A 257,348-nucleotide genomic window follows, 5' to 3' on the forward strand; every position below is an offset into this window, starting at 1 on the left:
CTGAAGTAATGGCTAGGAAAGTACATATCTTTGATATGATATACAGAAGAAACTCAACAAGGTGTGATGTCAGAACTGGATGTGGGGATGTAAGGAGAGTAAAGAGTGTGAGACCATGCATAGGATCACCTTGCTATAGCTGCACTGAGGATGAACAAGGCTAGTTTTCCTCATAAAGATCTAAATTAAAGGATTATTTGGAATAAAATGGGATCTAGAGAAGTTGACTTTTGAGTTGTCCACATAGAAATGATATTAAAATACATGTTTACCTACATTCAGCAAAACAGGGAAGAGGTATATAGAGCAGGGAAATGGGCCAAAGACTGAAGTCTTGTGACAAAGCTTGGCTGGGGTGGAGTCTTTTCCAAAGAAGTAATGATTGGAGAGATAGGATAAGAAACATGGAGACAATCACAGGAGCAATGAGAGACTAGATTTCACAAAGAGTATTCTCATGGCACTGCAGTCACCATTAGCTTCAAGAGATGTTAATGGTGTTTTGAGTTGCATCAGACTTTCCATGGAACATGGGAGCCAGAGGAAAGACTGGAAAGTGTTTAGGAGAAAATTGAAGAAAAGGCTTTACAAATAATGATTGCAATTGACCTGATGCCCAGATTGTGATGCTAGAAGGGAGCACTGCAGTCATTTCAAGAAGAGGGAAATAATAGATGGATATGGATCTGTACTTCAACAGGACTTACTTTGTCTACCTTTGAAAGATGTGAACTACCCTAATGACTTACAAAATGTTGGTTTGTAGAAATACAGTGACTTTAGTGCTGATGATCAAGCACTTCTGCACCTCGAGCTCCCATTTACATTAGTAGTTAATCAAAGACAAGGCAGGAAATACAGAAAGTTCCTGATTCTTGTGAAAACCCTTACGTTTCATCACAGGACACTTCTGAGAATGTTCGGGGCACCTCTGAGAAAGCACTAATAGATGCAGAATCTATATAGTGTAGCACAGGCCCACAGAAACAACTAATTCAATATAGTTCTATATTTAATGTGGTTCAGCTACAGAGCAACAACACTGCAGTGTGGAAAATCACTGGCAGACTTACAGGGATATGCATATTACCCAGTATGACAGAACCAAAGGATGAAAAATTAGTCTTGGACTTTGGTAAAGAGTAGGGAAGTCAAAACAAGCACAAAACTGAAGAAATACAAAACTTCATCATGGTTTAGACACGGATGCTTTAGAATTTGGAAAGGTCATCATAAACTACAAAACCTACAGAAATGTCACTTCCTTGCAATGAGCTAAACACAAAGATACATTTTTAAAAAGAAATTGGAAGCTTCTGCTCAGTCTTTTAAAGCAAAAGAAAAACTAGCAGCTGGCAGAGAAGAGTGAAGCAAAGGGCAAAAAGACTGAAGAACAAAAGTCTTCATGGACTGATCTTTTTTTTCTTTTTTTTTTTTCATTGTGTGAAAGCAATTTAACAAGTGAAGACTTGAACATATTTGAAGATATTTTACTATACCAGATCAAAACTATAAGGCAGCTGAAATGGCCAACAGACCAGTTGAAGCCTGTTGGTCCTGAGTAACAACATGAAATGTTAGGTTTAGTTGCTGTACTGGTTTGAGTGCACTGTAGCATCATTGATAATACAGTTTCATATACATCCTCTCTTTGGTATCTTTGCTTCACACTGGCTTTTTGGTTTCTATTACCTTATGGCAGAGTTTCTCACTTTATTCTGATTTTTACTAGTGCAAGACCAGTGAGCAGGGCAGGGTCCAGCTACCTGCTGCATAGCATTATCATGGCCCTATTTGTAATAAAACAGGGAAGAGGAAGCAAAAACCTAAGCTGATGAAAGAGTTCAGCTGGCTGGACAGATGGGAAAGGCTATTTTCTCTGGTATGTTCAGCAAAAAGATCCAGCAAGGTGTGATTCATAGCTTGGATATGAGTACCGTATGTAGCATGTGATCAAAGAGAAAGTTAATCTCTTATAGAATACAGTTTCCTTCACCTTGATCAGTTAACTTCAGATAACCTGACTGACTCTAACAGTTTGTTAATCTGGAATTTTTTGCCCCACCCAGACCTGTGCCACTACATTGACCATCAGAGTGCTTTACTAGCTCAGCTGCTTTCCTTCCTTGGAACCCTCCCAGATTAGCCTCTCTTGAGGGCTTAATTTCCATAGTACACCATACTCAGACCAGAAGCGGAGCACTAACCTTCATTAATTCAGCATGTCCAGCTGGACTTGAGATGTTTTTTTCACAGGCCAGCATAATTCCCCTCAGATTCAAAACACTTAAAGGAATGTGTAAGACTGATAACAGACCTAAAGGCCTGGTATTACCGTTACCAAACCTGCTCTGGTCAGATACCAGCAGCTGCTGGGACTGCGATCAAGGGCACCCCACTCATGGGCATTGGTAGCATTAATGGCAGCCACTTTTGTCTCTGTGGCAGCTGTCTGCCTGCAGGACACATGCCTCGATGTCTTCTCTTCCACTTTCTTGGTGTATTCACACCTCTAGACTGGATTCCTCACCCTTCTGGAATGTGGCTGGGACATTCATCACAGGGAGTTGCTGCCTGCTGCCTGAATTCAGTTCTCATCCTATGACTCCTGCCACAGTCTGGGAACACTGTCTTGCCCCTTGGAAGTCCTCTCCATGCTCAGCAGGCTGAACTGACCTGTCCTTTCCCCTGCCTTTATGTTTACTTGGCTGGGATTCAGTCTTGTCTGCCAGGTTTGCTAAACACTCTGCTCTCCATAATCTAGGAGTACTCAAGGCTCCAGTAGTATCTTTAACAGGTGAAAAACACCCTGCTCTGAGAAGAGTTGCAGGTGTAACTTGTCTCCCAAACTTATTTTCTGCTTTTGTTCTTTTAACTCCTCTGAACCTAGTTCCTGCAGCTACCTTGACCAGGCCTTTACTAAACCTTTCCTTTCGCTTTTGCATGAAACACTTACAGACTGAGGAACTCCGCCTTGTGCATGTGTGCAGGCATCAACCATGACTGAGCAGGGTAAAAAGATCACATTTAATATTTGTAAGGGGTAATTCAGATACGTTTTCATAGAATTATAGAATGGGTTTGGGTTGGAAGGGACCTTAAGATCATCCAGTTCCAACCTCCCTGTCATGGGCAGGGACACCTCACACTAAACCATGTCGCCCAAGGCTCTGTCCAACCTGGCCTTGAACACTGCCAAGGGTGGAGCAGCCACAGCTTCTCTGGGCAAACTCTGCCAGCACCTCACCACCCTCACAGGGAAGAATTTCTTCCTTATATCTAACCTGAAGTTCCCCTGTTTCAGTTTGAACCCATCACCCCTTGTCCTATCACTACAGTCCCTGATGAAGATTCCCTTTTCGGCACCCTTGCAGGCCCCCTTCAGATATTGGGAGGCTGCTCTGATGTCTCCACTCAGGTTTTCTCCAGGTTGAACAGCCCCAACATTCTTAAGCTGTCTTTGTATGGGAGGTATTTTCTGCTTCCAACTCCATCTACACCCACCCCTTCTTATGGCACTTCCGCGTTAACATCATCATCCCACAGGTTCAAAGCGGCTTGAGAAGCTGGGGAGCTCCCACGGTTGAGGTCACTAAAGCTGACTCTGCTGTAGTACCTCAGCTGTCCTAGGGCATTGCCCCTGGCAGTGTGCTCTGACTCCCCTCAGGTATACCAAAACAACCACACCGGGGAAGGCACAGCCTGATGCCTCCGTGGGGTATCAGGGTACATGCTCACACCAGAGCTCCGTGCTGCTCCCTTGCGACGTGTCTCTCCTGTCAGAGACAAACATCACTCCCTCATTGGGCCCTATCTTGCGAAGTCCCCGGGACGATTACGCGGACCCGCGCTACGCGAGGTGGGCGCGATGTTTTCCAAGGAACACCTCGACTTTTGCTCCCAGACTTGGGTTCCCTCACAGGGGTCGAAGACCCGGCTGAGAGCGCGGCCAAAAGCGACACCGGCCAGGCCGCAGCGGTGCGGCGAGACACCGCTTCCCGCAGGGGGCAACAGCGAACCGTCGGGGAACGGAGGGATAGGGACGGGACAAAAAGGAAGGCCAGACCCGGCGGTACCCTTCCTCCAGCACCCCGTCCCTGCCCGAGCCCCTGCCCCAGCCCCAGCCCCGCCCGCACAGCCTGCCAGACCCGCCCCTGGTCCCTCCTCCTACCGAGGAGGCATGGCTCCCTTGGCACCGGCTTCCCGGAGACCTCGCTTTGTGCACGGCGCCTGCGCAGCCGCCACCGGCGCGCCTGCGCCGTAAGTGCGGGCAGAGGGTCCGGAGTGGAATTGCGGTGGCCGTTACTGGCGGCGTTCGCAGCGGGGCGGCGCGGTGGGGATGAGCCTCCGCCCGGCCCGGCTCAGGGGACGCGGGCGGAGGGACGCCGCGGGTCAGGCCGGGCCTCCAGCAGCCTGCTGCTGTTCGCCACTGCCGTCCTGCAGTCGAACGGCTGCGGAGCTCGAGGAGCGCCGCTGACCGAAGCCGCCCGCTCGGGCCCTACCGGGCCCGGGGCGAGGGAGGGAGGGAAGGAGGGACACGCAGGTAGTGGGGCGGCCGCGCCCCAGCCCGAGCTCCTCGGAAGGCGGGGGGAGCGGTTGGGGCGGCCCGGCCTCTCTTTCCTCCGGTCCCGTCTCCTCCCCTTCGTTTCCCCGCTCGCTGGTTAGGCAGGCGAGGGAGTGCGCGGCCCGGCGCCCTCGGAGAGGATGGTGAAGCCGCCCGCAGCTCCCGCGCCGGGCCGGGAGGCGGCCGAGCCGAGCCGGGCCCGCGCCGCCGGGGCGCTCCGCAGAGGCTAAGGGATGAGCCGTACCCCGCGGGGTGGTCGCTAGCGGAAGGATGACCACTCCCGCCTTGCTGCCGCTCTCCGGGCGGAGGCTGCCCCCTCTGAACCTGGGCGCCTCCGCCTTCCCGCACCACAGGGCTACCTTGAGACTCTCCGAAAAATTTATCCTGCTCCTGATTCTTAGTGCCTTCATCACCCTGTGCTTCGGGGCTTTCTTCTTCCTCCCCGACTCCTCGAAGCACAAGCGCTTTGACCTGGGCTTGGAGGATGTGCTCATTCCTCACGTGGACACCAGCAAAGGGGGCAAGAACCTCGGCGGCTTCCTCATTCACGGGCAAGAGCACGACGAGCACCGGCACAGGTAAGAGCCTGGCTTGCCGGTGGAGACAGAGCGGGTTCCCCTTGGGAGCGGAACCAGGTGGAAGGGAGATCCCTTGAAAAAAGTCCTTCCCGGATCCCTGTCGCTCCTTTCCCTGACGTGCTTCTGTCGTCCTAACGAGTGTCAACTTCTGGGCTCTAGCTTTGTGTCCTCCAGCTGCCATATGTAGCTGTGGTTTCGTGTTTTCTTTACCACTGTGAATTTAACCTCCCGGCTAAAGAGGGCTGGGAGGATAAAATACTGGTTTGTTTTCTCACCCTAGCCAATTCCCAGGGTCAGTCGTGGGAAGAAGGGGGTTAAGTTATGGCATTTGTGGAGGCAGTATATATGACTGAAAAACCGCCGCATCTTTTCTATAGATGTTATGTGCTTACTTAAAACCAGCTGCTTGTTGCTGAATAGTGTAGCAAGAACTTTGATGTGACAGACTTCATGCTGTGACCCTGAGGCTGTCAGCTTGTGATGTGCAGGACACAGAACTAGTGTAGATGGCTCGGTCCCCTTTTCTGTCCCTTAAAATCACTGTTATAACGCTATATCCAGACAGCTGGAGACGCCGGTGTCTGAGTTTCCATAACTGTGTTTGCCAGTGTGAAGAAATTGAAGGTAATGAAGAGTAAGAAGGGTAAATGTCATGCTGCTGATAGCTTTTTGGGCTGCCTAAAGCTTTGTGCAGCACAAGCCTCTAAATGTTAAAGGCAAAGTTGTGTGAAGTTAAGCCTTCAACTCTCATTTTTTAAATCTGTTTTATACATTGTCTCCTTCCAATGTACATGAGGATGTAGATGCCCTGCAGTCTCCTCAATTTATCAGATTTTTTTTTTTAAAAACACAAGATTATCTGTAAAATAAAAATTGAGCAGACTTGCTTCTTTAATGATGTGTCAAGCAGCTGCTCTTTATATTAACTTACTTTAAACGCTTAAATCCTACCATAGTGCATGGGTCATAGTGAAGCTGACTGATCTCTCTTCACTGTCCAAGATGTGAAAATGTGATCATTATGGGTGATAAAATATAAGCTCTTCATACTCAAATTAGTAATACAGTGAAATTTAAAGAAAGGTGGCTTATGCTGATGGCATTTCCTTTGAGAACAGTTTAAAACATATCCTGTTGACTTAATTATTTAAAGGTTATCTGTGCTAGATTAAAAGGAGAGGGTGTAAGTGCCTCTCTGCTCATCTGTTATGAGTTATAAAGACTACCTGAATACTGTGGTATTTTTTCTTAAGGCATCTTTGCTGTTGGATGCCTTGTGATACTTATGAGCTCTTTCTCCCTAACTGAAGGGGTATGGATGCTTAATATTTAACAAGAACTTCTTTTGTCTATGGCATTAATTGCTTGTGCGGTTAAATGTTGCACAAAACATAGGTTTAGGGACTCTCTAATGTGCTCTTGAAGTTCTCATTCTTTTTTTTTTTTTGATGATCTGAATTCTTAGCTCCCCCCATCACTGTGGTACATGCATTCAAAATCAGGTTCTAAAGTAGAAGACAGGTGCAACAAAAGAAGGAAGAGTTCAGAAATGTTCAGAACTCCAGCTGTGACTGTTCTACCTTGTGTTGCTCAGTAGGTGGGCCACAGAAAATGAAGTTTACTGATACCGATAGTTCTGGAGTGATGCTCTTGATTAACCCACTTACATGTGTCCTTTTCGGGTTTCCTCTTTAAGTATAATTACTGGGGCTACAGCTTTAGTAGTGATATGCATGCTATTTTTCTGTCATACATGGATAACCAGTAACTTGCAACTGTTGGAGCTAAATGTGTTTTGCTTGTTTGGGATCTGCTCTTAAACAAAGTGGTTATCCTGTCATCAGTTAACTCTCCTGTGGTCCCTCCATTAACTATGAATGTGTGTACCTTCCCCTACCCCACCACCTAAAATTGCCCCTCTCATGTACAGTTTTTTGTTTTGTTTTTTTAATTTGAGCAAAAATAGATACTATTCCTGTTGTTTGAGCCCTGCAGACCACTGGGTTACTCCAGGGAAGTCTTAACTACTAAAAAAAGCCTGCTTGTTTAACCTGCTTGTAAGACACTTGTGTGAATGTCATGTTAATCAATGTGAACCCAGGTGTTGTGCTTTGTTTCTGGAGCAGCTTTTTTGGCTTATTACCACATAGTCTTATCAACAGGCCATTTGCTAGCTTTGAGATGATGCAGTGACTGTTTTACATAAAGGAAAATACGAATTGCCATTTTCATTGTTGAGTTCCTACTCCTGGGTTGTAGGGACATTGACAGACAGTATTTTGAGAAAGTATAGGGTCTTCAGTAGTGAATTCTAGGTTGTTACCTCAGTTTGAGAAGGGAAAAATATTCAGATTACCATCAAGGAGCAAAGTCAAGTGTCAATTTAAGTGTTGTTTTTTGAATGGCACTGAGGAGATACAGTACATAAGATCAAGAGAAATTAACCTACTGTGAATACAAAGAATAATGTGGTCTAAGATCTGTACCGTGATGTTGGATTGACAAACTGTATTTACAAGAATTGTGGACTTTGGAAGAAATTGGATTGAAGGTCATTCGTATGAAGTATACACTTGATCATGAAATGACAGGTATTGATTTAGTGACTGGAGGAAAGTGTTTTCTTCTGTGAATGCTGGTTTTGACCTCTATCAGATTATTTAAACCCACATACCATTATTGTGTTGCTCCCTTGGTATATAGGCTATAATAATTTAATGCTTATTTTCTCCTACCCCTCAAATTTTGAGCTTAGTAGGCTATTGGAGCATATTCGTGTTTCTGTCTTCTAGCAAAATACAGCAATGATATAGGTAGAGGATTGTCATGCAGCTGTGATTTGCTGTTGGGTGCACAAGCAATGTTTCTCACTGGATGTTTTCTGTATTCCTCACATTGCTTTCCCACCTCTTTTCCTAGGCCCCCTTGGCATTCTTGAGTGTTTTTATAATTATTGTTAGCTCTTGGCAACATTAACTTTGCATCTGCCATTAAGCTGTTGTTTTTTACTGTTCTTGTCCTTCTTTACTTCTCACCTTCCAGGCATCAAAAGGCAGGGAGATCCCACTCTCTTCCTGATAAAGTATTCTTTCAAGGATTACAGTGTCCTTGTCCATCATCCAAAGAAAAACAGCTTTCTTGTAAGAAGGTGGTTAAAATCTGGAATAAAACTGCAGTTTATATTTTGGGAAATGAATGGGCAGCAGTGCAAGTTAATACGAATTTTTAGCTGTTTCTTTCATGGGTAAGCTCTTCATTTACGCTTGCAGGATAATGGGGAATGGGTTAGTAATGTTGGGGAGGTGTACCACAAAATTTTGCCTCTGGGAGAAAGTGGAAGAGACTAGTCCAGGACTTGTGAAGATGCGTGCATATACATGCTTTTTAAAAATCTATTGCACTTCCAGAAGATGAATTTCTCTTCATTTCAAATAGGATATTTCAGATATTCTGGAATGAGAGCGGCACAGTTTCGAAGACGCATCTTGCCAGGCAAACTTATGCATCACTCAAAATTTGTTACGCTGTTTCAGATAACTGTTACTTCTCAAAACATCTGCATCTCCCCTGCTGCGCAGAAACATTTCAGGTGTTTCTCACTGCCCAGTTATTTTCCAGCTCTCTCTATGTTTTATTCTTCTGTGCCAGGTCTGAAGGATAGCTTTGGAAGGAGAACAATATATTCTTACGGTTTCTTGGCATCTAGTGTAAACGAGTGAGGATGTAGATGCTCTGTAATCTTCTCAGTTCATCAGATCTTATTTAAGAAATAAGATTATCTGCAAAATGAAAATTGAGAAGACTGGCTTCTTTAATGATATATCAAGCAGCTGCTCTTTATATTACTTGTCAAAAGTTAAGATCATTCCTGTGGTAAAAGTACATTAATCTTAGAGGCAACATAATTTTATGAGCTCAAAGCTGCAATGCCACTTTTTAACAGCACTTGGACTACTGTTGTGCCACCAATTCAGTCCTTAAGAATTTGCAGAGCTGTATCTTCAGCTGCTAAATTCCTCTGTATTCCTTTAAGTTATATCTCCTGCTTAAGCTTAAAAACAGCCCCCAGACTAACCCTCATCTCATCGCATTGATAGCAGGTGCTGCTAATACAACTGGCCACCTCGACTGCCTTGGCCTCTATGTGTGAGTATGTATATATCAGTGTGAATCATGCCATTGACTTTGTTTCTGTGAAGTTAAGGAATATTGGCTCCTGTGTTATGCAGAGATAACTGCCAAGCAGTTTGATAATGTCCAGTTTTGGGTCAGCAGCGCTATGGCAGTAGTCTAAAAGTGCTCTTACCTCTGTTGCTTAATACATGTTTGTCTCTACAGCAGTAGCAGCTGCTGTCTCTACTCTTAAGAGGTGAGGTGAAAGTAACAAAAATGATTCTCAAGAGCTTTCAGTTTTAATTTCTTCTTTTAAATCCTGTATTTATTTATTTCAAAGAAACATGAAAGACTTTATATGCTTCTTTTGAATACCTTTATCTTCTCTGGTCTATGACTTAATTAGCCATAGTAGAAATGGGAAGCAGAGATAATTTAACCTCTTACTCAGTGGGATCAGTGTCTCCTGTTATCCTCTGCCATGCCATCAAGTATAAAAGTGCATAAAACTCTGCCCTTCCTTTCCCACCTTTACTTGAGGCACAGCTCATTAGTGTAATTAAGACTATTTGCTATTCTGAGACTATTAAGACTACTTGCTATTTGTGATTCTAAGAACCTAGGTCTTTTCTGCTGAAAAATCAGGAGCCACTTTAGTGGCTGGGCCCCAGCTCCTACTCTGTCCAATTTTTCATTGCATGAAATTGAGCCTGTCTTCAAAGTAGACTTCACAGTCTGTCTCTGGGCACTGAGTTTAAGCTGAGGTGCCTGACGTGGAAGCAAGAGGTTTTTAGAGTCAACATGCATAAGATGCAGGTCCTCATGGTGAACTGAAATGGGCACATATGGAGCTGAAATGGGCAGGTGTAGTATGCGCCAAGTCAGGGTTCAGAAATATCTGGTATGTCTAGGGCAAAGAAGATGTAGCTATTTGGTGCTGGTCTTCAACTGTTGAAGCTATTTCAAGAGCACTGCCCATCTCTATCTGAAGACTTTTCTCAGTTGGAGTTTTTAATAGCCACATGCCATTCTCTGTTCTGGAGCTCTCCATTCTTTTTGAGAAGAGGCTTGAAAAGTTATGCTGGTCCTTGAAGATTAATGGGAGTTTGTTTGCTCTCTATTTCTTCAGGAGTCCCCACGTTATACCCTTAAACTCAATTTGAATCTCTCCCAGAGTTGTATTGGACTGTGGGAGAGGTACCCTCTTATATTATTTCTAAGATTCTGCTGAAATGTGTTGTGTTGTAGGCTGAGAAATGCCTCCATCTTCAAATTGCAAAATGCAAATTCTAGACCATCTGTCTAGATGTCCTCCTTCCTCCCCCCCATCTGCTGAACAGCCTACATCATATGTAGAATACTGCTTGTTTCAAGTTATCTTGTTGCACTCCAGTTTGTCAAAGTATTTCCTGTATTATGAAAGAGAGGAGTTGAGAGCTGGTGCTCTCCATTTCTTATCCTTTCCAGTTAAAAATAATAAGGAAAAGTTTTAACTTGTTTTTCTGCATGATCTACGCTTTGTCTACATGCTGGAAAACAATCAGGCGTGGGAAAACTGCAGGAAGTCTGCTGGCTGGATTTAGTCCAGCTTCTGGTGGGTGGGAGGCAGTAGCACTTTGGTTCATTTGGAGTTTTGTAGATTAAAATCTCAAAAGAACTTTAGCATAAATGTGGGTTGCTTAATGATGGTAGCAGTGTAGGCAATAGTAAGCATCATGGCTAGTTGTGGGCATATTGCGCTGTAAGAGTTCCCACATCTTCTGATGTTCTCAATTTCCTCTAGTAAATACAAACATATTGATCCTACTCAGCTAGTTCTGAGTTAAGGGGTTTTTTGCTTTCTGATGTATGTAAAACTATGAAGTATGTAAAACTAATTGCAAGTTAGTGATATAATGTGTGTGTGTACGTGTTTTCATAACCATTGAACTGAGACTGAATATGGGCAAAGAGGAAAAGTTTTGTAACACTTCTCTTCTTATGTTCTTCCCTAAGATGCCTGTAAAGTCCACTTTAAGTATGGTTGAGTGTTGAGTCTGGGTGGATGGGTAGGCAGCTGTTTCTCACAGTAGTTATTCAGGCTATCAAAGTAGGAATTTGAGGGTATATGTTTGGATGCAGCATGTGAGATTTGTTCTTTCCCCTCCATTTCCATTTCCAAGCGCTAGTGGGGACTGTCATCTCTCCTGATTCAGTAACTACATGATCACTTTGTTACTAACATTGAGAGTTTTGTTGCAAGTTAACAGTTTGGAGAGAGGAGTGTGTGAGGCCAGCAGGGTAGTAAGGGGGATGTCATGGTTTAAGCACTTTTCCCTTGCTGCCCGAAACCTTGAAATAAAAAGTCTGAGGGCTCCAGGTGTTCTGTATGATTCTAACTTTTCCAAAATACCTGCATTTATAGTGTATTTACCTTTTATTTAATCAATATGAATTCTGCTGTTTGTCTTCAAATTCAACAAATAGATTTTACTTTATTAACCTAATGCATTGAGAGTGCACACATTCATCAGGAGCAAATATTGGGAAAAGCTTTGAGAACTGCTAAGTTCTTGTCATATGTTTGCTTGTAAAATTTGTAACCTTTGGTTCCTTTTGTCTTTATGTTGTCTGATCTAGTGTCCTCCACAGAGTAAATTATGTATCTTCATCTAATCTCTCAAAGATATGGAGGTTCTGTGCCATTATTTAGTGTTTGAAGAACTTGGAAATAACTGGTATTCTCAAAAATGCCTGGTAACTTCCATTGTGTGGTACCTGGTAGCCCAACCAGGTACACTGGTGTTTTTAAAACAGAACTTGAAAAAAAAAATGAGAAAAGTTCTAGGCTATTTGTTAACCTTATTTTCTAAGAGGCTGCTTTTTAAAGGTAACTTCAGCCTTGTCTCCTAAGCCAGCAAAGTTTGTGTCTGTGCCTTATGTTTGCTTGCAGTGCTCACTGACCCTGTTCTGTTCTGTATTCCTTCTTTCTCCCCCATAACATCTATCAGTAGTAAAGGGTAATATGTCAAAATAAGTATGTTTCTGTATCTTGTGCATATCTCAGTGCTGGGTGAAAGAAAGACCTTAATTAGGGACAATGCTGAAGGAGGGATCACAGCTATGAGCCCAGGATACTTAGTCTGCTGCTTGGTCAATCTGCACAAGAGCTGCTCTGAACCAGCTACAGCATGTGTCCTCTGTTCTTCACTGATTGCTGGAGAAGGGTGATCAGAAATTAATGATGTGGCAGGGAACTGCTGGGTTTGATGGGATGCCAGTAGTAATGGGTGGATTACTGAGGTGGTAGGGCTCATTGGCGCAGAAAGCTAAAGGCTGTTAACATATGAAGTATGGGGCTGCGTTAGTTCTGCTAACTTTGCATAAGTGTTGAATCATGGGATTTATTTGTCCAAATGTTGAATCATATGTATGACTCTCTTGCTGCCTTTATTTATGGTTTTTTAATATGATGCAAACCCCTGAACTGGATCACCTTATGTATGTCATTTGGTGTTTGTTTTGTTCATGTTTTATGTTTTATTTACTTGTTAGTCACCTCTTAAACCACCAGAGGATTTTGTAAATGCTTCCCCAACTCCTTTCTGCTGTTGAGGCTTGCAGCGGCAGGTAGCTATTTTGTATGATTCTTTTTGAGAGAGCAAGTTGAAGGTTTTCATTTGGCTTAAAGTTATGTATAATCAGTATGGCATGAGCAAAATCTCAGCTTTGAGGGAGCTCATAAGATGAAAGTATTTTCTTGCTGTATAAAGATTTAAAGAGCTCTTAAATGAGATTACTTTGTGTCTATTAACACCAGCATGTAGAAATGGCAATTTTCACATTTAATGTGTGCTGGTAGTAACTTGGAAGGCTTTTGTAAGATGACATTCATTTCTGCTGAGGTTTAGCACTGTTTGTAGGCCAGCAAGGCATTTGAAGTTTGCACAGGCAAGCTGTATTAAGTAGTTTCTGTCTCCCAGTAATTTTCTTATCATTTTTCTGTGGACCTGCTGACGTGTTCTGAGTGTACAGTCAGGCCACTTACGAGCAGGTGACTTCCAGTGGTAGATCAAACTAATCCCTTTTATTTTTTGTTGGATCAAACTGAATGTGCTCACAAAGGGTAAGAAAAACATCTTGTCCGTGTGAGTGGCATATCCCTTAAATCCTTTGGTGTGATGGGGAAGATCATACCTGCCATCTTGCTCTGAATATCCTGCCAGATCAGTAAACTTGTGCTGAATACACTGGTTTGTGCTTGTGGTTTACGTTTGTTGGCTGGTAAGAATAGCTTTCAGCATGCACTGTCTTCTCAGCTGATTTTTCTGGATGTGGTGCCATCATTACAAATGTGTTGCATTTTTAAGTGCTGTTTACTATTTTCCCTGTTCAAGTTAGGGGATCGGCTTTTGCTTCAGAACACTTGCATCCTTTCTGATGTATATATAAACAAAATCATAATCCATAGCTGACTTTCTGGTCCATAGACTTCCTGCTTGTTTTCATTACTTTTATGAAATAAAATTTGCCCTATGCTTTAAAAAAAAACCTTGGAGAAAATTCTGTGACTCTCTGGGCTTATTTGAGATGGCACAAGTAGTGGCAAAGATGCTTTTCAGAGAAGAGGGGAGTTATTTTTCTGTGTAAGATACAATATTCTCCCTTTCCTCCACCCCCCAAAGAAAAAGAAAATTCAGTCCTGAAAACATAGAAGTGTGAATTAGTTTGACTAAGAACCATGTTTTAGTGACCTTTTAAATCTCTTGTTAATCAGGTTTATCTTGGAAACACTAAAGACTGTTTAATTCTAAACTTAATAATCACAGATGATGCAAGCATGTGTCTGTTTTCCCAGTGCTGTAATCACACATCTTTAGTTCCAAAAGGCATCTGTTCTGCTGCTGTAGGCTTCTATTTGAGTGGAGAGTGCTCTCCAAGTTAGAGTAACACATGTATTGAATTGAATTCTCAATTGAAATACACAGTGCTCTGGAGAAGACAATACTGCAGAGGGGCAGGTGAGTTCTTCTGCATCATGGATTTCTGATGTTATAAAGCATATTCAAGGAATTCAGCTTTCTACTTTTGTAACTAATTCCACCTTCTAGAAACAGTGGAATCCATGGCAATTAAAGTATTGGTGGGTCTGTGAAACAGCTATTTTCCAGTAAAAAGGAAAAAATCAAAACAAATGGAAAACAGTGCTAAGAATTAAAACATATGTTTGACTTTAGTTTTAGCACTGTATCTTGTACATTATTTTAACCAGTTGTTACTCTGGACTGTTAAAACTGATGTATGTACTTCAAAACTGTCAAGTTGGATCAATGAATTATTATACTTGTTAAACTGGTTCAAGTCAGTGCAGTTCATAGAGTATGAACGTTATACATGCCTATTTCTATGTGAAATTAATTACTAGTTCACATCCCAGATGATGAAAGGGAACTTAACTGCACTACTATAACTGTCACCCTGATAACTGAGAAATGTTTGTTTTGTACAATATCTGCAGACTTTCTCACTGGACTGACACCTGTGGAAGGATAACAAGGTATCTGTATATAGGACATCTATAAACTGTTCAGTGAAGTGGATAATCAGTTGCCCCTACTGTCATTCCAGTGCTTGCAGATGAAACTTTAAAACCAGTGAGGTAACTGATATTCTACTGGAAATTTTTGTGAACAACTTGTTATGAAATTGGTTTAGCTTTTTCTTGTAGTAATGTTGGTGAGCACAACACTTGGGAATCATTCGTAGTCATTCAAAGTTGTATTGGTAACCAAAGGAAGCTGTTTTTATAAAATTGCCACCACAACTCACCAAAAAATGCTACCTAAAACCAAACAAAAAAACTTCCCATCAACTTGTCATTCTTGGTGTTACTTAATGTAAAAAAGAACAACAAAAAAACAGGGATGGGAAAGAACCTAGAATCTTTCTGGCTGGCTTTTACTCAGTCCTGCGCTAGCATTGCAATGTTTGACAGCGGCTAGCTGGCCAGAGTAGGCAATGGGAACAGTTTATTGACTAATGGAGTCAGATGCCTAATGGTGACTTTGTTCTTGTATAGTGTTGTGAAACAGCAGAATTTTTGAGATCATGTTACTACCGCTACATATGAAACCCAGGTCTTTGTTTTCTCTGGGCTTTTTTTTTTATGCATCTGTAGTTTTTGATAGGTTTATTTTGGTTTCTATAAATCACTTGAGCACTAATTTTATTCAGCTGGATATGCTATTGCTGTTTGCTTGATACCCCCACTCCCCTCTTTAGATATATTTTTTTTCTCAGAGTAGCATCTGGCTGTCGCACTACAGTGGGACTAGATCATCCAGTCTACTGCTATTACAAAGAAAAATGAGGCTTGACATATTCATGTCAATTTGGCAAGATGCCTGAATCGTTATGCTCAATGAAATATGTGACGTTTCTAGTGGTAATGTAACCTGCAGGAGCACTTGCAGGAGAAACTTCAGGCGCTGCAAAGTAAATGCAACCTTTCGTTTGGACGGGGAGGTTTAGATGGTGATACAAGTCACCTGGTCAATCCGGAGCATGAGATTGCAGTTTAGTAGAATCGTAGAACAGTTTGGGTATGGAAGGACCTTAAGATAATCTAGTTCTAACCCCCTGCCATGGATAAGGACACCTCACACTAGACCATGTCACCTGAGGCTCTGTCCAGTCTGGCCTTGAATACTGACAGGGATGGAACATTCACAACTTCCTTGGGCAGCCTGTATCAGTGCCTCACCACCCTCACAGTGAAGAACTTCTTCCTTATAGCTAACCTGAACTTCCCCTGTTTCAGTGAGAACCTATGACCCCTTGTCCTGTCACTGCAGTCCCTAATGAAGAGTCCCACTCCAGCATCCTTGTAGGCCCCCTTCAGATACTGGAAAGGCTGCTCTAATGTCTCTTCTCCAGGCTCAACAGCCCCAGTGTTCTCAGCCTGTGCTCCAGCCCCCCGATCATCCTCATGGCCTCCTCTGGACTTGCTCCAACAGTTTTTTCAACACTTTTCATGGTCTAGAATTTGCTGGTTGTGATCCTGGGAGAATTTCAAATGCCTTTTGAGTTTAAAAGGAAAAAAAGTCTCAAGGAAATATCTGTGGAACTTCCTTTCGTTCAGTAACAAGTTAACAAACCAACAAGAAGCTTTATCTCCGAAGCTGCATGTATAGTTTTTGAGTAAGTTGCATTTACTTCTTTGGTTCCCTAGCAGGTTTGTTTTGAACCTTCAAGGGTTCATAGTATGGAACTTTTAGAAAAAAGCAAACCAAGTAATATTGTGTAATGTTCTAGTAACTATAGAACATGTGAAAGTATAAAACAATGAAAATATCCCTTAAATTTCATACTTCACACATTCATTTTTCTATCTGACTTCTGTTACTAAGAAGAAATTCTGGAACCTCTGCAGACCAAATAGAGTTCTTCCAAGCTGCCTTGAAAAGTTGCCTTAAACTGTGTCAACCATAACCTTGCCTCACCACCTTTCAGGTGGGTTCAGTAATGCTTAAAATAGAATGCCCTTTGCAAATTAGAAAGCTTTATATTTACATCAAAGTGTTCAAAGCCGTTTGTGGTGGATGGTTTTTGGTTTTATGTTTTATTTTTAGTTTCTTCTCTAGCTCTCCTTTTTGTAAAATTGGTTAGTTATTTATAGCAATTTGACCCTACAGTTTTCAGTTCAGTGCTCAGCAGTTGAAATAAAGCAGAGCTGTAAAGGTGGCAAGTGCTGTCCAATTGTGACATCTAAATCTGCATCACCATCTTCTCTTCTGTGTGGAGACTAGAAAGCTGATGGGGAAGGAAAATATAGGAGGAGTTGGATGGAAGTGTAACCTCGAAGTTTTTCTTTTGTTCCTTTATGTCATGCTGTTCTTCAGATCACTGATAACTGTTGCCTCAACCTTTCTCCCACAAAGGTTAGGTGTGGTCCCAAGACACATTGTGCTGGTGGGTGGCTCATATTGCTTCATCTTCTTTTAACCCATTAAGAATGATTGATTGAATTTTAAGAAGTGAGAGTAAATAGAAGCCTCCATGAAACTTCAGTCCTCAAGAAGGAAAGCTATTTTAGGTTTTGACAGCTGTCTTAAATACCATGTTTTGTGTTCTTTATTTCTTCTTCCATCCCTTCTCTCTGGAATCCAAAATTGTAATAACTGAAGGTGTCATAATGTTTATAGGGGAGGGAGTTAAGCTTCCTTTTCCTAGTCTGTGTGCCTGATTTTGTGGTACCTTTACTTTAGGTTTGGAAAAAACTTCCAACTAATATTAACTTCTATGCATGACAACAGCTGCAAGGATGTGACCTTTTGCCACAGCATTAATCTTCAGAAATAGAGTCTTTCTGTATAAAATTGCTGTGGGTATGTGTTTGGCATCCTCTAGCATACAAGGAGGTTCTTCAAGCAGGAAAACCACAGCAATTACTTGCTGGCTTGTGCAGAGCCTAGCCAGTTAGGCTATTTACTGTGGATTAATGTGTTTACCAGCTTAGTGAGTCCTTGGTGGCCTGAAAGGTAAAAGGTAGGAAAACATTTGATTCTTGGAGTGGATTGATTCTTGATCTTACTGAGTTAGCATATTACAACTCAACTGCTTTTTTTCTCAGATTTTATGCCTTTTTGATTTGCTCATGAATTAATATCTCAGCAATTTTACTCTTTTTTTTTCTTGCCTTTTGTGGCTTACGAGATTATCCTCTTGTAACGTAACAGTTTGGCTTTGGAGCTGAGCCTGAGCTCACATTGGACTTTGCGTCATAAAGAGTTGGAGCTCCTGGTTTATCTTGGGGCTGCATGCTTGTTTACTCTGGACCAATGTGTTTGAAAGTATTAGTTCTGAACTTCTCAAAATAAACGTGATTTTGTTGCCTACAGGCAGTGAAAGAAAAAGTTGTGCGTTGTTTTCTAGTTCCAGAGTTTCCATTAGTCAGGTGAACAATGACGTCTTGTTTGACTCATCTCTTTATTAATTATATACTGTTATAACATATTTGTTAAGGAAGTTGCCTCTTTTTCATGAAGAGGTAAGGAAGTTACCATAATAATTTGAGCTAATGAAACAGATTTTAATTTAATCTTAGAGGAATCAAACATATGACTGCAGCTGTCCCTGGGCTGCATTTTATTGCTGGGAATTCAGAAAGTTGACAACAGTGGTGGTAGACAAGGAAGAAATTAGACTTTACATGTTGGGTGTATATGTGATTGTATTAAGTAAATTAACAGAGACAGATAATATTGTTTACTATATGCTGCTCATAAAGCTATCTGAAAAATCTGAGATTCTGTTGAAGAAAATTCAGAGATCAGATTGCTGAGACATTTTATATCCCCACCTCTTCTATTATTTTAGATGCAGGTTTTGGGTTGCTGCATTTCATGTATTTTCTGGTCATGTCAAGAGTAGTTTGTCTCCAGCTCATCTGTTGTTGCATACATCTTAAAGCCTGAATATGTAATCTGTAAAAGATTTTAATATTAAAGTATTTCACCGATACTGGAAATGGCATTCATAGCTATTAATCAACATCGCGTTGCTTTACTTTAATGTGTTCATTTTATTATAGGTTTATGAAAAACATCCATGATAGCTCTGGATGTATATACTAGATGCTCTACTATACTAGAGTCTTAGATGTATGTAATACTGAAACTTTACTTATTTGCTATATTTTGTTTCACTTGTACCCTGACAATATTTTTATTGCAGATGTATATGAAAAAAGATTCGCTTAGCAGTTCCTGAAGAATGCCAAGTCATCTTTAGCTGACTTCATTGCAATGTATAAGAGCAGTTTACACATCACAATTTCCTCTTTTATACTTGCATTCTGTTGTGTTTTCCATCATGATGCTAACATTCTTACCTTGTTTGTGAATCAGTCATTCCTTAGACTAGGTGCTGAATTTTTCTAACCTAGCTGGCTATCAACAGTATTGTTTTCCCAGTGGGAAAGAAGTTGCAGTTGGGAAGGTGTCTTTCACAGAGGAGTATCACTCATATTCTCTGCAGCTTGCTTATATACGAGGAAAGTCCACTGCACAATATATGGCAATGATAGCTGCATCCTTGTAGATATTCAGAAGCTGTATGGACATGGTCCTGAGCAACTGGTTTTAGGTGGCCCTGCTTGAGCAGGGGGGTTGGACCAGATGACCTCCAGAGGTCCCTTCCCTCTTCACCCTTTCTGTGATTCTGTGACAGCGGCTATATTCTCTTCTGATGTGCAAAAATCTGCTTTCCATATTCATAAATGTACTGAGCAGCGTGAGCCTTGCATTGTTACGTGTTTTGGGTGAAGTTACTAATCCAGTATTGCTTTTTTTTCCTGGCCTTTTTTAAAAGGGAAAAAAAGCCCTGAACACCAAATTATCTGCCTCTTGAAGCAAAACTGTGTAGTTTATAAGCAGGGTGGGTTATTTAATGTGGAAACTTCTTAAAAGCACCTACCTTAAAAGGAAGGCTAAATAATTTGTCGCACTGTTGTCTTTCATCCTCTGCTTTATCGACAAGATTAAAGAACTCTGGGAATAAAGAGATACAGTTTTGCTCTGTTGTGCAGTGCAGGTTAGACCACATGTCATGATTTCCAGGTATTTTGTTGTGCTATCTTTAGTTACTATTTTGGCTGATTTTGCCAAGCAGTGGGATATAAAGCTTTGCTGCTCATTACTTGTTGCCGGTCCTAGTGGTGCTGTGTGAGAGAAGACTTTTATAGAGTATTTCTGTTTTAATTAATATTGCTGTTAAAAATATATCCACACTGCAATCCATGTCCTCTTGTATGAAATCCTTTTGAATCGCAGTATAAGTGCTATATGTATTTGTTTTTTTCCCCTGAAATAAGTAAGGACTGTGCTTAACAGAACAATGACTGCAGCTCCTGCCCTGCCAGGGATTATCTCACAGCACATCACAAAATAACTTCTGAAAGTGATTTTTATTCTGAGACTGAGTTCAAATTAGTTTTTTCCCCCTGCTATTGCCCTGTAATTCTTCCAGTTTTTGTGAAGCAGGCCTATGTTTTAAACTGCTACCACATGGAAGGACAGGAGCACTGCTGGCTATTGTGGTCCTGCTGATCCTGCAATATAAGGTGCTCATCTGTGTCTTTCAGACAAATCAAATGCTGCTCCTGTGCCATAGTAAAGCTGACTAGCACTGATGCTGTATTAGACAGGAGGGTTGTGCATAACTGTTTCTTGGTAGTGAGAGGAGCAAGTCAAGAGAAATTGCTGTAGATCTGTGTTTGGACTAAGCTGCACACCCCTAGTAGTATTGTTTCCCTATAGTGAAGAGATTGTATCAGTATCATATGGTAGATCCCAGGGTTTTACCCCTCTTCATTTTCAAGCCCTTTGCCATACATTTTAGTGCATGGCTTATGGTACTATGAGTGTTAACTACTATTTTTAAATGCATTGATAGGCAGGTATCGGGTTTTGCCATATAGCTATATGATAACCGTTATAGGTGGAACGGGAAGATGAATCTGAGAGTCCATGTGAATTTCCAAGATGGTATTTTAAGCAGTGTTGCTTCTGGGATGTGCAAAGCAGCTCTGGCTGGGGGAGTAAAATAGCATTAGGGAAATGTGGTAGCATGTGTCAACAGAACATCTGTGTGAGGGTAGTCGCTTCCTTACAGCTCTGTAGGCCCTGCCAGAGGGTTTCCTGTGCAGAGAAGTCTAGTACCATCTGCTTACCTGAAAGTTTGCCATCTCTGAGTCTACATTATCTGATATTTGCTACTTTCGCTTTGTGATGGCCTTTATCTCTTTATGTGTATTTTTGCTGTCGACTTATTTTATATGTGAACAATTGAGAACTTCTAGACTAAGATCAGACTAATACAATGCTTGTTGCTTTAACTAGCTAATTTTGTCCAGCTGTTTTTCTTCAGGTGGTGAGAGTCTGGGGTTTACTGCAGGATATCAGGCTGCTGAGAAGACTTGTGGTATAAAAGGAGGGAGCTACCATGCTTACTGAGTTGCCCCTTCTTAGCACAGACATCAGGAAGAGGACATTGCTTCAGTTAATATAATTCTCTTTTTTCCAGTGTAGGAGGTGGGCAAAAGGAAAGAAGTACCTGATAAGGAACAGGAACCTGGATGGGGAATTTAAGCCAGGGGAGGCAGAGAGCCTTGGTAGTGGTGAAGAGAAGCAATTAATTTCATTCTTTGAAAGCTGAAGATGGGAACTGCACTCAGAGCAAATTAAAAGGGGTTGGATGACTGTGAAAAGAGTGCCTTTTGCTTTCTTCCCTTTTTCCCTAAGAACAAGATTGATGTTGTCGTGAGGCATAAGAGGAGGTGGGTGAGATATCAAAAGCTAATCAGTGGCCTTGGGGAAAGGAGATATTTGAAGCAATTTGGTGCTCACTAAGGCATAAATAAAATTTAGGGTGGTAGGGAGTGATTTTTTACTTAATGGAGGAAGCAATATCATTGGGATAGACTAGAGAAGAGGAAATCACGTGGCTGAGTGAGGGGATAGGGGTGATGTTAAAGGAGGGAATAACTAGTCAATGGCCATGTGAGTCTGTGAAGAAAACATGCTCCTTATAGCTTGGGCTCTAATTTAACATCCCTGAACGTGCAGGTCTATAACACTAGAAGCTCATGCTCTGTTCTGCTGTGTCCCCAGCCACTTAATTTTGCTTATATCCTTGCCCCAACAGCAGCCTTTGGGCAGTCAGCCAGTTAGGAGACCTGATTTGGCCTGAAATGGTCAGTGATTGTTCAGCAGGCTCAGCTTACTGCTGGCTGACTGGCTTGTTGCCTGATCTCCAAAGTACTGGCATAAGGAGTAAGAGAGCTTGCTTTTGTAGGGTGACTAAAGCCCTGAAACCGAGTGATTTGCCACAGAGATGGTGACCCACAAAAGAAATATAGAGTCATCCTTTATTCTGTAAACCAGTATTCGAACTATTATTGTTATTGTTATTAATGCTGCACTCATATACAACCAATCTTCAGCCTAATAAATCAGCAGTGTGTGTGGACATACAGCATCCTTCACATGGTGGTTGTCTTGTTTCTACAGAACCATTCATTTTTTAGGCATCAGTGACTTGTTGCAGCAACACCAGGGAAGCTGTGTTCCTGTGCACTATCTGACTGGTGATCAGGAAAGGGGACCCATGCTGATGGTGAGCAACTCTTACACATCTAGGTATATTCTCTTACCAGTCCACACAGGTGGACTTCTGTATCTCGGGTGTACAGTGAAGACAGTGTCATCTCTCTGACTGGAAGTCGCGTCTACAGATGGGTCTCCTCTGAGTTTGTCAGAGGAACTTCCCAAAGCTTAACCTGCCATGGCCTGTGCTTCTGTTGGTGATCTTTGCTCAAGGTGCTGTGTGCGTTGTCTGCTCAGTCCATTTATTTCACTGTGATTTTGGCCAGTAGTTCTTAGTTCTGCTATTCTACTGTTGGCTTTGACCTTGGTGCTCTACAGTTAGTTTCATTTTTTGTTATACAAGTCACTTTAAAGCTACCATTTACACATTGGTCTCTGGCAGATTCTGTTAAGGGAAGACTGTGTGGACTCAACTGTAGAGGGAAGAGTGCTCCTGCTTCTTTACCAGTGTTAGCTTTGGCTGTCATCTGACCTCACCATCAGCTAAGTCAGGGAGATAGCTATGCAAAAAAGCCAACTGCAGAACAAACAAACACCAAGGGAGTGTTACCAGTCCTCAGATAGCTTGCTGTGGTAAGACACTCAATCAGGTCACCAGCCACTGACAAGTGGCAGAGCTGGTGCAGGCTGGAGTGGGAGCTTTCACTTGGCTGTAGCTAGGTATTAATCAGCTTAAATATAATGTGGAACTATAGCTGGAGTCTCTTTTTTCCACTCTGTCAAGGTTTGTTTTTGTTTTTTTTTTTCTTCCTCTGTTGTTGACCTACATAGTAACTGATAGAGGCTGACAGCCTCCTGCTATTAGCTCAATTGGTGAAGCCTCATATGGATGTCAAGCACCAGACTTACTATTTTGAATCACCAGGATGTTAAAACGATTGTCATATTTTTTTAGTGATTTCTGCTTCTTAGTTTCCTCAAAAAAACAGACCCTACCCTCAAACACACTTCTATAGAGCAAATGTTTTCTGGCACCCATTTTTTCTTTAGTGTTTCTAGCTCCGTTAAGGTTACTTACGTGACCCTTTTAAAACTCAGCTCAGTATTACCACTTGCAGTTGGTATTTAACTTTATTTTTTCCTGATCGTTGTTATTTGAATCTAAAGAAAACTTTCAAGCCCTGTTTTTAACAAAATAAAGTCAAGCTCATGATATAAATTGGGTTAATAGAGGTGTTTGCTTGTTAACTGTGTTGCTTGAAAAGTTTTCTTGTTCTGTTTTATGGTTCACTTGGTCTACAAGAGTAGACCAGGAGTTATCTTCTTTCTATTACTGTTCTTGCTGGACTTGCACATTTAGTGTGGTTTTTTGGGGCAAATTCTTTTCAACTATGTCCCCTCTTGTCCTTCATTCTAGAACAAGCTTATAATGTCTATGTGGAATGTCACAGAAGTGTCATGTCTACCACATATGAAGAGTGAGGCTATACTGGTATATTAAATGTTTAATACGTATATATTTAGCGCTTCTATTGCAAGGCATTAATGCAGCTTTCTCTGTGATGTTCTTGCATAGTGATTTCAGCAAGCCTTTGATATCTGCTGGAGGAAAGTTTTCAAGCTATATCTTGTGAAGTTAAACAGGTAAAATCCTGTTTCTCTTTTGCTTAAATGTTCTCTCATATGTTGATGTTCCTGTATCTTGGGTGAAATGTTAGGAAACTCTTCACAGCTTGCTAGTCAGACTATACCACGTGATTTGTTATTAGGTTAGACTACCTGATGAAGAGCATGCTATAATCCATAGATGTGCTAAGAAATTCCTTTTCTTTGCCATTTAGGTGTGCAGAAGTAAAAGGAATTTCTTGGCTGGCTATTACTCCTATCTTTTTCAGTTTCTGGAGGCTATTAGGGTCTTTTCAGTCACTCCTGAAGATTTTCTGCATACCTCCAGAAACTTTTTTTTTTTCTCCCCTGGGAATGCGAAGAGGGGGATTTGTAATTCTGGGGGCAAAGATCAGAAAAGAAGGGAGAGCAGGGGTGCTGTGTGTAATGCAGGCTTATGATTGGTGTTCATTTGTTGTTGCTTCCTTCTGGTTTCTGCTCCCATCTGCTCCCAGAAGTAGCGCTGAAGATGGAATGCAAACTTCCTTAGAGCATACACTGAAACAGTTTCTGATGTTGTGCACAAATGGACCCATGACTCATTTTCTTGGGGTAAAAAATTATGTAAGAACTATATATTTAAAAAAAAACAATCCTTTTCACTCCAGAGAATGTTAAAATGTTAAGTACTGTAGGAAGTGATAGTTCTTCATTTGCACATACAACTTGAATGTGGCTTTTCGTGTGTTCAGAAGGGTGAGAATTACAGTGTAGCAGAAACCAGTAACATTCTTGGTTTTCAAGTGTTTGAGTCTAAAATTAGTCTCTTAAGTCTGGCTAATTTTAGGGTTTAATATTGGGCAGCTTAAGTAGGATTGTGATTTTTCTGGGAAAAGTTGCTATCAAAGCAAGTTTGTTTTATCATTGTAAAAAAATTAGCGTTTACAACTAGTTTATTTTCCTTTATTCTATGAAAAAGTCAAAAACTTCTGTAAAAATGGTAGCATGATGGACTCTGAGAAAGATAGGAGCTTTGAGTGGTATGGAAAATACAGGAATGCTTCAGACTGCAGCAATTTTTGCAATATAGGCCAAATAATTTTTTCCTTTCTGGCTTGTGTTGCTGGGTTTGTGTGGTGGTTTGGTTGTAGTAGTTGTGTATTTTCCTTCCTATTGGAAACTTAGGGCTTGGCAGTAGTAGTAGACTAGCCATAAAATAATATTGAAGAGTTTGCTGTATAGTGGAAGTGCTCTGGTTTTTCCATTTCTGTTTGAGCACATGCTTCAGTATCTGATTCATGCCATCAGCATCAGCAGGATTGCATTGTCCTATATATAAATGTGCTTATTTGTAGAAGTCCCTCCTTTAATAGGAAGCAGAGATGACAAATTGCTCTGGCATGAGAACCCAGTTCATTGCTTTCTCAGTATCACAGGACCAGCTAATATATTATTCTGTCTTGATCAAAATGTTTTTTATATCAGTGAATAATACAGTATGCAAGGTGTTTGTCCATCCTTGGACTTGACTTGACTGTACATTTCTGTATATGTGTCTAAACTTGTACAGTATCAGTGTTTCCAGCAACTGAAGAGTGGTTGATAGTAGAAAATTCTGTATTTTGACATGGCTAATTGTAGTAGGCTTCTGCAGTTTTCAGTTAAAATTGTCTTGCTGGTTTTTGGTACTGTTGGAATCCTGCATCAAAATAAACTCTTCATTTCCATATGGGGAGTTTTATCCTACCCAATTCTCCTGACTAACGCTAATTCCTATTGTCGTACTCTAGATGTATTTTCCAGTCTTGCTGCTCGTAAAGTTCTTCTGCCTTTATTACTTCAAAAAATAATCATAAACCTAAATCGGTCTTGGGGGGATACTCACTGGAAAGGAAGATCTGATGCTGTAGTCAGTTTGCTGCTGGGAGACAGGAAGCTATTTGAAATCCTTTTACACAGGGCAGGTGGCAACATTCTTATTCAGCTTTCTTGATAAGCATGAAGAGATCCTAAACATCATGAACTTTTACTAAGATTTTTAGCTTTTCAGTGTCCTTTTTTAGAATGGATTAATATTTTTCTCTCTAATTTAGCATGGTAAATGCTTTGAGAATCAGATTTAAGACCTTGTTCTGCAGAGGCTTAATATTCTGCACAGCAGTATTAGCTGTAGCTGTTAAATGACGTTTCTTTAATCAGCAAAAATGATGAAATAATACCTGGTTTTGATTTTGTTAGTTCCATGAGGCAAATGTAACTGTACTCTTTTATAGCATAGAAGCAGAAAGGATCTAAATGAGATGTATTTGACAGAGCTGTAGTGATTGAAAAATCTATGTTGTTGAACTTTATGCATTTGTCACTTTTCCTAAAAAGTGTTTTTTGTACCCAAATGACATTAAGACACTAAAAACTGAATGAGTTCGATTGCATGTAGTTGAAAACTTCTGTAAAGTGTTAGACGTAATTTATAGCATTTATTTGTTCCTCACTAATGAAAGCTGCATTCACTGCTGTTGTAGTCTTAAAAAAATTATCCTATTTCTTTCTGAGATAGTTGATCTGATTCTTCTAAAAAGTCCTTTTTGACTAATATTATGTAACTACAAAACTAAGAAAGCTCATATAAGCTGAAAATGCTTGTCTAGTGACACTTCTTAGTGCTGACAGATGCCTGGCTTCTATTATATATATATGTATAAACATCTACTTTTCTTCAATAGTAAAACTTAAGCTGACTTTACCAGCTATAACAGTGCTTTCAGGTCCCAAGAAAGCCACTGACTTGAGCTTGGCTCCCTCCTCCTTTTTCTGTTGATGTTTGGGATTACATGGCTGCTGAAGGTGGGTGAGGAACCTTTGATTATGGTCATAGCACTTGACAGAATCTCAAGATATATTTTCCCAGTTCTTCAATTCTTATCATATTAACATTCATAACATAGGAAGCAAATAATTCCCAAAGGATGACCTCTTGCCTGCATGTATTATTATTTGTTTGGATTTTGTTTAAATTCAAAAGTTATACATATTCCTGCTCGTGGCAGGGGGTTCGAACTGGGTGATCTTTAAGATCCCTTCCAACCCAAACCAGTCTGGAATATTCCACATAGGGTAATGGAATCTGTACTGTTTTATTCTTAACTGAAAGGTATGTTTTGTACTTTTTATTATCATTATGAAAGAAAGTGAGGGATGTCTTATGTGTTAGTGTATTTTACTAATGAAGTATTTAATTGGGTGTTGTTACCTTTATAATTTATGAAGATTCTCTCTATGTTCAAAAAACCTTATAAAAGATGCCTAGCAATAGTAAGGATTTTTTTCTGCTTTCAGTTTCACAGAGGACTTGCTCTTCATGCATAAGGGATGTGCTTCAACTCTCCATACCCTTTTGCACTTTCTGTGTGCCCATTCAATCTCTGCTTCTGAAATTCTTGCTAAATGTATTCCCCAAGGGTTTTGTTTGTCCTTCTTCCAGAGTTGCTTCCAAAGATCCTGCCTCAATTACAAGACAAAGGAAAGCAGTTGGGTAGACACAGACCCAAGAAGTAGCAATCAGCATTGGCCTTCAGTGATCAGCATGGAAAACCATGAGTTTATGCATCCAGAAGTGGCTGTGTTTTCTTTCTGTTGTGCCTAAAAAATACATGTAATGAATTACAAACTTTGCAGGAAAAAATGCAGAAAGGAAATGTAAAGATGCAAGTAGTTCTGTGGACTGTCATCCTAACGGAGTTGTTGGGTGAACAGAATAAGATCTCAGGGCCTTTAGCTGTATGGGTTAAAAAAAAACCTGCATTAAATATAAATGGAAACAGAGTAGGAAAAGTTAGGTGTAGTCAGGTTTTAGGAAATGGGAAGAATGCCCAGACACTGGCAATCTGGGCAATGGAGAATTTTCCACTGCTGAACAAAAGATGTGGGAGGAAGATTAACAGTAAGTCACAGTTCATTTGGCTTGAAGGTTGACATGCAGCTACAAAGAAATGTCAAGAGACTGAGGTTTTGGTTTAGACAAGAGAGCAGATGTGAAACAGCACTTGTCAGGCCACACCTGGAATATTGAGTTCAGCTTTGGTCCTTGCTCTACAAAAAAGATGTGGACAGACTGAGATGGTCCAGAAAAGGGCCACAAAGGTGACTAAAGGACTAGGAAGCCTGCCAGATGAGGAAAGGCTGAGAGAGCTGTGTTTGTTTGTTCAGCCTTGAGAAAAGAAGACTCGGGGTGACCTTACTACCATGTTCCAGTATTTAAAGAGTGGATACAAAAAAGATGGAGATGTGGAGTCACATGGGGAAATGGACATGGGTTACTCCTGGGGAGATAGCAACTGGGCACAAGAGGAAAATTTTTCACAATGAGAGCAATCAGCCATTGGAATAAACTCCCCAGGGAAGGGGTGGATTTCCCAACACTGGACACTAAAATTCGGCTGGACAGTGCTGGGACATCTAGTCTAGGTCATGCTTTGCCTAGGAACATTGGACCAGATGATTCTTGAGGCCCCTTCTAATCTGATATTTTATGATTCTGTGATCTGTGAATTTCCATCATAGAGATGAGAGTTTGAGAGCAGTGATGAAGGTGGCTGAAGGCTAGGATTCTTGGTCTAAGATTTTGCTGCAGAAGAGATCAATCAGGGACATCATTATTGCACTGAAGTGGAAGGAAGTTTAGTTTGGAGGAGGTCTGTATGAAATTTAAGAGGGTGCATTTAGGAGTAAAACAGAGTGCCTGTGTCAGCAAGTTAATTCTCTCCTCTGTAGCATGGTCTAAAGAAGTTTAATGATGGGAAGCGAGGAGGGCTGGCATCCAAACTGGAAGCCATGCCTTTGTAGAAGACCAAGGAAGCAAGCTAGCGGAGCTTAAGCTGGTACAAGTAATAGTAAAGCAAGGCAGGAAATAGGAATGTGAAGATCAAGGGAAAGTGTGACAGCAAGAGGAAAATTTCCGATACTGGTTGGAGAGGAGTAAGAGGACTTGAATGAGGACTCTGTCTCATGTTCCTTGTATTTAAGAAGCCATACTGATGTCATATGCAAATGTAACCACTTCCTAGAAACAAATTCTCCTGTCACCTTTGTCTGAAAGAAGCCACTCGAGGAATTTGCAATTCAGGTTTATTTTCTGGGCAGTGAGGGGCATTACATATTTCTCCAGTGTCCTTGTGTTATATACTCTATATACTAGGAGAATATGATGGGATTGTGATGTGTGGATGTTACAAAATCGTGTATGCTGCAAGATTGGAGGGAGAAGCAACTTTTGTAGTTGACATGTGAAATGGTTTTTAGGCACTGACTCTACATTTTTTGGGGTGTTGAGTTTTTTGTTGGTTGGGTTTTTTTTTTGTAGTATTAGTGCCTACCTTTATTTCACTCTGTCTCTAAAAGTAGCCTCTGGTTGAAGTTTAAATTTGAGAAAATTCAGAATTTCCACAAAGGGCTTTATTTCTAGATGACAGACTTACACAAACACTTATGTGCTTTAACAGTTCTTGTCTATCTGCTGAAAATCCAAATAATACACTGGGGGTCCTTTCACTCTGGTGACCAAGTGCTCTGCTTTTTCATATGAGAGAGCAGTTACTGGTGGCCAGTTTTCTTGCCTCCATGCTAATTTTTGTTTCCTTTTTTGATCTCAAATCTCACGAAGTAATCTGAAAGCGTTTTGGGTTGTTTTACTTTTCTTGCTATTTATTTCTGAAGAGCCTGCTGTGTCACAGCAGATAGGAGACACGTTAAAAATCATTGTCCTGACAAGTGAGGCTTTAGTAGCCTTTAAGTTCATAAGGCTCGCTACTGCGTGCGTGATTAAAGCACATGAAGTTTTGGTTAGTGATTTGGTTATCAAGCATTATCATTTGTGGTCTTCTTTGAATGGCATTTAGACAGCTTTGGAATGTTATGTGCATAGTTCTTCTGCATAAGCAGCTGCAATGGTTATTTACAGGGTTTCTTTTAAAAAATCTTGAACGTGTTTCTAGTTTTGGATTCTCATTTAAGTCTATTTATGGTTCCTGCTGGCAAAAGAGAGTCTAATCGCAGATTTGTTTAACAATACTGTTTGTTTTAAAGTAGCTACTGCTGTTGTTTTATGGTACTTGAACCTTTCTGTCTTTTGAGACTTCAGAGTAAAGTGGGGGGGAAGGGGGGGCACTAGAAGGAAGCAGCAGCTTTCTGTTAGGTAAGGGATTTTGAAGATTTACTCAAAATACTCTATATCATAAGAGTTTGCTTATGTAGCCTAGAGGCGGGGTTGGGGTGGGTAGTTGAATAGGGAAACTGTTTGACAGATTTGGGTATATGTGTTTATGCTGGGATTCTTTCCAATCTTACATTTTTAGATGGATCCTTTCTGAGGTTGCCTTTCTTTCACTCTTGAGTATTTGAATGTGGTGCTATCAACATGCATTAAACTGTTGCTGACTCTTTCTTATGCTAGATGGGCAGCTTGTTGGTGGTTGGTTATGACTTGGGGGGATGTCCGCTGCTCACACATTTTCAATCTTCTAATTCTTTTTATTCTGTATTTTCAATAGTCTGTATTTTATTCTGTATTTCAGAACTACTTTCTTAGTTTTTGTTGCTTAAGAACTCTGAAGAAACATGAGTGGTGGGTGGCAGCGCTGAGGTGACGGCGGCACCCGCCATCTTGTGGGGTGGATAGGCTGGTGGAAGAGGTGGGATGTGGAGCTGCCGAGGCCACCTCCAGGGCAGCGCTCTTCCCATGGAGGCAAGAGCGGATGGTGTTGTCCTACCGTGGGGCTTCAGGCAAGCCCTACGAGGAAGGCAATCCTTTTGGCAGCGTCCGGGCAGAACCGTGCTCTGTCATCGCTGTGTAACAAGATCCCACCTTTCCATACTTGCAGGCAGTCATTTTCACCAGGAATGCCCTTCCTGCCAGAGGTAAAGTGCTGCTTTTCCACCAGGGAGCTGGCACCCTCAGCCCTTGCTCGTGCTAAGCCCAGAAGGTGGAAGAGAAGCTGCATGGAGACCTCAGAGCAGCCCTTCAGTATCTGAAGGGGGCCTACAAGGATGCTGGAGAGGGACTCTTCATTAGGTACTGTAGTGATAGGACAAGGGGTGATGGGTTCAAACTTAAACAGGGGAAGTTTAGATTGGATATAAGGAGGAAATTCTTTACTGTAAGGGTGGTGAGGCACTGGAATGGGTTGCCCAGGGAAGTTGTGAATGCTCCATCCCTGTCTGCTCAAAGACACAGTGTTGGGTGACATGGTTTAGTGTGAGGTGTCCCTGCCCATGGCAGGGGGTTGGAACAAGATGATCTTGAGGTCCTTTCCAACCGAAACCATTCTATGATTCTTTATACTTGAATATATTTGATAAAATATGTCTTCAGCTGGAATGTAGAATATGACATCTCCTGTAGTTCATGCTGTCTGTCTCTGGTAATTGCACAGAGGATATTTCTGCAGAAGCTCTTGGACAATCTCCTGTAAACTTCCTCAAATACCTGTTGACCTTTCTATTCATCTTACTGTTTTCTCATGTTTGTCTCAAAATGTCACTTCCTGGAAGACTTGGAGCTGCTCATACAATTAGTACTAGAGTTTTTCATCTCTATTGAGTCTCGGTGTATTTTCTTGAAATACTTAGTTCTGCTGAGTGACTGAAGGCAAGTAGGCCATCATTCAAATCTCCTTAATGACTCTAATTGTATTATAGTGCTGTAGAAATCGGCAGCTTTTTTATGTTTCTATAGCGGATCCTGCAGTGTAAATAGACATGAGTTGAAAACTTGTTTTCCTATTTATGGCTGTTTCATGCAGTTTGAATCTAGAAATAGATGAAGATGGCAGAGTGATAGAGCTTTTATTATTACTGTTGTATGCAGCACCTGGGACTGAAAATATAAAGAAAAGGTAAAGGCAAAATATTCATTGCACTTAATCTTGAAGGTGTGCAAAGCAGATCATTTTAGCGAGTCAGACTCGCTATAACTACACATACGTAATGAATCTCTTTCATATTTCTGGGGACGTGCATGTGAACCAGGGGTTTTACCAAGCCCTTTTCAATTTATGAGAAAAGCATGCTCATTGTAAAGCATCATCTCCAAATTCAGTTGATGTGGATATACCTATACCTTGAGCATCTTTTTCTTAAGGTCTGAGATAGGCTGTTATCCTGTTTTTCTAAAAATTCTTTCTTTTGGAGGAAGAATTTCAATATTTATTAACAAAATGGTAGATCTGGTCAGAAGGTAAAGACTGACGCTTGCAGGAACTCTTTTGAAAATAAGAACCATACCTCCAAAGTACATTATCCCCACACTGAAATATTTCTGATTCTTAAATGTTCAGCAGTGCTTCGTATTTCTCATCCTCTGTAAGCCATCTCTTTGGCTCCTGCACAGCCTGCTGCCTCTTGATTCTGGGGAATGATGTGTCTCGTTCTGGCAACCTCATTCTCATTCTCTTTAGCTGCATCTTACGCAAAGCCCTCTGCTAGTGTTGAAAAGCTTTCCAGACTACACATTTCATGCTTTCAAGTCTTTTGCTTGATAGGAAATTTCAGCTGCTTTCGTTACAGAATTGAGCACTTTACTGCCACAGCGAGTGTAACTTCTGCAAAAATACAAGGAAGCTTATTTTCTCCTGTGAGTCATAGTAGAAGTAAAAGTTACCTTAAATATTACTCGTATTATCTCTCTTTAGAAGAGATAGTTGTTTCTTTGCTCTACAGTTGAGGGAGAGAAGCACTGCTACTGCTCAACAATATTAATGAGTTTGGATTTGATAGTCAAAGTTGAGGAGCACAGTCCTTTGTTTTTTGTTTGGGAGAAATGTGGATGTGCTGTGCGCCATGTTGAGAAAAGTGGCTGAGGAACTTCAGTTTCAAAGCCTTTCAGTCAGTCTGTCTGTCTGTTAAAAAGTTGCATTGTATTTCTAGTACGGAAATATTGAAAGGTAATAATGCTGCTATAACCTCTTAAAATTCAAACCTAATAGCACTTCAGAAAGATGGAAGGGCTAATAAAACATTCTGTGTAACAGCGCATTTTGCTGAGACCATTTATGTTGCGGTACTGTGGCTTTCCCCCTGCATGCTAAGCACATTGACCTGTAAACTGGGAAGTTATTTTCTGAATGATGACAAGTGATACCAGTTTTGTCAACTTGAGAATAAAATGTGTGCCTAAGTGTCTTGGAGCTTTTGAGCCCAAGCTAAAGAATGGGGAAAAGAGTGTATAAATTTTACCTTAAAAATATACTGCATGTCCATGAGATAGCAGTCAGGGTTGGTGCGCTGGGGGTTTGAACTGTGAATATTTGGAACTGAAAGCTTGATTTATTGCATTTTGACTTAAAATCAGCTCTCCCTTGGCAGAAGACTGTAAGTCATAAACCTTGCACAAAATGAATCAGTCTGGTGGGATTGCTCTGATACAATAGTATCATAACTCTCTGCAAGCTATTCATTATTAGCTTTGTTCTTTGACCTTCTTTTTGTAAAGGTGAAGCAGTGCTTGTAAATGACGTTATATGATCTTGATCTGTGAGATTAATAAATCCAGTTCTGCTATACTTGCAAAGCTCAGTAAAATCTGTTCGTGTCCCCAAACAATCCAACGCAGCAGCCCAGCAAGCTTCTTAATATTGATTTCAGTCTCTGGAAGCATTAGCAGTTCACCACAGACTTTGACAACAAAATGAGGAATATATTATATAATATAAATTGGGATATTTTCCCTACAAAATTTGTTAAAAATATTTGACAATGTTTGGTTAACAGTTATCAATCTTGGGTTGTTTTTCTTTTTTTTCTGTAAACTTTTGGATTGGCTTTTAATTGCAGTTGGTCTGGATGATCACTGGAGGTCCCTTCCAACTGAACTTCTCTAATTCTCACCTATCAAATGGTGGTTTCTCTTCATTGGTATGTTTTCAGTATACTGGAAAAAAACCCCATGCAGTGTGGGTCAAGTGATTCCTCCTGAAAGCAGTTAGGCTAAGCTTGATATTTATTACATGGCTTGCTGCTTGACTGCCTTTCTTTCCATTATCCACCGACTCCTCCCTAATGCTTTTTGAGGAAAAGGTATTTTTGCCTGGGGGAGGAACTGGGAGGGAGTGTGGGTGGTTTTGTTGTGTTTTTTTTGTTGTTGTTGGTTTTTTTTGTTTGTTTTTAACTAGTGCTTGTTTTAAATCCTTACAACTATTCTGGCTTACATTAGTCACTAAGCAACTTGATATTTTAAAGAAGCTTGAAAAGGTTAGGTTATATTGAGAGTCTGATGTGTAGCTTCCTGATGCCTTGAAATATTTTGAGACTGGAATGAGCCATTTTTGTCTCTTGTTTAACCCAGGCTCTAAAACAGTAAGCTTCATTTTGCATGTGAATCTCGAAATCTTTACTGATCATTAAAGATCGTGATAGAAGATTGTGCTTTTAGAACCAAGATGATGTTGGTTTTGTTGACAGTGAGTTTCAAAACCATGCTTTACTGAAAGCTCTTATGTTCCTAAATAGCTTTATAATTAACTCTGTGTTTAATGTGTGAGGTTTATGGACGCACTGATTGGAGCAATGAATTCTGAATTCAAGATAAAACATGCTGTGGTGGAGTTTGCAGCTCTTGCAGCTCCCAACTTATTGGCAGTAAAAGGAGTGGCTGTGAATCTTTTCTTTTAAATGGTGGTTACTGCAGATCTTGAAAAGTTGTGTACAATGTATTTATTGTGCACAAGACTAGGAAGAGCCCTTCTGATCTTCTTTCTTAAACTGAATGATTGCTAGATGTGCCTCTGCACACATCTGTAGTTGAATTACAGGGTGTAGGGCTTTTTCTCTCTAAATTCTTGAGTAGGTAAGCAAAGGTGCTTGCAGATAAAACCCAATGATACATCTTTCCACAATAACGTTGCTGGTGTGTGCCCTGTTCTTCTGGAGTTCATGGCAAAAGGACTGGAGGATTCTGAACAAGCATAATAAAGTAAACTTGTCTGAGTCATTGGAATTACTTGGAGTAAAGCGGCTTGGATGTGGGTTCTGTTTTGAAGCTGCGTTTTGTTTATAAGCAGTGTGGTTTTTATTAATGAGATGCTGACTAATATTTGTGTCTCTAGAGAAGAAGAGGAACGTCTGAGAAATAAGATCCGAGCAGATCATGAAAAGGCACTGGAAGAGGCTAAGGAGAAATTGAAGAAATCACGTGATGAGATTCAAGCTGAGATTCAGACAGAAAAGAACAAAGTAGTGCAAGAGTTGAAAAAGAAAGACAGCAAGCCACTGCCCCCCGTTCCTTTACCAAATCTTATAGGGATAAACAGTGGAGAACCAGCAGACCCGGATATCCGAGAGAAGAGGAACAAAATTAAAGAGGTAAAGATGATGATGATGTGTTTCTACCTGTTCTTGTATCTGATAGCAGTTATTTATACACTGTTCAGTTGCTGTTATGATTTATATTAAAAATGGGACTACAAAATCTTTTTGAATAAACAATAAGCTAAAAGTGCACATAAAGTATTAATGAACATCAGCATTATTGCATGTGTTTAGTTGCATGTTGGGGTGTTAATATTTCACTGGAGAACAACTTAAAAGTTATTTTAAGGGTTTATTAAACTTATTGGTATGGGTTCAAAGCGGGTTTGTCATTAACACACAAAACAGCAACAACTACATCTTTAAAGCAGAGACTGACTTTGTCAGATTCCAGTCAAAGGAAGAGATATGTTAGTGCGGCACAAGATACTTTAAAATGTTGAAAAAAGTGGATTGAAAATATAAGGGAAAATAAAGACCTGCTCCTAAATTTGCAAATTACTGAGTTATGACATGCTTTTCAAAATAAGATTTAAATGGGTCTAAAACCTGGGATTTCATTTAAGTAGATTGCCTTGTTTACCTGTAAAACATTCAAACTAAGATGCTGGCTTAGGCTTTTGGTTCTGTGGCAGATTATCTGGTGGAATTGCTGTTTCTGGTCTCACTCTTCCACTCCTGGTTGGCAGTGAGACTCATTGTCCTCTTTTGTACTGGCAATGCCAATTTCCTGTTATTAATGCCAGGCATTTTCTGAGTTTGTACTTCTAACAGGGATGTCAGGAACATTGTACAGCAGGTTTTTTTGTTTGTTTGATTGTTTTGTTTTTTTTTTGTCCCTGCAATCTTATTAGTTTTACGCCTAAAAAATTGGGTTCAGGCCAGAGATAGACAAGCCTGGGGTCTGTCACTAGAGAACACCCACGACCACAGCACTTGGCAGTTCCAGCAGCTTGATCTTTTATTGTAATCTATATTAGCTCATAAAATTAAACAAAAATAGGTCATTCATACCTGTCCTTGTAATAGGGAGAAGTTGCAGCTGGAGAGAATGCCATGCTGTGGGTAGATCACCCAAGTTGGTATTTTACTTTTGACTATTAATGATGACTAGATGAAATCCATCCTTACCAAATAACAAACAACTGCCTACGATAAGAGTGATGCATCATAGAGCTGTATCACTACTTGAATCTCTCAAGTAGCAAATCCTTCCCAGAAGGCATGCTTATTCTGTTTAGCAAAAGCACTTCTGACTGAGAAGTTGTATGTGATATTGGACCCCCTTGACCCTGCTTGGTTAGGGCTTTTCTCCAAAGTATGGCATTGAACTGTGGATTTCAAAAGGCTCTGCTGCTTTTCGAAACTGTGTCCTGTGAGAATATATAGAGGGTCTTGCTTTTCAAACTGTCTTGTGTAGGGTGAAGGTGAGCAGTGAATGGTATGGTCATGTAGTTGTGCAAGCTTCTTAATTTTAGCTGCTGATTACTGTATGTACGTACATTTGAGTGTGGCACTGATAGATTTAATGGGTGCAATAAAACTGAGTTGACCAAGTAATGTGAAAGTACCGAGTTCAGGTTCGGAAGAAATAATCAACCGAATTTCCTAGAGATCAAGCCTGGATTTGGAGGTAGGGTTGAGAATTAGCATTTGCATTTTTGATGTGGATTGGTCAGAATATAGACTGAGAGGAGATGGGGAGCTACTGGTTAATACAGAATGGCAATTTTCTTGGCAACATAACTATGAAGTTTAATAGCTCTTGCTGATCTAAACCTGAGAGTATAGCAATTTGTGAGTAAGGAATCCAGGGTAGTCTGTGAGTAAGGATAACCAGGTAGTAGTTCTGGTGATCCTTAGCTGCAGTTGCCACAAATCTCATGCTGTAAAAGGCTTACTTTTTTTGGCCTACATGTGAGTCATTTTGATAAGCTGGGTTTTTTATTGTGTAACTCATTGATGGCTCCTATTGTGACTTCTAACGTGTAGCTTTACGTACACCAGATTTTTATGGGACTGTACATTAGGTGGGTACTTCAGTTAAGATAATTCTACATTTGTACTGATGAGTCTTCAGTAGTGTGACCACAATGCTTGAACAGTCCAGGATCACACTAGCACAATGGAAATTTGTCTTTGTTGTGTGAATTGCCTTCATTGAGTCAGTCTTGGTAGTACTGTACCTACCTACCAAGGGATCTCAAGAATTATTAATCTTTTTTGATGCAGGGCAGCAGCTTCTCAAATCTACAGCTAGATGTGTGAAGGTGCAGAATACAGGAGTGGAAGGTGTGCTAGTGAGAATGGACAAATGATAATGCTGAAGAACCTATTGTTCATACATTGTCATTTTTGTTTGGCCTCTGGCTCTGCTTTTGGATTTTGGCATCTGCTGTGTTGCAATGAATAGAGCAATGTCTGAGATAAATGTACATCTACAGTGTCATATGAAGAATATTTTGCCCAAAATCTGTTTTTGACAATATCAGGTATATCACAGAAGGCTGCAGGAATTCCAGAGATGCAAAGTGCATTTTAAAATATGTTACGACCATCACTGAGGTCTTCTGTCACTGTATTTTGTAACCAGTATAGAATAATATAAATAGTTTTTGTAGATAAGATAGACTTAGCAAAGGCAGAACAAGTTCTGGGAGACAGTATCTCTAACATAGGTCTACACCTTCCATATGTAACATTTCTGACATGCAAGACATAGTGATTTTGGATTGAGACCAGAAAAGTAGTACAGGGAAACTTCTAGCTCTTTGAAGGCTGCATAAATGGCTTCAGAACTGCAGGTGGTCCTGAGAAGGCATTTGGCTCATGCCTTGGTTGGCTTCTAAGTGTTCTGATGAAGTTGAGGAACTTGCTTTAGGCTGTTTAAATTGGAGAAAAAAAAAAAAATTAATTTATACAGCCTACTTTGACTAATATCAAGCAGTGGAAAAACTACAGAGGATTGGGTTGACTGTTGGGGATAGTTTGTAACATGCACATGGGCCTTTACAGTTGGGAGAAAACTGGAAAATATTCAAACAGGAAACCAGTTTCTGTACATTTTTACAGAAAATTTGTTGCTATTTTTTTCTTTCCAAAGCCCAACTTGGAAAAGTCCCTTTTTAACAGACCTCTGTATAAGAAGCAGTTTTGCAGCAGCTGAATATTTTAAAAGTGCATACTATGATTATTTTTTTAAAGTGCTTATAAAAGTTAAAAAAGAAAAATTGTAACGCTACTTGAGAGCTTTGTAAAGTGTTTGAAAGCTTTCTATAAGAAGAATGTTTACTGAACACAAAGAGGGGTGTTTATAAGCATCTTATGCTTATAGAATAAATCAGGAGCAGAATCTGCATGTCCTGTTTTTTGTCTTTTGGTTCTGATGTTTATATCTAGTATTACATTATTCTCAATTGTAGCTCATTCACAGTTTTGTGTAATTCATCTATATAATCATCTAGATCATCTAGTTCCAACCCCCCTGCCATGGGCAGGGACACCTCACACTAAACCATCTCACCCAAGGCTTCATCCAACCCAACCTTGAACGCTGCCAGGGATGGAGCATTCACAACCTGCCTGGGCAACCCATTCCAGTGCCTCTCCACCCTAACAGGAAAGAATTTCCTTCTTATATCCAATCTAAACTTCCCCTGTTTAAGTTTGAACCCGTTACCCCTTGTCCTGTCACTACAGTCCCTAATGAAGAGTCCCCCCCCAGCATCCCTATAGCCCCCCCTTCAGATACTGGAAGGCTGCTCTGAGGTCTCCACGCAGCCTTTTCCAGGCTGAACAGCCCCAACTTTCTCAGCCTGTCTTCATACGGGAGGTGCTCCAGTCCCCTGATCATCCCCATGGCCCTTCTCTGGACTTGTTCCAACAGTTCCATGTCCTTTTGATGTTGAGGACGCCAGAACTGCACACAATACTCCAGGGGAGGTCTCACAAGAGCAGAGTAGAGGGGCAGGATCACCTCCTTTGACCTGCTGGTCACGCTCCTTTTGATGCAGCCCAGGATACACTTGGCTTTCTGGGCTGCAAGCACCCACTGCCGGCTCATGTTCATTTTCTCATCAACCAGCACCCCCAAGTCCTTCTCCGCAGGGCTGCTCTGAATCTCTTCTCTGCCCAACCTGTAGCTGTGCCTGGGATTGCTCCGACCCAGCTGTAGGGCCTTGCACTTGGCCTGGTTAAACTTCATGAGGTTGGCATCAGCCCACCTCACAAGCATGTCAAGGTCCCTCTGGATGGCATTCCTTCCCTCCAGCATATCAGCTGAACCACACAGCTTGGTGTCATCGGCAAACTTGCTGAGGGCTCACTCAATCCCACTGTCCCTGTCAGAGACGAAGATGTTGAGCAAGACCAGTCCCAACACCGATCCCTGAGGGACACCACTCGTTGCTGGTCTCCAGCCGGACATGAAGCCATTGACCACAACTCTTTGTGTGCGGCCATCCAGCCAGTTCTTTATCCACCGAGTGGTCCATCCATCACATTGATGTCTCTCCAATTTAGAGACAAGGATGTCGTGTGGGACAGTATTGAACGCTTTGCACAAGTCCAGGTAGATGACATCAACTGCTCTACCCCTGTCCATCAGTTCCGTAGCCCCATCATAGAAGGCCACCAAATCCATCAGGCAGGACTACCCCTCAGTGAAGCCATGCTGGCTGTCAGCAAGCATCTTTGTTGTTTTTCATGTGCCTTGGCATGCCTTCCAGGAGAATCTTCTCCAAGATGTTGCCAGGCACAGAGGTGAGACTGACTGGTCTGTAATTCCCCGGGGCATCCATTTTCCCCTTCTTGAAAATGAGGGTTATATTTCCCTTTTTCCAGTCATCAGGAACTTCACCTGACTGCCAGGATTTTTCCAGTATGATGGCCAGCGGCTTAGCAACTTCATTCACCAGCTCCTTCAGGACCCATGGATGGATTTCATCAGGTCCCATTGACTTGTGTTCAGGCTTTTAAGATGGTCTCGAACCAGATCCTCTCCTACAGTGGGCCCAAGGTCTTAATTCTCACAGTCCCTGCATCTGCCTTCCAAGATCTGGGTGGTACAGTCAGAGCTTCTGCCGGTGAAGACCGAGGCAAAGAAGTCATTCAGAACCTCAGCCTTCTCCAAATCCTGTGTAGCCAGTTCTCCCGAGAGCTTCCAGAGGCAGCCTACGTTGTCCCTAGTCTGTCTTTTATTCACTGCGTACCTATAGAATCCCTTCCTGTTATCCTTAACATCCCTACCCAAGTTTAATTCTAACTGGGCCTTAGCTTTCCTAACCTGGTCCCTAGCTTCCCGAACAACATCCCTGTACTCTTCCCAGGCCGCCTGCCCTTGCTTCCACCTTTTATAAGCCTCTTTTTTCATTTGAATTTTCCTCAGCAGCTCCTTATCCATCCAAGGAGGTTTCCTGGCCCTCCTGCTGCACTTCCTTCTAGTTAGGTTGCAAATCCTTGAATATCAACCAGTGGGCTATGTCCCATGGAACCTTACTAAGCAGGCTTCTGAAGAGGGCGAAGTCTGCTCTTTTGAAGTCCAGGGCAGTGAGCTTGCTGCACGCTCTTCTCACTTTCCTGAGGATCTCAAATTCGACCATCTCCTGATCGCTGCATCTAAGGCTGCGCTGGAGCATCACATTTCTAACAAGCCCTTCCCTGTTGGTGAGCACGAGGTCAAGCACGGCACCTCTCCTTGTCAGCTCCTCTGTTACTTGCAGAAGGAAGTTGTCTTCCACACAATCGAGGAACCTCCTGGATTGCTTGTGCCGGGCCGTACCATCCTTCCAACAGATGTCAGGGTGGTTGAAGTCACCCATGAGAACAAGGGCCTGTGAGCGTGAGGCTTTTCCTATCTGTCTATAGAGTGCTTCATCCACAGGTTCTTCTTGATCAGGTGGTCTGTAACAGATCCCCCCAATAATGTCCCCCATAGCTGTTTTCCCTTTAACCCTGACCCACAAACTCTCTGTTAACTGATCACCTGTCCCCAGACAGTTCCATATTCTCCAGCCTATCCCTAACATAAAGGGCAACTCCCCCTCCCCACCTGCCAGGCCTGTCCTTCCTAAAGAGCCTATAACCTTCCATTCCAACACTGCAGTCATAAGAGCCATCCCACCATGTTTCTGTGATGCCTATTATATCATACCCCCGTAGATGTGCACACATCTCTAATTCCTCTTGTTTGTTCCCCACGCTACGGGCATTTGTATAAAGGCATCTGAGCCGAGCTCTAAATGAAACCGGCTCATTGGCTGGGGCGGCTGGAATATATCTACATTGCTCAGAGCGTTTATTATAGGTGCTGGCAACTGACTGGGTGTGTTGGGATGGAATGATGCTCCCCTCCCCCAGCACATCTAGTTCAAAGCCTCCTTGACCAGTCTGGCAAGCCTCCTACCAAAACTGCTTTTTCCCTTTTTTATCAACCATCTCCACCAGCCCCCAGTAGACCTGGCCTACAAACCTGGGTCCCGTGTTCAAGACACCCACCCCCCTGATGATGACACCACCCTTTTAACCATTTATTAACCTGGCCAATCCTCCTAGCTTTTTTTTAGGTCCTCCCCTGTATCCTGAGAATTGACAAAAAGACTCTCTGAGCTCTAGAGCCCCTAACCACCTCTCCCAGGGCTCTGTAGTCCTTCTTTATGTTCCCCAGGCTACTACTATCTATATCCCTAGCACCCACATGTGTCACTAGAAGTGGGTGAAGTTTTGCATATGTACTCACTACAGATTTCTGGGTATGATTGTGAGGGACCTGGGGGCCTGGGTAGTGGTTTCCTTGGCCTTGCCAGTAAGGGGAAAGGGTGTGAGGAAGAGGATACTGGCAGTGCACATCAGCAGTTGGTTATTGAGTCAGTGGTGTTACTAGGGCCTTGGGCTCTGCTGCCATGGGATGCTGTTTTCTGTCTGGGAGAGAGGATCCACCTCACTAAGGCAGGACAAAGGCATCTTTGCCAGCAGGATGGCTGACCTTGTAAGGAGGTCTTTGAACCAGGAATGATGGGGAGGGAGAGAGTAATTAGCAGCGTTGTGGGGAAGTGACTGACAGGGTGGATGAGCAAAGGGCCTGCAGTGATTTGACAGACAGGGATCTGTCAGCAAAATCGGCCCGATTTTTGTCAGCAAAATCGGGATTAAGCAGGGTCACCTAGTATTTGCATATGAGCAAGGGAAGTGCCTACTAGGGACCATTATGGAGAAATCCCCAGAACCATTTCTGGAAATCTGGGTAATGCTAGGGTACCTCTTTGAAATGCATATACAATAATGGATGAGGCATGGGGAATAAGCATGATGAGTCAGGGATCTGTGCGCAGTTGCAGAGCTGGGATCTTGCTGGGAGATGTGGAGATGGATGGAGATGTGGTGGGATGACTTGCATGACTGGAAGGTTGCACTGGAGGAGACTCTACTCTCTTGTTTTCCTGGCCTGCTGTAAAGTTCTCTTTTATGTGAGAGGACTGCTTGGAGCTCTGTCTGTGGATGGATGGTGAGCCAAACGAGATCTTATGGGTAAATATTAAAAAGCAGGCTTTTATGGGTGACATGGTAGTGTGTGTCTGTTGTAGACTGCCTGACCAGGAATAACAAGTAGATGGGGTGCTGTACAGACAGATTGGAGCAGCATCATGTTTGCAGGCCCTGGTCTTTATGTGGGAGCTTCAACTTGGTATCTGCTGGAGATACAGCAAGCCATAAGCAATCCAAGAGTATTCTGGCATGCATTTGTAACAGCTTAGTCCTCCAAATGATATTACAGCCAGTGAGGAGAGGTGCTCTGCTAAACCTCAGGCTCACAAGGAAGGAGGGGCTTGTTGGGAATGTTAAGTTCAAAGAGTTCAAAGGCAGCCTTGGCTGCAGGGATGATGAGATAGTGGAGTTCAGAATCCTGAAAGTAGGGAGAAGGGCAAAAAGTAAGCTCACAATCCTTAACTTCAGGAGAGTGGGCTTTGGCCTTTTCAAAGATAGGCTTTGTATAATTCCTTGGAATAACGCCCTGGAGGGAAGAAGGGCCCAGGAAAGCTGGTTAATATTGAAGGATCACTTCCACCAAGCTTAAAAGTTGTCTATCCCAATGAGCAGGAATTCTGGTAAAACTGCCAGGAACTCTCTTAAAACTCAAATATGTAACGGAAACATAAAGAAGGTGGAAACAGGGACAGTTTGCCTGGGAGGAATATAGAGACACTGTCTAAGCTTGCAGAGAGGGGGTTAAGGAAAGCCAAAGTCTAATTACAAGTGAACCTGGCAAGGGATGTCAAAGGCAAGGTAAAGGGCTTTTATAAGTACACAGGTGACAAAAGGAAGATTAAAGAACATGTGGGCCTGCCACTGAATGAGGCAAAGGACCTGGTGACAGCAGACATGGAAGAAGCTGAGGTTCTCTTTTGCCTCAGTCTGAATTGGTAAGACTGGCCTTCAGGAATCCTAGGCCCTGGTGACCCCTGGGAAATCTGGAGCAAGAAAGACATGTACCCCTAATGGAAGAGAATTGACTGAAGAAATACGTAAGCAAACTGTAGGTACAGAAGTCTGCGGGCATTATGGGGTGTACCCAGGAGTGCTGAGGGAGCTGGCTGATGTCATTGTGAGACCTTTGTAATCTTTGGATGATCCTAGTGATGGGGAGAAGTGGCTGAAGACTGGAGGAAAGCCAATATCCTTCCTGTCTTCAAGAAGGAGGATACAGGGAAATAAAGGTTGGGCAGTTTTACCTCAATCCATGGGAAGGCTATAGGGCAGCTAATCCTGGAAATAACTCTCAGGCCCATAAAAAAGAAGGTGATTGGGAGTAGCCAGCATGGATTGGCAAAGGTGAAATCATGGTTAGCCCTTTTCATGAGCTTGTACAGTTAAATGACAGGCTTAATAAAGGAATGGTGAGCAGTGGATATTGTCTTCCTAGACTTTGGTAAGGCTTCTGTAACTATGTTACTTTCTGTAACTCCCGTAAAATCCTCACAGAGAAGCTGATGAAGTATGAGTTGAATAAGCAGACAGTATGGTGGGTTGAAAACTGGTGAATGGCTGGGCCCAGAGGGTGGTGATTAATTACTTGAAGTCTATTTGGAGGCTGGTAACTAGTGGTGTATCCCCGGGGGTTGATACTGGGTCCAGTCTTATTCAATATCTTTGTTAATAAACAGAATATACCCTCAGCAAGTTTGCTGAAGGCAGAACTGGGAGGAGTAGCTAATATGTCTGCATGTTAAATGCTGCCCTTCTCAGTGAATAAAGGGTTGGATTATAACAACCTTCTCTGGGGTACTGACTTGTGAATCTGTGTCTGTCTACCTTATCTGGCCATAGGTATTTTTTTCTACCCTCCCTGTAGATCCCATAGAAGTCCCAGGTATCCGATTCCTCCAACTCTGTAGTCAGGTTTAATGAGAGAATAGATACAAATTCAAATGCTACTGCAGATGTATATGGCAAAAGATATATGTTCAGACAGCAAGATTTCATAAGCCTCATTCTCTTCAGAAATCAGGTTAAAACCAGTAAGTGTCCTTTTACCTGTGTTACGTTTTGTGTGCTTACTGAGAAAAGGGCTGTGCAGAAGAAATACTTAGTCATGTAGAGGTCTTTTTGTGCTGTGTAGTTCCTCTTTTCATAGTTACTATTCATTTATGTTGTGGTAATTGCAGTGTTTCTGACCTAGCCAAGTAGGCTGCCTTCTGGGACTGGAGGACCTTTTGCAGTATCCCAGACCAATCCAGAACAATTTTGTTATTGCTGACACTTTATGCTCTTTTCATTTACTTGATCAAACTTACTTGGATTGCTAGTTGGTTAGGACATCAACTTTTAGTAATACATGTCTATTGTGTTAAGAGTTTTACACTGTGTTTTGTAGCTCACTGCTCCTGGTACTGATCCCAATAGAAATGAAGCTCAGTAAGTAGTATGACCTATATTTTTCAGTATTTAAGATAACATACCCTGTTGTGTGTGTTTGTATAAAATATACACACACATATTTTGTGTCTAAGTGTGTGTTTGTATAAAATATACACACACATATTTTGTGTCTAAGTGTGTGTGTGTATATGTAAGTGTTTGGTTCTATACATACAGATACATAGGTATACATATCTATACATATATGCACACATTGTTTGTTAGGTGGTTTTATTTGCACTCTTTGAATTCTCTATGTTCTGGATTCTCAAATGTAATTCACCATGTTCACAGCTGCCAAGTTGGCTTTAAGTAAGTTTCCTTACACTTTCTTTAATGCTTATTTTTCTTATTTTTACCATGAGTAAAATGTCTGTAACGTAAGGATGGACTCCCTTTGATCAAGCCTGTTGGAAAATTAATTTTCAATGGATACAATAGAATGAAAATTGTACAGTTACCACTCTAGCCAGTCCAGGAAAGTTAGGAATAGATCTGCAGAAAGTTGTGAGCTAGCATGTTGGCATGATTGTATAAAGAACTCACTTTACATTTATAAATCTTCAATTTTTGTCTATGAGAAACTTTGTAGCTTAGCATATTCATTTTGTTTGAACTGAAGAATGAAAATAAACCTCCTATTGTGGATGGGGCAGTATTCCAGCTGCACATTCGGATAGATTGCTTTGGTTACTAACTTAAAATGTGCTGCTAATGAGGAATGCAGGTTTGTATTTGGGGATATTTAAAATACGAGCCAGTTTACTCAAGTTGTAGGAATTACTGAATTCTCTGGCACTTGTGCATTCTTGGAAGCATGTTATAAATTCAGGAAGGTCTTCCTTATTAAAGATAGCTTTTTTCCAGACTATTGTGAGAAGAAGCTGTCTTTCAGCAATGAACTAGCACATTTGCAATATTTAAAATTCATAATTGTAAAATAAAGTCAAGAATACAAGGAAATATTTCAAGGGAGTTGGAACTTAGATGATCTTTAAAGTCCTTTCCTGCACTACCTATTCTGTGCTTCTGTTTCATTTCCCTGATAAAATAAAGAAAAATGAGCAAAACCCCAGGTAAATGACTTCTCTTCAGAACTGGGTAAATCCAATAGGTGCTGTGATATCTGATTTGACCTTGCTACAGAAATGTTAGTAGCAAAAATAATGAATTATGGCTAGATGGAAGAGCACTGTATATTAAATTATACAAGATCTATTACACAAGTGACAATGTTTTTTTGCAGCTGTGGAAATCTTGATGGGAAAGCAAGAACATTGTCTTAAATACAATAAAAAAAATCTACTTGTTAGTTATAGTTAAATAATTTCTGCTGCAGTACCCTCCATTTTCCCACAATTCCATGGAATATATGGCAGCGTGTCCTTTAACATATTTTTTCGATGATGTTACATCTCAGAGTTGCTGATAGTAATAATGTCATTGATACACAATGAGCTACTTGTAGCTGATGAGTAACCTCATATGGTGTGTTCCTTTAAGACATAGACAATACTGTAATACCTGAAACTTGAAACAGTTTACTCTTAGTTTGCGCTGAGATGTGAATTCTTGATTTGCACTCGTAGCACCTATTCTTACTTTCTGCTTTGTTACCAGAGGACTAGAAGGTGACTAACAAGACATCAGTTTTTTTAAAGGGGTTCAAGGGGAGATCAAAGAACTACAGATCCCTATGCCTGATGAATGAGCTGCAGATTAACAGAAACTAGAACAGGGAATAGGGTTGTTGAGCACAGAGATACGTAAGATGTTTTTAATGATGTCATGATGCACAAAGCTTTAGAAGAGCCCCGAAAGAGTCATCAAGCATGTAGACAAGGGGAGATATGGTTATATATATAACTTTTAAAAGCATACTTGGCAAGGTTCATCGCTAACAACAGCTGAACTAAGCAGCCATGAGGTGGAGGATTGCATCCCTGCCTGGAGAAATTGCCTAGAAGGCAGGAACTGCAGAGTACAGTTAAATGGTGCTGGAGACCACAGAGGATGTGTGTTGGGGATCCATGCTCTATATCAGACAAATTGATTTGTAAGTGGATAAATAGTGGTATGGTCAACTTTTGCTGCCAACATGTAGATTTGGAGAAAAAAAACAGGAGAACTGCAGAAAAATCTCATGGGACTGAATTATTATCTCCCCTTTTATTTCTCAGCTGAATGTAAAATGATACATATTTGGGCTGGAGAGGGAGGAAATTCCAATGTTATGCTTAATGTGAAAAGCTGTGAGGTGACTTATTACCACTTGAGAATGAGAGCTTGTGTTTATAATAGCTCTTTGGAAATGTCACTGTAATGCTTAATAGCAGACAAAAATTCAAATATTCAGTATTTTAGGAAAAGAGAAGAAAACAGGCAAGGTTCTTGCTGTAGCGTGTGAAACTAAGGTTCTTCTGCATCTTGCATGCTTTCATGTAGTTCTAGTCTCTCAGCTTCAGAAAGGACACAGTAAAACTGGCAGAGGTACCCGGATAAGCTGATGATGATGTTTAGATTGATGCCTAAGAAGGCAGGGACTGGAAGAAGGCAGGACTTGGAAGAAGGCAGGACTGGAAGAAAGGAGCTGCTTTCTGCTGGCTGATATGCAGTTCTGGTTGTTTACAAAGATGATCTGGGAGCTTTCTGAGCACCACAGGATCAGTCAAAACCATGAGTACCTGTATCTCTTGAAACAGTGAGAACATGCAAAGTTGGAAAAAGCACTTGGCTTTCTTGTACAAACTTGAGCAGTTGGTTCACTGCTGTAAGATCTCCAAGTTTTAGCTCTTTACATCTCCTGTTCCAGTTCCCACCGGCCTGAGAGTTCCATCAGGCATCTTAGACTTCAAGTATTTCCTGCCAACAAAAAAGGACAAGCTTCCCATTTTGTACACATTTGGTAACCAATTTTATTTTAGCAATTGATTTGTTACCAGGTTCATCAGTAAAAAAAAACCCTCAGCTTTCTGTGCCTGTTAGGAACATGTTCCAAATAGACTTTTTCATTGCAGTGTTCAGAAATGCATGAAGGAGTTATAGACTGATGCCTGAAATAATTTCTCTTTAGGTAGAGATTTGTGGCTCCCAAAAGAATAATATAACCTGTATGATTTTTCTAGGTTTCTTCATAAATGTGAGTACCTATACAAGGAAAAGGTCATTCTTTAATGTCCAAAAAATATTCTCTGCAAACAGTAGGAAAGTAGTTATTAATTTTTAATCTGCCAGTTGAGCAGTGATATTGTCTAGCAAGTCCTGGGTTAATTTTAAAACGGAATTTGAAGGTGGCTAATATAAATCTCTTGAAATCCTACCCTTGACCAGAAGACATTCCTTTGGAAGCAAACTCTATTTGCTGTCTCTTATGCACATTCCTGATGGAAGGGCAGGAAGAGGGTAAGCTTCTCGTTTCTAGGCACAACCAGTATATATTGCAATTTGCCAGTAAATTGTTTCCTTTGCTTATTTTTCAGGACTCTTATTTTCTGTTTGCTATGTGTCTGCCCTTTTTTGAGGAGTGGAAAGGGGCTTTTGAACCAGTCTTTGGTTTGAATTACTAACATGCTGTTGTAGTGATAGAACTCCCTTACTAAAGTCTCTTTCCAATTGCTGTAACCTCCTTTTACTGTTGCGATTATGATTTTGTCAAAGGCATCATTACTGCTCTGTCTCTATAAAAAAACTGATTTCCTAGTGACTACAGATCATCAGATCCTATGAACGTGTTCTGAAGTTAGTAAAAGCACCTAGATAATTGTGTACCTACAAAAGTGGTTTCATTTGGCATGCCCTGCTTCTTGCCATTTTGGCTTGCTTTCAGCAGAGTCCAAATTCATCTTTTTGTTGAACTATCAAGTTGCACATGCAACAACATCTTGCTGGCTGTTGTATGTGGTGCATCCCAATAAACATTTTCAAGGCTGTTATTCACTGGACCTATCCTGTATTTTGCTTTCAAAAGCAAAATCTGGCATGAAAAGCGTCGATAAAAAGTTCATCACTAAAATTATTTGTTCTCTGGTGGACAGATTGGAAGATCTTTATGTGATATGCCATCAAGCTCCAAGCACTCACTTTGACAGACTGCTGTTAGGTATGGAAATTTCAGTTACAGAAATCTCTGCTTTGCCTTTTTCATAATTATTGATCCATGCTTGAGCCAGCTTGTTATTCCCAATCTGCTGAGTTTAAGATGCCTCTGCATGGGTTCTTTAAGGGTTGGGGGTGGTTTTTTGCAAGTATTTTTGCTTTCTTTCTATTATCATTAATGCTGATGTTCCAGTCAGTTTCGAAGGCCTGTCTGTCTCCTCTTAAAGACCAGTTGTCTTTTTTTTTTTTGAGGAAAAGCCTACCTATACCTGCAGCTCTTCTTCAGCATTTCCACCCTTCACTATGCAAACGCTACCTGGCACATTCACAGAGAGAATCCTGTTTTTTCAGATCAGTAGTTCACGTTGCTTGTACTTCCTGACCTAAAGTGGCATCCTCTGTTCAATTGTTAACTGGCAGGTGCATTTATCATATTTTATCTCTCAAAAGCTTCTGTGTGCACAGCTGCTCCCAGTAGTATAGATGCTGTACCTATAGTGTATCGTGCTACCAGCTCCAGCAGTAACAGAAATCTCCATGTTGTTATAAGATCTCTTGGCAGGTCATCCTTACAAACACAAGAGCTGTGGGGTTTCTCACTTGCATGTAGCGTGCAATCATTTGCTAACATGATGCCCTAAAGTCTGCTTACTTGGTGCTGATGAGCTCTGTCCCAGAGTAATATCCAGTGTTCATCTGGAAAAAAATCAGTTGACAAGTTAGTATAGTGAAGTCAAAATATTCTTGAAGAGTTATAACACCATGTTCTTTGTACACCGCTTGGGGGAGACAGATGGGACAGGACAGAACATTTGTCTGTGTTTATCAAAGTAGCTTAATCTCAAAAAGCGATTTCCTATCTTAGAAGATGCAGTCACCTGGGTCAGTCTCTTATGTTCAGCAGTTTCTGGTCTCAGCAGTGTGTTCTTAAGTTACTTCTGCATTCATGAATCTGATGAAATTGACTCCTTTACAGTTTCTATCTTAATGGAATTTAACCTTAGGATAAATTTTCTCATAATGATATAGAAACAGACTGTGATTTAGTCTGTTTTAGCCCTTTGTCATTTCCATACTTTTCTTGGGTTTTCTCAGAGCTAAATAGTCTGTAATAAAATCTGTACCTTCCTCCCAGAAGCAAACTGGGACAGTAAAATATTCCACAGTTAACATTCTCCCATGAGGAAACAAGTTGTTGTTCTTATTTTGGACTTAACTAGTTTTGGTTTATACTGGAGTTTGCCAACACTTTGAGATTTTTAAAGAGATAAAATGTCAGTGGTCATTTGGTTATTCTTCATGAAATATCTGACACATCCAGAGGTCTCAGAAGCCCGGTTTCCCTTTTGTGGAAGCAAGTTGGTTAGATCTGCCATGTCATGGGCACCTTGTTGTGTAGAGCTGTTACCAAACTCATATAGAGCACAGAAGTCAGTAATTCTTTAGTTTCACCATCTAATACCTTCTAAAACTGTAGGTCTGTGTTTTCCCAAGTGGAGTTTTTAAGACTTAAAAGTGGACTGGCAAACTGTGAGTTAGAGCAGAACACTTCATGGAGGTCTTGAGTGTCCCATTCTGACTGGGTAAAACCTTGAGTAGCGCAGTCTGATCCCATAGCTGATCCTGCTTTGCGTAGGAGGTTAAATGGAAGACATCCTGAGGTCCTTTCCTGCCGAATGAGGCTGTGATTCTTGATTCTATGATCTTAAATTGATAAACAATACGATATAAAAATGTGTAGGTTGATTCTGGATAAGGTTAGCAAGAGATCTTGGAGGAACTTCTGCCTGTGATCAGGCTTTTATTGCATTTGTCACTCTCTAGTTTTGTTACCTGTCAAGAGAGGATCATTTTACCCGAGTCATCTCGAAGTTCTAATAGCTATTAACTGGTCACTTTGATACATGCTTTGTAAACAGTAAGGAATTTGTGAATGCTAATGAAATGGCTTTTCTTTCCTTTTTTTAGTATAATATTTGCATCCTCTTTTTCTTACATTGCAGGTTGATGACACTAAAAGAAACAATACCGTTTTATTGCCTAATCAGGTGTCAGAATCTTTTAGTGCAAATACAGAAAGCAACACGTGAGCTGACTTTGACAAGCAGTAGGAGTGGGACCTCTGGCATCTTGAGAGGGACATCTGTGCCTAGGTTGATGTCGGTTTAACACAGGAGTGCTCCCCAGCTGCTAGGCCTGTGCGTATACCTTTGCTGTGGTTCACATTTATTGTCTGGGCATGAGTTAACTGAGCCATGGGAAATTTAGAGGGGGTTTATGGTCAAAGGAATTACAGCTGTGTAGGTTGGGCAGGGATCTCTTGATAGCTGCAGGGAGACAGGGCATGTCTCAGCATGCAGTTTAGGTGCAGTTTGATGCTGACTTCCACTATATCCTGAACTCAGTAAGAGAACTGTGTCTATGTGAGGGAGTGCGGCTAAGGCAGCTGGCTGCACTGGACTTTTTAGCCAGCACTTCCTTATTCCCTCCTGTTTTCTATGAGCACGGTGACCCTGTGGTTAAAATAAGGAAGCTACAGTCTTGTAAATTGGAGAAAACTTTACTTGCCCTGATATAATCAGCTTCTTAAAAGGGTTAGTGTTGGTCTGTTAGTTATATTAGCATAGTTTCTCATCTTAAGAGATTATTTCTTAAGCTTGTGGAAATTGTGATTTAAGTCCTATACATATTCTTGGGTTTTTTGTTGATATTAACAATGTTTTAATACCATTTTGAAGCAGTAATGTAAAAAGTATGTTGAACATTGTGGATACAGCCACATGGCTGCTGTTTTAGAACTGGTTTATGACCAACTGTTCTTGTGTCTGGGGCAGTGTCTTTTGGAGTCTTTCTGTTACTTGCTTTGATCTGTTTAGGTAATCGATAATTTTATTTTTATTTTAATTGTATTTGCTTTGCAATTTGGTAGCCACTGAAATTCTGCTGTAACCAGCAAGCAAGAACTTTGAAAAGCTTTAGCAAATCCATAAAAGCACTTCTTAGCAGCCTATGTGCACAACTAGTGCTCGTGGGTCACGAAGACCTTTTATTTCTTAGATTTAACTTGCTTGCTAGGTGATGGCAACATCTGTTACAAAGAGTTGAGAATGTTTTGTGGAGTAAATATTGACAGCTTTATACTGCTTTGTTCATTATGCTTCCTAAAGAACAAAGCTTCTTGCATTTCTTTTGGTAGAGGCTGTAAGACAGTGTATCTTTGTCAAGTAAGTGTTGCTAATAAAAAAAATGTATTATGCCTTTTGCAAAATTATGTGGTTATACTTGGATGCACCAGTGTAAATAACTCCCTCATATGCTTCAGATATTGGTAGCTATTTTTTCCTTTTGGTTAGTGTCTTAGATGTTAGCCAGTACTTTCTGCCAGTACTTTCCACCAGTTCCTGATGCCTGAATTCTTAAATGTTTGTGTGTATATTTAAGGAAAAGAAAGAAAGAACAAGAAAAGTACCTAATACAGAACCTAATTAGGTTCTGTAGCTTGAGTCAAATAGACGTTGTTTCCAAATTTATTCATGCTGTATAATCTGATTTCTGTAACAGATGGAAATAGCAGCAAAGTAATTATCAGTGTGCTGGGATAACTGTGAAAGATAAAGTCTCAAGGAGTAAAATACTGTATTTGTACAAAGTAATTTTATAATGTAATCAAATCCTTTTTTTTTCCCCCCCATCTCTTAGATGATGAAGCATGCCTGGGACAATTATAGGCAGTATGGATGGGGACATAATGAGCTCAAACCAATTGCCCGGAAAGGACATTCCACCAACATATTTGGTAGGCTGTTTTCTGGTTTGGTGGGGAGTTTGGGGATTTTCTTTTGTTTGGTAGTTTGCTTTTTGGTTTTAACATTTCTGTCCACGCCACCCTCTTTGGAAGTCAACCCAGACTTCCTAACAAATTCGATTTTTAATATAAATCTTTTGAAGTGTGCATGGTAGAAGTGTATTGCTTATTTCAGGGATACTTCAGTGAATTACTTCACTAAACTCTCTTTTGGGGTTTAATATGTTCATATTGTTGCCAAAGCTAAACTGTGTCTGTCCGTTTATGAATATAAATGATTTTTTTTTAACAACCTCATCTTACCTAGGTCTTTGTGTTTAATTCCATGAGAATGTGGTTCAAGACAAAATGCTTCTGCAAGATGCCAAAGCACTGCTAGGACCTACGTGAAATTTAAAGCAGCTTTTAAAACAAGATCTTGATAAAGTGGTGGTGACATTGTTACTTGATGTGTGACTTGTTCCTGAACCTGTAGACTGGAATGAAGGTGGGGGGGGGGGAAAGCATTCAAAATATAGAATTTTGATGATAAGGGCAAGTTTTGAAAACCTGCCCTCAAATAACTCCCTTCCCTCCAGCTCTCTGGTGTGCAGAAGCCTATTTAAATCCATAGGAGAATAATCTTAGCTGCTCTACTAACCCTACCTGTGGTAAGGACTGTTCACCTTTACTGCAAGCAAAGCCCTTAGATCCTGGTATTGACTGCATTTCGTCAGGTACTGGAACCTGGTTTCTTACACTTCAGTATGATGTGAAAGCTGATATTGTTAAACTTCTTTATATTTCTTTATAAAGACAATGACTGGGTCTGGGGGAAGATGATTAAGTTAGCGTGCTCAGGAGAAAATAAAGCATCTGTACTGGACAAGGAGTTTGAAGAGTGAAATTGAGAGTTGAAGATGTAGTCAGCACTGAGTGTAGCATAAGGAGAGAGTGTGAGGCTGAAGGGGTACTGGAGTTACAGGCTTCTGCCATGATGGTCAGAAGGAGATTTTAGATTCCCAGCAAGTATTATGTAGTAATTCTTAAGTATTTTCTCTTTGCTGCCTTTCACATTGGCACTGCTTTCATTTCTATTAGAAAAATCTCTTCTGAAGATCCTTGTGACTTAATTGTATGCTATCTTTAATTTATGGCTTTCTTTTATATTATAGGTCTGACAGTGTTCGCCTCTATGATCATGTAGCCTTTGCTGTTGAATTTACATGTAACTGTTGCTTTATGTGCCAAGTATAATTTTAGATCAGCCTTAACTTGTAACCTGGACTCTCTATGAAGTTAGGGTTTTCTCTTTATATGGCAGGAAAACATTTTTCCAATGTTTGTTTTTATTGTGACTAGCACAATATTTTGAAGCAATTTTGAATTACAATATAACTCTAGCCTTTTCTTTCCATTCCTTCTCTGATTGCTTCTCATGTGTCTCCTAATGAGTCTGGAGGATTTCTAATTTATTTTTTTTTTTTATCCCCTCTTTGGAATGTTTTTTCTTGGAATTTTGGCATTGCTGCCTGAAAGAAATTGCAGTCTTCCTCCACATTTAACTTCTGTGATTCTCTTATCCTAGCTGACTCTAGCTGCAAATTCCCCAGGTGTTTGTCCTCTTAAAATCCAGATGCTATTTTGTACCATTTCATTTTTAGCCAGTCATGTCATGATTGCTCTGTTCAGGGCTATTTCATATGTAAAGCTTTCCTGAAATATATAGTCTTCAATATATACCAGGTCTAGAAATAGAATCAGCTATTGTTGATTTTGGTGGGTGGTTGGTGAGAAGGAGGTGGGGGTGAAAATTGGTCTTTGTAATGAGGAATGTTTAGGTTGGTAAAGTACTATCAATAACAATACAATTTCTGTTGCCCATAATGACACCACTCCTAGTGGTATTTGCCTTTATAGAAGCATTACATAATTCTTTTTTAAATCTGATGCTATTTTTAATAAGAAGCTGCTCAGCAAAACCTGTTTTTATTATTCACCTCAAAGATGATTTGCCCCAAACTATTTTCTGCTATTACTGCAGTCTGTTATACTTCCATTGCAATTCACAGCACGTCTGCTAGTTTCAGCATGGAGATGGTATCGTCTGTTGACACTGGAACCCTCTGCATTAATCTTTAGGAAATAGGGTTTACTGATAACTCTCAAGTGAGGTAAACAAGATTCAATTTAGAAGGCAAATAAGCCATTAATCTTCCCTGTAGGACTTTTCTTTCCCTCTAGAACAGTGTATATCTATGTCTATGCCAAGAGGAACATCAGTGTTCCAAACATTGCAAGATCTAGCAGGGCTCAGACTGGAATCAAAGAAGGGGAGAGAATGTGGCCTGCTTTGCTGTCAGAAATCTTAGTTTTAAGTCCCTAAAAAAATAAGGAAGGGGGGTAAACGTTAAAGCAAGCTGCTCTGTGCCACACTGAAGCATGCCAGTGGCCGCCCCAATGACTAGTTTCATGTAGCTAATAAAACCTGCTGGGTTTGCTTTAGTTAAGCTACAACTAGAAACTCTCACCAGTCTTTTTGAGATGTCGGACCAGGTGACTGTAATTTGTGAAGTCAAGCCTGCTAAGCATGTTGCCTAGCAAACTGCAGTCAGTAGTTAAATCATAATGTACCCTTCAACTGCTGGATCACAGCGTAAATAGCATGGTGCTGCTTTGAGAAAGTATGACTGGAAATTGGTGGGCTTTTAAAGATAGTTACATTTATTTAGATGACCTATAAAACAAACCTTTGTAGGTTCTGTGTTGGTGAAACAGGGAATTTGCTCCTATTTTTTGTGAAAGTTGCCTCTTTTTGAAAGTGTTGGTAATCCCAAGATTAGTTATTTCTTCCTTCCCTATACATAGAATACAAAAGGCAAGTAGGAAGTGTAACAGAGAGCTCTAATTTTTCTTTCAAGTTAAAATTTTATTTGCAGGTCTGCTGTTGGCTGTAGCAGCTAAGCTAAAAATCCAACCCCAACAAAACCCCATACAGAAAACCCAACCAACCAAAAACCAGGTTAACTTCTTTGTTGGGCTGCTTAAATTGCTAGAATAATTTGATGACAGCCTCGGGGTATTATTGCAGAGGTGGGGTTGTAGAGCATCTGGGTCAAGTTCTCATTAGAAAAGGAAGGGTGAAGAGAAAAGGCTGATAGAATCTGATGCATGTAAGATAATGAGCAAGCATGGCAAACACTGTGCTTACTCCAGAAGATTTTCTGGGTTTAGCAAGAATCAGGGTAGTCAATACTATTGTTGGATTCTCTTTCTGTAATGAAATCTGAATAGATTTGCTTTGGAGGATCAGAGTAGCCATCTGAAACAGAAAGATGATTTGTCCCTGCACTTGTTTGGTGACCCTTAGGTGAACATCTTATACTTCAATATCTTACGAAGTAAGTACTGTAGCACAAGCTTTGAGGATGGTTTCTTGTAAGTTAAATAGCACAGCTTGTACTAGTGGGTTGGTATCAGTCTTCAATGTTTTATTTCTCTTAAACAGTGTTAATTTGAGAAACTGAATGACTTTAAGGAACAAAAAAGAGAGACCACAATCCTTGGGCAACTCAGAACATTGTCCTCAACAAAACTAGTAATTTTTTGGGCTGTCATCTTACCTGATGCTTTCTGAAATGAGAGTTCTGGAATTTGTGCTGTGTTTTTGTTTTGGTTGGTTGGGTGTTTTTTTTTCTTTTAATGTTAACTGTCTGAGAATAAAGTCAAGATGTGCAGTTTGTCAGGTAATAAGTGCATGACAAAGTGGTGATATACACTTTTGCTTAAACTGTAGACTTCCCATATTACTAGCAGTGCATTTCTAAACCTCACATTTGGATGTATTCTGTCTAGAGATGAGTTGCATAAGATGATCTGATAATGTATACATACATAAACAGATACATGTCTAGATACGTTTTGAAGGGTGTGAAGAGATCTTCAGTTGAATGATGTAGATACTTGCATACATAAGACATGCCTGTTCTCATGCACCAAAGATTTAATGAAATTATTCTTTTGTATTTTGTCACTTTCTCATACATCTCTAGTGCTGTCATGCCTCTCCTGTTCTCTCATCTCGCGTAGCATGCAAATGGTCAGTTTAAGCTGAGATGTCTTCCAGCTCTGTCTTGGGATCATGTCTTCTAAGAAGAGAGAACTGTCAATGAAGTCACATTGTGGTTGCATTTGTATTATGTAGTAGAGCCTTAAGGCTGCAGTGCAGTGCCATATCTCTTCCTGAACGTATGACCAAATAAAGTTGTTCGTTCTGTTATGAGGGATTTTTGTCTGTTACGTTCTATGTCAATGTGATGTGCTGCTGCTTTACACGTATGGAAGGATGAACTTTTAAGGTGTATGTTGATTAACAGGAAAGATGTGTTCAAGGGAACAACTCAATAATTCAGCTGGGGTAGCTAGTGAGCCGAGTTGGTTTTTAACTTGAAAATACACTACTTGGTTCCTACCATGTTGTTCAGTGCATCCTATTGCCTGTCTTGCTGCTCAGCCTGGCTCAGCCTTTTGCTACCAGTGCTGCTTTTAAACCCCCAGGACACAGGAGAAAGTTGATGAGCCAGCTGCCAGCTGCCCACTGCTGCAGTGTGGGAAGCTCTTGCTGCAGAACTTTGTGTTGCTTAGCAATGGAGATCTGACAGTGTATTTCTCCACTGTGCTGGGGAGCAGGAGCAGCATTACTCCCAAGCCCTGTGGGGAAAATGCATTTGTCAGGCTGCAAGGGTGGGAGGCTGTTGCGAGAAGGAACTGAGTCGAGCAACAGATTCTGTTTTCCCAATACCTTTTGCAAGTACAGTATAGCTTGGGAGATTAATGGCATTTCTTTATCCAGACTGTGGTCTAGAAAAAAAAGAGGTAGGCCATTATTTTGTAAGCACTACAAGAAATTGCTGTGACAGATTATTAATGACCTTGGGAATTTTTTATTAGATACTTTTGTCATCTGTCATTGTAACAGTTATTGGGCTGCCCAAGCTGCTCTGACAATGTCATCAACAGCAGAGAAGTTGTCATCTGATTAGCTTCATTTCCTTTTGAAGCACACATAATTGAGTGTCAGGGTTGTCAGGCTTTGTGGGTCTTTTGTTTTTCTGGGGTTTTTTAGTTGCCAATGACCTGCCAATAAATTTGGAAACATGATGGAGGCAAACACTCTCACTGGGATGAAACCAGATGATGTACCCTAAAGACTGAGGGACAGGCTCTTGAAAATACAGCTAAAAACTTCTTGTGTCTTCTCATTGTAAAATCCTAATAAAGAGACAGGAGAAACAACTTCTGCTCAACATCCTCTTTCTGTGCATGGGTTCAGTCTCTGAATCCATGAAGAGGATAAATGACAACAAAAAAGGAATGCAAACAAATATGTTCTTGACTTCTTGTTTTGATGGGAAAAAAAACCCACCCCAACAACCCAACTCACTTGCTGGACAGTAGTTTTCATCTAAACTGTGTGTGCCGAAGTGTTCTAGCCATTCTTGCCTTTTTTCTGGGGCAAATGAAAGGGGAAAGAAAATCCTTTCATGCTAACTAATGAAGTGAGGTAATTTAATCAGCCCCGTTTCTGTACTTCAGGTTCTGTTCACCTTTAAAGTAGATGAAACCAGCCTTAGGACAGGCCTATACAGCTGTGTCCTCTGCAAAATCAGTGATGTGTGACTGCACTGAGACCATGTCGACTATTACATGTACATTGAACGTGTATTTTTTTGTTTTGGCCAATGACACAAAGTTTGGGAAGATAAGATTTTAGGAAAGAACTCTCAGGAGCTTCTGGCCAAATTTGGAGTTAGAACAATGTTCTGATACCTCGAGAAAAGTTCTTTAGGGTTGGACAAAGGATGAAACATGATCATTACTTGTTGCTCACGGCAGGTATCTAAGGAAGAAATATTAGAGTAGGAAAAGCCTGCAGTTAAGTGAGCGTTTTTCAGGGCACTTTTCAGGTTTACAGAAATTTGTGCAGTGTTAGTGCTTTTGTGGTCAGAGGCAGCAAGTTTTATTTACTCCTATAGTTTATTTTTCCATTATTTTGTCCAGTCTGGTTTTGAGTCTGAATTTTAGAGCACCTGCCGTATCCCATTACGAGTGGTTCCATAGGTTGATTCCGTATTGTGTAGTCAACTTGTTAGTTTTGATGTCTGCTCGCTGCCCAAGGTGACTAGTTTTGGTACTGGAAAAAAAATAGACCCATTATACATCTCTTCCTTGCCATTCATGAGTTAGAACTGCCTATGCCCTCACATGATTGCCTGTCTTACATGGAGAGTCTTGGTCTGTTAAGTAATTTCTCATACATCTGTGTTTTCATACTTTATACATTATCACCTTTCTTTGTATCTTTTCAAGTTTGATTTTTTTCTCTTTTTTTCTTTGAGAGGATGACTAAAACTTTGTTCTGTTTCTTGTTTTGTTCACAGATTCTTTTGTAATTGTATTTTGCATCTTTCAGGGTCCTTATGGTGTCTAGAATCTCACACTAAGTTGTTTTTTCTGCAGTAGCATTCCTTTTCAAAGTTCTCATCTGAATTATTTATAAATATGGTTTATAAATGTTTCCAAATAAGCATGTGCCCAACAATTCATCTCTGCAGGATGCCACTGGTGCTCTTCCCTTACAATGAGAATTGGCTGCCTCCACTTATCCTGTTTCCTGTCTTTTAAGCAATTATTTGTCTGAGAATGTGATTTTTCTCTTACCCTGTGGCAAGTTAGTTTTCTCAAGAACCTTTGTTAAGGTATATTCTCACATACCTTCTGTATGTGTTCTCAGTCCTTATGCAAGTTCACTTCTTAAAAAGACTGTAATATTGGTGCTAAGATATGACTTCCCTTTACAAAATTCCTGACTTTTCTTCAGTTGATCCTATTTCAAGCTGTCCTCTGCTGCTGCTAATAGTTTTTTGTAAACTAGCAAGCTATTATTTCACTGACATAGATGTCATGGTTATTCATAATATGGTTGTTCTCTAAAACTTGCAAATGTGTGCAGGCAGAATGCAGCGTGGCTGTCTGTTTCCTCTGTTTTACAGTACTGGTGCCATAGACAAAGACAACTGTGTTAGCTAAGAATATTGTTTGCATGGTACTGCTATCCATCAAACTGTTACAAGTGTGCCTATGCGTATCAGGAAAATTCACCATAAGCAGCTGTTGCCTTCTGTTCTTTTTAATAATGCAATGTTCCCACTGAATTCTTCTCATCCAGTTTCTATTATCTCATGTACAACACATTTAGGTCAGTTGTGCTCAGTGGCTTTCTTATGTATTTCTGAACTGGTGTTTAATCTTGTGGCATTATTAAACACACCTCATTTCTGTAACCTGTCTTATAGTCAGGTAAATATCTATGTCAAATGGTAATGAAGAAATTAAGTCAGAGTTCAAGGCTCAGGCTCAATTTGAGAATTTGTATTCTCTCTAAAGGCATCCTTTCCTGTTTTTCTCTTACAAACCGGATGCTTTGCTCTGAGTTTAAAAAAAAAAAGTATTTGTTTCCCATTGGGAATCTTTAGACTTGTGTTTGTTTTGATTTGGGAATTATTTAGGTTGTGGAATGCTTTTTCCAAGTTCAAAATTGTTTCCTATCATTTGGAATTAAGAACAGGGGTTTTGATAAGGAAATGAAACTAAGGCTGTGCTGTCTGTTTTGGACTGTGTTAAAATATTAAGTAAACAGGCATGACAGCTAAAGAAGGATTAGCATACTGAGTTCCAAACCTAAATATACTAAGGACAACTCCATGGGCATGTGTGCAAGTGGGAGGCAGATGCAAGTAGTCTTTCCTATCAGATGAAGCCAGCAGATGTATGAGGCAGCTGTAATTCAGAAACAGTTCAACCACATGAGTGCAGCGCCGTGCTTGTGCCTAACACACCAATATTTTCGCTCAAATTTTGCACCATTCTAATGAAGTTTTATGGCTTCCATACTGGAATCGGCTCCCTTTCAGCTGTCTTAAAGAAAATTTAGAATGTGGTTCGGACCAAAATGTGTGGAAGTATCCCAAGCTGTTATCTAAAGATAGAAAAGCTTATGTGACACGGCTGTTAGAGGTGTGGGGTTTGTGATGCTTTTCCTACTGCCTAGCTGACAAAGTAGTTTAGCTTACAGTTATCTGTAAGAAATTGTATCTTTACTGTCTTGGAAAATCAGTACTCAGCTTGCTTCATACATAAGATTTCTGCACTCAGGCCACATAACTCTGCTTGAGTCCAGATAACATCTCGCTCTCATATTTACTGTCAAATATTAACCTTGCTTTGCATGCTGCTGGGTTTAGCTGACTGCTGCCTGTATTTAGGTTCTACATACCTTTGAGCCATCATTCACAGATACTCTTCCCATCAGTCTTCCACTTCCTGATTTCGCAAAATGGAGTGGCTCCAGATATGTGTATTTGGCTAGTTTTGATTGCTTCATGGGTGTAGCCAATTGCCATCACCATGTAGTTCTCACTTGTTATTCTTGCCTCCCTTCTGATACGCTTCTGTTCCCTCCTTTGTACTCAATTTAATGCCATCTCCTCTCCCTCATTCCTTTCCTACTCTGAAGGTTATTCTAATCTTTCTCTCATGACATTGTAGCCTTTCAGTTAATATTAGGTGTTAACCACTAACTCGGATCGTAGTTTCAGCATTAATCGCAATTATGGCTTGCACACAGTCCTCCTATCTACTATAATTCAGTTTTGTGGTTGTGCTTAAAACCAAAATAAGAAAAATACGGAGAAGACAACTGAGTGGAAATGTATAAAATCGAAACTGTCTGGAATTAGTATGTTAAGCCCTTCTGTGTAAGATTTAGTTGGAGAGCAAAGTGAAGCAGTCAAGTGAGGAATAGAGAAGGGGAAGGTTTACTGTAGTATAAATACTAAGAGTTTTTTGGGTCTTAAGGATGTAGCTGTTTAAGCAGCAGTTTGTTGTTAATAACATCTACCTGCAGATCCACTTCTTTAACAGAGACTGGCATACACTTTGGTGCTTCACTTCCATTACTTCCTCATTTATAAAATTAAGGCAAGCATTGCAGTTGATTATTTAATGTCATTTACATGCTAAAATACTGTCTGGTACAAAAGATTAAGAACTCCTTTTCATATTGTCTATTATCAGTAATTTAACAGAACTCGGCAATCAACATGCTTAGGTTTTTGTTCTGCTTTTTCAATTAGTCTAAAATGTTAAAGGTGATTGGTTTCTTCATGGGTACTTAAAGGCCTATTCATTGCATTTTATAGCCGAGCTGAAATACAGTGCGGTTTTATACGCAATGCATAGTTTCATTGACTAATTTTGAGGCACTTGTTTTCACAGTGTAATTAAACTCTTGTTCAAAAATTCATTTTCTTAAATGTTACCTTGTTCTTTGAGTCATTAAGACACTTTACAAGTGGTATGCTGCAGTACTGGCAGTTTTATTGCCAGAGCTTCATTGAATATGCAGAAAACTGGGTTGATAATTGTTTGCATTTAATTTTCATGTTGCATATTTTCCTACCACATCTGTAATTGTCTATCACATTAAGAAATCCTGTTGCTACAGTCTGAAAACTTGAATTCTGTGAATCTTTTTGAGTAGCAATTGCAATATTTTTCCTACATCAGTACAGTCTTGCCCAGTCTGCATTTTTCAGGCATTCTGAAGCTGGGCAGGCAGGAATATCAATAACAAGAATATTTATTTCTTTAAGAGTGTAATAACTCTGTACTTAATGTGAGGCTGAGTTTATCAAGGAAGCATTTTCACTCTGTTGCTAAGGATTAAAACACCTGTGTGAAAAATAACTGATCTTTTTAGGTTCAAAGTGTGCCAGGGTATGCTACTTTCATGAGGCTTTACATCTCCTATTCAGTTTCTCGAATCATGGTGGTGAAACAGGGGAGGAGCTGCTCTATGCTTGGGCTCATCCATTGTTGGGTTGCTCTGGCAGTAGTGCTGGATCACTGTCTGGTTCAGAACAGAGCAGAAATTCAGCTTAGGAATTAAGTCTAATTATCACTTGGCACTTTGTTCCTCTTAGATTCCTTTTGCAGAGGAATCTTCTTTCCACCTCCAGTTAATGAGCCCAGTAATCAAAGGTGTTTTGAACCAGTAGGAATAGGTTCTGCTTTGTGTAAATGATGTCAGTCCAGGGTCCTGAAAAAGAGAGAGTGGCTGAGATAATACTATTTCTTGTACACAAGGTCTGTTTGTATCTTATGGTTCTGTCCATCAGTATGATCATCCCATTGGCTGTGCTGTTTTAAGAGTGAAAGTGATTTCCTTACATGCAGATCTCTAGTCTCTATGCATAACTAACTATGGAGTCCAGCTTTCTTATGAAGAGAAGCTGGCTTTCTAGAGTGTAAAATAACTTATTTCCATAGCAAGGATTGCAACAGGCTTCTTACTATTTGTATGATATAGAGGCAGTTGCCTCTGTATCAGTCCAAATGCTTTTACTACACCCAACTTCTTGTTTTTACTCAAGCAGTCTCGGCAATTCCCTTAGGTTTCTTCAAAACATAGCTGCTGGGGTATCCATAGGCTGTCCTTATAAACTAGAATAACGGTCTCTTAGATTCCTCTGTGATTTTTGTCACTGGTTGAGGAAATAGTCAAACCCTACCTTGATTGTAAACAAACTGATGACCATACCACTTCAGGATCTTTAATCTGTCTTTTCTGCTTAGTAATAGAATATTTCCTTTTTGGTCACTGCATAAGGGAGAAGGGTAAGAATGGCTACGTGCACCTATTAGACCTATTGTATATGACTTCCCTTGGAGGCAGAGTGGCCTCATGGTAACTTTCCACTTCAGGCTGGTTGCCTTGACTTTGTAGTATCCCTGCTGTGACCTAGTGTGCATTTTGGTAATTAGAGATCCATTTGAACAGGCTGAATTTCCTTTGGGTTTGTTATTCCTCTAACTCATCTTTGGGTAGATGCCAATTGTGTTGTAAGACACTAACACACTTGTAACACAAGAGTTTTGAAGTACAGACAGATGGTGAAAGGGAAAGAAGGAGAATTTTCTCCCCAGTGAGAGAGGGGAGAGAATAGGAAAAGCAAAAGCAAGAAAGCCTACACACTGAGGAAAAGGTACTTTGCTAAGTGAAGGAAAGGGGTGAGAGGGGGAAAGTAATGCAAAGGCACTCACTCGCCACCTACCACAAGCAGTATGAAAACCCAAATGGTCCTTGACGAATGGCTGCGTGCCAGACTGTCCCCTGCTCTGCCAAAACTCTGGTGTGTTATCAACACTGGTTTAGTCATGAATCCAAAACACGACACCATATGTTCTGCTGTGAAGAAAAATAACTATATCCCAACCAGACCCAGCACACGTGCTCAGCCTTCAATTCAGGCTAAAGAAAGCCTCCATGGAAATGCTTTTTTGGAAGAAGTAATGAACTTGTCTGTGGTATATACCTGTTGAAGAAAGGAAGAGATATGGGATATGCATGAAGACATGCTGAGAAAGTTGGGGCTGTTCAGCCTGGAGAAGAGAAGCTGCTCAGAGACCTCAGAGCAGCTTCCAGTATCTCAAGGGGGCTTGTAAGGATGCTGAAGGGGGGGGAGCTCTTCATCAGAGACTGCAGCAATAGGACAAGGGGAAATGGGTTTAAACTAAAACAGGGGAAGTTGAGGTTAGATATGAGGAAGAAGTTCTTTACTGTGAGGGTGGTGAGGCACTGGAATGGGTTGCCCAGAGAAGCTGTGGCTGCCCCATCCCCGGCAGTGTTCAAGGTCAGGTTAGACAGAGCCTTGGGTGACATGGTCTAGCATGAAGCATCCCTGTCCATGGCAGAGGATTGGAACTGGATGATCTTAAGGTCCTTTCCAACCCAAACCATTATGTAATTCAGTGTGTCAAATATGGAAATTTCTGTGAAACACCTATTTGATGATTCCTCAGAATGCATGACCTCAGTTTGCTGGTATAGAATTTTAATTTGTCGTCTAGTTCCTTATTTGCATAATGTGTCTGTGTCTCAGATTTTCATGGTCTTCTCTGGTCATAATTGATCTGTACTAGTTCACCTATTTTCTATGGCACCTCAGTGCTCATAGCCTCTTCTGCTTCCATATAATAAGTATCAGACTATTTAAATCTCTATACTTACGGTACAATGGAAATGGGCTATTTATTTTCTTCATATTCCTTTAGTCATGGAACACATCACAATGAATTGTCTCCCTGTACTTTGATAGTCTCTTGTGAGACTTTAAGATGGTATAAATAAACCAGTTCTTCATCTAGTATGTTAGCATACTGAAAGAATTTTAGATAGGAAAACAATTTTTCTTTCAATGTCCCTGCTATTTGCACTTAATCATATGATTTGTTAGATATTTCAGACTGTAGATTTATGTGCTATCAAGTGAGTGTATTATTGGTCTAATCCCAGGAAACTGAAGTCTACCTAAATATAAATCTGAATTACTATTTTGCAGTCCTTTGGAATAATACTTTTGCTTAATGAAAGTGTGCACGATTTTGTTAATAGTTCAGCTATTTCGCTGCTAAATGCCTTCCATTAGCTCATGATGGATGTTCTGTTTTATTTAGAAGAATGAGCGTTGCATTCGTTAGGCAAACTTCATTAAATTTGGAGCTCAATCAACTAGAACTATAATTTTATAAAGAGGAAACTTCCTAATCTGACATTTGTAAAACTGAGCCCTTTTGGAATCAGTTATTACCTTATTCAACGTGACCAACTGAGCCTTTGTATTGAGCAGAGGCAGACCCTGGGAGGTGTGCCTTCTGCTAGGAGAAGTGTTATTTTCTGTTATAATTTAATTGTTTTATAGCCTTTTTCACCCCAATGAGACATCTGCTCTTTCTGTATTCAGAGCAATAATAGATCAGACTGGTTGAGGTGGTAGTAAGCAGTGAATAGTATTATCTCATTGTTCAGAATTACTTCATGACTTATAAATGACACTTTCTGCAGTTTAAGTCCAGGAAGACTTTCCTCTTCTCTTTTAAGGCAAAATTAGTGAATCTTAGTATTGTTATGAAAGGGAAAAACCCATACTCTATTATGAATGGAAAATGATTTCTCTTTGTGACTTTAGACTGAATGGTTTGTACCAACATCAGGAGGAGGAAGTACAGCTGCCTATCCGTTGTAGCCTATTTTCCCTGTAGCATCACATGTGACTCTAATGCAGGCCAGTGGTCACTGAACACTTGCTGTTTCTTCCTGCTTTAGTTTTTGCTATCAGTGCAGTGCATTTTTAAGATGGAGTGAGACAGCAATGACAACATCGCTTCCTGTTCTGGTTAAGTCGTGGATCTCAGCAGATACAGGTGGATTTCATGGAAGCCGTTATTTAGAAACAAATTAAACCTGACATCCTCTTTACATTGTCTTCCAAGAGTGAAGCTGAGAGCAACTCTCTAACCCTACCTTGTGTAGCCTGCAAATGGCTGTAAATTATACCTATCTTGTAACATAGGCCAGCCAAGGTGTTACTTGCATTGACTACTGTTGCCTTATGTCCTCCATTCTTGTAAGCACAAGACTTCTGGGTATGAACTCTGCATTTTGGATTCTTCTCCCTCAGTGTCCAGAGGAGGGAATTAGCTTGCTTTGTGCTGCCTGATTGGCACTAAAGGAAGAAGACTGGGTAGACAGTCTGTTGCAAAATACTGGCTTGTCATCTCTTGGCCCTTTGGAAATGTGTTCAGCCCAAAAGGTTTAAAACCCAAAGATTTGTTCTGAGTCTTCCTCAAGGAAGACGGGCTGGTGTGCAGTTAAAAAGGAAAACCAAAGCAAATTTTTTTTAAATAGTCTACTTATGAGTAAGAACTAAGAAAAAATAATAATTTATTGTAGGTTATGATATAAATGCAATCCTTAGGAGACCATGGTAGGAAATAGTTGAGCTCTTGCATGGAGTCTAGAAACTAAAACCATACTGATCTGCATTTCAGAAACAGGCACCCATCGCTGCTCGCGTAAGAAGTGTGAGTGAGTAGAAGGGGCTTTGTTCACACGCACGTGTTTTGTTGAATGTTTGTGGGTCTAGGAAAGATGGACATAAAAGATGAGAGAGAGGGGCAAAAAGGCATCATCCAGGAGAGCCTGAAAAAAATATTGGAGTGTAGCCCAGACAAAATCTTAGAATATGTATCTATGCCTTTAATTGACTCTTAGGGACAAAAAATGCTGAGCAAGTCTGTTTTGCTCTACTGGACTGAAGGGGCAATGACACACCAGTCCATGCCATGCAGCATATTCTCTACACCCCATGCTAGATGTCAAATATAAGAGTTTACCGATGTGTTTATAAGTGTGTTTAATTCAAAAAGATTTTATTTTTTGAAACTATTACACGAGGAGCTTTCAGGATTATCCCTATTTGTTGAAACACCTTGTGTATTTGGAAATTACTAATATCGGTGTGACTCAAATAAAGGGACAGAAATTGCTTTGAGTGCCATAGCAGTATAACACACTCCAGCTCCAGGTCAAAAATGCCTTGTTGGCTAATACTGAGGTTAGTCATTGTGTCATGGTCTGATTTGTGTATTTAAAGTGCTTAATTAAATAACTGTCACATTAATACTTATGAAAAGGTGCAGTTAAATGCATGCTGTAGCTCTGCTCAAAGCAACCTCCGCTTCAGCACAAGCAGTAGAATTTGTCATTTGGACGAAGGCATTCAACCTTACAGTACTTACCCCACCACGCTGAATTCATTTCCTGAGAGTTATAGGTATGCCTGGTGGCCAATTTGTGGAAGAATGTGTGTTTAATCTTGTGAAAGGTAGTGTATCCTGTTCTATACTTGAATATTCTTAACAAACACCATGACTTTAGGCTTTCCATATCTAGTTTAATTTAAAACATATGCATGGCTGTTTCTGAAGACATTAGTTGGTGATTACTTTGTTACAGAGGCTGCTTAATTTTTACTATTCAGGGAAAGAAATCCCTGAAAATGAAGTTAAGCTTGCATGTAAGTGTCATTTAGGTTTGTGAAAAGAAATACAGTGGGGGTGATGGCTTCAGTTATTGTTATGCTTGAGGAGAAAAAAATACCTCTAAACATGTAAAAACCAGAAATGAATGAATAGAAACAAGAACCAGGAACACTGCACTATAGAGATTTCGCTATGGATGAAAAGCACATTAAAAAAAAAAAATTGGCTTGACTCGCTAGGAGACTACTGACATTAAATTGCTAATCATGAAGTTATTGTACTGTTTTATAGAATACTGGTGTGAACAGTAAAATTTGGCTACTTTTAGTGCATAGGGAGTTTCATACATACCATGAAAATAAATGCAAAAAATTGTATTTTTTGCTTTCCTCTAGAAACGAAGACCTCTGCCTACTACAGGCAACAGCTTAAGCTGAGATGGACTAGGGAGGTCAAGGCCAAAGCAGGCAGTAGCTCACCACCTCCTCATTTTGTCTCTTTTGCACAAACTGATGAGTCACTCATCAATCCTCTGGAAATTGCTGCTGTTTCAATTGAACAGTATTTTAGAGTAAAGCACCATTGATTTTTATTTGGCTTTAAATGCTACACTTTAAATGGTGGCAGTTGAGGAATCCATCAGCATCTCATAGTGTGGGTCCTTTGCAGGCAATGGTGCGAACATTTTGGAGCTTTGGCTTTATCAGTCAAGGCAGCTCTGGGTGTCCGTGCTCATCAGCCCATGCTTTAGTGACTAGGTAGCTTCTATAATTACTGTTTCAGTAGTCAGTGTTGGGAAGTGCAAGGCATTACTGCAAGTACTGGTTGCTTTATCTTGTGTGTGCTTGCCTTCTTTTTTTTTAAACACTTCTGTCCTAGAATTCCTGATAGCTTTTTGAAGCTGGATGTCTTTCTGTCCTTTTTTTGTGGCAAAGTAGGTGCTTATGGTCAGGTTAGGAAAGCAGATGAGGTGGTTTGGGTTTTTTTTTCTGTCTTTAGTTGTCTTTTTGTCCCCAGAAGCCAAACTGTGCCAGAGGACTTGATGTTTTGGAAGAGAAGTGTTATCCTCCTATGTAACTGCTAATTCCGTGCTTGTTTTGATTGTTCTTTGTGCTGTCATCTTTGTTGTAACTTTGCTTTACTACCGCTTGGGTTATTTTCTCATGCTTGTGAAGTTTAGGAAAAGTAATAAAATAATCACTTGTAATAGGAATCCTTCTTTTTGTGTGCAGGAAACTCACAAATGGGTGCTACCATAGTAGATGCATTGGATACTCTTTATATCATGGGGCTTCACGATGAATTCAGAGAAGGACAAGAGTGGATTGACAAAAACCTTGATTTCAGTGTGGTAAGTAGAGCTGTCCTTAATACTTCCCTGGTCTTTTTCACAGTGTTCCACTTCAGGGGGAGACAGAAGAGGTCTTTCAGCTGGAACTTAAAAAACTTGGGATTCAAAGTATCAGTGTAAGCTTTAGGGAAGTTCCCTGTTTGCAACATCCCAACCCTTTCACACTTTAAATTGTAAGCAAAGATATAGCTATATATTGTATTTCCAAAGGCCAACCTATAATTGGAAAGTGGAAGGGAGGGGAAGTGGTCAGTGAGAACCAACAAGGTGTCACAAATGAAGGCAGAAATGAGGCTTTACTAGGTCATAGTAGTTGGAAGTAACTGAGCTTTAAAAGACAATTTCCTCCCAAACCATAGTGTATAAATTGCCTAACAGTAAAATCTCTTCTTCTTTCGTGTCCTTAAGATGTTTTAACATGAAGAATGCCATCTGGATCATCATAGTTTGCCTGTTCTGAATCTATAAAAAAAAATTCCCAGTTGATCATACAGTAATTTTTTGTGTGTGTGGAGTTGGGAAGTGTTAAAATGGAAAAAAATGGCTCTATTTTATCCTTCTCAGTTCCTGTTACTGATTCAGGGACTTTCACCTGATTGTGGTGCAATTTGTATTTCAATCCTTGTACTTTTCCTGGACAATTACTGGACATTCCAATAATGCACAAAATGAAATGTAGGGATACAGTCAGAATTGAGCAGATGCTTCCTGTTGGGTTTATGCTATATCTTATGTTTCAGAAATTATTTATTTGGGTGTTTTCTTTTTGTTTTATGCATTGACTCTCTGGCAAACATTAAAGAAATTCTACTCTGCTTTTTGCAGTTAATGCCAGATAATTATTTAGTCTAAAACTGAAGATCTTATGTATCAGAGAACATAGACATAATGGTACTGTTATGAGGGTAACCTAAATTACTTCCATAACTTTTGTCTGATGTAAGGTTGTATCAATATAAACTGCAGAAATTCCCATAAAATCATAGATTCCCAAACTGGTTTGGGTTGGAAGAGACCTTTAAAGACCATCTAGTTCCAAACACCTGCCATGGGCAGGGACACCCTTCACTAGACCAGGAAGGTTGTCCTCAAAGTAGGTTTAGAATCAGACTGTGTATTCCAAGAATCTAAAGTTCAATGACAGCTTTCTATGTATCAGAGAACACTTCTCTGTGTTAATGACTTGTATACATCAGATTTGAGTAATTTCCTTACATGGCTTGAAGTTTATAAATAAATATATGTTTGTTGCTCTTGAATTCTTTTACTAGGAAAAATAAATCTTTTTTCACTCTACCCTGTACTATTGCTTCTGTGATTCATGACCTTCATAGGTATTAAATGGAATAATATGCTGCACTGTTGATACTTTTCTTGAGTCACCTATATGTGAATAAAACTGTTTTTTTTACTAAAAATCTGTATTTTGGAGTATTTCAAACTTCGGACTTCTAGTCATCAGTGCTATTTGAGGAACCTTTTAGAGTATTCATAGAATCTTTCTGAAATACATAACGTGCAAAGCACATTTATTTTGGATACAAGCAAAATGCACAACTTCAGGTGCCATAGAAATAGTGTGAAGGGAAAGATATACCCATAAGTTCGAACTGTGTGCTAACAGATGGGTCAACTTGTACATTGTATATTGTAGTGACTTTTCTGGATGAGAGAAGTCTCCCTTATCTCAAAATCTTCTAAGATAACTGCATTTCTGTGTTTAATGGCTTGAATTAGAAGTTTATGAAGGAGGCAAATAGGGTGTATGCAGACAAAGGAGTGAATGGGGTGCAGAGGGAGGCAGAAAGATGTAAGAACAAGCTAGTTCCTCTTAAATTTTCAGTGGTTCAAATGAGTCACAAGATACTGGTGAATTTAGCCCAATGATATTAATGTGGAGGAAGGCAGTAAAATGGTTTATTCTCTTGAGTTTCTCGGTGGTGTTGCAGTACTATGTGTCATATCGTTAAATACGTAAATGCTATTCCTAGACAGAGGCTATGTTAAAATAGAGCTCTAAATTTAAGATTGTACGCTCATAATTCAGGTTAAGAAAGTGCATTACAGGAATTACCTAATTATTATTTAGCTTTATGCTGTAAACCCAGAAAATTTGGTGTTAGAGAATCATAGAACAGTTTGGGTCGGAAGATACCTTCAAATCTCATCTAGCCCAAACCCACTGCAATGAGGAGGGCCATCTTCAGCTAGATCAGGTTGCCCAGAACCACATCCAGCCTGGCCTTGAACATCTCCAGGGATGGCAGTGGTATGCTTAAATGTAAGAGAAAAGATGCTGTATTATGGAAATATGCAGGTCTTTTCTTCCTTCCCACTATTCCCAAACAACTTTAATTGCACTTTGTGGTGATGATAAGGTTAGAGAGCAGGAAAATAACTAGTCTGATTTTTAAAAATCGGTTGAGGTTGTAATTAGAATTATCATTTGGTGTCCTGAAGATGTGCATGGGAAGTTCAGTATGAATCTAGATACTGAAATACAAACGCAGCCTCTGCTTTGACGGTTATTTTCCCATTGCTGATTAGGGAGTTGGTTAAATGTTGACTCTTTCTTTCTGTTCTAGAATTCTGAAGTATCTGTTTTTGAGGTCAATATTCGCTTCATTGGCGGTCTTCTAGCAGCATACTACCTTTCAGGACAAGAGGTAAGAAGACTTGAATATATCTGTCAAATTTAATGTATTCTAGCAAATGTTGCATAGGAAGAATGCTTTAGACTCTTGGCTTCTCAGTAGTTTGCAAACTAATTTTACAGCAGTAAGTTGTCTAAAGTAACCAAATTCTTAGAGTATGGGAATTTTGAAGCTTGTTTCTGTGCTGGTTTCGGCCAGTTTAAGACCATTTCATTAGAGCTTTGAAATGCTTCTTTTATCAAGATGTTTTCAAAAGATATATCCACTCAAGTAAACCTGAAATGTCAAGTCGCTAGCTTCTTATGCCAATAATTCGGTTTGATATTCTGTAATTCCAGGAAGGTAGAAATAACAGTTTTGTCACTTGTCCTGCAAGGCTGTAGGTTTACTTCACAAAAGAGCTTACAATCTTACCATTTTCTCAGGGACAAACTGAGAAACATCAAGCCAATTTTATCTCACTTTTGAAACTTGTATTAAAAAAGATTGGATACTTCTACTTCTGAGTACTTATTCAAAGACATGCTTAGATTGAAGGTTGCCTATACCCAAAGACCTGCAACTATGGACTTCTTTGGTCCAGCAGTAACATTGCTGTGACCTCTTCACATACTTTAATGTTAAAGGCTGGAGCTCGATCCATGCTATAGATTAAGTCATAGGTTTTTTGATGTCTTTTGATATGTTACCTATGTCTTTGATTTGTTTGGGTTTATCTTTTATTTTTGATGGCCCTTCTAAAGCCTAAAATGTCAGGCTTCCAGACATACTTCATAGCTTAAGGTTTAATGCACTTTCAGGTGTTTGTATCATAGAATCATAGTGGTTTATGTTGAAAGGGATGTAAAATATCCTCTAGTTCCAGTCCCCTGCCATGGGCAGGGACACCTTCCACTAGACCAGGTTGCTCCAAACCCCATCCAACCTGGCCTTGAACACTGCAAGGGATGGGGCAGCCACAGCTTCTCTGGGCACCCTGTGCCAGCGCCTCACCACCCTCACAGTAAGAGTATGTGTCTTTGCAACTTTTTTAGGGGAGTACCTTATACGTATCAGCAAATTCAAGGGATTTTAAGCCCACAGCTCTAAAGATAACCAGGAGAAAACCCCATATATGTTGGCTCTTTATATCTTTGGCATCATTCTGGGATCTGTGAATTTTCTGTAATAGGAGTGTTTTCTCTTTGAAAGAACAGCTTAGTGGCAAAGCAAAAAAACCACTGTATATGTTAAAAGAAATTGCTAGTTTATTTTTCATCAAGTCCTACCTGCTTCACCTTCTTTACTGTCAACACTCTTCAAGCCCCCCACCTGCAGTGGGATCAACTGCTAGCAGTCCTTTCTGCTAGTGATTGGTGTGGTCTGTTACAGGAGGCCCAAAGGGAAGGAGAAGCACATAATTTTGCCCTTCTCTCTCCTTTGTAGCAACTGAAGAGCTGACCTTGCGTTGATGACAGTGAGCCTTTCTCTGCCTCCAGAGTCTGCCAGGTTTAGGTCTTTCTCTGGAGTTTGCTCATAGCTCAGTAAGGGTTTTACCTTCATGGAGTGATCCTATTCCTCAGTCTTTTAAGCTGTTGCTGTTGCACCTCTTCAAGGAGGCAGTCATTGTAGCAGCTATTGCTCATTTCAGAGTAGTGGTGAGATTTAAGTCCTGTTACTTTACACTTCTGTCCTAACAAGAGGCGGCGTAAATATCACTGAATGATCAACCCAGATATTAACTTGAGGCAGCTTCTGAATTTTGTCAAGGGCAGCATTATTAACCTACAAGTTTCCTTTTGAAGGCCCTCAGAATATAGCTTTCTTATGCTCCCAGACATAAGAAAGGGGAAAAGTTTGTGTGTTTCTTTAGCAAAGAAGTCTCACAAGAGTGGTCAGACCTGTATGTGTTTTTCAACTTCTGCATGGGAGCAGCTTACGTAGCTAAGCTGGAACTGCTAGGAGTAGTCATGGTAGTTCCTAGTGCAGTGTAAGTGAGCCCAGCAGCATGTTGAAGGATACTTTCTTTTCAGAAATCTGTATTTCTGTTGCTTAGAGCTCTGATCACATTAGGAAGTACTATGTGATCACTGAAGCCTTCAAGCATTGAGTAGAGCAGTGCCACATCATCTTTTCAGGTAGGAACATTGATCCTGTCTCTGGATAACTTACTTGAACTGGAACATGCTCCTTGCAGTCATCTACTGTAAATAAGAAGAACCTCAGAGAAAGAGCAAAGTTCATAGGTCAGTAGCTGGATTGTTTGTGTACATCAATACCAAACCTGTGCACAAGACCCTTAAGAAGAACATTTTTGACCCAGTACGCAGATGAGTTCAGCCAAACACTGTAAAACAAAACACGTTTTGCCTGCATTTGTAAAGCTGTGTATTCCTTTTCCATTCAGTTGTCTAACTGCTTTTTAGAGTCAGACAAGCTCCTTTGCTTAGAAATGTGTTGATGAAAATTCTTTTTCTTTCCTTCTTGGAAAGCTTTTACCCTCTGTCTTTCCTAAATGCAGTCACTGGGCTGACTTTTGTTTTTAAAAGTATTTTTATGGCATCAAGTCTTTCCAATGAACTTCAAATGCTTCATGAGTTGTAGAAGATTGTTCCTGTCAAGTGTTTCTATGTGTTATGTTTTTTTCCAAAATACTCCTAAAAATACTCCTAAAAAGAGTGTTCAAGCTGCATTGCTTTCAAAATAGCACGGCAGATAGAACTGCTTCTGGTACCTGAGGGACAACAGTTGCCAAGTTGGATGGTTTGTCTGCGATTCGTCAGTGTGGGTAAGACAAGGGAACTTGAGGCTTTTTTGGTAATTGAGCCCAGGAGAGACACACCTGCCTCTGTGAGAACTCTTTAGAGTTTCCACTGTGGGAAGGTGTTCCTTAGCTCAGGATTGGGGTGTGCATTCTGACATGCAGTAGCTACCAGTATGGATGTTTTGCCTAATCAGGTTGTGAATGTGCACATGGGTTGAAAACGACCTTAAGATCATCCAGTTCCAACCCCCTTCCATGGGCAGGGGTGCCTCACACTAGACCATGTTGCCCAAGGCTCTGGCCAGCCTGGCCTTGAACACTGCCAGGGATGGGGCCAGCTGCAGCTTCTCTGGGCAGCCTGTGCCAGTGCCTCACCACCCTCATAGTACAGAACTTCTTCCTTATATCTAACCTGAACTTCCCCTGTTTTAGTTTAAACCCATTTCCCCTTGCCCTATCACTGCAGTCCCTGATGAATGAACAGGCTGCTTGGAATAAGTTTTCCCCTCTTTATGTAAATTCTGCTTAGGTCTGCAACAGCAGTAACTGCTGTTTGGTGACAGTTATAAAAGCTGTTCTTATTTTCTTTTGACTCCTATCCCTTAGTGCTGTTAAAGATGCTATAGTGACAACCATTAAAGAAAGTGTCCAGGACTCTGCATCAGCCGTGAAAGTCGAAGCACTTTTTAGTGGCCATATTTGGAGAATTTGACAGTCAGTGTGGCTTTTGCCCTTTGTATAAAGCGGGTAATTGTGCTTGATAGGATTTTATCTGTTTATGGGTCATAATGATCATAGTTTTTAAGTACAGCTGGCTATCAATTTAGATAAAATTGTTCTACTTAACACTTTTATTAGAAACATGTTAGCTTTTAAAAACTATTTAGGGTGTCTAGTGTCATGACTCTGTGGTCTCCATGCTATATTTTTAGCTGTTGTGTTACTGACATTTCTTAGATGAGCATGAACTGTGATCCTGGGTTTTATGATGCTGATCATATTTGACGGTAACATTTTGAGTCTTTCCTATTAAGATCGTGGGTATTGCTGTCCCTTCTTTAAGTAAAAGTTCCCTTTTACTGCAGTGGTTGAGAGAATAATGAAGTATATCTTAATGAAACTATAATTATTCTGAACTTTTCATGTCAGAATGCCTTTTGAATAGAAGAAAATCAAGATATGTCTGTGAAACTTGACACAGTGGAAAATGTTCCCATGCACTCAGTTTCAGTCTTCTAAAGTTGACACATCACTAGGGTTTATCTGATGGCCAGGCAAGTAGGTCTGCAGTCTGGGAGGCCCTTGTTTAAATCCTCTGTACAGTAAGTTTTTCATGGCTTGTTGTGGACAGGCCATCTGGTGTCTAGCATGGTGTATATTATCAGATCTAAGAGTGTGCTGCCTTTGTCTCTGCTGCTGTATTGGAGCGAGGTCCTAATCTGTCCTTGCTTTTGAAATTCTTAGGGTGGTTTCTGGGTTTGTGTCTTTTATAGCTTTGAGCTTTATATCTAGTCCAAGCTTTGGCCACGGGCAGAAACATCTTTCTCTAGGTCAGGGTGCTCAAAACCCCATCTGACCTGATAGGGCATCCACAACTTCTCTGAGCAACCTGTGCCAGCTCCTCACCACCCTCATAGTAAAAGGATTACTTCTTTATATCCAGTCTAAACATACTTTCTTTGAGTGTTAAAACCATTGCTCCTTCTCTTGTCACAACAGGCTGTGGTAAAGTCACTCTCAGTCTTCCTTTAAGCTCATGTTACAGTTTGAAAGGCCACTATAAGGTCTCCCCTGAAGTTTCTCTTCTCCATGCTGAACAACCCCAGTTCTCTCAGCCTTTCCCCCCAGGAGGGGTATTCCAGCTCTGATTGTTTTCATGGCCTTCCTCCGGACTTGTTCTAACATGTGCATTCCTTTCTTGTACTGGGGACCCTAGCGCTGGATACAGCTTGTACTGGGGACCCTAATGTTGGTGGGGTATACTGGATTTTTTTTTTTTTTTTAATTATACTGTCAAAACCAAGAAAGCAAGAAGAGACTTGATAAAATATCAGGAGAAAAAAGCAGGAGATCTCTTTGGGAGTGCTGCACGTCCAGGGAGGCTCTCTTGTATTTTGCTATATGCCAGAGGCTTCTTCACAGTTTCCACTGAGCAACCAACACAAAGCGTTTATATCAGTCATTATTATTCCTTGCTAAGTTGCATGTTAAGGGACATAATCTCTAAGTACTTAAATCTCCAAATAGGAAATGCAGAATTCATATACTCAATCAGGAGCTACTTAAATGTTTTTGGAGGTACGAGGTTTAAGACTGTGGCTTAATAGAAGGTGCCTGGGGGCCATACTGTGGAACCAGGCACCCGTTTTCTCTGCCCCAGGCTATGATGGAATGGATATAATATTTACATTTTGCATTTTTCTCAAAAAGGAAGCATGATCTTGTAATTAAGGTGTGTGAACTACAAGGTTTTCACCTTCTGAGTTCACAGGTATCACCCTACTTCCTCTTTCCCATCTGGCAGATGGAGTTAACTGGGCAAATTCACATACTGGTGCTAAAATATATAATGATTTCTTATCTAAATTGAGCCAGACTGTTTCTCAGTAATCCCTGCAACAGTCCTTTAACTTCTATAGGAACTAGACATGGTCTTCATTATGCCTGGGGGGAACTGTTCTGGAGTTGATAATGTAACAGAAATAAGTAGAAATGAAATGTTCTATATGCCTAGTTTGGAATAAAATTGAGTACAGTAGTTTAGGATGAATATAAGCCTTATGTGAGTTAAAAATAGACCCAAACCCAAAACAAAAAACCAACTTGTGTGTGTGTGTGGCTGCATTAAGGGGTTTGTTTTCTGTCATTCATCATCCTAACACAATACAATTTTTATCTTATGAATCCACGGGTTTTATGGTTCTTGATGCCTATCAAGGCATTATTTAGCATTGTACTTAGAACAGCAGGTTCCTTTATGCTTATTCCAGTTCCCTAGACTTGCTGTATAAGAATGCTCAGTGTACTTTGTGGTTATCTTCAACTTCTTATCCAACACTAATAAAATAGCTTGATATCACTTTATTGCACATAATAGCACCAGAGTAGAAATGTAGAAATGCATAATGGAAGAGTATCATGTATGCACAGAGGTCAGAGTGACATAAAGCACTTGCAATAGCATCTTTTTTCTTTTTGTGAAATGCAGGTTACACTTTTATTATTAGATTGGAGCTGTTCATACAGTCTAATTTTAAAGTCTCTTCCTCGGGAGGTTTCTCTGTTACCTGGAAATCAGCTATATTTAATAGCTGGTTTCTCAGGATGCAGCTCTGGAATTCTTCCATGATGTCTATGCAGTTCTCTGATTAAAGATTTTGTTCAAGATCATGCTTGGTGCTTGCTTTTTCACTCAGTAACATGAGGTTTTCTCTTTACTATGTATGTTGGTATTGGTAAATTATTCTTTTCAACACAAATTATCTAATGGGTCTTTATTTGGCATATGATTGATTTACATGTTCTTCCCCTTCTTCATCCTGTTTGTGGATCTGGGTCTCTCTGGGCATCAGGCTAGTTGATACTGATTGCTGAGGAGAACAGGAGGCCTGATGTATAAAATCGCTGCCTGTCCATGATGCTCTCAGCTTCTGGTGCAAAAAAGCAACAACCAGGCAAGCAGTGAGAATGAATGGCACCAAGTAGAAAAGAGCTGGCTGATCTTTCTGTGCTAATGCTGAAACAGCAAAGCTTGCCAGCACCATAGCTTAGAAGCTGCAGTAGAAGTTACAAAACTGATCCATGGTAAGTATGCCTGAATGTTTGATCTGCGAGGGTAGGCTACCAGGAGACCAGGAATTACAATGTCCTCAAAGCCTAAGACAGTAAAAGTTCAGTCAGATCCTGAGGTAGGGTACCACACTGGAATCTTAAGCAGAAGTGGTATTTTCTTCTGGTGTGCTGAATCGAATGGTCCAAGAGCTATAATTTCCATTGTGCTGTCCCCACACCTGATTAGTGAAGGAGCAATAAATATAAAGAAGACATCGCAGACCAACAATGCCAGCAGAAACAAGGCGCAGTTCTTAATATTGGCTATGTGAAGTTCTTTGAGCTCCTCAAGGCAGGTAGGGATTCTTAAAGGATCGTGCAGGATCCAAGCCCATTGTTACTCATTTCTGAAGACCATCCAAAAGGCAACAGTGAGTTGCCGAACCCTGCTAGGAGTGGTTTCTTCACTTCCAAGCTTTTGTGAAGGCACTATAACTGAACTTTCTGCTCTCTAAATGGGAGTTTGTTCAAGGAAGAAGACAAACAGCTGTAGAGCCCAGGTGGTGCATACATGCAGAATAATCCTGTAATTAAACACATTGTTGAATGTTCACAAATTAAGCAGATAATGAAATGACCATAGGAGCACTAAAGCATAAGCAAGGTAAAGAACAACAGTGATATTTGCAAAAACATAAAGATACGAGAGTTGACTGCGGTGTGTTCAAAATCTGATTCCTTTACAGTTGCATTCGATGAATTGCAGTTGCTTCTCTTTGGCTCCTGCCCAATAGCCTCCAGCAGTGCCTGTACCCACTGCTAGAGTGAATGTGATACTTATATTACATTACATGCCAAATGTCTGTTCAACTTCTCAAAGAATAAATAAGTAAAGTCCAAATTTTTGAGGAAATCTACAGGAATGGTAGTATCTTCACAGTGATCCCAATCAAAGGAATGTCTGCTGTTTCTGGATACTGTGGCATCTCCCTTGAGTATTATCCTTGAGTACCATTTATTTGTTCCTTGGAGCATTAGAAGACGTTTCAGTGAGGCAGTTCTAGTGATGAGGCCCCTGGCATCACCATCATCCTCACCAAGGAAGGAAGACAATATAAAGGCTGAGAAGGTGAATTTCCTAGGGGGCTGGAACCAGCCTCATAAATAAATCTGGCTGTCTCTGCTCTTAAGGAAGCAGCCCCAGTGAGAAGAGACTAGGAAGCAGTAATAGGCCTGCTCTGTGGGTATTTCTAATTGTATTATGGGCTGTAGAATGAATCTTTTAAGGTGGTTGTTCTGAGTATGCGTTTTCCCCAAAGCAGTGTGTGTGCTGACTACTAGTACAGTGCTACAGCCACTCCTCTGTTCCAGATCCAAGATGGTCAGTAGGTCTCAGGGTGCTTAGGAGGTATTGCTCTGTCATGAAATGCAAACCCAGCCAGGGGGAAAATCGCAGGAGAGGAGCTTCTGTGCAGGAGTCTTGGCAGGTGGCTAACACCTAACACCTATGTTTATGCACCCAGGATGAGCATTCTGTTCTTACTCTTTTCTATAAAACTGTTGGGTATGTGTGCTGTAAATGTTCATTCATGAAGGTTTGCAGTATTCTTGTGAAAGTACCTGTTGTCATGCTAATCCCAGACATCAGTAATTGGATAGACTTAAGGATAAAAATACTGGAGGTGTTCTCTGGAGTTGGGGTGCTTTAATGAACAGAAGTATGATTTCACCTTTACTCAGCAGTTAGCACCCTGAGTGTCTGGGACCCTCACTGACAGATTAGAGTCCTTAAAACTCTGAAGATTCAGAACATTTCCTGAAGCCAGATGAACCAGACAAAGGAATGCTGCAGTGAGCAGTGGATTATGAAAATCCAGGTGTAACTCTCTCGACTGGCATCTGGTAAAAACTGTGTTGAGCCCATGGCTTCTGGGTTCCTCCTCGCAAAATTTCACTGCAGCTGTTTGCAGCAGGTGTCAGGGTTTGGTTCCAGTTATTGCATATGTTGTGGTTTGTAAAGCAAGTGATCGACAATTAGGATTAGTAAGGGACACTTACATGCTTTGCCTTGAGCTCATTTGTTAATAGTCCGTAAAGAGATTTGTAAGGTGTTCAAGGAGTGACCTTGTCTTGCCTTTAGAGTAACTAAGCATCTCATCTAGTATGAACAGCATTTGTCTGTGGAGAGAGTGCATAAGCTTCCTGTTGACTGCTTGCTTTTTTCCATTAAATGGAGCTTCACAAATCATTAAAGCTCCTGGTGTGACTGGTAGTGGCAAATAAAATACTCCTGCTAGAGGAAACACACGGAATGACAGAAGATGGGTAGAGGGTCAGTTGTGTGGCATACGTAGCTGTGCTTGAGTAATGGTCTCAAGTAAGAAAACAAAGTGAGTATTATGTTGTGTGATAGTGGCAGGAGGACACTTACACCATTATGATGAAGTGTTCTTGTCTGCGGCTGATTTATTAATATAGTAAAAGGGGTAGATTACTGTTTTGTTTTTTTGTTGAACAAAGTTATTTATGGTATTTGCAATTTCATAAACATATATATACAAGAATATTTACTGTGTTTACCTTTGCCAGCCTTAGATATGAAGCAGTTGCTTTCCTTTTGATTGCCTTTATCATCTTTATAAGCACCATTAAAATGACACATCTTTCTGGACAAAGTAATAATAAAATATGTGGATAAATCAAGCCTGAAATCTCATTTAAAACGGAGCAAGAGATGGTGGTAAGTGCCTGGTACTCTATTAACAGATAATCAAACGAATCCTTTTCAGCAAACTGGCAGGCACCATCTCTTCAGGAGACTCCCTAGTAAAATTATATTGTAAAATTATAATATAGTGTATTGTGCCAACAGATGTCCCCAACAACTGACCTATCTATTTAAAGTATAGGTTTTTGGTAAGTAAGGCAATGTATTTTGTGAACTGGTTTCACAGAGGTTTTGACTGTACCTATGAAGGGGCTTTTCTAAATTAAGTTTTTCTTCAAAGGTTTAAAACTCTCAGAAGAGATAACAGTATTGTGTATGTGCTAGCCAATGAAGGTTGGATTTCAATTTGTTGCCAGAAGCTGAGCTGCTTATTCATAAGTAGTCATGACCGCTCCCTGGTCCCTAACAGGACACAGCCTGAAAAAAGAAATCCTTTTTTCTCTGGAGTGTTAAAGCATTGTCACATATTGGGCAGTGCCACTGCTTGCTGCAATGCAGATAGTAAACCTTGTAATGTGTTTACTAGGCTGTAGTAGGAGAAGAAAAAGAGGGTAAAACTGACTTCATTGCAATTTAGTTCCCTCTACTTAAAGTCTGATTGGAAAAGCATGGCCTTTTAGTATAACATGCTTTAAACTGGTGCAAATAAAGGACAAGCTGTTAGAATTAGAAAATACATAAACTGTGCAGTGGTAGCCACTCTTAAAGCGTACTCTTTGGTTGTGTTCATGTAGAGGGCTACAAAAGCTGAGAAAGACAAGGTCTTTTGCAACTACTTGTATGCCACCTATCTCCTGATGACCATGTCTATTATTTTTTGGCTCCCTCTTCGTAGTTAAACCGGTCATACTGATGCTGATGGGCACCAGTCACAGCAAGCACAGTATCCAGACATTCATTTATTGGCATTACTGTTGACACACTAATACGTGACTTTCTACCCAATGACTTTTCCTATGTTCTTTCCTCCTAAGTGTCTGCACGAAGGATTTTCATGCTTGAGCTGATCCAGAGAGGGAGCATGGCATTCTCTTTTGTCAACTGAAAATGCTGCTCTTTCAGTAGGGTATCTTTTCACTTTAAAACAAAACAACAGTATGACTCTGGACATGAATACCACTTTAAAACCAGGTGTTTTTGGCTGGTGCTGCCTTTTCAATCTTGTTTTCATTCAGTGCTAACTATTACGTTTTCCTTTTTAAAAGGAGCTTTAGAGACAAAAACAGATAGTGTGAGAGAAAAATAGATGCCGTGAACACTACAATGACTCTGAAGGAAAATTATTAAAACCTAGCAAAAATATTAACGCAAATCACATTGCCTCTAATGACATGTGCAGTCATCACAGGAGAAAGTGGGTGCACTCTTCTAGTCTCTTAGGAGACAAGAAGCTGCTGTCTGCAGTAGGATTGTGTTATCATTTATGAATTGGATAATCCGCAAACAAATCTTTAAAGAAATGACCAAGAAATTCTCAAGCCTTTTAACATTCATCTTTAAAATTCAAAATACAAAATTGCAGATAAATGCCTAAGAAAAAGAACCTAACTGCATATGTCCAGGTTCAGAAAAGGCCCTTTAAGGTGACCTAGGTATCTGTGAGACAGTTTGTCTGATTTCACACTGACTTGACAATAAATATTCTCAGAAGAATTTATAGCTGACTGTAGAGTTCTCATTCTGAGATGACAAATAAATAGAAAACTCCAGAGAAATGTAATCAATTGTTCAACTTGGTGTGTGTAGATTAAATCCATTTTAATGTTACTAATGGCATAGATGCAGGCTATAACTTACAAGAAGATCAAACAACCCATGTTGTCTAGACCAACATGGGAACAGGACCAGGGAATATGTCTTGAGTATCTGTAGCTATGAAGAGTATGTGGAACTTGGAAAAGGCAAGGAGGGCAGTTTGTATTTTGGAATGAAATCTTGTGGCAAAAGACCTATGAGCATTTGGATTTATAAATAGGAGTTCCGACTACAACGAGGGAACTTGTTTTTGCTTGAGACTTCGTGGTAATCATGTTCTTAAAAGGATGCAAAAACAGCAGAAGAGGTAGGAAAATAATGAAAAGGTAGAGGACTGACAGTTACGCCTCCTGGACACATGAATAATCAGTATGTGGTATAAGACTTGGTCCAGATCTGTCTCTGGAAGCAGTGCTTTGCTTAAATACTACTTACTGAAGTAATTATCAAGGTAGCTTGATAATTATACTTTATACAGATGATCACACTGTTGCTCTGTTGAGCCTTTGATTTATGTTTGCATGGCATAAAATAATCTTTGTATGTTATTTCTGGCCCTGAGACCTCTAAATTCTGCTGTAGGAGATCAGGGTGTTTTTCTCCTCATTTCTCAAAAGAAATGTCTGCTTTTTCAAGTGCTTTGCAGAATTTATGCAGCTCTGAAGATTTAGTGCTTACTAAGTCATTGCTCATTGCTTTTACCTGCTAACTAATTTTCTATCAGAGCTTGGTCCTAATATATAAATTAACTGTAGATAAATTAATATGTCTGTAAATCTCTGAAAACAAACCTGTTCATTAAAAACAAAACCAAACCAAACAACACACAAACCACTATTTACGCATCTCATCAGTGCAGTGTAAGGCAACGTATTCTGTGTCTGATGGTCTGTAAAGGATCTGATTTTGAAGAAGTGAAAGCTATGTGATTTTTTTTTTTTAAATAATTTCTTTTTCTAGATTGATTTTTGCATTGTGATCTATCACATCAAGTCATAAAATAGGGTTGGAAAGGACCTTAATATCATCTAATTCCAACCCCTCATCATACCAATGAGAGGAGGGAGGCTCTGTGTGTAATGAGTGCACGTCATGTGAAACAATGTGTAATTTCATCTCTGTTTAACTGGTTTTGGGTAGGCAAATACAGTCTAAAGGGGACTAAGTGATTTCTGGCAATATCTAAAGGGGAAATCAAGATTAATTTAAAATGAAGAGCTTGGCAGCACATTCAAGAGAAACAGGAGACAGGAATAACTGAGAAAGAAAGTAGAAATTGATAGAGTGTAAAAAAAGATGACATGGCAGAGAAAAATATGTGGGGAATTAAGGAGAGATTTGACATGAGTGAAGAACGTTTTAGGAGAGGGTATTACCACAAAGAAAGCCAGTGTCAAGAGTGATTAATAATCAGAGAAGGTAGATAATTTTTATTGCACAAAAATGATTCTCCTAAGGCTTGTAAGTATAGCACAAACAGCTTAATTACTTGTCTTCAGAACCGTTTTCTAATGCAGATTTTCCTTCTTAAAAACCATAGAGGGACTAGATCATCGGTTAGGTTGGGACCTTCAGCCACATAATGCAGTCTGTTACTTAACTCAGTAGAGCAATGGGTAGTACCAAAATGCCAAATATCACTGATTAGAGAGATTCATTTTTACCATTTGATTTGCTTGGTTGTGTTTGGCTATGAAGGCATGTTGAAAGGCTGATATATTGGGGTCAATTCTAGGTCCCAAGAATATGTTACAGAGATGAAAAGCATTCTTTCCCTATCAGATTCCACAAAATGTTTCTCATGCTCCCATTCCTTACAACTACACTCTTGGCATTTCCTCCATGGTCCCTTGCTATGCTTTGTCTGCTTTGGCCTGCCATTCATTCCCTGTCCTTCCTCCTCATGTCTTTTCTTTCTTCCCTTCAGCTCCTATTCATGCTCTCTTAACAACTTCCCTGACACTTCCCTTTCTGTGAGGTGGGAGACTGGAAACCCTATCTTTTACTGCTTCTGTTTTCCTGCTGACAAAGCTCAATTCTGATCTTCTGTCCCTTGATGGTGCTTTTGTTTGGTTTCCTGATGGCCATTCAGATTCATTTTTTCTCTCCTTTCTTTCTGCATTCCTTCTTTCCACACTTTAAAATCAATCTTTCTTGCTGCCAGCAACTAGCAGGAAAACATGTGAGCCAGATGCCAGATATTGTCTGTGCTCTCACATCTTGGTTTCCTGTGCTACCACAGCTCCCACAACAAGAAGAAATTGTCTGAAATGAGTCTCTTTTAAAAGCCCTCTTCCACCCTTAGAGCGCGTTTAGGCATGAGTGATGGTTCAGTGGTAGTCTTGGCAGTCCTGGGCTAATGGGTGGACTTGATCTTAAAGGTTGATTGTATGATTGGTATGTTGTGCAAAATCAAGATGGTTGCTTCTAGTCCTGAAACGATTTACTTACAAATGTAACTAATCTGGCAGGTTAATACTGCTTGTGCGGGTAAACTCACAGTGAAAAAGTTAGAGATATGAAAAGCCGGAAAGAGGAAGCATAAAAATTGCCTCGGCTGGAAGCAGCTTTCTAATAATAGTAATAATAATAGAAGAGCAAATAAACTTGAGAATGCCGTGGGTTTTGACTTAGTTAGGCAGGAGGGGAACCAGTGCAATATATCTCATCTGGGAATGATCAGCTTGAGGAGGCATTTATATGCCGGTTTTTCATTACATTTATTCTGAATTTTAAGGGATCTGTGGTGTTGACTGACTGGTGTAAAGTGCCTCCGATTTGAAGTCCCTTTAAAAATGGAGAATGTTTAACTTTTCTACTCAGATATGCAAGAAACCCATGCCAAGGAAGCTGACACAGCTATTAAAGTGAACAAAATGATACGGTTTAATTGAGATGTTAATAGCCAGTGCTAGGGAGTTAAAACGTGATTAGCTGGGTGGCCAGTATATGCCAAATTTTTATAGTTAGGTCTTCTAGAGCAAAAATTCCAAATATTTCTGATAAGTTAATACATGCTCAAACTTTCTCATGTGGATTTAAAAAAATAATCAGTAGTGTGAAAACAATGAATATTTCATTGGATCCTAAGATGTTTCAGTCAACAGGAACTAGATTCTTCATGTCTGTTGTCCAGGAAAGCAGCTTGGGAAAACTTTAAGTAAAAGATAAAGATAACATCACTTAAGAATTCTGTTTGCAATTCTTTCTCTGCTGGTGGTAGAAAGCCACCATAGTATTTATTGTATCTAAGAAGCAGCATTTGAACATACATTTGCCAATTTGTAAAATATAAATAGGAAAGGTTGTATTCAACCAGCTAATCTATCTTATCTGCATGTAACTGATGCAGTTCAAGTATTCGAGCAAGTCCAGAGGAGGCCACGAGGATGATCAGGGGCTGGAGCACCTCCCATATGAAGACAGGCTGAGAAGGCTGGGCACAGAGAAGAGAAGCTGCAGGGAGACCTCAGAGCAGCTTCCAGTACCTAAAGGGGGCTACAAGGATGCTGGAGAGGAACTCTTCATCAGGGACTGTACTGACAGGACAAGAGGTGATGGGTTCAAACTGAAACAGGGAAGTTCAGGTTAGATATAAGGAAGAAGTTCTTTACTGTGAGCGTGGTGAGGCACTGGCACAAGTTGCCCAGAGAAGTGGTGAATGCTCCATCCCTGTCAGTGTTCAAGGCCAGGCTGGTCAGAGCCTTGGGTGACATGGTCTGGTGTGAGGTGTCCTCACACTAAGAAGGTGACCTTTGTTTTCATCTCAGAAGTCTAGAGTCTCTAGGAAAGAGGAGAGCTGGCAGCTTGGGTGTATGAATGGACCTGTGTGGGCTTTACTGAGCTTTTTGTTTCAGAAGGAGAATGTGCACAGCTGCGGCCTTTTTCTTTGAAGTCAGAATAATTCTGATACGTGGCATTAAATCTATTTTACAAGTTGAGTCTCTGAATTTCAGACAGACATACTAACAGACATCAGGACTTGCGTAGCCATTATTTTTAGATCGGAAGCAACTGTTATATCGCCTAATTTCATGCATCATCTGAAACTGAACAGCCTTTCTTGCCTTCCTACCGTTCGTTCAAATTGTCATTCAAAGCGGATCTTTCAGGGAGGTACCCAGCATGATTCTCTTTGTAGAAATCTGATTGTGATCTCACTGGCTAAAGAAACCATCAGCCTAGTCTGCATGTTTTGAAAACTAAAGAAGTTTCAGAAAAGCGCTTCACAATGTTTTTTTTTTCTTTTGGTGGAAAAAAATACCTGGTTTGACTTTGGAAACCTTTAAAGGGAAGAGAGGTCTGGATCAGTATGGGTGCAGGAGGCAGTCATAAATGTTCTTCAGTGTTTAAATGTTGACTTTCTGATGTTTTTGGTTTGCTTTTTTTTAATTTCGGTGTTATTTCTTTTTTATTTTGAAAGAAAGAATGTTTCATGAAGCATTTTATTGTCTTGTGAAACAAGTAAATCAGCTAGCTGTGTAGTATTGATGTATGAAGTAATGTCTGCTTTATCCTGTTGTTCTTGACCAGAATTCTCCTAGCATGGGAGGACTCTGCAGCAACAGTTGCATGAATAGAATTAACTGGTCCTGTACTTCCATCAGAGTGAATTTGGCAGTGTTTAAAAACTTTGGAGACTGTTAGAATTAAGGCATCGAGCCCAGTTTCTTTCTGTCTGCCTTTCTACATCTTCTGCGTAAACAGCTGCATGCCTTACAGAATTGTACATTAAAAGGCTAAGGTTTAAATTGGTGTCATTGGGTACCAAAGCTAATACACAAGATGAATGGCATCACCCTTAGATCACTCCTACTTTCAAAAAGGGCAAGAAGGAGGACCCAGGGAACTACAGGCCAGTCAGCCTTACTTCAGTCTCTGGGAAGGTCATGGAACAACTACTCTAGAAAAACTACTCTGTTTCCTGGACTATGAGTGACAAAGTGATTGGGAGGAGCTACCATGGATTCCCAAAAGAGAAGTCATGCTCAGTCAACCCTGATAACCTATGATGAAATGACTGGCCTGGGAGATGAAGACAGGGCAGTGGATATTGTCTCCTTAGACTTTAGTAAGGCTTTCAGCACTGTCTCCCATGACATCCTCAAAATGAGGCTGGTGAAGTGTGGGCTGGGTGAGCTGATAGTGAGGTGGATTGAAAATTGGCTGAATGGCCAAGCCCAGAGGGTAATGATGAGTGGTGCAAAATATATTTGGAGTCCAGTAACTAGTGGTGTACCTCTGGTATCAATACTGGGTCCAGTCCTGTTCAGTATCTTCATTAATGCGTCAGAGTGCACCCTTGGCAAGTTTGCTGATGACAACAAACTGGGGCCGACTCAAAGGAATCTCAGCAGGCTGGAAATATGGGCTGACAGGAACCTTATGCACTTCAATGAAGTCAATTGCAAACTCCTGCATCTGGGGAGGAACAATCCCATGCGCAAATATATGCTGGAGGTTAACCATCTGCAAAGTAGCTTCACAAACCAAGTTGACTATGAGCCAGCAACATGTCCTTGCTGCAAAGAGAGTGAATATCCTGAGCTGCATTAGGAGTGTCAGGTCAAGGGAGGTGATCCTTTCCTTTTGTTCAGCGCTGGTGCAGACCCACCTGGAGTGCTGTGTTCTGTTCTGAGCTCCCCAGTAGAAGAGAGACATCAACATACTGGAGAGAGTCAAGTGAAGGGCCAGAAAGATGGTTAAAGGACTGGAGCATCTTTCATCTGAGGAAAGGCTGAGAGAGCTGGGACTTTTCAGCCTGGAGGAGAAAAGGCTTGGGAGGGACCTTGTCAATATATGTACAGGTATCTGAAGGAAGGAAGTAAAGAAAGCAAAGCAAATTGACACCACAACCGTTTTAAATTGACACCATAGTCCAGATTCAAGTCGATTCCTCTTTTTTTATTAGCTCTAATCCTAGACTGATGAGATGGAGTTTGATTTTTAATTTTCATATTACTTTTTTTCTGTCATGAATCTAAATTCTCAGATCATCCATTTTCAGGATATGTCTTCTCTTGTTTAAAGATTTTCAGTCTTTTAGAAATGCTAAGTATTCAAGTACTTTGGTAGTCATTACAGCTCACCAAAGACAGAAAAAGTACTTTAGCTATGACGTTGTCTTTACAGTACCTACAAATACTCCTTACTTGAACACCTGCTGTGACTCAAGAGACCTACAATGTCAAAGAGGTGCTGTTGTATTTATGTAATTCTACATTGTTTTGGCGTTATAGGTGGTGTAGTTTGTAGCTGCCTTACTAAATCTCACAAGAACATGGATTTACATTCTTTGGGACCAATTCTTCAATCATCACTCACAAACATCTATAAAATATGTCCAAAGTGCTCTCCCACTCTCAAGGCATACTATGATAGCTGAAATGTTACCAGAATCTAAATTGCATCTCCTTTATCTCACAAGATGCCTTTGTAATTAAATCAATTAAATTTATTAGAAGCAAATATGTAAAGAGGGAGTAATTTCTTCATTTCATGGTAGCAGGGTGGTCCATGCTTTGTAGTAGGGAATGCCCTGGGAGCACTGTAGAACACGGGAGTGTTTGTGAACTTGTGCAGTATGTCTGTTTTGTCTGATGGTTTCTTGAGGATCAAAAGTTACCAAACTTACAGAACCAGCTACATTGCATAACCACACATACTCGCTAGTTAATAACTCGGATTAAGCAGAAGTCTGGTGTTTATTACTGTGTAAGAAAAATGACTCAAAGACTGGTCTATGCACATGAAAGAAAGAGATTCATTATTTGTATAAAACATCTATAATCCCCCCTTAGAGTCAGAAACAGAGGCCAGTCAAGGCTGTTTGCCATTCACAGTGCTGGAAGGGAACACCTAACAGCAGTATTAAGCATAATCTAGTCTTCTTAGAGATGCAGCCATGCATCTCAGCAGTCACTGGTTACATCAATAAGGCTTTTGAAGACTCATCTTTAAGGCCTTTTCTGCTAAATGTTTTTGCCTTACTTGGATTAATAGACTCAGAACCAAGCTTTCATATTGTGGGGTGGGTGGCAGCATCAATTTAGTGAATGAAAATGATTCAGGCCCTCACAACTGGTCTGCTGTAGATACTGACTGACGGTTTCATCTTAATGAAGGATTCACCCAATTTAAGATTTAGGATTTGCTGCTTCTGATAATTTTCACTCTCTTCCATTTTACCTGTAAACAGCTTGATTTGTATTTGATGTGGGAAAAATTCTTCCATTGCTTTACAGCATTTGCAGAAAGAAGCATTAGCCTACCTAAGACCATGTAAACTGATAGATTTAGTGTATTAGATTTTGGTGTGTGAAATGGAAATACATCTCCAAGTCTGTGGTGGCTTCTGAAACCAATGTCTGTACGTTGAGACTGGACAGAACAGCTCCCCTGGGATTAGTACGCATGTTTACCTAGAACAGCAGGCCTGCATCCCCAAACTAGGATGTCTTGCTAGAGCTGTTAGAGGGTCTTTACTTTAAGAAAACTCTGATCTGTTACCTCCACATGCTAAATTCTGTCGTTAATGCAAGTGGGAATGCACGTTTGAAGACAGATGGATTTAGCCTGCAGGAACAGCACTTCTTGGAGAGCAGTTTCTGTAACGCGCCTTCTCTCTTACAGTGTCCTGTACTCTGGAGCACATAGCAAAGAAACTGGCGGGTGGGTGGTCTCTATGGTTTATGTACCAGTTACAAAGGTGCTGTGTGGGTCTACGGAGTAAGTAGTAGATCCCAAGAGAGACAGAACACTTTCCTCTTACATGCATGGAACAAGCCATTTGATTCACTGGTGGTGGTTGATTCTGGCTGGACACCAGGTGCCCACCAAAGCTGTTTATGACTCCCACTCCTTGGTTGGACAGAGGGCAGGAAAACAGAATACAACAAAAGGCTTGTGGGTCAACATAAGGACAAGGGCCATCACTCACCAGTTACTGTCACGGGCAAAACAAACTCCACTTGGGAAACCAGTTTCAATTATTACCAGGCAAATCAGCTCAAATAAGAAAACAAAAATCTTAAAACATCTTCCCCCACCCTTCTCTTCTTCCTGGGATTAACTTTACTCCTGATTTTCTCTACCTCCTCTGACACAGTGGTGCAGCAGACTAGGAATGGAGGTTGTGGTCAGTTCATCACAGATTGTCTCTGACCCTCTTCCTCCGCAGGGAAGGACTCCTCACACTCTTCCCCTCCTTCAGTGTGGGGTCCTTCCCATAGGAGAGAGTGCTCCATGAACTGCTCCAGCGTGAGTCCTTCCCACAGGTGTATTCTTCAGGAACAGGCTTCTCCAGTGTGGGTCGCTTCCATGGGGTGCATCCTTCAGGGACAGTCTGCTCCAGCATGGGTCACCTGCAGGGTCACAAGTCCTGCAGCAAACCTCTTCCAGCATGGGCTCCTCCCTTCATGGGGACACAGGTCCTGCCAGGAGCTGCTTCAGCACTGGCTTCCCACAGTTTACAGCCTCCTTCGGGCATTCCTCTGCTCTGGTTTGGGGTCATCCATGGAATGCAGGAGGATATCTGCTCCACCATGGACCTCCGTGGGCTGCAGGGAGTTATCTGCTCCACTGTGGACCTCCATGGGCTACAGGGGCAGAGCCTGTCTCACCATGGTCTGCACTGCAGGGAGCATCAGAGGGTCCTCTGCTTCATCGCCTGGAGCCACCTTCTCCTCTTCTCCCTCACTGACCTTGGTGCCTGCAGAGCTGATTCTCTGTTTTCACTCCCCTCTCTATCTGTAGTTGCAGAGGTCTTTTCCCCTTCTTGAACACGTTACCCCAAAGGTGCTACCACTGTCAGTGATGGGCTCAGCCTTGGCCAGTGATGGGTCTATCTTGGAGCCAGCTGACACTGGCTCTGTGTGACAAAAGGGAACCTTCCATCTGCTTCTCCCAGAAGCCACCCCTGTAGCCCCCCGCTACCAAAACCTTGCTAGGTAAACCCATTAGAACAGTATAGCTGGAAGAGCAGTTAAGGAAGCTGTGTAGATCTTAGTTTTCCATTCCTGGGCAGAGTCAAATCACATCGGTCTTTATAATTGCATGCATTGTAGTGTGTTTTTACAAGCTGTATGGATGACTCTGCAGCAGAGTCATGCTCCAGTATTAGTTATCCTTATCACCAACTTTTTTTTCTAATAACTGATTTACTTTTCCTTGCTTCATTTTGGTGTTATTTTATATTCTTCATGTCCATAGAAAAACAAACAAAATCCTTTCTTTTTCATTGTATTAGCCTTTTATATACCAGAAAGTCATTATCTTGTCCTCTCTTGAACATCTTTTCTCTGAACTAAATAACCCTGATTCTTTTACTGTTTCCTAATGAGATCTATTTTCTAGGCATCCATTCATTTTGTTGTTCTCTCTTCTTCCTGCCAATATATTTCTTGAAATGCATTGCCTGCCAACAGGAAACTGATAGGGGTGAAATAGAATCTATCTGTTCAACCTATTAAAACCAAAAAAGGGTAAAAATCTTTCCTGTGCGCTCAGCAACCTCTTTGCCTGATGCCACCATGTTATTTAAAAGCTAAAGCTCTTATGGTAAGTCTGAAACTCAGTAAAAGAAGTCACTGTAATGAGCTTAGCAGAGCACTCTCATCACATCTGCAGTCTCCCATAAAGGGCATCTCATCCGCTGCTACTGGCCGCATTTCTTTCTTTACATCTCTCCAAATATGCTCTTCTGGTCACTTTGCTCTGATAAAAACATATGCAACTGTCTCCCAGTTCTCACTCCAGTCTGCATTTATTAATAGTGGGTTAGGCACTGGGTGGTTTTGTTATCCAGAAACAGCAGTGAGATGGGACTGAGGTGGCAGTAATAAAAAATTGTCTGAAGACATATCTTTACTTTTTAAGTGTTTCTTTGCATTCAGTCTTGTATGGGAGGGATATAGAGAGGTAGGGTTTTAACTTCTGATGCTGCATGGCGTCTTCAAGCCAACAAAGGTGCCAGGAGGGCACAGCAAGTTTTTGCAGGTTGTCTGAACATGGTTATGTGAAGTAGCAGCTGCCACTGATGCTCTGGTTTGCTCACATGCTGAAGTGGCATATTGATTCCTTTGCTTTAACTGACCTTGTCTAGTTTCCTGCGCATTTAGATTAGCTCAAACTTTGTTTCATACACTCTTACTAAAAACTGCTTTTAATGCTATAACTTGTTTCCCAAATATCATAGTATATTTCAAATTGATTAAAAGCCGGAAAGCAGTAGATAGTTACTGATTAAGAATATTATTCTAGCAATGAATTTTCTAGGGATGTTCTCCCATTGAATATTCTTACCCTAATGCTTCAGTATCTTTTATTAATGAATAATGCAGTAATGTGTAGCACTTCCAGAGGGTGCAGGATCCAAAAGCCGAAGCTAAACAAATGTCTTTCCAAACCAGAGGCCATTAACTGGGAGTCGACATTCTGTTCTGGACTAGGTGTTGAAGCTTGTCTGAACTATAGAAGAACTCCCTTTGGATGAGTCTCTATAGATTGTTCTGTCTTGTCTCGACCCATCTAGTACTTGCAAATCTAAAAGTTCAGCATGAATTTTTGACATGTATTTATGTATGCACATCAGGTAATTTATATAGAACTGAGCCAAGATAGAGCTTCTAGTTCTCTTCAGGGTTTCTTTCTCCCCAGTTACCATAGACTCTAGCTATATTATACTTCTTACTTATATTATGCCTTCCTATTTTGACTTGGTCCTGTATTCAAGGTGAACGCGTTATCTTGATTTTACTGCTAAATTTATGCATATTTTCTCAGAGATTGTCTTTTGTCAGTATCTTTCCTAAAAATCATTCAAGCCATATTGCCTCTCTTACACAGTTCTATCAAACTCTATTCTGAGGTGTCCTCTTTTTCAGTTTAGACATATCCCATCTTACAATTCATTTACAGTACCTCTGTAGAAGTTCTTTTTCCTGGCTCACTGCTTTCAGATCCACCTCCATCTCTCCATACTCCACTGCATCAAATACAATTAGATGTCAACTTCAATAGTCTTTTCTGGTTTATTTCATGTCTCACTAGTCATCTCTTCAAATATTAAGATATTGATCTTTTCCCACCTTCATATGAAATATGAGGATGTTCTTGATTGCTTTTTTTCAGTAACTTTTCAGCTTGCTTCTTCAGTGAGTATCTCTTCTGTTTTCCTCCATAGACTTTAGAAAAGGGAGAAATCATTTTTATAAATCTATTCTTATAGTCCTTCTTAAAGCTTTTATTCTTCTTGCTTATGGAATATTGCTCAGGTAGTTGATAATAATAGAATCACAGAACGTGTCAAGTTGGAAGCGACCCATAGGGATCATCGAGTCCAACTCTGCTCCTCACCGGACTACCTAAAACTAAACCATTTCACTCAGAGCATCTTCCAGACACTCCTTGAACTCTGACAGTCTTGGTGCTGTGACCGCCCTCTCAGTGAAGAACCTTTTCCTATGTCCAATTGAACCTCCTCTGATACAGCTTCATTCTATTTTCTTGTGCCCTGTTGCTTTTCACCAGAGAGATGATGTTTCTATAGTATGTCATAGAATCATAGAATAGTTAGGGTTGGAAAGGACCTTAAGATCATCAAGTTCCAACTCCCCTGCCATGGGCAGGGACACCTCACACTAAACCATTTCACCCAAGGCTTTATCCAGCCTGGCCTTGAACATTGCCAGGGATGGAGCATTCACAGCCTCCCTGGGCAACCCATTCCAGTGCCTCACCACCCTAACAGGAAAGAATTTCCTCCTTATATCCAATCTAAACTTCCCCTGTTTAAGTTTGAACCCGTTACCCCTTGTCCTGTCCCTACAGTCCCTATTGACGAGTCCCTCCCCAGCATCCCTCTAGGTCCCCATCAGATACTGGAAGGCTGCTCTGAGGTCTCCACGCAGCCTTCTCTTCTCCAGGCTGAACAGCCGCTATTTCCTCAGCCTGTCTTCATATGGGAGGTGCTCCAGTCCCTTGATCATCCTCGTGTCTTTCCTCTGGACTTGTTCCAACAGTTCCATGTCCTTTTGATGTTGAGGACACCAGAACTGCACACAGTACTCCAGGGGAGGTCTCACAAGAGCAGAGTAGAGGGGCAGGATCACCTCCTTCGACCTGCTGGTCACACTCCTTTTGATGCAGCTCAGGATATGGTTGGCTTTCTGGGCTGCAAGTGCACAATGCCTATGGTGCATAAGTTATTTGGGGGCATGGTAGCTCTTTAAGTTATATGTTCATACAGTGCTTCAAACTGATGAATAATGTTATCTCCAAAGAAAGAAGATACTTCTGCAGAAATGGAATGAATACTGAAAATGTATGCTAGCAACTAGCTGGTAAAACCAGTTTTATGTCATGGGGATCTACTAAATAATGCATTCTTTGAAAAAGGTGCTTCCTATAGGCTTAGAAGGAACTTTCTCTCAATTGTTCATTTAACTAATAAATATTAGGCTATGAATGAGGCTATTACGGACTTATGGCCCAAAAGTAGGTAGAAACAACACTGGAAATGAAAGACGTTTCGTCCCATCAGTAATTTCTTTGAGCGTTCAGACTTGAGATGAAGATGAAGCCTATAATCATTTTTGGATGCATTATCAATGAAGGAAAAGCTGCAGGGAACTGTGTATATATGGTTTTGCACAATGTTCGTAAAACAATAGAAACTCTGTCTGCACTATATGTATGTTTCTCGTTAAAGAGAGATTGGAAGTTTGTAAAAGTTAAAATACTTGTGTGAGGGGTGGGAGAGTTTTCTCTTCTCTTGATTTTTAGCTACAAAATATAAAGTATGGTTTAAAGACTCCTTTAGAAAACACTTGAAATTCCTAATACTGGTGGAGGGAGGTGGGAGGAGAATTTATATCCTTCTTTAATTCAAACCTAAGCACTGTTGCTGGTGAATATGGAAGGAAAGAAATGAAAATGACAAGTTTTCTTTCCACGTTCAAGTCTTAAGAAAATTTATAAAGTGAACGACTGAAAAAAAAAATGTAATTTACCATGTTTTTTACAATGTAAAGCTTTTTAATACGAAGAGGTGGGTGGGGCAAGGAGATTTCAGGCTTTTTAGTTCTTGGAGGTAAACCAGGCTTTGTAACTCTTTGCAATTGGTCCTACTATCTTAGGTTTTCAAGATCAAAGCAGTGCAACTGGCAGGAAAACTTCTTCCAGCCTTCAATACACCTACGGGTATACCATGGGCAATGGTGAATCTGAAAAGGTAATGAATTTTCTTTTGTGGGGAAGTATTTTCCTTCTTCTCCTTCCCAACTTACAATGAGTAATGGCATATGTCAGTTTTTCTTAGTAGTGGGACTGTAGAAGATGCTGCAAGACAAATTGGCATTCCGGGCACTTTAGAATAGTTCAGAGCATACTGTCTCCTTAACTGCAACAAACTGTGACCATGTGGGTTTTTTCCTCCTGATTCTGCAAGAAGAGTTCAACACGGCATTGGAACATACCCAGTGTGTTATTCCACGTGTTGCCTTAGAGCTCAATCATTGGTTCTTTAAAGAACCTGTAGAAAAAAACAAAATAGTTCGCAGGCCATGGTTGAACTTCCTGGGGTTTATGTACTGTGTGAGCTGTATGTTACCTTTAAAAGACTCACAGTGTTTGAGAAAACAATGGGATGCTGCAGATATTCATCCATCTCACAGTTCAGCTAAGCTATAAAGGCTAGTGTGCTGAAATCCACAATGATGAGTGGAGGAGAGGTTTCTTTAGATGGCTGTTTGGGACTGACACTGAACTTAGATGGTCTTGCATTGCCCTGTGGAAGAGAATTGCCTTGGTTAATTTGCCCTGTATTTCTTGTTCAGTCCTGGGATTTCCCTTAGATTTTGAGAGTGTTTTTGATGCAAGGTGTTTTTAACATCTTTCTTATGTACTTAAACAGTAGCTGAGTTGAGATGCATGTCTAGATTGTATGTATACTCCTAAGCAATTCATGATGGTAAATAGCAGAGAGCTTTGAATTGTTCTGAATTGTTTTCCTTTTAGGAGAGATATTTGTTTGCTTTGTTAGGCTGTGCTGAGGTTTGAGATGACTTTGAGAGCATTAGCCTTACATGCCTTTTGAAGATCAGGAAACATTTCTCCCTTTGCTGTCATTCCTCGGGTGAAGACCATGGAGATGTGGTTTGCCTTTCTGTTGGCGCAGGGTGTCACCACCCTCCCCTGGTTTTCTCTGCTTTGCCCGTGCTGCATTTCCCCCTCTGAGGCCATTTATTGGATCTCTGTGCAATTAATTACTGTTGGGTTAAATTTCCTTATGTACTTTCGGCACAGAATTATAGTTTACTCAGTCTTGGGTTCTTCCTGCAGTTTCATAGGGCTTGAAATTCCTCTGTGCATAAGTTAGGGTTTTCTTTTTCCTTTGTTTAGCAAGCACTGCACCGTGATTCCAGTATGATTGAAAGGCCCCAGTGGCCATCCTCCTCAGGCAGCAAAGGCATCTCCTTCACAGGCTCAAGCAGCGCAGATGGTGAGGTTTAGGAAGCTGTAAGCACTAGATGCATGGGTACTTACCGGGAAAACGTGGAGGCTAAGCATACAGAGGACATCAGAAAGGCTGGACCAGGGAGTAGAATTTGCTGTTGGTGAAAGGGAAAAGATTGGAGTGGCAGAAACTTCCTGTTTGATGGTATTGTTTGTGCATTTACTGCATCAGTCTCTTGATAATGTATAGAACCAGCCAGCATCAGACATGACAGCAGTGCTGGCATGCCAGAGGGCAGTGACAGTAGCAGGCATATATGAGAACATTTATCATGAGACTCATGTGCAATAGAAGACAAGACCTTAAAGAAATAGTTGGAGCTTTATTGTCCTGTGGCTTTTTTAGCTTTTTGCATTCATAATGAAACACTTCATTTTCTCTTGTTACCAGACCTGTACCAAAAAAATACTGAGACAAGCTATGGTTTTGTCTCTCTACGCTCTAGTTACTCTATCATAAAAAGGTGGGGTCAGAGCTACAAATACTGCTCCATAACCAACATTTTTCCTTTACATTTCCTCTTTCTAATTTTTAATTGAAAAAACAAGAAGTCATTCCTAATTGATTGTAGTCTTACTGATAACTGAAATTTTTATGAGAAAAAGTAGAAGTCATCTCCAGGAAAATTAAAAGACCTAATCCTGAAAGGTGTTGAAAACTCCCAAATTAAGTTAAACCAGAGATGGTTTAGGAGTTATGACTTACCAAGATGGTACCTCTTACAGCGAAAAAGATCCGAGGTATATGATGCTTTCTGTTGATTCTTTATGTCAGCCTGAAGAAATCACAATGTTCTGCCTATAGTAAGCCTACTGGCTTATGTAGATACAGATAGGACCCACTCCCATCCTACTAGAATGTCTAAGACTAGCTTGAAGCACAACTCGCACAAGTAAAGGGAACAGAGCAGATGTTTGGCAGAACAAGGAAGCAAATGCTGCCACCTTTGCAAGTATACTCATCTGATAATTGCTTTTGAGTCTTGTTCTTAAAAATATCTAATGAATAAGCGATTGAAATTGGGCTCAGTGTTAAGACATTATATTTCTGTGGCATCAAGATATTATATCTTTTAATCACAGGACTTTTGGTGATGAGGTTATGGTATCTTTTTTCCACGAAGACACAACCAGTGAAGCAACTGATCAATCAAACCACAACTCTTGTATTCTTAAGTACGGGTTAATATTTTGCTGTTACTTGTTTAATGTGCTGTGGTGGTTGATACTAGTGCTGTAACTCTGATTCTTTTGTTGTTTTCTCCTGTTTTCTATGCATATTTGTTGGAATCCAGTGGTGTAGGTAGAAACTGGGGCTGGGCCTCTGCCGGCAGCAGCATCCTCGCTGAGTTTGGTACTCTGCACATGGAATTTGTCCACCTCAGCTATTTGACAGGGGACCCTGTATACTACAACAAGGTGGGTCTCAAGTTCAGGGTTTTTATCATACAAGTGTCTTTTACACTGTTTCATGATAAATTGTGTTAAAGGGGATGTACTTCTGGTACTGAATTCTATTTGCATTCTTGGTTGCAGGTAAATTTTTGCATGCAGGTATTTCTGTTAACAAATAAACATCTTTTTCAAGTATAAATTTATGACAAATTTTCTTATTTGTTTCAGCATACATTTAAAAATTGTAGATTTTAAACATGTTTATGTGAGCAGTCCTTTACAAACAAAAACATACGAATCTGCAGGGAGCCCTCAAAGCTTAGGGGTTCAGATTGAGAAAATTTACTACCAAAAAAAAAGAAAAAGAAAACGTATGAGATTTCACTGTGTCCAGAGTGCAGATGAATGTTGTTAGTAGTGATGATGATTCTTGATTTCATTTAGGTCATGCACATTCGGAAGTTACTTCAAAAAATGGATCGTCCTAACGGACTTTATCCAAATTATTTGAATCCAAGAACAGGCCGATGGGGTCAGCGTGAGTATTCTCATTTTATTCATTCTGAATTCAGGCTCTGCTTCTTACTGTGTTGCTGAGTTGGAGAACAGAAAACTGATTCTGTAAGGGTAAGAACAGCACTGCTTGAGAACAGGCAGCGTAGAAGGACTACTTAGACTTGAAACTTCCCAGAACTAATTTTTGCCTGTCACTCTCTCTGAAGTCATGCAGCTTGGTTTTCATGATACTTTCTGAAAGCAGCTTCGTACTAAATCTGATGCCTGCCCTTACTTTTATCAGTCAATAAAATCTTCAGTAATAAAAAATGAGGCTGGAAAGAGTTTCCTCGTTTTGACTTTGTTCCTGGTTTTGTTCTGCAAACCATCTGCAAAATGGATTACTGTAAGGCAGTCTAGAAGTAATGTATGTTTGTGGTGGTGAAGTTTGAGCTCCTTCACCTGGTGTTAAGGACTGACATTTACAAACATAGTTATACTTAGTGCCATGTGACGTGGCATGATGACTTTCCTTATAGGTCCTGCTGGTATCAGTGTGTGTCTCATATGAAGAAAAAAAATGCTTTTGAGTGAAAAGAAAGAATTGTTTTTTTTTTGTTGCTGATTCTGACTATGTTAGAGAAACACAAAGACAGACACACAAACATGATTTCTTTAGGTGTTTCTTCCAAGAAAAATTGAGTAGTGTAGTGTTTTCGTAGTGGTTGTGTTAGAAGAGAATCTTTCTCTTCAAGGTTTTTGTTCCTGTTTCTTTTACGAATTCAAGTTCATTTAGGAAAAATAGGCAAGACTATCTATTTCTGTCCTGTTTGACATCATTGACAGGTTTCAGGGATTTCAGTGGTTGGCTGTAAATACCCAGCAGATCATGTTCTGGCTTGCAAACTAAGCATTTGCTTCTGACTTTGAGTCTGGTGTATGAGGGAAGTGAATGCAGCTGCCACTGCAGTGACTGAAGAGCGTTGTCTAATCCCATTGTTACAGCCAAAATTCTCTGCAAAGCGCCTCATATCTTTGCATGAGTAGTGACACCTTTTGAGACAGACACATGGATTGAGGAGAAAAATTCTTCAGACAAATTTAGGTTTAACAATGGATTCAGGAAAAAAAAAGTGAACAAACACAAATATTCACTTGCTATTTATAGAAAACACAATTTTATGTTGTTGTTCTGAAATATTTTTTTTCTATTCCTCTTTTTCTGTTCCTAACCAATTGCTCCTGCTATTTTTGTCAGAAGTAGTCTAATGTGGCATATCACAACATCATAGTGCTCAGAATTACCAGCTCTGGGGAAGAAAAGAATCTTGGTCTCCGAGAATAAACATACAGTGAGAACTGTAACTTTGCAGAAGTTTGATGGAGCTCAAACATACCCATTAAGTGCATTTTGAAAGATAATAGGTTCAGGACGAAAGTTTAGGGTAACAGGCTGAGAGTTAAGTTGTTAGGATAAAAAGAAATACCACTTTATTACAGAGCCTTTAACTTTTCTGTGCTCCTCATGAGTCACAAACTTATTTCTTGGAATTTAGCAATTAGGGGGTTTGTTGGGTCGTTCAGCAAGCTCGTTTTTACCTATTATGATTTTCCTGTAAGTTTAATTCACTCATACTCACAAGTACCAAGACATGTTCAAGTTATCTGGACTCAAAGAAAAAGAGACACTAGCTATCCAGTTGTCTTTACCTATGCAGGGTTCTTGAATCATGATGATGAGCTAGCTTTTGAACAGATCTTTCAGGCCTGAAAAGCAGCTTCCCGTGAAGCAGCAGCAGGCAGGGTTGGGGGCTGCAGCAGGAGCGCTTCGCAGGGACTACCATTCTAGCCCATCATTTCTTTCTATTTGAATGGCATAAAACCCAATCCTAAAATCTGGGTGAATGGCATACTGGTCATCGCTAAATCTCCATAGTTTCCAGTGGACATGCATTGTAATGCAGCTATACATAACTGGACCCTTACAGCTGTGTAGCAGGAATGGAGTTCATTGTACTGAGGAGGAAAATGATTTTATGTGTAGGCTAAATATTTGTGTTTAAGCTTGTAATGTGCAGATATTATTACAGCATGAGTGGCATCACAGAAAGGGTGGTTTAGTTCAGGATTTATCAGCTCACTGTGGCTTTTGCTAGAAGGCAGAGCTATAATGCCCACAGGAATGTTGACAGATGCAGTTTTTACTTATGGACTAAGGTGATGGTGCAGTAGGAACAAGTGATTTAAAATACTTCTGCCTTGGGGTTTCCATTTCTGTAAGACTGAAAGGAAAATAGTTGGCAAGAGGCATTTTCTACCCTCTCACATTAACCTACAGTTAACTTTGCTAGCTTTCTGTTCGACTTGGTAGGTAGTTGGTTTGGTACAAACTCAGAACTTTGAATTTAGATTATTTTCAAAACCAATGGCAGTGCTTTCTAGAGAAGCCTGCTAAGCAGATAGAACAACTAGAATTTTGATTAAAGCAAGAGATTTCAGAATGATGGAAATGAATTTGTACTGAAGAAAAAATATTTATTTTTAATGAAATATGTCGAGAAAATTTAAATCTAATTTGCATTTGCAAACAGCTTAGACTAGAATACCAGTTAAAACAGCAATAGCAGAGAAAATGCCAATCTGCATGTTATTGCCAAGTCAGGACGTGCCGCTCATGTTTGCACGTGTCTGTAGATTGGGCATTACTTCTTTCCATTTTCCAATACTGAGAATAAATTCTTGCATTTCATCAGGTTCCAACATCTCTTGTAAGTTACTGAAATGGAACTCAAATAACTCTGCCTTCAAATCTCACTACCTGCACCTGGGAGTTACCTGGGTTGGAAGTTGTCAGTTTTACTGGTTTCTAGGCTATGTATGGCTTCCATGTGCAAGTAAATGAGCAAGAAATAATCCATTCTTTATTTGTTATGTTTTAGTGATATGTGAGCATGTAAACTAGTTACTGTAAAGTAAGCTGGTATGTGAATTTACGGTGCATGTGCTGAGCATTGGTATTAGGAATGTAACAGCAGATACTGAAATTACAATCAATGTTGATGTGATGAGCATTCAGAGTTGGTCTTTCTACAGTGCTTTGTTCATGTCTCCTTACTGAAAGCACGACCCTTTCGTCAAATTTGCAAGTGGATTAAGTTAAAAGCCCAATGAGGGGCACTCTGTCAGCACTTTTACAAAGACTCACCAACCCTGTGATGTATTTAATGCACTAAATTTAAATGCTGTCAGTCATGTACTAGTCCTCTGAAGACAAATAAGGGGATTTACGTGCATGTTCAGCCTGCCTTGTTGCACACACTGCCTTAGCACCTTTTTGGTGCTTAAATGAAACCAAACCAAGCACTTTTAATTTTAAAATACTTTTTGCAGAAAGATTCTGTTAATTTAATTGAATTGGATTAGAGTTACACTTCTGTTAGAATGGTGCCATTTCCACCATATAGCAAAACCAACAAAACCAGTTTTCAGTCACTGGCATTAAGTAAATGCACATACTGGGTGAATATTCATCATTTTTTATGCCTGCCTGTACAGCTGGGGTTAGGCTAATGCTCTTGGGCTGGGCTGGGTAATTAACTGAACTGCTTAATTTAAACTCTTGCATGTAATAGACAAACCATGAGGAATACACCCTATCTACTTTCATTTGTGATACGACATTTTATCAAATACATAGCACCATATGTCTGTCTTTATTTGGCAATATTTAAAGGACAATTTTAAATAAATTTGATCTAAATGCACTTTGTTAAAGATGTGAAGAAAACCACTGCATCCAGCAATCCAAGATCTGCATATTCCTTCTTCCCAGCTATTAAAGTCCAGAGAGGTACAAGTCTCTCCATTCCAGTCCAATGGATGTGGCTGCTGCTTTTCCCATTTGCAGGTTGGCCAGTAGAGGGGCTGAGGATATATCCTAGAGGTACACACATACACCTAAGAGGACACTAATGTGGCTGTCCACGCAGACTGCCACTGACAACACTGCCTTTGTAGCACCCACATGTAGTACTGCCACAATTCACATAACACATACGTAGAGGTGGCCAGGTCTTGCTCCTTCTCCTGATGTTCAGTCAGCTAAATGCACGCACTTGCACTCCCTTCACAAGTGCAGTCACACAGATCTTTCAAGTATTAGCAGAGGCTCTCGGTCTACTTAATACCTGTGCTTGAACCCTGGACCAGGGCTATGCAACCATCAGGCTTTTCAGATGCAGGTCTCCTCCTGCTCACCTTCAAGTTTGCTGATGTGAATTCCACGTACACACGTGCACTCAGGATTAAATTCACTGGGAAAACAAACACACGTGGGTCTTTCCAGTTGTTAGAACACAAACCTAGGGCCCTCTGACCCACTGTCTTCTCTCCAGCCACTGCCACCCTAACTTGTTGGCCCCTGTGACCCGCCTAAGGCCCCGTTCTCCAGTTGCTGATGTTCCAACCTTGCAGCATGCAATCCCAGTCCCTCCAGTTACTGACACCCAGACCTCCGCTGCATGCCACGTTCTCCAGGTTCTGGCACTTAGGTCTGCAGGCTCTGCTACCTGTGGCCTCTCCTCCAGCTACTGATAAGATAGTGAGTAGAATTACATGCAAGAACATAAAGGACTTAATAAGAAGATGAGGCAGACTGTGCTCCTGAAGGGTCAAGGGTGCAGGCAGACAAGTGTGGTAATCCCCAGCCTATTTACATGTGATGAAGTACTTTTAAATCATCTTCTCTCCATTTTTCCTTTGGTCATTCTTCTGTAATTGACCTTGATCATTCCCTTTGCCTTCCTTTGGCCCTAAATAGCCCATAGTAAGTTTTAACTAAAGCCACAGCCCTGTTCTGCTGTTCCATAAATGCATTTTGCATAATCCTGCAAGGCCCCTGAAATACCTCATAATGCTCGTGACAATCGTTTCCCCCTTCTTATCAGTGACAAAGTTCAGATTGGCTCTCTGAGGCTGTGCCAGAGCATTTCCTTTAATGGCCCATCAATCAGTAGCTGTGAGAGTTCTGGTCTGTGTTATTGTCTGTTACCACCTGCTTGTTAATGGCTGTGTGTTTAATTTACCAGTTTCCTTGTCATTTATTATTTCTTTTATACTGAATACTCCTTGCCCAGAATAATTCTTTATCTTTGCTCTCACATTCCGCATATCCCTGCATGGGAGAATGCTAATTCTGAGAACAGTAAGCATGTGAGCTGAAGAATGCTGTCCTGGCAGTGGGAGCTCTATCTGACATATAGAAAGAGTGGATCTCTTGAATACAAACTTTCAAACGTGCTGCAGATGTTGATAAATAAACCGCTATGCAAATTTCTAACTGGGACTTTCATTGTTAAAATGAAGCAAGAAACCCTTTCAGTCTTTACATCGACCTCCGGGAGATTAGGTGAAGTGAAAAAGACTGAAGAATGAAGTGGTCTTTCAAAAGATTAAAGAAATATTGCAGATACATATTTCAGATAAAAATATAATTGTAGCATAAATTAAGAGGTTGATGGTCTAGTTCTGGGCGGTGAGAAAGATGCTAATGTTGGAAAATTCCTCTCTTTGCCCACTGAAACTGCTAGTGTTCTTTATCTATTAAGGTACTTTGCATTTTCTCCCTCCCTCCTTACATTGTTTGCTCTAGACAACATTTAAGAAACCAGCATTGCCAAGAGTAGCTAAAAATCAAGTTGTGAAATTTAAAGTCAAATTCTGGCAAAACATCCATAACCTAGAAGGAAGCGAAAGGGAATAGTGCCAGGTAAGCCTATATTTTCCAAGTACTTTACAGAACTCTTGAGATAACTACCTTCAATTTGGACTTGTGGATGATAGTTTCCAGCGCTTTCATTTTTGGGTGATTTTTCCCCTTTGGCATAAGGAAAGATTTTCTTTCTCTTAAATAGAACTGGGGCAGGATTGAAATAATCAATTTGTCTGTTGTAGAGGTAGTTCCTGACCTGACTTTGATACAGAGGGTTGACCAATGTACAGGGGGGTAGTACAGGGGGGTTGTACGGGGGTTGTACAAGGGGGTTAGAGGAATTTGTTTAAACAAAAGGACTGTCTATTGTAAATGCCTGCTAAGCAGAACAGAGACCTCTGGTCCTGTTAATAAGCAGATGCCTGAATCTACTGATAAAGGGGAGAAGTAGAGGATTTACGGCTGGGACACTGATCAAACTCTACTGATAAAGGGGAGAAGTAGAGGATTTACGCCTGGGACACCGACCAAACTCTTAAGGCCACACGTAAAGACTAATAAAGGTGAAAAGTGCAAGAAGAGGAAGACTCATTTACTTCATCTTGAAGACCCCTACCCACAGGAGGAAGACTCATTTACTTCATCTTGAGACCCCTGCCCATGACCAGAGGGGGCACTGCACAGGCGCAGAGGACCTTCTGGCTCATTATAATATGAAGCGGGGATAGGACATGAATATGTATAGGCGTATTGTGCAACCTTATGAATATATATAACTTTAGAGAATAAATGTAGAGGGAAACAACACTGAGGTACGCATATCTTTGAGGAATTATCCCTATGCGTCTCAGCGCTGAATAAAAGCATACCTACTTTACAACTTTTAACGAGTTGTGGAGTCAATCCGCACATCAACTTCATCATTTATTTGGTAGAGCAAGTAAAGTTCTGCTTGGAACATCAGTTGTAGAACTCAAGCTATGTGGTCTATGTGGTGGTTAGTTTGGAGGTAGGTGCAAGTGATGCGCGGATTGACTCCACAACTCGTTATATATATTCATGAGGTTGCACAATACGCCTATACATATTCACGTCCTATCCCTGCTTCATATTATAATGCGTTAGAAGGTCTTTGCGCCTGCGCAGTGCCCCCTCTGGTCATGGGCAGGGGTCTCAAGATGAAGTAACTGAGTCTTCCTCCTGTGGGTAGGGGTCTTCAAGATGAAGTAAATGAGTCTTCCTCTTCTTGAACTTTTCACCTTTTAGTCTTCACGTGTGGCCTTAGGGTTTGATCGGTGTCCCAGCCATAAACCATCTGCATCTTCCCCTTCAGGCGTCTGCTTTTCCTTATCAATAGCTGCTTATCAGTAGAATCAGGCCTCTGCTTTTCCTTGTCAATAGAACCAGGTGTCTGCTTTTCCTTATCAATGGTTAGTGCCTTTGTTCTGCTTAGTAGGCATGATAGGTACAGACAATACTTTTGTTTAAGCAAGGAGATTCCTCTAACCCCCCTGTACAACCCCCCTGTACATTGGTTAACCCTGTATCAATAGCAGTTATTGAGGTGGGGGTTTTTTGCTTTGAATCTGCTTTCAGTTGAGTACGTAACAGACACAACTTCAGCGTGACTTCCAGCAGTGGGCAGGCAAGTACCAGTTGCAAATGAGGAGGTGGGGGTGGCTTTCTGCTGTTTCATTTTCTTCACTGTCTTGGCGGATGTCCTTAATTTTTCTCTCCAAAATATTCTGTCGTGTTCTGTATTTAGGAAAGTGCATGTGTTTTGAATAGAAAATAAACTCTGTCATCTCTACTGGGGAATTCCCCTTGCCCTTTTGCTTTACAACCCTGTACAAATGTAATTAACTGTGTTCCAAGAAAAGGCTGCATTCAAATTTGTTTATTCATTAGAAGCCAAGAGCAAGTTAATCTGTTAAAACTTTGTTTTAATGAAATACAGCAGAGCTGTGCGTTACAGAGAATGTGCTTTTATAACTCTACAAGGTTAAGACGTTTTCCTGGTCTGTTGAGCAAGATGCTGCAAAAGCTGAACAATTAAAAGCTTTTTTTAGTGTGTTAAAGATTCTGGAGTTACTGGAAGGTTAAACATGTATATGAATTAAGGATTTGAAATGTAGTGTCTGTAAAAACTTCCTAAAAAAAGGATTTGGATATGGCTAGGTTTTGAAAGTGCTTGCACACATTTCTGTGGCAAGTGGTGAATATTTTCTTTTGCTGTACCACCAAACCATACTTTCAGACCATGATCTTGGTGGGGAGTGTGTCAATACCTAGAATTTTAAATCTCTCCAGCAATTCCTTTAACATTTATTCTCCTCGCAGAGCCCATGTCTTAGGGTACTGTCTGATATTCTTGAGAGTTTAATTTGTTGGCTTTGAAGACAGCCAACTTAAAATGATTGGCATCCTTTGATGTGCTCTGTGAGCTTTTAAAGTTTGAGCTCCTGTGAAATCTTGTTACTTCTTTAATAACTAATATTGGTACTTGGATCTCTATCTACGTAAGCTGTATTTCTGACCCATTCTTGACTTACTCATTTCTTATCAAAGGGAAGCCTATCAAAGTCCAGTTACAAACATGTTACAGCCTGATTACAGTTACTCATTTTTATTTTATTCGTTCTGTATCACTTGTTGGAGGCTGTGCACCTAGGTGTTTGTATTGGCATTGGTCTCTCAACCATGAATAGATTCAGATGACACATAACAGTCCGTTTCTTTTCATTCTGTCATCAATGCGTAAGACTTCATATTCTGAGTTACTTGTGGAGATTTACCTTCTGGTGGTCACATAAGAATTATTTCCATTTTGGTGACATTGAGGGGACAGGATCTATCATTTTGTTCAGTAGACATTGAAGATAGCTTCATGATAGTTTCTTTTAATCATGAAGTTGCACTGGAAACTGGACTGTCCTGGTGCTTTAGCACTTTTAGTTACCTTTAGCAGCAAGCTAAAATACCATCTCATCTTGGAGATCTATGTGAAGTCATAGCTGACTTTTGATTGCAGATGACACTGTGGAACTTCTTGGCCTGTATAGTCAAAAGTAAGAGAGAGATGGTGATGAATGCAGTCAAAATGTAGGGTGTGGTAGCTCAGTCTCAGTCACAGAACATTGACAGAGTAAGTCTTACAGTTAGCACAATTTCCTTGCACCTACAGAGTGACCAAAACTTCAGCTAGCTGTATGTTCAATTTCAGGCATCTGTCATAAGAAGAAAAATAATACATACATAGACACAAGTCTAGGAGAAAGAAAACATGCAGAGTAGCCTGGATTTATACTGCATGTGGTGTAATCTGTAAGTACATCAAAAACAGGGAGTGTCTTTCATTGCTTCTTTGAATCTTTTTTGACTGTCAGCATTCATGTGTCATATATATACACACATACATATGTAAGTATGTAAACTGCTATGGTCTTGATACAGCTTGAAAGGAGAGGGCAAAGTTGTTGACAGTGGTTTTGCCAGTTAATTTTGCATAGATGACTGTTGGGCTAGACTTAATCTAATAAAGGTTTTTTCCTCTCTCCCAGCTTCTTGGTTTTACTCTGCAAGAGGAGAGTTGAGATTTCATAGGAAGACTAAGGTGAATAAACCGAAGGTTGTAATGATGTAATGACCCTAAGAGCTTGACAATCCCCCTAGGTAGAAACTCTTACTCAAAAGGGACTCTTTTGCATTGTGGACACATACCTACAGGCGTATTGTTTGTAGTGGGTGTTATCATCCCTTAGCTGTTTTTTACAGCCACCTTGTCAGGTGAAAAAAAGGCATTAGGTAAACATGTGTATGACTTCCCATGAATCCACTGCAAATTCCAGCAGCTTAGTTAAAGCTGGCAGCACAGGTGGGTTTTACACTGACTCCAGACTTGGCAGAGAGGCAGGCATACTTCATTCAGGTGGTTCTTTTGGTGAGTGTAGTAATCTGGAAAGACAACTTCAAGTGATAAAAGGCCACTTTTCAGTAAAAGCACCAATGTAAAGGTGTAATGTGGTTTTGATTTTTGCATGTGGACTTCATGTGTTTGAATGGCTGGATGGTCACATGCAGAGAGTTGCAGTGTCCAGCTGAAGACCGGTAATGAGTGGTGTCCTTCAGGGCTCAGTGTTGAGACCAGTCCTGTTTAACATCTTTGTCGGTGACATGGACAGTGGGATTGAAGCATCCACAGCAAGTTTGTGATGACACCAAGCTGTGTGGTTTGATTGATACACTGGAGGGAAGGGATGGGATCCAGAGGGACCTGGACAAGCTTGAGAGGTGGCCATTGCCAACCTCATGAAGTTCAACCAAGCCAAGCGCAAGGTCCTGCGCCTTGCATCGGTGCAATCCCAGGCACAGCTACAGGCTGGGCAGAGAAGAGATTCAGCAGCCCTGAGGAGAAAGCTTATGTTTTAGTTCAGATAGTTGTACTTGCTGGTCTGTTTAAAATTATTTCTGCTGTCTTTGCACACACTTGAATTGTGCGAGCTTGAGAATGTTAATCTTTTGTTTGATAATCACTGCAGTTCTAGGAGGCCATTTTGCTTAGTTTTATTTTTAAAGGAACTGGTAGCACTTACAATTAAGATTGCTCAACACTTTCCATTAAGTGATTGTGTTTTCAGTTTTTTGTAGCTGCCAAACTTCAACTCTTCCAACTGGAATATTCTGTCTGCCTCAAGCTGTTTTGTTGGGGTTTATGAAACAGTTTTGAGAAAAATGCTTCAGCCATATCTCAGTGAAGCTAGAGGTGGAGTGTGATTCTACCCAGATTAAAGCTTGTTTTATTTTAAGAACCTCAAGAACCATCATGTTTTGGATATAAAATACTATGGGAATTATTTGTTTTAGGACTGGTTGAGGAGAAAACTCTCCATATTTTTCCAAGTCTTTAAAAAATACATCTACTGTCTCCATATGGAGTATTCAGAGTTGAGCTGCTACGTTCTGTAGAGTGGTGTGTGCTGAGCGGGCACCATCGCACATCCCCAGGCTGGGAGGAGCAGAGTTGGGTTCTTCTTGTTCCTAGAATTTTCTGTGGCACCAGGCAGTCGAACAAGAAGCAGTGTCTGTTCAGCTGTCTCCTAACTTAATAATGCTTGGCTTTGCAAGCTTAACTCTTCTTTTAATGTAGTTCTGTTATGTGACAACCTGCATGTTTTTAGAAAAATGCTCATGCTGGTAACATGTTTGTTAGTGATAAATGATTCATAGCTGACTAGAAATTGTACCTCCACCTGCTTCTATCAGGGCTGCCTCTGCTACAGTTAATCTACAAGTGTTTGCACTTTTAAGCCATCCACTATGGTTTATGGCATCCTTAGGTTGAATTTCCACTGTGAATTGCAGCTGCTGCAATTTCCAGGCCCCCGGCTTTCTGGATTAAAGGATTAGAAAGGGAGCTTGCACCTATTTGGAGCAACTCAGGGGCACTAAGCCTAGCTACATGAAGTAAAGATTGAACTGAAATTTAATCAGAGCTACTCTAAAGACAAACCGAAAAACAGTTCTTTAAGAGTTTCCAATACAGAGAAAGAGGGCTCCTGCAGTGTAAGGTCAGTTGATACCCAGAACAACCAATGGTCATGGAGCGTGTGGATTTCTTAATGAAAGTAATATTAGCTTAATCACTTCACTGCCCCCTCCAAGTCATTTATCTTTTCCACTCTTAACTCCTTCTCTGATGTATTACAGTAGCACTTTGACAAAGATTATGTGTTTGTAACCCTTAAGGGAAAACAGCCTCCCTTTTTACCCCTTTGTTATCTTGTTGCAAAGTAGTTCTGTACTATTAAATGATTTAAATTAATCAGTAGTTGGTTCATCTTGGTGTTTTCAGTCTATTTGGTTTAACACGAGGCAGGTTTAAGTTAGTTTTCCTTTACTTTAGGGCCATAACTAACAACTCCAGTTCTAAGACTTGAGTTTCTTTTACATATTGCCAAATTTCTAATTCTTTGCTTGGTTGTTTTCTAGCTGTCTGTACTTAAAAATATTAATTCAGTATTTTAGTTACAAATTCATGAATTAAAAATACTATGGGTATAGTTGACCCTCATCTCCACCTGCTTGTGCTTATGTGCTGCTATGTTATCTCACCATACTGCTTTTCAGCACAGCAGCCCATGCACACTAAACATATTTCTGCTCAGCATTTTATTGCATCTTTTCCTTCCATCTGCAGTAAATGATGCATAACCTTTATGGGCACAGTGGAAGGGCAGGAGGACGTGCCCTCGGGTCAAGAAGGGACAGCAGCTCACTACCCATCTGCTCATGGGTAACAGGAAGCCTCACCCTCAGGTGTTGTCACTGCAGCAACAGTTCTGGCATGATGTGCTGCTTTTAAAACAATGCCTGGCTTCTTTCTTTATTCCTGCTCATTGCCAAGAAATGACAATTGAACAATTAAGGCACAAAGCAGAGAGGGTTTAGCAAATCGTGAACTGTTTTTCATTTGCCTCATTAAGCTGATGTTAACTACTTAAAGCCATCTGCTTAAAAATAATTTACCCATCTTAAGTTTGCTCTAGAGAGCAGGTAGACCTTCGTTAGAGCAAGTTTTGTTATTAATGTTATCTTTAGGGGGCTTTCAGTTGTTGTGGAAAATACTGTGTTGCTTACTGAGCTGAACTTTCCCTCTAAACAAAAGGAAGCAGCACATGTTTGTAACATGAGAATGAGCTATGTGAATGCCTACTGTCCCTATTATCTACTGCCGTCCCCAAAAATGAGTCTTGGAGAGGAAGAGCAGCCAGATCCATCACAGTGCTTCAGTTGTAATTGCGAAGGGGGAGCCCTGCAGCCTGTTCCCTGAACAACTAGCTGTGGAAAAACAAGTTGATTTGTCTCCCTGGATTTGTAAAGAAACAATTTCACTGACAAAGGACAAATCACCAGAGACTCTTCCTCCTATCTTGAACTGAGATTCATTGTCATTTCAGTTACAGAGTATGTACACTCCTTTCTGACCTGCTCTGTAATTCTGTGGTTTGCTGGGTCCTTGTAAGAGGAGACTGTTTCAGCAGTATGCTAAGATCATTTGGAGTGAAAGTAGCTTTAGAAATATTAGATAACTGATGGTGTGAGAATTGAAGACACGATCCTCCATTCAGTCTGTGGGAAAGAGGTGGATGTGATTTTTTGAATATTAGCTGAGACACGATATATGACTAAAACTTGATTAAATATTGATCTTTTAATCAATAAATTAAAACCTCATTAAAATAAATATTGCTATGAAATTGATTTTTTCCCAATTGCATGCTGTTTATGGAATATGGCAATATTGAACAGGATACAAAGCTGTTAAAGTAGCTGAGCAAAAATGATGCTGTGAATGTTAAATATCATTGTTTTTCTATTAAGATTTTGTTTGGCTCTTTCTGGCGAGGAGGAAGCCTTCAACCAGACTACAGACTAACAGCACAGATTTGCACAAAGCATACTTTCAAATGTGTGAAAAAACAGGGCTTTTGGGGATTACTTTTGATGGCAATAGATGAAGGTATTCTTTGCCAATGCGGCTACTGTGCATTCCAGTTTAAAGTATGACTTCCCAAGGAATCCTTGACTGGAATCCTTTTATGTTTGCTCAGTCACCTGGGCCTACGTTTGAAAAAGTGGGGAATGAAAAATGTATCTTAATTTGTCTTGATTGGAAGGAATGAGTGTTATAAGAATGTGTACATGTCATTGAAGAGAATATGTGGCATCTGCCGTATTTGATATGCCCCCATACTCTGTTCTCTTTGCTATATTTATCTTAATCTGGAAAGTATTTTGCTTCAGGATTTCACTGTGAAACACTTCTTCTAGTAAAAACCTATAAATTACATAGAAATAAGCAAATAATTCCTGTAGATCAAATATATAATAAAAATGAAATCCATTTTTTTAATTTGCAAAATACAACATTTTAAATATGATTACCTTCACAGCTGCCTACTGAAGAGTACCCAGTTCCAAGATGCTATTGTAAACTCAGTTATTCAAATCACGAGGTGTTTCTTCTTAGTACTCTGGATTGTCATACAAGGTTAGCACTGATTGAAAAACTTTTGTGAGCAAAACATTTTGAGTTAAGCTGAGTTAAATCTCTGAATCCATCTGAGCAGTAGTTCAATAAGCAGAAGAGTGATAAGCACCATGGACCTTCTGGTGATAAGTTTGGGTAGGGGCCTTGTTTATAGGAGAGAATGATACGTGACGACCCAGATCTAACGGATTTCAGCAGCTATGTATTTGCTATGTCTTTAGCATGTCCACTGCAGGTGAGAGCAAGGTGTCAAAGTCCTGCAATCTGTCACAAAAAGACTGCTTTAATTTTCAGTCATTTCTAGTTACAGTCCTTACACAGAGTGCAGCAAATCCTCCTTCAGCAACACCTTCTCATGCTATCACAAGACCTGAAGGAGGCCTTGCAGAGTGCAGTTAAATCAGCTGTAGAAGCTGGAAACCTTGCTGTGCTTAAACCTCAAGAGAGGAGTCTTGCAAAGCAGTAGTTGAGAGCTGGAATCAGGTATGCAAAATGGGAATAAAGAAGGCACTGCTGCTGTGAGCGGCAAGGCTCTCAGAAGCCCTTAGCCTTACCATATTAGCTTCTCACTTCCTGAGTAGGAGGAAGATCTCTATCTGAGATGCTCGTGCAGCTCTGTTCTCTGAATGCATCAAGAAGATGCAAAAAAGGCTGTCTAGAAGATGGTTCTGAGTCCTTTGTGTGCTGATGCTACTGATTCCTGCGTTCTCTGTACTGCCGTCTAAGGTGAGAAGCAATGTGGAGGAAGAGAAGACCTGCTGACAGGAGGGACAGACAAGTTCTCAAATGACTGCCTGAAGGAAGTAGACATGAAATGGGGTGTGTTTCTGATAACTGACTTTGGAAACTCACCTGGAACATGGATTTCTCTGATAGGAAATAAAGCTTTTGCACTCATCTTCCTGCTCATTCCTGTCCTGAGCCCAGCTGGAGCTGCCACAAGATAAGCCCTGCTTGAGGGTTCAGCAACCTTGTCCTGTCTGGGGACTGTGTGCATCTGAGAAAGAAACCTGGCAGAGGACCAGTGCTGACTCCAGTGACAGAGTTGAGCTGAGGAGGAGGCAGCAGCTTAACAGGAGTTGTTTTAAACTGTCCCTGAGCAGTGCTGACACCAGTTGTAACTTTGAAGTCTTGGCGTGGTTTGTTTATTTTTCCCTTAGTTCTTGTGTCTACCTGTGAATGTAATTGTGCATTAGAGGAGTCATGTCTAGCCCTTGCCTTTGTGGAAGAAAGTGACTCATGACCTGCCTGTTCTCTTACAGCTCAGAGCTGGAAAGCTTATAAAAACTCATTGCAGCTAAATCACTGAGTAGCTGGGTGTGAAAAGGCTGTCTAGAAGATACTTAGATAGATGAGCATGAAGTCATTTGCTGCAAATTCACAACCTGAAGCCAAGTGGAAAGGCTACAGGCTTTCCATTTGGTCCTTCCTTTGTTTAGAAACTCATAGGTGAGTAAAGAGGCTAGGAGCATCTACCAGCTCTAACCTGCTATTCACATCTTCAGAGACAAGCAGGCATGCAGGGACAGGACAGTGCTTGGTCAGAAAAGGCACAGAAAGAGAGCTCCAGACCTCTTTTGTACACCTTCATCCCAGAAAGGCTGTGAATGATACTTTTTGGAGGTACTTTGAAAAAGGAAGTATCATGTCTTTGTTTCACCCAATAAAAGGGAACTTGCGTGAGCATAACAGCTGTGTTTAGGGCAGTGAATTTCTGGTATTGTGACAGAGTTGGTCTTAAATGTTTCCTTTGCCTAGGTTGAGCAGACTAAGACTGTTCTGGTGCCAGTGTTTTGTGGGCTGTAACTTTGGAAAGAAAAGGTTATGTGCTGTTCTGGTTGGAGTCACTCTCATGCTGTTGAGTGTGTTGCTTTTTGAATGAAGGGTGTACCGAGGGAGTACTTACCGTGGTTGGCACAGGAGCTCTGAGGCTGACTCACCCCATCAGTAGGCTTTTTGTGGGAATGCATGATAGTTCATCCAGAGAGGAATGTAGGTAGTCCTCACCTACCCCTCTCTGTGTAAGAACTACCTACATGCGTGAGCTATTCTGTCAGCACAAAATGGCAATGTCTTTGCTTGTGAAAGTAAATACCTTGTTGGAAATAAAAAGCTCCTGGAAAGATAGGATTTGGTGTAGTTCATGGCTGTTCATAGCCAGCCACATGACCTAATTGAATCCTGGATACAGAGATCTGATGGGGGGGGGGGGGGGGGTTGCATATACTTTTTTACATATATAAAAGATTTTAAGCCGCAGCAGCGAAACAGTCAAGTTCTATGGAATGAAGGAAAAACAGAAAAACAGAGGTTAAATTAATTTTTGATGTGAGGGATAGCGTGTGCAGAATGGCAGCGAACACATAAAGCAGGTTCCATACCTAGCAAGTTAAGTTTGGAGAGGAAAGGGGATACGGTGCCACTTTGTCTTGCTAAGCAGGCTTGAAATACTGGTAGCGCTACAACAGTAGACCTTAACACCGTAAGTTTCTATTTCGAATACATTCAAGATGTTATTATATAACAAATTCAACTCCTTTTTTTTTTTTCTCTTGCAGATCACACATCCGTGGGCGGGCTGGGAGACAGTTTTTATGAATATTTATTGAAAGCCTGGCTTATGTCAGACAAGATGGACACGGAGGCAAGAAAAATGTACGACGATGCCATTGAGGTGATTATAATTCGTGGAGTTTTCCCATCCAGTTGAACTACAAAACCATCTTTAATACTTTAAAAAAAAAAAACACAAAACAACCCAAAACACCCCAACCAAAGCACCCCCAGGACTGGTTTTGATTATGTAAGCTTTAAGAAATCAAGTGGTGAATAATACTAGCTTTCACTCTCAGTAGTTTAAGATGTGTTATTGTGGAATGCATCTGATGCAGATTGTTGTGCTAAAAATAATCAGCTTGTCCAAAATTGTATAATCTAAATGCCCAAGCTATAGTTTATTAGAAAGAGATCAAACAACCCTAAGATGTCTGCAGAACAACCAAGTCACTTCTTTCCAGTGCTCAGAATCACTCTAGGGCTTGAAGTTCTGAAGTGTTTTATTCTTTATTTTACAAAGCGTGTAGAGGTTTTATTCCATATTTATGTTGTAAAATGTAGTTCATACCCATTCCTTGCTCTGTGGTTCTTTTGTGATGTGATCTTGCTCCCTCTCACGGAAGAAGTAGTGCTTCCCCAAGCACAGCAGCACTGCAGGATAGTTCAGTGGGATTTGGGGCTGTGGCCTTTTAGTGATGGCTCTGAGCTTTATGCTGCCCAGCTCTTACTTTCTTATAATTTCCCCATACACAGGCATCTTCTTTCATCAGGCTTGCTTGTGCCAACATGCTGGTGCTACAGTTAAGACATGTGAGTAACTAAGCTGGTTTTAATCAAGTTGGCTGTGGTACTAATAGCAACAGGGACTGCGAAGTCTTGTCCAAGTGCACATGTGCGCTTGGTGCCTAACTTGTTCCATGATCTGTGTATGCTGTGTTTCTTCAACGCAAGCTCCTAAAGCAAAAAACACCTAAAAATTCACATTTTAAAAGATATATAATGAAAGTTCTAGTCTAAAATTGCTTTGAAGCTGTAATATATCTTATTCTTGACCTGAATTTGATTCATTTGACTTCCAGATACTTGACCTTTTTCCTCCCCTACATCGTTTTCCAGGGTCATCTGCATTATGTAGCTGGTGGCTAACCAAGGTGTGACACACATTCTCTCATAAAAGAGATGCATTATTTTCTTGAGTCTCACAATATAAAGCAGATTTTGAATTATTTCTTAAGCCTTTTTTCTAAGTACTTTCCAGTATCTTCAGTATGGAGACAAGAATGTAATGTTTCGACACCTGATTTCTTCTCCATATTCGCCTCTTCATCCAGCCAAGAGCTGTGTTTGCACTCTTAACCTTTGCCTCAGTGTCATCTGCTTTCCACTTGGTTTTGCTCTGAAGTTGGTTATAGTCATTTTGATTTACTGCTTTCCTGCTACTGTGATTTCCATTCATGATTCCTTGATGTGTGATTCTTACTAAAACACAATAGTTCAGGCAAAACCCACTTTGTTCCCTGTTCTGAATGATTTTACAGGACTGACTTTTCCTTTATTACTATCTATAGCTCTGTCAATTTTTGTGTCATCTGCACATTTCTTTTAGCATTTGTTTCTTGCAGATTGTTGGTAGAAATGCTGCCTAGCATTGTATAGAAGTGTTTTTGCAGAATCTTCATGGGATGAGGACTTTTCACAGTTGTTGGTTTCACTTTGAACTGTTCTAGCACACCAACTTTTAATCCACTTCATATGTGCTGCCTTGAATTCATTTAGGACTAATACTTTGTACAATACCAAGGAAATTCCCGAAATTCCTACTATTCCTGATATCAGTATGCACTTGTCAAACAAGCATTCATTCTATATGATTGTTCCATTAGCCTTTTAAAATACTGTTAAAGCACCAGCTATTTCCCAGTTCTTTTGAATTTTCTTTGCTTTCCAGGCTTTGTTAAAGTCAACATTAGTGGTTCAAAACATTAGTTGAGTGCTTTTAATAGTCTAAAATACAGTTTTGGGTCCCGTTGGTTTACAAATATATAGCAGTTGGTGTATAACATCATTGTGATTGTTTCATCTTCTCCATTGCAAGCCCAGTCTTGCAAACATTATGTATGGGCAGATCTCTCTCTCTGAATGGAAACACAGCAAAGCAATCTGGGACCAGGTAAAACACACTGTGGAGAGAAGGGAGAAAGAGCTGAGCTGTTCCTGCTTCATTTGTGATATGACCTGCAGTGCAAACCACTAGATGGTTTCCTGTTCAGCTTTCCCTCAGCCAAACCTACCCATTAGAATCTCTACGAACCATACTGATCTGTGCATTGTGGAACAATGTGTTCATGCCTTGTACAAGCCCAGGTAGATGAAACCAGTCACTCTTCCCTTACTCACCAATGCTGCAGCCCCATCATAAAAGGCCACCAGACTGGTCAGGCACGATTTGCCCTTAGTGAAGCTATGTTGGCTGTCAATAATCACCCTTATTTTCCATGTGCCTTAGCATAGTTTCCCGGAGGATCTGCTCCATGATCCTGGTGAGACTGACTGGCCTGAAGTTCCACAGGTCTTCCTTTTTAACATTTTGAAAAACGTTTCACCCTTTCCAGTCAGTAGGAAGTTCCCCAGACTGCCACAGCTTCTCAGGTATGATGGACAGTGGCTTAGCCAGTTCCCTCTGGACCTGCAGATACATCTCATCAGTTCGCAGATACATCTCATCAGGTCCCATATACTTGTGCACCTTCAGGTTCCTTAGATGATCTTGAAACTGATCTTCTCCTACAGCAGGCAGTTCATTTTCCCAGTCCTGCCTTTGCCTTCTGCAACTTGGGTGATGTGGCTGGAGCACTTGCAGGTGAGGGCTGAGGCAAAAACGTCATTGGGTACCTCAGCCTTCTCCACGTCCAGGGTAACCATGTCTCCCATTTTCTTCTGGAGAGGGCTCACATTTTCCCTCATGTTCTTTTTTATCCCCATTGTACTTATAGAAGCTTTCTTTGTTGTCCTTGACATCCCTGGCCAGATCTAATTGTCAGGTCTTCAGCCTTCCTAATCCGATATATGGCTGCCAGCTTACTCATTGGAGTGGCTGGAATTCCTTTGTGCTGATGTTCTGGTGCCCTCCTGCTGATCCGTGACCCCTCTGTAAGCTCTGGGCATCTCTTACTGGCAATGCCATCAAACTGGTAGGAGCAGGATTGATTGAGATTCCCCTGCCCCAGCAACTTTAATTTAAAACCCCATGTTTCTCAAAGCAGGTCCCATGGTCTAAGTAGTTGAAACCCTGTCTGTGGTACCAGTCCTGTAACCATTGTTGAATGGCCTGATTCGACCAGCCTTTTCAAACCCCTTCCCAGTGACCAGCAGGACTGATGAGGAAGCTCCTTGTGCTCCAGAGTCCCTTACTGCTCCTCCCAGGGCTCTGTGGAAAGCTGTGGTACCCGATGCCAATGTGCATGATTGTTGGACAACCACTCTGGCAGCTGGCAGAGATGGACTGGGTTCTGCTCTGTCAGTTATTTCTGTGTTCTCTCTGCACCGTGCACCTGGCTGAAGGACTTCCATGTCCTTCCGTATCCACCCAGATACTGATGGGTTCAGTACAGCTGCTCTAGCAGTCCTGTATCACTGAATTATACCTACTACAGTCACAGAAAGACCTTGAAACTTTTCATTTGTCCATGTTATTGTAAGCAAAACAATCTCATGTTTTTTATTTTGAGGGAAAAGCTATTTCACTCTCTGCTTTTGAACCTGAATTACAGGTTGCAAGCTGATTAATCTATATACTTATTGCTTGAATCTTTATTGTAGCAAACTGCATAGTTGGCACTGTGTAGATAATAAGGAGACAAGGGTGTGCAGCAGACATGACCTCCACATCCACAAAAGCCACTTCAGTTACATGCAGGATCCTCTGCCTGGATGTTCTCAGTATATCAAGCTTCAGTGCAAACAGTTGTGGGCATTTGGGGTGTAATTTGTTGTAGGTACCAGAAAGTTAATGAAGAGGGATAGTAGTTCACTCTTGTGAGTGAAGTAGATCTTGTGGATGGCAAGGAGAGTGGAAAATGCCTTTTTAAAGGCACTTTAATCCTTCAACTCCAATCAGCCTTGGAGTACTCTTACCAGCCATGTGCTTTGAAGAAAGTTGTGAACCCATCAGATGGTTATGTGTGGAAGTACTAAGGAGATTTCTGGAAAGAAGATAGGAATAATGTCTCCATGGTAAAAAGATAATTGTCTTTACTATTATAGATCTCAATTGTAACAAGATTCTAGGTAAAAAAAAAACCTGTCTAATGCTTAAGATAGTGTTTCAGTAGATTGGTGGGGATTGTGACCCTCCCTGGAAGAGGCTTAAGTAGATATGTTGTTTCACATAGCTTGCAAACTTTGGAATGTTACATAAGCTATTCTCCTTGCTGCTACGAGAAGAATACCATTTACAAGCCACAGGCAATAATATAGGTACAAATGCACCAAGAAGGCAGCAGTTGCCTCACCTATAAAATGATACTTATTTTTTTTTCAGCAGTTACTCTAACCCTCACCCATCCTTTGACCACATGTAATCAGAAAGCTGCCACGGAGAAGGAGCAAAAAGGTGGCTGGATCATTCCTGTCACTTCCTATTAAAGACTGACTGAAAGTACAGGTGCTACCTGTACATATATTGCTGACCAAAACATTCCAATGTGGATGTATCTTATGAGTACACACAGACTGTACAGCAGAACATATAGGTACTTCTCAGAGTTAACGGGTAGACGATCACTGTTTGAGCCATAAAATACATGCTGAATTCTCAGCTAAAAGTGCAGTTTTAGCTGTGTTGTTATTTTCCTGTGTTTGATCTCATTAGCATCTTTTAGCAGTTAGGGTATTTCTTGTGTGCCTTGAAAAAATGTTCTTATAGCTGTTTGCTCCTGAAGTGCTAAGAAGTGAATTTGAAAGAAGATTTTGTTGTTGTTGGTTTAAAAACAGTACTTTATTCTTTGAAAGAGAGTTTAGTTACATAAAACAGTGCATATGAAACAGTATTTGAAAGTTCTCTTAATCTTCTTGTAGGCCATAGAAAAGCATCTCATCAGAAAGTCCAATGGAGGACTGACCTTCATTGGGGAGTGGAAGAATGGGCACCTTGAAAGAAAGATGGGCCACTTGACCTGTTTTGCAGGGGGAATGTTTGCCCTTGGAGCAGATGGTTCCAGAGATGATAAAGCTGGACATTATTTGCAACTTGGAGCTGAAATTGCACATACATGTCACGAGTCATATGACAGGACAAGTAAGGTCTATTCCTAATCTAGTTATTGGTTGTTAAAATAGTTAAAATACAGAGTTATATATATAGTTATATATAATTATATATAACTATCTGTAGTTATAATACAGAATTAAAATACTAGTTAAAATACATGAATTGTTGTAATTATTTTTTAAGATGTGTTATGGACCTATGCCTTATCTAACGTGCAGTAGTTTCTATACAAGTATAAATTTTGAACATCCACGTATTTAATTGTGATCTACATCATGGTGAGTAAATGTAAAAACAGATTGCATGTGGTTCCTTCCTGCATGTTTATCCCTATTTTTTGGATCAGTCAGCTAAGATAGGTTATATGAGTGCAGGGAGGAAGGACTGTGTGTGGACTCTTGTCCTCCCAGATATATAGGGCAGTTTTTCATTTCATATATACTGTTCTTACTGTTATGTAGAGTCGAAAATTTGTAAATACAGCTTTTACTAGTTTTAGTAATAGTACATTCTGGGTAAGTACAATTAAACTAGAGAGAATGATGACTATTATGCAAACTGTGAGACAGCCAAAGACCTGAGTAGTGGGGAGGCAGTAACAGGCTTCACTGTTGAGCTGGAAGGTTCCCAAGTTCCATCTTTTGGAAGAGGTTTATTTTGCATTTTTTAACCGTGACCTCTGCATGAAGTTGGAGTGTGCTGACTGGAATTACAGTGGCCATAAGAGCATAAGACACAATTAAAACAGAAGAGTCTCACAGTAGCAAACAAAAAGATCTTGAGGGCTGGACTGTCAGAAGTAAGTTCACTACTAAAAAAGGCAGGAACTCTTTCTCTAAACTGGGAGTTTAGAGGAACCTGATCGGTGCAGTCCTTGTCTGTATCAGGTGAGGAATTTTCAACAGAGATTAGGGAATATTAACACTGCCTTAGAGGACATGTATCGTTTGTCATCCAGAATGTGCTATACAAATTTGAACTTCAAGCAGAACAAATGCAAACCAAGAACCAACAGAATTATTAGAGCAACAGAGCTTTTGTTTTGCAGTCAAAAAATATGACAGCTTGGCCTGCTCAGCCTCAAAAAATAATGCCAAAGAAGGAAATAAATCAGTTGTCATCTCAAGGGGTAAAGAGTGAAAAGAAAGAGTTATTTTAAGATATGAACTACACAGTTGTACCAAGAGCAAGGTTTGTAAGCTTGCCATGAATAAATGTAGGTTGGAAATTGTAAATAGCTTTGTGTAGCCATCAGAGAAGTGAGCTTCTGGAATAACTTCCTAGTAGAAGTAATGGTAACTAAAAATCAGTTTTAAAATGAGAATTCATGTGTTATTCACAGGATTATGTAATATCACTGTATAATTGCCTGTCATTTTAAAGAATTCAATCCCATGAGTGATGCTCTTACCTGGGTAGCAACAGCATTAATTAAAAAAAAAAAAGAAGGAAGGAAAAAAGTAGGAGAATGCTTAAGAGAAAAGGTAGGACACAGTAACGGTTGTTGCATTCTGAAAAGCTTAATTTAAATGTTTCGTTTGACACTTAAAAGTAAGCACCGCCAAATTTACAGTTTTTTGTGCCCTCCTAATTTTATTCCTTCAGGTGTTTCTTCTGTACCCTAAATAAGTCAAAAGATGGTGAGGGGTGGAAGTTAGGGTTGCATATTTAATGACTGAATAAGGACACACACATGCAGGAAGCAGCCTGTACAGACAGCTATACGTTTGCAGTGCCCTAGTTTTCTTTTGTTCAATCCTGCAATCTCAGGAATGTGGTTTTTTTTTTTTTTCTCCCTGGACTGATTTTTCAAAGCAAATAAAGAATCGTTACGTGCAAAATATCAACTTCATTATGCTTTAACAGCAGGATTTGAGACAGAATTGTACACTTCAGTGCAGAGCTATCTGGCTGCAGAAAAACACTCTCTTTCAGAGGGTAGAGAGTCATCCTGATTCAAATGATACCTTTATGTTTCAGCAAAGGGGAGAGCCTGATCTCTTTCTCCTAGACTTGGAAGAACTCTTTCCCTATTCATTGTCCCCTGAGGAGTCAGCAACGTGCTGAGGCTAGAGAGCTCTTTTCTTCAGATGAACCAGAGCTGTCCTTTCCTGTGTCTTCCCAGGGTTGCTTATAATAAACTGCAGTACATGCCTGGTGTTATAATATTTTAGTATAAAATTACTACATTATGAAACAGCTTAAATTTCCATGCAGCACTAAGAAACATGGCAAAGGCATAAAGTAACTGCTGATGCAAAATCCGTGAATGGTGAAAAAAGAAAAAGATATCCAATGAAACTGAAAGAACAGAAAGACCATTAACAAGTCAGTGTGAATAATGAGCTTTCATAGGTATTGTAAAGGTTAGATTAATTAGCAAAATTATTTATATAGATAGCAGCATGTACTGGTTTATAGCACACGGTGTTTTTAGTAAAAGATATCATCCCTTACACATGAGAATTTTCCCAGCCATTAGCTGACAGTCAGTCGGTGTTTTACGTACTACAGACGGATTATTTTAGGATGAAGATTTTTGCATGTCTTTAAAATTTCTTCAAGAACTGTCCTCAAATCTGGGTACAGCTTTAGCTGGTTCATGTATGTTCATGTATTCCAATGCAGAATAAGCCAGGTGACTTGAGATTTCAGATGAGACATGGTAAGGGTATTAATAGATGTTGTCTCTGTCCCAAGACTTTCAGTAAGCAGCTAAACAGGGAAAGATGGAAGACACAAGATAATTGAGAAGTATAAAGTAACAATGTATGTTGATGGAATGGTTCAGAAAGTCTCAATAAAAAAGGATCTTGGAGTTTCTCATCCTGCAATTTTATATGAAGTAAGCCTTAGAAACTATTATTATAATATTCAATAATAGTAGTTATTATTATTGTTATTATTATCATTACTTTCAGGAAAATTATTGCTAGATTGACTCTAGTCTTAAAAGATCATGCAAAAAAATTACACTGTTTTCAACATTATTTCTACAAGGAGATATATAGATATTTATCCAGAAGTCTGAGCATTTGCCCTTTATTTTTAGCAGTTCTAAATACAGCTCTCATTGAAGTGTTACATCAGTTAAAATATCTTTTAAAATGGTACTAATTAGCTTTGTAGTTTTGCACTATAATGTGAGATGTTCTCATCTGCTCTCCCTGCCCAGCCTATCAGCCCCATTAATGCTAAAATACCTCTGTTAAAGTGTGACCACTATAGCATTGTAAAATGGCCTTAGGTAGTTGTTTGCTTAGAAGAATACTCTCCTGAAAGGTACTATGTTCACAGTAGCTTCTTTACTTTAGTCAGCTGTTGGTAGAAGTGCTGTGATTAATTTTTCATCCTTGGTTTCAGGTAAAACTTCAGTGAGATTGTCACAATATATAGGGGTCACCCATCCTTGGATGGTAGAATTTCTTGTAGTGCCCAATAACATTAGAAGTAGATCTGAGTAAATAAGTAAAGATCTAATGCACCATCAGGCTACAAAGCAAGTGAAGGTGTCACAAGGTTATGCATCACAAGAATTGCCTGAAATCCTGCTTCTTTGGTGGATAAGACTAATACAGCTGCATGGTTTGCCGTATTTCCAAAAGGCTTTTTCACAAGGCCCTTTAGGGATATTAAGCAGCCACTGCATAAATAGCAAGTACCTGCATGGAGAAAATAAATGGTTGTAGTATAACAAATAGGGTAGAGGTAAATAGTCAGGTCTTGCCATGGATAAATGGTAGTTAACCAGTGGTACTCTGATATATATTTATACACATGTGTCCATAGATGTCTATATATGTATAGTATATTTACATTTTACATTTTAATACGTGCATATATGTATATATAAATAAAAATATATGCATATTACCACAACATGGACTTACCCACAACCACAGATGCTTCAAGGTGTACCTTCACCAGTGTGGATTTATCCTTGAGCCACAGTCCCTTCAGAGGTGTAACTGCTGCAGATCAGACATAGCTATAGTCATAGATGCTTCAAGATGTACCTGCTTTAGTGTGGACTGTTTCATGGCCATAGATACTTAGTGACATGGTTAAGTGGTGGCAGTGCTGGGGAACAGTTGGACTTGATCTTAAAGGTATTTTCCAACCTGGTTGATTCTATGATTCTATCTACAAACATATAAATAATTAGGAAAAGGGCAGGAACAGTATGACAAAGATACTGATAATAATTCAAAAACCTATTCAGGATAGCAAGGATGAAAGAAAGCAGAGAAAATGCACAGAGATTTTATGAGGTTGAGTAATTCTATAATAAATCACTAAATTAATACCTATGCAGTTAAATGTAGAGTGAGGCACCTGCAAAAAAAACTGCTTCCTAACCTCACATACAAAATGATGAGCTCTGAACTGGCCATTACAACTCAGAAAATTGCTCTTGAGATTACGAAAATGCCAGCTTAGTAGCAGTCAGGAAAAACAAAGTGAGAAAGAGCAAAATAGAAAATGTCATTATGTCATTATATTAACCTTGTCCACACTTTTAGTGCTGTATTCAGGCTGGTCCTCTCATTTCACAAATGATATAGTAACATTGGAAGAGTTGCAGAAAGAAAGGCTAGGAGGAAAACCAAAGATATGGAACAGTTTCCATTCAAAGAACAATTGAATTAGGTAGTATTCTTCAGTGTGGAAAAGGCACATTTTAGGTAGGATGCAACAGATTTGCAACATCACCAGGGACTGGAGTGAGTGGATGGGAATCAGTTGTTCACTCTCTTCTCCAAGGCGAGACCTACAGACTATTGAATAACTCTAGCAGGTACCAAGCTGAAAGTAGAAAAGAACAAAAAACGTGGTTCTACACCAAAGAGATAGTAGACATGTGGAATGCCTTAGCAGAGGTGTGTTTGGATGCTTAAGGCGTACACAGGTTTAAAGAGACACGGCTTGCCCAGAGAAGCTGTGGCTGCCCTATCCCTGGCAGTGTTCAAGGCCAGGTGGATGGGACTTTGAGCAACCTGGTCTACTGGAAGGTGTCCCTGCCCATGGCAGAGGGGTGGAGCTGGATGATCTTAAGGTCCTTTCCAATCCAAACCATTCTGCGATTCTGTGAAACACCAGATAAATATTGGAAAATAAATCTGTCAAAAATTACGCACCACATTTAAAAGTATGTTTAGTTTGGGAGAAGCCTTGAGCTCAAAAAAAGTGCAGACTGATACAGAAGGTGAAAAAGGTCTCTCATATACTTGGCCCGTTCTTTCTCTTCCCCATCCGTATCTGATTTTTTAGCCATAGTTGGAGAAATGATACTAGACCAGACAGAGCTTCCATCTGGTCCAGGATGGCCATTCTTACCTTCTTAATTTTGGATAGGTAAAACTCTGTATCTAATCTCATTGATATTGCAGTAAAATTTGTACTTTTTTTTTTACTGAAGCTGGTAAAATGGCCAATTTTTAAAGAAGTACTGTAACCATTTCTTGATGGAGTTTTCCTTTGCCATGCGTGTAGCTGAAGTGTGAAGAGTAGTTCTTTTTCCGTATTGGCATCTGGAGCTGTACTCCCTTGAAACAAAAAGAATAGGGAACTCTTTGTTGGAGATTTTCTGCTGGGGCACACACTGGGGGTGCTCAGATTTTTCCTTGTAGTATTCTAAGGTTCCCCTCTCTGACTCATGAGACCAAGGTTAATTGGAGCCTCTAGCCCATACGAATGACACGATTAATGGCTTTGATAATATTTAAAGTTTGAGTGCAGCTTCAAAGTTCAGCACCTTATAAACTCTGCTGAAGTAAAGAGTGGAATACAGCTGTAGATAAGGGTGCATTTTTGAGGAATAATGTGTAGCTGTATAATAAGAAATGTATGTAATTGCATCTTCATATTATAGACAGTTTCTCTACAGGTGCCTCCTTAATTGAGTAGGCTTCCAGATGCTGGCACAGGGCTGTTAGAGCTTCTTTAAGGGCTGAAATAGTGAATCTCTTAATTCAGAGATTTATGTTAAGGCATGGCTAAGTTTTCATTGGCTAGTTGTAAACCATTTACTTGAGGATCACATTATGAAGCACATCAGTTAGCACATCACTAGCATAAACCAAGAGAGTTTGGTTAAAGATGCAGGTTAATTGAGATGGTGGTACCTGGTTTTGTTGTTTTCCTGCTGAGCTGGGTGGGATCAAAGGACATCAAACCTCTGCTGACTTTTTTTCCTTTTGTTGGTAAGAAGTGGTGTCAGTCACTTTAATTTTATCCTAGAATTGAATGTGTTAATGATGAATTTATATTCTTAGTGTTTCATTAGGTTTCAAGAGGATTACTGTGAAGATAGGTACTTTTCTCCCAGGAATTGGATAAATTATTCATAACAAATTATAGGCCTCGACAATAGGAAATACTTAGGAGACTGCTTAAAGACAAGCTCATTTCTGTTTTCCTCACATGCTTGGTATTTAGCAGTCTCCTACCCACCCTTCCTGCACAGAGTGGTAAGGAATCATTGAATCACTTTTTTCTTTTCTTCTGTCCTTTGCAGCATTAAAGCTGGGTCCAGAAGCATTCAAATTTGATGGTGGCGTAGAGGCAGTGGCTGTGCGGCAGAATGAGAAGTATTACATCCTAAGACCAGAGGTGATTGAGACCTACTGGTATATGTGGAGGTTTACCCACGATCCCAAGTACAGGCAGTGGGGCTGGGAGGCAACACAGGTAACTGTATTAATTATCTGTCCATAATTTAATTCCATGTATTTTTCTTCTGTAGCCACTTTAATCTCATGGTACTGAAACGCTTCAAATGGTAATTGATTTTCACAAGTTCCCATAAACCAGGATACATATGGGGGTGTGCGCAGTTATTCCTGTTTTTCAATTGCTGAACCAGATGCACAAACGAGAGATGCATTCAGCATTATACAGCTGATGAGGTTTAGGCATGGAAATAGAATCTACTGGTTATGACTTCTACTGTTATCTGTAGTCCACAGCCCGCTGGGAGAAGTAATTTATCTTGGGAAATGAAAGTGTATTATAAATAACTTTGCTAAGCATGTGTTCTCACTCAGATTAAAAACTAAGCTATTCTTACAGTTTCTTCTTTGTCAGCTATCACAGTGGCAGGACTGTTCTCAGATGGCTTGTAGACTACATGGCATGTACATATGTATATGTGGGTTGGTATCATGGCTTTTTTCTTTTCTTAGTTGTCTGACTGGAAGGAAAAAAAGAATGCCAGTCATTTTAGATTTACTTAATTATAACAAAAATTACAGCATTATAAGAAGTAGATCATAAGTCAGTAAGTAATGGCATATAAGCAGAACTTCAAAATCGTTGCTAAGGTACTTTAGAGACTTTTTTTTATCTGATTTCCTGGGTTTAAATGTGGTTGTTGAATGTTTTTCCTAAGTGCAAAAATGTTTCTGAGTCTTTCTCATTGGAAATGCTAATACTGATCTGCAGAAGCCTAGATTCATTGTTAGACACAGATCTGTGCTCATGGCCTTCCTTCATTCATCCTTTGTACTTAGATAACTCCTTCATCTGCCACTCATTGGTTATGTGCTATATGAATAACTAGGAAGCGTTTTCACATAACAATGTAATATTCTAATTGCAAAAATTGTTTGTAATCCCCAAAAGAGTTTGCTTTTTAAATGCTTCCGAGGATTCAACTTGTGAGCCTGTTTGGTCTCATCTTTCTCACTGCTTCCACCTGCTGGTCTGTGCTGGGCTTGTTCTAAACCGATTTGCTGGCCAAGCAGTTTTCTGGTCATCTTCAAGATCTGTGGATTAGTACAGCTCCTCAACTTCCCTGCTACAGCTCCAGCCATCTGTGAAAACACAGGTCAAAGCCAGTTTCAGAGATGAGAGTAAACATTAGAGATATAATGACACTAATGAAGTATTTTGACTACAGCCAAAGGCCATGTGGGAGAGCAAAGGAAGAGATGAACTAAGTGCCTGGAGAAACTTTATTCTGCAGGTTAAAACCAACTTTGTTCCAGAGGCAAGAAACCCAAAAAAGTACTTTGAGGAAAAGCTCTGTTGAGAAGCTTGTATTCATCAGGTGAAAGATAGTTAACAAATTAGGGTATTTAGCTGAGCTCATCTCTGTCCTTTCCTCAGTGCAGTCACAACCACATAGAGAGTTCAAGTATTTTAACATTGTGTCCTAGTCTGCATTAGGTTTTTCTTTATAGGCTGTTTTGATATAACTAACATTATGTTACTCTGGAGAGAGGTTCAACATTTGTCACATTTGTGTTAGAGAATGCATTGCCTCCCTCTCCAAAGCATCAAACATGGAGTCAGATCGTCCCTCCTGCCCAAACTATGCATGTCTGTAATATGACAAACAAACAGATCTAGTAACCTGCTCCTTGCTGGTGTGGGTACCACAAAGGCTTGCCGATAGCTGTGGCTGGATGATCCAAGCAGAGATGGGGTCCTTTGTACTATCACAGTATCACAGTATCACAGTATGTTAGAGATTGGAAGGGACCTCGAAAGATCATCTAGTCCAATCCCCCTGCCGGAGCAGGAACACCTAGATAATGTTACACAGGAATGCGTCCAGGCGGGTTTTGAATGAGATGCCTGGGTTCCGTCACCCTCACTGTTTCTTCTACTATGTTAAAGAATTCACAAATGTAATTTTTCAGGCCAGGATCTGTCTCTTAAGGACACTGCAAAGCATGTCTTTGAATTGTATTTTGTTCACTTTTCTCCATTTACCTTCATGCTTGCAAACCAAACCCTCCCTCCCTCCTCCCAGGCCTGCAGTTTTCTCTGTGGGAAGGTACGATTTTGTTTTATCCTTCTGTCAAGCTGTATTGAAGTTGTGTAAAGCAAGCAACCCATGGGCAGAGCTACCTCTGTCCTTACAGAGGGCCTTTTCTTACTTGCTTCCTCAATAAAAAAGTTTCTTTATCTAACATAGCCATGAAATATTTTTGATCTCTTCAGATATGGTTTTGCGTACCCCTCCCTCCCACGATTACAGAGTTTCTATCCCCACCATCATCCTAACACAGAAGCTTGGGAAGCTTTTTGTTCCCCAGGGTTTTCTGTTACCTGCATTTAGATAATAAGTTCCTGTGCTTACTCCTCACACCTACTCACTGCTTTTCCTTTTTCCCTACCACGCACAGCACTGGTTGTGCTTATTCCTCCTTTTATAAACAGAGAAGAATCTGGTATGCCACACAGAGCAGTTGGCCTGCTGCTCTTGTACAACACTGTGTTTGCTTTCCTTTTGCCTCAACCACTGAAGCATACTTTGAAATCTGTATTACAGACTTCTTGTGGTGAATGATAGTTTCCTCATCAGAAGTCTAGTTGCTCTTTTAAACTGTTGTGGAAACAGAGTTTTGTTTCTGAGTTCTAAATGGTCTTATTTTTCTACACTGAACATGGTCTAACTTGTTGTTTGATGCCTGAGTTCTTGGTGGTGTCCCTTGTTTGCTGGTTTGAATGGATGAATACATCCCCACCCAAATGGGTTTGGGTTAACTCACTGAAATGTTAGATGTCTGCTTCTGCCAATTTAAGAACTCTTCAGAGATGACCTGGGATACATTGCAGAACCACCTGGCTTTTAAGTACACTGCATGATTGAGCTTTTGTTAACATTCCCAGCCGAGAGCTCTCTCTGCCTCTTACCAATGGGGATTTGCACAGAGGGCTGGATTGTGTGTGTATGCAGAGCTTTGTACTGTACTTTCTTTATCTCTTTCACAACTGGCAGCATCTTTTTAGCCTTATAATCTAGATTTTTGGACAAAACTTGAACATTTTAGTACAGATGTGCTTCGACCAAGGCCTGTTTAGTCACATCGCTCCAAATACAGTGACTATGGGGAAGAACCAGGAAGCTGAATCTTATATTCCCTCAGACAAGGGAATCAAGGCTCTCTATCTCTTTCTGGCTAATTCTCCCTAATACTGTACTTAGCTAGAGACAGTACTACTGTACTAGAGACAACATCCATCTTATACTGGGCCAGCCAAATCGGATGGTGGTATGCTGGGGGGGGGGGGGCTGGCTAAAGTATTACAGAAATATGCATGCAAGATATTCAGGTTAAATACAGAAAATTACTAAAATTCTTTTTAGGCTAATTATTTGAAAGCAATAAGAGCCGCCACTTTGCATTAGGTATGTAAAGCCATTTACTAATCTAAGTTGTGTGAATGAAGGGTTCAACTGTTTGATGGGGACTTGCATGCCTGACTAAGGTTGCACCATGGAGGCTGCAGAGTTCAGTCAGAGTTTCTGCTTACAGTGAAAATAATATAGAAGATCTCAAGTTCAGGCTAACTTCAGGCAAATTGGGGATTAACAGCAAGATGGAGTGGAAAGACCTATAGCTCTCTACTTAGTGAAGCCAAGAAGAGAGAAAAGAGCCAGGCATAGATGGGAGGTGAAAGAAACACAGGTTCAGAGTTCATGGGTTGGAAGCCATGAGTACCACAGCTGGTGAGAAAGTAGCACAGTTTTTATAAGCATATTGTTGGCGTAGTCAAGAACCACCACACATGCAACCACAAAAACACCCTCAGAGGAGCTGAGAGCGCTGGGGTCTGATCTAGAGGCACCTCCTATTTTATTTCTAAATAGCATAGATCATCTGGCCTCCCTGTATGTCATAGCCCATGAAATACCACTTTGTGCCATTTTTGAGCTGAGATACATGTATTTGGCAAGAGTTCACTGTCTCATATTCTGTTCTACTCCTGATTTCAACAAAGAGAACTAGAAAATCCACTTGTTCTCATAGATGTTTCCATTAATTAATTTGCTTATTATCATATATTATTTAATTGCTGTTAAAAATACATGCTTTATTTCATATTTGAATTTGTCTAGTTTCAGCTGTCAGTCACTGGATTTTCCTATGACTTCATATCCATATTGAAATGTCTTTTATTCCTTCATGTTTTCTTTCCAAAGAGTTTTCCTAGATTGTAATAAGCTTGCTACTGAGTCTACTTAAGATGGTAAACAAATTGTGTTGTCTCTCACTGTGACGCATTTTCTCCTCATGTCTGCACCCACGCCAGTTCATCATCCTTGTGTGAAAATGAGTGTGAAAATATCCATTAGGAGCTCAGACTGAATTGTTTTACGTGGCCACTGAATTCTTCAAAGTGTCTCCGTGTCTTGACTTTCCAGACTAATCTGGTTCTAAATCTGGACGCCTTTCTGTCTAGATTTAGGGCCGTGTGCCTGATTATACGAAACGCACTTTGTTTGGGCTCCAGTTGCTAAGTACAAATTACACTGTCTGCTGTTATTTACCTATGTCATTTTTGCCAGCAGTAGTGTTGTAGTGGCTGATAAAACTTCAGACCTCTCCTCGTGGATCTCTGTGAGAAGCAGCTCTGTTTGGTGATGATTTTATATTGCCAGTGTGTTCTTAGAGCACTGTCAGTCAGTTTTAAATTAAGATAGTGATATTGCTAGGGTATAGTGCTGCTTTGTCTTAACATCTCTTGGTACCATGTCAATTGCTTTAAAACCTTGTCAAGTTTATTATGGCTCTGCAGTTCCCTTTATCTGTCAATTTTGTAGACCTCAAAGAATGAGAGCAAGCCTGCGAGCAGGATAGTTTCCTGTAGAATCGTGCTGATTAGTGTCAGTTGTACTCTTATTCTCCTATATTTTTTACATGTGTTTCTGTAGTTGTTTGGAACTAACATCAGGTCTGGTATCCCAAAATTATTGAGACTGCCAATGCCACATAATCGTAGCATTACCTTGATACCCTCCCAGTCATCTAGGACTTCTCTGTATTCTAGGGTGCAATAACATTAGCACCATTTTATCAAGCAGAGTGGTCTTCAGCTCTTGAGTGGAAGAGTATCTAGGTGGCAAATCAGATGCCTCTGCATTAAGTACTCTGAGATCTGTGAGAAGGCAGAACACTGCAAATTTTAAGTGCTTTTTTAAGTAGCTTGTCTACAGCACCAGGCTTTTCAGCCAGTGTCCTAGCACCTCTGAATCAAGGACAGCCTGTTTATGCATTGGTAAATGAACACCTGTATAGCAATCTTTCAGAGAACGTTTCCTCTGCAGTTCATTACTACTACCTGCAGTGTCTGGATCTCTCATAAACTAGGATAAAGCCTCAACCTATCCTGAGTGCCAGTCTAGCCAGAGGCTGTCTCCCCAAAGAGAAATTTCTGAAGATATAAGGCTACTTTGTAATTGTAAGAGGGAGGGAATCAATATAAACCGCACATTTCCTTTCTTCAGGTTCCTAGCCTGCTAGCTTCACCAGTCTTTCACTTAGTTATCCAAGTATGAGACCTGTACAGCACGGAGTGAGATCTCAGTGCTATCTGTTATCTACACTTTCCAGAATAAACAAGTTGTGTTTCCTATGCTCATCTGGGGATGTAATTCTTGAGGGAGAAGGAGACAGTGTCTTAACAAGGGGGCCATTTGTTCCTTCTGTTAATTTTGCCACCATCGTTGCAAGTTTCTCCCGTCTGAGCTGTGGCATGCGGTGTCAGGGTTGCCGAGTCACTGACCAGAGGAGCACCTTCAAGGTCAGACACTGCATGCTAGAAATGCTGGCAGGATTATAACCATTGGAGCTTTCCCCCCTTCTTGCTATGCTCAGAGCAGAGGCAAGGTCACATTCTGCAGTTATTATAAACAAGGGGATAGTGACAAGAGGAGGCCTTCATTTCCTGCCTAGAAAGCAAAGCACTTTCGCTCTTGTTTATTCATATGACAACTGCCTAGCAGCAGTAGGACTTGTGGGAAGGAACATGCAAATGGTTCCACAAGCAGCGTATGCATTAGTTCTGCAGAAGTCAGCCAAGCAATTGCTTTTTGTCCTTTTCCTTCCTTTTCCTTTTTTTTTTTTTCTTGTTTTCTACCATGTGATATCCAGCATCAATTGTGCTGTGCACAAGTATGCAGTCAAAGAGATCATCACACATGTGATGCTGTTGGGCTAGGTGTGTCACATACGCCTTTCTGTCCAGACTGTAGAGAAAAACCTGGTCAAGCCAAATCCCAGCATGGGAATAGTCTCAGTGTAGCCTGGACTGCACCAGTAACCACATCTGAAAAGAACCCATCCAAACACTTTTTCCTTTCAGGCTCAAGTCACAACAGAAAGGGAGCATTGCCATCTGAACTTGGAGAAAGCTCCACTGGAGATAAGGAATTACTGTGAGGATTCCAGCTCACCAGGGAACACTGTCCCTTTCTTGGCACAAGCTCAGGCTCTAGAGCCACAGCCATTCCAAGTAACATCCTTTTGCCAGTGTCTGTTGCTTCCTTTTAAGGAAGATTTTTAAATCTTCAGAATTTTGAAAGAACTCTGTACAGTCTGGATTATTCTTTGATCTATGAACAACCTCACATTTCCACAGGGTGAGCGTGGAAAGTAAGCAACCTCCTGCATACTAGCAGGAGGTTAGCTGTAGTACCTGATGTGCTGTGACTCACTGCCCTAGGTGCCTTCCTCAGCTGTCTTTTCACTTTTTCTCCTGATTTCAGTAATGGCATGTGCCCGCATTCTTTGTGTCTGTATTCAGTAGAAAATTCTCCTTTGTTTCCCAGTATTTCTAGTATGCAGAGGTTGTAGTAAGGACCTTGAAGAGTTAAGTTTGATTGAAGTTGTTTTCTCTGCCTGAAAAGGGACATCACTCAAAACTTATTTGTTCCCCTGCCTTGATTCCCCTCAGCTTCTGTTGAGTATAACTGGCAAAAACCAGAATTAATTAAAATCTAGGCCTAAAGCACCATGCAAAACAAACTTCATACAGGCTAACAGGCAGAATCATAGATTACTGAACTACATGTAGCTGTGTTTGGTAGTTGGTAATGACAGACATCCTGAACCAAATATTTTCCTTCATCACTGTGCCTTTTCTGTCCCTGCATGAATCTATTAAAAGAGTTGGCGTCTGCTGAGGAAGCACTGCCAGAGCAGCAGGGAAGCACAAATAACCTGTGAATCATTTCAGAGTTGTTTCTTTGGAGCTGGTTTTAATGGCTGATATCCTTGTGTGCTGTAAGGTCGTGCATGTGAGTGGAATAATGAAAGTGTAGGCGAGGGGTCCTCTGAGCTACTAACACCTTCTTTCCAGTCTCCTCCTCTTCCATTGTGCTTTTTGCAGTACTGCCTTGCAGCTGACTAGCTGGGTGATTTGTGAATCATGGATCCATTGCCCAGTGTTTATGGATTTAAGCTTTATGCTTTAAAGATTAAAGAGCTCTCCTGCAGTCCAGCTCACAAGCTGACTAGAGTTTCCACTGTATAAAGGGGAACAGGAGAAGAGCACTTGTAAGAGATGGAAATGTGGGGAGAGAACAGCAGCTAGAGGAGTTTATAAGATGAGATCAACAGTCCCTAAAGATGAGTACAGTATGGTTGGTGACAGCCAACGTGGCTTCACTAAGGGCAAATCATGCCTGACCAATTTGGTGGCCTTCTGTGATGGGGCTACAGACCTGATGGATAGGGGCAGAGCAGCTGATGTCGTCAGCCCGGACTTGTGCAAAGTCCTGCACAACATCCTTGTCTATAAACTGAGAGACATGAATTTGGTGGATGGACCCTTCATTGATCAAGCCTGAGCCTTTCATGTTTCCAGATTTTGCTCTACAATTAAATTCTCCTTTTCCTTTCCTCTTTGCAGGCAATTGACAAGTATTGCCGAGTCAGTGGTGGCTTTTCTGGTGTCAAGGATGTTTATTCCTCATCTCCTACATATGATGATGTACAGCAGAGCTTTTTCCTTGCTGAAACTTTGAAGTAAGTTCTCTCCACTCTTGCCTCTGACTCTAAAAGCTAGCCACAGGATTCAAGAAGAATGTAGTGGCTCAGGAAATAATCCCTTGTCTTGTTGGGGTGGTTTATGCATTGGGCTTTCTTTTTTTCCCAGCTTTAGGTCCCAGATAGCCCTTCTACCAGCAGGAAATGAAATTTCCCAAACACAAGACACTTATACTGGGAGAGCTTTAGTTTTAAAGACAGATACACTGACTTGACATGTCACATACAAGTATGTGCTATGCTCTGATACTGTAGAACATGTTTCTCCTCTGTGTGTCACTGTAAAGGAGTAAATGCATAGAACAAAAGTCCTTCATGCCCTTGAATGACTGTATCCCATAATTTTTCTAGAATGCTTTTTAGTGTAAGCAAGAGTTTCAGGCCTATTTTATAATCTCTTACATACTTACATGCATATTTTTCATTTTAGTCAAATCAGTAGGGCACCTGTGGTCCACCCTGCATAAGCTAATGCACTCTATTGCATATTTGATCCAAGGTAAAAATGTTCAATGTCATTGGTCTTCCACCATGTTTCTCTTTAATAACAAGAAATGCTGTCGTAACCTCTGACTTACAGACATGATACAGCATAAAAAAACTAGCATAAAGATAGGCATATGTTAGGGGGATTTTATTAAACCTGAGCTAGCGTGTACTCGTCTCCTCCATCACTGACACAAACCAGCCATCAAGAGCACTCTTGTTACGTGTTTGGGATCACTCTGGGGTTTTGCCTGTAAAGCAATGCCTTCTAATGTGTGACAATTTTCCTGATACCTAAGTTACATCGGTGAATTTAGTTATATTGTTCTGGCATTGAAATCTACCAGGATTCCTGAATTACCTTCCTGAAACCTTGTGAATGGACTGCTTCTGGAAGAAAAGTGTCTGAGATGGCTATATTCCCTACCCTTTTTTTTTCCTCCTTGTGTAATACCTAGGAAAATGTTTTAGTTGGGTAAATCCATAGCCAGAAGCCACTGCTGGCAGTGTGAATGAAGCCAGAACTGCTATTAGGAGTTGTTGCCTCTGCTTATCTATCTATACCACTTTATGCCAATGTGTGATGGAATGGATGATTGTCGTGGTTTAAACCCAGTCAGGTAATTCGTTCGCTCACTTCCCCCCCTTTCTTGCCCTCCCCCTGCTCCTGGAGGGACGGAGAGGAGAATCGAAAAGAATGCAACTCCCACGGGTTGAGATAAGAACAGTTTAGTAACTAAGGTATAACACAAATCACTACTGCTACCACCAATGATAATAATGATAAAGGAAATAACAAGGGAAGAGAATACAACACCTCAGCACCAGCTGACCGATAACTTGCCCCCCAAGCCCGACCAAGCTCCGACCGATACCTCCTCCAACCCTGCCGTCTCCCAGCCCTTCCGGCTAACTCCCAGTTACATCCTGGGCATGACGTGCTGTGGTATGGAATAGCTCTTTGGTCAGTTTGGGTCAGGTGTCCTGTCTCTGCTTCCTCCCAGCTTCCCCTCCTCCCTGGCAGAGCATGAGGCTCACAAAGTCCTTGGCCAAACCAAAACATCTCTATCAGCTCTGTTCCCGAGCCGAAAGTCAAAACACTGCACTGCACCAGCTACCAAGGAGGAGAAACATGACTGCTACTGCTGAACCCAGGACAATGATATATCCCTTTGTCAGCAGCGAAGATGCATTAAGGTGCCCTTTCTGTCTTTACAACACAGTTATATGACAAAGAAACAGTTGTAACCACTTGGCAGTCTTGCATGTCATGCAGGCTTGCAGAATAAACAGGGTTTCTGTACAGAGTTTACAGGATTGGCAATCTCAAATGTTCAGGCTTTAGCTGTAGCTGGTGTACGTGAAGATTGATTTTGGGTATTGGGAGCTCAAAATGCAGCAGGGAGAAAGCAGGTCCTGAAAGCAGCAGTATGGGTGTCTGCTTCAGGCAACCTCATGTTTCACTGGCAAGATGGGGCTCTGAGTTCATCATGTGTAAAGGGAGAGTCTGGCTATTCTGTTCTTGTCTCCTTACCAAATTGCTCACCATGGTCAGAATCCTTTGTTACCCCATGTTATCGTTATAAAAAAGAAAGCCACTGCTGCTTCCTCTGTTGGCTAATTTTATTTCACTTACTCTTTCATTTTCTGGAGACAAAAAGCTGTACTCCCACAGAGAGAGGCAGCAGTTTCAAATGGGTTCAGTCAGAGAAGCAGGACCTCCCCAGGAGCTGATCTGATGTGATAGATCTGCCTATAAAAGCTAAATTGGAGAATGAAATCTGCTCCTAAGGGACTTCTGTGGTGACAAGGCTGACCTTTGAAGTATCACCAGAATCCTGTCTGCATCTTAAATAATCACAAGGGTATCTGAAAGTTCACTGATGCATCGCTCAGATGTACTGCAGTGAAAGCATTGTAGAAGAAGACAGTTCTAGGAAAGAACTCAGAAGTATTTATTGACTTTTGGTTTGGATCATATCCTATTTGTGAAACGAAACAAAGTTTTATGGGAATGACACTCTAAAGACAAATGAAAAATGTAGAGAAAGAGACTAGACATGCAGGACAAAACTGAATCATCTCAAATAGAAATTTTCATCTCTAAGCAGTTAACTGGGGAGGAAGAGAAGGAGAAGTAGAGCTTCACTCACTGAGTTGTTCTGCAGATACAACTGGTAAATAAAGGCCATGGGAAAATGATCAGGTAGTGACACATGGCTGCAGACAGTAGATATTATGAGCCCCTGATTGAGAGAGAGCAAAGTAAGAGCAGCCTCAGCAGAATGAAGGCAGAACCATATGTGTGCACATTCTGAACGTGACCGAGTCCACTAATGGGAATGATACCCTTTCCTGGTCACATGCTGCAAGACCTGTCATTTTCTGGACAGCAGGAAAGCAAGCTACAGCAGGAGCTGAGAAATCCTGTGCACCCATGATATTACACTTGCACAGTCGGGTTTTCTGCAACAGGACAAATAAATGTTGTTTGAATTTTAGCAGTTGAGTTTGGAAGCCTTGACAAAGATCTCTTGACAAAGATCTCTTGACAAAGATCTCTCCACCAATATCTTCTACAAAGTTTAGCACAGCCACATCAAAAGGGTGTATTAAGAAAAAAGAACCAAGAAATACTCTTCATCCATGTATGTCCAGAAACCTTAATCTTGTTCCATGCTTCATTTACTCTGCATTGCTTTATAATGTACGATGTTTATGAATCCCCTCTGCGCAATATATTGGCCCATTTCCTCCCACCAGAAGTTGAACCATCTTCCAGCATGGCATTGGCAAGTCAGATACCTGGCTTCTCTTGTGCTTCTTTGAAATCTTTGATTTGGATTAAATCATTTCCAGGTGGGTTTACTCTATTAAGAAGACTTTTTTGCCAACTTAATCTCTGTTCCCCTGTCCCCCAAATCCTTTTGCTTGGTGTCTTGATGTTTGTTTTACATTGCAAGCCTTCAAAAGGAGTCTTGAAAAACAGAAGTTACTTGGAAAGATTAAAATGCTGCCTTTATAACAACTTTTCATTGAAGGGCTTGATCATGCTGAAAATGACTCTTCAGATCATTATAATGAAGAAGGTTGTGTAGGTGCTATACAAAGACTGAAAGCAAGTAACTTGTTTATAGCTTTAGCTGCTGACTGGTGGGGCCTGAAGCTGCTGTGTTGCCCCTGCTTGTCTGTTGCTCTGCTTTAACACCCGCTGTTCTTCCTTTCTCTCTTAATGTCTAGGTATTTGTATCTGCTGTTCTCCAATGATGACCTTCTACCATTAGACAACTGGGTTTTTAACACAGAAGCTCATCCTCTGCCTGTTTTACATTTAGCCAACACCACACTATCAGGAAACCCTACATATCGATAAAAACAGCTCTATGAGGAGAAAGAGAGACTGTTTTCAGCTCTGTTTTGTTTACATGGACCACTTGAGACTTTTAAGCAGGAGAGGAGACAGACGCTTGATAAAACTAGACCTCTGAGTCAAGTACGTACCAGCGTGAGAAATGAAGCTCTTCAACATATAGATAAGTTAAACGTTCTGTTTTATACATGACCAAAACACATTAGTGTGGTATTTGCAGGACAGAGACTTCACGTGCTTTGAACCTTAGCAAGACATGGAATCTGTTGTTTAATAGAAGCACAGCAGCATAAGGAAGAAGAGGTTTTCCCATCTAGGGAGAGGAACTTGCTGCTGCTGCTGTTCTGAACAAGGAACACACACCAGTCACCTCTTCAGATCAGGTGGCTTCCAAATACCTAGATTTTCTTTTTCTTTTTTCTTTTTTTGTTTGTTTGAGGATGGCATGAGCAAAGCAACAACAAAAGCAACATCACTGCACCAGCAGCAGCAGCAGGATTTGAATTGCTTTCTGTACCTCTCTGAATTCCCTAAGGAGCATCTGTTTGTCCAGACTGGCAGCCATTCTCAGGGCCACAAAGCTATTAAAACTAAACTTTCAACTATAAAAACTGTTGCCTCCTCATTTTCCCCTTTTCAGAATAATGCTGAAAGATCTGTGTTGTATGCTTGCAACCAAAAAAACCCATTTAGTAAGCATTTGCTTTGTAGCTCTCTGTCAGCAACATGGGCTTTGTTCATTTGGCAAGCTACAGTCAGAATCTGGAGTGAGTTGCAGGGGTAGGAAGGAACCTGAGCTTCCCTTCCTCAGAAATCATGTCACATGGGAAAAAACATTCTCCGATTAGTCTTAGTTCTTTTAGCTAAAAAACCAGAGATGACAAAATGAGAAAAACTGTCTCTCATGATTTCTATAGGTGGATACAATAGATGGCACTTAAAAATGCTCTCTCCCCTTGAGCTAAGCAGCAGGAGTTTGTTGGTTTATATTTTGCTAAACAATCTAGATTTTTCCTAAGAGTTAAATTTCCTCAGTTGGATACTATTGACAGAACCTTCTTTGCAGGTTTGTGTATGACAGAAGCCCAGAGCTGCCTTTGATTTCATTTAGAAAACTCTGCTACCAAAGCAGCGTGATCTTCTTTGGAAACATCTCTGACACAGGGGTAGAAAAAGAAACTAAAGTCTCTTTTGCCATTAGTTTATGAGAAATGAGATGCTGCTACCTGCACAGGGCTTTTTTTTATCAAGAGCTCCTGGGCTGTGCTGTGCATCACTTACATGGAGTCTGCTTCAGTCTTCACTTAGTTACTAAAAGAAATTTTAGTCTCTTCGGATACATCTCAATATCTTTCTTTTTTTTTTTTTTTCTTTTTAACTGTTTTTCCAGAATCCTTACAGCTCAAATTGTTCTTTCTATTCCCCTTTATAGCTCTCAAATCCTTTTGCCATGGTGACCGACCCCTTTGCTGAAAAGGAGCTGTGAGGTGCTCCTTTCCCTCCTATTTAGCGCACAGGTTGAGTCTTTAAAAGATCTGGATTGTGTTTTCATACTGAGGTGAATAGTAGAACTCTTCAGTGAGCTACAGCAGCACAGCATCAGATAGGAAGGGAGTGAGTGCTATTTTTCCCTTCAAAAGATGTTTTTATATGAAGTTTTATATAGAAAAGCTTTTCTATCATATCTGACTGTACATTATAGTAGAATGTCCCCCATAAAATTTTCCTTCACTCGTCTCTGACACTAACTTAGACACAGAAATCATGATCTAAGAAAAAAAATGCTATCAGATGCTTTTTTCCAGCCAGTTCCTTTATTTTCAGAAGAGGAAGACACAGCGCTTGGAAAAAACTCCAGTCTCCGTGTTTTTACCTTAATACCAGTTGCTTAGTTATTCTAAGCTGAAGCAGTAGCATAAAAATAATTGAAGAACCAAGAAAGGAATTGATATAGTAAATAATACTGAATCAAGTAATTGTTTATCTAAAATCAGAAGTCACTTAATAAATGGATTCTTCTTACCAGTCCCACAATAACTTATTTTTCTAATTGGTATTCAGTGGCTTACTGAAGAGCTGGTTATTTTCCATTTCCCAAAGTTCAGATAGGTTATGTTTTCAAATTGAGTTTTTTCCCATTACTGGTTTAAAACTGCACTTGATTTCCTTGTTCCCCTCAATTTCTCCAGGTACAAAAGAGAAAGAGGAAAAGCAGATTCGTCTGTTTAAAAAAATAAATACCAAAAAAAAAGGCACTTTCCACCCCATAACACCCGTTCCCATATATCTCCTGATGAATGCACATGTAGAATGGCTGCCAGTCTGTTCAGAGGAAGGGCAAGGACAGAATTTTGGAGTCTCAGAAGCATCAAACTTCTTATTGCTGCTCCTCTAGCCCCTGTCATGAATTAAAGAGCAACCCTTCAAATTAGTTCCTCCATAAATCCCAGTGGATTTAACTCATTGTCACAAGCATGCTTGCATTGAGGACCTAAGCCCTTTCATGTTCTGGGATGGTATTTTTCTCAAAGCAGACATACAGCACTGCTATTTCTTCTTTGCGCAGACTAGCAGCAGGTACCAAATAAAGAACGCTTGTTTCCCATTTTCCGGTTACCCCAATGACTGTCACTTTTTGTGACAATGTCTGTCACTTTTTAAAACACAAACTACCCTTTTCCTCCAGAAGCTACTGATGTGCACAGTCTATCAAAAATAATGAATTTTAAGGACTAATTACTGTGTCATTCATGAATCTCATCCTGAGATTTCCCTAGAGCAAGCTGAGTTTGGAGGTAACGGGTTCTGGGCGAGTTGTGTGCGTAATAACCAAGCAGTGTGGATATTGAAATGTCTGACTTGTTCTTGTCCTGAGTCCTTCACAGAGAAGTAGGTTCTGATGCACAGAATGGTGTTACAACCCAAAGCTCAGGCTGTTTCCCCTCTGGGTACAGAAGGTACAGTGGAATATTGCCATTTCATTCTGTTGCTGCTGTCTGACTTTCATGAAGATAGAGTGTAAATTTAAGCACAAAATGACTTTTTAGTCCTAGTTGTTTCCAAGTCTTGCACTGTATTCTCTAAGAAAACAATCCTCCTTTTCTTTAGGTAGCGGTCCCATTTTACCAATTTCTACAATACTCTCTCCCCTTACAGGATGAAATAAAGAACAGAAAATAATGTACGGTTTTGGCACACTGGATTTGGGCAAGAGCCTGGAAATCCCAGAATTGTCTATTTCCTGTTTGCATGCAGTCAAAACAAGGATGTTCAGTTCTTTTCCTAATCCAAGCCTTAAGCTTGCCTGTTGTCAGGATCCACAGTAAACTTTTTCCTAAGACTTGAGCTTGAGTTTTCAAAGGAGCCAGATTTCTGCAGCTTCCACTGACCACCCTGGAGCTGTGTGTCCTGCAGTCAAGAAGTCAGCTTCTTAGCTTTGTCCTCGTAGCAGAACAAATAACCCTGAATATGTGGGGTGTTCATTTTGCTGCACAATGTAGTCCTTAAAAATGGAATGTTTAAGAAAAGTATGAAAAATAGTAAGTACCCTGGAATAAAGGGAACAAACGGTAGTTCCCTGGGCCAGTCGCAGCTCTGAGGCTTCTTTATCCCCCTAATTCAAATCTGTGGGTCACTGTCTTCTACCTCCCAATCACTGACGTATTCCCACCCAGTGTTTTACAAGATTTGAATGTTGAGTGTCTTGAGTTCTGAAAAGCAGGACTACAAACTCCTTATACTACCATTCTTGAAGGTTAATGGTCTACCCTATGCTAATTTACATGTAAGCAAAGCCCTTTGGCTTTTATGTCCATGTTTTTAAGGGGACAAATAAGAAACAGGCTTCTTGTTACCAGAGCAATATGAGAGCGAGCTCTTGATCCACACTGTAGTTTGGAGATCTGTTCGCCCTGATAAGACATCCCTTTTCCACTCCTTGTATGTTGAGAAACAGTCTTCTGACTCAAGAGTTTGAGTTGCAATCCAAAGAGGAAACCCAAGCTCTTTTGCAGGTTATGTGCATACAACTGTAGTAGCGATGATAAGCACTAGCTGCTTTGGCTGTCAGCCCCTTCTAACAAACTGCTCTGGAATTGCCCAGGGAAGTTGGGAACCATCAAAGTCAAAAGAAGACAGCCTGACTTGTTATGGTGAATTGTTGCCTTTAATCCTAATCGCTTGGTGGAGGTTGGATTTGAATTCTGCCTTTATTCTTGCTTTGTCTAAAATGGACAGATTATTTTTCCTCCAAAATAATGAAAGGGCAAAAGTCTGCCTTCTGATGTGGAAACCTTCTGCCTCTGACCTGGAATCCTGCATATGTACTTTTTACAGATTAAAAATAATATTGTATATAAAAAAGATTGAATAAAGAATGTCTTTAAGTGAAAAAGGTGCCATTTGTGTCCTTTGCCTCCAATAGCAACCTCCTGCAGCACTGGGCTGTGAAGTTGACCTGATTTCATAGGCTTGATGGTGCCGCAGCTTTTCTTTCCCCTGCAGCTCTCCTAGGGACTTTGTCAAACACGTATCAGGTCTCCCTGTTGCAAAATTAAACCCATATACCCTGGTTTGCCTTGAACAGGTTGCTGTACTGCTCACATTTCTCTCAATAGCGAGTTGAGGATCTTTCTATATGCTGTTGTGAAAGCCACCAATTCCCACAAACAAATCTGCCCTTCTGTTACATTTGCGTGGAAGTGGCTAAAAAGTTCAAAGATTCTAAATGGGGCAGGCAGAAAAGATGTTACTAAATGAACTTAATTCTCCTAAGATACCTGGTTAAACCCCCAGCTTTTCTTGATATTAAGTAGCCCAATGGTGAATTGGGCAGTTAATTCTGTCCATCCATTCCTCTGCCTTCTGCGAAAAGGAAGAAGTTCATAGTTGTTTAATATTGTTCACAGGGAAATTGCTATGAGGAAATGACTTTGCATGAGCCTATTTTCCCCCTTGCACCTTTTGCTGATATATCTCTCCATTTTGCAGTGCAGCAAGTGAATAACCTGATTTGCTTTCTGCTTTGCATTAGCTGTAGATAATGCTTACTGCCTGACATCAGCCATACTGCTCATATGCAGTGCCTTGTTTCCATGGCGTGCCATGACTGCCATCCTGTCCTGTTTTGGTGCTTTGTATCTGGTCAAAGAATCATCTTGGTTGGAAAAGACCTTTAAGATCATCAAGTCCAACTGTTCCCCAGCACTGCCAAGTCCACCACTATCCCACATCACTAAGGGCCTCATCTATCACCCTTCTGGTGATGCTCAGACTTCCCAGGGTGCTTCTGCCTCAGGATGCATGAGCTCCTTCAGAGTTACTTCATAAGAGAAAATTGCTTATGAAGTGCTGTAACTCAGTGCAGCACGTAACACAAGGTACATGCCTGCCCTCCTGGTGCGTCATCCATCTCCAGATCCAGTTATGCCTTCAGCTTTCTACACAAGCGCTGCGTGCTCATGATGCACCCAGTGTCCTACCGCAGTGCCACTGGCAATGCAGTGTCTTTGCATCCACTGAACACAGCCACCTTGCTGAAAGTCACTTCTTGTAACAAAGCATGTTTGCTGTGTCTATCAGTGACATTCTGTTTCAGCCACTGAGCACTGACACACTTGGTCCAGTACTACCAAGCTCTCTCTCCTTCTATACAACATTTTGGCCAGTGCCAAAGGCTATCCTCACTGCTCTTCAAATGGGATCCTTTGTGGTTGCACTGCATTATCCCTGCCTCTTCAAGTTAAGCGCTTCATCCCTCTACTTCTGTCTTTTCTGAAACACACCTCTTTTTGCATGTCCTCTATCCAAGGATACATAGCGAATATCCTCGAATATCCTCTTATTTCTCCTTTGGTGCTCTGCCTGCACGGCACCCTCCCCCCTTCCTTCCCTCGTATACTCCGTGTGTGCTCCTTCCTGGAGACCATGCGCCTTTCCTCTGCATGTTAATTAGCTTTATTTTAAAATCCTAAAATTAATCCTTAATGGGCTATTTTTAGCTTTCATCTTGTAGCTCTGGGAGTTGGCTTCTCTCCTTGCAAAGCCATAGGCATTCTGGGGGCTTTGGAAAGGAGCTATTCCTCTGTTGGTACCGGTTCACATGCGGATGAGGTTGTGTGCTTGCCTACGTTTTCAGGTACCTGAATCAAAGATACAGGAGGTCCCTTCCTGTCCCACATTTACAAAATCCCCTTCCTTTGTGCTGTTACCTCTCTTTCTAGTAAAGGTCAAGTGTAAAATGCCATTGGATCAGAAAAAAACCCTTTCTTATCTACATGGATGGGAGTAATTGGTTCACGTTTGCTATGCTGGTTGAGTAGAATAGAATATAAATGAATAGAAAATCACCAAAATACTTGCTATGAGGTTTTTTAAAGTGGTTATCTGATGAACTTTCACCACCAGACTTGCTGTGGCTGAATTAGAAAGAGATTGCAGTGTGTTGAAACACAGCGCTAACAACATACGACACCAGTCTCTTTTATCTGAAGATTTGTTATTGAACAAGAAATGAGGAACAAGGAATATACTAAAATAGAAGAGTGGTACAGACCACAAATAGTCCTTTGTGTAACGATTCTTGCACAGCAAAGTAAGTAAAGATCATCAGTACCCTCAGAGACAAAATCTCTGAAGGTGCCATCTGTTGCATGCTCTTACATTCTATTTTACCCATACTTGCATATGGTTCATCTTGTCCTTTATTTGGATTCATATCCCGTTATTACTTGAGGTGCTTTATGGGTTATTTCTACGCTCATTTATATTTACATCAAGGGATTTCCCTGACAGGTCACTGGGATTTTTGCAAGTGTCCTTAGATCTGTATTGACACACTTACAAATGTTTAAACTTTAGCCAAGCAAATCATTTCAAAGAACCCATACATTATTGGTGTAAGTATGATCAAATCTTAGAACCAGTGTTACTTGAACAACCATTCCTATCAACCTAATGCTATAGTCTGCTAAAGCCTTATGCCAAGCCTCTGTAACCTCAGACGCTGTAATCCGACTTGTACCACAGCAAAGTTAGCTTTTCAGGTTCTGTTTAGATATATTTCAACTGAAGTGGAAATTTCCCCCAGGAAAAAAACTCCCACCAATCTTTGCATAGCCACCAGTCATCAGCTTGTGGATTAATGGCTTTCCTCAGAAGCAGACTTCGATGAGTTCAGTGACAACAGGGGAAAATTTACTGCCACATTCAGGAGACATCGTTCCATCGATTTCTTTATTAACCTTAATAATGCTGCTTTTCCAGGTGTGCAGTCTGAGTAAACCTTTCTGTGTATTACCTCTGATTCCCTCCAGTTCCTGCTCCTGCTATTCCTTAATAAAGCAGAAGTCTATGAGGAAAACATCAACTCCTTTGCAGAGCACGGTGCATAGCCCTGGAGATGTTCCCTCTGAGCAGGTTATGTTCAGTGCCAGATGCTTGTCGGCTGCATCAGAAAAATGCTCTGCCCACATCCGTATTTTATGCCTGCAGTAGAAACCTCTTTGCCAGCTTCAGCTGTCAGTAAAAGGCCACTGATACGGCTGTACTCCAGTGCTGGTACCACCTTGTTCACCCCTCTGTTGACTGATGTGCTCAAGATACATCCAGGCTAGTCTGCCCAAAATTTGAAAGCTATGATTTGTTTTCGGTCATGGTATCAGACTGACTTCCAAAATGGAGAACATGAGGTTCAAATGTCAGGCACTCATCATCTGCCTCCCAGACACTGAACCTCTTCTGTGTGTGTAACACCTACTGCAGCTGCCTGACCAGGATGTGCCAAGTGCCCTGGTTCAGGAACCAGCAAGGCTCAGCAGACCCAGCCGAGCGCAGGGGACACTGCATCATGTTCTGAACTGATCAACGCAAAGGGCAGTGGCAAGTTTGTGATGTGGGACATGAACTGTGACCATGAGGAGCCTTATTCCTGGTTGGGGGCAAACATACATTATGGGAGGGCTCGGTAACCTCTGTGGGTACTGTGAGATTGCAACTGGTTCCTGCTGAGGAAAGGCTGTAGTTGAGTTTTTAGCTGCTTGACAGACAACACCTATTTTTCAAACACTGAGTCCGGCTGCAAGAATCCTGAGAGTGCTTCTAAATAACACCTTTCAGGATCTTTTTCCATGCCTTCGGTTGTTTTGGGTTTTTTACCTTGAGCCTTTGGGTCACTCGTAGTTTAATATTTTGGAGTTCTTCCCTTCCCTTTTCTTTCAGAATGATGAGAAACGCTTCTAGAAAGAAAAGAAAAAGAAAAGTTGTCACATCTCTGGTAGAGTCTGCAGCCTCAGGAAATGATCAAGGGTGGGCACTGCTGCATTAAGCTTGCCCTGAGCACTGCTACAGATACTAAAGGAAGGTCAACTTGCTGTTTGGAAACCAAATGTTTTTTAACCTCACTCTGATACAGACACACATTTCCATTCTCCAGACAGAGCAGGCAATTTCTCCTATTTACTGCTCTGCTCCAAATGCAATTGGCAACATCCTGGTTTTAGTGAGATGGCTCTCAGCAACCAAGTACAAAACACAACACTGAATAACGTGATGTCCCAGTGCAATGTGAGCCCCACAATTATTGTAGGGTTATCGCACTGGTCCTTATACAGGTAGGTTTATTTTTCCTCTCCAAAGTGACTAATGAATGGGATTCATACGCATGACCTTTATCACTTATAGTTTTTCCACCACTCGCTGCAGGAGTGCTTGGAGGGACAAGGGAAGGGAGAAACTTAGCATCGCAGCTACACATGACATCACTCCCACTTGAGCAGTCTTTAGAGGAAGAACAAAAGATCTTTTCTTGAAATAGATCCATCACATCAAGCGTCTGTTTCAAGCTACACTGTGAAATTTTGATTTGTAAGTGGGGTTGCAAAGCACCCAAGATTGTTAGCGGGAGTGGAGGGAGGATGAACACTTGCATGGATGCTGGACATGATATATCAGTCTTAATCCTTTGGCTCTGTTTGTCGGAATCTACTGTACTTGGTAGCAGGCAGCCTGCCCCAGCAAGCTTGCACTGTGTTATCTGTGATAAAAGTGCAGGTTCTGTGAACACAAACTCAGCAGCCAGAATGTTCAATTGAGCACAGAGTGAGTGAGGGGAAACTATCCCTTAAGATACCATCTTGTGGTAGTAAGAGGCATAGACCGACAGCGCCAGCAGAGCTGAACTGCACAAAACGATCATCACTCCTATCCCCTAGCTGATCATAAATTCCTACCTTTCCAATAAGAGGATGCCACCGAGGAGTAAGCACTAGGCTCAGATCTCACTCTGACCAGTGCTTCCTAGTCCAAGAGCTGCAGGAAGGGAACACGTAAGAAGCAATTCACCCACCCAGCAGTCGGTCCATGACATTCCTTGTGAAGCGTGTGAGCCTGGTCCTTACACTGGGATGTCACCCACACCTCCCCAGTGGCCACTTCCCACCAGTCTTTCCACTACAGCAGGAAGCTTCGCCCTTGATGCCTCTGCCCCCAGCAGCCTGGTCCCTGATGTCCAGCACAGCTTTCAGAACACATCTTCCTGCTTCCCTGCCCCAGCAGGGAGACACTGACAGTGCATCCAGGTACCCACTGGGGTCTGTGTCCTGCAGTGAGACCTGGTCGCTTTGCAGCCTATCACAACGCTTACGACAAAGGGTGATTAAGCTCCTGTGGTGACATTTTCTTATTTCCCTTCCCTTATTTATAGCACACCATGAACAGAGTGTTCCAAGTAAATGAGATCATTGTAAAAGTAAAGGTTTTCCCTCTGTAAATATATAACTAGTAAATTTCGGAGGGCTGAGGAAAAATCCACCTCAACAACTTTTTCCAAGGTAAAACTTACCTCGCTGTGCTCAGCATCAAATGGTTTTCATGTCTTCTGGTGTGTATGAACCATTTCTTATGTCATCAGCATTTACTAGTAGAGCATGTAGAAAGCCCAAGTGCGTGTAAAAATCCAGTGTGCTTTTGGTCCAGTTTAATACAAACCTTAAATACCTAAAGTTGCACGTGGGATTAGTATAAAAATGTACATCTAGCTTCCAATGAAATCATCACATTGAAAAACATGAGGTGCAAGAGTATTTGAGAAAGAAAACAGCTTGTGATGAGAAACTGAAGATGCTCCATTCTGGTAGTTTTTCTAAAAAGAAATAAAAATGAAGGGATGAGGTGATTACAGAGTATGTAAGTACCTTCACTGGGCCGAACATCAGCCTTCCAAAAGCTTTTTATCCTAGTGGAGCAAGCATAGCAAGAATCAAAAGCCAGAAACTGAACCTTGACAAATCTAGACTGTAAGCTATAAATCTGTATTTATAAATACAAAGCCATAAATTTATAAAAGCAAATAAGCTATAAACTTTTAACAGTGAAAAGGCCTAATCACCAAGCAAAGTGATACATTCTTCTTCCCTTGACACCTAGAGATGGGGTCTGGATGCTTTTGTGCATGATACGTTTCAGCTGGGGCCAAGTTACTAGGCTCGTTGGACATAAGGGGATGAAAGTCTCCAGACTACATTATTCAGGCAGTAAGAACTCACCATGCAATTGTCCCTTTAGTCTTGAGAGCTGTTGCAATGATTTTTAAGAGGCTTGGATGACTTTATGAAGAGCATCACTTAGTAATTAATCTGAGGAGAAAGTGCTACAGCATCACTTCTACAGAAAGATCTTAAAACCAGGCTGAAGGAGAAAGTCCTTGAGAAAGGTTATGGGCGAGACCATGGCTTTGGAGTGTTAACCAGCTGGTCAACAAGCTAGGGGAACTCTCCTGTGTATTGAGACCTTAAAACTCCTTGAATCATGTCATCTTTGGCAAAAACTGAGGCACACATATGAAGACTCGCAAAGGCAGATGTATTGTAACTGCCTTTATACAACCGGGTGCTGACCTGAGCCTGAGGTCAAGGCTTCTCCCAAACACCTTCCCTGCCTTGGTGGTGCTGGAGGCAAGGGCAGTGCCAAGGAGGCTGGTGCTCCTCAAGCACTCAAGTTCATCAGGAGATGGGATGAGGGATGGAGGAGTGATCAGGCTAAGAGGTGATTACATGGGATAGCCTATAGAGTGGAGAATATCCTTCCAGCACTGGAAGGATATGATGGTGTGGGAGGTGGTTACTGTTGCTCTGCAGCCTCATTCAGGATCCATTCATTGGTGGTCTCCAGATGGAAAGAGAGGAGCTGTGCATGGCCATTTTCAAGGAGGCTGTAGGAAAAGATCTCCCCAGGAATATCTCCAAAGGCAAGGAATACACCAAATTAATTCAGTATCTCCATAACGTAAAGCCAAGAAATTCAGTTTGGTTTTGAGTTTACAGTCAGAACCAGGTCATCATTAGTTGTCAGGGATTAAGGATGGCAGCAATCCTGAATCCCTGGATGAGGGAGGGGTGTTGCCCTCCAAGTCCAACCTTAAACAAGTGTAGTGAAGGCTCACAGTCTCTAAGTCCTTTTTGTTATCTTGCTATTTTGCTGAGCTTTCATATTAGCTTCTCTTTCATGAAGTTGATGAGTAGGGATGAAGATGATGGTCCCCTGGCAGATGATCCCTAGAACATGAAATACCATGAGACATTACCCGAGGCATTTGAAGATAATGCTTTTCAGAAGTGTAGCAAGGCAGCCCGTGTCAGAAATGCACCAGAGGGACCTCCCTGGGGAGAGGCAATATGACAGCATTCATGCCCTTGAGGGCTTCCATGGTATCCTTCTCCACCCAAAAGATGCTCTAGGAGACAAGCACTCTGGATACAGGAGAAAAACCTTCCATGTGTCCTCTGCAGGAAGTGCTTCCAAACCAAGACAACCCCTGTAAACTTCACCTATGAGCACTGGTGCCTTCCCTTAAAAAAAAATCAGTTATAAGTTCTATAGTGTGATTGAATGAAGGAAGAAACCACTAAGGAGAAGCAAGGTCCCCTGTCACAGTAAGTATGGGTTGCTGATGAGGTGTGAGGAGGGTGACAGGATAGGGACAGAAGTGGGAATAAGCTTCCTGTAAGCAGGAGTAGCTTGTCGTGGAGACTGAAGGAAGGGATGTGATGATAGCAAGAAATAGGGAGGAAGTTCAGCAAAAGAGGAATTCGATACTTAGAAATCTGATTGTTGGGAGCATGGCCCTTGGAGAGATGAAGATGTCCCACCGTCCTACTGAGAAGGCAGAAATGACAAAGTAAGCTCTGGCGGTGGGAGCCTGTATTCATGAAAGGAGTCACTGAACTGCAGAAGAAGAGTTGGTTTATATTTGCTCTGGCAGCGTATGTAGGTATTTTAGGAGCTCTGTTAAACCTGGGCAAAGATGTCCCAGTTTTCTGGTTCGTGTTGTAATATGCCAGCTCTCTGATGTATTAAGTGCTTTCCCCTATTAAATAGCCGCTGTTCTTCTCTTGTTCTCTCCACTCCTTTCCTGCTCTATTTCCATGTGCCCGAATTGTCCTTTCTACTCCTACTTCGATGACAGAGCAGCCGTGGCTGCACCCATCATTACACTGGACTGTAGAATGAAATATCACTAGCCTAGAAAAACAGTGGGTGTTACTGGTTAAACACTTCTTTGTGCTTTTCTAAGCAGGGTTTGATAACCTCCTTCTGCAGTATTTTGTCTTACACAAAAGAGAAAGACCCTTATTCCACCCTGGAGGCAGCGGAGATAACCGTGTATATGTAAGTATATGGAGCTGATCAGTAGCTTTATGAGCAGCACTCAGAGGTCTGTGGATTTTACATACTTGGGAATCTTTCAGAGGCTTATGGCCAGCTCAGAGCCTTCTTCCTAAGAACAGAGTGAAAGCAGGAAACGGGAAGGGAGCGGAGTATGAATGGTGGTGACTGGAGGGACAAAGACTGCAAACAAAAGGCCCAGATGGGGCTGGAAATGGAAACAGAAATGGAGGGAACCCAAGGGGAACCGAGTATGTACAGAGGGGAATGGAAAGGAGCCATTTGGTGAGAAAAAAGCCAACAGTGTAGGGGACTGGAAGGGAAAAGAATGTGAATGGTGAGGCTCAAGGGAAGAAGACATGAACAGAGGGGCTGTAGCTAAGCAGATTTATCACCAGGGAGGTCTAGACAGAATAAGAACATGAAGGGAGAGGAAAAGCACTGATGGAGGGAGCAGGAGAGGAAGAGAGCTCCCATCAGAGGGCAGTAGGACATAGGGTTAGTGCAAGGGGGCTAGACCCTGGAGGTTTGACTTCTGGTGGTGTGAGGGCAGAGGGCAAAGGGGCTGGGGATGGGTCTCTTTCAGGATGGGATAGATTCGTATGCTCACTGATAAGGGAGGAACTCTGATGAAGGTGTTCAGCATGCTGTTTGCTCGGTGGAGCAGGATAGAGATGTTGACGTGGTTCTGTGTGAAAGGATGGCATTCAAAGTATTAGTTTGCTAAGTGTTTACACAGCCATCAGTGGGAGCCTGGAAAACTTATTTCTGGCTCCCCAAAGTACGAGCAGAAGTCCTGGTGGCTGGAGTTCTTCTGCTTCAGATCTCACATACTTCACCCAACATGTTAGTAATGAAAATGGCGATATTTGCACTGGGAGTATCCAATGTCCAGGGCACTGAATAATTGAACACAGACTTTAAGCTGCCAACATCTCTGGAAATGTGATTTATTTACATTAGTACTGAGTCAGATAAAATGTTTCTGTGACACCATCCTGAACAGAACAGAGAAATTCCCATCTTTCAGAGCCGTTCTCAACAAGTGAGCTCTATGTTTAAGAAGCAAACAGAGGATCACATCTATTTATTCAGACAGGTTCTACATTTTTGGTCTGAAAGTCAAGTCACACATTCTGCAGAAACTCATGTGGCCATCAGAAGAGCACAGGGACAGCACCCATGCAGCTATCAGCTGAAGGTAGCCTTTGTTCCCAGCTGAAACCCAGAAATAGTGTGATTTTCTGCTTTCAGCACTGTTAATTTTTCTTCATCGTTCACAATTGCCATGACTCTGCAGCCGAACCTCTTCAGAAACCAAGGTGTTGCCCCGCAGTACTTTTCTCCTCTTCATCTTGTTGAGGCTGTTGTTCTTCTGGGCAGCCAGATCTGTTGCAATATTGGAATTGGTAACGAAGAAAATGAGAATGGATGAGGAAGCCCTCATCTGACCAAATCTCTCCCTTCTCTCTTTCCATACACCATACTAACTAAACCTACATCTCATTTACTTTGTACTTTAGGCCTCGCAATGCTTACAGGGTCCAGATTTGCTCTCAAGTTTGACTGTCAGGTGAATGGCACATGAAACCGGACAACGCTCTTGAAAAAAGCAAGCAAGATTTGTAACAGCTTTTGCAATCAGGTGGCTTCTACCTACTCTGTGTTTGGTGAGGCTGGCAAGAGGTGAGCGCACAGGGTATAGCTAAGTAGTATATATTTGTAAAGTGTAGTCATAGTTCTAGGGTAAATAGTGCTTTACAAAAGCCTTAAAGGTGGCGTGGTGTGAAAAGAAGGGCTGATGTGTTCACACCGTGGATTGTGTGTAGTTGTACTAAAGCGATGTCTTTGTGCTGCACAAGATGTTGGAATGGATATGGCCTGTGCAGTAAGGTCACCCTAGTCAGCCTGTACTCAACAAACAAATGAAAGATTCACTTCTATTTGCCATGGGTTGGGAGGGGGGATGAGGGGGCTGATACACAAAGTCTCCATTTAAACACTTTGAGTTATCTGCTGCTGCTGCTGTTCACTCAGCTCTCCTCTGGCTCAAGGCCCTACGTGTTTAGCCAGGTCTCAGCTCCTCCTAAGACTTAGGCAGCCTTGCTTTTCAAGTACAGCCTTCTCTGGGGGACGATGGAAGCAATCCACTGACCAGTGCTCTGCTTTGCCTCTTCCCATGTGTAGCGGGGCACATAGCCAAAATCATTCCGTGCTTTTCTGTAAGAGAAGGTGAATGGGGTGTTCAGTAGAGTGACCAGGTGACGGTTGGTGGAGGGGATGTATCTGACAAAGGGCCGAAGCAAGAAGCTCACGATCTCCAGTAGCAGAGAGAAGTAATACAGCATTGTCAGAGGCATGGGGAGCTGGGGCTCAATCCCAAACCCTAGGTCCTTGGTAAGCTCGTAATTCAGATCTGCATAGCTTATATGAGGAGTGTCATCCGAGATGTAGTAGAACTGCCCCCTGATGTGCTTGGCTTTCTGCGGGTCTTGCAGGGCTCTGGCTGCCTGCACGTGTGCCCAGGCAATGTTTCCCACATACACGGGGTTCACCAGAGCCTCCTTCCTGGAGAAGCGCAGGTAGACGTTTCTGTTCAACAGACACTTATCCAGATGACCTAGAAGAAATGGGCATCCTTCTCCAAAGATGTACATGGATCTCAGGGCACAGGTCATCAGTGTGCCACCGCCTTTAAGCACCTGGCCATCTGCTTTCAGCACAGAATCTTCTGCCAGTCTCTTACTCTGGGCATAAGGAAATTTTGACACACTCTCATAAGCTGTATCTTCATCACCATTAAAAATTGGGTCACCTTTGCAGTTGGGGCCTGTCACCTCTATAGTACTAGTATATATGAAGTGCTGGATGTTACAGCGGACACATGCCTCCAGCAGTAGCTGTGTACCTTCAAAAGAGAAACATGCAAGTCAGTCTAGAGCCCCCCAAGCTGAAAAAAGTGGGGGGTTTAGGTCAGAAACTGCATCTATGGCCTGAGCTTGGCTAGATCGCCCCTCTCTGCAGCTGGAGATTGGTTGGATTGACTTGGCTTAAGGCAGAGAACCTTCAGAAGTAGTCTCCAAAATCAGCTTTGCCCAGTGCAAGTCTATACACTGTTTAATGGGGTTCAATGCGGGGCTTGAAGAGGGAGATCTTATGAACAATGCACAACACCATGCAATAAAAGAACACAAAGTGCAGTGAGCAAATTGATGCTTGTGTACATATGCCTTGTTTCTCAGCATATTCTGGCTTTTATTTGCAGTAGTACAGGATTTCTTACTTTTAAAATCCTATCACAATGCTTTCATCGAGGGGAGTAGAGGTAAACTGGCAAGTTCAGGGTCTTTCAAATAGCCGAGAGGGTTAAGCTAGGAAAGCACATTTAAGGGGATATAAATACTTGAATAAGTGTCTGCTGATTTAATTGCAAGTAGACTCTTCTTCATCTGAGCTTTGAGGCACAAGTTGCCTCATTTGTTGTGCATGGTGTAAGAGAAATTACGTGTAAAAGGGCCAGTGACTTGTGAACAGAAGATGCAAAGACTTTGGCAAAGGAACATTAAACCCAAATGACTGATATGATATCACAAGTGCATGGCCTAACATCTAGGGGATAAAATCAAACACTAGCAGTGAGGCATAGGAATGATCTAACAAGTCTGCTCAGTCTGTCACAACTCAAGGCAGAACGATGCAGAGCAGGCTAGCGTTGCTAAAGAGAATATAATGAATAAAAGAGGTTCAGAGGAGCAAGGAATATTGGCAGCAAAACATGGACCCATTAATGAGTGGAAAATGCAAGGAATTATTGAACTGAATACTGTTAGGGCACCAAAATTCCATTTTCTAAGCTCGAAAGAGAAAAAGAAAAAGTTTAAGAAACACCAAAGAAGGGCAAAGAAAAAAAGGTTACACGGCCAGGAATAAAATATGAAGGAACCATGCAAGGAACTATGTTTAGGTGACACACAAGCCAGGCTCATCTGGAACATTAATTAACAAAATATATTCTTTTAAAAACTAATAGCTCAGTTCTTGCCATCAATGCTGTTTAAAACGTGAGGGCAAGTAATAAAGTGCAGAAGAGCTAGATAAAATCAAATGAAGCAAACATAAAATTATCTTGACAGTTGGTATCTGTTCAAGATCAAATTCACCCAAATAAAATGTGTTTTATTTGCAGCCCGAAGTTGTATGTGGAAAATGAAAAGGTTCTTACAGTAATGGGAATTTGAGCATCTTCCACATATTCGCACATAATGAAGTAAATCTGCCATGGAGCAGGTCTCCGAGTGTTGCTTGAAGCGAAGCCCTTCTGGCTGAGGTTCTGATTCACACAGGGTACTTTTATTTGGATTATATTCAATTATTTTCTTAATTCCCTTCCAACCTAAAAATTCACTCCCCTTCTGCAAAGCTATTTTTGCACTGAGGCCTCACACGTGTGTGGTGTGTGAGGCAGAGGAAAGCCCTGCATCACAACGAGTTGTGCTTGTTTGCTTCTGTTCTGGGTTGTGAACATTGACAGCTGATTTCTTGACACATTTGTGTTACAAAAGTTTTGTTTTCTAGGAGAACCAAAACATTTTTGCTGCAAGTCTATGTAGTACATAGTGTCTTGGCTGGTCAGAAAGGCAGAACATCAGAATGGAAATGGAGGCAACGAGGGAAGAGGACAGCAGCATTTACTGACTGATCTTAGGGTCAGTTGTCTCTAGGAGCAGGTCTGGTGTGTGCTTTCGTTCTACCGAGTGTTATCAGCTAACCCTCACTGGCCCAGTGGGCTTTACTTCATCCACAGGTACACTCCATGTGGGGAGATCTGAAGGGTTTATGTAAACCTAGATACTTTGTGCTGAAGCCTAAACCTGCCAAAAGAAATGATGGAGCACACTCAAACAGCTCTGACTCTAGCTCAGAGCTAGAGAGCTTTCTGCTTTAGGGACATTTTAATATTTGTCTAGGTTTAGGTTGTGGTTTTTGTTTCCCCCATTAGGTTTAGGCAACACATTCTGCTGTGAAAGCCAGATAGTAGCAGAAGTATGTTCATAAAGAAAGACGTTCACAAGTCCTCTTTCTGAGCTACCACCCCAGTATATGTATTTGTCATAGTACCCAATACACAGGTTTACAGGAACTCACCTTTCTGCTCTTCCCTCCTGGCAGGGAGCTAAGAAGCTGCCTGCTGGGCTCTAATTTGTGATGACTGACAGTTTGAGGCTTTGACTGAGCAGAAATGAAAGGGTCTGGAAGCTGAATGTACCGGGTGAAAACAGCCAGAATGCCAAGCTGCTGTTTTCAAGGTGCCTTTAAGAGACAACTCAACTACAAAGAACACCCCCTTGCTATGAACGCTGGTGCCTAGCCAGTATTTGTTATGTGGTGGCTGTAGAATTATGTTGCTTATTTTTCTGTGAAGAAGCCCTGTATCAATGGCAGAGAGGAACAAAGAACCAGGAAAACTACTCACAGAAGTAAGAACATTGTCCTCAGATCTTCACCAAGGAACTGAAGCGGTACAGCCAGGGAGGTCAGCGTGCATGCAAGTTAGGCAGCACCAGTTCATCGAAAGGCACAGAGGGATTTGGGATCACAGGGAGTGAGATGAAGTTGTTCTTTTAAGACATATAAATTTTTTTGGCAGTTGATGCCACATTGCCTAGACAAAACCTTCCCCCTTCTTCTGAGCTGATGGGGAACAGGGGCTCCTTAGTAGAAAGGTAGGTCCCATCACTGGCTGAGAAGTTACTGAAATCCCTTCCTCACACAGCTTTGAGTTTGGTGGGGGATATTTAATGATAAGATCAAGGTGGGAGAGCACCTGCTTCTCTGAACTGCATTCATGCACACACAGACATAACGGTAAAGGCGAGGAAGAGAAAGGGTAGGACGCAGAGAGCCACAGGGGGTGGGATGTTAGCAACACAAGGTTGCTGTAATTGCAGCCAAAGCCTGCAGTGTTTGTAGCAACTGATAAATGTACACAGGCAGGATGCTTCATGGGGAGGGAGAATAAGAACTGTTTTCTCGGATATGCACTGGGATTTCAGAAGGTTAATTGCTTCCAGAAGGGTCCACTGAGCATGGTATTGTGGCTATCCCCACTGAAGGCAGATCTGTGCAGATGTCAGGATGGGCATATGTGAGTGCTGACTAGAGTAAATAATCCTGAATGGAAGACCAGTGCACACTGGGTGTGGAGAGGTCTGTATCTCCATAGGGCTGCACAAAGGCATGCTTTTCACTCACAGGTATGGTGTGCAAGATGTACACGGGTAATCTGGCTCAGAAAACCAGGCCGGGTGCTCCCTCTCCTGAGCAGATGATGATCAAGACACAGTAGACACGGGTTTGGGAAAGCTGCTTCATTCACTTACCTGTCACATTGACTTCCCAGAGCAGCTGCTTCTCTACGAGGCCCAAGGTGTCAATGATGGAAGCCGTGTGGATGACAAGGGAGATGCCCTGACAGGCACGGTGCAGGAACGTCACATCCCGGATGTCCCCTTCCAGGATTTTCACCTCAGTCTTACCCTGGAACTCTGCAAGGGCAGCAGAAAGCAAAGCAAAAGACCTTGCAAGCATCCTCAGAAGAGCTCTGAAGGGAGTGGATATTTTAAGGCTAGCAAAACAGAAGGCATTTTCCAGTGCTATATTGTGCAGTGCTAACTATAGTGCTTTAGAAGTCTATGTTGAATTACCTACCACATTTTTGGAGCCAATATTCACCATGGTTCTTTCTCTTTTGTTGTTTAAAAGAAAACCCTTTCCCACTGCTACCAAGGGCCTGGAGCTTCCTTCAGGTGTGACTGTTCTAAAGTTCACAGCAGGGATAGCTTCACTTGTGCCTGTTCTGGTCACTGCCTCTTTATAGAAGTGATAATCCAAATAAATCAAAGAGCCAGGCACTGCATTCTCCTGTCTTCAAGGTGATGAATGATCTCTCTCCTCCTACAGCATGTGTGAACAGAGCTGTGTTCACACCTATTTTCTGCCCCTTGACCTTGCCCATATTGCAGCTCCTTTAATACATTACTTTCAGTTCTGACGCATCTTTTTTAGGTATCTTGGCCAAGATTTACTGTGCCTCTTCTACATCCAGCTCTGGCTTCATTTCGGTGTCTGTGCTGGGGGGTCATGTTTAGCATGCACATCTTTCTGGTCCGAACCTGAACTCCCAAGGCTGTCCTGAGCTACCTCAACCCTGGCTTGCTTTAACTCCTGCTTTGGAAGCCCTCCCAGGACCCAGTGTGTGTGATCCTGGTGGAGCTCTAGGTCTCAGAGCCATCCCTTCTGCAAGTTTTGCTGTGCAGAAGCATCCTTTAATACAGCCCCAGAACTGCATTGATAAAACTGAGGCAGCAGAGGATGACCTCCTGGAGGCCATGCTGCTCTCCTGGCCCATCTCTGGCCTGGCTGAGGACTTTCTCATCATGTCCTACAGGAGGTGGTGCCATTACAGCAAGCTCTCTGGCCAGCCCCTGCTGTGCTGCACTGGAGGGCTCCCCAGGCATGAGCGAGGAAGTGGCTGCAGCAAAGCAGCATCCTCTGTCTTCTCCCAGCACAATCAAATGCCCGCTGTAGAACCTGATTCATTTATGCAGCTTTTAGCCTCAGCCCTGACTGAAATCATGCTAGTGCTGTGTCACCAGCTCCAGAGCAGGCAGGATTTCATCCCATGTCTTTAATGGAGAAGAGAGACAGCTGCTGGAATCTGGAACTGAGCGGAGTAGCTTTTACAATGGTTTTATCCCATGATCTCTGTAGCATGCTAGAATGTAATCCTGTATTAATTTAACAATTATTCTGAGGCAATAGGCTCAAGGGTCCTTTTTTCTCATCACAGTTGGTCTGATACGTAAAATCTGTGAAACATTTACAAAACTCTTCCTAAACCTAGATTTACTGCCCAGCACGGTCACCCAGTCACTGCCACATGCTTTCTTATGTTCTTTTGTTTTACAGAGTGCATTCATTTCCTAGGGCTCTGTTTCCAGAAGGTTTACACTGACCTCTACTTGCATGGATACAAAAGAGTCAGATTATGGGGCTAGGCTTTTTGTTAAGCACCTGGCAGTTAGATTTGCTCTAATAAACGTCGATCTTTGTACAGCCCTTAGGTTGATGTCCTCCATGAGTAAGGCTTTGCAGGTTGCAATAATCCAAAGGACTGACATACATAGTTCACAATGTAAATGCTCACATGTGGCCCCTTCAGAGTGGCCTCTGTGCCTGGGCAGGAGTTAGAAAAGTGGAGTTTCTGTACATGCAGACCAAAGCTTTCAGGAAAAATTTAAAAGAGATACATCCCTTTTAAAGCTCATTAGAGGCATAGTTGGTATCAGTCACCAGAAATCTGCTGTCTAGCTGCTTTGTGCCTTGTTTGAGCTATCAATTTAAGTTGTGTGTGATATGAGGTAGGAAAGCTGCTCCTCCATTCCACTTTAGACAGCAGAAGTTGTCATGCTAAGTACAGTATAGGCCTAGTTTACTTTACCAGCATCAGCTAGTTGTCAGGAATCAGCAGATTGATCTTGTTTTGCTCTGGGGAAGAGGAAAGCTGCAGGTGATCTTGGAAGCAGGGGGAGGAAAGAAGAAATGATGGACAGAGAGTGGTTTCAGACTGAGATGAACAGCAGAGAGAAACTTGATTTCCATCTGCACAAACCATTGCCCAGGGATCAGAACAAGCATATGTGTAGGGGAGATACCAAATGAATTCATCTCAGGTCTCCATTGCTGCCTACAGTGATTATGAGAAAGTACCCACTGGGAAAGCTGCTTCTACTTCACCAATGGTTTCTGTGCCCTCTGAGCCATAAGCAATGCTCCCTGCTTTCTGTGGGATAGTTTTTGCTTGGAAATGCAATGATTATTCAGTAAGATTCAGTGTCCTGTTGTGAGCAGTGTCTGACTCAGCGGCCAGTCCAGTCAGATTATTTGCCCTGAACTGTCTTTCTCTTTTCTATGTGTTGTTTAAAGTTCAAGCAAACAGCAACGGCTTGTGGGACTTAGCTTAAGTTTCTTAGTGCTGTTTTATAGAGGTCCTAACAGCCATGGGGTAGATGGTGGGAAAAGGCACTCCTCGTGAGAGACCTTCACCTCCCTGGTTAATTGGATGGTCCATTCAAATGCTCTACTTTGTGTATTCATAGGAGAGAATTACAAATTGCATCCTATTTTCATTTGTAAAGGGTAAAGCAATTTATTGGCTTCTTTGGCCTAAGCAAGCTACTGGCTGGTCTACTGCTAGTCTGCCTTTCTGTTTGGAATACAGTGATAAAGGCAAATGAACGTCTGAAACTGAGCAAAAAGCCAGGAGGAAGATTCCCAGAGCAGGAACTTTCTCTCAGCAAAAGTCCTGGGGAAAAGACCCATATTCCTTCTCCTCTACTTTCCGTCTCCTTTGGAGCAGTACTGGATTAGCAGTGCAAAAACACTCAATGCTCAAGCACCAAACGGTCTATAAATGTCTGTTTCTGAAAGATGTTTTATGCCTGATTTCTTTGCTGGTGCGAGAGGAAGGGATAAAGCAAGACTTCCTTGAAATAAAACCTCTACCTGCAAAAACTGGTTTGGATGAGAGGTAAAGGCTTCCAGGCAATCCACACGAGACAACAGCACATACACCCGCAACACACAGCCCTTAAGAGAGGGGACTTACTTCCAAATTCCCCAAGTACTTCCTCACTAAAGGCTTTGTCCAGCAGTCGGATCTCAGCCAGCGCCTCCTCTTCTTCCAGCAGCAAGCGCACAATCCTCTGGCCAAGAAATCCTCCTGCTCCTGTCACCAGGCAGCTTACCCCAGCCAGGGACATTGCTCTGGGCTGCTCCTCGGAGGCAAACTGCCTGCGTCTTGAGCTTCTACCGGCTGGTTCTCCTCCTGCCTGAGGAAATGAACACACGACATCAACCTCTGGAGGCTTTACAGATCAAAGGCTGTTACCAGAAAGAGAGACTCCTGGAAAACAAACCCTCATGCCTGCATTAAACAGCAATTCTTAAAGCATGTCTTACTTTTGCTAGCTATTCCTGTTCAGAAGCAGCCTACACACTTCTCCATGCAAAGAAAAAACTTCACAAACTATTACAAATTAAAGAAACAAATCTGAAAATGTCCCAAATCAACCTCAATGCCAAGCAAACCCCACTAAAGTCTGCTTCAGCCCTTGGTTCCACCTCTCTAGAGCTCAAAAGCCTCTGGGGGAGACTTGCCTGTATTTATATACCACAGAGCAACCCCTTGGTCATTTTGCTTCCCCTCCCTCTCACGTACAAGTGAATGTGGTGTTTCCACCTCCCCCTCTCAAAGAAGAAGGATGCAGCAAGGTCTTGTGTGCCTGGGTCCTTGGAGGGTAAACCTCATGCTGATAATTCCCTGTATCTGGACTTGCTTGTGTAACACAGTGTTAATATGAGGGTAGAGGGCATTACAATCAAATATAAATAACAGGAGTAGCTGTTTATAATGGTTTGAGAAGTGGAATCTGCTGCTGTACTTTTTTGGATACTGGGCTCCCTCATTATAGCATGTGTTTCTTACTTTATACAAGATCGAAAGCTAACCTCTGAGACTTTGTATTTGTTCAGGACACTTGAAGCATTCAAAGTCATGAAAAGGTCTGATGTACCACTAAAATTACAGGAGAAAAACATTCCCCTCTGCAATGTCTGGTGTGAGGGTACCTGGTTAAAGTAAGGCTGGGGCTGGCTGTGCTTTTCCAGCCAGCTGTGTTGTTACCTTTTACATCTCCAAAACATAGGGAAAATGCTCTGGAGTTTCTCCTTAGGGTTTCACTCCAGTTCTAGGAAATCTCTGTTTTCTAGTGTGAGACCAGGGCAGGGCTTAGGTCTTAGCCTGAAGCTCCTAATACCTTCAGTGCCTTCATGGGTCTTTGTGCACTGTCAGGACATGCTGCCTGGGGATGTATTTCCTCTCCCTCTCGCACAGGGTCAGGCAGACATCCCTGCTGAAGCAGGATGATAAACCCGTAGCTGCTTAAGCAGGAAGGGAGTTACAAAGAAGCCCAGCAACGCAGCAACTGAGGCTGAAACCACTGGGAAGGGGATCACTGATTCCAGGCACAGCTGGAATGGATCTCAAAAAATGCTTTGCTTGCACTCACGTGAATAACTGCTAAACTCCCCTTTCTTTAATTCTGTCATGAATTTTGTTCCCTCATTAAAGAGAAAAACTATAGAGGCAGCACCCCCACATTGTTACTTTTTTAGAGCAAAACTGGGCCCACAAGTGACAGAAGAAAGCCAAACCATTTCTGTAGGAGGAGAGAAGCATTCTAGCTGACACAGAAGGCAGAGTTGTGGCAACTGTTTCAATCACAGAGTCCTTGAGAATCCTTTCCTTGCCCCCACAAAGCTTTAAACGATTTGTTATCAGTGCTTCTTTCCTTGGCTTCCCTCAGTGAGAACCTTGACACTGTATGTTCTTATCAGAAGCTGCTGCAAATTAATTGTGAGCAGCGCATGCATTTTGCAAGGGAAAATAACTGACCAAAGCCTGCTGCTGCAACCAGTGTTCTCTGAAACAGGGCTTCCTTTTTACTGGTAGAAAGGGAATGAAATGCCTTAAAGAGGCATTATAAAAACAGGCAATACAACATAGCCTCTTAGGATAGAAAATAGTCTCTTACACCAAGCTTGCTTATTAGAATGGCCAAGTTTAGCAGGAGTAGTGCTTCATATGAGAATATGCGTGGAGACCTCAGAGCAGCCCTACAGTATCTGAAGGGGGCTACAAGGATGCTGGAGAGGGACTCCTTATCAGGGACTGTACTGACAGGACAAGGGATGATGGGTTCAAACTGGAACAGGGGAAGTTTGGGTTAGATATAAGGAAGAAGTTCTTTACTGTGAGGGTGGTGAGGTGCTGGCACAGGCTGCCCAGAGAAGTTGTGAATGCTCCATCCCTGTCAGTGTTCAAGGCCAGGCTGGACAGAGCCATGGGTGACACCATGAGGTGTCCCTGCCCATGGCAGGGGGTTGGAACTGGATGATCCTGAGGTCCTTTCCAACCCTAACTAGTCTATGATTCTATGAGTGCTACAGCAGGGATGGTAGGGTGATTTAGTGCTGGTGTGCTTTTGTCCTCTTTGGCACTACTGGGCCAGGTGCCTGGCTCAGTTTGAGGGAATTTCATACGTTGCTACATAGCAGCCTCCATTTGAACTGCTGCTGCTTGTGGATGTCAGGGATCAGACAGCAGCAGTTTTCTCAGTTCCAGAGCAGACCTGCTGGTGCTTCCTGTGGCCTCACCTAAAGACAGCATTTCCACCCTCTGTTTCTTGTTGACTTTGCCATGTGGGGATGCAGGGTGGTGTGACAGCTCTTCTGTGCCACAAACAAGACTGGCTCTGGTGTTCCCTGAAGGACATAGAGGCGGATGCTGTACACCCCAAAACAGTGTCAATGAGCAACAAGTCCGAAGTCCACCAGACTCCTGAACACCAGGAACCTTGATATACCTACAAGCTAAAGATGCCTACGTGCCTGCAGCTCTAGGAAAGAGGTTGTACTTTGAGATGTCAATTTGGTCAAGCAAAGCTTCTGCCCTTCATGGTGGGAGACACTGTTCCCTCCTGGAAACACTTTCTTCTCTCTTCTGGTTACACATTGCCAAGAGGCAACAAGACTTAAATGATTAACTTTTGGACAGCTGTGCTGAATCAAACTCTGAATAAACACAACTTCGTAGAGTGGGGAACAGTTTTAAGATATTTTAACCAAGGTATGAAGATAACCACCTTAAGAGACCTCAGTGTTTCTATATATTCAAACCTGGCCAAGAAATACTTCCCATTTCAGTAATACCAAAATTCTTCCACTAGAAGGGAGAAAGTGATTGTAAACTTTTCTTATATGATCTTCAAGATCTGAAAACCTTGTAGGATCCTTTGCTATATTAGAGAACACATGAATTGGGCAATCAACTAAAACCATTTAGTCTCATTTTCCCTTTATCATTAGGCAGAGCTGTGGTTCCTCAGCTGAAATTGATGAGTGAATTATGTATTTAAAGGCTGTAGATATTTGCACCATATGCAAAGCAAAATGCTTATATTTGGATCTACTTTTTAGATAAATAGAGTGATTCCCTGGCCCTGCTATGTCCTGCAGAGATGCTGGGAGGCAGCAGGGTTTGATTAGTCCTTAAACTACATGTTTAAGATCTCTTTGGGCAAAATTCTTTTGAAAGATTTGACCTTACTTGAATTTGTGTTAAGGACATTCACAATAACCGAATACAGAAAGCAGGATGGGGGGCATGAAACTGGTACATGTCGGTTTAATCCAGACCATAGAAAACTTTCAGAGTCTTGGAAAAGCTGTAGGATGGCTTTGTTCAATATACTCTCAGCCTGGTCAAACCCTGTGAGCTCTTCTTTTAAGTTCACTCACTAAATAGCTTTATTTTTCTCTTAGAAAATGCTTTTTGCAGCCTTTTCCACAGAGGGAAAGGTACTGCCTCTGCAGCTCCATGGTAGTTGGCCATGGCAACACACCAGTACAGCAGGGTACAGATCTGATGGGTGGCTCTGATTTTATAATTCTTTGATGTCCCCTAGCAATTTAGATTGAAAGGAGGCTCTGGAGGTCTCTGACCCAACCTCTTCTCAAAGCAGCCTCAGATCAGATGAGATTGCTCAGGCCCCTGCCCAGTCAAGCTCTGATTATCACTAGAGATGGGTGTTTAATAAGCCCTCTGTTGCAGTGTCTGACCACCATCATGCTGATTTTTTTCCCACTAATTTCTAGCTGGAATTTTCCTCATTGCAACTTGTGCCCATTACCTTTCACCCTTTTACTGCACACATCCAAGAAGTTGGGCTGCATCTTTCCTGTTTCCTCTGACTCAGTAGTAAAAGACAGCGATGTGATACCCCCTCTCCTTGCCTTTAGCCTTCTCAGGACTGAGCACACCCAGCTGACTCAGTCGCTTGTACATCCTTGAAATCCATCAATGTGTGCAATGTAGCATGATTCCTGAGTCTTATCTGCTGGGCTGTCAGTCTGCCAGCAAGGATTGTTATTACTGGAGCAGAGGGAAGGCCTCAATGTGAAGGCCTCTGAAAGGTCACTACAGACACTGTTATCTCTTTGAGAAATTCAGGTCTAAACAGAGTGAGCCAACAGGGCTCAATCTTCTACCTCGTTAAGGCAAATTGGAAGCAGGGCTTCTACAGAAGGTCACTTCTTGATAACGTGGCTCCTCCAGCACATGGCAGGGAAGTGGGCACTGGGGTGTCTGCCCCACTGTGAGCTGCCTCTTTGCCCCAGAAGTGGTACTCTGCCACAGGGCATGGCTTGCCCTCAGAACCTCACCTGAAGAGAGCTTTATTATTTGCCCCAGGATGCACATGCACAGCTCTGTAGCAGTTCCCCATGGTAGTGATCCCTGCAGCATCACACTCGCACAATCCTGGCCGGCAAAATCTTCCCTGCCTCTTCCTCCCAGGGGCATGCAGAATTAACCATGTGTACAGGCATCAAAATACATGCTGATCTGAAAGGGGAGAAGGGACTAGGAGGATATTCTATATCAAGGGACATAGTTTTCCATGTCTGGCTGTTGCAACAGAGCTTGGGAGTAAGGCCCAATACAGGTAATGCCACAAAACATCTGGTTTAAAGAAAATGTATTAAAGCAAGTAACAATTACTCAAGGTGTTGAAGAACTCGTTGATCTCAGTAAAAGCAAAGGAGAGCCTTTGCAACACGGAGCCTTTCCCTGTCTCCTCCTGCAGGCCATATCCGATAGTTTTTACACATCTGATGTCTGCACCTCCTTTTTCTCTCTTCAATCTGGTTGGGACCCCAGCGTGAAGCACCTTTGTTTGATGGGCATTGCAGGAGGCCCTTCACAGCTTTGGGAACTGAACTAGGTGTCGACCAATCTCTGAGATGCTGGCACAGCCTGAAATAGAGAAAGGAAACATCCTGGTGAAAGAGGAAGGTCTGTGGGTGGAACTTGGAAGGCCCCCACTCCAGTCTTGTATGAGCCATTTGGGGATGGATTAGTACTTCAATAGCTCCCTCAGCAGAGCCCTACTCCTCAATGGCATCTTCAGCCTTGAGGTTAGGCATTGGGCTTCCTGCACAACAACAGTATGAAACTTGAAATAAAAAGGCTCCTTATAACAAGCTGAGCAGGAAGCCGTCTGATCCATCCAGAAGTGAAAGGTAAACAGAGGAGACACAGGGATTGTTCTGTGTCAAGCGGCCAGAGGTAGAGATTTGCTATTTCAGTTGGTCAAATCTGGGTGGAATTTCACAGCACTGCCAAGAAGGTCCCAGCCTGCTACACTTGCAGAGTTTGGTGCCCTTTTGCATCTAAAGAAGTATGAAAGAATCTGCAAAAAACCCAAACTTGTAAGAATCTTTATAGTTGAAAAAGTAACCCCAAAAACCCAGCCTGTTAAGAAATGCTCAATGGGATTTCAGTTCCAGTCTCCCAGTCAACATTTCTATCCACTTGAGTTCAGGGTTGCTAGAGCATGAAAACCTTTAAAACATGATCTGAAGTGAAATAAAACATGATCTGAAGTGGAATAAGATCCTTTGCTGATGTCTGAATACTTCTGCACTGGATCTGCACATTGTACTTGTTCATGTATGAAACTGGAGTTTACACTGGGCTGTGTAAATTTGCTGTTCAGTGAGGGGGTCAAATGTCACAGCTACGGGTAGGAGCAGAAAGTGAGAAATGCAGAATGAGGAGAAACAGTAAAAGCTTGAAGAGACACAGGGGATTTTAAGGGACGCATGATGTGGAGATTAGAACCTGCACCAACAGACTGTGTTCTCTAATACACAGAGAAAAAATCGCATCCATTTTTCCTGAACTTTCCATGCAGAAAGAAAATTGGTTGCATTTTACCCTGGTAAACGTTAAATTAAATACTGAAAAACACATGCTGCAATTACCAGCAGAACAGAAATTCCACGTTTTGCTCAACTCCAGTAACAGTTTTGCATCTCTTTGGTTGGGGTAAGAAAGCTGCTTGAACTTTCTCCTTGCAAGCTTCATTGCTAGAGCACCTGAATTGCCAAATGGTTTCGGTTTCATAGGAAGCAAAGAATCATCTTAAATATAGCAACTAGAACCAGCACAGTTCATGTGGATTCCCTTTTTGTGACCCATCCATCAGATTTGAGATGGCTGGCATGCAGAAACCTCTGTATCAGCAATTACAAGCAACCTGCCAAATGCTTACCAGCTAAGGCCATTGACAAACGAAACTCATCCTGCAAAATCCGCAGCACATCTTGAAGCCCCTCTTCACCCTGCTCCAACAGAGAAAGCAATCAGGGTAAATGGAGCACTGGCACAGAGCAATACAGCAGGATGCTTGCTCTGTGAGAGCTGGGACAGTCCTTTCAATCCATGCCAATTCCAGTCTCTCATACAGATGAATGATTAAAATGGTATGATGGATGTGCTCAGTTCCTCCCAGATTAATTTAGATGCTTTTCCTCTCATGGCAGGGGGGTTGGAACTGGATGATCTTAAGGTTCTTTCCAACCCAAACCATTCTGTGATTCTAAGATTCTATGAGCAGGGAAAGAAAACAAAGCTGGTTTTCACTGCTGACATTTTCTAGCTTTTTTTTTGTTTGGTGTTTTTTTCTTAGGTTTTAGTTAACCCCCACCAATGGGCTTGTTTTAAAATGTCAAGACTTCTAATGCTGACAGTAATGAGAGTTTTAAATATGGAACAGCTTAAAAAACTTCAGTTTACTCAAACACCAGACTGAATCTTTAAAAAGAGTACACTGTGTGTTTTCCTCTGAGCAAGTGACACCAAGAAGCTCAAAATCCTATAAAATGTACCTATGATTTTGATCTTACTACTGGAGAATTCTTTCGTCTTTTTTTTTCCTTATTTTTTTTTCCTTAATTTCTTGCAATAACGAATGCTTTGGGAGCAGCCAATGTCAGTGCTTGCTCATGCCCTTCCTCTCTTGCGCTCTAGGGTAATGCCACTGAGATAGGATGTGTTGCAATGTTTAGGATATTCTTCTCTATGGCTGAGCTCAAAAACCCATCATCTCCTTCCTGTATGCACTGTAGAAAAAAGCAGGCAACTCACAGCAACACCCTTTTCATGTCAGGCCCTTTTTCTCTGCTGGCAACAGAACAGTGCTGCCAACTTACCCACGTTTCTCAGAAGATATAGGTGATTTCTTTCTCAAAGCCTAGCTACTGGAACCCACAGCAATCACACCACTGGACAGGAGTCTCATTTAAAAGATAAGAACTATTTCTAGACCATAAAAATAAGTATTTCTTTTCTTTAGATGAAAGCTCCAATCTAGGAGCTAAAAATGAAAAATGTAGCAAAGCAAACAACTGGTATAATTACATTTTAATATTAATTATATTATGTTAACCATCTGCATCAGAGGCCTAATTTGTGACTCTGGATCATAGAAAGATGATGTCAGGAAGAGCAAAGCTTGAGCAGTGGCTCAGGCACCTACAGGACACGGTTGGGCTCAGTCTTGTTCAAAAGGTTACAGACATCAGTGGGATGGAGTTCTGGATGTATTTCTGAAGAATTCTCAACATGGCTGTGAAACTGCTGTATCGAAACCGTAGATTGTTATCAGACTGATCTATGTAGCAAATAAGCCTGCCTCTAATTTTCCGAAGCACTGATGGTCCTAAGGCCTACAGTATTTTAGCACCAAACTACAACCCCAAGAAAGTCCCACAAAACAGTATTATCAGCTTCAAAAATCACATGTGAAACTGTAAAATTCAGTGGTATTTTTAAAGGACAGAAAATGTGTGGGTTTGATTAAAAATTTGGCATGTTTCCACTTAAAATTCAGCAAAACAAAAGACTAGGTCCTTCATTGCTGAAAACTATCTTTATAACAACAGGGTGTTGGAGAGTATGAGAAGCAGACATACAAAATCAAAGCTCCTTACCTTGTAAGCCAAACCCCATAAAGCTGGTCTTCCAATAAAGACGCATTTTGCTCCCAGTGCCAGTGCTTTTAATACATCACTTCCTTTTCGTATTCCACCATCTAAATAGACTTCGATTTTGCCTTGTACTGCATCCACAACCTCAACCAGAGCATCAATCTGCAAAGAAGCAGCCACTCTCATTTTGAGGCCAGCTTTTAATTCCAAGAGAAAGAGGAGATATTCCAAAGAGGAATGCTGGATAGCATACCTGCTGGAAATTAAATGTGCATCACAAATAGCTCAGCACCAAAAGCTGTAGAATAAAGTGCAGTTCCCTGTCCTCTTTGCCAGATAGTGAGTTTCATTTTCCAGTGCTTTGCTTATACTGATATTCTTTGCTAGCACTTCTGATAAGTGAAAAAAACAACTTTTTTTTCAGTTTCTTCCTGAAAGATTTAGAAAATAAATTTCTAGGGAAATAATGTTCTTTAATATCTTACTTTCATTTGAGACGATGATGAATGATGCAAATGTCTGTAAAAGAAACTGATGTCAAACTTCACCCTGCTGCTTACATTTCATTCTAATCCTGGTAACCACATGTCAAAAGCCTCAAACCCCTAAGTCATCTATGAAGGATTTCATTTGCTATGTGGTATGGTCAATGTAACACTTCCTCCAGGCTGTCTCCTGATTCTCTAAGGATCCTTTTTGGTAGAGCACAGTGCAATGCCAGGCCGGTAGTACAGGGCAGTACCACACAGAAATGGTAGCTCTGGTCCCAAAGGCAGTGTAACCAGTGACAGAACATTGCACTAGACATAAATAACTCTACTTCACAACAAACCCTTTTCTGCAGTGTTTGATACTCTTCTGCCTTCTTTTCATCTTTGTTAGTCAGAGCAGCTATAACTATGATTACTGGGTAGATTTTTCCAAACAGTCCTAATTTTTTTAGGATTTCAGATTGAAAACTTTTGGGCTGAAATTTTCCAGGAGCAGCTCAGCAGGAGAAGGGACAATAGCTTCTGCTGCCAAGGTTGGTACCAGAGAAGTAGCACAGCTGAGCTACATATGTACTGGTTTGTCCATATATGTAAAGAAACTTCGAAGATAGAAGAGCACTTCAATGTGTATGCCATTTCCATTATTATGTCCTTAGCATTTAGATTAATACATTCTTAATTCATTATTGTCAGTCTTGACATAGAATAAAAGAGAATTGACACAGGAAAATAAAGAAGAGAAAGTCCGTAAGAAACTATGCAGTGTAAAATAAGAACAACTGAGAAGAGTGACAGAAGGCAAATTAAACCAGTGAAGCATGCGTATGTCCAAACAACCCATGATTTCTTTGTACAGATGACTTTCTTCAGATAAGTTATTCTTTTTCTGGCTCATGAAAGTCAACAAATTCCCATTTAAACTTGAGTCTGTAAATACGCAAGCAGACGTCTCCCTCAATCTAGCTGCATTGTTTGTGCGTGTTTTGGCAGATGTGAATAACGAGAATACATTCTGCTCTCATTTGTACATTTTTGGTTCCAAAGCTTCATTTTATTTTTGCTGCAGTGCACAAAGAGTATTTATTCACTGCACCGGCTACTGAAGACATAGGCAGAAAACTATTACTAACTTAGACCATTAGTTTATCTGCAGCTGCGTGGGTTCAGTGCTGCTCACAGGTCCCTCTCAAGAAGCTGAGAAAACACTTCAGTGGTAGCACATGCCAAAGCATGCATCTTACCAGTTTAAAGCTAAAGCACATCTGCACACATCCATAGCCACACAATGAACACACAAGTCCACCACCAAAAGCATAAAGACAAAGACAAGCGTAGAGATATCCACATTAGCACAAATGCGCGTACAGTAAACACTCATGGGACATCTGTTCTCTCACTTACAGTGGCAGGTCCTCCATCCAGTTGCCTTCCACCATGATTGGACACAATAATTCCCTGAACCCCATGTCTCACTGCCAGCTCTGCATCTTCTTTTGTCAAGATGCCTTTGACGATGATGGGCAGGCGGGTCAGGCTCCGCAACCAGTAGATATCATTCCAGGTTACTGAAGGATCCAAGCTGTTGGGTGGCAGTCCATACTCAGAACAGTCATCCCCCTACAGCCATAGGACAGAAGGAAACCTCATGAACTGTAGCAATACAGAGGCCCCTTAGAGTCTTTCCCTGCCATGAAACAGATTAATTAAACTTGCTAACAGATATGTTCACCAGCTCCAGAAAGCACATGTCTCCAGAAGAGAATAATTACAGTGGGGATGGAGATCAGTGTTTCTAAGGCAGCTGGACTGGGATTTTGGAGCCTGAAGCCAGGCTGGCAGGAGGTCAAGCCAGGACACTGGAGAACCAGAAAGGGAGAAGATACATCCTGGATACAGCAGACGCCAAAACAGCAGTTATCTGGTGGGGCTTTTTTGTCTCATGTGGTACACATAAGCACAGTGAATGAAAGGACAGGCTCATTTTACAAACCTCAAAGGCTCCTTCCAAGTTCTTCAGTTTCATGTGGGGAGGAAGGCGGAAACCATTGCGGATATCATCACGTCTTTTGCCCGTGTAGGGCAGATCTGCGGTGAGGACAAGGCCCTGGAAGCCCAAGGCCTCTGCCTGTTGGACCAGCTGCTGGGAAACTCCCCTGTTGCAGTGGATGTAGAGCTGGAACCATCGGATGCCACGGGGGGCAGCCGCAGCTATCTCTTCCAACGTACAGGTGGAGTACGTGCTGGCGATGTAACAGGTATTCATCGCTGCGGCCGCTTTGGAAAGCATTGGAGAACAATCAGAACCAAAATTATTTGAACAGTCTTGCCAGATAGCAGGTACAAAATTATGTCCTGCTTACAGAGACTAATTGGCAGTTATCCCCCAGGGTTAAAAATGGCCATTTTACTACGCGCTGTTGTAGGATCATGGTTGAGAAAGTGATAAGGGATGTAAGTTGCCAAGTGGTGCTTTCATTTTGCAACTGTTTATTTTAAAAGCATCAGCTTTATCTTTATGACTGTGTCCTTGTAGGAATGCATGTCAAAGGCACTCACTGGAGATGGAAACACATACAGGAAAAAAAAACAAGCCAACATTTCTAGGGGTCAGCCTCCAAATCTGCCACAGGAATTGGGAAGAGAGGTTATCCCTTTCTCCAATGCAGACACTGCTCTTAACCAATAACAAGGAATTTACAGGCTGAGTCCTATCCACCATATTTACATGCTATCTAGAGCCCCCAGGACTAACAACATCTTATGGCTCTTCATGTAAGTCAGAAATGTGTCCACTGCTTCTGCCTTAAGTTTGCAGCAGCCTCAGCAGGGCGGATCTCACAACAGTGGTAGCTGGAGAATAAAAGCAATGTCTAAACAGCTTCCCATGCACTCTGTGTCACCAGGCCCAGTGGGCTACCCATGAAAAGGGGTGTCAGAAAGTGGAAAAGGAGTTTGCCCCTTCAAGCCTGGAGAGTCTGTTCAGACATACTTCAGGTCATCCTAACAGCTTCTTGAGGCTTTTTCCAGAAACCCATTTTTGGTACATGACAATGAAGCAGAAGAGTACCTCTGGCTGTGCTTTTCTCTCCATCAGGCCATGCTAGCTGATGGAAGCCAGTAGGGGCGATCCCTACAGGAAAGCTGATTTCAGTCCCCAGGAGCTTAGTCCTAATGTCCATCACGGATACATCCCGCAGCATACGTGGCCGGAAACGAATTCTGTAATGCAAAAAAAACCCCACCCTTCAGGATAATGGCTGTTCAGTGGCATTTCTGAAGTTTCATGGAAACCAGGTCTTCATTTACCTGTTGCAATGCAGGAACCTGAGCCAACAAAGAAAACATCATATAACCAAGGCTCTTTGTCTTTTCTCTTTGCTTTTAGACATCAATTCAGCCAGTAGTTCAGCCTTCAGCCACCCTCACTTTTCTTTAACCTCACACTCCTGCTTACCGACCACATCACATCATTTTTGCATTTCCCACCTCAGCTCACTGGGTCTTGTTCTCCCACTGTCCATCTCACAGATTCCTTTGACTTGCAGCCCAGCCCAGGTCACAGCCAAGACTCAGGCCTTCCACCCCACTGTTCATACGTCTGTCATCACTGTACAATGTGCTTGCTCTCACTCTCTGCAGCACATTCCCTAAGTTCCATCCTACTTACAGGTAGGCTTCCTGCTGTTTAGGGGATGCTCCTGATTACACCTAATTCTATTACACCTATTCATCCTCTTTCCTGTCCTGCCATGCTGTCCCATGCCATGCCACACCACGCCACACCACAACCACACCACACACACCATTCCATACCATACCATACCATACCATACCATACCATACCATACCATACCATACCATACCATACCCTACTGTTTGTTTGTCTGAACCTCAGCATCTTTTACACCTTATACAACCTGTCATTTTCAGCCTAGTGTCAGAGTATATTCTGTATGTCATTCCGGTAAGTGCATTTTGCTTCAGGGCCACCCTGAAACCACAAGGTGTTAGGTGTTTTACTTGTGAAGCCCTAACACTTGCACAAAAAACCATAATTTTAAAGCTTCTAGTACAACATTTCCTCCTCACATTACCTTTTATATGCCAGGATGTTTTCATCTCGGGTGCTACAGTCATCTGCTCCAGCTGCAAAAAAATCCCAAGCAATCTTGGGTAGATGCTTTTTAGCATAAACTTCAAAGTCTGAAAGACACACCATAGCCATTGCCAAGAGAAGCTCTGGAAACCTTCAAGAAAAGAGTAACATGGAGCAGAAGTTAGATTCTTCATCTCTCCTTCTCTCTTCCAGGGGCTCTAATGTCACTTAATGCAAACCTCGGACCCATTTGCCTCATAGAAAAGTTGCTGAGAGGTTGTCTCAGTCTATCTAGCCATGCATCCTCTCCCCTAGTATGAGGAAAACTTGCAGAGGTAGCCATAAGACTAGGAAGAAGCTTGAATCTTTGTGACCCTCTTTATGCTCTCTGTGTTAGGTCCTCTGCTATTTTAAGACACAGCAATTCTGTAATTCTGTCAGAAATCCCATCTTAAAACTAGCTGGGCTATTTGTTCCACTAATTCTCCTCAAAGGTTGTCCCAGAATATCCTTTGCTGGATTACCCCTTAGGATGCCTCCCTGACTGAACAACTTGTTATAGAGCACAGTGACTAAATTCAAGCTCATGAAATCTGAAAGCAAGTAAATAGAGTGTCTGCACCTAGCCTGCTCCAGCATGAGCACATTGTAAAAGTATGCCCAGACTCTGAGTGCAAGTCATTGTCAAGGCCAGTGCTGTGGAAAAACAAAGCATTTTCTACAGATCTTCATTTCTCTATTGTAGCAAATACCTTCTGGGTGTTTGTATTACATATTGGAGCGCTGATACATACTGAAAAAGGAGCATACAGAATTTGGGCAGACTAGGAGAAAACACTGTCAAAAAGCAAATTCCACAACAGGAAACATGGTTCTAAAGTCCTCAACCTCTCAGGGAACAGAAGTGGCATTGGGTGACCCAAATGTCCAAATAAACCAACATAAGTGCCTGCACCCCGATGCTTTTGAACGAAGCAGGCCTAAAAACTATGCAAATGAATGTTTTGGCCAACCATGCCCGTGTGTGAGGCAACATGTACAAAGCACAGGCAAAATCAATTTGCTAAATCGCTTGTTGCAATGACTTCCACAGCTCGGATTAAAACGGGCATTGCGCAGAGTGTCTGAAAACATGATGGTTTAAACCAGTGTGGTTTGGTTGAACCCCTTAAAAATGTCCAGGAAGAAGTAAATATCCAAGATTTCAGGGTTAGCCTCCCACCTCTGATTAGCAGGGGTTGCAAGGGAACCAGAACCTGTTCCATGTGTCCAGAGTTGTGCACTTCTGGCACAGAACACATGTTACATACACAGATGTTATGTACACAGATCCAACCTGTCAAACTGCAGACATGGGTATGTCTCACTGACTGAGGTCTCTTTGTACATGCTTGAAAATCAGGGTTCTTGATTCTCAGCTAGGAAAGAACCCAAACTGAGGGGCCCTCTGGAAGATGAAGAAATGTGACTCTCTTCCGTAGCGTTTTGTCTCCTCCGACAGGCATTAGGTAGTAGGTGATAAAAATATCCCAAACCCTCTCTGTATGCCTTCAAGACATCAAGCACTGCTGACAGCACAAGTTTTTGTATATCATGCATCATGATATACCATAAACCACATATCATGACTTCTGCTGTTCCAACTGCTAGGAAGGTCAAAGCTGGCAATCAGAAAAAGATAAACCAAGTCCTCTCATGGCAAATAAATGGGAAATTTAAAGAACCCAGGCCCAGACCTCATCATCTCTCAATTCAGATTTAAGCTCAGACTTACTGTGGATTTCAGAGAGAGCTGCAGGTGGTAAGATCCTCTCCTTCAAATTCACCTGCAAACAGGATGTAGAAGAGCTCTTTTCGCTGAGTAGCTGCTGTTTTTAACGGAGTCAATAAGCAACCACCAGAGATTAAAGCTCAACCCTGCAGTCAACTTTGTACTGTTTGTATAACACTGGCTTTGTTTTGCTATCAGGTGATTAAAAATTCCTTCCAAAAACATGCATCGACTTGTCAGCAGCACTGGAGCTGTGCTCCTTAGCAGTGGCTGAAGCCTGTGTGTTCCTTTAGGGAAGCAGCAGGATTTCAGTGGGTTTGACTGCATTTCTACACTGTTGGTAACTTGCTGCTGAATGGGTTACAAATCCCACCAAAATGATGATCCACAGGCAGTGTGAGTTGCTACAGCCCACAGCTGCAGAGCCTTGAATCGTTACCACCATTTGTGGAGGAGGCGTTTTTCTTCCTATAGTATACGAGCAAATGAGGTACCCTCTTGTCTTCTGCCATTTTTAAAGGACCACGAGTGCTCTCATGATTCAGTTTCTCTCCCACTGAGCTTGCAGATTCCCTCCTTTGGCTCCCCAACCAGTCCTCTCCCATCAGGACCACCCATCCTCTCCCTTTCCTGTGCTTGGTGAGACTTCTCTTAGCTTACCTCCTTTTCTCCTGCTAAGCATTACAAACCGGGACTGAGGTGACAACAGATTTATGACATTGGCTTAAATTTGCAAGATATGAAAATCAAACACTGGACGGTTTTATTTGACTTTTGTTTTTCTTAGTTTTTAGGGTTCATGTTTTCAAATTTTCCATGAGAGCTTGAAACTTTGATTTTTACTAACAGACAATGAACGTATTTTTCTCATAAACGTATGATACCAGCTGCAGAGGGTGAGGCAGAAACTCCTGAAAACATTCCCAAACTCTTACCAGGATTATTGCTCTCCCCATCCAAGCTGGGCAAGTGAGTGAGCCAAAGGACTGGGAAAGAGCTGGAAGCTGAACAGAGCTTCAGCCTCAGGACCTTGTGTCCAAGAGGCTGATCTGATCCAGGACTGAAGAAATCCTAGGTCACTGACACATATTCTTCTGTTGGGTGTATTCATGAGGCTCTGCCCAAACTGTGCCAGGCACGACCATCCATACAATTGCTTTTGAAACTCTTCAGACTTCAGCCTTCAGGGCTCATGCTCTCCATCAGCACTGTGAAGCCTGATTCTGGCATCTAGCTATGGATACGGGTGTCACTCAGAAGACAAGGTGACACATAGCTGGAGTGCTCATGAACTCCTTGGTTCGCTTTGCTGCCCGTGCTGCAGACAGCCTTCGGGTCACCTCTGAAGGGAAGAGCGAAGTCTGGCATCCCTGCGAGGGGAAGGAAAATCCTGCTCTCATTCTCCGTCCACTAGATGTCAGCTTTGGGTCGTATATATCCATCTGTGATGTTAGTAACAACACAATAAAAAAATCAGTACTTGATGGCCTGACAGCCACTTTGGCCTTAAAACTGATATGATCACGTCCCAAGAGTGCCTGCTAATATGTTTGGAAATCTTCATTCCCTGTGTTTTATTCTTAACATTTTCTGGTGTAGAGCCTAGCAATAAATGCAGCTACATCTGGTCTGGCCTGATCTTCATCTCAGCCTACAAGTTATCTGCAGGGTCTCCTGTTGTATATCTCATTATGCTGCTCTCAGCACTCCTTTACTTGAGGGATTCAAATTGGAGCCTCCTCACCAAACCATAAAGTTTATGGTTTCATGGTTATCATAATTTTACATGAATTAAAAATAGACTGTGACTACTGTATTTTGGATCAGGAGAGGGGGAAAATCTCTACTTTTGTGCTGTGGCTTTTGAGAGACTGTACTTTGCATCTAGCTATATTCTCTCCCTTCAGCCACGGACTCAATTCAAAGTAGAAATGACTTCTCGGCATTATGTAAGGAGTATTTTCTTGGATACTGGTAATACGGATTTAGCTGTGAAGCACTAAAGTTCTAAGGAAATCAGAATTTGCCACAGAGACAATAACTTTTACTGGAGCTCCTGCTATATACTTGAAAAGAAAGTGGTCAACTTTTCATTAGAGTACAATAAGACTTAAAAGTACTTTCTACAAACTTCACTGGAAGCCTTGCTGCCTCCTTTTGAAGAGTGAAGAAAACAATATAGGATATACTCACACATCTGCTCCAGCCTTGCAGGTAGCATCAAGCACAGCCAACAGCTTGATTTTTGCACAGATCAGCATAGCTGGGCTTTTGCAGTTGCTTATTTTTCAATACAAGAATAGTCAAAGGCTCATGAGCCCAAACACAAAGATCCTGTGTAAATCTGTGCTCCAGTTCCTCTTAGAATCACAGTGCTCATTACTGTGGTGGGTTATATTTTGACTGCCTTCTCACAGATGGCAAACCAAACCACCATGAGTCAAACTGACATTTACCTCACTGGTGCACCGATGTCATGGGTTCAGCCTGGGACTTTACAATGCTTCAGTGAAGAATCTGGTAAACTCTAAGCAATGTAAATAACTCGGGTCATGTAACAGTTTGAGTACAGCAACCATTGTTTTTCCTTATCAGATGTCTGTCTTGGGCCCATGCCCCATGTTTGGAAGGAAAATGTTTTTTTCTTGCACGTCAGTCATGCAAGAAAGCTTTCCCAAAATTAAATACTTAAATAGCCATTCATCATAGGTGGAGATGGCAACAGATCTTGTATTTAACATTGCCTAACACTTTAGATTATAAGATCCAATTTTCAGTTGCTTTTAATTTTGTCATATTTTAATCATTCTAGGCTGAAATTTTCCATCCTCAATTTTGGGCTGAAGTTTTTTGGGAACGTTTCACTGAAAGCCAGTCAGCAACATCCAAGAATGAGGTTATTGAAAACTATGGTGGTTGGCCCATGCTGGAAATGTCTTACAGTGGTTTCCCTGCAGTTCAGTGCTTCATGCAGGGTTTTGAAACGAGCGGGGGCTGATCCCTGGGGGCATCAGCCTGTACTTGCTGGCCATATGAAAATCCAGCCAGATCTGACCTAGCTGTAAATCACTGCTCTCTGCTTGCACATGCTCAGCAGAGCTTGTCTGAAATCCAGATGTTATCTTTACTGAAGACTTAACTAGCACAGAGCATGGTTCTGCCCACAGTCAGAGCAACTCTGAAAGCCTCAGATAGGAGCACAGGGCAGAGAGCAGGCCACCCTGCACTCTCCCACACTCATCCCCGCCCCATGCCACTGGTGTTTGGTTTCATCCTTAAGGAAGAGGGGAGAATGAATTAAAAAATAATGGCTCTAAAGAGGAGCTGCTGGACAGGACCTAGGGACAGGCACGGTGGGATATGCAGAGGTGATAAGGTCAGAGACAGAGCAGATTGGAGTAAAACAGGCAGGGACATGGCAGGATGACAGGACTTCAGGGGGATAGAACAATCAAGAGAAGGAGAGAGGTTTGGGGAAAAGCAGAAGGGGACAGCCTGTGCCACAGTGGGCAGAAAGAGCCCTAGGACACTACCAGATATTTAACCACCTCTGTCTCCAAAACCCAGAAGAGAGCTTGGTTTATTCACAGTATTACTCTGCGGAACAGCAAATAGCTACAGAGCCCTTTGGGAAAATGGGTCTCATGTCTCTCCAGCGTTAGAGTCTCAAAAAGGACAAGTGTTTCCTGCTAGCAGATGACTCCTCAGAACCATGCAGTGGAGCTCTGTACTGTGTCTTTGCAAGTCCAATCATATAAAGTAAAGTCTCACATCTCTTGTGTACTGTCACACGTGTTAAAATGTCCATCTCCGAGCCTTTCCTTCTGGCTTACCTGACATGCCAATGTCACCTAACTACAAGCCTTCCAACAAAGTTGCTGAATCTCAGATTGACATCTGCATCGGCATTAGAAAAAGGGTCAGAAGCAGATGAAGTTTAACTACCATGCCTCACAGAGCACCAAGCAAAGATCTGCTAAACCGGTAACAACAGAACACAGTGAGACTGATGGATGCAAAAGCGATTGGGTGTGGAAAGAAACACTGAGGCTGCTAGACCACAGCCAGTTTATTGCTGGTAACAATGCATTGGCACAGCATCCCTGCTTCCAGTCTCTGAGCATTCAGAGCTGCTCTGGACATGATCACCTTACTGGTACTCACCTCTGTGCTCTGCACCCTTGGCTGTAAAACAGACATTACTTTGCTAATATGTCCAGAACTGGTTCAGCTGGAATCAAGCCAACAGTTTGGGAAGAAAGATCACATCAGGATTTGACGCATGAGACCCAGTTAGTGTTGTGGGAGGAGTCATGGGCTGCAGGTAGGAGGGAGGGAGGGTAGCAGGGGCACAGGCTGAGCACACAACTGTGCAAAAGAGAAGTTCCAGAGTCATACGGCATTGCTCATCCCAGATATGTAGCAATGATCACTGTCAAGCAAATAACTGCACAAGTACAAGGTGCAAAATAGGGGTAAGGGCATGAAGTGAGTAAAAGTTAGGGAAGAAGAAGCACAGATGCTGTGCTTCCCAGAACACAGATTGGTTCTTGCTAGCTGCTGCCAAAGCTGCCTCCAAAGACACTGAGCTCACACAAGGTGGAGCAGCAGAGGAGCTCAGTCATGACTCAGCTTTGAGTTTTCCCCTTGATTTTCATGTGCAACTGTTCCTGTTAAAGTCATGGGGTCAGAGGCAGCTGGATATGACATTAATCATAACATACCCTTATGTAGGTTCAGCTACAGTTTATTTTGACCATAACCTTACCTGGCCTACTAGGCCAGCTAGGCTGGCACAACTGTCTAGGCTTTCTCTTCCCTTCTCTGCCTTGTTTTTAAAGACCATAGTACCCTGTCAGTAAAAGAAGCAGCTCACTCAAATCCATAGTGCAGAATAGAAACAGAAACAAGAGGTACCTGGGACCTGCACCCTCTAAGATGAAGAACATTATGGTCTCGTTGTCCCACTTCCACTTTATAAACTGGGCAAAGTCCTGGTAACTGCCACCTGCAGTAGCAGTGTTGCTGCTGTATGACCACCACTTGGGAATCAGTGAGGGCTAAGTCTTTATCTGCCATTGCATAGCTGCCATAGAGGAACAGAAAAGTAGGGCTCAGAGAAGAAGCCATCAGGAAGTCCACTCCTCTTCCTGAAATCAGAATCAGCCACACTTGTGCCCACGTCCATTTGTGGAGATGCCATGACCTCCAAAGAAAACCAGTTTCATTGATTTACTACCCTCAACACAAGGAACATTTACAGATGTTTCACCTGGATCTCCCTTTCCATAACTTAAGCTGTTACCTTCCCATAGTGGACACAGAAAAAGATTCACTCCTCTTCTCTTTATGTCTGTCTTTAAAATATTTAAAGATCATTGCATGGCCACCCCCTCGATTGTCTCTTTTCTAAATCAAACTATGCAAATTCCTCCAGCTTTTCCTCTTGAGCCATGTTTTCTAGACTTCTGGTCATCCCCAGTTCTGTCCCCTGACTCTCCAGCTGTTCCACATCCTTCCAGAATTAAAGCACCAGAAACAGGACATGATCCTCCTGCAGAATCCTCTCCTGCCCTTACCTGGAACAAAGCAGAAAGAATAGGCCAATACGTTCCTGTTTCTACAGCTGTAATGGTAGGAGATTGGTTTTGTATTCATTACTTAGTAGGATGTTCCTTACTCATTTCTTCAGATGTGCCATTCCATCCTGAGATAAAGAAAGGAGCCAAACACTTTTGCTCATCTTTTTCAAAGGAGTAGCCTTATCTCTTTTCGCAAAAGGATAAATGTCAGGCTAAGGATAATGGAAGTCTCAAACCCCAGACATCAGTCACCTAGTAAAGAACTCTCATTTTTTGCTACAAATGTTCAGAGGAAATAGATGTCAAAAAAACCCCTCCATTCCAAATACACAACAGAGACACCCTAATACATCCAGGATGTCTGCTCAGAGAAACAGAGACAGAGAGAACCTGATGGAATATATGATATAAAAGAGGCCTTTGAGCAACAATGTCAAGAACAGTCCCTATCATGAAAAATCCACCTCAGCCTTCAGGTTTCGTGGTCATGGAGGGGCAGAAAATAAAGGAGATTTTCATGACTCTCCATCTGAATGAGAACATAGACTGAAAACTATAACTGAGGGGCTCCTCTAAGCCTTATGACTGAATTAGTGTTTAAGCTGAGCCTAGGACTCTGGAATCCCAGAACTGATGCCTGACAGTAAAACTGTACTGGTGTCTTGGAAGCTGACTTGTCTGTAATGGCTAACACCTAGACTTCCAGTACAGATCCAGTCCTCTCATGAAAGCAGAGGACCTGCTCTTTTGAGGTCACAGCATGGGCTCAGAGGGCTGCCCTGATCCCACTTCAGAGGCAGTTCTCTGGCTGACACTGAGAGCAGGGAATTCGCTCAGTTGAGGCACCATGACCCTGTTTGCACATTGCTCTATGGCAACTTTCCACTGAGAGGAATGTAGTTTTCATCTTGGGACACACTGCAGCCTCCAGATTCCTCCCTGCAATGCTGCTTTCCAGCTCATACTTAGCTAATGATTGATAGCAAAAGGCAGAAGATGTTGTTTTCCTAATAAAACTACATCCTAGCTTTTCCAGTCTAATTCTCTGGTCTGTCAAGGTCATCTAAAATAATTTCAAGCCCTCCCAGTTCAATATAATATGGAAATATAATAAATGTATTCTCTAATCTGTCATCCATATGATTAGTTAAAAAGTTAGCAAAACAGACCTCAATCCACATATTCTTCCAGGCTAATAGTGAACTATAAAGGACTACTCTCTGAACGTACTTTTCAACCAATACTGCACTCACCTGCTAAAAATTGTACATAGCCAATATTTCCTTAGCTTTTTCTGAGAAGCTTGTGAGAGACAATGTTAAAAGCCTTATGAAAGTTAAGTTGCATCATTTTGCTGTTCTCCCCTCTCCACAAGTTCCATCACAGAAGTGTATTAGAATGGTTTGGTATGATTTTGGTAGGATTGGTTGCCAGTCACCTTGTAGTTAACTTCTGGAGGCTCAACGATTGCTTCTCCTGCCCTCTCATTATTGAAAACAATTGTGAGGGACAACCCCTTTATCACTGTACTCCATGATTCCTCGAAGATAACAGCTCATAGTTCTGGCTTTCAGACTGCGCTCCCAGTATCCTAGCAGGAATTTCACTGATTTGAAAACAGGATCACAGAATAGTTAGGGCTGGAAAGGACCTTAAGATCACCTAGTTCCAATCCCCTGCCATGGGCAGAGATGCCTCACGTTAGACCATGCCGCCCAAGGCTCTGTCCAACCTGGCCTTGAACACTGCCAGGGATGGGGCAGCCACAGCTTCTTTGGACAACTTGTGCCAGGGCCTCACCACCCTCACATGGAAGAACTTCTTCCTTATATCTGACCTGAACTTTCCCAGTTTCAGTTTAAACCCATTCAACCCTTGTCCTATTGCTACAGTCCCTGATGAAGATTCCCTCTCCATCATCCAAACATATCTAACACATCTAACATACCTCTCTTCCATGATATTGTTTGATCTTGCAACAATTGAATTTAAAACATTCTCAGACTTTCTTAAGCAAAATGAAGGCCCTAGACAATCATTTTGAAATTAAAATATTCCCTAACATTCTGGAAAGCACAGGTAGTTGGGGGAAGCTGAAAGGTGTGGATAAGCCCAGGCTCACCATGATTTCTACACAATGTTTGATAGCTAAAAAATAAGATGAGGAACAAGAATGTCTGATCTAAAATGCAGACACGGATATACCAAACATATTGAAAAGCTGGGGAAATAGAGAAAGTCATTGGAACACTAAGCCATAAAGTACATAGTAAAAATAAACTGTATCAGAGGCAGATCAGTGCTCTACCTTACTTAAAGTTGAGCATCAAATCAACTTTACAAGCCCACCAACTCAACAAGTATGATAAAGTCTGTAGAGGTTGAAATTCCAGACCTAAATAGGAAGAATATGGTTACGACTATGTTCTTCAGATAATGTTACTGTCCCAGGAGAGCAAAGTGCCTTGAATTTGATAAGCTGAAAGAGATCAAAGCAGGAAAAATGGTAGTGGGAGACATCAACTGCCCTCCTGTAGATTGACAAATGTCATGCAAGGACATGAAACAAATATGACATTTTTGGAGCCTGTCAGCAATTAGTCCGTTAAGTAGCTGATTAGAGAGCCCACAGGAGCAAAGGCAGTGCTTGGCTTTATGGCTCTAGCCCTTCCAGTGGAAGCTCCACTCTGTGACAATTACTGTAGAGCTGCTTCACCAGCTCTACAGGAGCCAAATACGCCACTGCCATTGTCCTCAGCTTCAAGAAAAGCTATGCAGAAATGAAGAAGCTTGTTAAAAAGAAGCTAGAAAGGTCAGCAAAGAGAAATCCTAACAAGCAGCATGGAAACTTCTGAAGAACACCCGACTGGAAGCATAATACCACTGTGTATGACCTATTGAGAAAGGCCAGAGAATGGATTAAAGGAGGCCAGCACACACAAACAGCCAAATAAGCAAGTTTATTAGCAGTAAGAAGGCATTTTTCAAGAAGATGCCTATTGTATCCAAACCAATAAAGTGAAATGAATAGTGTAGTCAGGCAGATTAAAAGCAAAATCCTAATCTCCAGGGATGCTGGAGAGGGACTCTTCATTAGAGACTGTAGTGACAGGACAAGGGGTAACAGGTTAAAACTTAAACAGGGGAAGTTTAGGTTGGATATAAGAAGGAAATTCTTTCCTGTAAGGGTGGTGAGGCACTGGAATAGGTTGCTGAGGGAGGTTGTGAACGCTCCATCCCTGGCAATGTTCAAGGCCAGGTTGGACGAGGCCTTGGGTGATATGATTTAGCGTAAGGTGTCCCTGCCCACGGCAGGGGGGTTGGAACTAGATGATCTTAAGGTCCTTTCCAGCCCTCACGATTCTATGATTCTATGAATTAGGAAGGACAAAAACGGGTTTGGGGAGAACCAGCTATAGAAATCAAAACAAGTACTTAATCAAAAAAGTCAGGAGTGAATAACCTGCAAGGGGCTGTGCATGGCCAGCTAGTGATAAGGCAAAACTTAGAGACAATGAAGCCATCCTGCATTGTTGTTCACTGGAAAGAAATGGGGGAAATCTTCATACAGGGAAAATGCAGAGGATATGTCTGGAATCAAAGTAATTGTGTTTCAAAGAGATACAGTGAAAATTAACAAATTGCTTAAGCCAGATGGCACCTAGAAGAAATAAAGGATGGAAACACTGAATTACTAATCACTGTGTGCAACCTCATACTTGAAACCTTCTTGGAACTTGAAGACTGGAAGGTGACACATATGAAGCCAATCTTTAAAACAGGTCATGGTGGGAGGATCCAGGGAAACAAAGGTCTTATGCTTTGTGCTATTTTTTAAGCCTTAAAGAGTGAGCAGTGCAGCTCCAGGAGACCAGGTGGTGCATGTGTGAGAGGGTAAATTCTGCTCTTGACAAATCATTAACACTCACTAGAGAATTTATTAATACGTGAAGAAATAGGATATATTTCAAAAGAGTAAAATTTGCTTGTGTAAAGGAAAGTCCTGTGTAAAAGGCTTCCTTGGGTGTCCCTGAAAGGATCAGCGGCACATGTGTGACGATGGCCCTGCGGACAGAACCTGCCTTGAGAAGTCCCTCGCCAAAGGCTGCTGAGTACCCGAAGCAGCCAAAGTATAAGAAGAAAAATGCTGAAAAACAACTAACTGAAATCAAGGAAAGAGAGAGTAGGGATAAACATTTTCAGAACAGACAGATGGCACCAGGAGAGTTGCACAGGGGTCTGCGTTCAACTTAGTTGTAAATGACCTGAAGCAGAGTGTGAGCAGTCAGGTAACAACATTAGTAGGTGGTACAAAGATACTGTTAAGTAATAAAACTGTGGAGTACTTTGCCTAAGGATGTCATGGATGTGAAAAACATACATGGTTTCAAGCAGATACAACTTCTAAACATTTAAAAGCAAATGTTTGGAAGTGCACTACATCAAAGGATATTAGAGAAAAAAAGCTAAATTTGTTTGATGGTTAGGAGAGTGTCATTGAAGCCTTACCTGTTCTTACACTTGTAAAGGCATCTGCTATGTTCGTTGTTGCAGAGAAGCTACCAGGCTACAAGAATCCTTGATCAAAACCAGGAGAGCAGTGTTCACTTACCTCTTTCTTACACAGAATCATAGAAACCTACAATCATCTAGGTTAGAAAAGACCTTTATGATCACCAAGTGCAACCATTAACCCAACACTGCCAAGTCCACCGCTAAAACATGCCCCTAAGTGCCACATCTTCACATCTTTTAAATACCTCCAAGTCTGGTGACTCCAGCACTGCCCTGGGCAGCCTGTTCCAATGCCTGACCACCCCTGGGGAATTATTCCTACTCTCCAGTCTAAACCTCCCCTGGTGCATCTTGAGGCTGTTTCCTCTTGTTCCATCGCTTGTTACTTGGGAGCAGAGATGGACCCCAGCTCCCTGCAACCTCCTGTCAGGCAGCTGTAGAGAGCGGTAAGTTTCCCCTGAGCCTTCTCTTCTCCAGACTAAACACCCCCAGGTCCCTCAGCTGTTCCCCATCACACTTGTGCTCCAGACCCTTCATCAGCTCCGTTGGCCTTCCCTGGCCCCGCTCCAGCACCTCAATGTCTCTCTTGTAGTGAGGGGCCCAGAATTGAGCACAGGATTCGAGTGCAGCCTCACCCAAGTACAAGGGGCAGTCACTGCCCTGGCCCTGCTGCCACAGTGGTGCTGATACAGTCAGGATGCTGTTGGCTTCTTGGCTGCCTGCGCACAAGCTGCTCATGTTCAGCTCCATCAATCAGCACCCCCAGGTCCTTTTCCATGAGCAGTTTCCAGCCGCTCTTCCACAAGCGTGGAGCGTTGCATGGGGTTGTTGTGGCCCTAATGCAGAACCCAGCTCTTTGCCTTGTTGAACCGTATACAATTTGCTCTGTTGTATAGAAAACTTCTTTGCTCTGCATTTTTAAATAAACTGAGAGATAAAGAGTTTTTATAAACTTCAGCTGCAAAACCAGTGACTAGTTCACATCTAGTTCTTTAAATAATGACAAATACTTCAACAGTTGTGCCCAGGCACAACCGCACTTCTTTGTGATGCCTGCATTAGGCTCAGTTCTGCTGTTCAGCCTCTATTTCTCATTCATCTGATCATGCCAAGGTGTCACCAATGCAGACCCAGTCCTAAGCTCCCTTCTACTTTGCCATCCGTCTCCTTTTTCATCCAAACCTTCCTCTTCTCTTCAAATTTATGCATAGTGTTTATGCAAAAAGAAAACTGGCTGTCAAATATGTATTCTTTCATACTATCCCCCAGTGTTAAGCTATCAACCCTGACAGAACAGAAAGAATTCCTTGGATGTAGTTTGGTTGGTTGAATTGATTTGCTCCATTTAAACAGGGAATGAATTGCTCCATTTGGCCGACTCTCTTACTAGATTATTAAAGAATTCTTTAGAATGTAGTATCTACTACAATGAGAAATTGGAATGACTGCAGCGTTTCCAGGGTGGTTTGGTTTTGGGTTTTTTTTTACATGCACCAGTTATTTCTCATCATTTTATTATAGGGCAAACGACAGCTTGGGAAAAAAAGTAAAAAAAAAGCAGTCAGTCTTCCTTCATTAAGGGATCTCATTCCTTCTGGTGAACTTGTGGAGAGCAGGGACAGAATGAATTTCTTTTCATTTCCTCGTTGGGAATATTAAATGCAATGCAGATAATTTGTCTGTGAATGAAGTTTCCAGCTTTTTTCAGCTCTTCGGTGCTGCTCTTATCTTTTATTTTCCTGTTGCAGGGGAAGACGCAGTCCTATGCTAGCTGAGGGACAGTGGAGGGGAAAAGCTTTGTATTCTGTTTGCCTTTTTCTTTGTTATTGAATTTCTTTAACAAAGAGAGGTATATCCAGAAAATAACACATGCGCTTGCTCTAGGAATCAATTTCTCATCAGCCTCCTCAGCCTATTGAAAGAAACAATCTCCTTTAGACAGTGACACTTAGGATGAGGTTGTCTGACAGGAATTTTTGTTTTCCAAATGTAGCATCATTCCTCCGTTTTACACTGATTTCCTGCTTGTCCCTTCTGCGGGCTCCTATCAGCCAGGAAGGTCTACAGCAGCAGTCTTAACACCAGCCTCTCTCAATGCATTTCCATGCAGGTCTGGAGCCTCCACAAGGGTTGTGTGACAGGGCTGCTTGGGACACATGTCAGTGGCTGTGAACGGGATCCTCAAGCTGCTCTGAAGGACACCAGAACTTCTTTGCTGGGACTAGATTCCCTCCAGCACCTCCAGCCCTGTTCCTTCCAGAAGCAGGGGCAGTAACTACCCTGTGATCAGCTGTCCTGATGAAAAGGATTATTTCTTTAGAGCAAAATCCCTTACAGAGAAAACAGGTTTTAAGCCAGCAGACCAACATATCTGCTTGCAGACAGAACCCGCTGACAGTCTTGTGCATTCATCTTTTCTTTCTTCCTCTTCTCTGAGGGCTTTTTAACTGTTCAATATCTTTTCCAGCTGTGTCGCTTTTGAAGCCTGAGATTTGGCTGTTGCCCTGTTAGTTTGGAGGTTCATTGGGAATGTTGCTTACTTGTTGGCTACTGCATTGCTCTCCTGCTTACTTTTCCTCCAGCAAAGCCAATTCTTTCCCTAGTGAAAGCATTATAATCTCAAGTATAGTAAATCATCTCACTAATAATGTCACCATAAAATTATTGTATCTCATTATTCCTAATTCATTTGCAGTGTTTCCACATTTTTCCCCAAGTTCCATGCTGGAGAGAAGAGGATATACAGCCTTTCTCAGAGAAGAAATAAGGATGTACTCCATCCTTAACCTAGGGTAAATTTTAGTTAAAAACAAGATCCATTTTTGTTCCTAATGTCCTATGTTTGGGCTGTGTTTTATAAGTGGCAGAGTGGACATTGAACATGTTTATATCAAATTTAACAACCAGGTAAGACTGAATATGTTTGTTACATCTACATTTCTTGCCCTATTTACTGTAAGAGCTCATTAAAACCTATCTTGATATGGAACTTGCTATTTCTGTAAGGAGCCCTTCTATGGTCTGCTATTCCACTTTTCCATTACACCTGTATCTGTCTGCTAAACATCAATGTGTGTTTATCTATCATATTATATGTTTGTAGTTTTACTTGAGCTATGGTTCTCCTTGACAAGCTTTATTAAATGGCTGAGAAAAGCAAGCACTCTGTGACTAGGAAAAGCCTATGAACCATAGGTTGTGATTTCCATGCTCTCCTCAGGCACCAGCAGGCTAGCTGACCTTTAGCAATCCACTTCCAAGGATGCTCTTTCACTTGCGACTTTTATTTTTATCAAGAGACAATGTCATGCAAATGTGCTCAAATGTCCTGCAAATGTGCTTTGGATTACTCATGTAATCCAAAGAATGGTGTAGGAAGCTTAACAGAATGCATTTGTCATATATTGGCAAGTAGTTGTGTGATAGGTCAAGATGTTAACTTCTCTCCTTATCTCCAGAAATGTTTCCATGTATCCATCCTCCTGTCTGGCCTGTCCTAGACCCAGCACACCATAAACCTGAGCCACTTTATGGGATGGAAACTGAGGCGGTACTGATGGATGGTCTGCTGGTGAAGCAATGAGAGCACAGATCTGTCCTCATCCTTCTGGGCTTTTGTGCACTGTATGGTCTTGCAATGTACTGGAGGTGGGGCCTCTCATAAAGCCTCGTGACAAATGAGGAAGAAATTTCCTTTTTGCATTTTGGAGGAAATGAAGAAAGAATGAAGGGTAAGGCCGGTCAGTAGTGTCCTGCTTTGGGGGAACTTGAAATGGAAAGTTGAGGCTGCTCAGCTTGGAGAAGAGAAGCTGCTTGGAGACCTCAGAGCAGCTTCCAGTGTCCAAAGAGAGTCCACAATGATGCTGGAGAGGGACTCTTCATCAGGGACTGTAGTGATAGGACAAGGGGTGATGGGTTCAAACTGAAAGAGAGGAAGTTCAGGTTAGAGATAAAGAAGAATTTCTTTACTGTGAGGGTGGTGAGGCACTGGAATGGGTTGCCCAAGGCAGTTGTGAATGCTCCTCCCCTGACAGTGTTCAAGGCCAGGTTGGACGGGGCTTGGAGCAACCTGGTCAAGTGTGAGGTGTCCCTGCCCATGGCAGGGGGTTGGAACTGGATGATCTTAAGGTCTTTTCTAACCCAAACCACTCTATGATTCTATCTTGTGCTGCTTAACATCTGGTAGAATGGGAAACCTGGGTGACAACATTGGATCCAAGTCTAAATAACATTTGCATGTACTTGGGTCAAATGTATTGCATATATTTGAATTTGCTGGGCTTTGTGGCTTAGACCAGAGGAAGAGCAACAAAAAAAAAAGAAAAAGAAGAAAAAGAATGAAGCCTGTGCCTCCACAGCACACCGCATGTAGCAGTCTTCTCTTTTTATGAGAAACATACAAGTATTTGAAGTCCTTTTCTCCACCTATCCTTTCCTCAAAGAGCCAGGGTCTGGGTTTATCATTTCCTGCTACAAGCAGGCCTACGACACAGGAACAGGGGCTTAAGAATTCTGTTCAGAAAATAAATTAAAAATGCTTTAAGCAATCCCCCCTCCACTGATTACAAGGGATCCATATGCCCTGAGGTAGAAAGCCAGCCTCTTCCCTCTTCTGATTCACTCAGAGGAGGTGCACAGGGACACAGCTTTTAGATAAAGTGAACACAGAAGTACAACAGTGGACAGCTAAGGGCCCAAATCTGTTTTGTGAAAACATATATAAACAACATAAAGGTTACAGCACAGGAGTTAATATTGCTTAATACAGCACAAGCCTACTCCCAGAGTCTTTTACACCCTTAAGCACAGCTTACTTTACATTCGCACAGCTTGACAGTATGAGGACAACTGATGCTGGAAGAATATGGGCTCAGTATGTCAGCCCAGCAAAAGGAGATGAGTAAGTATCATACAGATGGTGTGTGCTTAGAGGAGAGGACAGGATGGAGACACTCTCCTTGTAGCTGGCCCAAAATTTAATCATCTGTGCACCTGGCTTCAGACAAAGTCAGAGCAGAGATGTGGTTTTGGTTAGGGATGTAAGCTGCATCACAAAGGCAGAACATCTATTAGTTAATGGCTAGTATCAGTTTTCATGCCTTTTAAGACCATAAATATTTTAAATATCAAGGCCCTTTTCTTTCATGTGTGTATCTATTTCTCCTAAGTGCATTCCGCTGCTGTCTGTCCCCTTCTCCTCTGCTCTGCTCTGAAAAAGATTAGACATGATTTTATCTGATGGCCACCTCCAAGCCCTTAGTCATGAACGGTGTTCCTGCTCACCACAGGCCATGTCAGACTAATCCATCATTATTTTACAGTTCCCATGACCTTTCAGAGAGGACTTCACATTAAAAGAATGGGCACTCATTCTCACAATGAAGTTGGAAACTGTGGCTCCCCGCAGGGATCAAGCACTGCTCTAGGAAATACAGATTCATTCAAGAAAGGTAGTGTGAAGCTGTGACATAGCTAATAATCCACCTGCCTATAGGTGTCTGGAACTGACAGAGAAGCACAAAAGCAGGCCTGTCTGACATGGTCAGGGCACCTTCTAAGAGCTTAAAAAAATGCAGGGTAGTGTCTGACATCCGTGCCTGTTTGATATGGAGAGTTACTGTTTGATTTGCCAGATGTGCCCTCCCCATCATCTCATTTCCTCTCTGTCAGTTGTTGTGGTATTTAGAGTGTCTTTCTACACACAGGGCATTCTTGTTTGGTTCTGTGCAGGTTTATTAATAGGGCATACTATTACTTTGCCTCTATGATGGGGAATACACTGACCTCTCCTCTGCCTTGTTCAACATTGGTTTTTTTTCCACTCCGCAGTCATCTGGCATGAGAAGGATAAATGGTCTCCTCTTCTATGTATTTATTTCACCTCAGAATTCCACTACCCTTTTTTAACCCATGGAATCATATGGTGGCAATAGAACATGACAGAAACCAAGTTTTCACCATATGAAGTTTATCTGTCTTGAACACACTTTTTTGAGTGAATACTTCAGAAGTTTTGTCATTTTCTGAGAATAAAAGCCTCCCTGATTATACTCACATTCACCTGTGTATGCAGTGTGGATCATCTGGGTCTCTGATGGTTAAGAGGTCAGATTCTCTGTTTAGGCAATTCAGCACTGAGACTCTTCTGCAGTATGATCAGAGAGGCATAGAATCACAGAATGGTTTGGTTTGGAAGGGACCTTACAGCTCATCCAGTTCTAACTCCCTGAAAGGTTGGCCTTCTGGGCTCAAGCGCACGCTGAAGCTGGCTCAGGCTGAGCTTCTCATCGACCAACACCCCCAAGCCCTTCTCCACTGGGCTGCTCTGAATCACTTCTCTGCCCAACCTGCAGCTGTGCCTGCAACCCAGGGGCAGGACCTTACACTTGGCCTTGTTGAACATCATGAGGTTTGCACTGGCATGTCTATGCTCAGGCATGTCCAGGTCCCTCTGGATACCATCCCTTCCCTCCAGTGTGTTGGCCACACCACACAAATTGATGTCATCAGCAAACTTGCTGAGGGTGCATCAATCCCACTGTCCATGTCACTGACAAAGATATTGAACAGGATCAGACCCAATACCAACCCCAATCATCACTAATCACTGTAGCATGAAAAATGTCAACTTTTATCAGGGTTAATGAGTAAGTAAACCTGAAATCATTTATCTGCTCTGAGGCTCATGTATCCAAAACTAGATTAACTTCATGGCCATATGTCTAGAGGTGCTTAGCTGAAGTTAGGTGTTTAGAGGTTCTTTAGATACATCAGTTGTTGCTTTCACATTGTCCTTTAGGACCTCAAACAGCTGGGGTCCAGATTGGAAAGAAGATGCCTACAGCAACTTAACATGTCATTTCACATCATAAGCTTCTCAGAAGGTGTTAAAGGGAGCTGGCATGCATGCTATGCAAGGGACAGAGGGATTCAATCACATGCTGCACAATTTCAGACAATCCAATTGGAAAAAAAGAATGAAGTGAAATTTGTGGTGGTATCTAGGAATGGTCTGAAACACTTTGAAGTCAATGGAAAGATTTTCGCTGACTTCCAGAACTCTGGATCAAGGCCTGGATAGTCTTATACAGAATGACAGGAAACTTTCATCTTCGGGAATTCCTTTCAAGGGACATTACAACAAATACCCTTTACTAGCTGTCAGGGTCAGTGTATCTTTAGATAACGAAATGGAAAAAGTCTGAATCTTCATGGCAACTTCAGCTGTTGTCTTCTAAGGAATCCAAATCTAGACCTTTACACTAAGATGTATACATCTATATTTAATATCTGTATAACTGAGGTTAGACATGGAGAGAGAACACTTGTCATTGAAGTTCATAACAACTATGGGTCCTTATCAGATCTAAAAAAACCTGGTCTCTTGCTGAAATGCCTAAATACAGAATAACCAGTATGATGAATCCAGGAAGGGACCCTCTATTTAACAATGGATACCCATGTTTGTTCACAAACGCACCTTTTTTCTTGTGCAAATGTCTGCAGTCAAAGACCAACCATTCCACAAAAGGTCCTTGGGGACCATGTACTAAAGGGCATTATAGCTGCAATCAAACCAGCCAGCTGTTTGGAATTTGAATAAATGGAGTTTTCCCAATATCTGAACATTTTTCATCTACAGTTTACTTAATAATTTCTCTCTATATATACATATATATATATTACATGTATCTGTGTATACACGTGCTTACAGGTGTCAGCCTTACCAGCTCAGTCATCATTTTTGTTTCTTTCCACTGGATTCTGCCCATTTGTCAATAACTCTTTAGTAATGATGCAGCTATAACCAAACCCAACAGGCAGATGCTCAGCTGGTGTTCACTGGCACAGCTCCACTGCCTTCAAAGTCCCTGAAACTTTCAGGTGTGGTCACACCAGGCCTGTAGAGGGGGGGTTTATTATCATGCTCTCTGATGTGGTGCCTTTGTGCGTGCATCCCAAACCGCACCACTGGCACACTGCAAACTCATGGCTAATTTACTGTCTGCTCTCAGGCTCTTCAGCCTACCTATTTCCACGGCTCCCTTGGTGAATAATGTGCTTTACATCATTTCCCCATATGTTTTAGTTTATACTTTTTCCCCAAGAAGGATTCAATTTTGTCACCCAGTGACCTACATTCTGATTCTTTGGCTTTTCCAGTTTTGCTCTATTCACGTTAGCCTGAGTTAGTGCCCTCCTGCCTGCAGACACAAGGAAGTTGATTCTTACCCTCTTTTCCATTATGAAAAACTAGAAAACATCAAAATTATCACTCCGCGTACAAAGTTCTGCAGAGTTCTGGAGAGCTATTGACTGCAAGCTGGTTTTCAGGCAATTTTCAGCTTGCCTGTTATGGACAAAGCATTTTAAATTGTGCTATTAAAACTGAAGGCCCAGATCTAGAGTTACAACATGATTGACACAGCCCTTAAAATAAGGCAAGGCAAAGCAGCTTAGCACTGTGGTGCCTTAGCAGCAAAGCAGTATCAGCACTTCCCAATCTGCCTGCCAGTGCCTCCTAAAAGCTAAAACTGCTTGAAGGCTGCTGTGATTCATCTCACTAACCTCAGGCAAGTGGAAGCCAGCCACAGCAGGGACAGGAAGAAGGTGAAGGTGACATGTCTGCATTAGAGACCTGGAGAAGGGATAAAACAGGAGGCAGTGTGGCTGGCTTGCTGCAATGCAGGACAGGAAGGTAGGTGCTCATGGGACCGTGTAAGGCACATGTGAAGCTGGTTCTGTTCCAAAGATCTCAGCTTGGACCTGCTCCACCTGCTGTTCTCCCTTTTCCCATTCATCTCACACGCTACTAAAATCTACTTTAAAAGCTTCTGTCTGACAAAGTCTACTTTCTGTTCACACTTCCATGACATAGATCCTGCTGCTTACATATCCCTTGGCAGGTGAGGTCAGATGCACAGGATGAGGGCTCAAGGACAGCGCTGCGTTTAGGCATTCAAATGATGCACACACTGTGGGATCATGGCAAACAAAGTTCTTCATAAGGTACCACAAGTCATAAGGTGGCACATCACCAACTGCAAAGCATGGCTATAGCTTTTCTTCCAGACTGAATCCATATTCCTGGTGCTTCTGGACTGAAAAATTGCAGAGGTTGTGGTGCTACACCACACGTGACTGGCATACAGGGCTCATGAGTAAATGCTTTTAAAGGGAATAGAAATAAGACATGCGGGATACTTTCTTTGTTTTTAATAACATTATAATTGCTTTCGTCCGGTTCTCCAATATTGCTCCTGCTTTTGTCAATCATGCATACAGCGTAAAAACTGCATTTGCAAATGGAATGGGAACTTGCCTGCCAAAAAATTATAGCCTACATCTACCGTAGTATCTACCCTGCATACTAAAGAACGGCCAGGCCTGGGTAGCAGAACTGGTGCTCTGTCATCTCCCTGTTAAATCACTGCAGCTGCCCCTTGGTGGAGCATTGATGTAGAAACCTGTAGTGGAAGGTGAGGTGAAGGGACCTTCTTTTTAAAGAAGGGATCACCGAGTGTATGGGAAGCTCACGATATTCCTGAGTGAGGGGAAGCATTGTGAAGGAATGGCATGGAAGGCAGAGGCAAGACAGAGGCTTCTAAATACAGCAAAGGGCAGAAGAGTTGGCAAAGCGTGGGGGAGCAAACTGAGAAAGCCAAGTAGATGAGATCTAGACAGGGCAGAACTCTGTAACTCCTTTACATTGCATAAGGGACCAGATAGCAAGTTGTGGCCAAAGTGTGCTTGGAAGTCCAATGCTCCTTGGCTCTTGCTTTTTTACCCATTGCAGAGCTAGGCCCTGGGTCAATCTGCAATAGGATCCCCTTGTTTTAATGCATAATACATCGCCCTTTATTGGATTCTATTTCCTGGTTAGCACATGTGAAATATCCATGAACAAAACTGAAGTCATTCATTCACAGTAGCAGGATCCATAATTCTCTACAGTGTCATTCAATTTTGCTGCTGTCTTGATAGGCGTTTTCTTCTACAATGGCAATTGCTTTCACAATTCTAACTCTAATTCATGTTCAAGAACCTCTTTGTTGAATGTTTAGCTGAACAACCTTTTTAAAGTATCACAAGCAGCTATCTCCCCTTCTCATCTCCCACATCAGAAGTTCAGTGTCCTTTCAAAGGCTTTTGGGTGCCCAGATATCCAATCCAAGAATTTTCTATGCCATTTTTCCTTTCCTGTGGCTTTATCAGATGCTTGTGACCATAATTCACCATGAGCAGAGTGTGACCTGTCAATGCTGTGGAACCAGTGGCCTGGGTTCGCATCTGCCTGTGTCCCACCTTGTCCCATGCATGCAGAAGAGCAGACGAATGGTTCCAGAACAACTTTGCAGCCCCACCAGGGCAGCCAGGACAGTCAGGTAGCCAATGAGAATACTTGCAACTTCTGGCCAGTCAATCAGAATACACATGACTGGCCAATCAGAACACACATTGCTTCCAGCTAGCCAATCAGAAAGTATGTACTGGATGGCCATGCTCACCAAAGTGGCCCAGTGTGGTCCTCAGGCTCAGGTTTTGCCCCAGGGACAGGGTAGGACAGGAAAACTACCACAAATCTTAAGATAACTGAAAATGTTTTCTTCAGGTGCTTTCGTAGGTGCTGGTTTGCTTTCAAGCTGAAATATTTCATTTAATTAATGCAAACTCTCTGCTGTGTATTTTAGCGAAGGATAAGGTTTATTATTATGCTTTTATTAAAATATTCTCTTTGATAGAACGGTCTAATAATAGAAATTGCCAAGTGAGCTAATCAAAACAGTATGACAATTTATGCCAGTGAAACTAATGAGGCCATACAGACTTTTATGCAGTGGAAATAAAAACATCAGCCTAGGAAATAATGTTAGTTAGCTCCAATCACATAGTATGCAGTAAATACAAACATTATACCAAAAATTCTATATAGAGTGTAGAAACTCAAGCAATAGTAGATGATGTAAATACATTGCTGGCCATCGAGGGAGGTAGGAAAAGCAGGATTCACATTAAAAAAAAAAAAAAAGTAAAAAAAAAAAGCCTTATAATATAATTAAATATAAGCAAAAGGCTGTGGATGAGTAACCCCTATTGTGCTATTGTGTGTGTTGTGCCTGGATCCCCGACAGCAAGCTTCTGCTATTTGCAATCTCTGCTTCTCCTCCTCTTCTGCTCTTTATGGGCATTTGGATGTCATTCAAACTCTTTCACTTCTCACCTGCCCTATCTATTTTTCCAATACAGCATTCAGTGAATCTCGTTCTCACGACCACCTCCAAACCAACCCCTTACTCAACCCCCAGTTTTCTGTTGCCTACTTTTCTTCTTGATCACTTATTTTTATATCTCTGCCCCAGCTCACAATTCCCAGTCAGGCTGCTCATACCCTGTATCCCCTTCTAATCCATCCCAGTCACACACTTTACTGTGCGGGTTACCCACTTTACCCCCTTCTTCTTAGGAACTCTTACTCTCTCTCTCTAGGATGTGTTTTGAAGCAGCTCAGCAGGTACTATGGGGTGCAAAGCTCTTCAAACACCACCACCATCCAGTGTCCCTCCTCCCCACACCAGAAATTGTGTCAGAACTGGTCAAACAGATGCCCAGCAAGCAAATCCTTTCAATGGCTATTTCTACATTTAGGAAGCCTTAGACGCAAGGGGCATCTAGGAGATGCATGGCACAACAAGGCAGATTGTGCTGACCAATGTGATCTACAGAAAAATTCCTTTATGACCCTAAATCTGTCAAGTGGTTTAACCTTGGGTGTGCAATCAAGCCTGGACCCCGAGAGATCCATCAGTAGCCTCAAGACTGCTAGCAGTATAGGATCTGGAGCGTATATGCATTTCTTCCATTCAGGCTTTAAGCCTGAATATGCATGTCAGCAAGCACTTTTGTCTGAGTCTGGAAAGTTCTGCCCTGTGGATTCACAATGTGGATGGATGAGCGTGTTACCTACTAAATACAATTATAAATACAATTCACTTGTACGGACTGCCACCTCTGTATCTCAAATGCAGTGCCAGTTGCATCACCCTACAACTGTTCACTGCCATTCTGCACAAGGATGCAAAAAAATCCTGTGAAAATACATGTAAAACATCACTGGATAAACAACTTGCAGCTCAATGTAACTTACATCTCTGCATTCCCAGATCTCAGTGCGCCCGATATCCTGCAACTGCAATACCATAGGCAACAGACAATTGTTTTAATTGATTCTTATTGGCAGAATCCCCATCTGCGGGTTGAAATTCCTGCATAAATGGTAAAACAGACCTCTTGGCAAAGGACAGAAAGGTTGATTTAGCCATTGGGAGCTAAGAAAGAGGGGAAGAAACTTCCTCTTGAGGGAAGAGAACTGGGAAACAAATCTAAAACTACATTAGCAAACTGCTCTCCACAGGTACCAAACCAAAAACCAGTCAGATGTCCCACCTGCCTCCTTCCTCTCCCCTCTCCCGTGCCCAGGACTAAGCAGCAGGTATGCTCACAGCAATTAGACTTAGGCAAACAAAACAAATTGGAGAGGTCATGAGTGTGTTACCCGAGTGTAAAGAACAGGCGTCTTGCATCAGCATTTAGTGGGCCAGCATGTGAGAATGATGGATGGAGAGTCTGGGGGAAGGGAGATAAGGAAGTGTCCTCACTGTTGAAGCCCCCATTGAGTTTGATTGGAATATGTGAGCAGACTTGCAAGGAATATGGAGCTGATAATCAAAAACATGACAGGGAAACAGATGTTGCCTGCTTTGGAGACTCTCCTTGCACATTCAACACAATGGAAAGGGCTCAGATAATAAAACAGAGAGGATCCCAGCAAGAAATATAGCGTGCTGACACTTTTATGACCTGAGATGCTTACAAAATACAGAAATGGCGTTTTGTTTGCTTTCCATGCGCAGCTTGAGATCACATGCTCAGCTCTCTCTGCTGCCACTCGGAGTCAGGAAGGACGATATATTTTCCTTTCCAGATAAACCTAGTGATTCTAGTCAGGTGCAGAAAGCAAATAAATTACATAAGAAGACTTTCTGTATCTATTAATCAAGAAGCTTGTCATTTTCCAGGCCTTGATCCACATGAAAGAAAGTGAGGAGGGGGAGGGGGACCTAGGAATAAAGGAGGATGTGGAAGGGAGCAGAAAGAAGATACTTGCTGGAGCTGCTCGAGAGTTTTCTCATAGCACAAAGGACCACAGCTGAGACAAGCACACCGAAAAACAACTTCCTACCCTCTTCTTTCGGTTTACCCTGCAAGCCAAGGGGACAAAGTCCGAAAGAAGGAATGCACAAACCAGGAATATTCCATTTTGCTTTCGGGGCAGTTACCCTCACATTTCCTTCTTCTTTGGAATTCTAAGAGGAAAATACCCAGCTCCTGAAAAAAAATGAGCCATGTTCAACACCTTGTCTTCAAGAATATCCCAACAGGCTGTGTCACATACTCGAAGGCTCTTTTCCAGCACATAGCTAGGTATCTGTGGAGTATAGCAAGGGAATCATGAAGCAACAGGGTTGGTTACTTACACAGATAAAGGAGGAGATAATTTTTAATGCAGACTGCAATAATTCTAATATCAAGTAGAGAGATATGATTGACTCTGTAGCTTGCATGAGAAACTGGCTCTATTTAACTCTCAGCAACTGATTTCACATGCAGCATTAAAACAAGACACAGAATAATCTTATTAAGGCCATCATATTTACTTTTTTCCTTGAATTGCTGTGAATGTAAATCTATGAATATTTATGACATTTTTGAGATCTTCCAAGAAAACAAACTAGAAAAGCATAAAATTACTGTATGGAAGGACTGAATTATTGCTACAGCCCAAACATGAATCAGAGTAATATCCCACATGGAAAACTGTCAGGAAAGTTCTTGAACCAGGAACCTGGTTCATGGCCAAAGAGTAAATCTGGTTCTCTCTGTATCAACTGCCTGAGAAAATCTGTCTACACACTGCTAGATAAGGATGTATCAACAACATGGGCAAAACCATTTTCTCTCCAAGGCTTCTGACTATGGGTAGCCTTGGCTTAGGGAAGCTGGTCTCTCTAAGTTCCTTCTCTCTGTTACAACAGAATGGCTTTTCCCAGTGGCATCTTGGAGGACTGGAGCTCAGGTTCTTCTGCATTGCTATCAGGAGCTGCCTACATAACCATCTGTCTCCCATCTTTCTAATTTCTGCACAGAAACAGGCAATGAAACAGTTAATGCCCACAGTTAAAGTATTATTGCGATTGGCATGGTGGTTCCACAGTTCTGGTGTCCACACCCACAAGAGAATGGTAGAAATTGGAAGGGATTCAGAAAATAGTTTAACAACTAATATGAGGCCAGGAAAATCTGTATAGTGAGGAAGAAAGACAAACCTAGCTTATCCAATAGACACTTGAGAAGGGATTCAAACCTTACCCACAAATACCAATGTAAGGAAGAGATACCTGATAAGAAAGAGCTCTTCATCTTAGCAAAAAAATACTATAAGAGTTACAAATCTGGATTAGAAAGCATTTCTAATTCAACACTGAAATCACCTGCTGAGAGACATGAGGCATTTTCCATTATAACAATGCTTTACATCAAAACTGCAAGGATTTGCAAAGGATAGGCTATAACTCAAGCAGAGGCTACTAATGTCACTGAAAAAAAAGTCTAAACCCTTTTGTTTTATGACTTTGATCTTAAATCCTGTAGAAGCCTACCATTTTTTTTGCAACTCTTCCAACAACCCCCCTGCTTGTTGGCAGTCTCTGTGCTAGGTAATATTATCAATATATTCTAGATCAACCTAAAATAATACTGTAATTTTTACTCCTACTTTAACATCTGTTGTCAGGCAGTCACTGGGAAAATACTGGCTAGCAAACATTTCTCTGGCATATCTCTGTTGGAAGCAAGTCCAAAAGACAACCATCAAGTCTTTAATCATTAATGGTAATGCAGTGACATTTCTTAACTGGATACCTTAACTCCTCAGACAGGGGATTCACCTTCAGATTTACAGGGTGACTTGCTACATGTATATGTGCTGCCAGTCCTGATAGTTAGAATAGCAACTACAAAACTTTCTCCTTACTGGAGCTGCTTGCAGAGATATGTTTTTATTGACTTTTAATTCAGAAGTGGTGCACTCACTTTCATTATATTTCATGTTCTGGAGGAATCGTATTGCTTAGTTTACAAACTTCTCCTTTAACCTTCTCTTAAACCTCTCCCTAAACCTCTTCTTCCACCTTGGGAAGGTCTTGCTGAAGCATTCACTCTAATATGATGTCAAAGTATTTGCAGCATTAAAGTATACCCTCCCAGTTCCTTTTCTATTGAAGTTCGTGTAATTTTATCAAGAGGGGAACTGAGAAGCAGTTAATCACTGCGTCCATCTGGGTTTTAATACCCTTCACAGAAGGTAGCTACAGCAGTGTCCAAGGAGAGCCAGCAGCCATGCATCCCTTGGAGCTGGTTCACCTCCCAAGACAGCTCTGCGTGAAGCCTGCCCCAGCGATGGAATTCTGCTTGCAGAGTACAATCAGACTGTGTGGTCTGCATTGCCCAGGCTCAAAGTAGACAACAGTGACCCACCTTTCCCTCAATATGCTGGAGATGTTCTCAAGATCCTTAAGCATGCAACTTCTCCATTCTTCATTGAGGTAATTACTGGTAAGTCTTGAAGCACCAAGTGTTGTTCAATAGTAATAGTAGGAAATATTAGGAAATAGGAGGAAAGTAATATATCCACTGTGGGACTCAGTAAGGCCCTCAGTCTAGAGATACCTATTTTTCTAGTAATCCCAGCTCCTCACTCAAATTTGCTTGCATTTTCTGTGCAGCTCCCAATTATTCTGAACATTTTTAAATTAACTAATAGGTGTTGGATGGGAAGACACATGATTTGCAGCATTAAAATTTCATCACTTTGTAAAAACGTGAAGAATTTAGAGATATGTGACAGAGCAACATTACAATGTTAATGTGTCAGCACAGTGCACATCAGCTTTCAGTGCTGACCATGCAAACTGGGGCTTCCTTCTGGTTTCAGCTGTTATTACCAGTGATTTGCAACAGAAGATGGCATTGAGGGTAGTTACACACAATCACCTTCTGTTCCTGTTTTGTCTTCTGGTTGGCCATAATGGGACCATCACACACCTGCAGTGATGGGCTGGGAGACACCATTCAGCTGTACATTGACGATGGGTGGAAATTCTGCTGCAAAATGAGGCTCAGAATGAAGGTCTGTAAGAACCTATGAATAATTGCCAGGCTTTAGGACTGTGGGTGCTATACCCTGCTGAGCCCACACTGTTCCTCAAGCTCAAAACCGATGCAACCACCTGACAGAATCAAACTATATCACAGAATACAGCTTTCAATTCTGCACATTGCAGAGATGCCCACCACACTGGATACAGCTGCTTACAGCATGTTTTCTTTCACTTTCTTTGTTTTATACACTAGGTACCCATTGCTGCCTAGACATAACCCATAAAAAAAAAAACAAACAAAAAAATCCCTAGCAAGATTTTGTTCTGTAATTTATCCCCACCCTCACTTTTTCTTCCACTCTAAACTTCAGAATCACAGTAAGTTTATTCAATCTGCATGTACTGTATGGTCCCAACAAATGAGGTTTCCTCTTATCCTTTTCACTTGTAGGTTTTACTAGAATGTAAAGGCAAACAAACTATCCAAAACATTTCCCTCTGCACCGGTCCTGATATTCACCCTTTCCATACACTCAAAGGCTTGATTTAAAGTCTTCAAGTACTGGAAAATCCACCATGTCATAGAATCATAAAATTGTTAGGTTGAAAACGACCTTAAGATCATCCAGTTCCAACCCCCGTGCCACGGGCAGGGACACCTTACGCTAGACCAGGTTGCCCATAAATAAGTTGCTTCAGTAGTTAACTAACTCCACAGCAATGTGTATGATTCACATCCAGTCTCAATCTGACCAGATTTAGCTTTCAAACACTGGGCCTCTTGTACCAGAGTTGTAACCTATCCTACAGTGTGTACCTTAAGGTACATGTCCTATTGATTCTTAAAATCTAGATGGTATTGTTCTGGCTCAACACTTAAAGTAAGCCCTTGGAAGATTCAGCACCTCCGCTATAAATATGGAGGTTGATGCTTTACTCAAACAGACTAACAGAAAACTTTATAGAAGACTCATTTTTCCAGTGAAAAGCTTCATAAATTTTAAATGGGATTGGGCTTGTGCAACTCTGGCTGTCACAGGTGTCTATTCATGCAGAAAAGATTTCCAGCAAAAGACAGGTAAAAACAAAAGGAAATCCAGGGCCTAGAAACTGAAGGAAGAGAATTTCAGAGTATAAATAAGAAATACATTCTTGTCTATCAAAATAACCATTAAAGTCACTTATTCAAGCAACTCTTCATCAGTTGAGACTTTCTAATAAATAATGGAATGTATTTCTGAAAGCTAACTCAGAGATAAAGCAGAAGATACTGTTCTACTGATGGAACCACCAAGTGCAATTATTTGGCCTATCTTATGGAAAAGCTTAGACTACAAGTACTGTACAAGTGGTTGCTCTGGGCTTTAAAATCTCTGGAAACATCATCAACGCCTTGTGTTTACAGGGGTTTAGTCTTTGTTTTACCTCTTCTGTTTTTAATAAGCTGTTTTTCAGCTTTTAGCCACATGCAGCTTCTTTAGGTCTAAAAGCATCTCCTTTTTTGTGCTGAGCAGCCTCCTTCTTTCTGCGTACAGGGCATCATCAATGGAAATACTGATCCAGACAGAGAGCAAAATATGGTTCTGTTTTAGCCCACTGAGATGATGACTTTTTCCTCTCACAAAGCTTTCTCAGTAAGTGATGTTTCAACATCCCCCTTTGACAGAAGAAGGAAAACAAAATGTCAGAGAACCTACATCTCACCAACTGGCAGATACCCACTGTAAACTGGGTTCGAAAGCTCACTGTGGCTTCCTTGATCTACAAAAGGACTGATGGATGTGGAAGTTCTGAGTGACTGAGGGTGTGTGTTTTATGTTCAGAAAACATACAACATGACTGTGAATATGGGGGTAAGGAGTGGTGTCTTTATTAACGTCTGAGTGGGTTAGACATTAAAAGAACTGGGAGTCGCTATCTGGGAGACAGAACCTGCAGAACCAGCAAAATCAAAGTGTGGGCACTTCTTCCCAGCAAGACATATAATTTTTAAATCAATGTGCACTTTTGAGCTTTGCTGGCAAGCTCAGAAGAGGCCCTATCTCCCAATAATCCAACATCTTATTCCCTTACATTTATTGTCAATGTTCAAGACCATGTGAAACATGTGTAAATGGTGATCACTCATATTTCATAGAATCATAGAATCCCAGACTGGTTTGGGTTTAAGGGACGTTAAAGCTCATCCAGTTCCAGCTGCCTGCCACAGCAGGGGCACCTTCCACTAGAGCAGGTTACTCCAAGCCCCTGGGTCCAACCTGGCCTTGAATACTGCCAGGGATGGGGCAGCCACAGCTTCTCTGGGCACCCTGTGCCAGCGCCTCAGCACCCTCACAGGGAAGAGCTTCTGCCTAAGAGCTCATCTCAATCTCTCCTCTGGCAGGTTAAAGTCATTCCCCTTGTTCTGTCCCTACAGGCTTTCGTCCAAAGCCCCTCTCCAGGTTTCTTGTAATCCCTTTAGGTGCTGGGAGCTGCTCTAAGTTCTCCCTGTGGCCTTCTCTTCACCAGGCTGAACAGCCCAGCTCCCTCAGCCTGTCTCTAGAGCAGAGCTGCACCAGCCCTCTCCTATGAAGCACCTCCATGGCTCTCCTCTGAACTCGTCCCAACAGCACTTTTACATGCTTGAATTTACATCCCAGCTTCAAGGTAGCAATGGATGGTTCTCCATAGTCTAAAGGACCTTTTGCAAAAATAAAACCATTCTTCTTTCTCCCCATTCACCCCCTACCTACTAATTTCTCCACCTAAAGATTCAAACAGTAAGCATGTGAGAGAAACAGCTTTTCTGACTAGGTGAGAAATGTGATGTCCAAGTTTTGTTCCATTTCTGTCGAAGTCTACAGCTTATCTAAACAGTTTGCAATTACCCCAACTAACACCTCTGGGAAGCTGGAGCTAAGGTTGCATATGGGGTCTGTAATTTAGGAACTTGATAAAAATACAGATAATGTTGTTTAAATAAAATGAATCTGAATTGTAAGAAATGGGAGGTAAGATTACAGATAAAAATATGTTGGAAAGGACAGAAATGCAGGACTAGCAGGGAATGCAGAGTTCTCTGGAGTATGCCTTTGAATAGTGTGTATCTATGCAGATCAGAGCACCTGTTAAATTTAATACATATTAAATCTCATCATATCTTATATATCTGGGCAAATGTAGCATACCTTCATATTTTGCTGGCAGCTTACAACTCCCCAATTTCAGTTTAAGTTACAGAAAGTATGTAGTCAATTCCCAGTGAAAAGCTGATTTAAAGGGCACCACTGGGGATTGTAAAGAGATTAAATTGTTTTAATATTTTCAGTACACGGAATGGAGAATTTAAATGGGAAGCTGGGAATCTTTGTTCCTTATGTGATGCATAAAGGTCAAGACTTTGCCATAGATACAAGAGCTGGAAGATAGATTCTGTTTGCATAGATGTCCATTTGTCCTGGAAGGGTGCGTAAGACATCCTTAAATCACATACAGTGCACACTGATGGCTCATTTTGTCAATGAACAGAAGGACTGCAAATCTATGTGGAGTTTTTTCATTATTATAAATAGAAGATGTGCGTTGAGATGAAAGCAGACTAAAGTTTGTTCCAATCTTGAACTTTTTGTGGGTTTAGATTTTTTAAGTTCCCTTGCTGAATTTCCCATTAAATCTACTCATATTAAACTCTAGTCTTTCACCATTATTTTTCATTCCTCAGATATGAATAATATTTTTTGATATTAATTTAATTTAGATGGCTAGAGTGCTGGGTTTTCTGTGGAAGAAATGTCACCCCTTTCTATAATAAAATTAATCTTGCACCAAAGGCCAGCACAGAACCCAATTTAAATACCAGGGTGTGACATGAAATCTGTGCTGGCTGCTGTGGTCCTATTCTGCCCTTGCAGTCACACTGTTCTCCCAACAGCACTGCATCACTCTGCCCATCACTGCCAACTTGTCCAGCATAAAAAAGTCACGCTAGCCTTGCTTCTACCTTAACCCCTTACAAAGGTCTAGCCATATATAGCAGGTTATATCCATCCTACTCATGAATTCTCAGTTTTTGTATGAGAGAAAAGGAGGAAAAGGGGACCAAGAAAAGGCAGAGTTTCCTCTCCACTTTACTCACTCCCAAGATAAACTCACATTTTGTACTATTATTTTATGCTTTATTTTTTAACATACTGAGTACCCTCTAAAAGCACAATTTCCTCTGCTTCTGATAGCAACAGATCATGCAAGAAGCAAAAACCACACTCATAGCTTACTTGTGCACAGGGAGAGAGCACCTGAGAAGCCTGAATCTTTGGATTCCTCCATTATCATGGAGGAAAACTGGATATACAGAGCTTCCAGTCACCTCTTCAGGGCTTACCACTCCTTCACCAATGGTTAATTCCATCACAGCCACTGAGAATCCAACATATGCTGTATCCAAGAAGAGAAGCTACAAAAGAACTTAAATATGTCATAGCTGGCTGGGGTGGGATTCCTCAACCTCATAAAAATCAGCAAGCAAAGTTCTTAGGCATCCATAGGTGGTTTTTCAGCATACTTAATGAACTTTTACCAAACTAGTCATAGACACCAGCCATTCATGAGATCATCACAGGAAAAAAAAAATTAATAAGAGCTCCAAAAGATATTGGTGTAAATAATTAACATATTTTCCCAGAAAAAAAAATAAAATTATTTGGGTTTAATCAAAACGATTCCAAAATTCATAAAGAATTTTGGAATTTGAAGTCTACAGAGAACTTTTCGAAGGACAGAAAAAAAAACCAATTTCAACATTTTCTTTATAAATACTTTGATTTTTCCACAAAATATTGTTTTGAAATGTGCCTAAAGGTAATTTTCTGAAGATTAAAAACAATGCACAAAATTGAAATTAATTATCTGCTTTTACACTGAACAAAAAAAAAAGACCTCTTGAAAAAAATTGTCTACTTTGCTGGGAGAAAAAAATTGATTTGTATTAGTCCAAATCAAATTCAATGTTATCAACTCAGAATTCAAGCTGAAAAAAACACGTATTGATAAAGTGCTGGTGTGACACCTTCAACAACCAGCATTCGGTAACCATAAAACAGGTTGACAATGAACACATATGGACTCGGCTCAGTTTGGTTGGGTCTTTCCCTGTTTCTACATTTGAGATGCAGTGGGCAAGTCCACAGGAGATTGTCCTTCAGTGCCCATTGCAGCTCCTTCAGGCAGGGAAGGGAGAATACATCCAACAGAAAAGGACTGCTCCTTTTACTCATTTTCCCCTCTGGACCCCTAGAAGAACCTGAAAACCTAGAGTCTATGGAGAAAACCCATGGTATTGGCACATCTGGAATTTTCCAGCCCGTGTTGCTTTTGAATCATGACAAGCCAAAAAAAGAAAAAAAAAAAATGTGTGGAAAAAGGGGAAAAAAAAACTGTTTAAAAGAATGCTTCAATTTCTATATGAATCCAAAAATGCCTCATCCAATTTGTCTCAAATTTTCCAGAAAACGTCTGCTCTGACATGAGATCATACATATGAAATGTAAGACAGGCTGGTTTGTAGTGTTGGCAAAGCTGGGAAAAAAAAGACAAATGGGATTGGTTTTTTTAAAGAAGATTAGGGTCTCATCATTGATTTATCACCTATTTAGGCAAGTCCTGCCACTCGTGACACTTCAACCATTAGAGATTATTAAATGAGCAGTAAAGATGTTACTGGGAATGACTCTGCACTGGCAAAGAGATCATAAAGCATGTAGGAGGAGAATGAGACATAAGGAAAATAGGGATGTGTGGGGAGACCACAGAGAATAAAGAGGAAGGAGTTACAAATACTTGTGAAGGCACTGCATGCAAGGAGGAGCTGTCAGTTGTGTGGTGTAGTAGGATTGTAAGGACCACAGGGGACTGTAAAGTACAGAGAGAACAACCAAAGAGATGTTGAGAGACTGGGGAGGTGAAGACTTTCCTAAGGAAAGAGAAAGAAGTAGAAAGCCATTTTCTCAGATAGGATAAAATAACAAGAGTTCTCTTGATTGGAGAGAAGGGAAACAGTTTATGGCATTACTGGAATAACACATATATTACAAAGTAGACGGGCTGGTCACTTGGGTGGGCTTGGAACACTCATCTTCTCAGCATTTGTAGTGCAGGAGAACTCCAGTACAACATCACTCACTTCTTCTGCACAGCAAGGGAACTACCATTGCTGCTCCAGAACACACCTATGCAGACACTATGAAGAGGTAAATTCAACACAAAACTTCAGTTAGCAAACTGTGTTCTCAAAATGCCTCAGGAGCAGCTCTCACGGTTTGAAAGACAGACCTAGGCTATACAAGATGTGGTAAGATCATCCAGTGATGCTTTTGGCATACTGAAGGTCACACCTTAAAGAAATAGAACACTTCAAGATAAAACACGTGAACTATAGCACCCGGTAATAATCTGCAACAAAATAATTCTGCACTAGAAACCCTCCCAAAACTCCTGTCTTAAACTCCTTTGGATGCCTTGGGATGATGGCTTTTATTACTTTTTGTCATGATTTCATTTTCCCTTTGCAAGGAAGAAAACCTCTGTTACTCTTGGAAAGATACGGGAGGGAACCTGAGGTGTCATACAGCTTGCTGCCAGAAACACATATGAAGGCAGCCTACTTGGCAGAAGGAAAACAACTGGCCCTGCCTGTCAGCCACATATGTTTCCTGGTCTTTATTCTCCCTAGCATTACCACATGTCACAAAGTTCGTTACAAAGCATTAACAGGAATTGCAGGCTTCCCACCCAAACAAAACCACAAAAAACAATGCTACAATTAGGTATCCGTAACAAATTACAAAGCCTGAAGATGAGTTGTTGCTCCTGAGTTGATTCCATTCATCAGGACTTTTGCACTTCTTTTTAGGGGCAAGGGGAGGAGGTTTGGTTGATTTTTTCCCTAATCACTCCACCTTTTGAGGGGAGAGCCAGGACTATGGGTATTTAGGTGATGTCATCTGCTAGACAGCAACCATATGGACCACATAAAATTGAAGTTTTCTACCCATCTCCTGGCAAACCTGTGGCAGATACTGTGTGACAGCTTGAAGAAGCGCACTAAGACACAACAGCCACAATCTTCATTGTTTAAAATGCGCAAAGAGGCCACTGGCACAAGCCATGCAATTGATCTGTGGGCAGACAGCTCATCCCAGGACCTCTCTTTTAGCCCTTTTTTTTCCTCCAAGGGCTGGTTTCCAGGGAAGGACTAAGTCGGCTGAAAGGAAGTGGAACACAGGGACATAATGAACCTCCCGAGTCACCAAGGCCAGCAATCACATCATGTAATCCTTTCAAAGTATTTACCAGCCCTGTCTTAAAGTTTGTTCAGCTTCCAGTTCCCATTATTCCTACTGATGCTTTTCCCCACTCTCCCAATCCACAGCACATTTGCACAGAGCCATCTGTTCTCAAGCCATGATGGTCATTCAGCTTATATTGCTCTTCTGTACCCTGTCTGCTTAGCCCTGGATTACACATAGAGAACTTCAATATCTTCTTCCTGGTCTTCTCATAGCTGAGTTAAAAAAGACAAAGCTTCCTATTCACAGACACTCCAGCAAGCACCCTGTACAATTTTACTTCCAGTTTAGCCTTTACCAGGCATAAACTCTGTTCTAATGGAACTCTGGTATCATGAAATTAGAAGTCAACCTCTGTTAAAAATGCCTGCCTCAAGATAGTGTAGGATGACATTTGTTTTCTCCACAGCCATATCATACTGGCAACTCGCAGCCAACCTGCCATCAAGTAAAAACCTCTGTTCTTAATCTTGTTCTTCCCCTTTCTATGCACCAATATTCACAGCCATCTGCTTCTTCTTGTGTGAATCATGACCTTTTCTGTACTGATGATGTCCCCAGCTCTGTGCCACCAGAAAAGCTGCCATTGCTTTCTCATGTTTTTTACATTACTGAAACCGTCCATCCCACCTTTATATGCACTTGCCATGTTGCTCCTTTCCTGAGGAAGCTTGTCCTGTGAATAACTAGATTGTGGGTACATCATGGAAAGGTGTTGTCCAGCCAGAGAATCCAACCCTGAAGAAAGAACAGGAACTTAAACTACAGAGCTTGTAATGCAATACACAAGCTTATTTTAGTAATGAAATATGGTTCAAAAATATCAAAGGAAAACATGATTCAGAGTGTTGAGATATCGTGGTTTAGGTGAAGATGTCAAAAAAGTTTACCTTTCTGGGTAAAGCCTTCCAGAACTTCCACTCTGCTGGGAAGTGGATGCTCCAAGTAAATGTTACCAAAATATTTATTTCAATTCATTACTACAATTAAAAATTAAAGTCACTTTCGGATGAGCCACATAAGACTCAGAGATCCAACTATAAGACAAGTGTTAATATATTGATGCACTGAATGATACACATGACACTTTGCATAGTTATTTCATAAGCAAAACCAAGGTAAAAATGAACGTTAGACTTCAAGGTTGCTAATCAAGAAAAACACTCCCTAACAATTATATGGATTTTATAACAAGGAGTAATAGGTGTTGGGATAATGGTCCTACTCTAAGTCACAGTAGTTGAACTTTAAACTTGCTGGAGCAACTCGAGAAAAGACCAAATGTCAGTACCTGTCATACCCCTCTTTATTGCTCTTGTTTGTAAAACTCAGGGAATTCAGCTGGTTATTCTCACATCTGCCTGTGTTGTCAGTGTGGTGTTCCCCACTGTTCTTAACATGGTTACCTCACTCTGGGTGGGAATCAGCCATGATTTCATCTTGAATTTAAAATAATACAACAAAAACAAGTACATGAAACCATAGACGTGGGAGAAAAAATCCGTAAGTATGTTTCCTGCCTGTAAAAAGTCTCAGGGTTTTTAATCAAACCTTTCCAAACCAACTTTGCAGAATAATCCTGCTATGCAAAACACATCAATTCGGCCTCTGCAAAATAAAGGCAAAATGTCTTTTAAATGGGCAAGTTGGCTTCTTTTATTTTAATTTCCCATGTTTTGCTTTTTCTTTATGTCAAAGTGAAAATGCTGTATAAATCATAGACATGATCTATGACGCAGAACAATATATAACATGCCTTTAAAGTTATGTAATGCTAAGAACAGAAATGCAATTAAAGTAGAGGGGAGAGCAGAGGAGAGGAGAGGAAGTTCTGCAGTCTGCAGAGCATTCTGTCTCATCTTTTAAACAATGCAACATGATGGAAAGCAATAACTGTTTCTGCAGAGGTGACTGGTTTCTCATATGATGTATTGAGATGGGAGGGGTTGATCTCAAAGATGTAGTTTTCCAAAATCAATTTTTCAAATTTATTTGGGGAAAACAATGACATTTTCATTTTCTTTGTAAGAAAAGTACGTGTTATCTTCCCCATATGTTCTCATAAGAGTCCAAGGAAACGTGGGCATTTGGGAGTTATTTTCTAGTTTGATCTAAAGTATTTCATGTGTTTCAAAAATAAAAAGCCATGTTTATATGCATGGATATATTTTAAAGAGAGACAGATAGCTTCTTAGAGATAGAAACCCAAGATGACAGTGGCATCTGAGACTTGCATATGAAGACAGGCTGAAAAAGTTGGGGCTGTTCAGCCTGAAGAAGAGAAGTTGCATGGAGACCTTGGAGCAGCATCTGAAGGGGATTACAAGGATGCTGGAGAGGGACTCTTCATCAAGGACTGTAGTGATACGATAAGGGGTGATGGGTTCAAACTGAAACACAGGAAGTTCAGGTTAGATATAAGGAAGAAGTTCTTTACTGTGAAGGTGGTGAGGTGCTGGCACAGGTTGCCCAGAGAAGTGGTAAATGCTCCATCCCTGGCAGTGTTCAAGGCCTGGCTGGACAGAGCCTTGGGCGACATGGTCTAATGTGCGGTGTCCCTGCCCATGGCAGGGGTTTGGAACTGGATGATCTTAAGGCCCTTTCCACCCCAAACCATTCTATGATTCTGTCAGCTGCACTGGAGAGGTCATTTTTTTTCCCACTGACAGAGTAGGGGTCATTTGTTATTTCACTTTTACAAGCAATATTATTTTTATTTATTTGCTTTTCATATAGCAGCTTAAATATTTCCCTCTCGCTGGTTCCCATCTGCCATATTCTGCCCCATGCAACTGTTTGTGACTGATAATCACCAGAAGTGTACCAAGTATTCATTTACGTAAAATGCCCACTGGATAACAGGTATCAGAACCATTAGCCCTTTTCAAAGCATATTGAATATAACTTCAGTGTCATTTCCCCTAAGTCCTTTGCCACAAAGCTGCCTATAGGGTATCTTTGCCTTGTCGTGCTCCAAACAGAGGGCAGATTGATCAGAAAAGCTGACTAAGCAGCCTCATAGTCAGTACTGCAGAGCAGTACCAGCAGCATTAATGACGTTTCTATTGAGAAATCTTAGCTTGCATCTATGAAGAGTTGTTGTTTGGGTAACTCATGTCACTGTGCCTCTCTAGTAGGATGTCCCAAGTAACTTCTGCATGCTCCGCCACAATGGTGCACTAGGAAAGACTGATGGTGAGAGAGATGCTGTGTGAGACAAAAGTCTGATGACTAGGGAGAAGAGAGGCATCAAGTAAACCATGTAAATGAGTGCATTTACCTTGCAAATCTTCATTTCTGGGGGCATGCTGTTTTTTTCTGAAAGAATCTGAATTCCCTGGGAAAATGCCCAAATAAAGCAAAATTAAACACTTCTCAAACAGCTCTAGTATATAAACAAAGAGGGCGAAAAAAAAGAATATACATCAAACTGCAGTAATTTGAAAGTGGTTTATGCTCATTATTACCTCATTTGCTTGGTCTTCTTTGGGAGACTTGATATGTTTGGGGAATACGAATTTTGCCTTTCCCTGTATTAGAAGAGTAGGGTATACATGAAATAGAATACAGATCAAAGCCTGAGGACACTTAGAGGAGAGATAGCACAGAAATGGAGCGGAGGAAAGGAACGGGATAAGGCATACAGAGTCAAAGTTGAGAAGGCTGCTAGCTGTAAATGCCAAAATCATACTCAGCAACTACAATCTAAGGGCTATAGCCTGAGGACATCACCAAAAGTGATGGACAGAGCACTGGGGATCACAGTCTAACTTGGTTGTCATTCCCTCCTGATCCATTTATCTTCCGAGACACAACAGCAGCAGGTGAGGGTATTGCATTAAGCTTGGAATCCTGATCTAGAACATTCCCAAGTACTGTTTTTTTCACAGCAAAGTATAACAGAAATTTCATTCTGCTAAGTCTCTGTGTATATAATGCACAAATGCATTTTCCTAAGAAAGGGCTTCACAGATAATCCTCTTCTGTTTTAAATAAGGAGGATCCTGAAGAAAGTTCATTAAGATCTTGTGTAATCAGGCCTGTTTAACAGGAGGGAGATTACTGATGATCACAAATTCAGTGGTGAGAGAGCAGCTCCTCACACAGTTCAAAATGTGATCTTTCTGTCATGACACCCAGATACAGTAATCCTGACCCCTCAAACCCAGCCATGAGCACTTGGTTGTAGCGGTGCACCATACTCAGTCATCACCAATGGCTCCACTTGCATCACAAGTGGACAGAGACTTTCACAAGAATAACTTTAGAAATGTGAACATTTCTAAAAGAGACTTGATGGGAGAAAGCAAAATTAAGCATTTTAGAATGTCAGACAAGCCTCACATGAGACCCTCTTAGAAATAAATATAAATGCATCAAAATGGATGACTAATAGTAGAAGGCTAATTGTGACAAAAAATGTTCTTGTTGTAGTTATTTGCATTAAATCTTGATTTTGAACAGGATCTTATGAATTCTGATCTATTTATTCCCTTCTCCAGCAAAGAATATGCCACACTTAGAACTGGGATTAGGCTAGTTTCTTAAGGGTATAATTGGTTATTTAAGGAGCAAATGCAGAAAACAAAGGTGTTCTTCCCCCTGAAGCAGGCTTCAGGGACACAAGAATTAGCAAAGCGAAGACTGAGATATGGACATACCCAGTTGTACCCTCTTACTAGGCAGGGAGGTGCCAGAATAACATCCTGTGCTCTTCCAGGTGTCTGGATATAAACCAGTATCTGTAGGTACAGAAAGACAAGCCACATTTCACAGATTTGAGCTTACCCCACCATGCTGCTGAGGCTTTAAGTCACGACATAGCAACAGACGCATCCGGTGACTTGGAGTTTGAAGTCAGGACTGCTGCTGTCTTAGGCCTGCCTCGTTAAGTCTGTGCTGGGAGAGCATAATATTTCTAACATCTCCTTTTTAAAAGCCTAGAACTGAGAGAGAAAAAAAAAAAAAAACAAACCAGAAAAACACACACATTTTTGACCAACTGACGAATCATTGCCCCAAAGGACTCAGAAATAGCACTCTAACATTCGGGGGTTAGGTTTTAAGACGAACATGTGAACATCTTAAAACTCTCCTGTTGTTTTCTTACAAAGTAAAGTTTGGATGGAAATTCTTTTAGCTAGCTCTGCTTGCAATCACATACATGTCATAGGTCCAAGACCAGACACATTGGCTCATAGGACTCTAGTAAAACATCAGCTCTTCTTTGACTTCACAGGTATGACAAGAAGACAACTTCTTATGTTAGACTTTTGTTTTCCACCTTTTGCTCTTTGGGACAAGGGAAGAGTTCTGAGAAGTGAGCTGAACTAGTGGCATGCACTCTCAGTGCATAGACACAACATGTGTGCTGTGGTTTCAGAACTGTAGGTCACTCATCTGGTAATATCTCCCAGAAAACTTTAAAACAAGAGTCAGAAATCTTTTTTTATCAAACACACCATTTTCTGCATTGCTCTGTTCCTGCTAAAAAATATGGATGTTTGCGTAAAAACTGCCTTGGTTCTCATCTTGTTCTATTAAGATGCACACGTCTTGCTGTTTAGTTCTCACTGGGATTCACAGATGTCTTCAGAGCAACCAATAGCAATGTGATAATCTTACAGTTATGACACTCAGGCAAAGATCAAAAAACTAAGAGGCTATTTTCTTGCAAGTGGAATCATAGAATCACAGACTCACAGAATCATAGAATGGTTTGGGTTGGAAAGGACCTTAAGATCATCCAGCTCCAACCCCCTGCCATGGGCAGGGATGCCTCACACTAGACCATGTCACCCAAGGCTCTGTCCAGCCTGGCCTTGAACGCTGCCAGGGATGGAGCATTTACCACTTCTCTGGGCAACCTGTGCCAGCCTCTCACCACCCTCACAGTAAAAATCAAAGGTAAGATGGTAAATGTGTTTAAAATGTAACTTCACTACAAAACTCAATCAAACTTTTTCTTAGGTCTTGCATCCGGAGAGAATGAAACAAAAATAGGATCTTATTCCTTTCCTACAGCAGCCCTTCCTAGCACTGTATTTAATATTGTCCTTCAGGTTATTTCCAAACTGAGTTAATGTAGAGCTGGTTCCCAGATGACCCCCTTCTCCCACCAAACCAAGCTGGAGTTCTCTGTCTACAGGGCAGGTGCAGCACCACCAGATGCAGCATGAGTTTCTCCAGATCGCACTGAGCACAGCCGTGGAAAAAGGCCGCTGTTCACACAGCATGCAATTACACTGTGGAACTCATTCCTCCGGGAAACTGGCACAGCCCAAAACCTAACAGCAATAAAAAAGGAACGGATATTTAATGTGGTTTTCGAGAACATTCATAGTTGTCACAGGCAACAATAGCAAACACTTTGTATTTGAGGGCTTATGGCACTTCCTAACTCCTGGAAATCTCAATGTCACTGGACAACAAGGTCAAATTAAGCCTCTTCCCTTTTCTCACCCACCGTACCACAGGATCCTCAAGCCTCTTCAGATCTTCTAATGACTTTGGTCTAGATCACGTGGGATCTGGACCCTAGACTGGATGGGCAACAGTCCAACAAGGCCATCAGTTCCCATTTATCTCTACCACAGAAGAAGGAAGAAGGGAGTTCAGTTGCCTGATGTTTCTCCTTCTTCACCCCTTTGTGCTGAGATTTGATAACAGCTGTCATGTACTTTAATGACAAAGCTCAAAATACTCTCTGTAGAGGTATGTCCTGTATCATCAGGCTTAGAAAGGGATGTCAAAAGAGCTGAAGTGACTTTTGCTAAGTGTCATACAGCAACTGAGAGCAACAGTCAAGAGGAAAACCCCAGTATGCTTCTAGACCTCCATAACTTCGCAGCCATGCTGGTATTTCCCACTTGAGCTTCACATGCCATGGTTGCACCCACTGTAGGCTGGCATCCAGCCTGCTGCTTTCTTCTAATCAGTCTCTCGCCTTTCACATTGGGATTGTGGTGGGCTCTGCTTTGAAATGAGATGCCTGAAAATGGTTGACACCTGCAGTCTTCTGGCTCTCGGGAAAATTTGTTAACCTTGAAGCAAAGTCTTGGAGAGGAGGGACTTTCAAGTTTTACAAGATGGTGAAGTTCTCTTTGGTTCCTTTAAAAAGCATTAGCAAAGGTCAGATTAACAAGTCAACACTGAAACTAGATACGACCAAGACTCCCAAAATTGATGCAGAAAAGAAAAGAGGTGGGTGGGGACTGGGTGTGGGGGAGAAAGGCCCACAACACAACATTGGCTCTGATCCTTTCCCCCTTGTTGGGCCTGGGGCACACTTGATAAGGTGAAGGGAAATTGTAAAATTAGACCTGGCAACCTACACAGAGAGGCCCAGTGCAAGGCCCTTGGCCTGAGGCAAGCTGAGAAAGTTGAGGAATTGTGGGGGAAAGGGGACTTGGCAGGCGAACTTCCTGTGGCTGCATCCAGGGCTAATTAGTTTTCAGTGTTCTGTGTGTGTTTAAATGGAAACGAGCCAGCACTGAGAGGCACGGGGTGAGGAAATCAGAAACACATGCACCGAGAAGGAAGGGTTTGGGGGGGGGTAAGAAAAAAACCCTGTCCTTTTTAGCTACATTTTCTTTTTCAGGAGGGGATCTCATCATTTTGTTCCATGAGCACTAAATCACTCCAGCTCCCCTGTCTATCACATCTCACATCTGCTTCAGAACTCATTAAACATCAAAAGGCCTGCCCTATCAGTTCTGCTTAGTTAGAAGTCTGAGTTACTAGAGTCCTAACCAGGGAAGATTTTGTATGTTTTTAATAATAGCTTAAGGAACTTCTTAGCACCCCATAAATTACTTAATGCAACAAACTCTTCCTGTGGACCAGCAAATGTTTTACAGAGGAGCTGAATGCTGCCTTAACATGCTTGTGGTCAGTCCAGAGTTACATAGCAACCTGCTTAAATGAACCTTTAATCCGTGTTTCACTTTAGGAATTGTTTTCTCATGTATCCTCTCCTGCCGCTAGCCCACTCTCATTTTTACTGCTGCTCTAATTTTATATAACTACATTATAACTTGTATTTCCATGGCATTCTGATCCTCAAGAATGCCAAAGCAATTATTATAACAGTGCTTATAGTGCTACAGCACCAATGAAATCTGCCTACTTCTGCCGTATTATTTCCCATACTTCAAATACACATGCACAGTGCCCTCCACTACTGCATATGCCAAACAGTTCATGAGAATAATTTATATATAGGAAACACAATGAACACAGTAAAGGCTCCAGTGGGCGTTTGTTATTAGAAGTACCACAAGAGCTCTTTAAAATGAGCTGAGCCCAAATCAAGTATGATTTCTGAGTGCTTCTTATTCAGACAAAAGCAAACCAATTTTCATCAGGACACTCACAAACTTTTGCCTTTGGGCAAGAAGTTTTCTCTGCTAACTGGAAGTCTCTGTCTGCAGCTGTATGATCACTAGAGCAGTTCCGTCGCTCTTTCTAGAGTCAGCAAGCATGGGCTTTGCACTGCTCCTCATGCTCAGGAATTACTACCTCCCTTTTGCTCACACATCTTAAAACACCTGGCCAGTGGTCAGACTGGAAAATGTGAGTCCCATAGGTGAGAATTTCTGACCGTGATGGGCAAATCGGAGAGGCTTTGAACTGAAAACAAAATCAATTTGCAGCTCCAGCTTCAGCAACTATTCCCATTCAGCTGCTACCAGTAAGCTTTGTCATTTAGTTGCAAATGTTCCTTCTTCCATCTGAGGTTGAGGGCACATCCACACTTCAGACAGGCTGAGGCTCAGCAGCATCCTTGACTCCTCAGGGTTCCACTGATTCTTGGTAAAGCCCTAAAACTCAGACCTCAGGCCTGGGAGTAAGAGATCAATATCTCACAGTGTGGAAGGAAATGTTACAAAAAAGAACTACTAAGGAATGTTGGTCAAAAATATCAAACCCCACAATTGTGTGTATGCTCCTTTTTATTTGCATTTACCAGAAGTGGCATTCTATAAGAATCTCTCTTCCAAAAAAAATTATAAATCAACAAAATGCATTTTTTTTTCCAAAATGTCAACATAAATAGAAGGAAATTAAAAATAAAGAGTGTGACCCTCAATCTATATTGAAGTAAACTTACCATGAAGCACAAGCAGAGATGTGTCTTAGCTCATCCATTATAAAGCCCTATGCATCCAGTGGCTGCCTAACAATCACCTTGATGCAGGTGAAACAACCTTGGACATCAGAGGTGCAATTAGACTAGAAGTCAAGTGAAAATTAAGTCAGTGGCAAGTTACTAACCCTTTTCTAAGACTCCTATTGCTTGTCAAGGAGCTGTGGATACTGCTCAGCAAGGGAGACTTCCCTTCCCAAACACAGCATGTCTTTTTTCTTGCAATTCAGTGGAGAACAGTCCAGCAGAACAGTGAGGAATCCTACACCTGCAGTGGGTGTAGGACAGCCTCTAAGGGAGCGCATGCTCCTCACGTTAACTTCTCCTTCGCACAGAGCTCCCAGTGATGTCTGACCCCGTTTTAAGGGAAAAGTACAAAGTTTATTCCAACACGATGCACCATTAAGGAAGAAATGACCCAGTTCAGGAACAAGTATGAGGAAATTAATAGGGAATACCTAGTCATTTAGCTCCCTTTCAGGTTCTGCGTGGCACTCCCTTCGATGACACTGCTGATAGGACAATTTCACAGCTGTCAGAGCTGCCAGCTAAATTCCTAGGTGATCCATGGCCTCAGTTCATTGCTCCTCTGAAAAGGGACCGTTTCTAGGATAAGCTTCCCCTAGGAAAACTCCAAAGTCACCAGAGGTCCTGTTCAGTGTATCTGTGCCTCTGGGCACTGTCTGAAATGCTTCACCTTGACAAGTAATGTAACTAAGATGTCAGCTTATAAGAGCACATCAGTGAAATACAATCAGTCACAGTATTAGTCTCTCTTATACTATGTTTTTTAGGAACAAAGCACCAAGCTAGTAAATAAACAAACTCCTTTGTACAATGCAAGGCTGACACCCCCTACACAGCATGATGTTGGGGATTAAATTTAGTCATGGAGAGCTCACAGATGCTTACACACAGAGAGGTTCAATGACATATGACTCCAAAACTATTTACTACACAAATACTTAAATGATAGAGAAGAATATAGTTTACTACTAGATCTAAATAGAGACTAAGCACATCAAGAAACTATGACAACCTGAACGTAATTCTATTTATTATATTATCATTTATTATATTTATTATAGTATATTTATATATAGCAAAATGCTTCAGTAACAGCTCACTGTGTTTGGGAGCCCATGTCAGACCATAAACATTCCAGAATCACTGGAAGACTATGAATAACACTGAGACAAAAAGTACCTAGAAGGTATCATTGGATGGGCAAGTCATTCAAACAGGTAGGCCGTGTTCGCTAGATCTGAAGACAACTATGTTCAGCCCTTAGCTGATGTTCTCCGATAAGGCATTCAACAGCTCTGGTCTTCATCCTGTAACTGTTTTTGCCCTCTGCATTCAAGATTCGCATCCTGCACCAGTTTAAATTAAGCACCCCTATGGAGGAAATGACAGGTTCTGAGTGAAAGAAGCTCTAGGGAGTGTGTGTGCTTTCCTACTCTTTGATTTCCCCCTTCATGTGGAGCTCACACTGCCTTGGGATGATATTTACTCTTAACTTTGAGTCAAAGAACATATTTGCTTTCTGTTTTTCATTAAATACAGAGGGTTTCACAAAAGAGGCCATTTTTCATCCAAAAAATTGTTTTCAGGTAAAAAATATCTACCAGCTCTACTCCTGACTCTTAAACAATTCCTGGCCTAGAAGCCCCAGTTCATGGAGTATGACTCAAGAAATGAGAAAAATGTTTGCAAGAAGTTATCATAAATATTTGTTTTAAAACAACCAATGTATGTGTACCACAGCTAACAGTCCAGCTGGTAGCCTGCATGCCATCTGAGACAGCCACAGCATTCACTAGCATCAATCTTGCTCCTCTTTTTGATGATGGGGTCTACATTTGCTTTCACTCAGCCTCCTGCTTCCCCCTTCATTTTCTATCACTTTAAAATCATTGTCAGTAGAATGATAGAAGCTGTAGTTTTTGTCCTCTGCCTTTCTCGTCTTCCTGTATTTAAAGATGTCCTAGAATAAGGACAGCTGCCTAGTTTGAAGGAGATAATTGAACAGAAGGTATCTGAGACATATCAGAGTCATAAATTGAAGGTGCTTGTTGCACTAATGTACCAAATGGGACATGAGGGCTTGCTCTGCGTTAATGCTTGAAGGGGTGAAGTACGCCTTATTTGGGTTCTAAAAACTTTCAGAAGACGTTCTTCATATGTGCTCAAATTCTTTGCGGCTCCATCAAAGCAAAATCTAGCCTGTGTTCAAGCAGGCAACTTTCTTTTTTTCCCCTTTGCTTTTCACCAGAGACTTCCTGTGTATCTTTCTTCTAAAATGACAGAAATCCCTCCCTCGTCGAACCAATGCATACAGCATACTTGGAGGCAGCTTAAAGAAATAAAATGAAATTATGTTTGTTAGCAGAGCTCAAGTCAACTGATCTGAGCACTACATAGTATAGTTTTGCACCTCTAGGAGCCAACAGCAAAATTTACCCTTTAGTTTCACACTAAAGCATTGCCAAACACAGAGTTCAGAGACTCAAATGCAAGAAAATTATGTGACTCACTTAAAAGTCATGAAATATACTTAAAAATAATAGATTTTAATATTTTTATTGTCTTTCTATAGACTTGTAAAAAATAAACCACTCTGCTTTTATGGGCAAAGGATGAGATACACAATCCCTTCTGCAAAGCGAATAAAGTGTTATCTATCACAAGACACACAGGTAAATATTACGAATTAGCAGCATGAAAAGAGGTGAAAAGGCACAGTGGGAGTTCAGTCTGATTTTAGGACAATCCCAATGCTCCCCTTTTCCAAATCTGAGACAGACTATAATATAACAAAAATAAAAAGACATCTGCACTCAGAAGAGCTGATGATGCATTCTGTGTTGCAGGACACTGTGAGCTAGCTACTACATGCCAGTAAAACAGTCAAAGAAGGCATCATTGCCCAGGAAGAGACAAGAGCTGAAGCGAGGAGGGACATGCTAACAATACAACCACAAAGTTATAACTGTGCATCATGATATCTCCAGAGAGCTAAGGAGAAATAAACCTGCTGCCTCCTCCGATGGAGTATATCCAAGGAATGCAGATGCAGTGCTGTCTGACATCTTTAGACTGAGTCCTCCCAGTAAGAAGGACAGTGAATATAGAAAGCAGGTGTGATGTTTTTAGCATTTCTGTAACATCCATCCATCTAAATATCTAAGCATTGGTAGCACATGTATCACCACAATAGATAAAAGTCCCTGAGTTATTATCCCAACAACATAAAGCCATAGTCCAGCAGCTGTGGGAATTTTTAATGTTATTTCTTCTCATTTTCCATTCTCCTACTTGCTTTCATTTGTTGTTGTTCTGTTAAGCTTCAATAAAGACAAGAGTTTCTACATTTTATTCATAGAATGCCAAGGTCCCATCTCCACTGGAAAGCAAGCCAGTCACTGGGGAAATTTCATCTACTGCTCTCATGCCATTGCTTTCAAGTCTGGTGGTTTCATAACAATTCCTGTAAAATAATATAGAAAGTATATGCCTTTTATGCCTGGAAGCGTATAATTCCACCTTCGTTTATTACTTAATTCATTTCTTCATCTATGTATTATTGCTCTTGCAAACTATGTGGCAGCACACGCTGTCACTCAGCTGGAAAGAATGACAGTTTTAGCACAGAGCTGGAAGGTTAGGAAAATCCTTGTCTGCATGTACTCTGGATCAAATCTATTACAAATCAGTCTCCTGCAAATCATCAGCACTTTGTTTTGGCCAGACCAAGGTCTTCTGCAGCAAGAGGTTTTTTTTACCTTAATGGTGGCTCTTACTCTCAGATATGTTCACTTCAGCTTTGCCCACTAAAGAGTGTTGACTCCTGAATTCTGTTCTTGGCTCTTACTGGTTCTTTCTCTGAATGTGCTAATTAAATCTCTGCCTTTCGTCCCACGGAATAAGCACACTGTGTTTTCATTTCCCGTCTAGAAAATGCCATCCATAATGCAAGAAATAAAAAATTACATTAAAAGTTACCCATTACCTGAAATCATCTATATTCCTGGGCAGCCACCCTTCCAAGGGCTATACTTTGAGACCTAGTTCAACAACTAATGTTCCCTGAGTGGTTTGTCCTTCTTCCTTCCTGTCCCTTTGAAAAATTAAAGAATCTAGGTTAGGCATTAACCCATTCTTCTTCCTTTGCCGATCTTCTCCTCTCCCTTTGACCGTTTTTATCCCAACATTACCAGGTCTTGCTTTGACGTTCTTTATCCCAACATTTTCATTTACAGATCAGTTGCGTTTCAAACCTCCTGTCTCAGAACAGCCCCTCATTACATATGCTGCCTGCTTTTTGTTCTCTGAAAATGTTTTTTGCATAAAGGAATGCTAGCTCTTTGTGATGGAATTACAATGGGTCTGCAAGAGAAGGCTCGGGGGAAAGGCGAACTCTGTGAGGATGTCTTCATGGTTCTTTTTAGGAGGGCTGTGAGAAGGACACAGCTGTCCCAGGAAGGAAAATGGTTCTTCTCCCAGAGCACAGGAATCCTCAGGGATATACTGAAGGCAAGGCCATCTGCATAAAAGCTCTGGATTTCCCTGCTCTCACACATTTAACACTAGCACGAGGGTGTAACATTGAAGACACTGATGGGAAGAACTAATTTATTGTCAGGCTCTCTACGTCCATTCAGAAAAGGACAATACATATGCACATGGCTGCCATTACTCTTCCACTGAGGAACCCAGTTTTTTTCCGTGCTTGTTCTTTCATCTGTTAGAATCAAAATTGCAATGCCCCAATTCTGCTTTACCGTGGTTTTATTCCTATAAATTCCCATGGAAGTCAAATGGAGCTAACTTAACTAAATTAAATCCGATGAACATTGGATTGAGGGTTTGGTCCTATATTTCCTAATCTTCTTTTATCCCCTCTATTTTTTTCATTACTTTTTTTTTTTTAACTTTCTTTTACTTCTTCACTCCATTGGTGAATTCAGTAATTTGCTCCATGTCCTCTCTCAGCAGAACCTCCTGGATCCTGGTGCCAAACTACTCTCTGCCTCTCCCATCCTCTCTGGCTCTCTCAGATGGCAAAACAGATACCAGACAGCGTCTTCACTGACTAGACACCCTCCCTTCTGAACAATAAACTTACTTTTCCCATTCAGTTTAGGAAACTGTTTAGTCCTTCTTTGACTAAAGGGAATTTCTGACACTTATTAGCATACATAAAGTTTATGCTCCTCCCTAAACTTGGCATTTTGTGGCATTTGCTGGTCTGAGAACATTTTATTCTTACTCTCTTCTGCCTTGGTGGTTAGAAGCAAATGCACGTTTACATTGCTTCCTATTCTTGTGTCCCCACTTAAATACCTGAATGTACGTTTCATTGCAGTGTTGCAACCAAAAATTGCTTCTTTACCCTCATCTGTTCTGTGTATCTTGTACACCTCATGCTGTCCTTCAGTTTTAAGTATCTCTTTATTAAATTTCAAGGTTGGTTTGTTGCATTGCAATACACATCCATTAGCTCAGCCTTAACCTCAGAACTACTTATCTGATTCACAAGCTCCTTGCACATTAGTACATTCAGATGTTCCCATTTTGAATGTTTAAAATAACTTCATCTTTCAGCTTTTATTTATCTTCTGATGTTAGGAGAACCAGTAAACTATTTGTGTTAAGCAAAAAACTTGTTTTTTCTTATCAGGTTTAGACACACACTGGAGGAGCAAACTCATCCATCATGAATCATTTACACCTGTACATGTCACCAACTCATGATCATTCACGGTGCTTTGGTAACACGTGCACATAATGCCAAAATGAGATCATCTCTTGCATGTTGTTTCCACACATGCGAAGTCTCTACATGTGAAAAAAAGAAATGCAACTATTAGTTACAATTATAATTTTGCAAAATTGACCAGAGGAATTAACACCAGGCTGACAATCAGGCCCAGATCTTCCCTTTGGATCACTGCTGACAGGAATATTTTGCTGAAATCCCCAAAGTCAAAGCTCAGCTATACAAATAAATACTGTAGCAGATCCTGACAGGAAGACGTTCAGCCCAATCTTTTCCAGATGGCAGTGATGGATGGCTGTGTGCTTCTATTTATTTGGTTTCCCAGGCAATGGTGTCCTGCTTTCACTGTCCAGCTTTGGCTTACAGATCGGCACAACAGTGGTGTATGCTGCCAGACAGGTATTCTGGTGGGTTTACTCATTGCTTGGATGTCATGACTGCAAAAAAAAGAAGCTAAATTTTACCACTTTGCTGGGTTTATCTTTTCTATAAACTGCGTGTCTTTAATTTGTGACAGACTCTTGGCACAGGACTCCAGGAGCTCCCAGGTAAAGCAGAGACCAATTACATGTAACTTGCTGAGATATGCCAGTTCTGAAATCAATACAGTGACCTAAAGAAGAGAGACAAAGAGAGGGAGGAAAGACATCGAAATCCCAAACCACATTGACTGAATATGTGGCTGTCACTATTGTTCTGTTCTGTAAAACACATGGTACTTTACATAGGGCTATAAAACAAATGTCCATAGATCAGGGACTTATGTTATAGAATAATGTGTAGGGAAAAGTAAGAGCTGGGATACAAAGGCTTCTGAATCCAGACCGTTTTGCCTGGGTATGCTTGAATACTGAACCATAGTTATCAGCAACAAACACAGGTTTGATGGCCTAGGTAAAATCATCCATTGCTTCCAGATTATGTTGATTTTGAAGGCATCTATACCAGGGAATAAAATGAGAACTGCTTGCTGCAGGGATATGAGGCGTGTCGTGCTAGCATATTGCAAGCAATTTGGGGAAGAGGCTGTATTTTCATGTGTTCATATAACATCAAGCATAACAGGGACATATTGATGAGTGGGGCATTTGATGCTACTGCTAACATAGAAATGGACAAATGCAAATTCTTGATGCAAGAACTTCCTGATGAAACCAGGCGATAACTGAAATGTGGAGACACCGGGACCAAATGCATAATGGGAACAGACACAAAGAAATGCATACCCTTCCCATGGTCTCAATTCACAAACTTACACAGTCATTTTTAGGAGGGCAACACAGCCAATTGTGATAAAGCCTCCTTCTAAATAAAAGCACACACACCAGCATCAGTAAGTGGACAGATTAGGGGAAGGTTTCTTAAAAAAAAAAGCTTTATCTGGAATCCAAAGACAGCAGGAAGTGAATGAAATTGGTTGAGGCTGTGGGGATGTGGTCACGCTTCTCTGTGTAGGCGAACAGATGGGCAGCAGAATTCGGCATGCGTTGGTTTGGACAGATGGGATTCAGGGAAGCCATAGAAAGAGAATGATAAGAGTATGAGAAAATGAAGGCAGACTGAGGATTTCAGCAGAGGCTGAGTTGCAACACCAGCATGCTCAGGCAGAAGTCTTGCAGAAAGCAGTCACCACCTACTAGATTAGAGACTCGGGTTATCTGCCAAGCTGAACCATACTAGTCAACAAACTGAAAGATGTTGTTATAAAAACACTACTAAAAAAACAAGTGGCCATTGCAATGACAGATAATGAGAGGTCAGAAATAATTAGTGTGCCTTCTTTTATGCTGCCTACATAGTGTGGATGCACACTATGGTTCTACCATTAATTACAAAACCATATGACATCTTTTCTTTCAAAGTTTCACCTTCACACTGAAAAACTAGAACCACAAAAGCGTGGCACACTACTGGCACATGTATGCTTCATCAATAGGAGTAAGAGATTCAACCAACATGCTCTAAAATGTGCTGTCAAATACCTGATAGAGAGTAAACCCTCTCACAGTATTATTCGCAGGTAAGAGACAAAAGCAGGAATTCATGATTCTCAGTTCTCAACCCAGATCCTGTAAATGAATGAAGACACTTCCTTCCAATTTGGTCCTTTTAAGCCATCCTACTATGTGTCTCTGTCCTGCTTCTTTCTCACCTTGGTCCTTCTCTCCTCATCCAGTTGTTCACAGCTGCCTGCCTCACAAATCACCTTGGCCCCACACCACACCAGAGCAAAACCTAGCTTCAGCCTTTCAGCCAGCCCCTTTGATTCCCTCTTTCAGCCTCCTGCTGTCACATTCCAAGTCACAGTCTCCTGCCCGGGTACACCCAGTCCCTGCCAGAGCTCCAGCCTGCCAGCAGTGGCCAAGCTGCATAAGGAGATGCCATAGCTAAAAAAAGAGTAAGGATTTCTAAACAGCTCATGGCAGTAATTTATTTTATGCATATTCTTGGCAATAAATTCATTGCTCACACACAATACGCTGTTGAGTTCCAAATAATTATTTTCCGAGCTGCTCAGCACCCACACAACAGCTGCAGTTGGCCCGAAGAAACTGAGGAGTGAGGTGAAGACACAAGCAGCAGCAGCAGCAAGATCCCAGTTATTTGCCAAATGCGCCGTTTTCAGGCGAGAGCAAAACTGAAATCAGCATAGGCAAGCTTCTTTGTTTATGGCGAGAATCTGAATAGTGAGCCCAGTGACTTTAATTCACTCTTCCTGTAGATTCTTAGTAGAAAAATGTCTCAGCTTTCAGGATTGTGCTCAACTCCCCAACACCCCCCCCCCCCCCCCCCCCAAAGAAGAATAAGCAATCCCACATGCTAAACAAGCAGATAAGCAGGTAGGCACATAGATTTTATGGCTACAGTAAAAAACTGTGAGGTTATCTTGACTTCCAGTGCGGTAAGAGGCATGGAAATGTTCTATAAAACCTGAAAACCTCTTGCTAAGCTGGAGAACATCTCCTGGGCACGCAGACAGCCATAACATAAATTTACCTGGTCACTTCTAGTAATGAAAAATACGCTGCATTTGCTGATGAGTTTTTTCAGGCAACTCTTTGGCCCCATGATAACTGTCTGAACTTGATTTTCAGTGTGGATTTGCCTATCTCTCAATACGTAAACTCTCAGTCTCTGTCATTTGTGCCTTCACCTAAGCTGTTTGATCAAAATCTCCTGTCCACACAGTTACCTACCACCACCATTGAGCTTTCACCTAACTTCCACTTGAGCTGCTCTCTCATTATGAAGACTCCCTTTGCAGTCATATTTGTAATTGTTTCTAAACCCTTGCCATTTTTTCATCACCTTTTTGAAGTGTAGACAGCAGAACCAGGCACACATCTAGTGTCAGATACATATCACCAGTGCTGTTTGCAGAGGAAATCTGATCTCTTTATTCAGTGTTGTCTGTTTATACACTCAGTGACTACCCAGCCATCACTCACTGGGGTCACTCAGCCATAGCACTGCACCAAAAGGTCGTACAGTCATTCACAAGCTGGACTTTCCTTTCTGAGTTACTGCTTCCCAACCAAGAGACTTCATCACACCAGGGCTACACTCTTTCTTTGTCCTACTAGAGCATAGGATTCCATTAACTCAAAATAGGGGAAAAATACTACTTTATTCCATCAGAGTAGAGGTAGGTATGCTGTGTCAGCCTCATGCAGAACTGCACAATAAGAACACTTTGACAGCTCACTACCTATGGGATTTAATAGATCAAGCCAGTTCTTTTTCAGACCATATATTTAAGTTGCACCTCCTACAATCTCAGGAACATCTTTTGTGTGACAGCTAAACAAGGATTCTGCAGGCTGTAACATTTACATCCTGAAAGAGAGGGAAACTGGACATGAATCTAAAAGGAAGAAACCTAACAGGTAAGAAGGAGTCTAGGAGAGATCCCAGTATGGTATCACATAAATTGACCACATTCTGCTCTGTCATGATATTCATTGACTATGGGTTATATTTGTCATGGAAATTATGTTTATTCACCTGACTTTTCGCCAGCTACAGATACAGCACTTTTCACCACCTAAGGATTTCCACTTCTATTGACACTCCAGATGGGGACTGTGGAATTTCACCCAAAGAGTTCACCACAAAGGGCATGCTCTTTCAAAACAGAAGCAAAAACATAAAGAAACTGCCTTCTAAATACCTTATTTAACCTTATGTAGGGTGATGCATTTTGTCTGAAGACAGTGCGTTACTAGCTGTTGTTAAGTCCAGCATCAGCTCTTACTGTCCATTTTCAGCATATCTGAACATGCTTTTAGCAGTGGCTGAAAATACCTTGGGATTCTATGACTGATGTTCTACTGTTTCTGCCAATACACTGTAGAAAAACAATTTTATTTCATCCAACTGAAGACATTTTAAGAGGAAACATACACGGGGAAAAAAAAAAAAAAAACAAGAAAAAACCAAAACCCCAAAAATACCCCAACCAAATCCCCAGAGATTTAAATCAGCAGTTCCAGAAATGGAGAATCAAGATTTCTCTATTTCAGAATTTATTGAACCAGAGAGGAAGGGCTCAAATTTGCACAACTTTTGTGCAAAGGGACATAAACTTGGGGAACTCTGTGCTGCTGACACTCTCAGCAGGGGCTGAAGACTGTTTCTGGCTGAAGTCCACACTGATTTACAATGCTCAGCATCCTACCAAGACAGCAACATGTTATTCCTATTATCTTGCATTCTTTCCTTCCACTCAGTTGTAGCATATCAATTCCAATGTCATCCAGTCCAGTGCTAGGAGAGATGGCAGTCACTAAGAGTTGTATTTATATTAATCTAACAGTGCAAAGGACTCTTTGTTGCAGACACATTTCCCTGATCAAAATCGTTGGTTTCAGTTTTACCCATGTAAAATCTAATTATAGAGTCATAGAATCATAGAAAAGTTAGGGCTGGAAAGGACCTTAAGATCATCAAGTTCCAACCCCCCTGCCATGGGCAGGGACACCTCACACTAAACTATCTCACCCAAGGCCCGGTCCAACCTGGCCTTGAACACTGCCAGGGATGGACCATTCACAAATCCTTGGGCAGCCCATTCCAGTGCCTCACCACCCTTACTGTAAAGAACTTCTTCCTTATATCTAGCCTGAACTTCCCCTGTTTAAGTTTTAACCCGTTACCCCTTGTCCCATCACTACAGTCCCTAATGAAGAGTCCCTCCCCAGCATCCCTATAGGCCCCCTTCAGTTACTGGAAGGCTGCTATGAGGTCTCCACACAGCCTTCTCTTCTCCAGGCTGAACAGCCCCAACTTTCTCAGCGTATCTTCATAATTACTTCAGCTTCTTTCAAAACACAATGCTAGGTGATCGCTAGGTGACCTTTGGAGGTCCCTTCCAACCCAAACTATTCCGTGATTCAAAGATCAGCATTGAATGGACTTGCAGAACAGTGGAGAAGGCACAATAGGGTATGTATATGAATGCATGTACCTATGAAAGCAAACTAGCTCCAGCGAAAATCACCCAGTCCTGTTGTGAAAATGTTAACATCCAAGATGAAAACAGTTCTGGCACACTGTGAAGAGCTCTGCTGTCACACAGCTGCAAACAACAACAAATGCAAATGATAGGCTACACAACTGAAAATCACAGTTTATGTGGTAAAGCAATACCATCAGGTTGTTACAGCTCAGTCACATCTGCACTGTTATTGGCTAAAGCACCGTGGCTGAGACATCCAAAGATCCAGGAAATACAAAATTACATTGAGAAATGACTCTTCCCACTAACACTTAGGCCATAGGATAATAACAGTATAATAATAAACAACTCCCAATTCAGTATTGTAATACAAAATGGAAATTCTTATGCTTCCCTAAAAAAGGAAGTTTCAAATGAGGCTATGTTTTGATCTGCTCATACCAGTGCAAATACAGAGTAACTCCAGTGACTTCAGCAGAGCTCCAGAGGATTGCCACACCAGCACAGGTGACATCAGAAACTGGTTATTTGTCCTTTTCATCAGTGAATTATCAAACTGTGGCAGAAAAGACTGTTGGGTGCTTTTGCCGCTCAGAGGTTGAACTAAAACTGCTGCCTGAGGAAGCAAGGCTTACAAGGACAAGTGGGCTGTTGCAGAGGAACATGGAAGATTGTGATGTTAACTTGCTTATAATTTCTTTTCTATTCTATGCATTCTTACAGTGTTGCTTGAACAGGTTAGCCAGTTTCACCTAGAGCTGACACAAGTGACAATATTTCAGAGATATTAACTCCAGATACTCATCATAACAATGACTAACTGTTGAGGAGACCCCCTTATCAGTGCTTCCTTGCTGATGGGGAGATGGCAAGGTAAGCTTAAGCTCTTCACTAACCCCCGAGAATTCATTCAAGAAGCCACTTTTGAAGCCTATTAGTGGAAGAGCCTCAGTTCTTTGGTGTCATTATTAGACACCAAAATTAAACTACTACAAGATACCAATCATGTTCCCTTACTTGCAGAATTCATTAAATTATTTGTCTTCTATTGTCTTTACTCCTATTCAGACTATAGTCGTCTGTAATCATTCACTCGTGATAGACTTTAGCAGCGGGTTAGCCAATTCATATAATAGGTCTGCAAACTGGAACTGAGAAAACAACAGCTTTTATTCTTCCAGTACCTGAAGGTGGCCTACACGGATGCCAGAGAGGGACTCTTCATCAGGGACTGTAGTAATAGGACAAGCGGTAATGGGTTTAAACCAAATAGGGGAAGTTCAGGTTAGATATAAGGAAGAAGTTCATTATTGTGAGGGTGGTGAGGGACTGGCACAGGTTGCCCAGAGAAGTGGTAAATGCTCCATCCCTGGCAGTGTTCAAGGCCAGGCTGGACAAGGCCTTGGGTGACATGGTTTAGTGTGAAGTGTCCCTGCCCATGGCAGGGGGTTGGAACTGGATGTTCTTAAGGTCCTTTCCAACCCAACCCATTCTAATTCTGTGATTCTATTGAGGGAATGCATTTCCAGAACTAGCAACAGACTGTAAATTCTTAGATATCATGAGATGTAACACAGTGCTTTCCAGGGATGCCACAAAGAAGACTTTTCTTCCTCTACCAACAGGGAAAATTTCCTGGCTTTCTTGATGGCTGAATGGATTGTACTGATAGTTTCATGTTAGCAAGAGAGCAGAAAAAATACGGTGGGAATATGGCTAACAGGCTGTTGGAGAATGGTTTGAACAGCCTATTCATCTCAGATTTTATCTCCTGAGATGCAGTTCCATGTGTCCATCTTGCCTTAACCTAGGAACCAGTATCCTTTGCCTAGGTTGTCTACAGATTCTACCTGCTCCGAAGACCCTTCGAGAAAGTTCATCGATCAAATGTCCTGGGTTCTTTATGTTGTTGAAGGGCTCAAAGAATATACAGAAATGGCTGATCAGTCAGAAAATACTAAGTACATCCATTGTCCAGGCAAGCATATACTTGGATGTATTTCAAAGTGTAATAAGTGCCTAAGAGTTTTCCTTGGCTGTAACACCTGAATGAGCCCACAGCCAGCTATTTCTAAGCTCACCGCCATAAAGAGGGTGGACAAATGTTGGAATTGAGCTTTGACTCTCAAAGCTGTTCCTAAAATGTAGAGTATGTAGAAGCTCATCCACAAAGTTCAGAGACATGGGAACCAGAAACTTGCAACAATGACTATCTTGTGAAGGCGAAAACACAGTGGCACTTGGATTAGGAGTATGACACGACTCTCATGAAGCTGGGAACTTTGACATATATATAGAGTTTGAATAGTTTTTTTCTGTTAATCAATGGTAGCCTTTATTTATTTATGGCTTTTTACGTGTTAGATACCTTGGACTCTACTTAAGAACATTACATTCTGACAATCAGCTACAGTTACCGCACTCTTCAAAGGATTTGTGTGCAATGGCAAGAAAGGTGAATGCTGCAATCTGACAATGTGGAGTACAGGGACTGGGACACTGATTGTTCAAACTTCACCTTTTGATTCCAAGCATAAACACAGCTAGAAGGAGAAACCTGCCTGACAGATGACTGTGGGCACTTTCTACTAACCCCAACAATTAATTCAGCTTCTGGATCACTCAGCTGTAGCTGAGCTGCTGTGCTCTCTGACTTACTCTAATAAATGATAACATTATGTTAGAAATTGATTCATTTATCCCTGCTATAGACAAAATACAAATAATATTAAGATCTGGTGGAATCAGTTTGCTGGTTCAATGGCAGGTGGAAAGTGGTACAATGGCAGGTGAGGGAAGCTTGAAAAAATCCCATATCTGAATAAAATTACCAGTACAAGGTTCATGAATAGAAACTAGACTGAAAAGAAAAAAAATAAAAAACAGCAACAACAACAAAAAACAACCATAATTAAAAGAAAAAAATACACCATAGTTTTGAGACCAGATAAATCTGCACAACTTTATTTAGACGTCAAGTCCATTAAGTCCATGAAGTTAATGAAAAAGATATGCATTCATTCATACTGTGTGTGTGCTTGACTATAGTAGCTAAATAGTATTCCTTATAATCTTTCATCAACACTGGCACAGTTTGCCCAAGGAAGTGATGAATGCTCCATCCCTGGCAGCATTCAAGGCCAGGTTGGACCCTTGGGTGACACGGTCTAGTGTGAGGCATCCCTGCCCATGGCAAGGTGTGGAACTGGATGATCTTAAAATGATCCCTAGCCCTTTCCAACCCAAACCATTCTATGATTCCTCATGAAAGAACAAGAGACAGTTTTCACATTTCTTGTTTGGGAATATTGTGAATACATTTATCTTCTTTGCTCAAAGCTTGACTTCACCTCTTCTGCCCTACTGCCAGTCTGGGGATAGTATGAGAAGTGCTTTCTTGAATGAAAGGTGAGTGGAAAGATTGGACTTGGATGGGCCAACTGAGCTAATAGCAGGGTTATAGCTCCCCAGAAATTTATCAGAACAATCCTCAGTCTTGTTTCTGAGTATAGAGTAAGGCAACAAAACACCTTGGAGATGGTGATTGCCACAGTGAAATCAAGGTCTGATTGAACAAGGCCCATGTTTCTAGATACCTGCAACTAAGAAATGGAGTTATTAGTATGTGTTTTGGAGGCTGTTCAGGAAGAGAAAGGAATCCAGAAGAACTGAGCATGTCTACTTACATGATAATTTGAAGTCAGATACCATTTGATGAAGCACACATCCTGTTCTGGAGAGGATGAGATTTTCAAGGCGGAAATTCCCCCTCAGATTTCCTCTATCCTGACATGCTCTGCCTGACCGTTCTTTGCCCGGATGCTGATGTCTTCCAGGTGCTGAAAACAAGCAGATGATGCTATTTGCATATGAGGTTTAAAGATACAGAGCTGAGACTTGCTCATCCTGCTTAATTCTCCATTCATGCTGTTTCATGCTCCAACTGAGTTTTACTCAGTTGCAGCAAACACAGCATTGTCAGGAAAGCAAAAGTTAATGGGATGGAGACAAACTTCTTCATTTTAGGGCACCAGGCAAATGACTCTTGACCTTTCAGGAGTCACTTCAATATAAACTTCTTTCACCTTGCTTTTCTCAATGGGACAGCACCTGCTTTGTAGGTACTTCAGGAACATATGGTCACCTTCACCAATATCGTATGTAAAATACATTAGTATAAAAGCATGGGCCATGTCTGGGCCTCTTGTTTGGTTCCAAAACCATGCTTTACTTGCATGGACCTTGTTTCAAACTGGGAGTATTCTGGGCTCTGGGACTGGTTTTGTTTTCTGTCTTGTTCAACACAGAGCACACTGAGACTGCTTAACACATAATAGAGTAAATAATAACCCTAAATGAAGAGGAAGCCTTGAACTATGGAAAGAATAAAAGCATTTTCAGAGGTGTCCTGACAATGTTATACGGGTTTCAAGCAGCAGTTTGATGGCTCATGATCAAGATCTGCTCTTTCAGACTCTATATCTCTCACCCCAACCCCCAACAACACTTTGAAGTGCATCTGAGCTGAAACGTTCTGCTTGCTGCTAGTGCTTGTGGTCACAACAGCAGCATCCCCTGAGGACAGGAGCCCTTTGTCTCGCAGCACATCCTGCCACGGTAAGCACAGGGGTGAGACCGCACCTCACCTCTTATCCCAATTTCACACATTGCCTCCACAGCATTAATAAATTGGTTTCGTTTGCCACACATTTGGCAGGAGAATTTTCTAATAACATTTTTATCCCCTCTGAGAACATGAATCACTCACACGCTGAGTATAAAATTACTTCCCTCCCTCTCCTTATTAAAGGCACCGCACGTTAGCAGGGGTCAGGCACTCAGCCTTGCCAGTGGCAAAGTCAAAACCAAGGGCATGGCTGGGAGGCACGGTTCTAAAGCTCACTGCTTTTCTTTCTTACGGATGGCGGATAACCTATTTAGCGCTTGGAATAGATGGTTTTCTCCAGCTGTCAATCCTACCTGCTTGGGGTCCAGATTGAGAAAACGTGTGGGATTCACCGTGCCGCTCACACGGCCGCCCCGAACAAGATACAAACCAAACGTGCGCTGCACATGTCCGCCGCTGCCACCAGAAGCTCCCCGTGAGGACACAGCCGCCCGCCCGCCCGCAATCACCGTCGCGACAGGGCCGGGCCGCATCGCGCCACCAGGGGGCGGCCGGGAGCAAACGGGACCCGATCCCCGTGCGGGGGCTTACACACACCGCTCCCCCCCCCACACACAAAGCTGTGCCCCAGGGAATGATCTCTTCCCACCACGGGCTCGTCGGGCTGCATTCGGGTTTTGCTGAAACCGGAGGAGGCTGGAGTGACAGACCGAAAATCACCGCATTCATGGTGATCTGGGTCTGATGTCTGGTTTAAAGAGGGGAAAAACACACTTTTTACCATTTTTAAAATTGTTTGTTTTTAAAGGTAGATCTTTGTTTGAAAAGACACTTTAGACAGCAAGCAGGTCACGCTACCAGAGCTGATTAAGTATACGACTTGAGGACCATTTTGTTCCAAATCCACACCTGGGTCAAAATGTGCCCCTTGAAAATACTGCAGATCTATTCTCAGGTTACCTTTTCTCCTGAATTCTCTGCAGACACATACAGGAAGGTGAAGGAAACATCCATGGCCTACAAGAAATCTGGAGAGGGACATTTTACAAGGGCATTTAGTGACAGGACAAGGGGAAATGGCTTTAAACTGACAGATCTAGATTAGATACAAGGATTAGATAGTTCTTCCCTGTGAGGGCAGTGAGGCACTGGCACAGGTTGCTGAAGAGAAGCTGTGGCTGCCCCATCCCTGGCAGTGTTCAAAGCCAGGCTGGTCAGGGCTTGGAGCAACCTGCTCTAGTGGAAGGCATCCCTTCCAACCCAACCATTCTGTGATTCCATGAAAGACAAGTAAGAGGTGGCAAGGGAGCTACGAACTAACCTGCGCTGCCAGATGGGATCACCAGCACAGGAGGTGACAGGACAAGCTACCTGAATTCCAGGCATGGATTTTCCTTGTATCACAGAAACCTGAAGGGTGCGCGAGGGAATTCCCACTCACACCACACTGATTTTCTTCTTGAGGTTCTTCAGGTTACATGCTGTGCTATCTAATACAGTCAAGATTTAAGCACTCGGCAGCAGACCTTCAAGATCACACAGAGCTTTGCTGGCAAGGGTATAGCCCTGTGGGGAATTTAGACATCTTCAGGCTTGGCAGCAGCTTTGCTGCCATTCTGGCATATCGTTGTGTGATCTAGGTGTTGGCTCTGAGTGGTGTTTTTTGTCTTTTTAATGAGGTCTCTGTATTTCATTTCTGAATTTTCACAGGAATCTTCACACAGGAGCTTTACCCAGGTATAGCTTGAAGCTGTTACTTCAGTGAGGATGTCATGTGTCCCCATGTTACATGAGAACAACACTGTGACACCAAGTGTCGGCAGATTTTGCACCATTTTGTCCTAATATGCTACTTGTTGCCTAGAACTTGTCAACAGTCCTTTTAATGATTTTGACTCAATTGGGAGGGGGGGTGGATTTCATATTCAGTACAACATGCACATTGCTGCCTATCAACATATTCATATCTAAACACAGAAACCAAAGCCCTATTTGGTGAATACCACCAACAGGCAGCTGCTCAGTGAGCTCCAGGTTTAGTGGCCTCCTGTGCTTTTCACGTTGGACCCTTCGAGGCAGGTTGTGCTTTTTCTAGCTTCTGAGTCATCAGCAAGAAGAGCCAAGTGACCAGCTCACAACAGAAATACAGTCATCCAAGGCGTCTGCTCTCTTCTTCTGCCACAAGGAAACAGCAGCCAGCAGGAGAGCCTGCGCTGCAGCTGTCTGGGTTAGGTTTGATTGGTCAGATAAATCACATTGTATTGTTTCCATTCCTTTGGCTGGGGGAATGTGTAAGCACTTCAAAACTGAATGCCTATGCATGAGAACTTAAAACTAGTTTACTTAAATGCACACATATGTACCTCTGACATTGACTTTTTACAGATTTTCTTGTCAATAAAAGTAATCCGCTTGACTGTTCACAGAAAGTTAGCATAAACAGTCAAAGTGAATTGCTATTTTCAAACTGTATTTTAGCATGTGACTGCGTTCAGTGACAACTTTGTCAAGAGAGTTGATAACGTCTTTACTGCTGTGACTCCATGCCAACCACTGAAGTCATTTCTCTGATCGAGAGCCGCGAACTTTAAGGAATAGCAGCTCAAACACTGAATGCTTATTTCAGAGCAGAGGACTTGCTGATTTACGGCAAGTTGTGGGTAATGGAATTGTCTCAGTTCATCAGAGGACCCAGACACTGCCCAGTTAATTCCCAACTGTGCAATCGCTTTTGTTTTGGGGATGACAACTCTATACCTTTTCACCACTTCTCAGGTCCTTCTTCAGGTTGATGGAGAAAGCCTTTCAGCATACAGCAAAAAGTCATGCCTCGCAATCTCTCCCAACTCTCACACATCCTCAGGAAGCAACCACAGCTGCTCCACAGAAGGGGTCCCAGCACCTCCTGCCTACCCACCCCCTCAGCACCATGAAGACATTAAAGGAACAGGGAAAGAGAATCAAAAACCTGCAGATTTAGGAGAGTGGCTGGAAGAAAAGGAGTGAAAGATAGAGGATCACAAGTGGTGTTGGAGTTTTTAGGACAATTATCAATAAAGCATGTATGGGAGTACTGATTAACTCATGGCAGAAGTATCAGTGGGTTTCTATTCTCTCTGTCTTTGCCAGGAGTCCCAGTTGCAAGAAGTCCACATGGCAATTCCTCCTTCAGCAGACTGACCCCATGGGCACCGTCAGCTCTCCACCAATCCTGCCATACCACTGCTGCTAAGTGAGCATCTCCAGTGCAGTGTCCCTCTTTGCACTGCTAGCATCACACCCTGAGTGATCCCCCATGGGTTAACCGTGACCCAAGGCAGCTTTTCTGTATGTGTCACTATTGCTACCACAGGGGCCACTAAAGGGACAGAGCCAGGTAGGAGCTGGTCCATTTGTGACATTTAAGATCAATTATTTTTACCAGGAGACTCTCACAGAGGTGACTGACGGATGGGGTCTCATTCATGCAGCTATTGTAAAGTTACCTCAGTCATGATCTATCCTTGATCAACATGGCTGCTTCAGTCTCTGCTTCCCTTCATGTGTGAAGCAGCTGCCCTTGTTTTCTGAGGATGTGGGGTGGAACTGACACAATTAAAGGTCATCCTCCATCTGGGAAGAGAAAGTTCTGGGCTGCAGTGAAGCGCAGGGGCTGGTTTCCATTTTGTTAGAGTTATGTAATCTCTAAATAAAAAATCATTCCACTGTTCACTACAAGATCTTGTTGCTTAATGCTCCCTAGCAATGGCTGCCAGATTGCTGTGCAAACGCCGCGCAGCACACACGGTACTTGAAAACCTACCGAGATTGGATGTTCTTTCAATTGTAAATGCAAAGCGTTATTTTCTAGAAAGAGATCTGCTCCTCCAACTGAAAAACATGAGTGCCTGATTTTCAGAGGTGCTGAATTCCAGTGGAAGCCAAAGGCATCTGCTTTCGGTTTTGTGCTGCCCTGCTGAAAATTGAGTCTATAGTACTAACACTGCATGTTAATAGCAGGCATGTTAGGTTCAGATGACAGACATGGAAATAAAGTAGGGACACACAAGATACACACAAAAGGAAAGCTAGAATAAAGGGTACACAGTAAAGCCTTTAAAGAAAAGCATCAATAACAATCATCTGCCACTTCAGATTTCATCATTCCCAATTTATAATGCAACTGAACTATGTTGCAAAACCTGAGCCTGAAAGCTTTGTTTTTTCCAATTTAAACACGTATGCTCAAGATCCTGTGACAAAAACTGCATTTCTGTCCAGCATTAGGTGGGTGCAGCCTTACTTATTTTAGATAACAAGATTTAATTAACAATTTTTTTCCCCTATCCTCATGTATGTCAAAATGCACTAACGCTCAATAAAATGACCAGGCTGCAACATTATTTCTTCATTCTTCATATCTGTATTTCTATCTTCAACTCAGATGCATCTCTTAAGGATTGAGGGTTTTTTTCCTTTTATTTAGAAAAGTATCTTTTAACTCCTACTATTTTTTTTTGTGCTGATTGTGCTGAACCAGCATAGCTTAAAGTGGGGGGAATCCATGTACAAAAACTGTCTGTGTTGCACTGTGGCCTCTGTACCAGCACTGGAAGAGTGGCAGAACTAACGATCCAGAAATCCCTACGACTCAGAGGATACCTGGGCCATCCTGCCTGCTTGAAGAATCTGGCACAAGGGCATGGGCAATGTGCTGAAGGAGGCACAAGGTATGGCTGGAGTGCATTATGCCCTGGGAAAGCACTGACTCACCCCTTTCTGCTGAGGTGGGCCCTAGAGCCTCCTATGGAGATATTTTTGGGTTGTTCTCTTCAGTTTGAGTCTTTGTGTTAAGTTCCCAGTATGCATCGTGTCCTGATGTGTCCTATCACATGCCATCATGTCACTTACATGTCTCTTTGGTAATGGGGACTGCATAGATTACTTGGTGTCAGTATGCATGAGAACAACCCACAAAGCCTATAATCTCCATACACATGCCTTGAGGACCTTCGGAAGAGTATGGGAAGAAATGGACTGGACTTACCAAGTGTCAGGAAATACTTATTTTTCAAGAGACAGTTTGGCCATTCTTGAAATGTCTTAAAGAAAGGAAGCTCATGGTCCTCCAGAATCCATCAGGTGAAGTACAAAGGTAGCAAAAAGAAATATGTTACTGCACTGAGCTCTGTTTGTCCAGAGCAGGACCTAAATACATAACAAGTATGTGCAAGCCCAAAGGAAACCAGCTATTGTCTGGTTCCATTTCAATTTGTTGAAATATAGCTAATATGCTTAGCTAATGTGTGTTAATATACACAAGAGTGCTCTGGCATCATTGAAAGACAAACTTGATCCCACCAGGGAAAATTTACTTAGTTTCCAGTTATAACTAAACCTTAGTTTCTTTCTGTACATACATAGCATCCAGTATCTGTGGATATCCAGGATCAGTTAAGGTATCTAAACTTATAAAACTACAAAATTGTGAGTATATATTTATGTGGAGAATCAGTTAGGTGCATCACATTGTATACATATCATAATACCTCATATTACTGTCTCATAGTGACTGCAGAAAATCACATGGGTAGGTTGTCTCTGTGGTCAGCATTCTTCATTGGTGAGGATTCACTGGTAGATGGCAAAACTACAGTCTGGTTCTCCTGCAGCAACAGAGATAGCTAAGCTGAGTGCAGTTTACTGAGGTTTGAAAGGAGAAATTAAGATCTAGCTACAGGTAAGGGTGAATAAACAGCAAAAGCAGCTGTTTCTAGAATACAGCTAGCACAAACAGACACACAATCACAGGCTCTGAAGAAGTGCTGAGCAAAATTATGATCAAAGGTTGACATGGTGGCTGAATGAGCTATGGTGGCACTTTGACCGAGACAGGATAGAAGAAAGAAAACACAATGGAGTGTCCTTCGAAGGGATTAAATAGGATCTGAGTTAGAGATCAAACGTAACTGATTTAAAGACATTTGCACAGGATCAAAAATGTTTCACCTCAAAATCCAGGACATGTTTGCATCTCTGCCTACTCCTGTTAAACAGGTAACCTTCAGTCTTTGATGTCAGCATCTTCCCTGTGCATGGGTGTCATGTCCAAGATGTTCTCACACAGGAATCTGGCCCATGCACAGTACATTTCAGTGGCAGGGAACCTATTCCAATCTAATAAGAACACCCCTTGTACTGTGCATCTACTGACATAAGGACAATGGACCGCATGGGAAAAGCTGAGAAAAGTAGTGGATTAAAGATTGAGAAAAGAAAGGTACAGTGAGCCAATCATGTAACAGACTGGTAAACATCAAATTTGCTTTTAAAATAAGGTTTGCTTTGTTTCCATGTATGTGCTCTTATTGTAACAGGAATTAGCTTGGGGAATCTCAGTTGTGTAAGTCAGCCCTCAGGAAAGACTCAATGGTTAAGTTACTCCCTCCCTTGTAATACCATCCCATCACTGGCATCTGTACACATACTGAACCCCTCATCCTCTTTACTCCTATTTACTGGGAAAGCCACATTAGGGAAAACAGGTTATGCTTAAAGGACTTCACCAGGGGAACAAAACCATTGTGGCTGTCCACAAAGAGATGACCAAGACAGTAAACATCCAGCACTGTAGAGGGAAATCTCCTCAGTCCTTAGGCAACTGTACAGCTGTCATTAATGAAAAGGAGAGGAAATCTTTTCAAAGTGAAAATATGCCTAGATCTGCGCCTGTACATTAGAGAGGCAGGAGATCTAAGCATCCGTTTTTAATGAGGGAGAGCCTGAAAAGAATTCCATATACGATAGGTGATGTAAGAAGCATTCTGTCGCAGAACAGAAAGTGTTGCAGCCACGCCTCGCTGCATGAATCACATTACTAAAAAAACAGCCCGAATCCAAATGTGGAAGATACCTCATCATTTAAGACTGTTAAAATAAAACATGCACTGCCGCACGGAATCTTGCGCTGGCAATCAAGAAGTGCACTGAATTATCTGATGCTTGGGTTCTCATTCATATACATTTGTATTCTCAGAGATGGCATATTCATAAAGGCTGAATCTAAAAAGTCACCTTCATATTGCACTTCTTCTCATCCCTAATGTAACTTTCACTAAGCAAGTGATTCATTTACCCATGCTGCAAACATGATGTTTTTAAAGTGCGTAAAGAACCTATGATATGATCCATCTGATACTGCTTTGCTGCAAACATTCCAGATATCCTGTACCCCAGCCTGCTGCACCCTTTAGAAATTGCCACCTTTGGTTTATTGGACTCAAAGTGAGATAATTCATCTTAAAAAACAGTGGAGAGGTGTGGGGACAAGAGAAAGAATTTATCCTATTTAAACATGGACATTTTGCTTCTCTGTTCTGACAAAGGATAAAAGATACAGTACCTTGCATTGCCAGTGAGGGCTCATTAAGAAAGGCTACCCTATGTGGCTAAAAGCATAGGTGACTGTACAGCCAGCAAGAGACATAAGCATCTAGCCTTGAGCAACCTGGTCTAGTGGAAGGTGTCCCTACCTGTGCAGGAACTGGATAAGCTTTATGTTCCCTTCCAACCCAAATCATTCCATGATTCTGTGATTCTAAATCCAAAAAGAACCACATTAGAAATCAAAAGTATTGAAGTCATGAGCCCTGGCTTGAACAGAGGCTGCTCAGAGTGTCATAGCATCACTCACAGAAAGGACTCAAATCTCTCCTAAAGCACAATATTTGAGTAGGGAAATCAAAGACTAATTAGCAGTGACTGCATCAGGGAATAGAAGGTAGAAACGGGGCTGAGCACAGTGCAGGGATACATTTCCTTTTCACACAGACCCTGTACACTGACCCCCAGTAGCCACCCAGAGTTCACCTTCAGCATCTGACCCAGACCTCCAGTCTTAACCCAGGTCTCAGAGGGAAGGCTTAACATGAAGCTCTCTGTTGTTGTTGCATCTCTGATAGATGTGCTGCAGCATGTCACTGAAAGCCTGACAGTCACGTTCCCTAGGGACACCCAGGCTTCCAGCATCAGCGAGGTGAAAGGCAGCTGCCATTTGCCCCAGCACCAGCTGGAGAAGCCACAGCAATGTGTAAAGAGTGTCAGCAGCAAAAGCCTCAGGGGTGAAGAAGGAAAGAAACGACGTCACTGTAATGGAACCCTTCCCTGCCTGTCTGTCTGTCTGTCTGTCTGTCAGCAAGGACTTCTGAGTCAATAAATACCAGTCAGAATGCACAATTCCTGCTGACCTGCAGTCCCCCCTTCATCTCTGGAGAAAATAAACATGGACTGTGGGTGCTGAGCTGCTCTGCCTTCTTCAGAGCCTCCATTGTATTTGTGTTTGCAGCGTTTCAGCCAGCAGCACTTGCAACATTCACCCGGTACTCCCAGGAACTTGGAGGAACTCCCTGGTTATTATGAGATTACCCCTTCACTGCAGAATAAATGGCTTTTTACAGATACCCCTGTCAGGGGTGTTCCCTTACAGATGTCCAGGAGTCAGGAAGGGTCAGGACAGGAGGGATTTGTCATTGTGTATAAATTCTCTCAGTGCAACTGCAGCTCCCAGAACAATGCTATTCTCTGTCCAAAGCATCCATGGGAACAGGAGCTGCCTCTGGAAAGCCTAAAGGAGGCTCTTGCTCTGACATCTCAGCCCAAATCAGCACCTTACATGTCTGCAGGCAGCTCAAAATTGGATGCAGAAGGGAAGTCCTCACAGAATCACAGAATGGTTTAGTTGGAAGGGACCTTAAAGCTCATCCAGTTCCAAATCCTTGTCACGGGCAAGGACACCTTCCACTAGGCCAGGGTGCTCCAAGCCTCGTCCAGCCTGGCCTTGAATATTCCTAGGGATTGGGCAGCCACAGCTTCTCTGGGAAACCTGTGCCAGTGCCTCACCACCCTCATAGTAAAGAATCACTTGTGTCTGAACAGGAACACCAGTTGCCGTATCCCAGTTTTCCCCTGTTCCTAGGTAAAAGTGTTTTGGTTTGGGATGCTTTTGCTACCTTATTCCGCATCTTAATAGAGCTGTTTGTCCTTGCTATCAGTCAATGTTCACAGTGTAGTTGTTCAACTACTGATTTAATAACAAATGGCCCAGCACCCCTCATGCTTGCTATTTGCTTGGGGGGATGAAAGGACAAAAATATTTATCAATTTGCTAGTAAACTGCCCTTTCATATTTGTTGTGGCCAGTCAAGGAGGTGAGGCATCCGTTGCCATGGGCTTCACAGGTACTTGATGTCAATGGACAGGCTGAGGACTGGGATCTGACAAGCTGCTGAAGCCATGTACAAGTTAACTCCTTCCCTGGCACATACCAGAAAAAGAGTTCTGGGCTGTGCTTCTTGAAACAATACTTCCCTAAGCAAGGCCCTGACAATGGAGATAGATTGCCTGGAGACATTGTGAGGCCAAAAAAAAGATAAAAGCTTTCTTAAAAGAATGGTTGAAAATATTCATTGCCATATTGTGTTGATGACTATTTTCAGCAGATATGGGGCACAGCTGCACATGTTTGTGTGAAGAAAGGAAGACAAAAATGAATGGATTTCTTTTATATCATAACCATTTGCTCCCACTTCATTCCACAATACACAGGAGCTGGCTTTGCAAAGCCTTCTTTTGAATCCTTGTGCCTTGGAGCCAGAGCTAAGGTAAAGAGTGTTAATTTAATTTGAGGCATTGATGAGATACAGAATCTAACTCACTTTACAGCAGTATGGGTCCTGGCCTATATGCTATCCCAGGTATTACTGTATAAATAATGCTATGTTAAGAAACTATTAATGTTGCAAAGTCAAACATATGGATGTTAAGGATCCTCAGCAATAAGCCTGACCTTTTTTCAGCCCTATCTATGAGCCATCTCACTGTCTTTAATTACATAAATACATAACAGTTTCCCATTGAATCTCTGGAGAAGATCCTGTACATTTGAGGTCTTCTTTTACACTCACCGTTCAGTAAGTGATTCATGTCATATCTACTGCACATCATCCAAACTCTGCCCTAAAGCCTGAATCGTTCATTTCTGGGGGGAGAGGGGGGGGTGTTTCTATTTCATTTTTGTAGTTCAAATGGAAAATTCCTGTTCAGTTCCCTGAGACAAACACCTGAGGTCCATGCCTCTCCCCTGTCATGTTTCCAGTCCTACCTGTAAGCCCCCCACTCTTACCAAGAACTTCAGGATATTGACCCCAGTAGCTCTTTGTCCCAGTGTCTTTGTTCCTAGTACTTTGGTCCCAGTTCCCTATCTTCTGCAGTCTTATGTTGTCAGCAAGTTTTCTTCTTCTCTCCCATACTCTGTCAGTCAAACACTGAAACCACATGGGAGGCAGCATCACTGTTGATCTGCTGTGCTCTGTGACAAGCCACACCATGCAACCCACTGCTGCAGTGGGTTAGAAGGTTGCCATTCACTACTGGATTTGTGAACAGGCAGAAATCCTTCAGAGAACAGACATTTCTAATGTCTTGGGGCGAAGTGGGACTTTCTGAGGCTCAGAACATGAGTAAATGTGGGAAAGTTTCCACGGAAACAGGCAAGTTATACATTTCTGACATCAGAGGGATCCTCTGCCCCAACTGCTGATCAAAAGACAAGTCTTTCATCCAAATTAGGCAGGGAATATTAATTCTTACCGGTGTCCCTTTCAGGGGTTTTTAGCATATACATTAGAATAAAGTCTCCCTAACTTTCTTTTTCTTAAAGCTCAACTATTTTTAACTCCCTTTTTCAAAGAAAGGGGAAAAGAAGGATGCAAGGTAAAGAGATTAATCCCTGACATGGCAAATTTCACCCTAGCTATTTCAGATGCAGCAAAGTTCACATACAACTGAAAACTAGGTATTATAATAACATGGCCTAAATTTTGAACGTACTTAATCATAAACATTTCTTTAGGTTATTGGCTATATTGTTGGTTACAACAATCAGTTATGGTATTGTTAGCTATATTGTTGGCTATATTGTTGGCTGTAACAGTTTCCAGGACTTCCTGTTACATGGAAAACAAAACTCTGGTTTACTCTCATATTGATTAAAAGGTGTGTTTAGATGTTGCAAATATTTAGTCAAAAGCTTGTTAATAATCCTTGTGTTGAAAACGTTTGGCTCAGTCTGACCAACCGCTTCAGCTGAATTCCTACAGCCAACCCACAGCCATCATAATGTAGAGTTTTACTTTCCTGGCCCAATATATATGATGTGGACAAAGCTAGAGTAGTACAGCAGGGTGCCCAATGCCGATTAAACAGAAGGTCATTAAAGACTTCAGGCTATCAGCTTGGGGACTTGCCTTCCTCTCTTTCTCCTTGCAGCAGCCCATCCACCTTCCCAGTCCTCCCAGACACTCTTCTTCAGCCTCTTGCTCCCACCACCATGCACACCTTGGTCTCTACCTGGGGTGGGCAGCTGGCCAGGGCCCATGATATGCAGTTCGCATGGAAAATATGCTGCAGGACAACAGGAAAACACCGTTCCTTGTGCTAAAGAAAGGAGTGAGCAGAAGTGAATGAGCAAAATTCTTATATGCCCAACTCCTGTGACAACTGATGGTCAGGGTGAGCTCTGCTTCAGTTTTTTTATCAGTCTTAGCACTTAGCACAATTGAATTGCCTTCTCTCCAGAAAGGCCAGAGGACCTTCTGGCTGGGGTGAGGTGCTTTGAAAGGGGATCCCAAGGCACATTGATAGGGGAGCCGGCAGTTCTGCTGCTTCAGTGGTACCTGTTTTGTGGACAAACGACTTCAGCTTCCAGTGTTGTAAATCTGGAAGCTCTCATCACCACCAAATTAATAAAAACGTTTTTAAGAAGGGAATAAAACCATGTAAAAAGCACTAAGTAGTCAGCAGTTTGGCACTTGAAGCCCAAGATCAGATGGTAGAGAGAGAGCAGGGGGTCTCTTTCTCACCTAGGTAATGATTATACGAGCCCCATAAGGACATAGTTAAATCAAGTATTAAGAAGACTGCACTTAAGAGGGGGAAAATATGTCAATCACACTTTGCCTTTGACAAAAGGAAATTCCTTGAAACTGAGAATGGGGAGAGAGCGGGAGGGAGAGTGTCTCGTCATGTGGGTGGCCAGGAAACTGGAGGCCAGAAAAGTACGAGAGAGAGAAAGAGTAAGAGACGGGGTGGGGGAGAAAAACCCACCAGACTGAATTCTAATCCAAGTGCTGTGAGGCGTTCACACCAGGCCTTGTGAGAATATTAACAAGGTTACAGGAGAGGGGCCTTTAGCCTCGGGAATTATTAGTGAATATGGAATTATATTTGCGCAAACACAACCAGATGCAAGCAGCTAAATGCTCTGCAGATGTGAAAGGAGACGGAGTGTGTTCCAAATGGGCAGCAGCTTCGTATGTTTTAACCCTCCATTGTGGTGCCTGCTTGCCGGTCAGAGAGGGCTGCCTTTCTGAAACAGCAATGGGGCAGGAGGGACAGGGCCTTCTTCTTTATTAGCAATTCAAACATAAGTACACATTAGTGATTGTTTTTGCCAGAGCCACCAGCATCTCCCAGCTGACTATCATGCGGAAGAATACAGCCTGACTACGTTCTTCTAACTCTCTGTGCCTTAGATTAATGCCCTGTAAATTGGGATTTTTCTTCCATTTTACCATATCTTTTTCTAAAACCTCCCTCTGTCCTCCTCACTCATTGTTTTTCCTCATTGTTTGCTCTCTCTGCATTGTCTAACTCCATCACGGACTGAGCAGTCAGCCCATATGCACGACATCACAGGCTGTTTCCATTAGAATGAGAAATTGATTACAAGAGCCAGGTATTCCTTTGAAGTAATCCTGCTTTACTACAAAACAAAGTCCCACTTCTTGAAATACAGTAAGATTGAACAAGAACCCATTGCTTTGCTCAGGATCCCAGTTCTGCTTGCAGTCAAGGCTCTGCTCAAAAAGCTCATTCTCCTGGCTTGCTTTCAAGGCCATTGTGTATTCACTTCATTTCTTGAACCATGATTTTTGGGTTTGCTCCCTGCCTATTTCATCCTGCTTTCCACTGTTTCATTCACTCTAATCGATCCTCTAACCCTGCATGCAGTGTTTACTTTGGGCAGTAGCCTCCATTGTTTCTGTTATTACTAAACATGGGGTGTTCCTTCTTCTGGCAGCATGGAAGTCAGCGAGCACACCTAGTACCCCGAGTGGCATATATGGATTATAAGAAACCCAAAAAGCTGCCTCTCAGCTCCCAGACGTTATTAGGAGCGTAATGCCAGCAGCTCAGTGTCACACTTGAGAATGCAGCTTCATCACTCTAGATGACCTGCTACTTCCGAAGTAGTTACTTTGGAGAAGAAAGAGCACATAACTGAACCTTTAAAGATCAACTTTATCAATTTAAATACAAAGCCACTGAAATGGCCGTAGGCATAATTATATGGGGTTTGCTTTGCCCAGGGAAGTTGTGAATGCTCCATCCCTGGCGGTGTTCAAGGCCAGGTTGGACAGAGCCTTGGGTGACATGGTTTAGTGGGAGGTGTCCCTGCCCGTGGCAGCTCTGAAGACTTATGTACATGGGATTTTAACAGATTACAGTTTGACTTGGGTGAACATGCTAACTGTGATTTTAATTGCTTGAACAGTTTGAATCCTTTTAAGTAAGATCTTTATTTCCTTTTTTTTTTTTTCATTTATTTATTTTCCATTTATTTCCTGGAATCACAATGCTCACTTTGGAAAGTAATCACAACCCTCTTACACCACTACTTGTGCGAAATTATGATGTATGCCCTCAAATTTCATCATCTTTGAAATATTTTCTATCACTGAATGTATGTTTTAGAGGCAACTGAAGACTCTTGAGTTAGAATTTTCAAACTCAGGCATGCTACATAGATTATTCTTAACTCTCTTTACAGTACACCCTTCTCAAAAATACAATACGCATGATTTCATTACCAGACATCTTCTGGTAGTTTCAAAGATGTATCTGAATATATTAATTTGCTTAGAGATTAAAAATCAGCCATTTTAACACACAGACCACCCATTATTAGACCTCTCTGCCTCCTGTCTTGGTAAAAAGAATACAGTCTGCAGTGACCCAAGAGTATATGAGGCAAGAGGCTGCCCAGTGAAAAGGAAGGGTGGAAGGGTGGAAAAATATTACATCTTCATAGATGAAATGCTTATTATTCTGTGACAAAAATCATTTCCTATTAAAACTGTCAAATAAGATTTTTGTTCTCTTAGTACTTAAGGGGGAGTCAAGACATCAGTGGGAGAGAGCAGTAAAAAAGGACTTCAGTCTCCCCTGCAAACATGGCTAAAAGCTCTGCTAACTCCCACATAAGAGGAATTCATTGTAACCTTGCATGAAGACTTTATTTCACTTGCTTCTTGTAATTAAGCTGGTTTTGTCTGGGTATTTTTCCTATTGCATGGAATCGTGTTTTTCCCTCAGGCAGGGCCCAGAGGCTGCTCAGTAGACCACCACCTCCCCTCAACATGGCTGTGCTCTGGATGGGCTAAGAGTGGTGGCAAGCCTCAGCTGGTGGCCACGTTGAGAAGGCTTTTCCCCATTGTTCCCAATGGGGTCTGCATTTTATGATGCCTCACAGTATAGGCAGCCACCATCTCCCCCGAGGGCAACGGCAGTTTCTGTTTCATGGAGAACAATGGATGATGGTGGCCAGTCCAAAAGGGAACAATTCTGCATGGGGGAAAAACAAAAACAACAGAACAACTTTTAGTTAAAAAAATAAAAGCTCAGCAAGTATGGCCATTCACAGGAAGCACGTGGGAGGAAAGCACCTATTGTGCCAGATCCTCTTCACAGACAAGCTGAGAGGGAGGTTGAAGGCAGCGTGCTCATTTTTCGCACTTTTCTGGGAAACCAAAAGCACCCTCCCTGGAGAAGTGATGGAGAGGGAAGTAGACACATGTAGATGCTTGGCTCCAGGCTTGTAAGCAAACTATTTTTTGCTGCTCAAAGGGACAGAGTCACTTCTGCCATGAGATGAAGAAAAGGCGAGGAGCTGAGGCAGAGGGCTCAGCTGTGAAGAGCTGATCAGTTGCTGTCACCATCATCAAGAGGCCATAAGAGCTGGCGACATGGAGAGATGCTGCTTGGTGAGCCCAGCAAGAGCTCATGGCTACGCAATCCCTCAGTCAGCCTGGCTATCTGAGATGGTGGCCTAAGAAAAGCAGGTGGCAGAGCTGTCACCCCCAACCAATCTGATGCTCTCAGCCTGGGGGATTTCATACGTTCACCTGATGAAGCCAGGCTAAGGGAATGCAAACAAGGAGGTTGTGTATAAAGAATAACTAGTGGTAGGAGGTTGCAAATCAGCAGGCATTGGCATTTGGAGTGCAGAAGGCAAAGGATGCAAAAAGCAAAGAGTGCCAGAGTCTGAGCAGCCTTTCATTGCTCTGGTGAAACAAAGCAGCTGCAAACCCAGTTAAAGTATCCCATAAACTAGAGGTGTTCTGTGTTCCCCAGATGGCAACACAATATTCAGAGCCTATTCATACCATGAACTTGTGCATAAATGGTAAAAGAAAAAAACACTGAAACTCTTTCTCTGGGAGTGTCATTTGATGTTACATTAGCACATGGAAATGACTTTTTTAGAGATAGTTATCTCTAAAGTGCAGATCTGCATTTTATGTACTTCAGTCTTCCTGGTATCTAGAAACACGTTCAGCTGTGCCAGATCTGCATTACTGTAAAGTGTTGATTTTGGTATTTCCCGCCAGTCTTATTTTTTTTTAATGAACAGTGAAATAATCAGTGATGTGAATATTGAACTATGCATTCAATGGATGTTGAATCAAGAGGTGTTAAGCCCCTGATCCCATTTTAGCAATTAGTATTTAAAAGATGAATGGAAGAAAACATGAAAGCACTGCTAGTAACTCTGCAGACGATGGGCAGCTTGGTGGAATGATAAGCAGGATTGAGTAAGAGGCAGTTCTACACAGCAGAGTTGTTTGGTAGGAGGGGAACTCATTCAAGCAATGTGTCTGAACACACGTAACTAGGGAAGGTCACACACCTGGAAATAAAAACCCTGTGTCACTCTTACAAGTTGGGGGACTGTGGAAACCAACAGTTGGAAATTTAAAGACAGAGATCAAATAGAAGGAACCTGAACTCTCAGTGCAGTACTGCAGCTCACACTTCTCAGCTATATAAAGGCTATTTACTGTTCTATCAATCTGTGTATCACCTGCAAACTTCTTTAGCAACACTTCTTTTGTTGAGTAGAAGCAGACAAACTGCTCTGAGAATTGCAATAGTATGTGGCACATTTTGGTGCTTGCCCTCACCAGAAGAGCTTGAAAGACTGAAAAGATGAAGGAGCCACAACTGTAATTTCAAATGTGTAAAGCCTATTTCATGATGCTTTTGAAAAGTATCAGTCCATGCCATTCCTTAAAGAGAATGAAAAAAAAAAAACAAACTAACACCACAACAACAAAACACAACCCACTCTGATAACAAGAGGAGAAGCAAAATTTTGCTTAGCTTAAAAGGTAATAAGGATACTGGAATGTTGGAAAGTGAAGTAAGACTTAATTTAGATTGTAAATAGGGCATATTTTTAGGAACTGGAACAACATATAAAAATAAACCATAGTTTTTACATAAATAACTTTTCAAAAATGTCTGCTGTGTAATGACCACTGATCTAAAGGTGAAATAGGCAGGCAGGTATCTTTGTACCCTACTCTCACATCTTTAAGATCCTTATTCCAGTATGCAAGTTGAGGGATACACTTCATTATTCCTTGCAGAATCTCTTCTGAGCACCTTGGACAGACAGGTAAGTCATAGGCAAATGTTCACACTGTAATATATCCTATAGAGAAAGAGAGATGTCATTGTAAAAAGGCAGCTGAGATTCTCTTACTAAACTGAACCACCAGAATGACAAAGCAGAGGTTCAGACTGTGTGAATTCCTATTCACAGGTATTGAGATGTCACCATCAGCCAGGTATACCTGAAGAAGGTTTGGCAGATGGGGGAAATGACTAGGAGAGAGAAGACCATCCTCACTAACAATGTTTCCCAAAGTAAAACTCTAATCCCTGGACTATTACTTGAAAATGTGCTTCCACTTCAGAAAGGAAAAATCAGTATTGCACACCAGCAAAAGTCTCCTTAATGCCCAAGAACCAGTTCAGATGATGATTTTATAAACAATTTCCCAGTTTTGTTCCTAGTTTTGCGTAAAACTTAACATTTTTGGGTACAATGGCATGAGCAACTATATGAATCTAGTTAAATGTATTTTGTATTTTGGGTGGTATTTGCTTTAATGCATATTAGTTATGTTGAAATTTTAAAAGGAAGGCATTTATGTAGCAGGTATGAAGGTCTCAGGGTAGCACCTAAACCAATAAATTTCCTTCTTTCCAGAGCTAAATTCCTGTAAGAATACCAGAAAATATAAGAAAGTACTGTATATCTGGCCCCCAGTGCTTCCTATACTATATTTTCTCCCCTTTTCCAGACAGATATGGGTGACAGGCCAGCACTACTTTTTTTCTTTGTGAAGTCCACACAGACTTAGCCATTTCTTCTGCTGGTGGATTTAATTTAACTCACAGAGGGTAAGTATGTCCATTCACCATTTCTACCGGCAGTCTCTAAGAACACTTACCTAGACAGCAGTATTTGCATATAAAACTGAGCTTCAGTTACAAGAGACAGGAGTCATTAAAAGCACTGCTTAGGTTACACCCAAAAATATGTGAAGCATTTTTGAGATCTAGAATAAGATAGCTCTCTGCTGCGAACAATGATCGAAGGTCTCCTCAGACACCCAGGCTGGATTAAACACCGGAAATAATAGCAGAATTGGGTTTTCTATTTACTGTAGTAAAGCAACCTTGTCTATAAACTCCTTATTGATGCAAACCAAAGGTGTGTGTCTGGGGAGGGCAAGCTTTTCCCCTTGATGTTCCAGGACATGGAAATACAATCCTTTTTCAGACACAGATGTTTGCAATAGAAAACTTTCACTCTGCTCTCTTCTGTTTTTAATCTGCTCATGACAGGAAACACAGATTCAAAATGAATGTAAAGAACACAGCCACCATAACTGATGATAATACAAAAGAACATCTAGGAAAGATTTCTTTTTTCCACAGTACATTACAGGGAGAAAAGGTTTACAGATTTCAGAAGATTCTAGGTGTTTTTCTTTCTCAGTGGCTACCAGTAGAATGTTTTTCCATGAACTTCACAGGATATAGCTCTCTGCAATGCTATGATACTATCAACGGTTTCAGCATACAAAAGATAACACAACACTTCTTCATGCTTTCTGCCAGATCATCAGTGATTTCAATACTACCCCGCCAAAGCTTCATTGAACAGACAGATGTATAAAATGGGTCAAAGATTCTTCCATAGCATGTGTAAAATGTAAAATGAAACAGGTAAGAGTAATTGATTCACCCTCTTCAGCCAGTCTTGCTACTAACACCTAGGCTCCTGAGAATTTCAAAGCTGTGCTTTTAAACTATGTCAGCTTATATGTCTCAAGTGAAGTACTTTTATGTATGACAATGTGAAGGGTTTGACTGGACTCTTCCCTGTGCTTTTCGGTTGTCTGCTCCAACTCCTCCTATTCTCTTCTTTAGCCCCTACCCTATCTAATCTCCCTTCTCTACCAACTGCAGTTTACCTAAATCGCCTTTCCTTGGTCTTTCATTCAGGTAGTACCTTGCTAATGACATCCTTCATTTAAAAAGCAACAGGAGTCACAATATTTCCATGGCAAATTCATTTATCTCACTGTGTGTCACACACTGTTTGGTCTGTGCCCATTTTGCCCATTTAGACTATGAGCTCTTTGGAGCCAGAACTATCACTCGGTGTACGCTTGAGCAATGTGTAGCACAAAGGGATCCTATTTTAAACAGTACCTGAGCAATACCGTAGCAAATAAAGACATTATAATTACCCCTCCTCCGAGCTACATTAAAAAATATGATCAAGCATTCAGAAATCGAGAAATGGCAGCATCAACTCTGTGATGTGATTTTAATTCATTTCTTGCTCTTCTTCTCTGTATGTACTAGCATTCTGTCTCTAGCTATATGAAAGCACACTATTTTTTTTTCTGCAAGGCTCTTGTTTCATTGATTATTGTTCAGGTTTTTAAATATTTTTTATTCCAAATGGTGTCCTAAAATTTTCATACTATAGGATTTTCTGTCACAATCCTTCTATTAAGTAGAAATGTATTAATTTCTTCTACATTACTCTTTGTTACTTTTATTAGAGAACGTGAATTATTCAAGAGTATTAGTGAAATCATTTTGACAATGCTGACTTGAATAGCTGTTACTCTGTTTTGAAGATGGGAGCTAAAGCCCAACTATATGAAGCATTAAACATAAAAATTGCGTGTTAAATTAACAGAGGTTCTAATATTTAACCTGGTTTATGTTTTTAGCATGTGGCATATTAAAAGTACAGTAGAAAAAGATTAGTTTTTATCTAGGAGTGCACAGAATTTCTGCTCATTTTTCAGGAGGAACAAAAACTGATTTAGTGCCCATGACTTTTGACATTGGCAAGGGATAAAGCCAGGTTTTCAAAATTTAGTCATCTTCTTTAACCAGTCTTCCTTTTTGCAATCTGCTGCCAACAACCAAATGACTTCTAATTTCTACATTAAATAAGACAAGGAAATTGTGCATAAAAACTCTCTATTCATCCCTAACTAATTCCCAGTACCCCATTCACATTGTAGATCAACCAAGGCTGGGTCCTGGGTAAAGCACTGCCTCTTCAAAGCTTCAAAAAGTTGTGGGGGCCGTAGCCCAGCTGTAGAGGTTTTTCTACCCATAGGAAAAAAAAACTGTATCACAGAATTTCTGTTCTGCTCCTTTTCACTAATCACTTATTTGAGCAGATGCGTACATTTTTTCTTCAATACATTTATGGCTATCGCCTGTAGTTTTTTCCTTGATTTTTTCAGTATTTTTTCTTCTCAGTATTTTTTCCCTTGATTTTTCAATGAATCTTTTCTATATTTTGAAGCATGGAAACCCAAAGTGGACTTCATATTCACTGACTGGTACCCCAGTACTAAAAATCACTTAAATGACCATTTCAGCTACAGCACTGCACTAGCAATAGAGCTGCTTGTCCAACACAAACTCTAGATGTTTTGCAGAATCACTGTGTTCCAGGGGGGACACACTCACCTGAAAGATAAGGATCTAGAACTCTTGTCTCTAAATCAAGTCAGTTTGGCTGTATTAAAAGCAAGAATTGCACAGTGATATTTTGACTGAGTTCTAATCCATGCTCATCTTTTACTGGTAGAGATTCTGCTCAGTAGAGACTCTGCACATCTAAACAGTCTTGCACGGATTCACAATGTGCATTGGGGTAATATGGGTAGGGGAAGTGTTTAGGAATCATACATGAGAAAAGTCAGAAGACTTTTGGCAGCAGCAGATTTCAGAAGACAGTAAGTATGAGCAGTGAATCTTCCTCCTCATCTCACGAGGCTATCTCTCAGGACACAAGCAGTATTTTCTTATCCAGGATTTTAAGCCAACTTCTTCCTCTGCTCACCTACCTTGTCCATTGACACCACTCTCTCTCTCTGCCTGCACCAAGAATATCCCCTGCTTATCCTTCTGCTCCTGCTAGATTTCTGTCATAGTAGTGGGCTCTACTTGTGTTAAAGAGCTATTGTGAATATTGCATTGAATTTTTTGTTGTTGTTCAGCTTGAGTTTCGGTTCAACAAAGACTTCAAAGTAATAACTCAGGCTCAGTTCTGGTTTAAAAAAAAACCCTAAGCAACCAACTTGAATTAAAGTTTTTATTTTAGTTTCAGTTTGATTTTAAAACATGCTCTGTTTTAAAACACTCCTATTATCAGAACAGTCTGAGTGATCCCCATGTGTTTAGTGTTATTTACAAGTCTGACAATATTCGTGTCAAGGGCATATTTCAACATAAATTATTCAGGATCTATTTCCATATTACTGGTAAGAATACTGATTAGGGCAAAGTTCGAGTCATCATAGAACTCTACTAAATGTCCCCTCACTCAAATTTAGCAAGTACTTTTGGAGAGCGGTCAGCTAATCAGCCCTTCGGCACTTAATGTGTGCTTCTCTGGTGCGGTTAATCAGAATGCTCTGTGGTACTAAGCCAAAGGTATTAAAAAGTCTAAGAAGCATCATCTTTTACTGTTCCATTTACTAACTCAAGTTCTAATAACCTTGAAAATTAACACTAATACTGTTAAACTAGTATTAATTATACCTTAATTCCTTAGTCTTTTACCACTGAATCTTACATAGCTTTTTTATCTTCATCATTGTTGTCTCAAACCAATGTCCAACTTACTAATTTATAACATTATATTTTTATTTGTCAGCATATATATATATTTGTCAGTAGATGCCAAAAGCTTTCTCTTTGGTACTTACATTCTGGAAAAGAGTTTGGTTTTAAATTCTTAACAACTGAAATATTGTCTTAACATTTAATCATTACATTATCTCAATTTTCTTTACAACTTTTGGAAGCTTCAGTTTATATTCCATTTGTCTCTCCAGAATTGTCCTCTTCACTGTGTTAAAGACAGCTCTACCTGCTCTAATTAGTCTCCAGCAGAGAACAGTTCTAGTTGTGAGGCAGAGGTTAAGCTTCTGTGCATCCCTCCCACCATCAGGGTTGTTTCCTGATGGACCACTCAAAGCATGCCTTCAGTCTTAGCTTAGTGGAGCAGTCACGGGCTCTTGCCTAATATCTTGCAGCCTTAGGACCAGAAAATCACAAAAAATATCACCTGGATTTTTCCATTTTTCATCTTCTCCCCTGATGTTTCCTATAATTCCATCAGCTCCACAATTTTTGCCTAGTTATGTTCTCAAAATTGGCTGACATTTTTGCTGAAACATAACACTATGTAAAAACATCAGGCAAAGATGAACACTACACACTGAAGTTTTTAGCTCAAATTATAAGCAATATCTATAGCGATGATGCAAATGATGAAAAAATTGCAGGTACAATTTCTGACTTCAAAATAAAGTTATTATTGACTATGGAAAGTAGAATTTTTACACTTTGTATTACAGTAGTGTGTGGGGAGCGAAATGAAGATTAGGCTCCAGTGTAGTAA

At 41.4% G+C, this 257,348-nt stretch overlaps 3 protein-coding genes across 6 annotated transcripts; 1 reads left to right on the top strand and 2 right to left on the bottom strand.

Moving 5' to 3' along the window:
* The first annotated feature begins 4,615 nt into the window (after positions 1 to 4,615).
* On the top strand, positions 4,616 to 144,000 carry MAN1A2 (mannosidase alpha class 1A member 2). 2 transcript variants are annotated; one of them, XM_057416009.1, is made up of 13 exons: positions 4,616 to 5,142; positions 35,042 to 35,297; positions 52,950 to 53,046; positions 69,210 to 69,328; positions 71,914 to 71,994; positions 96,116 to 96,210; positions 98,789 to 98,912; positions 99,333 to 99,426; positions 115,702 to 115,817; positions 120,776 to 120,995; positions 127,486 to 127,658; positions 135,615 to 135,730; positions 139,478 to 144,000. In XM_057416009.1, exons 1-13 carry the CDS (start codon positions 4,835 to 4,837, stop codon positions 139,608 to 139,610), a joined length of 1,932 nt encoding a protein of 643 aa, XP_057271992.1. In that variant the 5' UTR covers positions 4,616 to 4,834; the 3' UTR covers positions 139,611 to 144,000. The 2 variants fall into 2 exon arrangements, with proteins under 2 accessions (XP_057271992.1, XP_057271993.1); XM_057416010.1 differs by lacking the exons at positions 4,616 to 5,142; positions 35,042 to 35,297 and adding an exon at positions 51,329 to 51,448.
* Positions 144,001 to 153,201: 9,201 nt separating this feature from the next.
* LOC130602789 (3 beta-hydroxysteroid dehydrogenase/Delta 5-->4-isomerase-like) lies at positions 153,202 to 162,460 on the bottom strand. 2 transcript variants are annotated; one of them, XM_057416011.1, is made up of 4 exons: positions 162,417 to 162,460; positions 161,935 to 162,157; positions 158,648 to 158,812; positions 153,202 to 155,175 (listed from the first exon to the last, which is right to left on the bottom strand). In XM_057416011.1, the coding sequence occupies exons 2-4, from the start codon at positions 162,086 to 162,088 to the stop codon at positions 154,361 to 154,363; spliced, it is 1,134 nt and encodes a 377-aa protein (XP_057271994.1). In that variant the 5' UTR covers positions 162,089 to 162,157; positions 162,417 to 162,460; the 3' UTR covers positions 153,202 to 154,360. The 2 variants fall into 2 exon arrangements, with proteins under 2 accessions (XP_057271994.1, XP_057271995.1); XM_057416012.1 differs by having other exon boundaries at positions 162,422 to 162,450.
* A 4,570-nt stretch (positions 162,461 to 167,030) lies between these two features.
* Positions 167,031 to 176,715, bottom strand: HAO2 (hydroxyacid oxidase 2). 2 transcript variants are annotated; one of them, XM_057416013.1, is made up of 8 exons: positions 176,581 to 176,715; positions 174,805 to 174,957; positions 173,778 to 173,929; positions 172,701 to 172,984; positions 172,112 to 172,327; positions 170,223 to 170,381; positions 168,503 to 168,572; positions 167,031 to 167,202 (listed from the first exon to the last, which is right to left on the bottom strand). In XM_057416013.1, the coding sequence occupies exons 2-8, from the start codon at positions 174,933 to 174,935 to the stop codon at positions 167,147 to 167,149; spliced, it is 1,068 nt and encodes a 355-aa protein (XP_057271996.1). In that variant the 5' UTR covers positions 174,936 to 174,957; positions 176,581 to 176,715; the 3' UTR covers positions 167,031 to 167,146. The 2 variants fall into 2 exon arrangements, with proteins under 2 accessions (XP_057271996.1, XP_057271997.1); XM_057416014.1 differs by lacking the exon at positions 176,581 to 176,715 and adding an exon at positions 176,132 to 176,210 and having other exon boundaries at positions 174,805 to 174,856.
* Between the last annotated feature and the right edge of the window lie 80,633 nt (positions 176,716 to 257,348).

Source organism: Pezoporus wallicus, unplaced genomic scaffold (assembly GCF_028554395.1).
Source record: "Pezoporus wallicus isolate ANWC-B61680 ecotype Strahan unplaced genomic scaffold, APGP_CSIRO_Pwel_v1 contig_6814, whole genome shotgun sequence".
Taxonomy (NCBI): domain Eukaryota; kingdom Metazoa; phylum Chordata; class Aves; order Psittaciformes; family Psittacidae; genus Pezoporus; species Pezoporus wallicus.

Excerpts from the sequence above, each read along its gene's own strand:
- MAN1A2 (XM_057416009.1), top strand. The coding sequence starts at position 4,835 with ATGACCACTCCCGCCTTGCTGCCGCTCTCCGGGCGGAGGCTGCCCCCT. Across the intron at positions 99,427-115,701 it reads AACAGGCCGATGGGGTCAGC|ATCACACATCCGTGGGCGGG; the intron begins GTGAGTATTCTC and ends TTTCTCTTGCAG. Across the intron at positions 115,818-120,775 it reads TGTACGACGATGCCATTGAG|GCCATAGAAAAGCATCTCAT; the intron begins GTGATTATAATT and ends ATCTTCTTGTAG.
- LOC130602789 (XM_057416011.1), bottom strand. The coding sequence starts at position 162,088 with ATGTCCCTGGCTGGGGTAAGCTGCCTGGTGACAGGAGCAGGAGGATTT. Across the intron at positions 158,813-161,934 it reads AGTACTTGGGGAATTTGGAA|AGTTCCAGGGTAAGACTGAG; the intron begins GTAAGTCCCCTC and ends CTGCCCTTGCAG. Across the intron at positions 155,176-158,647 it reads CTGGGAAGTCAATGTGACAG|GTACACAGCTACTGCTGGAG; the intron begins GTAAGTGAATGA and ends TCTCTTTTGAAG.
- HAO2 (XM_057416013.1), bottom strand. The coding sequence starts at position 174,935 with ATGGCTATGGTGTGTCTTTCAGACTTTGAAGTTTATGCTAAAAAGCAT. Across the intron at positions 172,328-172,700 it reads ACTTGGAAGGAGCCTTTGAG|GGGGATGACTGTTCTGAGTA; the intron begins GTTTGTAAAATG and ends CTATGGCTGTAG. Across the intron at positions 170,382-172,111 it reads TGGATGGAGGACCTGCCACT|ATTGATGCTCTGGTTGAGGT; the intron begins GTAAGTGAGAGA and ends GCTTCTTTGCAG.